Genomic DNA, 288,358 nt, shown 5'->3' with positions numbered 1-288,358 from the left:
TCATTCATGATTGGTCAGTTTCGGTGTTGATCCTGTTTGGCAAGCAAATATTGGCCCAGCATTTTTATAATGATGTAGGTATAACACAGAAACATCAGATCATGCTTTATAAATGGTTTGTCCAATACTTTTACTGAACCTCTTGAACAAAAGCTGAAAGTCTGCACTCCAATCACATATTGATTAGATGATTTTAAAATCCAATATGGTGGTGTACAGAGGCAAAATTACGTGAAGTGTCATTGTTGAAATACTTATTGACCTAACTGTACATAAAAGCTTAACTGTGTTCAAAGATGGATATAAACAACAGACAAGTATACTGTTGATCTGTTACAATAAGACTCTGTTTTTGACCATTAGTGAACCTCGTGAGGAGCAACCCGGTTTGACCGCAGGTGTCAAAACAGAATTTCATAACAGTCACAACTGAACTGTAGTCTAAGAAGCAACAGTGTTTGTAGACATCACACGAGGCCTTTAAGTCTGTGGCATAATGGATTAAAAAAAGACTACTGTAATGTTATGTAATCTCGATCACCTTCTTCAAAGAAGGCATATACAGTAGTTTAGTTTAAAAAACAGACACCCCTTAGTCAGTGAGATCATTAGAAAATTAAGTGACCTGCGTTCACTTCTTGTGTTCAGGCCTCGCTTTGTCTTTTTCAGCTGAATGCTACACATTGTCAAACCCTAAAAACTGATTAATGCTCAAAAGCTAAACATCCATCTAAGTATCACATGAACACAAAAGTGTTGTTTCATGTGTCGTATCTGTGCTTCATGAACTAACGTAAATTATATTGATGTATGTGGAAGGTTTGCCTGGCTATAATGCAGCAAGTGTTACACAATCAAAGTTGCAATGAGAAGTGTCTTTCAGAAACACGCGAAGGCCATAGCACTGTCCTTAGGCTGCGGACACACCAAAAGCCCATTTACATTACCTTGGCATTAAAAATCAGTCATAAAAATAAAGAAAAAACATTAAAACAGAGACCAGAAAAAATTCTGGTCTGGAAATAGCAGTGCAATCAAATTATTTGACATAAGGCCTGGCAGAGCATTTTTTGGTGAGTGAAGGGAAACACTAAAAGAAAGATTCATGTATGTTCTCATTCATATAGGGATTTCTATCAGTGTGTGGGACTGTAGCCTAAGTTCACAATGGAAGCAACTTGCAACAAAGTGGCAACCAGAGACCACAGAAAGTCAGAAACACAGGCAAAATCAACACGAGGTAGCAGTTTACCGAGATCAACTTTTCTCAACCTTGCGGTGAGAAAATGAAGTGACTATCAGCCACTGATAGTCACTTGACTATCAGTGGCATAGGATTCCACTGATAGACATATGACCTGCAAGTAAATACACCATTACCAAGACAACTGAAGCATGAAATCTATGCAAGCCAGTAATCAGCTTCAAAGCAGTGCATCATGTGTGAATCACTTCCACTGTGCAGCTTAAGGGCAGATAGAATGGGCAGTGATAATTCTACCACAGTTTACTTGAACTCATGTCATGGAGCAATGCAAAAGTAATGTGATGAGTAGTACAATGCATTACTTTCTCTGGAAAGCAAATTATTAAAAGTAATAAGTAATACAAGACATTACTTTTGTTTAAGTAACAAAACCCAACATCGTCACATCCAAAGATGTTCACGTTTGGCTCTAATAACCAACATATCAGGAACTTTAAAGTGATTTTACTGTGGATATCTTTATTTACAGTCTATAATCCTTATCACATACAAAACCAAACGAAGGAAAGAAAGAAAATGTACTAATAGCATTGATTATCTTTATTTCAGAGTAAACTCTGGAATGCCCTGAAATTGCAAGCAGCTGCCAGGAAGAACTCATACTACGTCTTAAAGTTGTTGCTTTTGACCTGTTTCCCTGATATCTGTGTAATCTCTGTAGCAAAGATGATCCTCCATTCTCCTCACGTGACTGTGTTTTACAGCAAGCAGGTGTTTTCACTGAATGTCAGAATGTTTTCGTTATTTTTTAACAAGACCTAAGTACACTCAACTCTTCCAGTTCATCCCTTCATTTATGATAGCTAGGAGCAGATGCAGTTCTGGATGAAGATCCGTCATAGCAGATACCAAACAGGCCTCCGGTCCAAACACCAAAAGTCATTTAACATGATTTTTTGTCTGATGTCATTTACTGGGGGTTGTCTATGTAATCCTTTGTGGTGACAATGACATAAAAGCTCGAATAATCTGGGAAATATGCTTTATGTTTCAAAAAAATGTCTAATCTAAGGAGATCTTGCCATCTGTCATTACCTGTCAAATCTTTTGCCCACAAGGCTTTCATTGTATTATCTTTGCCGGCATCTGACAAGCATAAAATTAAAATTTCATGGACTGTCTCACCACCAGAGGAAAACAAATCCAGTGCCAGTGATAGCAACTTTAGTACAAAACAGAGCTAAGATTATGAAGTAATGATGGGTTTTTTTCTTTCATTGTAAGAATCGTGATTTTTAAACTGAAAGAAATGTCTTAACATTTTGGGAGGAAGAGAAACAGAGACTGCAAGGGAGACACTGTCCCATAATGGCTCTCATCATCCCACTCTTAACATGCATGACGTATATGCATGACGTATATGCATGACGTATATGCATGACGCTTACAGACTAATCCACCAGAGACTGTTGCTCTAACAACATGCACAGATTATACACACAGATGCAGACAGACACACATGTGCTCACTTCACAAACACACACGCACACGCTATCAGTCAAAGGTTTGGACACACCTTCTAATTTAATGGGGGTTTTTTTTATTTCTTTGCAGCTTTTTACATTGTAAATTCTCACTGAAGGCATCAAAACTATGAATGAACACATAGAATTATGTAGTAAACAGAAAAGTGTGAAATAACTCAAAACATGTTTTATATTTTAGAGTCTTCAAAATAGCCCTTTGATTACTGCTTTGCACACTCTTGGCATTCTCTCGATGACCTCGATGATCATGAGGTCATCACCTGAAATGGTTTTGCAACACTCTTGAAAGAGTTCCCAGAGTTGCTGAGCACTTGTTGGCACTTTGGCCTTCACTCTGTGGTCCATCTCATCCCAAACCACCTCGACTGGGTTGAGGTCAGGTGACTGTGGAGGCCAGGCCATCTGGTACAGAACTCCATCACTCTCCTTCTTGGTCAAATAACCCTTATACAGCCTGGAGGTGTGTTTTGGGGTCATTGTCCTGTTGGAAAATAAATGATGGTCCAACTAAACCCAAGCCGGATGAGATGGCACATCGCTGCAGGATCCTGTGGAAGCCATGCTTGTTCAGTGTGCCTTCAATTTTGAATAAATCCCCAGCAGTGTCACCAGCAAACCATCCCCACACTCCATGCTTCACAGTGGGAACCATGCATGTAGAGATCATCCGTTCACCACACAAAGACAATGGCAGGTGGAACCAAAGATCTCAAATTTGAACTCATCAGACCAAAGAAACAATTTCCACCAGTCTAAACAAATCTCTTCTGCTTGTTGCTTTTCCTTAGTTGTGGTTTCTTAGCAGCTATTTGACCATAAAGGCATGATTTGTGCTGTCTCCTCTGAACAGTTGATGTAGAGATGTGTCTGCTACTGGAACCCTTATTTCTGAGGCGGAGTCATCAGCTGTGTACCAACCTGACTTCTGCGCAACACAGCCCCATTAAAAAGACAAGAAATTCTCCAAATGAACCCTGTCAACAAAGCAAAGGGTTGCTACTTAGAGGAATCTAAAATATCAGACATATTTTTGAGTTTTTTAACATTTTTCCTTTGCTACATAATTCCCATAATTCCATATATCTTTCTTTATATATTTGATGTCTTCAATATGTATCTACAATGTAGAAAGTGGCAAAAATAAAGAAAAACATTAAATGAGAGTGTGGGTTCAAACTTTTGACTGGTAAAGGAACTGTTCTCACAGCTAGAGATTGACAAGATACAACACAAATGCTACAGCAAAGGGGAACCAGAACGACAGGTCGGGGGGGGGAGATATCATCATCACTTCATCCAAGATTGTCCTTTAGTACCCAATGGCCTGAGGATAGAGGCTCCTATTCAGCCTCTCTGTTTTTGCCCGGATGGTGTGGACCTTCTGCCTGATTGCAGAAGTTGGAACAGTTTATTGCTGGGGTGGGACGGGTCCTTCAGTATCTGAGCTGCTCTGGACCAAAATTTCCTGGTGTAGATGTCCTGTAGGGAGGGAAGGTTTGTGGTCAGATCCATAAATGCAGTTGCCTTGTTGCTGTGGCTGCAAAACAAGCCCAAATTGTCACCCCTGCACCACCATACTTGACAGTTAGAATGAGTTGTGCTGCGATGCACTATGGCCAGACATCTCTACACTGGTCTTGTCTGTCCATAGGACGTGGTTTTAGAAGTCGAGTGGTTCATTCAGACCCAACTTTGCGAAATTTGTTCTGCTGCCATGACTTTCTCTTAGCAACTCTTAAAAACAAGCTTACTTGTTCAGTCTTTTCCTACATATGCGCTCATGAATTTCAGCTTTTAATATAGTTACAGAGGGCTTTAGAGTCTGAGATGCAGCTCCTGGGGTTTTTTGCAATTTTTTGGAGCATTGCCTGACGTTGAGGTGATTGTGCTGTTCAGGCAAGAAGATTGGGAACTGTCTTCCACCTGTGACTAATCTTTCTCACTGTACAATGATGGACTTCAAACTATTTGTCAATGGCCATATAATCCTTCCTTTGATGGGCAGAGACAAATACTTCTCTTAGACAACTGCTGAATTCTTTCCTCCTTGGCATTGTGTTAACCTGATTGGTTTAGACCACAAACTGACACGAGTCCTTTTTCATGTTTATAAGGCCAGTCATGTCTCAATTTCACAAGAGCCTTGTGAAACATGCATAATTTCTTAGTATTATGATTTGCATGTTCTGCCAGTGTTACATGCAAATGCAACACAATTTAAATGCTGACTTGGAAATTCTGAATATCCCAAACAAGATATGTATAAATAAAACTTTCTCTTAACTGACATAGATGACAGTCATACATTACAGTCTAGTTTTCATTCAACTGTGTCACATGGGGTTCAAGTGAAATCTGTTTTTTCTCCTCTCTGGGTAAATAGAGACATAATCCAAAGGTTATAATCTAGCAGAGAGGTGGCACAGCAGGCCAGTAATCCTCCTATAGCATCATCAGGGAAGCCCCAGCCATCAGCGTCAACACACAGCCCCCTCTTATCCCTAATTGGAGTAACAGGGGCTCTCACTACTCTGAAGTAAAATTTAAAAAACTGGGAAGGGGAAAACTATTACAAGACAAAACAGAGGAGGTTAAGTGGGTGTGGGTGGGTTTCACATCAGATCTCTTTGAAAATTGACATGCAGATTATGAGGCCTTTTCATCCACTGAACAACGGACGTCCATTCATAAAGTGGTCTGCACGTCACAGCAATATCCTCTAGCATTTGTCTTAGTGGAAGCCTCCCGAGGATGACGTCAAAGCGTCTGGACCATAAGGACTGTTGTTCCCTATGATTAAAATAATGATAGATGGTGATACAAAAGGAGTTTGTAGTATTAAATATGAACTATAAAGAAATTAGAATGCACAAAAGTCTCACCAACAATATATGAAACAGCAAAAGTAGTTCCTGAAGTTTTTAAGTCACCAGTCTTTATAATTAACCATAACCCATTTTGGGCAATTATTTTACATTTTGCCTGAAAAGGGGTACATTCTCAATGCTTCTCCTTTTCACAAGGTCTATTAGCGGAGAAAAGTCCACCAAATTCCGCTTGATAAACTCCCCATCAGAGAGTTTACTGGGTTTTTTAAATGTAAATGTGACAAATCATAAAGCTGCTCTTGATCGCTCCATGGATGGATGTGTAACCCTAAATAAAAAGCCTGCGCTGCTTTTTGCAGCTTTGCTAGCAAAGGTTGAGTTCTTGTATTTCTCTACATGTTCAGTCTTACAATGGCAATTTGAATTGTAATACTTAAACACAGTAATCTGCTCCCTAGCACATGGCTTAACCTCTGATTCCAGTAAAAAAGAAGCTTAGACATCCACTTCTTGCTATTTTCATTGGCATTCAGTGTGTGCTGAAAATTTGGGGCTAGCAAATTCACATCTCATGAACATCATTGAAAGTGAAGCTGCATTCTAAAATAAAATTTAAAAAAATACTAAAAAAAAATAGCTTATAGTTAATTACAATCAGTAAGCTTAACCCCACTACCATAGTCCTTGTAACCCTACGCCTAAACACTATCACATTCTAACCCCCAACCCTTACCCTGACACTAACTCCCCCTTTCTTAATTTATTTCCTGCAGGACATCAACATGTTTTTTATTTTTTGTATGTTTTTTATTGTTGTTTTGGTGTGTTTTGGTTTGTTTGGGGGGGTTTTCATGTTGCAAAATTATGACATCATAAAAATGTGATTGGTCCCTTGCAGTGTTAAACCTGGACCGACATTAGTTGATCCAGGACAATCATCCAGATCTGGCATAACCTTACCATGTAGCAAAAAGGAGTGGTTGAAGTAAAATCCATTTTCACAATATCCTTCTGATCATTTTGTACAGTACTACAACAACAATAAGATCTATGTCCCATGCTTTCCTGGATTTGAAACCTGATTTAACATGGAATTTACCGCTACGGTTGTTTATTAGAAATCAAGAAAAAGTTCATTCACTTTTCATACCAGTAGATAAATGCTGGTATTGTGTGAAATTTATAATCTGTTGTACTTGTTTCAGTTTTGGCAACCCAGTTGTAGATCAACAATAGTCATTCACAGATTTTGTTTGATCAATGGGCACACACCTGATACCTTGTGCAAAGAGTAAGCAAGGTAAGATAGCATAAATTACTGCTGTTCTGTTATGTTCTATATATACTTTGTACAACACAATGTGGAAAGGAGTCCAGATAAAATGAAATCATAGTTAAAAAAATGTCCTGCCAAAAGTAGCCTCTTCTGGCGTTATTTGGAGGAAAGCAACTGATTAAGTCAGACACTTTTGATTCACAGGCCATGTGACAGGCTAATTAGATGTTTTTGGATACAAGACATTTCACTGTGAACCTGGGCAGCAGCATTAACATCTACAACTGAAGAACTGGCACTATAGACTAGAGATGGCACGATACCACTTTTTTATGTCCAATACCGATACCATAAATTTGGATATCTGCCGATACCGATATGAATCCGATATAGTGTGTTTTTTAAATCAACAAAACATTTTTTAATATCTTGCTGCATTTTGTATAAGTTTATACTCAAGTTTAAATAAATAACAACACTAAAGCTATTCTGTTATACCTGTATGTAAAAAATACACTGCACCCAAAATATTTCATAGTTCAGCAACACTGATCAATCTAATAAACTTAAACCTACTCCATCCTCCCTATTCTGGTATTTTTTTTTGCTGGGAGTTTGCAACCCTATTAGTTACTTAGCAGAAATATAAAGCAACCTAACTAATAGGGTTGCAAACTCCCAGCAAAAAAAAATAGGGAGCCACCCTCCACCTCATGATGCTTAATCGATGTAATCAAATTTAATTTGATGCAGGGGGGAAATGCACAGAAATAAATTATTTTTCAAGAATAATTAAATAGATTCAACATCTTTCTTTAACAGAATTGCAGAATTCACAGATGGTACTTTCCCAAAGGAAAAAGTACTATAGCTTACTAGGGTATATTAGACTTAACAGTTACTATATACAGTAATGGACTTCTATACATTTTACATCAGATTAAAACTTTGGGTGTAAGAGTCAGATAATTAATTATTAAAAGCTCGACATTTTAAATGAGAATAAGAAAGAAAAGTATGTCTTTGTGCCCCCTTTTCCCTGTTCATGCCCTATCGGCCCCCCTGGCTAAACTTTGCTAGATCCGCCCCTGCACAGTTACCAGCCGTCAGCTACATAGAAAAAGATCCTGGAGTAGAAAGTAATATTAAATAAATTCTAACAACAGCTTATCAAGCTTAAACGTGCTGCTGTTGTTCAGCCGCTGGTTTCCTCTTTCTGGAGCGAAGTGGGCCAAAAACAAAGAAGAGAGATGGACTCACGACAGAAAAGCCGATCAGCTGATCATTAAGCAGTTTCACGATTGAAGTAGCAGCAGGAGAGGGAGAGAGAGAGGCAGTCGCTCCATATATCTGTTGTTAAGCTTAACGTGGGAACGGTTTACAAACATTCAGAGATGAACTTACACACTTGCTTTACTTCTGTCTGGGATAACTTCCTCGGAGATAAAATCCTGGTGAGGCTACAAATACACACAGCCGCTCTATCACGTGATGCATACTGCTGCAAAGTGCTACGGTTATGAGTCGAGTTACGCCGTGTAGCAAGTTTTGTGAGGGGCTTTTTTGATATTTAATGGATCGGATTACATTTTTTATTTCTCGCCGATATCCGATCCAGTATCTCTACTATAGACAGCATAGAAGATTGGTCTGAAAAGTCAACCTGACACAAAAACTGTGAACACTTTCGTACTGACTTTTTAGGGTCAATCTCCCATATCAGGTCATACTCAATAGACAATATAGCCAACTGGTCATACTATGTTTCAAAAAGGAGTTCAGGGTTTGCTCACTGAGCATGGCCTTTTACAGTTCACACCTGGTGCTCTCTTGGCACATTGTGTTTCACCAAGATAGTGAACAGTGACGCAGGAACCAGTGGGTGGCATTGTAGCATGTCACTACATCCATCTTTTGACTGCCAAACAGCTTACTCACTATTAAAAAAGAAAAAAATGGACTAATTACTATGACAAATGGTAAATGGTAAATGGCCTGTATTTGTATAGCGCTTTACTAGTCCCTAAGGACCCCAAAGCACTTTACACAACCAGTCATCCACCCATTCACACACACATTCACACACTGTTAATTAATTACTATGACAAGTCACATTATTATTTTCTTTGATGTTTTATAGATATACCTTGACTTTATCAGTGTAACTTAACTGTGGTAACTCTGGAAATAAAGATGATTCCTAGGTATGCAACGCTTCCACATAAATATTAATACATGTTGGTACAGCCATAAATACAGAACCGATTCTGTTATGTAACTCATCTGTTCTGGACTGCCCCTGCTTCGGGATATGATGCCTGAATTAGTGTGAAAATGATGACAGCTAAAACTGGTCCAGACTAGATGTTTTGCTTGACGTCCAGGCAGGCGCCGTGGTTATATGCAGAGGTTTGTACAAAACTAAATTTGTTACATAACAAAGGTTGTCTTTCTCTTTCTTTTTCCAAAGCTTCTTTGTAATTCAGATTGAAACTCGGTGGTTATATCGGCTGATCAACAAGTCTCCTTTATTTATGGCAGGACTCTCCAAACTGCTGTTAGGTATAGTGAATATTACAACGATACCCTTTGGGAAATGGGGACAAGTTAAAGATGGCAAAAGAAGGCTCCCTTTGTTTGAGGAGATTTCCAAGTTACTGTAATCCTTTCATTGATAAGCTAACATAAGTAAAATATGAGTAAACTTCAGTTATATAGAACTTTATGCATATAAAACTTTATATCCTTATTAAAAGGGCATTTCAAATCTTAAATGTGAACTATATGTCATGAGGTTGCGACACCCTGTGCAAAGGCATCCCCAGGTTAAATGATTGAATCTCTGGCCGCACCAGCAAACTACCAGGTCTTTGACAATCCTGTCTCCTTTCGCTGTTGTTCATTCTTCTGTTCTCCTAGATCACTTTAAGTTGCAATATTATGCACTGGAAATACCTGTGGCACCTGGTTCTCGCTGCAGGAGGCAGTCCTATTAAAAATTAAAGGATCACTGGGAAAATTCCACAACCAGCAAATAATTTCATTCAAATGGAAGGAAACTGTGACAGCAGTCTGAATTGCTTTTTGAGAGATGTCAGTGAGCATGTTAGTAGCGCTCCTGTTGTTTCACTTTTGCACTTTCATCATTTTAGTGACGCAACTTTTTTTTCATTTTTAGGATACATGGACATTGCAACAACACATGTCCCTGTGACAGTGCTCATGTTGGTCACTTTATTTAACTCAAGGTCACTTTAAATCACTCATGCTGTAAACTGTAAAGCTGCTATGGCCATTTTAAACCACTTCAAGGTCACTTTATATCTCAATTGTAAATTGTACATGTTAGACTGTTATTAACCCTTTTCTGCCTCAAAGTGTATATTTACTCCCCTTACCTTAGTCTCAAATTGTGTCACGGGTTGCCGGGGCAAACCGTGTGAATTTAACAAAGGACCCAAGATGCGGATATGCAGTGAAGTGAGAGGGCTTTATTGACACAAAACTCGAGTGATAAAAAACAAAAGGAGAGTGTGGCAAGAAACCGAACTTAGACATAAACTACGCTGGGAAAACTAAAACCTAAACACCAAACCTGAACACGAGAGAAAGCAACTTGCAGGGAGAATTCACAGAATGACGGCAGGAGATTCACAGACACGAAAACACCAAATAACACAGACGAACCAGCAACAAGGACGAGGTAACACACACTATAAATACACACGCCAGGAATCAGGGGATGGGAAACAGGAGGGGAACACACCTGGAAGACATAACAGCTGACGAGGCAGGGGAAACGTAAACAGAACACACTGACATAAGACAGAGACCTTCACAATAAAACAGGAACTTACAAATGCAAGGACACGGACTAAGAAACGCAGACTTAACACAGGAATACATGGGCAGAACCGAATAAACACTAAACAACCAAAATCACAATAACAGAAAACACAAAACGCTGGCTCAAAAGGACCCAGGATCATGACAAATTGTGTATTTATTCTTACTCTTCCTGTATTTATTGTTGTTCTTTTGCACTGAATGGAACTGAAACCTCATCGTCTCGTCTCTCTATATACTGTACTGTATATAGCAGAGATGACAATAAAGTTTACTTTGACTTTGACAGTGCTATCCAACAATCAAGCCAGTGGATTATCTACTATAGAAGCACCCTAACTGGCTAGCTAGCCTAGAAATTAAGTACAGACATGAGAGCTCCACGGCATCAAAAAAATCCTAGATGTCAATTTACAACAACAGTGTTACATGATTGCAGGATGCTTTCAGTGGTCATTGAGACAAACCTCTATAACATCCAGCAAACTGAAGAACATCCCCCAGCTTAATTTCTATGCATATGTTTTTATGTTTTAGAAGCTGTTTGGATGTAAAATTTTGCTCACAGCCATGAAAAACACTTCACTAGAATCCAGATCTAAATCATTCTCAACATAGTAACAGAAATACACATTCATTTGAAAAATACAGTACTTTTTTCATAAACCTATTTTAATTTAATTACTTTGCATTTGAAATGTGAGTATATTTCAGCTAATATTATGTTGATTGATTGATTGATTGATTGATTGATTGATTGATTGATTGATTATACTTTATTCATCCCAAGAGAAATTGGGTTAAGGCTTCCAGCCGTGCCAGCGCCATCTTACCCTTCCGACCATACATACATTACACAAAACATCACATGGGGAAGACAGGTCAGAGAGGTATAACAATGGAAAATGCACCACATGAGGAAAGATAAGGAGAAAAAAAAATAACTCCCCCCAGACTGAGCTCCAACAGGGAGATCAGTTTGAGAACAGAAAAAAAAACACCTCTGCCCATAGCACATGAAAAAACTCTTAATACACCAAAGAAACACATGACAAGCAACAGGGGTGGGTAAAGGGTGAGAGACAGCCGAATTAGACAGTACATCCGGGCCTGCGTGCGCTGGTCTCCTTGATCCACTGTCAGCATCGGAAGGGAATAAGCATCGAAGCCGGTTGGAAAGGGAGGGGGGATGAGTGTGTGCATATCAGTGTATATGTATGTGTGCGCGTGTCCAGAGTTCAGCTGAGACAGTGTCCTTCGCCCTGCTAGGCTAAGTAAACAGTCTTCCAGCCAACCCAGGTGGCCTTGCACGGAATGGGAAGGAACAGACTAAACACAGTCGTTATCAGGGTGTTGTTGTTCAGCTCCAGCCTTGAGACCGCAGCTGGCGCCAAAGGGGGTATCCGCATGAAGTGATGGTGCTTTTTACTTTAGTGCGAACAGCTCATATGAATTTCAAAGCAGTTCTACAGTCCAACACTGGTCTCTCAATCTCCCGTTGGAGAGCCGCGAGCTTCGCCATACTTGCGTTCTGTGATGTTGTCATTTCTTGTGCTCAAGGAGCCGATTTCTGAGAACTCACGACAGTGTGCCTCCCCGAGATGTCATCCAATTTGCGCCCAGAGATGTTATTCCGAGCTAGCCCTTCCGAGATGTATCCAGTCTGCAGTCAGAGATCTTATTCTGAGTATTCACAGCAGCCGTAGCCTCTCCAAGATCTTATCCGTGCTGCACTCAATGAGCCCATTTTGAGAAACTCACGCCTCTCCCATCGTTCCTATCCCAGCGGGCAGCCTTGTGGGGGTTTGAACAGCCGGTTCCACTTTCTTAATTCTTCGATAAGTCAGGGCCAAGCCAGCTCCGATCAGCCAGAACCCTGTTACCATGGTTCCGAATAGGTAGATATCTTCAGCACTCAGACTCACCCAAGCCCAAACTTCTCGTTGAGAAAGGGGTGTCAATTGCATTTAGGGACCAGTTGATCCAATCCATAATTCCTCTTTTAGGTTTTAGAGAACAGACTGTGAGAGAGTGTTCCAGGGAAAAGTAATACAAAAAACAAAAGACTAGACAAGGACATAAGAGGCTAAGCAGGGAAGCTAAGGGAGAGGAGGAGAGGAGAAAAGTGCGACCGCCTTCGTCAAGATCAAGAGCAGAATGTTCTGGTCAAGCTCTTGAATTAAGGCTAAAGTCTACACTTGGGTGGTTTTATTTTCAAATCTATGCTGGTGGCATACGTATTAAAAAAGTGAAAGTGAAATTTGGGTATTGAAATTGTAATTGTTGCTGGAGAAAACCCAAGATTTACATCTTAAAATCTACAGGGCTCAGTTAACATGTTACAAATCAAAGTTTGCAAGAGCATATTTAGGAAAATATTCAATAAGTATGACTTGTTTGGAAGGGAACTTAGAAACCTGCACCTGAGCAAAATGCAAGACTTCTAGAATAATGTTCTTTGGGCATACAAGACCAATGGAGATATTTGCCACAATGCACGGCACAACATTTGCCGAAACATGGTGCACACCATATCAGCACAAACACCCCATGACAAATTGTCAAGCATGCAGTCACTGAGTCGTCCATGAACTCATCTGTATAGCAAAGTGATCTACAGTCAAATACAAAACCATCTGTTCAATAGCTTAAGTTTAGCCCAAATTAAGTCATGCAACAGGAAAATGATTCCAAGCACAACTGCAAATGTACAAGAGAATGGTTGAAAAGAGTCAAGACATTGCAGTGGCCCAGTTCAGACTTCAACTGGCTTAAAATGAATTGATTGAAATGCTATGGTAGGTCCTTAAGAGTACTGTTCATATACAAAAGATTATAGCTTCAAGTTATTGCTGCTAAAGGTGGTTTTACAAGCTAATCATAGCTAAAGAAGAAAGGAATCAAGATATTTTAATGTTCCAGCCAAACTCCGTACCTCAACCTCAGTCCCATCACAGGACCTTAAGAGAGCTTTACATACAACCTTGGCTACAAACCTCAATGAACTGAAGCAACTTTGTAAGTGTAATTGTTTGTTACAATAATTACACTTAACTTTTGCAACAGCAGTGTTTGTATTAAGCATTTGATACAGAATTTCATCCCGAAACACATTAATTAATCCCTAAAATGCAACGGAAAGATTTCTAGTACTGATAATGACATTTATTTTGACATATTAAAGGATAGAGCCATGTGGCAAGGCCAGTATGCTTTCTGTTGCCTGTAGTGCACAATGCCAGTGTCTTTTTTCCCATAAGAATCATCTGATGTGGACCCACTGAAGCTGAAGCTTCGTGATCTAAACAGTAATTTGTCCCAGTTTGTATATCATGTGAACACAACAGCCTTCGACCTCTCTGATGCAAGTCACATAAACTAACCAGAAAGGTGGCGACCTTCTTTGACCCTTTGTCCATTTATGGAGTTATTTCTTTATTTAAATTCTGCCATGTTCATATTTCACAATGTTGATATTTCTGACAAGCTTTATTTAGTGCTGCACAAAACATGCACAAGGCCTATGTTTTTAATGGAAAATCTCTTTTTTTCTTGGTTCAGTTGTACACACATAAAAGAAATTCAAAGGATATAGATACATTTTCCCCAATTTTTTGTTTTACTCCCTGTCCTTGAAACTGATGTAAATAGAAGGGTTTGGAGCTACTCCTCCAGCTATTTCTGCTGGAAGTTGTTCAACTATTTCTGAGTGATTACTACCAAACGGCAACATAGTAGGAAGCTGCAGGCTCGGAGCCAAAGGCAATACATCTGTCATAAGCTCATTCTACCACTTTTTCCTTATGTACAGCAGTACATGAGGAAAAGTACTCTCCCAGGTCATGCTGCATTTTACTTTAGTAGGCCTCACACCAACTTGGAGTTTTCCCTTCTAGTATTTGGGAGAAGGGAAAGGAAATTACAAAGTCATCATCATTAGAATATTTTCAAATCCCTCTGGGTCAAACCAAGTTTATTTTGGGTTGTTAAATACTGTGACACATTGCAAGATTAAACTGTGCCTAGAAAAGTCATGTTGAGGAAAAAACATGCAAGTAATACTATTTTACTGTCATGTGGTGTTTTAATCAACCACAGCACCAAAACTGGTGACATTATAAAACATACTTTTAAAGTCATGTAGCAAAGAAAATGTTTCGTAAAGAAAATGTATTTTGTCTATCTCTTTTCAGGCTAAACTTATTTTGAGTCAGATAAACGAAAAGGTTACACAATGCAGGCTCAGAATATAATGTTCCATAAATCAGAATATTACAAAGACAACATATCAAATGTTTCTGATGCTTGTCTTTTACTTTTCATTCTTTCACTTCAATTCAGTTTTATTTATACAGCACAAAATCACAAAAACAGTCACCTCAAGGCACTTTCTTTTGTAAGGTAGACCCTACAATCATACATACAGAGAAAAAAAAACAACAATCATATGACTCCTGTGAGAAAGCATTTTGGCTACAGTGGGAAGGAAAAACTCCCTTTTAACAAGAAGAACCCTTTGGCAGAACCAGGCTCAGGGAGGCGCGGCCATCTGCCGCGACCGGTTGTGTTGAGAGAAGGAAGACAGCCCTGTAAAGCATTTCAGAAGTAGAGGAGACAACTTCATATAACTTTGTAAACTATATCTTTTTCGTTTCCTGTTTATGGATTTCACTTGTTCATTAACAATATAAATGTTTTCAGTGGATGGCACATCTGAAATTCTGTAGGCTAGATTAGCACCAAGGGAGTCTTCCTCTTGCAAATAAGCAAGTTGTTTCCAGAGTCTTGGGTGGGGATGGTGGAGATGAGTGTTGGGGTGGTTTAAGGGGGAGGTTTACACAATGTAGTGACACCGTTATGATGTATGGTTTGGAGAAGGTGCCGCCTACAAAAAAACAGAAATGGAAAATGGCAGCGCTGAAGATAAAGAAAAAGTTTTGGTTGGGAGTGACCAGGAGGGAGAGGACTGTCTCCACACCAGCTCAACCTGAGCCCTCTCTTTGATATACTTATCTTTTTAATAAAGTGGCAAGCATGAGATTGTTTGGACCTGTACAAAAGAGGGATAATGCATATAGTGGGCAAAGGATGTTAAAGATGGAGCTGCCAGGCTTGAGGAAAAGAAGACCTTGGAGGATGCTCATGGATGTAGAGATGAAGGACATTCAGTGGGTTGGTGTGACAGAGGAGGATGTAGGCAGATGATCCATTGTGGAAACCCCTAAAGGCAGCAGACAGAATATAAATGGGACCTTCGTGGCAAGTTACTCATGCCACATAACTTAAGATACCCCAATACCATCACAGTGAAATGGGGTACCATTTTAAGATTCTATATTATTGATGATAATGGCTAGGGCTTTTATTTGAGATTGGGTCTTCCACTTCCAAAGTTGGCAGACGTTTTGTGTGGGTTCACAAAAAGAAATGTCTTTTTTGAGAATAGGATGTAGAGCAAGGAAATTATCAAATGGCAAGGAAATCCATTTGATAATAATCAAAGAAATTACAGAAACTTTGTTGAAGGTATTACCACTGATGGACTTCTGTGGTCGGAAGGACAGAAAAACCTCAGAGGAAAGAATTTCTCTACAATTTACACAAGCTAAAGGAATGAGTACACAAATAAGCTGGTGATGAAAAGCATCAGTCATACAACCTTCACAGGCAAACACCAGATATCCGTTCTTTATACTGAAGAACGGATATCTGGTGTTTGGTTAGCATGCTTCGGCTTGCCAGGCTCTCTCAGAAAATCCACAAACAAAATCCACCTCTCAGCACCTCGAAAGCTCACGGATTAAAATGTCACATGCAATTTCTGAAATCAACTAAAAACCTTATTGTGAAAATGACAATTCATGGTATCACAAAACTGTAACTGGGACTATTTCTTGGCAAGGTGCAGCATCTTTCCAGGATCTGCTGCCTTTGGAAAGAATCGTGCAGAGCCAGTATATATACTAAGCTAAGCAGAGCAATCTCTAGCTGTAATTTAAATTATTAATAGTGTTGTGGTTTGCACATTTGTCTAACAAGGAAAAGCTTCCCAGTCCAGTCCTGGTAGGAAACACAAATCTCTTGAGGGTTTGCATCAAGAAAGGCATCGACCATAAAAATCTTCCAAATCCAGCATGCAGAGCTGTAGAGAAGCCTTGTGAATAAGGGAGCAGTTAGACGTAGCTTTTAATAATAATTAAAAAACTGAAATAAAATAAAAACACAAGACATTTCTGTGTGCAGTGATAGATTGATGGCCATCCATAAAGCAGCGGTAGAAACCTCAATGGATCCAGACATGAAAGTCCACCATAACAGTAACATTTGCAATCAGATTTTACTGATGCGTTTGGTATAGTATATGAGCATGAACTCTGTTAAAAGGCCATCCACTATGCCAAGTAGAAGTCAGAAATCTAGAAAGAAGAAGGATGTATTAGGTTCATTTGGGGAAGGACGTGGCTCCTTAAAAACTTAAAAATAGTTTAATCACTAAAGCACTGATGTCACTGCTGGAAGAGGAAGCCAGCCCTTTTACAAGGCGTGTCAGTTAAGTAAGCTGTTTGTAGAGTGCACCGTATGGTGTAATTTAAGCACTCCTAATAATATTCCAAGTAAGCTTGTGACAGAGGTCAGTCCAACTTGAGTCTAACTTTATTATATGAATTGCACAAGCACACAGATATGGTACATATAACTACTTCAGAGCATATTTTAATTTAAGGTGCAATCAAAGATCACTTTGTCTTCAGCTGGATTCATATTAAGAAATTCTAACTTTAAAAAAAAAAAAAGCAGTGTGATCAAAACGTTGCGTTCTGACTCAGTGAAGTTCCTTCTTGAACCATATTTGGGAATGAAAAGTGAAATTCCATGTTTCTAAAGCAAGATTTATCGGACCGCCAGGATCTCAATCTCTGACCACTGCCTGATTCACAAAGCAGAGAACTTATCTATCCCCTCCTGTGAACGGTGGGGGCACACGAGAGGGTGTTGGCTTTCCTTTCAAAGCAAAATATATTTGCACACATCTCCTTTTACTAATGATCTTTGGTGTTTTAACCTGTTTACTGTTGCTTGCTGATAGTATTTATTTCAACACACTGTAAACAACAAACTTATTGCTCTGGCATTAGCAGACTTACAGTTTGTGGAGTTTAAATAGCCACAACATAACTAAGTTTACAACAGTATTTTACAGTTTTGAGTTTTTGAACTTGATTGTAGCATTGTCAGCTGCAGTCTTAGGATTGCTTAATGAATCACCGTTATATTCAAATGTATTTTTTATAATTTTTATATGTTATATATTACCATACCATGACATTTTGCAAACCAGGCTGAGAGACACTTCTGTGTATGGACTGCAATTGCTGCCTAGCATAAAAACGAATGTAACTAGATGTTTTTCAGCTGTCTATTTGTTGTATTACTCAAACATGCATTTTCAAATGTATAAACATCTGTACCTCTTATATTTTCAACATTAAGTTAGTAACATTTCTGAATTACTAAACAAATTCAGTTGTTTGCCTTACATTTTTGTGTTTTTCTGCAGCATATTTTTCCTTACTTAAATCTATTTTACATATATTATACACACTGAGTTGCTCACATGGTAGCAACTCCGTGCATTAAGGCACACAGACGCAGTCAAGATGACCTGCTAAACTTTAAAGTGAGCAAATAAAATAGTAAATAGTAAAAATACTCGTTGACGCCCAATGGGCTGGTCCGAGTATTTCAGAGACTGCTGATCTATTGGGATTTTCCAACTCAGCCATCTCTAAGGTTTATAGAGAATAGTCTAAAAAGGAACACATCCAGTAAGTAGCAGTTCTCTGGGTGAAAGGCAAAAGTCAAATAACCAAAGAATTTGGCATAAACAAGATGGAAGCATGGATTCATCCTCCTTTATATATAATAAAACACCTAAATAAAAATAACATTTTTATTTACATCTTTTTCCATTTAATTTCCAAACTTAGTCCAAACTACAGCTGCTGAAATGGTGCAAAGCCAAATTATACATATATGGCTGGATATTTTCATAACATTTTTGGTATGCTATGGCAGGCTACATAAATGTTTAGGGTAAACCATACATGAGATCTCATTGCTTACCCTTGGCTGAAATGCTAAAAAGTGAGGTTAGTGGTATTACTTGCTTACCTTCTGCTCATCCAGCAGGTGGCATGCTTGCAGAGTTAGCTAAGTTCAGTTCACATGAAACCTAAGGACATTCATAGTGTATTTGACTTATTTGAATGCAGTTTCCATGAAAGTGTTATGTATACACACACACACACACACACACACACACACACACATACACACACAGACCTACACACACACACACACACACGTGTGTAGGTGTGTGTGTGTGTTTAATAATTAATAATTAGTCATTAGTAGGTCAGAACTGTAGTAGTTCAGGCTTTGTGTAATTTGCATGTTCTCCTTCTACATGGGTTTCTTCTTTGTACTCTGGCCTCCTCCAACAGTACAAAGACATGCATGCTAGGTCAGCTGGGGATTCAAAACTGCCTGTAGGTGGAAATGGAAGTGTGTGAATATCACTTCATTATATTCTGGAACGTGCATGCACCTATATAAATCACAGTCACTGTGGAGGTAATTCTAGCTGCTTTCTCTTAGTTTACATGTAGCTTTACCTAATTTGTCCAGCAGGAGGCAGAGCTGTGACCAACTTAATTATGTATGTATAGTGTAGTTTTTCTCCAGTAATATTAAGAATATTCGCTTTAACAACCGCGGGCAATGTCTTTATGGAAGAATAATGTGATTTTTTTTTGGGGGGGGGGGGATTATTTTATGTATTTATTTTTTGCATTAGCTTATAAACAGTCGGGATCACAGTAATTTTTTCTCTTTTTGAATTTTCTATTTACAGGTAATATTGACTGAACTTGTGTTTAAATGAATCATTATAATCACTTCCATGTAGATGACACAGAAATAACTGTAGTTTAAAAAAAATAGCTAAAATGCTAAAAAAAAAAAAAAATAATAATAATAATAATAATAATAATAATAATAATAAAAATTTTAAAAAGCATCTGTCTAAACATACAGATAAGGTGTGACGCAGTGAGGGGCGGTGAGGGAAACATCAGACTTCACTCTATCTTAATTAAAGTAATTGTTTTATTATCTCTTGCCAACATCATGCACATGCAGACAGCAACTTCTCAAAATGGCCCCCAATCCATTTCCTGCTCCCTTCAAATACTCTAAAGACACACCTTCTTAATACAGACTGCAATTGAGGCAGGCTTCCTCTTTACTGGGAAAACAAGATGGCCACCACAAAGGTAACCTGCAACACTTAAATGCTTCCCAACATTACTCACTACCCCCCCCCTCTTCTGGTCGACACATCTCCGGCAAACGGGAAAGATAGTCAGCAATAAGATTGTTCTTACCCGGACAATGCTGGACGGTGAACTGGTATGGCTGGAGGGCTAGGCACCAGCGCAGTATCCTCGCATTCTGATGTTGCTTGGAGTGCATCCACACCAGGGATCGGTGATCCGTAGTGATGGGCAGATGAAGCCCCATGAAGCACTGAAGCTTTTCATCCAATTGGTTCACCCCAACGCGAAGCTTCATGAAGCTTCATTTGCTCTAGCAGGACACCTACTGGACGTAAAAATAATAGCTGGCATGAATTTGAAGAGTGTGGCATTTTGCACACAGCCTGTAAATGTCAACAACAAAAGGAGTGTGTAAAACATGCATATTGTAGTGATGGCAGTATACTGTGTATATTTATAGTGGCAGTATGGGAAATGATTATTTGGAAATGCTTGAAATGGAAATGATCATTTACTGTGAGGTGAGGTGTGGTTGGGGTGTGGACAGTAGTTGTGCTTTTGTAACGTTGAGGTATGGACAGCTACACACTGAGGCTTTGAGCCTCAGTCCTGCCTGTTCACATTTTATTCTGTAAAAACTAAATTTTCACTGCTTTTATGACCTTTTTAGTGGGGAGAACATAGCTAGGATTTAATGATTTAACAAATCTTTTGAATCCTTTGTCCTCCACAATGCTAAATGGCTGGGAGTCCTCAATCACCATGCTGACCAGGTCTTCATCTATTTGAGATTGTTCTCCTGAGGAAAGACAATAAAGATAAAGCACAAATATAAATATCACACACGTAACTTATTACAGTTGTATAATATTGTTATATCATTTAGTAACATTACTGCATCCTATATTATCATTGCATTTGATGGCTCACCTGGTCTTGCTCCACAATCGGTGTCCCCCTTATTCTCATGCAAAGCTCTGTAGTGCCTAAGCATGGATGAGGTGTTGTTGTTGTTATATCCCAGCTCCCTGGCACATAGCAAACACTTCACCTTGTACAAAAGTCAAGACAGCTCAACATAAATTGTATTGCACCATCAGTATCATGAAAATACATCTTCTGTAGAAATTTACATACCTTGTTGGGAGGAATAAGATCAAAATGTTCCCACACAGGGGAGGACATCCTCCTCTTCTTAGCTGGCTCCATTCTCTCCTGACTTTCCTCACTCTCATAAACCTCCAAACGGTCTCCAAACTCTCACTAACCGCAACTCTCCATCAAACACCCACATTTTGATTGAAGTCTGAGGGGTTTATATCGCTGTCATATCTCGCGGCAAAGTTCGAACCACTTCATGAACCAGTCACGTGGTACAGCCGGGCAGCGAGGCTTCGGACGTCATCATTTTCAGCTCCTCCCATAAATGTAGCAAGCCTCGATACGCGCTTCGCGGAAACGCCCCCTCCATTACTCGACACACGCTCCGAAGCCTCGATACAGAACGTCCCATCACTAGTGATCCGTCTGAAGAATAAATTCTCTTCCAAGGAGATAATATTTCAACGAATCAATTGCCCACTTAATTGTCAGTCCTTCTTTCTCTACTGTAGAATAGTTTTTTTCCCTGTCAAACAGCTTCTTACTTAAGAAAAGCACAGGTTTTTCTTCACCAGCTTCTCCTTGAGCCAGCACTGCTCCAAGTCCAACATTAGAGGCATCTACCTGTACAACAAATGGTTTGGAAAAATCCGGGCTTTGCAAAACAGGGGCTTCAGAAATCTGTCTCTTTAAACATTGGAAGGCATGTTCACAGTCGTCATTCCACATCACTTTAGAAGCGTGTTTTCTCGTGAGATCTGTAAGAGGGGCTGCCAAGGTTGAGAAATGGGGAATAAACCTCCGATACCAGCCAACCAAGCCCAGAAACGACCTCACTTGCTTTTTGGTTTTAGGTCTGGGAATTGTTTGTATAGCCTTTACCTTTTCAACTTGTGGCTTTATTTGTCCATGGCCAACAATGTATCCTAGATACTTCACCTCTTCTTGTGCCCAGGCACACTTGCTCACATTCAGAGTCAAACCAGCCTCCTGGATCTTTGCCAACACAACCTTTAGATGCTGCAGGTGTTCCTCCCAAGACTCACTGTAAATCACCACATCATCCAGGTAGGCAGCTGCAAACTTTGAACAACCATTAAGGATAATGTCCATCAACCTTTGAAAAGTTGCAGGTGCCCCATGAAGACCAAAGGGCAACACGGTGTACTGAAATAAGCCCATTCCTGGAATTTGGAAGGCTGTGTATTCTTTACAAGGTGGCTCTAAGGGCACTTGCCAGTAACCCTTACACAAATCTAAGGTTGTAATGTATCTGGCCTTTCCTAGTCTTTCCAGTAGCTCATCAATCCGTGGCATTGGATAAGAATCAAAACAGGAAATACTATTTAGCTTTCTCATGTCTGAACAAAATCGTAGTTGAGGGGAGTCTTTCTTTGGAACAAGTACAATGGGGTTTGACCACTCACTCCTTGAGGGCTCAATCACTCCCAGTTCCAGCATCATCTGAACCTCCTTCCTCAACGGTTCCACCATCCGTTCTGGTATCCTGTAAGGCTTAAGACGAAGAGGTTTTGTGTCTTTCAAGATGATGTTATGTGTTATGACATTTGTTCACCCCGGTGTGTCTAAGAACAAAGATGGAAAGGATTGCCTCACCTCATTCAACTGTTGCCACTGATCTTCAGTCAGATGTTCAGGAGGGTCTTCAGATTTGGGCATGCCTCTGAATGGGCTCATCTCAGCTTCTCCAACCTCCAGAATGCCACTGTCTTCAGGCCGAACATCTTGTACCATCAGGATTTGCTTCACACCTGCTTCTGGGGCATTTCTTTCATGATACTCTTTTAACAAGTTTACATGTAGCAGTTGCTTTGATTTGTGTTTCTCTGGACAAATGACCTCATATGTCACTGGGCCGGTTTTTCTGGCCACAGTATAAGGTCCTTGCCACTTAGCCAGCAACTTACTTGGTCCAGTAGGCAAAAGTACCAAAACTTTTTGACCAGTCTTTAGTTCTCTCTCACAGGCATACCATACCTTTTGCCGCGCCTTCTGCATATGGTCTCTAACCTGTTCTCTGTACGTTTCCAGTTTGTCTCTCATCTGCAATATGTAGGAAATGATGTTCATCGTCGAAGCCACTTCAGTAGACCCCGGTGCCACTCCAGCCACCCAGTTCTCTTTCAGCATATCCAGGGGGCCTCTAACCTGCCTTCCATAAAGCAGCTCAAAAGGGGAGAAACCAGTTGAAGCCTGTGGTACTTCTCTATATGCAAACAACAGAAAAGGCAACCATTTATCCCAACCTTTGCCTGTATCATCAATAAACTTTCTCAACATTTGCTTTAATGTACCATTAAATCGTTCCACCAGACCGTCCGTTTCTGGATGGTAGGGAGTAGTTCGAATGCCTTTTACACCAAGTTGGTCATAAAGAGACTTTATCAAATGTGACATAAAACTGGTACCCTGATCTGTCAGGATCTCCTTTGGAACGCCAACTCTGGAAAAAAGGTCTACTAAGCATCGAACAATGTGTTTGACCTGCAGAGAACGCAGTGGATAAACATCCGGATATCTTGTGGCATAATCACAAATGACTAACGCATATTTATGACCAGTACTGCTCTTAGGTAAAGGACCTATGATATCCATAGCTATTCTCTCATAAGGTACATCCATTATTGGTAATGTTTGCAACGGGGCTCGGTCTGAAATTTTGGTAGGAGCCACTTTCTGACATTCATGACATGTTTTGCAGTAGTCAACCACATCTTTGTACAATCCTGGCCAGTAAAAACATTGAGCAACACGATTGTAAGTCTTTGCCTGTCCTAAATGTCCTGACCATGGTACAGTGTGGCCCAGATGCAGGGTTACTGATCGGTACTCTTTTGGTACAACAAGTCTGGGTTTCTCCATGTCCGCTAGATACAGAAGTTTATCCTTTATTATGAAAGGTTCTCCAGTTACACCTTTAAGCCCTACATCATTTTCTTTTCCATCATCCACGTTGCATGCTTTCTTAAAGAGAGGTTTTAAAGATGAATCATTTTCCTGTCTTTCTCTAAAATTATTGGGAAACTCCCACTGAAGATCAATAGGTGGAGACTGGTAAGGTTGGTTCTGGAAATTTTGCCCTACCACTGTTTTTATTTTTCTCCTGCCTACGTTGTCGTTTTGTTTTCCTGAGTTTACTCCCTCCTTCAAATAAGTCTTCATCTACATCAGGCAGTGGTTCTAAACCCCTTTTCATTGAACGAGTGACAACAGCACAGGAATAGGCTTCAGAGTTATTAAGAACCAAACTGTCTAAAATTGGTAAGTCTTCTCCCAGAATGACATCATATGCTAAATGATCCAACACTCCTACAGTTAACATAAATGCTTGTCCCTCAAGTTCAATAGTGACATCTGCTGTTGGATAATCTTTTTGACACCCATGAACACAAGTAATATTTACAGGTTTGTTAAAGTCAGGTAATACATTGCTCAACATAGAAGATTTAACCAAGGTTTGTGAGCTACCAGTGTCAGCAAGAGCCTTTACTGTTCGGCCATTTATTGAAACATCTACCACATGTTTATGTGGCACTAAACCATCACCAGTAAGTTCCCCCTCAAGACCTGTGGAGGGAACTACACACAACTCTACTGACTTTGGTTTTCTTAGGGGACATAAAGAAGCTTTATGACCAGGCTGCTGACAGTAATAGCAAATGAGGTTGTACCTTTGACTGCAATGTATAGGCTTCTTACCACCCCTAGTGTCCAAGCTTTCAACACTAGTCACCCCTGGAGGTTTTACCTCCCCAAACTTTGGTCTCCCCACAGTCATCTTTGACTTAGAAGGTTCACGATGAGCAGCTAGGTAACGTTCAGCCAGATCTGCAGCTTCCTCTCCTGTCTTTGGGTTGTTCTCTTTCACCCATGTGCAGACGTCTGACTGCAGCACGCGAAGAAACTGTTCCAAAATAATGGTTTCGCCGATCTCTTCTTTGCTCCGACTGTCAGGACGCATCCATCGCTTATAGAGTCCCTTTATCCGATTGTAGGTTTCACGCACACTCTCTCCCACGGGTACACTGGTGCTCCGGAACCGGTATCTGTAGGTCTCCTCTGTTACATTAAACTTGGATAACACAGCAGCTTTAATGGCCTCATAAGAGTCAGACTGTTCTTCATCCATGCCAGCATAAGCTTCAAGGGCTTTTCCAGTCAATAAGGTGACCACTCTAGCTGCCCATTCAACTTGCGGCCATCCCCACGTTTTACTTATGCGTTCAAATCGTACAAAAAAACTTTCAGGATCCTCACCTTCCCTGAAGTCAGGTATTCTTGGCTCACCCCCACGGTGTGTTTCTGCTCTCTGCACTGGAGCAGGTTGAACGACGTGCATTTGAGACTGTACAAGCAGTGGATGAGATGGAGGAGGCAGCTCAGCTTGGTGTTCAGTGGCTCCGTGAGGTGGCTGTACAGCTGATAATGGAGGCAGCTGCCCAGCCTCTTGCTTTGGACAAACAGCTGCTGTGGAAATGTCACTCTGGACAGAAGGCTGAAGTTCAGAATGTACAACATGTTGCAGCCTTGGTATATTGTCACGCAGTTGTTTTATCTGTTCAAACAGTATTGCTTCTGTTCTTTTAGAATGCCGCATAAATTCTCTAATTTCATCAAAAATATCCGGTTCAGAAAGTTCTTTACTCACGACACCAACTGCAGTCTGCTTAGGTCGTACTACTGGTTCAAAATCATCCTCATCAGCCATTGCTCCTTCAGGTGGTGGACCTGGCTCAATTGTTCGTCCACCTTCTCTTTCTTCCATGTCAGCAAGGGGGTTTTTCCTTGTCCAACAGTTTCTTCCACGTCCTACACCCCTCATTCAGCGTGTTCTGTCCCTCATTCACAGGAGTAACTGAATCCCACTTCTGACGCCAACTGTGACGCAGTGAGGGGCGGTGAGGGAAACATCAGACTTCACTCTATCTTAATTAGTGTGAATGCTTGAAAAGCATTCACAGTATTGTTGTTGTAATCTTTATTGTGTGGATGCTTTAAGCATCCACACTATTGAGTTCCTGTTTCTCTTTATTCTTTATTATTATTATTATTCTAGTTGCTTCCGTACACTTTTCGCCGTTAAACTACTTCCACAATTTTCAGCCGATTTTCACCGTTCAAATTTTAAACTATTCAGCTATTTTTGCTAATTCCTGCTACGATTTTTGCTATTTTTAACTATTATACTTTTTAAAATATTAAGCTTTTTTCCTTTAATTTGTCCCATTGAAATGAATGGGAAACTTCAGCAATTCTGCTAAAATTTGCTTGTTTTTGAAACTTAACTACTTCCTCATATTTTCACCTAGAACAACCATTCAAACTTTAAAATGTTCACAAATTATTGGGCTATTCAGGTATGATTCAGCTTTTTCAAATCTTTTACTGTTTTACTTTTATGCCTCTTAAAGTTTTGAGTTGCAAAATTGTGATTTTTCACAAAATACATGTGTTGTTATGGTTGCTATGCTCTTGGCTTCCAGTGTGCCACTGAAGGTTTTGCAATTTTCACTTCATGTCCGAACAACTTCCTGCTACTTGCTCAATTTTCACTCAACTTCCACAAATTATACATCAAAACGTAGGTATTTTTGCTGGCTTTCAGAAAATGTCACCATCATTGTTGTGGGATTTATAGAATTTTTGCAAATCTCCTCAGACTAACACAAGGTCAGAAAACTCTCCATATAAAGTGAATGGAGAGCTTGTTCAAAATCACCGCTGGATTTCTGTAATGAGAGGCATATTCGAATCGTCATATCTCCTTAACGAAGCAAAGTTAAGACATGAGGCTTGTCCCCGAATATCTTCAGACACCCCTGACGCTCACAATTCAAGAAATTCTTTCTCACCTATTACCGTTCTGAAATGAGTTGGACTTGTTTGAGGGTAGGAAATTCGTCCTTCGCTCAGATTTCTTCAGATTTCAAACTGTGGAAATGAACCACTTTTTTCTCTCGTCATAACTTTTTGTTGGATTTCCACAGAGACCTGAAAATTTCCATGATTGTTCACCAAAGCCTGCTGTCTCTTACGGTGAAAGAATGATATCGATACTCCAAATAGATTTCGAGTTAGAAAGCGTTGTTTGAGGGCAAGTCAAGGCAGTTTTTGCTTCGCTCTACTCAGTTATGGTGCATTACAAGTCAAATATCTTTAATAATTCATATTTTAATGATAAATTGTAAACACTGGAAGATTCCCCCATCTCTTCTGAACAAAACGGTGTAAGAATGACCGCTCTAGCCCCTACGGTTTGGAAATTATGGTCATTTGTTTGAGGGGAGTCCTCACTATGAGAAATAGGCTACAATAATCCTGTGCCTCTCTCTGCTGCGTGTGTAAAAAGATGCACCTGTTTTGGCGGGAAAAAGTACACAGGCTCTCTGATTGGTGGATTCAAATTCAGCAGCTCCCAGGCTGACCTAGAAACTTACTTCTCTCTCCCTGTGCATTTTTTTGCTGATTTTTTCATTTAACAAGTATATTTGAGGGACCCTCAGCATGTTCAGCATTTTTTCAGCTGTCCATTTTGCTTTTCCAATTTTTCTGTTTAACTTATTACTATTGTGCTAAATAATACTATTTCTGCTATTTTATAAGATTTGTGCCTAATATAGTATTTCTGCTAAATTACAATATTTCTGCTTTTTATACTATTTGTGCTAAAACATAGTATTTCTACTAAATGTAGTATTTATGCTTAATCATACTATTTCTGCTTTTTATGGGATTTGTGCCTAATATAGTATTTCTGCTTTTTATAGGATTTTTGCTCAAACATAGTATTTCTACTAAATGTAGTGTTTATGCTTAATCATCCTATTTCTGCTTTTTATAGGATTTGTGCTTAATATAGTATTTCTGCTAAATTATAGTATTTCTGCTTTTTATAGTATTTGTGCTAAAACATAGTATTTCTACTAAATGTAGTATTTATGCTTAATCATAGTATTTCTATATATTTCTGCCAGGTCCCCAGGCAGCCAATCCTCTGTGAGGACTGAGAAATTCAAATTTTCAAATCAGGGCCTGCACGGCTTCCCAGCCAATCATATATGTGTCCTGAGGCATTCAAATTTGCATATTGGGGCCTTCATGGCTTCTAAGCCAGCCAATCATATCTGAGGGCTGAGGAATTCAAATCCACAAATCAGGGCCTGCACGGCTTCCCAGCCAGCCAATCATATATGTGGTCTCAGGCATTCATATTTGCATATTGGGGAATTCGTGGCTTCTAAGTCAACAAGTCATCCATGTCATATATCTCTAAAAATTCACATTTTAATGATAAATTGTTAACACTGGAAGATTCCCCCATCTCTTCTGAACAAAACAGTGTAAGAATGACCGCTCTAGCCCCTACGGTTAGGAAATTATGGTCATTTGTTTGAGGGGAGTCCTCACTATGAGAAATAGGCTGCAATAATCCTGTGCCTCTCTGTGCTGCTGCGTGTGTAAAAAGATGCACCTGTTTTGGCGGGAAAATGTAAACAGCCTCTCTGATTGGTGGATTCAAATTCAGCAGCTCCCAGGCTGACCTAGAAACTTAGTCCTCTCTCCCTGTGTGTGTGTGTGTGTGTGTGTGTGTGTGTGTGTGTGTGTGTGTGTGTGTGTGTGTGTGTGTGTGTGTGTGTGTGTGTGTGTTTAGTGGGAGAGAGAGGACCCTGCCCTTATTTGGCAGCATGTCATTGTAGGATTTAAATTGAATATAGTTAGACTGGTTGACTGGATTAGAGCCTGTGTTTGTGTGTCCCTCTGTGCATTTCTGTTTCAATATGCCTCCATATTTGTAATTTTGTAAGTTATTACTATTCTGCTAAATCATAGTATTTCTGGTACCTTTCGGTACTTGTGCTAAATACAGTATTTCTGCTAAATTATAGTATTTCTGCTTTATTATACTATTTGTGCTAAAACATAGTATTTCTACTAAATGTAGTATTTCTGCTTTTTATACTATTTGTGCTAAATTATAATATTTCTGCTTTTTATACTATTTGTGCTAAATTATAATATTTCTGCTTTTTATACTATTTGTGCTAAAACATAGTATTTCTACTAAATGTAGTATTTATGCTTAATCATACTATTTCTGCTTTTTATAGGATTTGTGCCTAATATAGTATTTCTGCTTTTTATAGGATTTGTGCTTAATATAGTATTTCTGCTAAATTATAGTATTTCTGCTTTTTATAGTATTTGTGCTAAAACATAGTATTTCTACTAAATGTAGTATTTATGCTTAATCATAGTATTTCTATATATTTCTGCCAGGTCCCCAGGCAGCCAATCCTCTGTGAGGACTTAGACATTCAAATTTTCAAATCAGGGCCTGCACGGTTTCCCAGCCAATCATATATGTGTCCTGAGGCATTCAAATTTGCATATTGGGGCCTTCATGGCTTCTAAGCCAGCCAATCATATCTGAGGGCTGAGGAATTCAAATCCACAAATCAGGGCCTGCACGGCTTCCCAGGCAGCCAATCATATATGTGGCCTCAGGCATTCAAATTTGCATATTGGGGGAATTCGTGGCTTCTAAGTCAACAAGTCATCCATGTCGTATATCTCTAAAAATTCACATTTTAATGATAAATTGTTAACACTGGAAGATTCCCCCATCTCTTCTGAACAAAACGGTGTAAGAATGACCGCTCTAGCCCCTACGGTTTGGAAATTATGGTCATTTGTTTGAGGGGAGTCCTCACTATGAGAAATAGGCTACAATAATCCTGTGCCTCTCTCTGCTGCGTGTGTAAAAAGATGCACCTGTTTTGGCGGGAAAAAGTACACAGGCTCTCTGATTGGTGGATTCAAATTCAGCAGCTCCCAGGCTGACCTAGAAACTTACTTCTCTCTCCCTGTGCATTTTTTTGCTGATTTTTTCATTTAACAAGTATATTTGAGGGACCCTCAGCATGTTCAGCATTTTTTCAGCTGTCCATTTTGCTTTTCCAATTTTTCTGTTTAACTTATTACTATTGTGCTAAATCATACTGTTTCTGCTATTTCATAAGATTTGTGCTTAATATAGTATTTCTGCTTTTAATAGGATTTGTGCTTAATATAGTATTTCTGCTTTTTATAGAATTTGTGCTTAATATAGTATTTCTGCTTTTTATATGATTTGTGCTTAATATGGTATTTCTGCTAAATTATAGTATTTCTGCTTTTTATAGTATTTGTGCTAAAACATAGTATTTCTACTAAATGTAGTATTTATGCTTAATCATACTATTTCTATATATTTCTGGCAGGTCCCCAGGCAGCCAATCCTCTGTGAGGACTGAGACATTCAAATTTTCAAATCAGGGCCTGCACGGTTTCCCAGCCAATCATATAAGTGTCCTGAGGCATTCAAATTTGCATATTGGGGCCTTCATGGCTTCTAAGCCAGCCAATCATATCTGAGGGCTGAGGAATTCAAATCCACAAATCAGGGCCTGCACAGCTTCCCAGCCAGCCAATCATATATGTGGTCTCAGACATTCAAATTTGCATATTGGGGAATTCGTGGCTTCTAAGTCAACAAGTCATCCATGTCATATATCTCTAAAAATTCATATTTTAATGATAAATTGTCAACTCTTGAAGATTCCCCCATCTCTTCTGAACAAAACGGTGTAAGAATGACCGTTCTAGCCCCTACGGTTAGGAAATTATGGTCATTTGTTTGAGGGGAGTCGTCACTATGAGAAATAGACTGCAATAATCCAGTGTCTCTCTCTGTGCTGCGTGTGTAAACAGAAGCACCCGTTTTGGTGGGGAAAAGTGCACAGCCTCTCTGATTGGTGGATTCAAATTCAGCAGCTCCCAGGCTGACCTAGAAACTTACTTCTCTCTCCCTGTGTGTGTGTGTGTGTGTGTGTGTCTGTGTGTGACAGGGAGAGAGAGAGAGAGAGAGAGAGAGAGAGAAAGCCTTTTAATGGGATGATCTCATTGTAAGATTCAAATTCAATATATTTAGACTGGGTGACTGAATTTGATCTTGTGTGTGTGTCTCTCTGTTCATGTGTGTTTCCTTATGTGTAGATATTTGTGATTGTGTGGCTGTTATAGATTTTTTTGCTGATTTTTTTCATTTAACAAGTATAGTTGAGAGACCTTCAGCACGTTCAGCATTTTTTCAGCTGTCCATTTTGCTTTTCCAATTTTTCTGTTTAAGTTATTACTATTGTGCTAAATCAGACTATTTCTGCTATTTTATAAGATTTGTGCTTAATATAGTATTTCTGCTTTTTATAGGATTTGTGCTTAATATACTATTTCTGCTTTTTATAGGATTTGTGCTTAATATAGTATTTCTGCTAAATGTAGTATTTATGCTTAATCATACTATTTCTATATATTTCTGCCAGGTCCCCAGGTAGCCAATCCTCTGTGAGGACTCAGACATTCAAATATACAGATCACGGCCTGCACGGCCTCCCAGCCAGCCAATCATATCTGAGGTCTTCCGTTTCCTCTCTCGTCATATCTCAGTGACGGATGTACATAGAGCAATGTAAATAGCAGTCAAAGTACACCAAAGTCCGCTGATTCACCCAGTGCAATAATTATGCTTCTAGTCCACCTATTTTTTGAGTTACACAACGTTTTGTAACTCCAAAAAACGGCGTATTTCGTCTCTCACCGCGATCTAATTCTGACTCCTTATGAGCCTGTTTTTCAAAGTGGCTCCTCTCTTTCCCAGTGGCGCAGTTGGTAATGACACGGGTCTGCAAACCAAAGATCGTGGGTTCGATTCCACCTTGGTCAACATGTTTTTTTCACTACAAATTAATACACTGTCACAGACCAGTAATTCATATTCATCATTTATTACAATTCTGCAAACTTTTATGATTTTACCAGCTTTTCTAATATGGACCTCACATTCTTGTTAACACTCCATGACACAAATACTCTTCCCTTTAGGCTCTGTGTATGTATGTGTGTGTGTATCAATATTTCTCCCATTTTAAAGTATTACTCCTCCATAATTGTATTTCTGTTAAATCAAAGTACTTTTACTACATCTTAGTACTTCTGCTCAATCATAGTATTTGTTCTAAATCATTTTTATTATGCCATATTGTAGTATTTCTGCTAAATCATACTATTTCTACTATATTATATTTTTCTTTCTAAATATAGCATTTCTGCTATAGAATTGTATTTCTGCTATGTTATAATATTTGTGCAAAACCAGAGTATTTGTGCTAAAACATAGTATTTCTTCTAAATATAGTATTTCTGGGTAATCATAGTATTTCTATATATTTGTGGCAGGTCCCCAGGGAGTCAATCCTCTGTGAGAACTGTAATATTCAAATTTACATATCAGAGACATACAAATTGCATATTGAGGCCTCCATGGCTTCCCAGCCAGCTGAGGACAAGTCAAAGCAGTTTTTGCTTCACCTCTATTCAGTTATGGTCTATTACAAGTCAAATATCTTCAATAATTCCTATTTTAATGATAAATTGTCAACACTTGAAGATTCCCCCATCTTTTCTGAACAAAACGGTGTAAGAATGAACGCTCTAGCCCCTACGGTTAGGAAACTATGGTCATTTGTTTGAGGGGAGTCCTCACTATGAGAAATAGACTGCAAAAATCCTGTGTCTCTCTCTGTGCTGCGTGCACCTGTTTTGCTGGGAAAAAGTACACATGCTCTCTGATTGGTGGATTCAAATTCAGCAGCTCACAGGCTGCTTGACTGAAAACTTGCTTCTCTCTCCCTGTGTGTGTGTGTGTGTGTGTGTGTGTGTGTGTGTGTGTGTGTGTGTGTGTGTGTGTGTGTGCGTGTGTGTGTGTGTGTGACAGAGAGAGAGAGAGAGAGAGAGAGAGAGAGAGAGAGAAAGAAAGCTTCTTTAATGGGATGATCTCATTCTAAGATTCAAATTCAATATATTTAGACTGGCCGACTGAATTGGATCTTGTGTGTGTGTCTCTCTGTGCATGTGTGTTTCCTTATGTGTACATATTTGTGATTGTGTGGCTATTATATTTTTTTTTGCTGATTATTTTCATTTAACAAGTATATTTGACGGACCCTCAGCATGTTCAGCATTTTTTCAGCTGTCCATTTTGCTTTTCCATTTTGTCTGTTTAAGTTATTACTATTGTGCTAAATCATACTATTTCTGCTATTTCATAAGATTTGTGCTTAATTTACTATTTCTGCTTTTTATAGGATTTCTGCTTAATATAGTATTTCTGCTAAATGTAGTATTTATGCTTAATCATACTATTTCTATACATTTCTTCTCTTCTGAACAAAACGGTGTAAGAATTAAGAATGACCGTTCAAGCCCTTACGGTTAGGAAATTATGGTCATTTGTTTGAGGGGAATCCTTACTGGATAAGGTTTATATATATATATATATATATATATATATATATATATATATATATATATATATATATATATATATATATATATATATATATATATATATATTGTCTTTAAAACATCTTTGCAGACTGTCCTGGACTGGTTGTCTTTTTTGTTTGTTTTTTTTAGGTCTGGTGAACTCTATCACCAGCTATTTGGTGTGGGTGTTCAGGAGAAGAGCCTTCTAATAATAACTATATAGAATTAAAGTTCTGCTAGTTTTTAGCAAATAGATATTGTATAAAATATTTAAAAATCACCTACATTTTTTATGTTTACAATGCCCATTGTGTGTAATACTGGAATTTCCTATGACCCGTGAACGCCTCATCTTTTACCTGACTGCCGGACATCTGCCTTTCTGCACACTTCGTTGAGTCCGCTCTGGGTGAGTGCTGCTCCTCTGCTTGTCCTCTCCTCTTCTAAATGTCTATACTCTGTTTGCGCGATGTAACAAGTTCTTGTTAGTGATTTATAAAGCCAGCCGAGGTATAACTCATGTTAAAGTAACACAATGGTTGCTTTTTAGTGAAAAGTTGTCATTTTTGTATGTAAAAGCAGTGTTTGATGAGCTAAAGCTAACAACCCAATGCTAACGACTAGCGTTCTTATGAGCCCAGTGTGAAATGAAGATTTGACGGTAAACCACGGTTATTGTGTTGTTTTATTAATTACATTTGGTGTGTTCGTGTTTGTCAGTCTGTTACATAAGGTGCAGTTAGTTCTCTTCACAAATCAGTTGGTTAAAACAGCCTCATTCTTTATGCTGTAAAGTTTTTAACGAACCGCCATCTTAGATTCAGTGTCAGCTGTCGGCAAGATCAAAGGAGCCATTTTACCGCCTCTGACCGAACACGGGAGAAAAAGAGTCGCGTGTGTGCAGGTCTTGTGGATTAATTAAGAGAAAGGAGGGGGGGAGAAACTGAGGATTAAACATAGGCTATGTCCCCACATACACGGGTATTTTTGAAAACTGAGACTTTACGTTTTCATTTTAAAAAACAATCCCGTCCACACATGAATGCAGAAATGAAGGAAAACTCTGCTAGGAACATACCAAAGCAGCAGGTGGCGATATATTCCTAACCGTGTAGAAATGTTGGCCAATCAGAAGTCTAGAAGCCTCGGTGGGAAATGGCAAACAAAGATGGGGCATAAAAGCAGAACAGGGTCATATGTGTGGGGGGACAGTAACTGTGTGTGTATATGTAAGCATTTAAACACTGCAGAGAGAACAATTAACAGTAACCGTATTGTAGAAATGCATTTCACTGAAACAATAACGTGGCGCACAGTGTGACGGCAAAAAAGGCGCTGCGTTTTCTCCGTGTCCCTGTCCACACATAAATGCAAAAACGGAGTTTTCAAAAATATCCTGGCAAGCGTTTTTAGTTTTTCAGTGACCGAAAACGCCGTTTAAGTGTGGACGAAAGGTGCAAACGGATAGAAAAATGTCCATTTTCAAAAGTACCTGTGTACATGTGGACATAGCCCAAGAATAATAAGAACTCCTAATTTGTAGACTTTAATTTTTAAGAACTGTTTAACAAGGCTTGTTTGTGCCAACCTAAATCTGCAGCACAGTTTAAATTCTCACTTTGTGGAAAATTAATGAAATAAACAACAGCCCACCTTCACATTAATAAAATATGTCAGTATATTATTATTATTAATATGGTATATAGATATTTATTTTAAAATAACAGCATATTTAATGATACTATGTGCAGTTGGTAATATTTTAGGAAGTAGAATTTGAATGCAGACCACCTCAAATATTAAAGCCTTAAAAATATACACCGTGCAGTTTTTCATGTATGAGTGTTATTGCAATCTTAAATGAGAGGTAGACCAAAGAAAACAGAGGAGAGTTGTTGTTTGTATTCCAGCTGTAGTAAACAAAGAAGTTTAGTGAATCTTTTTGACAACAGAGAGTGATGCAGTATTGATGCTGATTTGAGTTTTCTGATCCTGTATTTTTGCTCTTTGTCTTTTGTTACACAGAGTGAACTAGAAGCTTGGTTTTGCCTTCGCTGGTAAGTAAACAGTGATTGTAACTGAAGCAATATGAAATTGGGATTGTGTAACATGTTTAGCAATTTATATACGATAGTTTGGCTTTCTGTGATATCTTGCCATTTGCTCATGGGCAAAAACACATTTAGGATTTATAAGAAGTAAAGCCCCCCCCCCCCCCCACTAGATCTCTGAGTGTCCCTAAAAATGTCCCTGAAGTTTAATAGGCCATTTATGTCTAATTTTAATTTTAAAGGCTTATCAAAGCATTTCTGTAGTAATTATTGTTTTTATTACACATGTTAAGGCCATTTGAGACTCTGCAATTAAATGTTGCCCTCTTTAGACTAAAGTGAGTTCATTTTGTCTGAGGTACAGTGCTGGGAAAAGTCTTTCTTCCTTGCAGATTTATTTTGTTCATGCTTTTTTGTCACATGTTTCAAATCATCTAACAGGGATGATATGAATAAATACAAAAAAGCATTTTAAAGTGATGATTTCACGTATGAAGCAGAGAAAACCAAACCAGAGCTATCTGTTCTAATGTGAGAACATGCTGGTCTCTAATACCCAGTTGTGGAAGCCCTGATACGAAGAACTACCATCAAGCATTTATAGTATCAAGTATTATTTGTGATTGTTGCATGCTTTGAAACTGTGATGTTATCATTTGATCAAGTGTGCAGTGCGAGCAAATCCTTGCTTGTGGTATCTGATGTGTTATGTAATAGCACCAAAGTATTAGAGCTTTACGTTAATGAGGAATTTCTGTGGCTTATTACAGATCGATAAAACGACACATCACCTTAATAAAGACAGAAATCTTTAATAAGGTGCAGAAAGAGAAGATGGGGTGTTTATAGTAAAGCTGTTGTAAACAAAGAATTTAACAGATTTTTTTTTTCACTACAGATTGTGATGCAGTATTGACTCTGATGCTGATTTTAGTTGTCTGATTCTGTATTTTTGTTCTTTTGTTACAGAGTGAAACAGAACTTTGGTTTTGCGTTTGCTGGTAAGTAAGCAGCAATTGTAACTGCAGTAATATGACATTGTCACTGTGTAACATGTTTAGCAACTTACCTAACGTAGTTTGGTTTTTGTGACATTACCATTTATTTATGGGCAAAATCAAATGGTCAGAATTTATACCTTGTAGCAGCAAAGGCCCCACACATGACCCCTGACTGTCCCTGAAGTTTAACAGGCCATTTGTGTCTGATTTTTATGTTTGAACACAAACAACTGTTTTTATACAGTTGTTTGTGTTCTCCGTTTGTTTGTGGATTTACGTAGCAGAGCACCACAGTTGTTGATTTATATCTTCACTCATATTCTGCTTATGTATTACATTAAAGTCAGACCACTATAGAAGTATTTTTGCCTGAGTGAACAGAAGTGGTAGGTTAAACATTTAAGCAATAATAAAAAACTCAGAGGACCAGAGTTGTGAGTAGGCAATGTTGTGTATGTTAAAGCCTGTGTGTAATTTATATACAATAAGTTTAAATCAGTTTCTTAATAATTTGCTTGATACAATGTGTTTAAAATTTTATATAAAAGGGAAATATTGAAAAATACAAAAAGATTCCTGCCAACAGGTACAATGGAAGGACTCTTTATTATAATTTTTGTAATTGCAAAAATGGTGTGCCACTGTTGTTACTATAACATGTCAGAATTTACATGTATTTTAGGATTTACATATTCAGATCAGAACTAAAACCTAATGAGGTTTTCCGTTGATTCTAACAGTTGTGGTTTTTTCACACTTTATTAAGCACTGTCTTGTGATAGAAAATGGAGCTAAAAAGCCATAATCTGTACCAACAAATATTGGTGCCTCTTTTTTGCACTTCTGTAGTATGCATGCCTTTATTACACATGTTATCACCATGTGAGACTCTGTAACTGAAGTTTGTCCTCTTTAGACTACAGTGAGTTCATAAAGGCTTGAAGAAATTGAGGATTTTACTAGTTATTTCATGTCACAGTAAATTGGATTGTGTGTGTGAAGAGGTTCAACAGTGTAAGTCATTAAACAGTGATCTGATGTGTTGTTTCCTTTCTCTAGGATACTGATCTGATCGTCGCAAGTCTGGTAAGTAAAGGTTTTGTCTGCGGTACAGTGCTGAGAAAGGTCTTTCTTCCTTGCAGATTTATTTTGTTTATGCTTTTTTCACATGTTTCAAATCATCTAACAAGGATGACCTGGATAAATACAAAAAGCAGTTTTAAAGTGATGATTTCATTTTTGAACCAGAACAACCTGGTCTAATGTAAAAACATGTTGGTCTCTAATACCCAGCTGTGGATGCCCTGATAGCAACAATTACCATCAAGCATTTACAGTAACTGGTAATGACTGGTTTACATCACTGGTTGATTTTGGTCCACTATAATTTCAGAATTGTCATAATTAGATCCAAACAGGACAGGCAAAAAAAGAAAAGAAAAAAGTCTTAATTAAGGCCCAATATAGGGTTTTCAAGTCATGCCAAGAATCTTAATTTCATTAAAGTCCAGACTGATTAGTTTACACCATGTGTTTTGTTTCATTCATTCAATTGGACTTGCTTGTGTGCTTCAGATCCTAAGTGTGATTAAACTTAAGCCCAGGACCTGATGAGTTGATGTAGGTCCTGAAGTAGTAAAGGAACTCTGGGACATCACAGTAACAGCACCATGTTTGACTTTAATGCTGGTGTTTTTCTCTCACTATAGATGATTCAGTTTAGTGCAGTTAGTCAGCACAGCTCTTGGTTATCATCGAGATATTATTAGGCAACTTGTTTTTGCATGTTCAGCTACAACATCTGGGAGGGTTTCTGTTTTCTGAGGTCTCCAGATCCTTAGTAGTCTCTTTGTAAACCTTTACAGAACTATATGTGTTTGTTTCACATTAGAGCAGCTCACGACTAGCAGTTTAGGGACAATTAAATATTCACATAGGACAGGGGTCTCAAACTCCACTCTTCAAGTGCCGGTGTCCTGAAGCTTTTCCACGTGTCCCTGTTACAAAACACCTGAATAACATTTGTAGGTCATTAGTGAGAGTATAGAATTTGACTGTGTGCTGAAGTGGCATCCCCTAAGACTACTCAAATGTAAGTAATTTAAGTGTTTGGAAAAATGTACTTCTAAAAGTACTTTCATTGCATCATGTTCATTCACTCATGAGCTGCTATAACATGAATCAAATTCCTGAATTACCACCTCAGCATGCAGTCAGGTTCTGTAGAGTTTTGCTAATGACCTACTAATGTTATTCAGGTGTGTTGCAACAGGGACACATAGAAAAGTTTCTGGACACCAGGCCTTAAGGACCAGAGTTTGAGACCACTGGTGGTAGGGCATTGTGGATTTCAAAAGCTTCTTCCCTTAAATCACTGCCTAAAAACTGCTTTTTGTAATTTGTCATAATGACTTGCAAAGTATAGGTGGGATGAAAACATAAACATAAGACATTTTATAGTGGCCTGATATTTTTATCAAGGCTGTTTTTTGAAAATAATCCTGGCCTAATTTACAAAAGATGAACTGTCTGAAAGTCATGTTTGTTTGTTTGTTTAAGAAATGTGGGAATGTCCAGCAAAGATCTTACATGCAACAGCTCAGATACAGCACTCACTTCTGTTCTTTTTATCATGAAATGATCTACAAAGAAATGATCATCATACTAAATTTTGCTAATTAGGCCTTTATATCAGCTATGATAAGTTTATTATAGATTTAGTGTAGTGCTTATTGCTGTGCATCAAACATGCCCCAAATGTGACTGAAATATGTAGAAACTAGCTGTCTCCAAATTTCTCATTTTGCCAAAATTCATACAGAGTGACCTGAAACTGTGCTGTAACCTCAGTGTGTTGGTTTTGTTGGACCATTTAATATTTACAGTAAGTTACTGTAGCAGCACGTCTTAGTTTGAGTTTATAGACTTAGTTTATTGTTTTAATAGAATGTAAAAATGTCCTTATAACAGTTCCACCATCATTTGTTAAACATTGTCATTCTGTTCACTCCAATAATTTACTGTAGAAGTCTTTAGTATTTAAAGCCCTACATGTATTGTATTTTTGAGATTATAAGGCATAATGTCAATAAACAAGCCTGTTTTTAAGGCAGATTAAGCCAAACAAACAGTCAGATAAGTCAAACTTTATTCAAGTCATTCACAAACAACTCTCAACACTGTTCAGTTGTAACACATAAAATACAGAACAATACACTCACTTTTTCAGTTCATTCCTCATCCACAAATCCATCAAACTCTTCATGGGTTGATCAGTTTGAAATCTGCTTCTTAAGCATGTCTCTTAGCACGTGCCAGGTCCTTGTACACACACCATAATGTTATGTTGAAGCACCGTACGAATTACTCTGCGAGGGTCCTGACTATGGTAGCCATAATGCTCTGACAATACATCAAGCAGCGCAGCTTTGTAGCTTACGAAGTCTTACTAAAATATTTGACAGAATTTTGAGCGCTGTGTACCACAGAAATCCCGTTTGAGGTCAGTAAGCATAACCAGAATCGATACGCTAGGCACATTGTATGTTTTTGAGATAATGACAGGATTTTAGGTGTGCCATATAGTCTGAAGAATATGGTAAATCCAAGCATGTTGGAAATATGACTAATTCCATGCCTTTTGTGTCTTACAGGTGACCTGCTGCAGAAGATCCTCTCTCTCTCTCTATCATTATAAGCAATTCTGTCTATCCTATCACTCTCCCAACTCTATCTAATTTGAAAGCCATTCTATCTTGTATCCCTCTATCCCTACTGCTCTATCTAATTTGAAAGCCATTCTATCTTGTATCCCTCTATCCCTACTGCTCTATCTAATTTGAAAGCCATTCTATCTTGTATCCCTCTATCCCTACTGCTCTATCTAATTTGAAAGCCATTCTATCTTGTATCCCTCTATCCCTACTGCTCTATCTAATTTGAAAGCCATTCTATCTTGTATCCCTCTATCCCTACCGCTCTATCTAATTTGAAAGCCATTCCATCTTGTATCCCTCTATCTCTACTGCTCTATCTAATTTGAGAATCCAAGTTTTGAGAATCCTTTCAGAATCCAATTTTCAGAAATCCAAGTTACCAGAACTTGATCTATCTGTTACAGAATTCTGAGAGATCTCTGCTCTCACTGCTCTTTCTTTCCTGTCATTAAGCTCTCTCACATTCAGTCATTTTGCTTTAAATTACAAGTTGAATATACAGTAGTAGAATTACAGTACAGTAGAACTTATAGTAGAAACTACTTACACAGCCCTACATTTGTCATTTTAATTTTGCATTAGACTTTAGTTTGGACTGCTAGTTTGGCTTACTTTGATCAATTGTATAAAATATCACCTTTTTATAAGTTTATTTGTAATAAGATAATCTGGTTATTTTGTAATACATACATTCAGATAAATAATAAATCAGATCCAGTCTGTTGGCTATAACATTTGACTGCAAGTTTATAGTATTATTATTTAAGGACTAACCCATTTTGTCACTCAGTGTAAGTATTCAGTCAGTATTGTCATCGAGAAGTGCCTGAGGACCCAGACTTCCTGTTTCCTGACTGCTGCAGAACATCCAGCTGAAGAAACCCCGTTTCTAAAAGAGGTACAATAAAACGCACCAAATTGTTTCCAGAGAACTTTGAATTTCCTTTATTTTTTGAGTTTGGAGTACAAATCAGCTTTTTAACATCTATTCATATATTCATAAAAACATTTTATAGTATAATAGTACATTTCTCAGATTTAACAGTAACTTAAGGAGTTATAAGTTTTTCTGTGTTTCAAGGTTCAGTTTTGTTTATATTTGTGTATAACCACATATAAGCTCCAGATTGTACTTCAGCAAAATGCCAAGAAAAAGTCAAAGGTCACAGTCCTTGAAGCTTAGATGGCAAAAGCAGAAAGAACAGGTGAATGTTTCTCAGAGCAGTGAGCAGGTAAAGGTTTGTGTTTCAGCTTTTCCCAGCACAGAAGTGCAGAGCAGTGTTCAGACAGCCACAGTGTCTTATGCAGATGTGGTAAAAAGAAGTGTTCCCTCAGTGTCTGTCCCAGAGCCTGAAGTTATGCAGGTAATCCAGACTAAACCCCAGCTAACTGTACAAACACAGCATGATGGACAAGCTCCAGGACAGTCTCATGTACAGGTTACAAACAGTGAAAGTCCACGAGTGAGTAGCGTCTGTGCTTCCCGAAGCCAGGCCGCTCCTAGGTATGGAAAGTACCGGAATCAGCAATGCATGGCTAACAGTTTGGTTTTCCTGTCATTCTTACACGAGGATGAATTTATTACCAGAGCAGATCTAAACCGTGTGTTGGACAAAGGCCATGCAGTCTATTCAGATGCCAGACTGAGGTTTGTGAACAGTGTGTTTCTAGCCTGCGATGAACTTCCTTCAGTTGTTACCAGCCGCAGACACGAGTATCAAGTCGACATGTCTCAGTTTGCTCATTACGGCACATTTGATGGTACAGATCACTTTCCGAGCCTTGAACAGGGATTACAGTGTTTGGCTTCAGACGTTCGCTACGCTTTGCTAGTCATGGGAGGAACAGTCATCGCTGTTAGCAGGCTGACTTCAGGTGAATATGCATATTTTGACCCTCACCCACGTAAGTCTACTGGTATGCCATTGTCGCTAAGTGCAAGTGGTGGAACTGCAGTTATGTTGAAGTTCACACGTCTTAATGACATGATTGACAGGATCAAACGTTTGTACAGAATGTTCAGCATCGCACCAAGCTGCACTTATGAGCTACAGCCCATCGAGTTTCACAGTGAAAACGCTGCTGACCAAAGAGATGCTGATGAAAACAGACAAACAGCTACAACTGTTCCAGCACCAGCTTTAAATGAACCTGAATTTGAAACTCCAAAGTCCACTGAGCAGACACAGAACACTGTGGCCGACACTTTAGCTACTGAAGTGATGTCATCCAGAGTGGATTATTCAAATGAGCCAGCTGCTGAGCTGAACAATCGTCCTTCTGATTATTTAGAAATAGAAACCTCTGCATCTTCTGTAAGAGACACTCAGGTAACATCAGATTCTGTTCCTCAGAATGATTCAAACAGTGCCTCCAGTTCAACTAAGATAACAGAGGAACTCTCAGATAAACTGCTGAAATATAGTAAACATGAAAGGCAAAAAATGAGGAGAAGATTATTGACCCAACAAAAGCTACCACAGAGAAAGGAAAATCAGAAGACGAAAGAAAGGCAGATGTACAGGTTTGATGAAAGCTTCAAGACAAAGAAAAAAAACTCAACTAAGAAGTGTAATGATCCTGATCACAGACAGAAAAAGAGCATGTACAAAAATGAATTGTATAAATTAAATGCTACCTATAAGGAGAAACAGAGAGAACATTTTAGAAAGATGTATAGGGAAAGTGCTAAAATTAGAGAGAGAAAAAGAGAATGTGTCATAAGGACATATAAAGACAATCCCCTATTCAGAGAAAAGCAGAAGGAACGTGTAACAAGAACATATAGAGAGTCTCCCATATTCAGAGAAAAGCAGAAGGAACGTGTAACAAGAACATATAGAGAGTCTCCCATATTCAGAGAAAAGCAGAAGGAACGTGTAACAAGAACATATAGAGAGTCTCCCATATTCAGAGAAAAGCAGAAAGAGCGTATAAGAAGAATATACAGAACTTGTGCTGGATTCAGAGAGAAACATAAAGCTTACATGAGGTCATATGTATATAACCTATATAAAAAAAGCGAAGATTTTAAACAGAAAAAACGATCTTATATGACAAAGCGGTATGGAGAAGAAAAACAATTTCAGCAACAACACAAGGACAATATGAGAGAACGAATGAGAGTAAAATATTGGAACGGTTTTTCTTTCAGACAGATGCATAATATCAGATGTGCAATGAATATAAAACGGAAATATCGCCAGATGCATCGACCAGCTGAGAGTTTACAGTGTCATCCAGAGAACACTTTAATGAATGAGGCCATATCTCGTTTCAGATCAAACATTAAGTCAGCACCATCTTATGTTTGTACTGTTTGTCTAAAAGCTTCTTTTCCTAATCAGGTGAAAATCTGCAAAAGAGAAAATTACTCAAAACACCAGACTGTAGCTCATCAGTGCCTAACTGGTAAATTTGTTCATGTGTGTGATGAAGCATGTAATGATCACTGCAGCTTTCCTGTTGAGAGAAAAAAAGAGTATATCTGTCACACATGTCACAGTTCCCTCAAAAGTGGATGCATGCCCAGGCTTGCTGCTGTTAATGGTTTAGAACTGCAGGATATTCCAGCTGAACTTTGTGATCTCAACATTCTGGAGAGACATCTGATTGCCAAATGCATACCATTTGCTAAGATTATTCCTCTTCCAAAGGGGAGACAGAGACTCATACGTGGTAATGTGGTGTGTGTACCATCTGAGGTCCAACAAACAGTTGACAGTTTACCGAGGATCAGAAGCCAATCACAGATCATGAGGGTGAAATTGAAAAGACGACTGTGCTACAAAGGCCATCAGCTGTTCCAGACTGTCACCTGGTCTAAACTCATTCAAGCTCTGCGTAAACTGAAACAAATTCATCCACAGTACACAGATATTGTTATCAGAGATGATGCATTGCTTTGTGATCCAACGTTACCTGATGATGACAGCAGTGATGAAGCCAGCATGGCAAGTGATGATTATAATGAAGCAGATTTAATGGAAATTGACAACTATGAAAAAGATGCCCTTTTGTGCGAAAGTGAGTCTCAAAGTGACCAAGATATTAATATGCAATCCTGTGATGAACAACCAGAGGAACAAAATCCAGATGAACCAGAAAGTGATTTGAACAATGGAGGTTTTGCTCTAGAAAGTTGTCTGCAGCCTGTAGACATTTCAGAAGAGATTCTCTGTTTCACTGATAACACATATTGTGTGGCTCCTGCAGAAAGAAACAATCCTGTTAGCTTCTTCAGAACTCCTCATTTGGAAGCCATGGCATTTCCTGTGCAGTTTCCTACTGGTCAGAATACACTGGATGAAAAGAGACGTCTCAAGCTCACACCAAGTGCTTACTTCAAGTCAAGGCTTTTCAACATTGATGCAAGATTTGCTAAAGACACAAATTACCTGTTTTTCTCACAGTTTGTCACTGAAATACATTTGGCTAATTCCAGCATGACAATACAGCTAAGGAAAGGTAAAACTATGACCAAAGATGGACGCAAAATCACATCAGGAATGTTACAAAGTAAGACAGAAGTAGAGAAGCTGGTAAGAAATAAAGATGCAATCAGATTTATGCAGCCACTCAGAGGAACTCCAGCTTACTGGCAGAAAACTACCAGAGATCTATTCAGCATGGTTCGCCAAATAGGAACACCTCAGTTCTTTGTCACTTTCTCTGCTGCTGAGATGAGATGGCCTGAAGTGATTCAAGCAATAAAGAGACAGCAAGGTGAAGAGGTTGATTTTGAAGCCCTGGACTGGTCAGAAAAGTGTGAAATTCTAAGATCAAATCCAGTAACCACCATGCGAATGTTTGATAAACGTGTTGAGGCTTTGTTCAGAGATTTGCTTTTTTCTCCTGCACAGCCCCTTGGTGAGATCATTGATTACTTTTACAGAGTTGAGTTCCAGCACAGAGGTAGTCCACATATACACATGTTGCTGTGGATTCGAGAAAAGGTAGAAGCAGATGTGGATGATGACCAAACTGTCTGTGACTTTGTGGACAGATACATCTCAGCTCAACTCCCTGATCCAGAAAAACAACCTGAACTGCACAAAAAAGTCACTGAGCTACAAAAGCACAGCAAAAACCACACAAAGACATGCTTTAAGAGTGTGAACTCTGGTTGTAGATTTGGGTTTCCCAAACCACCAGCCACAAGAACAATGATTGTGAGACAGGATGAGGATTCAGACACTGAAGCTGCAAAAGCCAAACTCAGACCTTTGTTGAACCTGCTGAAGGAACCTGAAGCTGCTTCCCTCACCATAGAGCAGATTCTGTCACGATGCAACTTGACAATGAATGAGTATGAACAATGCCTCCAAGACATAAACAAGAAAACAGCTCTGATTCTGAAACGTGACCCAAATGAGTGTTGGATCAACAATTACAACCCAGACCTGCTTGAAGCCTGGAACTCTAATTTAGATGTCTCATTCATTTTGAATGCCTATTCATGTATAGAATACCTCTGTAAATATATAACAAAGAAAGAATCTGGCCTCTCTGAATACCTGAAGACAGTTATTGACAACTCTGATAAGAACACCGTCAATGAATGTGATGAAATGAGAGCTGTGATGCAAGCTTACTCAAAAAAGAGAGAAATCAGCGCACAGGAGTGTGTGACTCGAGTCTGTGGCCTAAAAATGAAAAAATGTTCCCGCAGTGTTGTATTTGTACCAACAGATGATAACCCAGTAAAAATGAGTCGGCCCATGAGCTTCCTGGAAAGCACAACACACGACAGTTGTAATATTTGGATGACAAGTTTGAGTGATAAATACAAATGCAGACCTGAGACCCCAGAATATGAGGAAATGTCACTGGCTGATTTTGCTGCCTTGTGCAGGTTGGTGAGTGGTCCAAATGAAGGAAAAGATGTGCTTCCTCTTCTAAACCAGCTTGGATTTGTACAAAGGCGAAAGAATGATAAACCAGCTATAATCAGATATTACCACTGTTCACAGGAAAAAGATCCTGAGCAATATTATGGTCGACTGTTGAGACTTTACCTTCCACACAGATCAGAGCAGGAACTGAAACCACAAGGGTTCCAAACCTATCAGTCCTTCTACAACTCAGGTTTTGTACGACTTCCATGTTCAGACCACAGTGAGTCTGTGAAAAGGGTTGTGAAAAGAAATAAAGACAAGTATGAGAAGAACTCTGAGGATATTGAGAGTGCACTGGAAGAGTTTGAACAAAATAGGGATGTTGTGATTGATGAATGGTGTAATCTTGCTCCTGAATCTGAAGTTGTGAGGCTGCAATGCGATGAGAATCTTCCTGAGAGACATTCTGATGATGAGAACGAACAGGAGAATGTTCCCGACTACAGTCGTCAGTCTGATGCTGTAACAAAGATCAGAGCCGTCAGAGAACAACCTGCAGTAGATCCAGCCGTGGTACGTGTAATGTATCAGAATCTGAACCAGAAGCAGGCCTGCGTGTTCTATGCCATAAGAGACTGGTGTATTCAGCGAGTTTGTGGTTTGAACCCAGATCCATTTTTCTTCTATATCAATGGTGGTGCAGGAACTGGAAAGTCACATCTGATTAAGTGTATTCATTCTGAAGCATCAAAGATCCTGAGCAGACTGCCTGCTAATGCAGAAGAAGCTGACATATCAAATCCAACTGTTTTACTGACTTCATTTACCGGTACAGCAGCTTTTTCTATCAGTGGCTCTACGTTACATTCTCTACTGAAACTACCCAGGAGTCTGAAACCACCCATTCAAGGACTTGGTAACCAACTGGATGAAGTCAGATCTGAGCTGATGAATGCTGAAATTATTGTTATTGATGAGATTTCAATGGTTTCAAAACCCCTTTTTGCTTATGTGGATGCAAGACTGAAACAAATCAAAGGCACTCAGAGACCTTTTGGTGGAATGTCAGTTTTAGCTGTTGGAGATTTTTACCAGCTGCCACCAGTGCGACAGTCTAAACCTCTCTGTGTTTACGATCCAGAACAGATTGACCTATGGCAGGAGCATTTTCAGATGATCACTCTAACCGAGATCATGCGTCAGAAAGATGATGTGGCCTTTGCAGAGATGCTGAACAGGATTAGAGTCAAAGAAAAGACAGATGAGCTTTCTCAGTGCGACAGAGATTTGTTGTCACAGGCTGTGACTGCACCAGAAGAATGTCCAACTGAGGTCTTACACATTTATGCCACCAACAAGAATGTGGAATCCCACAACACAGATACCCTGAAGAAGCTTCATTCAAACATCATAATCATCAATGCAGACGATTTCCAGAAGGATAAATGTACAGGCAGAATGGAACGAAGAGACAAACCATTTACAGGTGGGAGAAATGATTTACCTGACACTCTGAATGTTGCTGAAGGAGCTCGAGTCATGCTGACCAGAAACTTGGACACACTAAACGGTTTAGTCAACGGTGCTTTTGGTATACTGGTAAAGGTGGTGAGATCTGAAAATGATGGACACATAATTAAACTGGGGCTCAGGATGGACAACCGGCAGCCTATGAGACACAACCGCAGTGCTAATGCAGCATCTGATGATCTTGTTTACATTGAGAGAGCAGAGGAGAGTCTGAAGTTTAAAGGAGCGGTACGCAGACAGTTTCCTGTAAAGCTAGCATTCGCTTGCACAATTCACAAAACTCAGGGTCTTACAACACAGACAGCTGTAGTTTCAATGAAGAACATTTTTGAACCAGGTATGGCTTACGTTGCTCTCAGCAGGGTGACGTCTCTCAGTGGACTCTATTTGCAGGACTTGGATGAGAAAAAGATTTACGCCAATCCCGAGGTAACTGCAGCGCTCCAAACCATGAGACAAGCCAGTGTTGAGGAAATGATGCCTCTTCTTCAGGTCAGAGAAACAGCCAGCAGACTTGACACTCTTACACTGATCCATCACAATACGGAGGGTTTGCCATCTCACATCAGTGACATCAAGAGTCATCATGAAATGTGTTTAGCAGATGTTTTGTGTCTCACTGAGTCTCACCTTCAAGGCTCCTTTGTTGCAGACAGTCTTCATTTGGACGGCTACACCATGTTCAAACGCAACAGACATGTGTCCTACACAAACTTTCCTCACATGGCCAGCAGAAGTGGTGGGGGAGTTGTTGTGTATTTGAGGAATCATTTTCAGGTTCAGGTAAAACAGTATCTGCATAATGTCACTGATCTTGAGTTTTTAGTGTTGAAGGTTCAGGCTCCATTCCCTGCGCTCATTGCTGTTGTGTACAGACCCCCTGACTACAGTTTGACACCATTCATGCAAAACCTGGTAAGTCTTTTAGATTCACTTGAAATAATGGACTGTCACCCAATAATTGTGTGTGGAGATTTTAATGAGAACCAGTTGCAGAGTGGAAGAAAACAGATTCTGGAGCAGTTTCAGTCGAGAGGGTATTCACAGCTGATCACTTCTGCCACTACAGACAAGAACACCCTGCTTGACCTCATTTTTATTTCTCAGCCACAGAAATGTCTGTATTCAGGTGTTCTGAGATCATATTACAGTTACCACAACCCTGTCTTTTGTGTCCTGTCCTCGAGCCAATCATGAAGTCGTCTGGTGAGTTTTGAAACAATTACAGATCATGTTTGTTACAGAGTTTACTGATTGTAGAGCATGAAAAAGATTTTTCATTGAAAAAAGGGTCTTCCCTACTCTGTCTGTCAGAAGACCCTTTCTTATTGCAATGTTATTAATCATTTCACCAAATCATTGCTGAACTTCATGCAGAGCAGAGAACATCTGCTATCATGCACCTCTGATCTGAAATGTGCTGCAACATTTATTAAACCAACATCATTTCTTTTATTCTCATGTTTTAAATGACTAAATCTTTTTACTGTGACGTATGTAGCTCAACAAACGAGATCTTCCCCTCCAAGGGCTTGAAAATATGAAATAGTAAATAAATAAATCCCACATAAATGCAGGTATTTATATGGCTCACATGAATAAATACAGACAATTATATTTTCTTGATTATAGTAGCTTTTGTAGAATCAAAAGTTTTTGTGATGAATGAGGTTTTGCTTATCATGTTTTACAGGTAAAAAATGTCAAAAGTTATAAACTATCTTTAGGCTACCAGAGATGTCTATAATGATACATTATGTAGACAAAAACATTAGTACAGCTTACAGAATATGTATAAAAACTGATTTAGAAGTAAATGGATAGTTTTCTGAAAGTTCCCGACTACAGTTTAACACCACCCACCCAGATCAGCCCCCAAGTGTCTATGTAATGCTGGTATGGTGTGTGAGTTTGACTTGGCCTTTATCCGGGTGGGTTTGGGTGGATAAAGGCCAAGTCAGAATTCTCTGAGCAGCTGGAAAAAGCTGCTAATAAACAAAGACATCAAAAAGTGTGGGCTTTAGGTGTAGCCCCCGCTTTCTGATGCACTAATTAGACTTAGTAACCGACACCCCATACCAGCATTACATAGACACTTGGGGGCTGAGCTGGGTGGGTGGTGTTATAAGCACGTGTTTTGTTAGATATATTTTTTCAGACACCATCTTCATGAACTGCTGAGCCAAACCTGATCCATCAGTGCTGGACTGCACAGATAACTACATGCCAGAAGGAGACTGCTGTGTTATGAATTGCCATACCAGTGTGTCTTCAATGGAGAAGATGACACACCCATCACCTGACCTCCTGCCTGATCTGGAAACCATCATCATGCTACCACACTACACACCTCTGAGACCATCAATGATGACTCATACTGAGGAAACTGTATTTCCTGTCAGAGATGCTCAGTGATCCTCAGAGCAGAGAGAGGTATCATTCTTTATCTTTGATAAAAAAAAATGTCAGTGTTTTTAATTCAATTAATTAATTAAAATCCTGTTTATTGCATAAATAATTCCACACTCAAATGATTATACTTGTTGACACTTTTTGAGTTTTAATTCACATTATGGATTACAAATCTATGCTTTTTCTACTCTGTCTCTCTGTGCAGGTATTGCTGTCTTCTGAGTTCTTCCGTGTCCCAACTGAGGCCTTCAAACCTCATTGCAGAGCTCATGTCTTTCCTCACCATCATGTGAGTGTGAGATTGCTCTGGATTCTGGTTATGTGGCCTGCAGCACCTATAAGGTATTTCAACATTGTTCATTGTATAACTTATTTGTAGTTTTTAGGGTTTCTACAGACAAAAAAAATGTTCCTTTTTCTGTATTTTTTAGAATAAGCTCGTCCAGTGTGCCTGCATTCCAGCTTCACAGAAAAGAACATCAGACACCAGCGAGGGAGGATAAGAAAGACAGACACAACAACATTGTCATCCCCTATGTAGCCGGTGTATCAGAAAAACTCAGGAGAGTTTTCTCCAAATACCACATCCCAGTGTACTTCAGACCCAGTAACACACTCAGACAGAAACTGGTTCACCCGAAAGACAAAACTCCTAAACACAAACTTAACAATGTGGTGTACGCTGTACAGTGCAGCGAGGAATGCCCAGACTTCTACATCGGAGAGACCAAACAGCCACTTCACAAGCACATGACACAACATAGAAGAGCCACCTCCACGGGACAAGACTCAGCAGTTCATCTGCATCTAAAGGACAAAGGTCAGTCTTTGAGGATGCCAATGTTCACATTTTGGACAGATGGAGGAGTGAAAGAAGCCATTTACGTCCACTGTGAGCGACCATCTTTAAACAGAGGCGGTGGTTTACGACACCAACTGTCTGCCATCTATAATCCAGTTTTGAGTTCCCTCCCCAGACACCGTAACGTCCACTCACATCCTGGGAGTGGGCGTGGGTGATTTCCTGACCTCGGGAAATCACATGATAGGGTGGGGCCAGGTTTCACAATGAGCTCACCCGAAACCCTGGCTGATTGGGACCCACACCCACTTTCACACCTTGGCTCATGTGATTAGGTAGAGGATCATCAGGGGGTTCTTTGTCCCTCTTTGGGGGGAAACTCCCACTGGGTTTAAATCTGGGACTCTCCACCATTGACCCTTAGAACTGAAGAAGCTTCTCGGATGAGAGGTGAAACGTCTTCAAGGAACTCAAAGAAGTCCAGACGCTTTTCTTTCCAAGCTCCTTAGACTTCACTTGTGTTAATTACATTTTATTTGTTGTTGTTTTCTTTTAGATTTATATGCAGTGATTGGATGTGGTGGAGCTTTGTTAACCGTGTGGAAAACATCTGTTTGTGATGATATTTACAATGAGGCTTTAAGGTGACAGTTTCCATGTAATTTCAATCCTCTTACTAAGCAAAAACATGTTTGCAATTAACATATTTTTTCAGTTTTGTCTTTTGGATTTATGGTTAACATTCCTCTGTGACAGCAAATACTAAACTGGTCCAAGTAACCAGCATATCATTGGTCAAAGGCAAAAAGGACCACATGTCACACTAGCAATGAATTTTTGACTGTGTTTGTGTTAGTATAGAGTAGGTCTAACAGTGGTTTTCCACATCTGCTCTAATATATATAGATAATGGGTCAGACATATAAAGTCATTTTGAAAAGTTCATAAAGGTCATTTATATGTGTTCCTCTTTATCATTTTATATCAGGTCACACAGCTGACTTGAGTTTTGATCAGAGTAGAACCATAACATTCATGCTAATGGTTCTACTGTTTACAGTTACTTTATGATGGATTTCACCCTGGTCACAGCACTATGTGAAAAGCTGTTAGAGGTAAAGTTAAGCCAATTAATACATCATCATAAGTCACTCTCTAACGCAGGGAAGTGATTATTATTCACTGTAATTTATTCCACAACAATGTTCTTTATTTGATTCTTTAAATATGCACATCGATTGTTTAGCTCTGTGACTCTCCACACCTGAAATATATCACAATGTGGACTTCATTTCGACAGTATTTTGTAGATTGGTACCATATTTATCATCGAATCATCTTGTGCACTTATTAACTAAATGTTGTTTGTTTGTTTTTTTTGTTTGTTTGTTTGGGGGTTTTTTGTTGCCATTTTTACCTTTCACCAACTGTGTAAATTCTGCAATTTTACCTTGGTTTTGTTTCACATCAGTTTATCTGCTGGCTGGTATTCCTGTCTTCCTTCTCTCACCCCAACCGGTCGCAGCAGATGGCCGCCCCTCCCTGAGCCTGGTTCTGCTGGAGGTTTCTTCCTGTTAAAAGGGAGTTTTTCCTTCCCACTGTCGCCAAAGTGCTTGCTCATAGGGGGTCATATGTCATATGATTGTTGGGTTTTTCTCTGTATCTATGAAGCGCCTTAAGGCGACTTTTGTTGTGATTTGTTGCTATATAAATTGAATTGAATTGGTTTTCTTTCTTTTCTAATGTTTCTGGTCATTTTTCACAGTTAAACAAGTAACTTTGAGGTTACGTCATCGTTTTCAGCTGTTATCTGTATACATTTTTTTCCTAATAATTACATTTCTGCAAAATTATAGCAGTTCTGGTAAGTTGTAATATTTCTGCCAAGTTATTAATTTTTTAATAAATTATTACGTTTCTGCTAAGTTGTAGCTTCTGGTAAACTACAACATTTCTGCTGAATTGTTATGTTTCTTCTAAGTTATTGCATTTCTGCTAAGTTATTACATTTTTGCTAACTTGATGTTCTTCTGCAAAGTTATTAAAATTTCAACAACTTTTTAAACACTGACTTTGATTTCTTCAGCTTCTTCAGCTATTTTCAACTATTTTCAGCAGACAGCTTCAGCTTTACAGTTTCCTCTAAGTGATTGCAGTTCTGCTAAGTTATTCCATTTTAGCAAAGTTCCTTTGCTTCTGCAAAGTTTTTACAATTTCTGCAACTTTTCAGCTTTTTCAGCTACTTTTTGCATACAGCTTCAGCTTTAAGCATCCACACTGCATTTTCGCAGGAAATGCAAATTTTTCTAGTTATTATTATTATTATTATTATATTTTATTCTGTATTCCGTACGTTTTTTGTAATCCTACTCCTTCAAAACCGTTCAACTTAGAAAAACCATTCCAACACCGTTAGATTCCTATTCTTTTGGACAACACTGCTTCCATTTTTCATATTTTTAACATTTATATTTTTAATTTTATTCAACTTTATTCAACAAAAATTTATAATGTATTTCAATGGGGAGACCCTTCAAATCCTCATTCAACTTACTCATTTTTAAACTCTTACTACTTCCACATACATTGACATAGAGCCACCATTCAAACTTTAAAACGAAGACAAGACATTCAACTATTCAACTTGCATTTATCTTTTCAATATCTATTATACTTTTTCTTCAGTTCCAGTTTAAGTTTCATGATGTTTTTTCACCCGTTTCAGAGTTTATAATGGGTGTGTATGGGACGGAATGTTGGGGCTAGAGTGAGACAGCTCAACTGCTAGAGTGAGAGGAGCAAAAAAATTAATCTTAAAATCTTTTTTAAAACTGCTGCTGTGTCCACAGCGTTTGCTCTACAGGTATGATTTTACCCTCAAAACGTAGCCATGGCGGTCCTCTTTCATCCAATGTGTTTACTATTGTACTAGGTGTTATGGTTCTTTCATAAATGTCACCAATGCACAGCCTCCTCCCTCCAACTCTTCCATAGACTCTAATGTTAAAATGGCTCAGAAGGTTGGTTTGAAAATCAGAAGAGCATGGTGTCTTTCCACTGTCACCACGTCCATATAATAAACTCCACAGGCATGAAAACTGAGAATTCGGTAGACTAGAAGCTGCTGTCGCTCACGGTGAAAGAATTTTGTCAATACGACTTGTACTTTTAATTTGGGAACGATTTGTTTCGGCCTGACTTTTCTGTTCATTTTAAGCAGCAAAAGTGAGGTGCATGTCTGTGTACGTGTGTATGGAGCCATTGGGTGCAGTCACTATAGCAACCAGGCTCACACCTGCCTGCTTAACGAGCTCTGCCTGCCACTGTGCCAAGATTCATATTAAACACTTCTCTTTCAACTGCTGCTGTGTCCACAGTGTCACAGCCATCATTTTACCCTCAAAACGTCGCCATCGTTGTTCTTTTTCCAACATCTTGTCTTTCAAAGCTCAGAGATGTAAACTTTTTAAACTGTGTGGATCAAAGTGGAGGGATCACATTTTAGTCATTCAGTGATTCAAAGAATATGACCTTTTAATATTCTTTCAGATGTTTTCTGATTCTAAATGTTCTTTTCTCATTTCTTAGGTTTTTCTAATTTACAATTAAAACATTTTCAGTTTTTTTCCAACTCCTTCTTCTGTGTAACCTTCAGCTTTTAGCAGTTCAGCACCTTTGTTTTCAGGTTAAATTCGTTTTTTTTTTTGTTTTTTTTTAATCTCATTCAATATTTTTAACTCAAAATTCAGCAATTAATTCATTTCAGTGCATACATTCAGATTCAAGCATTCACACTGCAGTTTCTTCAGAAAATGCACTTTCTAGTTAAAGTAATTGTTTTATTATCTCTTGCCAACATCATGCACATGCAGACAGCAACTTCTCAAAATGGCCCCCAATCCATTTCCTGCTCCCTTTAAATACTCTAAAGACACACCTTCTTAATACAGACTGGCCTATAAAAGAGCTCCAATTGAGGCAGGCTTCCTCTATACTGGGAAAACAAGATGGCCACCACAAAGGTAACCTGCAACACTTTGTTACTTAAATGCTTCCCAACATAAGGAAATCACTGTTTAGTAGTGATATTACGTTCTGTATCGAGGCTTCGGAGCGTGTGTCGAGTAATGGAGGGGGCGTTTCCGCGAAGCGCGTATCGAGGCTTGCTTCATTTATGGGAGGAGCTGAAAATGATGACGTCCGAAGCCTCACTGCCCGGCTGTACCACGTGACTGGTTCATGAAGTGGTTCGAACTTTGCCGCGAGATATGACAGCGATATAAACCCCTCAGACTTCAATCAAAATGTGGGTGTTTGATGGAGAGTTGCGGTTAGTGAGAGTTTGGAGACCGTTTGGAGGTTTATGAGAGTGAGGAAAGTCAGGAGAGAATGGAGCCAGCTAAGAAGAGGAGGATGTCCTCCCCTGTGTGGGAACATTTTGATCTTATTCCTCCCAGCAAGGTATGTAAATTTCTACAGAAGATGTATTTTCATGATACTGATGGTGCAATACAATTTATGTTGAGCTGTCTTGACTTTTGTACAAGGTGAAGTGTTTGCTATGTGCCAGGGAGCTGGGATATAACAACAACACCTCATCCATGCTTAGGCACTACAGAGCTTTGCATGAGAATAAGGGGGACACCGATTGTGGAGCAAGACCAGGTGAGCCATCAAATGCAATGATAATATAGGATGCAGTAATGTTACTAAATGATATAACAATATTATACAACTGTAATAAGTTACGTGTGTGATATTTATATTTGTGCTTTATCTTTATTGTCTTTCCTCAGGAGAACAATCTCAAATAGATGAAGACCTGGTCAGCATGGTGATTGAGGACTCCCAGCCATTTAGCATTGTGGAGGACAAAGGATTCAAAAGATTTGTTAAATCATTAAATCCTAGCTATGTTCTCCCCACTAAAAAGGTCATAAAAGCAGTGAAAATTTAGTTTTTACAGAATAAAATGTGAACAGGCAGTGTGTAGCTGTCCATACCTCAACGTTACAAAAGCACAACTACTGTCCACACCCCAACCACACCTCACCTCACAGTAAATGATCATTTCCATTTCAAGCATTTCCAAATAATCATTTCCCATACTGCCAGTATAAATATACACAGTATACTGCCATCACTACAATATACATGTTTTACACACTCCTTTTGTTGTTGACATTTACAGGCTGTGTGCAAAATGCCACACTCTTCAAATTCATGCCAGCTATTATTTTTACGTCCAGTAGGTGTCCTGCTAGAGCAAATGAAGCTTCATGAAGCTTCGCGTTGGGGTGAACCAATTGGATGAAAAGCTTCAGTGCTTCATGGGGCTTCATCTGCCCATCACTACTGTTTAGGGGAATTAAAGCATTAAAACCTAGCCTTTTATTTCAGATTACCCGTAAATAATTTTACTTATTACTTTTGACTTTTTGAACAATCTAATTCTATCAAAAACATCTGCACAATGGTGCCATAGAAGCTAATCAGTTTAGTTATTGTGGTTTTTTATTTCCTTTGACTCACGACTTGAGTCAAAGCTTCCTTGCAACAGGTCCCTGGTGTCATGTGATCAGAACCTGTTCAGCATACAAGGCTGGAAACTAAAGGAGACATCTGTGGATGTGTTATTACTTGAAATAGTGTTATCTTGTAATAGTCGAGTAGGAGATAAAAGTGATCTTGTTGTCACTCTTTATGGACAGCACCCAGGGGATATTTGATCCCCTGGGTGCACAGTTCAACAGCAAAAACTGTAGATGACACAGAAATGACTGTAGTTTAAAAAAAAATAGCTAAAATACTAAAAAATAATAATAATAATAAAAATGTAAAAAAGCATCTGTCTTTACATACAATATATTATGCTTTGACTAAAAAAAATGTCCCAAACAAGGAAACGATTTACCTACAGTCCTCAAACCTAAAGTGAAAGCCAGGGTTCCTGTTTCACTGTAATTAATTAACCACTCACAATCACATTGCACAGCTTAATGCAGTCCTCTAATGCAGCGAACCCATAATCCTATTAGTCAGCACATTTCCTGTCCGACTTTTTATAATTCTGTCTGCTGCCAGTCACCTTGTTGCCGAGCTCTTGTGCAGCCACAGCAAATGCAGCATTGCCAGGATGTTTCCTCATTTCCAGATGAGGCCACAGTCATAAAACCTGTCTCCTTACACAAACATAATTCTAAGACTCTTTCACTTTTCATATTTGATGCAGATTACTACAAGTTCTGAATCTAATTCTCATTTTCAGCTGTTAATTTAGATATTAATTTTAAAAATAATGGGCTCCAGTGAACTTTCTCAGCTTGTAACGTCCAATGTAATAGCAGAGAAAAACAGAACCAGAAAAACTGCGCTTGGAAACCAGTTTGTTTGATTTGCTAAAATCAAAAACTCAGAACAAAATGTAAGTAGCATCGTGCTCTGATTGTACTTAATCTACTTAGAATCAGTACAATCGTAAAAGATTTAAGTATCAGAAGGGCTATAATACATTATTTGCAGTAAAGCTTTCGGGAGCGGCCTCCATTGGCTCATTTTACAGTGATTCTGCAGTTTTTCCTCTAGAGGGTGCGCTTTCCCTTCATATGAATAGTATTTTACTGGGAAATTCAAGAGAAACACTTGATTTCCCTTCCTGTCACAAGACTGCCTATCTCACTCATTTGTGTGGTCAGTGAAAGTGAGTCATGATGGGAATCATTCCAAAACGTGTGTGTGTGTGTGTGTGTGTGTGTTATTTGATTTTAATCCACCACCAGCATGAGTTCAAAGCGATTGTGAGTTCAGATTAGATGGCATTATGAATTTAAGAGGACACACTGATCTCGACACAGACTACGAGACAGTCAGACATACAGATTAACCGTGACCGCACACATAAATGACTGGGGACACAGATAGTATGTGCTACTTAAATTACCATGTAGTTTAATCTACTCATACAGTGTAGTGTTTTTTGTTTGATGCCTATCCTATATTTCAGTCCATCTTCATTTCAATATACTTTAATAAGGATTTCTATATTTATCGAGAAGCATAGATTTATATTTAACAATATCATCTAGCCCAGGTTATACCTACAAAATATAGACCTGCAAGAAGTTAAAGGAAGAACCTAGACCTCTGACCAGATCAGGTAGATGGTTGAGATCTGTAATGAGGGGCATTTTGCTGCCATGTTTTGGATCCAGATGTCTCCTTATAAAAATAGTCATTTGTTAATCTTTATCTTATTAGCAAATATTTGTATTATGATGGAAACGATATCTTCCAAGGTGCCACGGACTGCCCTAAGGGCAGGCAGAGAAGGGATTAGCTACTGAATGGTTTGGATATGATACAATGTTAAATGCTATGGTGTGCACAGTCGTCAGACTTTTACCCAGAAATGACAGTGATGGGAGATTATGGCCAACATGTTAGACAGCCCTCTCCACGTGCTTAGTCAAACCACTAAATCAGGGGATGGAAAAATCAACCATTCCAGAAACATGAAGCTGTTTGGGCTGCACGTGCTTGCCCAACACATTATTAGTAACCTGTAATTTGTTTTGTTTTTTAACTGTGTAAACTCTTTATACTGCAGCATAACACTTTTTGTTAACAGTTAAGATTTAAGACATTTTCACTCTCTTGCCAAAAGTTAGAAGAAACTCATACAATAATAATAATAATAATAATAATAATAATAATAATAATAATAATAATAATACAATAATGTTTATACCTTTAAGTGTGCAGCTAGAGCTAGCATCCAATTGCAAAGCATTTCAAATGTCATTTATGGAGTTTGTCATAAAGGTCAAGTCTATTTTATTTACATTATGCACGTCATAAGTATATCATGCAACACCTGAACTTTGTTTAGGGGTTAAAAACTGTTAAAGCTACTTTAAAAACTATAAAACAGACCAGGAGCCAGTTAGCCAGGTTAGCTATCTCTCGTGTAAGCATTAGTCATAAGCTAAGAGGAGCCACTGGCTGTAACTAAATATTTAGGCTACTATGTTCATATATATGTAATAAGCAATTTACTTTTTCAAAGAATTACTCCTGTTTCAGCTCAAATCCTCACTGTATAACCAACAGGTCTCAATTAGCATGTCTAGCTTAGCTAACAAAATATAGTTAGGAAAGCATCTACATTGTGGTAGGAACTGCATCGTATTCAACATTTTGAATTTGTGGTGTGAAAAGACAAGAACAACATGTCAGAGAAACAGAAGTGTGCCCAGGTGATATGTGTCAGTCAGCAACCATGATGACACATAAAACACGATGACAGCAGTGTTACAGGTGCATCACAGCAAGGCTAGCATTTAGGTCAGCTGCTCTGAGGGAAATTCACAAGCCTTTTGCTCGTCATGTGGTTATGATTCTATCACTATGCAACTGGAAAATATCAATACATTCAGATACAGAGGCAACAAATATATACACTTGCACTTGCTGCTAATTTTTTATAGGTAAAAGTACTCCAATAATTTACCTTGATTTACCAAACTGAAATAGAAATGATTGCTGGTTATATTCACATTAGACATAAACACTGGTCAGCAAGCATGTGTATGAACCCGTTTGCTGGTCATTCAACACACCAGCTATGCAATCACTTCATATTTCACACTGACTATAATGGACCAAATTATAAAGAGAAATAGCACAGGTTTAGAGTAAATGACAGCTTCCAAGAATTGTTTTATCTTCATAATTCATACTTGTGTAATTCTGAAAACAGCAAAACAAAAAGTGAAGTAAAACCATTGCGGTGCATTATCCAGTCAACCATGTGACACCAAGCAAAGCAGATGATACACTGAAATTACCAAATTGACCATCATTATTATCATTATTATTATTTAGAATTATGTGTACATTTCCATTAGCCTTAGATTGCACTCTCCTTGGTGATGTTTTGGTTTGTCAAGAGCATTTCATGCATCTGTTGTCTGCAATTTGAGGCTTTTTCATCTTATGTAACACAACATCGAAGTCGACTTTGTGTTCATTTGAGACACTGTAGTACAGCCTGCTAATACCTGACCTTCAGCAGCTCTGATATTAAGAATTGCATCAGTTTTACATTTTATCACAATTGACTATTGTTACTATTTCTAACTACTGGATTGAAGTCTCGGGACAGAAACTGTCTTTCTGGCAAAACTTCAAATAATGCTGTGTCGTTGACCGCACCTCAGCCAGTTATGTAGGAAGTCAAGGTGTTGCCTTTGACAGGTGACATTCAGAAACCTTGCACATGTCATCATGTTTATCCCAGGTATGTACCTGTGGGCAGAGAAGAAACTGGATCCTTGAGATGCAGTATCACCATCGATATTCTCAGACTGCACAAAGAACAATTGAGTTCAAGAGCAGATCATATATGTTAATGCCTCTTAGAATTTTGCAATGCTTGCAACAAAAAAACTTACTTTTTTAGTTTTAAGTCAGTGTACTAATTTTTAACTTTGTTAAGTATATCAAGACTTGAAACCAAATGTTTAGTTTACATGTTGGTCTGTGCTATGTTTGATGTACTTAATTCCCCATATAGGGATCGAGGTTATCTTAGTGGGCCATGTAACCTGACTGTTAAGAGGATATACAGCAGCTAAGAGCGTATGCTGTCATGATATGTTCCTTAATAGAGATGCTCTTGTTTCTCCAAGAATTATACACGTCTTGTCAATTAAAGGATGAAAAAACACTTGAAACATGAGACACAACGAAAAAGTTTGCTTTCCTCTAAAATATCAGGTCAGGGTTACCAGCCATGATGACTTTGAGCTCACAGGGTTAACTGAATAGAGGATAAATCGGAAGATAGATTTGTAAAGAAATGGATGTGTTTGCATCATTAAAGACAATTAGAACTGTCCTCCAGGTGAGGACAGAGGATCAGGGAGTTTTAGTTTCCTGGACTTAATCCACCTGCTGTGACGGAGTCGGGCATCTACCCACAGCTTAACAAATGTTGCAGCTCCTGTTAGCATTAGGTCATTTGGTTGTTGGCCAGTCTTTTGAATTGATTTTAACAATTTAATTTGTTTTTTACTTTTATCTATAGACCCATTGTAGGTAACTGAAGAAGGTGACAGTGGACCTTTGACCACCCTGAGGTTATATTGCTACTACTACTAAAATCAACATCATTGGTGATGACCCCTAACCAGACCCTAACAATAATACTGGGCAATCACAATATGTAACTTCTGTTTTTAATAAAAACTGGTTTCCATAATCTTGGAAATGACAGAAGAATGACTAAAAGTATTAAGGTCAGGTGTAAGGTTAGGGTGACCAGCGATGATTGCTTGGCCTTCGGAGGGTTAAAACATGCGTACAAAGGATGTGAGCGTTATACATTAGCATGTGCTTATAGGATATGTTTTTAGAGTTTTGACATTATCAAAAGCACTTGAACACATAGATAGGCTGGACAATGGGAAAAATTTTTACCTTTCATACATGATTGCAAAATCAATTGAACTCAACTTGAAACCACTCATATCTGACACCTCATATTTCCTCAACAAGAAAAGCGATAACTGGCTGTACACACTACGAGGTTACTGAGGGTGAGCCGAAATTTCTAAAGCCTTTACGTTTGTGGAAGGGAATTGTTCAACACTGGAAACAATGAAACTAAAAATATCCAAACCGGTTGCAAAACGTACTGCACAGTGACAATCATCACTTATTTCAGCATCATCAAAGGAACCTGATTCCTCAATACAGCACAGCATTCCTGTGAATGCTTCCTCAAATATAACAATATATCGTTCCCAAGCACAATGCAATTTTGCAATGAATCTGACTAATTTGAAGATTTTTAGCACTCTGACGCAAAGAGCCTAGCAAACTGGAGGTCAGGTTAGGTATCACGTATTGTGGTGTCAAGTATGAGCAATGAAACTGAACAAATCATGGAGTGTTTGAGACACACAGTTCTCACAGTAATGCCTTCCTGACCTTGATGCTCAGACTCAGACGTTTCCCATTACCAGACTTTATTCTAAATGCTTTCTAAATATCATGCGCACACACACACACACACCAGTGGATGCATCAGGGACTATTTGGGGTTTCCTATTTTACCCAAGGACACTTCAAACAAGTGACCTTCCATCTGCTACACAGTCTCCTACGTTCTGAGCCACAGCCAGCCTAGATGCAAACATTTAGAATACAGTTCTTGTAAATTTAGGGAGTAATCTAATTTCTTTTCAAAATAACCTATGTTTGTTTCTACTTCCTTTAAAACTGCCATCCATTACTTCCTTTTTCTATTGTATCCTATTATGTACCATTAAGAGCTGGTATATATTTTTAGATACTAAAACTGACTCCCTAAGTTTAGGCGAATTAGATGGTAAATGTAGGGAAACTGCATAAGTCACAGGCTGAATTATGAAGTGCTACTGTGTTTCGAAACCGTTGAAACTCTGGCAAACGCTTAAGAATCACCTTATCTCATATTAGCTTTTTACACTAGTTCTCCTCAGTGATTAGTCAATGTGTGTAAAAAGGACATGAAAGGTAACCGAAAAAGTCTGTGTTTTTTTGCTTTTACTTTCTATATTGTTGTAAACTATTTATGCAATCTCAGTTCTATGAATTACAGAAGACAAGTTTCTGGCATGCAAGGATGCGTAACTTGTATTTTCTTTATAAGAAAAGGAGACTTTCAAGTTGGTTCCATTTTTAGTAGGTGTAAATTGTGAAAGTGGCACATTTCTAATTTTGAAATATTTCCTTTGACCTGTTCTTAACCAGGAAATAGCTGAAGAAATGGCTGTAAAATCTTTGCACAAGAACTTGACCTGTATGAAGGCTATTCTTCTTTTCTAAAAAAACAAAAAAAACAAAAAACAAAGCTATCTAGTTTTTTAAAAAGTACTGTAAGTGCTTGGAAACTTTATTTATTTATTCGGTATCAAACCTGTAGCAGTTTTGGGCTCTAAAAATTTTTATTTTAATTATTCAGGTTTATTTATTTGTTTGTCATTCTGGAGTAGGAGTACCTCTGATGCCCTTGTCACTCAATAAGCCTGAAGAAATGGTATTTCAACAACTTTCCAAAAAAATATACATGTATTACACTCAAGACCATAAGAGTTAAAGGTACCTTTTGTTATTACCTGGTATAAATCTTAATAAACCTTCACCATTAGAGGGCAGTGTTTTAACAGAAAATTTTAATGAATTTGTAAGAACATCCCAGGTCCGCATCTCCTTGTCACCTGGGACAGTTTTGTGTGGATACTGCGTGTCCTCCCACAGTCAATGCTCTGAGACCCCCTCGGTTTAGCTCTATCATGGTAATCACATGCTGTGTTTATATTTTTTCTGAAACACATCCCAACAAAATGTTGACTCAGTATTTTAACTGTCAGATATTTAAGACTTTTGATTCAAGGCTAACACTGCAGCTTACTTAACAATTAATTTTACGAGTCTACAAAAAGCATTGTAAATCCAGCTTTATGCTTATCGTCCACTCCCCACAAGCCACCTCAAGTTATGAAAACCTACTCTGATGTTCACTCTTGGTTTGTTCCTGTTTTTATCTGCTCCTGTTTTACTTTCCTTTGGGTTTTTTTGTAACTGTGTATCTACAGATGCTACTCCCGTTGTTACCTGTCCTATTTATTACTGACTCACCCTACCAAGATAATGTCAGTGTTTCTTCTTATTCACTATCGTTCTTATTTTTCACTCAAACTGGCAGACTATTGGTGTGTTTCACATTAAGTCAGAAGATGGAATTTCCCAGTTGGAATTTTGATCCATTTTCACTGTTAAGTAGGATTTCCTACTCAGAAAGTTGGAGCAGCTCCACCAGCCCCAGGTTAGCAATCCAAGATGGCAGCAATGAATGTGATAAAACTGTAAAACGTTTAATCTGTCCTGCTACTGTTGAATATTTGTGACTCTCCAAAGAAGCCATACGCAGAGCATTTACATGCAAGAAAGTGTAAAAAGAATTGCACTGGGAATGGCTCGGGCTTCCCTGTCCCATACTTATGTGTCGCAGCAGTGTTAGTGAAGTAACCCCTCAACTTAAGATACTCTCAGCATAAACATCCTCCGCACTTACATAAGGTCATTAACTAAAATCCTGAAGTGTAAACAGCGTGTTGCTGTTGGTACACAAAACAAGCAGGTGGCACAATTGGCTCCCTGACCATGGGTTCTTGGGACTTGTGACATAAGGCATCTCACTGCTCTCATTGTGTTCACTTTCCTCTGTTATTTGTTTGTATATGTAATGCAGTTACATTTGTTGTTGAACCCATTATGCTTTGAAAATGTGACCTAAACACAGTTCATAATCATAACAGTTGTTCTCACTTCCACTGTAATTTTCCTACACTATCTGGTTCGTCATGTAATTCGTGGACTTGGCCTGACTCTGTGCTTTGTTACAAGTTTGTCCACATATACACAGACCCAAACATGAACACAATAGCTGTGGGCCGAGCAGAATGAATGAGCTCTTAGTGTACTGAGGATACGTCACCTTGTCCGGCTGGGTCATAGAGGCAAATCCAATTCATTCCAGTACTTTTCCTCTCACTGTCTAAACATAAGCTGCTGCCCAATTTATTCTACATACTCAAGCTGGACAATCTGAGGGTCCTTATTGATGAAATGGTACTTTTCTGTGTTTCTTGAAATAATTACATCACCACCATTTGTGACCAATGTCAACTGCAATATCTTTGTTTTGCCCTAAGAGATAGTATCATTGCACACACACATTCACTGTTTGTGCGGACATATTTTATAATGATAATAAAGTAAAATAAAGATTGTGAAAAGGTTATCAAAGGTCATATTTTTTTTTTTTTTTTTTTTAAAAACCTTGTTTAAATATTCACTGGCACACACTGGAATGTTTGCCATTGTGATATCAACTGTACTTTTAGCTATGCAAACATTTTCTAGACACCAAAATAATCTCACACCTCACTGAATGCTTTGACCAAACTATGCCCAAGCAGCTGTGGATTTCTCGCTGAACTACTTGATTCTGGTCCAATATTAGTTTAAAAACAGCTGACTTGGCTTACAGGAGCCAAGTGTCCATGCCATATGTCTATATATCCAAACAGATTAAATTAAAAATATATATATATATATTTTTTGAAATACGTTGTCATACGTTGTCGCAGAGGTTTCCATAAAAAGAGGAAGGATATGTCATCCTTTTTTACCAGAATCTGAACTGTCACTTTTCTGCATTAAAATTTAAAAAAGAAAATGGAAATCATTTTTTTAATCATTTTAGTCACTTGGAACTGGTGACATATCTCCTTTATACAGCATTTAAACTATGTGTATGACTATTGGACAGTCAGATAGAGCAGCGGTTCCCAACCCCGGGGTCACAGTTCGTGAGTCGTTTGGTACCGGGCCGCGAGAGCCTCGGGTGTGAAATTTATGGTTTTCATTGTTTTTATCATTAGCTCAGTTTCCCTGGGGTTTTCCCATGTTGTGGTTGTGTGTCTTATTTTGAAAGAAATATTTACCATAGTGACCAGAGAGCATTAAGGGGCAGAGAGGAGGATGTTACTCTCAATGCTGTTTCAGGAGGATTCTGCTAATAAAGTTACACAATTACACAGTGAATTCGCGTTTATTTGCATTTATTATTATATTTACAAAATACCACAGTTTTTGTCTGGGTCGTATCATTTTATTTTGTATTTTCAGACCGGTCCGTGATAATATTGTCTGACATTAAACCAGTCAGTGAAAAAAAAAGGTTGCGATACAGAACAGAAGGAAGACCTGAATGAGCGCTTAGCGTTAGAGATACAACGTAACAAAGTTGTTGTTAAGCACTTTGTGATCTTTATCTAGAAAGGTGCTATATTAAAAAAAAAAGATTTACTTTTAGATTAATACAGAGATTGAAGGAATTCTGAAGAAATTAGCAGTGCTATAAAATAGCGATGAATGTGCTTAGTCAGTGCTTCTTTACATTACTGCCAAACCACAAAACATGTTCACACACGCCTCTTTGTATTGAGCTGGTCTCAGCAGTCTAATTAAAATGATTTTTGTTCATGCAGCTTCGCAAATTATATTAGTAGTCTTGTTATTCACAGCTGAGTTTTGCAACCGGAGTGTTTGCAAAGCTTTTGCAAGCACTTGAACTGAGAAGCAAGTAGCAGGTTCCCAACCTAAAGTCCAGCGTTTTATTAACCAGTCCATTCACCCCAACCTCCTTCCTATGCTCTGTGAATAAATGCCTCCATTGCTCCCAACTTTTTACAAATTTGTGTTGTAATGATAAAACAATCATTATATTTCTAATGGGTTTGTTTTGTTTTAATGTTGAGTTTACAGCTAGTTCCTCTGTTATCAGTACTGCTTTAAACAGATTTACTGTATAATATCTATCGGATTCCACAACAGTCAGAATCTTGATCAATTGTAAATAAAAACAGAATGCAATGAATGCATCAACAAGAGGCTGAACATGAAGACCAACACAGAAGCTGTATACAGTAAGTGGATGAGCAAACTCTGTTACTTAAGGATGTAGAGATTCTTCAATATTTATTATTATTAGTAGTAGTAGTAGTAGGAGTAGCATGGGATAGATTAATCAGTGCATAAATAAAGTATTTCTCATTGGTAGTTTACACATTTGTCTAACAAGTGAAAGCTCCCCTATTTGATCTCAGGAGGAGATATTAATGCATTTAGGTCATGAAGGGCATGCAGCATAAAAGTCTGCTAGCTCAAACATGCGGAGCTACTCACAGCGGTGAGACTTCAGAACCATCAGGCTTAACTTTTATTACATTTTTGAAGCTGTTGTTTTTTGGTTTTTTGCTATTTTCATTGCCTTTGGCATTGTAAACCTAATAAACATAATCCTCTGTGTTTACGTGTGATTTCTTTACAATTTTCACACTTAGAATTACTGCCAACAAAAACGTTTCTGAATGACCTCACAATACTTTGCCTAGAAACAATACTTTGCTAGGAAATGGACAGTATTGTTTCTAGGCATCGGGCTGTTCTCACTGTGTCACTGTTTGACTGGAGCTCCAGCATTAGTTTGTAATTTGAAAACTTAGGGTGAAGGCACAGTAATGCATACATAGCCAGACAAAGTGTCTACAGTGATCAGTCGGACTAATGAACTCAAGATGTCTCAACCTCAGAATCTTGGCAATGTTACATCAGCAGCTCCACCCTGTGAGATTAAAATAAGACAGTTAGTTTATTTCTGCTGCTAAACTATGAGAATGTGCATGTTGGCGCTTTCTTTTCTTCCTCTCCTTGACCAAATAAGTGGTTTGGTCAACCTGTTGGTGTCGAACTATGTAATGCTCAAGTGCTGCTTTGACTTCCCATAAGTGACATTACCCCGCCTTGCTTTTCTCTCTCTCTTTCCTGAGACTACGTGAGCCTCAGCACATCACTCTCTAGCATCCAATATTAATGTAGAGTGGAAAGGAGAAAGAGGTGGGGGAGGATGCGGAGATAAACTCAGATGAATGTGACCTCACTTACCTCACCAAGTACTCATCCTTAAAACTTTTTCCCTGATTGCTTTTTTCCTTCACACCTTGCCCCTCCTCCTTTTCACACCATCTCTTCTCTCCTCTGTTTTCCCCTTTGTTTGCTTTTTCTCTCCATTTCAGGCTTCACCATCTGGCTTCTCCTAACTCTTTCCCTCTGCTTTTTCTGATAGTTTTCTTTATCACTCATCCCACTTTCTACTGTCTATCCTAATGCTGTCATGTCTGCACACCTGGATGATCCTTTTACTCATCAAATTGCGAGCCATTAACTTAGATGACATTTACATAGATCCGGTACACTGATATGAGGAAGTAATGTTCTGTTGTCTAATAATGTCAGAAGAACTCTTGGGTGATAAAGCCTGTTCAGTATCACTTCCTTATTCCGGCTTTCTTTTTCATTAAAGCAACTCAAGTGTTTGCATTCAGAGTGTACTGTAAATACTTTTTGATCAGGTTTAGTTCAATTTAGTTTTATTTATATAGCATCAAATCCCAACAGCAGTCGCCTCAAGGTGCTTGAAGTTAAATACTCCAAAAATAATACAGAGAATATCCAAACAATCAGATAACTTCCCATGAGCAGTCATTTGTTGGCAGTGGGAAGTAGAAACTCCCTTTTAACAGGAAGAAACCTCCAGCAGAACAAAGCTCACAAATCAGTAATCATTAACTATCTAAAGATGAAATTGGAACTCAGTTGTGTGCTTTTTGGTTTCATATGTAGCTATTTTTGACTTAGTTTGTTTAAAAAATGTACATTTTCATTTTCTGTTATAGTCAGTCAGACGTTAACTTCTCTATATTTAAATCCCTGTTTGCACAATTATGCTCTTCATTCTGTGAAAACAACATCCTGATTTCATTTCCAGTCAGGTATGCTTGCTGCATCCCACCACTCTCACTGTACTTCCTGTTGTTGATGTACACTAGTTAATATAGGCATTATGACAGAAACAAAAACAACTTCCTAATGTGTATTTCTGACTAGTGTATCCTTCTGCAGAACCTTCACTATATTGTTACATTACAAGTCATCAATTCAAAGAAACCTCAAAAAACACAAGTCAAGCCAAGTCAATTTATTTAAAAAAAAAAAACAGCAGGTGATGGCCAAAGTCCTGCATAATTAAAAGAAGAAATCAGCAATTAAAAAATAAAAACATCAATGTGTTTAAATGTCAAGGAATAAAACAGAGTTTTCAAACAGGTCTTGAAGATGTTTAGTGTTAGTGAGGTCCTAACTGTCCGGAGCAAGCTGTTCCAAAGTTTAGGGGCAACTAAACTAAAGGCCTCTGTGACCTCCTTAATGGAATAATCTGCTCAATTCTCAGTTCAGTTCATTTTAATTCAATTGTTTTTATTTGGTTCCAAAAAGACCAAAAATACAGTCGTAGAAATGTTTGTATTTAAACCTACCTAATAAATATTACCCTCTCATTTTTTACCTTTTTTTTCTAAAAGTAGAGATCAACTTACAGTGGTGTACCGGTCATGACCACCATCAACATACTGATTTTCTATTACTGTTTGCCTTACTGGGAGCTCCCACTAAACAATGTCTCATCAGGGCCTGCTTTTCTTTACATTCATTGACATAATTCCATCTTTACCCAATTTAATCATCCCAGCTCAGGGTCTAACTTAAACCATATCTCTGACCTTATGGTTATGGTTTTCTAATCAAAGCGTGGTCATTGAGGTATATAATAGAATAAAAGATACATGAAATTTTTGAAAACCAAAATAATAATCCTGAGACCCTTAGTAGTCTGGAGATCAAATTCACCTTCTTGTTCAGAAAGAAACACAAATAATGAAATAATGCAACATAGAGAATAGAGTGTCATCCACATTTACTGGAAACAAAAGTAAATTGAGGATGTGCAGTGTAGGGTAAGTCTTACATTAAAGATTGTCTTACACTGTGTGACAAGAGTGTGACAAAACAACTTTTTTTAAAAACTGGTGACTTAAAACAAAACCAAAATTCATTTTTGCCATGTTTTATGTTACTGGAAATGAAAAGAGAACATTTATTGAGTAATAGAAGTTAGCGTAAGTATTCTAAAAGCATTGAATATGGTTGGGGGGGAAAGGTGCTGCTTTTGTGTCACATTGTATCTACCAGTGCCGTGTGACACAGACGAAACATTAGGATGACTCACTACAGTAAAAAAAATATTTTGTGAGGCCGATGCAACTTTGCAGAGCAGCACGTAAAAGGACTATTATTCCACCATCAGTGTAATCAGGGATAACACATGCTCTATTTAATCTACTCAGCTCCATTCAAGGCCTGCTGAAAGACTTATCCTCTCCATTCAGTGCAAAATCTCCCTGTCAATGGCTTCTCCACAAAGAGAGAGGGATGAGTTTTCACTCCCCTGCACAAATAATGCAGGTAATGCATTCTTTACTGGACAGAAACAGAAAACACAAATTCAACTTTAGCCTGAGGGTGGGTGTGTATGATAAAATACTGGCTAATTCTTACCATTAAACAGATATCTGTGTTAATACACATCAAACTATCAACTAATAAAACGTGATTTAGACCTCTGTGGGAAATCTTACGTCGTAAGTGGAAACTGAACCCTACACCACAAGCCATTCAAGCCATTGTGGGCTGCATTGACCTGACATATAGTTACATTTCTCAGGAGGTGCACATCAGGTTACATAGAAGGTTACAGCGTAGGGTTAAAAGAGTTTCCATTTACGAGATAAGTTAAGCTGAAGCATAATTCACGCTTAAGCATCCCTGTACCTTTCTGCAAGGACTTTTATATAATAATGGATTGCATTTATCCATTCATCCAACCCCCTGAACCACGGTCGACCAACGTCTTCTGTTCTTCATAAAAAGTGGTGTGTTTATTTGTTTGTTGAAGCCTGAGTATTCTAAAAACTTAGTTTGGCCCATTTAGAGGTAAAGAGTGGCAGGGTCTGTGGAGCACAGGGCCAGAGTTTGTTGTAAGATGCATTTTGCTGGTAGAGCCGGTAAACTTCCACTCTCAAGCCCAACCAAATCCCAAACGCTGATGTACACCCCCCCCCCCCCCCCCCCCCCCCCCAAGAATTTGATTGCTGATGACGAGCAGTCATAAAAGCATAAAAGTGTATTTTCTGACAGTGTTGCAATGCACGCACAAAGGTATGTGTCTGCGCTGTCAAACGACAGAAGAAATTTTCCCACCTCTTAAACATCAGTGCTGTAATCTTATTTTAAAAAGGTTCTGGTTCGATCTCAAATATGTTTATGAGAGGAGCAGCAAGAGGAGATAGGGCTAAGGTCGAATAGTCAAGTAGTCAGTCTATGTAGTAGTCCAGTAATAATATGCAGTACTATGAGAAAGATTTGCTTTTTTGCCTCCAAGAGGCAAAGAGACTTTGTTGTGTCTGTTAAACTGAAGGACTTCCAGAAACTCTTGAGAACTATTCCAGAAGGCTACTTGCAAAAATGGCTTGTCCTAGAGACAACAGACTGTGTTTAAGAATCAAGGTGGCCATAACACAGACTGACATTTAAGCTGATTAGAGCTTAAACTGTTTTGTCTTATATACTTTTTTTCCATGTATGTTTAACATGTTGCATTTACATTTATATTCTTTGCAAAATATAAAGAAACAAAGGATGATTTTTCACTGTATTGAATATAACAGTACATTAAACCAGGAAATATTGAACATATGAGAATACAAAAAGGTTATGCATGTCTCCCTTTTTTTAATTAGTTGGTTTTAATTGGTTGTGCAATAGTTGCAAACAGACAGCCATGCAATATTTAGTGTTTACACCATTTATGTAAATCTACATGGAAATTTTATTCCTGTGGTATCATTTGCTTCATCAAGAGCTTATTTGCCTCTGGACGTCACAGTGCATAATCGTCCCTCTGTCTTTCCAGTGTAAGGCAAGGCAAGGCAAGTTTATTTGTATAGCACAATTCAACAACAAGGTGATTCAAAGTGCTTTACAGAGACATTAGAAACAAGAACAAATAAAAAGCATGATTTAAAATTGATTAAAACAAGCAAATAAACTAACTAACTAATTAACAAACAAACAAACAAACAAACAAACAAAACAGTATATAAAATCAAAACAGATAAAATCAGAACAGTAGATAAAATCAGTAGTTAAATGTAAGTTTTGAAATTTAAGCTTAAGTGTAAAGAGTGAAGTCCATTACTTCAGAAGTATGAGCTTAGTTTTTAGAAAATCTGCAGGGTGTGAGTATGATCCCAGATTAATACAGTGGGGCAAAAAAGTATTTAGTCAGCCACCGATTGTGCAAGTTCCCCCACCTAAAATGATGACAGAGGTCAGTAATTTGCACCAGAGGTACACTTCAACTGTGAGAGACAGAATGTGAAAAAAAAAAATCCATGAATCCACATGGTAGGATTTGTAAAGAATTTATTCGTAAATCAGGGTGGAAAATAAGTATTTGGTCAATAACAAAAATACAACTCAATACTTTGTAACATAACCTTTGTTGGCAATAACAGAGGTCAAACGTTTACTATAGGTCTTTACCAGGTTTGCACACACAGTAGCTGGTATTTTGGCCCATTCCTCCATGCAGATCTTCTCGAGAGCAGTGATGTTTTGGGGCTGTCGCCGAGCAACACGGACTTTCAACTCCCGCCACAGATTTTCTATGGGGTTGAGGTCTGGAGACTGGCTAGGCCACTCCAGGACTTTCAAATGCTTCTTACGGAGCCACTCCTTTGTTGCCCGGGTGGTGTGTTTTGGATCATTGTCATGTTGGAAGACCCAGCCTCGTTTCATCTTCAAAGTTCTCACTGATGGAAGGAGGTTTTGGCTCAGAATCTCACGATACATGGCCCCATTCATTCTGTCCTTAACACGGATCAGTCGTCCTGTCCCCTTGGCAGAAAAACAGCCCCATAGCATGATGTTTCCACCCCCATGCTTCACAGTAGGTATGGTGTTCTTGGGATGCAACTCAGTATTCTTCTTCCTCCAAACACGACGAGTTGAGTTTATACCAAAAAGTTCTACTTTGGTTTCATCTGACCACATGACATTCTCCCAATCCTCTGCTGTATCATCCATGTGCTCTCTGGCAAACTTCAGACGGGCCTGGACATGCACTGGCTTCAGCAGCGGAACACGTCTGGCACTGCGGGATTTGATTCCCTGCCGATGTAGTGTGTTACTGATGGTGACCTTTGTTACTGTGGTCCCAGCTCTCTGCAGGTCATTCACCAGGTCCCCCCGTGTGGTTCTGGGATCTTTGCTCACCGTTCTCATGATCATTTTGACCCCACGGGATGAGATCTTGCATGGAGCCCTAGATCGAGGGAGATTATCAGTGGTCTTGTATGTCTTCCATTTTCTGATGATTGCTCCCACAGTTGATTTTTTCACACCAAGCTGCTTGCCTATTGTAGATTCACTCTTCCCTGTCTGGTGCAGGTCTACAATACTTTTCCTGGTGTCCTTCGAAAGCTCTTTGGTCTTGGCCATGGCGGAGTTTGGAGTCTGACTGTTTGAGGCTGTGGACAGGTGTCTTTTATACAGATGATGAGTTCAAACAGGTGCCATTCATACAGGTAACAAGTGGGGGACAGAAAAGCTTCTTACAGAAGACGTTACAGGTCTGTGAGAGCCAGAGATTTTCCTTGTTTGAGGTGACCAAATACTTATTTTCCACCCTGATTTACGAATAAATTCTTTACAAATCCTACCATGTGAATTCATGGATTTTTTTTTCACATTCTGTCTCTCACAGTTGACGTGTACCTCTGGTGCAAATTACTGACCTCTGTCATCATTTTAAGTGGGGGAACTTGCACAATCGGTGGCTGACTAAATACTTTTTTGCCCCACTGTAAGTGTAAAATAGCAAACAAAAACCTCCAGCGGGTAATAAAAAACAACATTGAAGGGACGTCTTGAAGAGATGTTTGCAGAGAATCACCTATCATGTCTTAAATGTCTTAATTTAATTAAGAGAGTTTTGTTTCCCCATAAATAATAATGAAGTGTGTTTGCACTGTTTCTGCCATTAAACATTTTAGGAAAGCTTGCTTGCACTCGGGGCATGTTCAACAATTTTAAACACTTTCAGATTACTTTTAGTGACCTAGCTTAGACTTTTGAATCACAGTCATTACTTCACACCATTAAAAACCTTTTTTTTCCCCATAACTTTCAGCTATTCACTAGTCAACTACACAAAATCTTTCCATATACTTGGCTGCAGAAGCAGGAGCAACCCCTGGCTGTAAATCACTGCACTTTTGAGTCTACCTGGGTCATCGAGTTCATACAATGTGTGTGTCTCTGTGATTCTGCATGCACACTCTGTATGAAACAAGATTACTTTGGGCTCAAGTGGGACAGGGACACATGAGTAAGAACTAAGCAGGACAAGCTGCTGAGTCATGGGTAAGACAGAGTGAGACATGATGCCCGGTCACCTGATGATGATGAATCAGTCTGTGAAAGAGAGTGTTAAAAATGTCACCCGTCCTCTTTTTTATGCTAATCTCAACTGTCCACATTCAAGTAAGATAATGAGTTTTGAGTAGATTGCTCAGCCTTGATCAACTAGGCCAGTCGGTATTACTGCCTTTGTAACCTGGCTGATTGGGATCACACACAATCCTTCGTCAGCGCAGCATTAGACGGCTATTTGTGGAGCTGCTAGCTTAGTTCAGACTGTTAATAACAAGTCCACATACCATTCAGATGCCTGACACAGCAACTCCTCTCTCCCACAGAGATTACAGACAACACACATGTAAACACACACACCGGGCTAACCATGACTACCAGTGGCAAGCCACATGCAAGTTTGCTTCAGTCTGTGCTTGCCAAACGCAACACATAGTTAGACTCCGGAGCCTTGTCATTAAATTCACATCTCAGTCAAGCACGAGGCAATAACATGGGGAGGGGGGGGTCAATTAATATAATAAAATGTGAGCAAACGGGATGCAAAATGCTGATTATTACTAAGGAGAAAACTTGAATAGGTAAAGTGTACCAATGTGAGCGACAACAACATGCAAAGATACAATGCAAAGTAGGTTTTAGAGTTTCACTGCCTGTGAGTGCTGAGGAAGCCGGTCAGTGTGTGTGTGTTTGAGAGGGAGGCGGAGCACCAAGTGGTGTACCTGACAGCAGTCACATAGCCACTCTGCCCACAGGATGACCAAACAGAGCCAAAACACTCGGTCTGCCCATGATTCAGACATGGGGAAATACCACATCCAGCTGGCAAATATAGTGTGTGCGACACAGTGGCAGGAGAGAGGCAAATATAGGAAGGGAGAAGCATCTAGTATGACAAATGTTTAGCTCATATTAAAGTGAATTTTAGTAACTTATCAAGCGCATCAAGGCTAAAACAATAATCCAAACTACTGACATGTGTTTCTGATTTTAAGCTGTTGGTAACTCATCAAGTCTCATGAGCTCATAAGTGGTAAACAGAAAATGTGGAAATTTGCAATACACTGTGGTGATTTTTGCACATTTTGCACACATTTTGAATGAAGTCCTTTTTCAACTGTATGCCTTTGCTTAGCAGCAGCTAAGCCAGAATTTTCCATCCGCCAGGAGCACATTTAGATATCAGGAGGCAATAAAACTCTCGAGTCATTTACTTATGGAAACTAGTTGGAAAAGACGGACCTCAAACCAACTCCTACTTTGCATATCTCAATGGAGATATTGTGTCATCTGCACAAATAAATATTTTTGTACATAAACCCAACTTATTAACTGAATAATAAGGATCTATGGTGATGATGCAAAGGTAGTGATCGAAGAATAATTTCCAGAAAACATCCGTGCAGTTCTAATATCCCTGCGGCCATAAAAAATAAAATCATTTTAAACAATGCTTCACAATAGTGATGGCTAAGAAATGCTCTGAAGGACTCTGGTAACAGCCTAATTAAGCTTTTTGACGACTGGCCCTTAAACTGAGGTGAATCATTAGCATACAGGCTGAGATCAAAGGTCACAGATCCATTCATGTGCTGAACAAGTAGCACTTCTAGCGAAGGGTGTCTACTGCAGATGGTTATTTACCATTCTAACCAGAAGTCTGACGACTGTCTTGTCATAGAAAATAAAATGAACAATTTGTACTTCACTTTATAAAAAATGCTCTAATGTATGAGGTCTCATTTATACCAAAAAAAATACTTCTATTCTATTGTCTACTGTCTACTTCGCTTGGGACAAAACTATGTCAACAACCAATGTTTTGTCAGTTGTCCTGACAAAACATTGGTTTTGTTTCCTGTCGTCGGCCTGAGCCTTTCTGTGTCCTCATGTGTCGTTTTTCTGTATTGTTATGAATGCTGTCCTCAGGGGCCCTTTGTGCTCTTCTTTAGGGCGTTCTGATGAGTCGTTTAAATGTGTTGCTGTCTTCTTCCTTTGGTTTGGCTGGCGTTGTTAAGCAAGTAGTTGGATTTGAATTTTGCTTGACTGTTTCCTTACAGAATAAGTCTTCAAGGAACCCAGAATAGCTGCATAAAGATCAAGTGAAATCAGCCAATAGTTTCAGCATGCATTGAACAACAATGTAATTTATATTAAATAAATTATATTTATTTCTAATCAACTTAGTTATATCCTGTTTTAAAATGTATTGTATGACTGTGTGTATAATCAGTTATAACTAATGCCCAATTGTCCAAATGTAAATTACTATACAAAAAATTAAACTTGTTTATGGTTAAAGCAACACAGAATGCAAAAAGGTGGTACAAATAGAGCTCAAAGTTGAATGAATAAAAGCATGTTTAGCTAAAAGTTTCAATAACAGAAACAACATGCACAACATGAGTGCACATAATTTTGGTACATGTGAACCTCCATATATCAACATGTTGATGTTTAGCAGTGTAATATGATGACTACTGTGAAGCTTTGGTGTTGTCCATTATGGATAATCCTGACCACCCTCTGCACCATTTACTCCACAGGCAGTGGAGAACCTTCTCTAACAGACCGATCCAGCTCTGCTGACACAAGGACAGTTACTCTGTACAAATGCAACATTTACCGTGATAACAGTTCATCACAACACTTTACACACAGCAAGGAAGTTCTGTTGTGCTGCATTGACCACCTAATGTCAGTGAATACTTATTCTGATCTTCACTCAAGTCATCTTAATTCCTGTTTTTGCCTTGCCTATATTGATACATTACTTTGTATGTGTATTTAATTTTCAGATTTACTTTGTTGCTTTTGTTTAATCCAGATATTTTTCTCGTATTGTGCTATATGGCACTCTAGTTATGTCAAGTATACATTTACCTCATCTGTGCTATAGTGTAACTTTCAGCATGCTAACTCTTGCTGCAAAGCCATTATGCTGGCAGAAATAACTCACGTCATGCTAGCACTGCACTCTGCTTTTGTACCATGCCTTCTGTAATTTGTGGCTATAATGTAGCTTGCCATCACCAGTGTATGAGTGTGTGGATGGGTGGATGACAGGTTGTGCAAAGCACTTTGGGGTCCTTAGGGACTAGAAAAGCGCTATACAAATACAGGCCATTTACCATGCAACAAAATTTGCACTATTAACTCAACCTTCTTTTAGAAAAACAAAAAAGAGAAAAAGTGTCAGGCTTATCAGTGCTAGTCATTACTTCCTGAGTCCATTTTAGGCTGATAAGCAGCTTGTAACTCTGTGCAACTCCGTGACTCATGTGAATAGGTGAGACAGCCAGAACATGCAATGTCATGCACACATTAGCTCCATAAAAGGAACCAGAGTAGCCGGAGCATTATTGGATATGGGCCAATGAAAACAAACAGGGTTTTTCCCCCTTGAAGTGAATTTAATGGTTCAACAAAAGGGAGGAGAAAAAAAAAAAAAAAAAAAAAATTGCACAAAATATAATAATGTACAGTTCTATCAAAACAGTGTCTTTCCCTCTGAATACTTATTCACAACTACTTAAAAATAAATAAGGAATATAACAAAACACTTTTACAAAAAGAAAACATTTCAAGTATCTCAAGCAAGCCTGATACAGCAGTTTTCTGCACAGGCGTCACACTTTCCATTCAGTCACAACACAGTATTACAAAGAGTTACACACATTTTCATCAAGTCTCCCCACAAGGGTTCCAAGTCATCTCCCATACAATGTCACTTACACCATATGTACACTAAGATTTACAGAGCTATTATTAACAGCACGCATTTTAACAAAAATATAGGTGCTTAACTTTGTGCGTAGCAGACAATGAGAGCAAAAAGAAAATAAACTTGAAGTAACGTTTCCCATCAGAGACATCTCTAATGATCAGCGTGCACTGTGGCACTGAAACTAAATGGAGAAATTAAATATTGAGATGACATGTAGAGTTCATGGGTGAAATGTGGCGCCTCTCAAGTAACGAGTCTGGAGAAAAATGGCGAGAAGCAGCATTAGGCTTGCAAAACAAGCACTACAGGCACTCTACGGCAAAGATCACCTCCATCATTACTGTGCAGTAACATGAAAAACAAACTGACGAACAGAAGCAAAATGTTTCGCCACTGTGCAAAACATTGCTCATTGTGTAGTGTCAACATACAAACCAATCAATTACATAACTTTCAAAAGAAAAACATGAGTACGTGAAAATACAGTGTACAACTACTACAAAGTTGACAATGTAAACTAAAGACAAAAAAAAAAAAAAAAAAAGAAGAAGTTCTCTGCGAAACAGTCTTTGGTCTCTCCAAAGCAATAAACCACAATAAATTGGTTTCCATCAGAGATGCAAAAGTTCTATAAAATATTTTTCAAAAACAGATTCAATCACAGAAAAAAGGAAAAAAATTGAGACATCAATTAAATACAATAACTGTGTTTTGAACAGTAAGACGTGCAGCAACTTGTGTCCTGGGCTTTAAGGAGGAGAGAAGAAGTCGATTTTGGAGAACAACAATTTTACTTTGATGATGTTGCACCGACTCTTCAATGATCCACATGTCGGTAATGTTTCACTGGCAGGGCTGCAGGATGTCATGGCAACCAGGTGAGCTCATCAGGTTCTGCAAACAAAACAGAAGTTTAGATTCACTTTGTACTGCGGCAGCTGTGCACTACATAGCTACTATACAGATCCATAACACAAAAGGCAGCAGTCTTACGCAAAGAGTGGCCTAAGATAGTGTAATGTCTTAACCACACGTTACGTCATGCAGGTTTTCTCAGCCCTAATCTGCTCTTTGATATTTTTAGGTGCTGTGAAAACTTGCGTCGAGTTTGCCACTGTGCAAATAGGTGGCTGCATCGCTTTAATCCTTGGGTGATTATGACAACATGCACACAAATGCACACACCCTGCACCGTCATTCATGCTTTTCCACTGCACCAGCAAATCCTATCCTCATGCCACCAGTGAAGTGTACTGCTGTTGCATATTCAATTATACAATTAAGTTTGTTTACAGATGATTTCGAACATGGCTCCGCTCAGCAAATAAAAACACAGAACAGTTTAAGCCAACTCATCCTACTTTGCTGTGGTTGGCAGATTTAAGTAATGCACTGATGTGGCTGCTAGAAGAACTGAAGAAACTGCATAACCTTTAAAGTGTGTTTACCTTTGAAAGACTAAGAGCGAAACCACCTTTAGATAGTGGAGGATGGTGCACCTTTAAGCAGCACAAGACAGGCCGAGAATAGACCAAAACACACAAAGACAAGAACAGGACAGTCAGCATGAGGATCAGGAGTGTAGTAGTGATGAAAACAGGTTGGAATGACAGGAATGCTAAACAAAAACGTGGGAGTTCCCCATGAACTAAGAACTTCCCTTTTCCCGTTGCTTCCACAGGCAGGATTTTGTAACAAATCATCATTTCCCATTACTCAAGTTTAGATTAGAGTTATTATTAATACATTGTTTTTCCTGTAAAACAGTCGAGTACTGTGGAAGTCCGGAAAAAGAAATGTCATTGAATACGACACAGCACACAGTAGAAGAGGCTGACAGAATATCCTGAATACTTACAGGCAAACTTTGCCCAGCCAGTGCTAAGAGGTGTGGAAAAGGAGGAGAGGGCAGAGGGGAAAAAAAGAAAAAAAGGACGAGAAGTAGTGTGAGTGAACGCATGCAGAAAGCTGTCAGGAAGGAAACGCATCTGTGACTCGTCACTTCCTGAATACTGTTCAGCTGGATATCCAGTATAATTTTAAAGGTTTTGATAATCCCACCTGTCCAGGGAGAGTGAGGGGTATGTGTGATGGGCTGCAGAGGGCCAGCGCAGAAACAGAGGGGGGCAACTCCTGGATTGGGGCCTCGTCCAGGTCGTCGATGCGAGGTTTCTTAATGTTGGACTCTGGGCTGGTAAGGGGAGTCACGCTGTTCCTCCTGATCAAGGTGCCAGGACCTCTCTTAACGTCCTGCAGGGAACCAAAACAAACAGACTTGATGGTCAAACACATGCATGGAGTTTCATGAATAAGGACAATGAACAGCAGCTGCTCAGACACAGGAAGTGACAATGACTCCAGCTCTCAGAAATGAGCTCCCATTACCTCTGGTCGCTCCCTGTGGGTGTTTACTGCCTCCACATTCAGGGAGATTGACTCCACTTTGCATCCATAAGCAACTGGGGTGAGTTTGAGCACCGTGTGGAGGGGACACTTCAGGTAGGGCATTTCATCTGGAATAACAAATGGCAAGGAAAATATAAATAAAGATTAAAAACGCATGCGAGGACACATTTGGATTTGACCTTGAACCCAGGCGGGTTTGTGGGATTTGGAGTACCCACCTGCACTCTTATCCAAGAAGTAGGCCAGCAAGCAGCGCATGACGGCCTGGTGGCAAATAACCAACACGTTCTCTTGCCTCTCCAGCGCCATGATGACTGGCTCGACCCGCTGCACAAGGTCCTGGTAGGACTGCAGAGGTAGAAGGGGAAGGGGGGGGGGGGGGGGGGGGGTTTAAAAAACTATTTGCTTTATATTTTATGAGGTAAAGTGTCAATGCACCAAACGGCTGCTTGTGTACCTCTCCAGCAGGGTAGCGGTAATAATATTTATCTTCATCTCTCAGTGCAAACTCCTCAGGGAATTTCTCCTTCACTTCATCGTACGTCATCTCCTCACAGACTCCCTAAAAGAACACACCGCGCACGTAGTCAGCTTAGACATGATGTGCAATTAGCAATGTGTAATACAACCTAAAAATACATCTTTGAGTGACACTCACTGCATCAATCTCATTAAGAGCCTTCCACTGCTCGTACGGGACTCCGAGGTGCTCGGCAGTCTGGATGCTGCGACACAGCTGGCTCGTCCAGACCTTCAGGTCCTTCAGCTGCTGCTCCTCCACAAATCGAGCCAGGGCGGATGAAAACTACAGCAGGCAAAGCAGTAGTCATATTATCACCTGGTGTTCATTATGAAAGGTTTAAAAAGTATCAGCTGAGCAACTGGAAGCTCTTATGCTCTCTTTTGTACCTGTTTGCCATGAGGAGAGAGGCCAGCGTCACCCCCCACCCTTCCCTTCAGATTGTCCGTGCTCTCCCCATGCCGACACAAGTAGATGGTTCGGGGCTGGACGTGGATGTTCATCAAGTAGTAAACGATCTTGCTCTGAATGTGATCCTGGATGCGGTTGACGAGAAAACGGCGACCCACATCGATTACCTTGATGAAGGAAAGATCCCTGGGAGAAGACAGGATGCAAATGATTCATCTGAAGGTTTGCAATGAGGCGACATAACCAGCAAGAAAAATCTAAGCCACAAATTAAATTTTAATTTTATTTTTTTTTACCTGTCGTATTGATCTGGGTCCAGAGGCTGGTAGCTCTTTTTGTAGCATTCAATTCTTTTCTGGAAATCCAGCATGGCTTCAGTCTTGTTACAGTCCCGGTAGTCCGGGCAGGACACCTTCACTTCCTGCGTAGGAAGGAAAACTGTCAGACGGCGAACAACATGCCTGATGCCAGAGATTTGTGAGCATTGTGTAAAAACAGCACAGTAATGTCTGAGGTTATATTTGTGACTCACCATGATGTTCGACGCAATGACGCTGGGATCATCGCACACAGACTCGATGAAGAAGATCTAAACAGAAAAGTGAGACTTTGTTTAGAAAGGTGCTCCACATCACTGATTCAGTACTTTGGTACTCCGATAACGTTAGCAGCATGTACCTTAAAATCATTCTCTTCCCCGAACTTGAGGATCATGTCTCGCCTTTCTCTTGTTGTGTTGGTAGCGTCAAAGACCTACAAAAAAAGAGAAAGGTTTAAGAAAAGCTTCACCACAGGATAAGGTTGTTACAGAAACAAGTTATTTGAGAAAATGGGAAAACTCACCGCTACTTGGCCACCTTCGTCCTTCAAATAGGACCTGACATCTCTCAAGGCTGCTAAGGCACACTGCCTGAAAAGCAATGATAAGAAAGGTTTGTTTTCTTCTTCTTTTAAATAAACAAAATATGTTTTTATTTGGGGTGTTTGTGTAACATGAGGGGAGACTTACTGCCTGATTTTCACAGCACACTCATTGTCAGGCTTGAAGAAATCATAAGAGCTGTAGTTCTTGACTGCTTCTCTGCGGTACTCTCCTACATTGAAGACTGCAACACACACGAGGAAGACAAACAAGTGTGAACACAATCTCCTGGAATTGGAAACATGAGCTGATGCCATTTACTTCCAGGACCACAGTGTTACTGTGAAACTGACAAGCTACTGAACAAATAGGAACAGTGTACAAATGTGTGTTGCCGTCTGTAAGCATACCTTTGGTGGGCATGCCGATCCAGTTGAGGTAGCGGGTGAGTTTCCTGGACATGTACGTCTTGCCCCTAGCCGGCAGACCCACCATGACAATGACGGTGGGTGGGTTGGCGAAGTGGGGAGCACCACCTGCTGTAGAGACATTGTGAGATATCACAATTGCGCTTGTTTGCAAAACGTAAAACATGTTTTGTGTGTTTAACTTCAATTATTCTAGGGGTCTTTTTGGTCCCCTGGGTCCCATCTCTTTAAGCCAACAATACGCTGATCGGCTGCTCATCGTAAACAACATTTGATGAGCAAGTGGCTGGGGCTTCTGTGGTCACAGATGACCATAACAGACATATACCCTTATGTAACTTATGTGAAGTCAGTTTTTTGCTCCAGTGATTAGCTGAACATATACCAATCTCATTATTTGAAACTTCGACAGTATGCAATGCTTTTAATTACAGGTCCATTATTTTGACTAGCATCAATGAAACACTGACTTTAAGTAATTGACTGCTGTGCAAACTAAGGTTTGTATCCAGTTGCATAAATATCGGGTTTTGAATTATTCTTTCAAGTCACCAACCTATAATCTCCATTTCCCACTGGCGGGCTCACGTTCAGCTTCAACCTCACTGCACATCTGACCCACTTCTGTTAGCCTTCACGAGCCAGGACAATTTGTGTTCACATGACCAAATATACAGTAAGCCCCCCACCCCCAGAGGCTCATGGGAGATTTTACAGGGCTTGCTTCGTGTCACGCCTGCTGCCTCTCCGTCCGCCTGCTGCCTCTCCGTCCGTGCAGCATCAGCCATTCATCTTCAAATAGGCCCACGCATCCCCACAGCACTGCTAATCTTGTTTCCACAACACAAGTGCTTAAACGGAAAGACGGATCAAATTTTAAGGAGATGCTCAGACATCAGAGTCAGCCTTCTCTGTGTTGAACCTCCATCGTTCACAACTGATCACCAATAGTTTTAGGTCTTATGACAAAAAGGTTCAGTTGGATAAATTTGCAGGTTTATCTCTGGATCAGACCTAAAACAAAGCTTAAGCCAAACTCCCAGCACTGACAGACGATTGGTGAACCATGTGCAAAATCCTATCAATAATCAGTCAGAAGCAGAATGAAGTAGCCAGTGCATTCATGTGTATTGGAAGTGGGGTAAAAATACTGTTATGTTGATTTTTTTTCTAAACTTACTAATAAGAAATGTGCAAATGATTGTAACAGCACACAAAATATCAAAGACCAAAAAGGGAGAAAAAAAAAAACCACACACCCACACACACACGAAATTCGCTTTACTTCTATCAAATAGGTCATTTCCTTTAGCATTTAATTCAGTTTTAAATGATCCAGAAGCAAGAAAGCAACGGCTTCGAGTCACCGCCCCATTCACGGGCATTTGCCGATTGACCAACTAGAAAACGGAACCAGCATCGTTCGCAGGTTGCGCGGGGGAGGGGAACGCACAAACCATGGCAACAGGAGCTTTGTCAGGCCGGAGAGAGGTCGTGACGTGTTGCACGTGCTGCGCGAGACCACCAATCAATGAATGAATGATGCCGGTTTTTCGACTTGGCGATTTAGAAGACCGGCGTACGCGGCAGGTGCAAAGACTCAAAAATATTGGACCAAAACTGCAATTCAGTCACAAAAGTAACACTACGGGGTTGTTTTACAGCAATGCAGCGACCTGGTGACGTGATAAGCATTCATACGGCAATACCCACCCAGCACCACACTCACATGTCGTCAGAAAAAAAAACAGAAAGAACTAGCTTGATTAGCGTACGTTAATACGCGAAAATACATTGAAAATACCAGTTATCGTTACATTTAAGAAACTACTGAGGTACCCACGAGCAAATAATAATATAATATATGCAGTGTTTTACCTCTCCGCCTGTCATCCTTTGTGGGAACCCAGATCTTTTGGATCCTGTTCTGGGTGAGCTCTCTGGGCATTCCTTTGGGCCTTATGAACTGCACAGCACACAGGAGAACTAAGACGCTTAAATCCCGTCGATAAAAAGACTTCGAAGAGCCGGAGGCGATGTAAAACTAGAGCGTAGTTCTTCCGTTCAGTGTGTTCAGCGTACTGACCGGTGCAGAGCCGGGTTTAATCTACCGGCCTGTGCCACACATCCGCTATTTAACTCCGCCCGCGCGGCCGGCAGACAACGTGACTTGGGACGCGCGCGCGCAAGCACATACGTTCACACATATTACACGCGCACACAAGCTGCGCCACAGCGCCACTCTGTGGCAATCCTTAGAACAGCACTTAATACGTAACCCCTTTTTCATTATCGACATTGTGTGCAATAGTTCTTAAACCGACTGCAATCCACGGTATATTACTCATTTCATTCTATTTTTAGCAGCGGCGCCAGCGGCGGGTATAACTGATATCTGATATTTATTAATTAAAGCTCCATGTGGTTCTCTAAGACTGATTTTCAAATATTCCTGAAGCTTTCTGCTGTAGGTTTATTTTTAAAATATTTTTTACCATTTCAAAATGCAGCATTGCCATTAATTTCCATTTTGTCTCGGTCTAACGTGTAGTGTGAATTAACAATTTTTCTGTGTATTTTTGTGTATTCATAATATTTTCGAATATTATTGTTTTTATATTTTTTAGGATAATTCTGATAAAGTTTTTATAAAAGGGGGCTATTTATGCGTTTTATTTTATTTATTTATTTGTATTTTATCAAAGAACGATTCGAAATTGATACGATTTCATGTATGAAACCTCCACGTCCGCGGTCTTTGTGGTCAAGATGATTTGCCCCCCCCCCCCCCCCCCCCCCCCCCCCCACGTTCTCCACGTCCACTCGCAACCCCCAACAAAATCTAAGCTACTTTGTTCAGTCTAAAGATGTGTGAAACCAACCCCAGAAGAGACGTGCAGGGCCTCACATCACCTCTCTCTCCTTCCTCATTCTGGGCCGTCCCACTGAGTCACAATGGGTATCATTAGACATACACTGGTGTGGATTTAACTTTTTCAAAAATGCCCGCATTAGCCAAGCACGCTTTCATCTTATAGCGCAATGAGGACATTCGAAGGGAAATGACGTGGAAAGGCAGAAATGACAGACAAATGATACTGAAAGAAGCTCAGGTTTGGTTAACAGCTGAAGAACCTGGAGAGGTTTAATGACATATATATACAATGACATATAGACTATATGTCATATGACATATAGACTATATGTCATTGTATATATATATATATATATATATATATATATATATATATATATATATACATATACGATGAATCATATATATATATATATATATATATATATATATATATATATATATGACATATATATGACATATATATGACATATATATGTGTGTGTATTATTTGAAAGGTTTTAAACACTTGCTCTAAAAATGTCACTTTGTTAATTTTAAACGTTTAAACATTTAAACGTGTTTTTTTTACATTCAGTTATCCTTTCCCAACAGACTGAGCAAATACAACTGACTTTGCTTTGCAGTTGGCTTTGTAACTTAAGCCTGAGTACTATAACAACAGTCTGCAAAGGGAGAGCTCAGAAAAGCTGAGCAGACAGACAAACTGATACATTACTCTCCAACTATAAAATATCAACAGGCATTCTATGATCCCATTACTGACTTTATAATGGCTTTTTAAAAATGTATTGACGTGTGTGAGATCTTTCTAAAAAAAAAAAAAAAGTGCCACATAGTAACATCAAAAAAATATGGGACAATCTGAAACTTCTTCATTGCCTAAGTTGGGACTCCTTCTGACCTCCTTTCAACCTTTTCCCCAAACCAACCATGATTCTCTACATCGTGTCCTGTTTACAGAATGAATCAGAGTGACAAACTCTTTCCTCTTGGACAAACAGTGGGCACAATAGTTGTGGAATTTACATCCATTGTAAATATTCATACCACGCACACTTCCCCCCCTCCAACCCCCAAGCTGATTAAGAGTTAAACAAGGTCAGGTTGTGAACTTTACCTGGAGGGTTGAGATATGTTCGGAGTCTGAAGTGAAAGGGTTCAGCTGGAATGACTGTGAAAAAAAAAACATATTTTCCCCAGAAAAAGAAAGCAGGACACATATAAATGTTTGTAGAAGCACTGACACAGTTCTGGAATTTTAGATAATAATATTATCACACTCCTTCCACCAACTGTAACACTGGAGGGTTTTTGTTTTCTTTTTCTTTTTTTTGGTCACAGCCACATTAGTCCTAATTAAAGGGGCTGACAGTGCTTTTTCTTATTTTATGTCTTATTAAATATGTATACTGTTCTAACTATGGTCTGATTAGTGCTGATCTCATTTCTAAATAATAAGTAATTAAGTAAGGGATTACTTAAGTAGTTAAGTAATCCCTGTGATCTAAACAATATAAATGCTCCATATCTACAACCCATATTCTGAAAACATAGGGATGATGTAAAATGTGAATAAAAATGGAATACAATGATTTGCAAATCCCATAAACCTTCAAATTTTATTCACAACAGAACATAAATAAAGTTATTCGATTAAACTGTAGAGGTCCACAATTTTAAGAAAAATATTGTTGCACTTTGAACTGGTTTATATTTTCAATTTCATGATGCACCAAATAGTTTCAATAGGTGGAAGGTGTGGACTTCAGACGGGCCAGTTCAACACCCAGTCTTCTACTACCAAGTCATGCTGTTGTAACAGCCGTAGGGTGCAGTTTAGCATTGTGTGCAAATATGCAAAGCCTTTTCTGAAAAATATGCCATCTGTATGGGAGCATATGTTGCTCTAAAACCTGCATATACCTTTCAGCATTGATGGTTCCTTTCCAGTTGCGCAAGCTGCCAGTTGGTCAGGCAATGATGCATTGCCATACCTTCAAGAGAAGCAGGTTTTTGTACTGAGCACCAATAACAAGCCATTGTTATTGGTGTACTGAGCACCAATGACAATGCCTCCTCTCTGGCATCCATGTTTTCCAAATGTAAATTAAACCAGAGAAGAGTTTTACACTTTCCTCAGTCTATTTTAAATTAGCTTCATCCAAGAGAATATGCTGGCATCTGGATCGTATTTACATATGGGTTCTTCTTTGCATGATAGAGCATTAACCTGAATTCATGGATGGAACAGAAAACTATGTTCACAGACACTGATTTCTGTAAGTGAGGGCCCAAAGTTCACAAACATCCTCTATTAATTTATTCCTTCATTCGTCCCTTGTGCACAGATTTCTCCAGATTCTCAAAATCTTTTTATATTATATACTGTAGGTACTGAGATAATCAGTCTTCACATTTTTACATTGAGAATTATTACTCTGATTATTGTTTCACAATTTCCTTTTCTCTAAGGTGTTACAATAAAGTTTAACTTCCAAGGATTTCTGAATAAAGCATTTATAAAGTTTAGCAGTTAGATGTTAGCAGGAAATTAGCAAGTTAGTTCCCACCTAAAGATGACACACTATGTTCCGATTGAAGAATTTCTAAAAATTGTAAAATGCACAGCTCTGCTATAACTTTCTATCATATCATCATAAAGCAGAACTAAACTTCAGCCAGGAAAGCATCTGACATAATCCATCCACATCACAAGGTTAGTCGTTATATGTTGCCGCATGATTTTGATTACTTGATATGAAAAAGTCCTGATCCTAAGTAAGATCCTGAAATCTTCTGAAGTGCCCATGGGCTGCAGTGTACACCATGAGATTTTAAAGATTTCCTAATTTGCTGGTGTGCAAATAAAACGCTGAAGAGACCAAGAATGAGGCTGGTTGCTATCCAATTAAACAAGACACAAACATCCTAAAAAGATGACAACCTCAATTATTGCAATAGAAGCTTGGACCTGGAAACTGGGCTGATATGTCATCACCTAACAAGTGGATAAGCATAGAAGCCCCACCCACCTGCTGTTTATTAAATGTTTTGTTTGCATGAGCTAGCCAATCGGACGAAAGCTAGCTTAAAACATGAATTAAGGGGCGAATTAGCAGGGGAATAGCATATGGTAAAAATGGTCAGCAATAAAGAGTTGGAAATGAGCAAAAAAGTGTTGAGATAAGAAAACTGCTGATGACTGAGCAAAACCATAAATATATATATTTAAGACTGCTGTTGCTTCATATAATATGCAGGAACAGTGACAGTGATGCAGACTGTATTTTGTCTCAGGAGAGTAAACTGCTTGTCTGTCTTGGAATGAGCTCCCATAAAAATAGCTGTTAATCCAAATGGGGCTAAGGCTGTATAGGCATCTGGTAATTAAAGCATTATTTTGAAGGGAAACTCTTGATTAAGTCTTTTATTTGACTGACATCTTTCTACACACAAAGGGATTTCTGCTTTGTTATCAAGTTTTACACGGAGGACTAATCTCATCTTGAACTGATGAACAGAAGGACAAAGTGATTACAGTTAAACGTTTAAGAAAATAATCACAGTCTCGAAAGTAAACATGTAGTGTTGAGCTTTTTGAGGAGTCATACTGATAAAATTTACAGACATGTATTTAAAAGTAATGACTGGATCATTTGCAGTACTTCGCTTTGTGCATTCAATTTGCCCCTAAGTAAGCACTCAGTTGGGAGGAAAAAACTCCCTCTTTAATGTGAAGAACACACAGACAGAAAGGTGAGAGAGGACCAGGGAGACAAAGGAAATGAGCAACAATATAACAATAAACACTTAGCTTGTTGGTGTGTGTGTGTGTGTGTGTGTGTGTGTGTGGGAATGCATGGAATGAAGGGGAGGAGAGGTGATCAGTCCATCATTTGAGGTCACGGGAGCCTAACTAAGGGACATGTCTGTGAAGGTTCTCAGTCATCCAGGTCATCATAGTCAAAGCAGCTTGCAAAGAAAAGCGTCTGGACTTCTTGAAGTTGCTTGAAGACGTTTCACCTCTCATCCGAGAAGCTTCTTCAGTTCTAAGGTCAAATGGTGGGGAGTCCCAGATTTAAACCCAGTGGGAGTATCACTGTCACCCACAGAGGGACAAAAGGACCCCCTGATGATCCTCTAATCGCCTGAGCCAAGGTGTGAAAATGGGTGCGGGTCCCAATCAGCCAGGGTTTCGGGTGAGCTCATTGTGAAACCTGGCCCCACCTTATGAATTCACATGATAAGGTGGGGCCAGGTTTCACAATTGTGAACTGCGATTGTACTCTTTTTTTTTTGTATGTACAGTTTCGCATTTTCCTTGCAACATATAAAGAAACGAGGGTTGGCTCAGTATCTTTGGACAGTACTAACCTTTCTTTAATATTCCGAAATACAACTTGTGTGGAAAAAATGTAACAGCCACCTCACTAGGACATCATCACTACATCACTACAGGCTAAATGTATTACATTTCTGGATTATGCCATCAAACTGTGCCCCCTAACACACGGTGTAAGGTCAGGATTGTAATGACCTCTCTGCGGGCTATTCTGTAAAGCTATGGAAGTCACCTGGAACCAGTCTTCAATGAACAAACAATTTATTATGACATGATTTAGTTTAGTTTAAAAACTATTCAGAAACCTTGCTTAACTGTCTCTAATGTGAAAGACACATACCGGATTTTAACCTCCAAAGTCAAAGTAGATGTTCCCAGTATCTTTGAAGGCATGTCGTTAACAAGGGAATTAGTTGTAGTTCTGTGCTCACAGGCAGAGCTCAACATCTATGGCCAGGTCATAGATGTTGAGCTCTGCCTGTGAGCACAGAAGTCCCACTCAAGTGCTCTTGTGTTTGCAAGGGGCAGCCAATCAGACGAAAGCTGGCTTAAAGGGAGAAGAGTTCAAACTGTTTGATTCCTACAGTGGATGAACTGAGGGCTTCCATCAAGGCCCAATAGAAGATAAACAAGGAGAGTAGAGATCAAGAGAAAGATGACCCTTTGAAGTAAGAGCAGAGCAGTGGTCTTCAATTAGCATGCATTTGATATGCAAGTGGCTGTGGAAAATTCATTTTTGTCACCTTGTTGATTTAAAGATCAGAATCTGGAGTAATATCTTGGACACAAGTTGTCATCAGGATAACTACGAAAGCATAAACAGTTCTTTCGAATTATGCCACCAGCAGCCAACATGTAAATAGTAATGTACTTGGGGTAACTTCCTGACAAGTGCTGCACAACACTGTTGAAGATCAGCCTGAGAATGCTGCAGGAGGCGACCCGATAGTTGTTGGGGAGCATACCACACGTGGGATATGATTCACATGCAAGGCGCTTTACGTCATTTACACTGGAGTGGCTGACAGGAAAGAGACAACTTACAGCAAGTGGCCTATGGTGGAATCAAACTGAGGCCAGTGCAATAAATATTCAAGCTCAGTACATGGTGTGCGAGTGTGCGCTCCACTACGGGAACTACTGTGAGCAAACATCGTGGCCACCCCCCCTCAAGTTGCACTGTTGACACATTCGTTAGTTTCATAGACCAAACAGCACTCTGCTGTGCATGCTCAGGACACGCGCTCAACATCAAGCCCTGCTCCTGGCTTGCACTCTGACACAAACACACTGCACACGCTCAGTAAAACACTGAATAATCAACTTACAACATTTTGTTGTTTAATTTAATGCTCTCTTAGCTGGGCTTATTTCATAATCAAAATGATCAACAAGAGCAGTCGATCAAACATTTGATTTTATTCCTCAGCTTTTACCCATTAACTCCCATCACTTCAACCTTTGACCACTGCAACCCTAAATGAATGGAATGATTAAATCTTTTAAATGGGTCTCGCTTCTTGTTTCTGTTTCTCTGTCCAACCCGTTTCCCTGATCTGATTTAAACCTTCTCCAGTGGGATCCTTCCTGACGTTTTTCACGGGAACCTCCAGGGCCCTTCTGGCGCACTTACATAAGTTCTGAATGAGGCTGGGGTTGCGTTCACTGTCCCAGTCCCCTTCCTATAATCTGGCAAGGCTAAATCAAGACAGTATCTGCCTGGGGATGTGTTAACACTAGCGAGGAACCTGCGTTATGTCAGACAAACTTCAGACAAGGAAAGTAGGCTTCCTGGAGATACAACATATGATTGGAGTGGGTTTCTAGAGTTTAACCTCTCGTTATATTAGTGTTCATATTTTGACACTTAAGAACACAACGACAGTCAACATGAAGAATGAGCTTTGTTGTCTTAACTAATGAAGATCTAAAACCAGAAACAGAAAATTTTCTATGTAAAAATGACAAAACCATCAACTCAATGTTGTTTATATCCTTTATTCTTTTTACATAAAAGGTTTTTTGTTTTTTTAAACACAGGACAAACAAGCCAATATACTACAGACATGTATCACTACACAGACTGCTGTTCAGGAAATATAAAAAAGGTTTATGTACATGTGGGGAGATGATGTGAGCTCCTTGTGTGGTGGTTCTTGTAGTTTCCCAGGGTGAATTCAAACCTGCTCGCCGAGGTCCAAAACCCGAAACTTGTCTAGATTGTAGAAGCAGGCCTTGACAACTCGCCCACCGAAATATCGTCCGTTCAGATCCACAACAGCTGCAAAAGAGAGGAACAATTAATGTCAGAACCTGGGAAAACAAAGTAGAGTCATATGCAAAAAGAACAAAATCCACCACATTTTGGGACATTATGTTTCAGTCCACCTGACACTGGCAGGTTGCACCTTGCATCATCCAGGAACTCATTGATGCTTCCGAGCTAGGAGGAAATCCCCCAAGGACACCCATGATCTCATTAGGAGCATGTTGTGATATCAGTAATGCATACATGCATGCATGTGGGGCTTACCGAGTACCATTTTGAGTTGCTGCAATGAAATTTCAGCCCAATGGACCAACCTCCTTCATTTTCACATACAAATGTTGATCTTTTTCCATCTCCATGAAACAAACGTGGCATCTTTTCACTCCTAACATTTTACCCAGTCCACATCAGTATAGATACCCAACAACTCAGCTGCATGCTGTTTTGTTTTTTTAACAATATGGCTGTTAAAAAGTTGTACAGTTGAGGCTGCACCCTATTCTGATATTTACTGGGTAAGCATGTGGCCTTCAATTAAAAACACTGATCAAAACAGGCCCATCAAAGACATCAGAACACCGATGCTGTGGAGCATCTGGCACAAATCTGGAAACCTTGTGTTTCTTTGAAGCAGATCCCTACTAACATGAGAATGTTGTATCACTTACGCACAGGAAGAACAAAACACAACAAACTAAAACAAAGTCACTATTGTCTCAATATGTTTTATGGTAGATTTATTCTCTGTGACCTCCAAAGATCAGTTCATCTCTCCTTTGTAAAAAATAAATTATTACACTGTTTATGAAAAACAGCCGGCTCATGCTGGTAGTTCCCAGCAAACAACACTCAAGAAGAGAAAAAAAAGAAAACTTTTTGGCTCTCGTAGGTCTGCATTCTAGGAAAATAGGAAATTTTATGTCAGGGTCATTTCCCAGGACTGTCTCCTAAAGATGAACCACTGAGGTAATGATCCTTTAAAAAGGACGCGTCTTATCCGACTGTGTGAGAGAGGACAGGATTCAGCATTAGTCACTGAGGCATGTGTGTCCCAAGCATGATAATGGATCTTGAAGGACGCCGGAGATCACTTCAGTTGGTAGACAGCCATAAAGCGTGTGCATATGCACAAAACAACGTGTGTTATGACTACAGCAGCTAAGGGGAACATCTTGATTTGTATGGAAACAGATGGTTAGTGTACAATTGTGCATCTTTTCAAAGATGAATTCAGACCATTTTTTAAACGTGCTTTCTTCACAAGGGTTAGAGAGCAATTATTTTATGTTATGGGTGCAGATGATTTACAAAAGTTGTGCTGTTTTCTAAACGCAGGCGCACTCTGTTCATTTCAATGTGACTCGCACAATCTGCCAAGAGCTGTGGGTAATTTACTAACAGGACAAGCATATCAATATAAATCAGTTGTACATGTGTACGTTCAGTGTAGGCCTACAGTGGCAGTCATGAGCTCGTTAGAATGGAAACAGGCTTTAGTAATTGCTTCGATGTTGACAGTACCACCATAACGGTTCTACGCTGAGAAAGAGACAGAAAAACACCTATTGCCAAAGTGCATGCAGCTGAATTTGTGTAACCCATGACAAAAAAAAAAAAAAAAAAAAAAAAAAAAAAAAACAGTCATGTGTTAGAGGATCACGAGATCATGGTGAAAACCATGTGCACCTTTTATGACCCTGAAATCAAAATGCTTTAATTTCAGTGTAATAAAACTTTAAAAAAAAACTTAAGAGACATTTTTTCCTTAATAAAGATTTATTAACATAAATGCATCAGACCAACATCCATATCCAAGGCCTGAATATACTAAGGACAGGGTCCAAATTCAACATAGTCATCCTCCCTGTTCTTGCCATTCGTCAGCTGTTTCGCTTTGACCCTCCGTGCAGACTGTGAAATAGCCACAGAAGCCGCAGTTTACAGGAACCAGAAACCGAGAATTGAAGAATTGCAATAAGTTTTGCTGCCGCTGGCACTGCGTGACTCTTTTAGTTTCCAGGTCATTTCGGAGTTCACTAAACAAATTTAGAATTAGGTGGCTTTGTAATCCATCCATTTTTAACCACATCCTCATCTGAAATTAATAAGCGCACCCTTAACTTACTGCGATGTCTCCTCTACAAAGCAATAACCAATGTGAAAAAAAACTGTTATTAGATATACATCTTATGCATAGCAAAACTTAAATATTCCCCTCACTAAATTTTGTGCCCTGAGAAAGGAACTCCGAGTAACGCCTATGCAACAGGGCCAATTGCAAAAATCTGAGTTTCCACCTCTCATGTGCAATACTGTCACTGTGCTGTTTCGGTAAATGCCAAGCAGAAAGTGCTAAATGTCCAACAACAGATCTAAATTCATCATTATAAATCTTTACAACTTCTCAGAAAAATGACAAACTGTTCCTTTAACTATTGTCATTTACTATCTGTAATCTAATGAAGGTAATGAACAACTTTCTGTTTGAGGACAATGTGCAATCGCCAAACTCTGTAACCTTTCCATCACCTCATACTCACGTCAGCAGTGAAGAGAACCGACAGGATTATTTAGCTGGTTTCTATGTAGCCATTAAACCTTTCAAAGAATAGCCGGGAAAATTTAACTTCAAACTTATCTTCTTGGGTAGTATTGCATTCCTTCAAGCGTGAACACTACTGTGATGTACTGTTGTGTTGCCACTGCTTAAAAAACAAAACACAAAAAAAACCTAACAGCAACAACTCTGCATGTCTGATTAGTAGTGTTCTAGCAGAATACAGTATGTTTCAGTATTTGAGAGGCTTTAGCCGACCGTCTGACCTGGGAATCCTGTCACCCAAAACTGCTTCTTACTACTTTTGAGTCACTGTCACGCTCACCCTGTCTCAACACTGAAGACAGCATCAATCGCTTTAACGGGGAAGTTGGCGTTTGCTTTTTGTGCACATTCAAGATGAGCGATAAAAATCAGAGAGAGCGGTCAAGATCAGAACAGGGCTTAAAGGGAGCCATCAAAGGGTGTTTCACAACCGCGCTGTTTGGTCTGTTTAAATCAAATGTAGACAGATTGCAGTCAGATTGGCAACACGCTTGATGTCTCAATTGGTGGATTCAAGTCTTAGTTGCACATGATGACCAGAGGTGCACAAAGATGCAACCTTGGAGGGGAGATAAAAATCAGAAGAAAATCAGGTTTAACTGGGTTCCAGCATATTATTTACAGCTACCGTGACGGACACTAAATACAACAATCACCTCCGGCCTGTGAGTGCGAGAACATGCCCTCAGACTTCACTTTCCGGATGCTTCGTCATCACCTGCAGAAACGGATCACTTAGTGTGAGACTTTTAATTTGATTCTTTATGGCAGGTTTTAGTGTCGTTCTTTGAGAACCTGCCCTGCTTTCTGAGAGCTGTGATATAAGCGCGGTTCTGCCGGTGCCACAGGGAGACGCCTGGGTTGCTGGGTCACAAATGATGTAACACCGCAGGGAATGGGAGTCTCACCTTGTTTCCGATCTGGGCCAACTCATTTAGAATGGGACACATTTTCACCCACATTATTAGAGCAGTTATGCAATGATTCCTCCCCCCCAAAAAAAAGAGAAAGAAAAAGGAAAAGTGCGATGCTGTTACATGAAGTAATTTAGGAAACAGTCGCCTACATATGCAGACTGAAAACCATTGTTTAAATGAGAATGGAAATGTCTGAGGCAACCACTTTCATTATGAACAAGTGCACAGCGAGGAAGTTCCTCAAACTCCTGTGACGCTTGAAGGCAACATGGTCTGATGCCCGATATCTCATGAGTTGAGGCCTATTCCAGGGATGGCGCTTAAAAGAAGTGAATACTGACCTTTGATGGCCGACTCCACCCTCTCAAACTCCAGAAATATTCTGACGGCTTCATCATCTGGCACCTCTGCAATCTGACAGCGGAAAGAATCTTCACGCTTCTGTTTTGATGACTTTACGTAAATCGAGTTTTATAAATCACTTCATCTCACCTCAAAAATGACACATTTAACTACTTTGCCGTATTTCTCGCATTCCTCTTTCGTCTCTCCCTCCAAGTCCTCGTCCACCTCTCCTCGCCCCACCATGTTCTACGAAGGGAAACGACACATGTAACCAAGCTGCACGGGACATCAGACTAGTCATAATCTCATATTAAAACTGCAGTCTTTCCATCACCCCAGTGTTCTGTGTTGAAATAATAACATGTGCCACTTATAACCCACTGATCATTTTTCTAATGCTATAGTAGCCAAACCTAGAAAGGGGGAATTTAACAGCACACAGGGATACACGTACCCTCAGCAGGACCACCTTGGTCGGGTTTTTCAGGATCTCAGTGAGCGGGTTCGCGTCAGACTTCTTGGAGGAGTCAGCTGATTGGAAGAAAACAGAGGTGATCGTAATTTTTTCCTTATCATCAGAATATTTACAGGCAGCAGGTATGCTGGATGGAGCAACAGAAGGTGTCGGACGATAAGTGGATTTGTGCGGGACTGTTCAAAACTTGGGAGCTTGATTCAACACAGATGATAAATGAAACAATTCAGCAGTTTGTTTTGCGTCAGCTGGTCTGATATCTGCTTCGTCTGACATCCAGTTGGCTTTTACTGTGCTGCTGAGAAGCCACTCTGGGTCGTTCTGGGTCATTCAAGTAATAAAACTGTTACGATTTCTGGAAAGTGGCCAAGTTGCCAGTCTCACTCAAATACTGAAATGTATAAAACAAAACAGAGCTGAAGTTTTCCTGCTCATCTTTATATTTTTCCGTTTAGATATTAAGTTAAACAACTAAGAAAACAAACAAACAAACAAACAAAAAAGAAAAAAAATGCAATTTCCACACTATTTTTCCACATTTCGGAAATCTAAATGACGATCTGACAAAAGTATTGATATTACTAATTAATAATAATAAGGGGTAAAGGGTGTGCTTAAGCTGCTAGCACATTTGAGAATATGAGAGACTATCAGAGTAGCTATGTTCTTATTTGACAGTCATTTAACTGGACAATAAACAACGCTGATAACAGAGCTCAAGTTATTCAACAGCCATACAGATAAGGTAAACATGGATGGAGCGATATCCAATTGTGCCCTCTAGTGGTTAAACAGAAACACTGACATGTTTAATGCCAGGGAGGAGTCTACGGAAGCGTAGAGCTGCCACCCAGGCAAAAGAAAAATACAAGTGTATCACGTTATAACGTGAAAGGTTTATTGTTCTAACAAGATACTTTTCCTGTTTGTACAATATACTTTTCACGTTTGAACAACATAATATCACGTTCGTACAATATCAATATTATATTGTACGAACGTGATAATTATGTATATTGTAATAACGTGATATTATGTTGTTCAAACGTGAAAAGTATATTGTTAGAACAATAAACCTTTCACGTTATAACGTGACACACTTGTATTTTTCTTTTGCTCTACGCTTCCGTAGGAGTAGGCCTCTTATTACAAATCGGCTATTTCATTTTTAATCTATGCTTGCTCATATATATATATATATATATATATATATAAATAAAAGCAATAAATTGCAAAAAAAACAACAACAAAACAAACAAACAAAAAAAACCCTCATGTATACGAATTGATGTTAATTGGGGGTTTTTTTGTTAATTTGTCAGAATTTTCCATAAATGCTCCAATTTTTAAAAAAAGAAAAAAAGGCGGGAATTTTAAGGCAATTATGTGAATGCGCAGGCTTTACTGGGTTAAGTCATAATGGAATACATTGCAGATTTGACTTGTCATAAATGATTGTCCAGGGGTTAGGAGAACAGGTCAAAGAGCGAAAACTGCACAGAAGCCAAACATTTGATGAAAAGCTGTTGAGAGGGGAAAATAAGGGAGACTTGAAGCTTGTTCGCATTGGCAGCAAAGAGCATGCTGTACAGGCAAAACTCTGCACCCTGCTATAAGAAGCACAGACCAAATTCAAAGCAGGAAAGACTTGACCTCCTAAGACTTGAACCCTTCCACGGCATGCATTTTAATTTCTCTTTGATATTTGGGCATATTGGGGCCCAATGAACGTAAAAACAAAGAATTACCAGATCTTTTTTTACCAGATTTTTGTCTTTAAGAAAAATAAGAGCCACATATGAGGATATTCGTTTAAAATTTTGATAGAACAGTAGCAGTATAATGTCCTTGTAAGTGGATATCAGGCCCTTGTAGAGCAAAATTGAGTATTTTGGTCTAAATAACCCAAAAAGTGATGTCCACATATGTGGACGCCAGGTCCTAGGAGGTTAAAATTAATTTTCATATTGAGGCCGGGTTGCAGCTTCAGCCTGGGCGGCATCACAGCATTGTAGCACAGCAGAGCATTTGTGTTGCAGATTGCAGTACATACCAAGACTACAGTATTGTTTGATCGAATCGCATTTACAAAAGTTACAAAAAGGTGATCGAGGCCAAATTGATAAATAGAAGATAATTAGGGGACTCATAGTACGTTTATAAACAGCATGATGTATTGCCATGCATATATGATTTTTAAGTCAACCAGCTGTGGAATCTACTACAACACTTAGTATCCAGACAGTGTCTACCGCAGATTACGTGAATAATGAAAAACTGGTATGGAAGACGATATAGTAAAAGAGGATTTTATAACTTAATTTTTTATGACATTGGCTTATTTACATTAGCCTTATGGTTTACCTACAGTAGCACCTGGCAAAAATAACAAGCTGGAAAGAAAGTGCTTTAGTAGGCTGGAGGAATTCACATGGCTTGAAAGCCCTTAGCATAAAAGTACAATTATACAGTTATTTATCCAACATTAAAGTTTTGATATAGACCCTAAATACAGTAAACAAATGCAGGCCATTTAAACTTGACTTCAGATGTACATGGAAATATGAATATTCAAGATATGATAAATTAGATACTAATGTCATTAAATTAAAATAATAAGATCCTTCTGAAGGTGTTACAGGTGCACAAACTCAATCACTTTTTGCCCACTGGTAGGTGTCTGCCAGGCAACATAATAATATTCCCATTATCTGATACAGACAAGAAGCTTCAGGGGACTAAGATATGAGCCAAGTTTGGGTTACTCAACTCCTGATTATCAGATCGAGTTTGTAAGCAAACAAACAGACAGAGATTTGGTGTTATATACTGTTGATGCTGTATCGAGGTTGTCATATTATAGTGCACTGCATAATGACGCCACCAGAGGGCAGTCTCTACATGTGAAACACTGAGTGGAGCTAAGTAAGCTGTGAACAGGGTCATAGACAGAGTGCAAACAAAACTCCTGCTGATAAAAGTGAGCCAGACAAAATGGATACAGCTGTGTGCAGTAGGGCTGCACGATTTTGCATATAATGAGAATCACGATTTTTTTTGCTTAGAATTGAGATCACGATTCTCTCATGATTTTCTTTTCCAATATAAATATTTATTGCATTTATTAAGTGCACATCAACTTCGTAACAGTTGAGACTGAACATAAAAACCATAAATGTCTCACATTTTGTCTTTGCCGCAAAATGTTGTACTGCTTGTAATTCCGTCTCCACCGTTGCTCGACACTGTGTGTATACAGCAGGTAGTGCAACATTTGAAAAATAGTTGCGGGACGGCACAGTGTAGCGTTTGTCTAGGGTTTGTCTAAATCCCTTGTTTTGCTCAGTGTTGATGGGAACCATATATTTAGCCAGGTGATAAGTGATAGCCTCCGTAATTTCTTTGTGCCTGCGGGAATTCGACGGGTATGGGGAAGCGTATAAGGTTCCCGTTATTGATGTTTGGGTGGTTGACCGGGACGGATTTTCTCCTGTCACTTTCTTGGCCTTTACAGCTTCATCATCTCTCACGTTCTCTCCGTTGTTTTTTTCCCTGCCTGCTGGCTTCTGTATCACGTGGTATAAGGCTCCGCCCTTGTCATTTGTTTTCATGCAGATTATGTCCCGGATCAAAATGCGGTCATCTTTTTTTTTTTCTTTTTTTAATCGTTGTCATTTGGAAATGAGATCGCACATATGTATGAAATGAGATCGCGATTTTCTAACAATTAATTGTGCAGCCCTAGTGTGCAGTATTACCCTTGAGAACAGATACACACTTTATCTCCATTTAGCACACTTTTAGCTACTGCCTGGTGTCAAATGTGGCAACAAACTCACATCAATAAGCTATGGAAGAATGTAGGTGTCCCAAAGTGCAAATTTCCTAATTAAACAGAAATTTAACCATTAAACTAATCATCTACTCTTGAAGTAAGAGAACACCAACTTAATATGATCAATGTTAGCAGTGGAAGCACTAGCAGCCTTCTTTCTTTGTAGGTCAAAGTCCACACGTCTATATTAAATGTGGTTATGCAAGGTTCCAATAAAGTAAGTTAGCTTTGAAATAATCCTCATCTACTTTACAAGCTTATAATACCCCCAGTTACCATATGTGATAAGTCAGGAAGGTACGAAGGTATCAATAACTGGATGTGTCCAAGCTGACAGCTGTTTTAACACAAATATGCTGCGTAGAGAACATGGATGCAGAGATTCATGCTAATACAATGAATCTGTGACACGTGCATAGAGTAACTGTGTGACAGTATGCATGTATATAAAAGTCATGCAAACACAAACTTTAAAGATGATCCGTGTGGCACATTCTGCAATATGAAAGGGAGAAAATGGGAGTGGAGGCCAACCTGCAGAGCCTGAAGTCTCAGTGGCACCTGATTGGCTGGAGCCTGCTGCTCTCACACACACACACACACACACACACACACACACACACACACACACACACACACACACACACACACACACACACACACACACACACACACACACACACACACACACACACACACAAAAAATGAAAAGACATGCATGTAAAGGTCACTGTAAAACATCTAACTGATATTGAAATGGAATCTTGCTGTGGTCACACCCAAAACAAAAGTATGTGAAAACAGTGGACGGCTAAATAATCCACATGCTCACACAGACCAGGACAGGCTTGAGACAATAAAAGCAGCTTTTGATGCAGCTGACAGATACAGAAAATCACGTTAAAGCAGACAGGGTGAAAAGGAACACAGAAAGGCGGGGTGGGGCATAAACATCAGAACACGAGCGGTAGGGCTGGGCGATGTGGATCTTGAGGGGTAGGCTGAGAGTAACGTGCTACTGGAGCACAATGTGAAGAAATAAAAAAATAAAACAAAATTTAAAATCCAGTTGAGCTAACCTAGTTTAAAGGGGTCATAAAAGAGTATTTTATAAACAGAAGCCAATAAACCAAAACTGTAAAATTGATGGAGACCTATATATTTATTTATTTATTTTAAATTATATGGCGCCAAATCACATCAACAGTCACTTCAAGCAGCTTGATATTGTAAGGCAGTGATACTCAAGGTTTGGCTGGGGACCCCGAGTGGGCTATGAAGGTACTGCAGGTGGCCCACAGCAATCACAGAAATTCAGTTTGACGTTATAAACATTTACAGTTACATATTTATATAAAATGATTCATTTCTATAAAAAGGGAATTAAAACTGGTAATAGGAAGTGATTAGTTTGTGATATTACTCACTACTCTGACTATTTAGGGCAGAGTAGTGAGTAATGTTGCTCTTGCACTGGAACTTGGGGCCCAGTGGTAGGTGGGTCACACAGTGGCTCAGCACTTAGCATATGACTACAATACGTTTTAGCCATTTAGAGCAAAAAAGCCTGTGTTGCTTATGGTTTTGTTTGGTTTTTTTAAACCGAATTTTTAGGAAATGAATTGCTTTCTCTTGTAACTTGACTTTTCTTTTAAGATTTGGCCCATGGCATTTTCTGGTATTTAAGTGGGCCGCAACCCTCTTGAATTAAATGACTTTTGTAAGGAAAAGACCCGACAATAACACAGAGAAAACCCAAAAATCAGATGACCCCCTATTAGTAAGCACTTGGTGACAATGGGAAGGAAAAATTCCCCTTTTAACAGGAAGAAACCTCTGGCATAACCAGGCTCAGGGTGGGGCAGCCATCTGCCGTGACCCCACAGCCACACCAGGCACACATGTGCCTGTCGTAAATGCTGTTAGGAGTCTTACAAGCGCCTAACTGGCACGGTTGGATGGCACAAAGCTACAAGCACGAAGCCAAAGCTTTGGGTCCGACCTCTGGCTTTTCACTCCTGCATGTTTAGGGTTGAGACCCACACGCTGCATGCTTCAGGTAACACTGTCATTATAATATACAGAGGTACAGTGAACTTAACATTGAGTAATGGAGGGAGAAGAATCCTTACTAGACACGTAAGGATGATTATTACAAGCAGCAGAAATCATTTTACAGTGAGCTGATGGGTTTGCAGTATTTCAGGGTTTTAGTTCTGTTTTTACTCAGAGATTGGTCCATCATGGGAACATTAACACACACACACACACAAAACCCAACTAAACTGTAATGTGCCTATTTACACAAGTGGCACAGAAACTTTATTAACACAGATACAGTCATGACCTGACTGCAAATGATGATTTGTGTTTTCCTACAAGGTCTTTTTGTACGTGACAATTTTACCCACGCTTAGTGAGTTCAAGTGTAAACTGACTCACTAAGTCAACTCTTGAAGCATCATGAAAGAAAACATTAGCTTATTGCTTTGCTTTCTAACCAGCTTCATTTCTTAACGAGGCTTTTAGAGTGAAACATTTGCAGGAATTTGTATAAAAACCTAAACTGACAGTCTGACACATGATTACAAATTAATATACATTTCTTAATTTGTATATTTAATTAAGACGTAATGCCGTTTTTAACAAATGGCAGTCTTATGTTTAAAATAATGACAGTAGTTCAGCTAAGTGCAGTTTAGTTTTGGTTTTCACTGTGAGAGTGAGCATAGAATTCAAAGTAATGAGAGAGTGGGGGCAGGGGAGAGAGCCGTAAACATCTATATGACTGCACAAACATTTATGTGACACAATGATCAAATTATAACTCGATCAACCAACTTCTCTGATCTAACCTGCTAATGTACCGTTTAAAAACAAATACAAAGGCATCGCCCAGCCCTAAGCTAAAGATGGAAAGGACAAAAAAAAAAAAAGCACAAAGGTCGCTCTTACGTTTTTCTGCTGCGTCACCTATGATGATCTTTCCACCTCTCTTGCTGGTCTTTTCCACGGACAGTGCCGTGCTGAGGCCTTGCTCGTGCTTCCCGAGGCCCTGGCCTTCTTTGAAGCCATATTTCTGCATAATCTTATGGGCCACTGTGCCTCTGCAGGAGAAGGAGAATTAATGAAACATTCAGCTATACAGTACATATAAACATGATATACAACTGATTAACTGTAGTACTTAACTTGAAGTACTTTTTATTCAAGCAGAAATAAATGAACTATATAAATCTACTTGTTGTGTAATATAAGCACCCACCCCATGTTAGCAAGGAAGGAGCTGGTCGGTCCGGGTGGTGAGCGGGGCCGGTCTGAGTCTTCATACATAGGTGGAGGGATGGCCGCCTTTGAGCCTCTGGCAGGACGGCCCTCATCTTCATAGGAAAATGAAGAGCCTGAGATCACACACACAAACAGAAAATGGCTGATGATTTATAATGCAGTAACAAAGGGCTCAACTGCAATGTCAACATGCATTCAAAGTAAACTTTAGGCATATAAAGGTGACCTATTATGGTCATTTGAAGCGCCACATCTTTATTTGGAGCTGCATGATTCACAGTTAGATGGGGGTTGGTAAATACAGCTATATTCATCCTGTCTGAAACCATGTTTTAGTTCCTCTTCCTTTAACTTTAACACCACCATCATTCCATTTCCTCGACAGGCCGCCCTGTAGTAACCTGAGACAAACATACACGATATTGCCAAAGGCATTCACTTAACAACCGCTGACCCCGCTCTCTGATTTTACATGACCTGCTGCTTCACGTCTGAGTTGTTGTCATTTTCAATCGTTTCTACTTGGTTATAATACTACTAACAGATGACTATGGAAGATTTAGCAGTGAAGAAATTTCATGACTAGACTTGTTGCTATCCTATCACAGTACCACACTGGAATTCACTAAGCTCCTGAGAGCAATCCATTCACCCACAAACATTTGTAGAAGCAGTCTGAATGCCTGCATGCTTGATTTTATCCACTTTGGCCGTGAGTGAGTGGGTGAGGAAGCACTTTTGGAATTACAGTATATGATATCCACTCTTACTGCCATTATATGGTTCTAGGAGCAGAAAGAAATGAGCATTCAGAAGTCTGAAAGCTAAATTTTTGTACTGTGTTAAAGTTAAAACAACTTAAAATGCAGTGTGGCAGTACACACTGGCTGCCTTGTGTCCCGTTCTCTGTCGAGATGATCCCACACTGCTTCAATAAGGTTGAGGTTTAGGCTTTGAGGAGGCCAATTCATGAGTGATAGTGTTCCAGCATATCCAGGTGTGCCTTTATCTATCCAGTAAAAACATACCTTTATCTACCAATGCGTGTAAACACACTATTAATGTGTGCTATCATGCTGAAAAACAAAGCCACTCCCAATCAGATACTTCTCAGATGGTATTGCACGGTGGAGCAAAGCTCAAACCTGACAATCCTGACTTTACCAGCCCATCGGTTTTCACAAGATCCCAAAATCTGTGTGTCACGTTCTGTGTCCATGACACAGAAAGAAAATTCAGATATATTTTAAATGAAATTCTACTAAAAATATTCAAGCTCATAAGCCCCATTTTTCCTAAAAATCCTAACCCTGCAGGAGAAAAAAACCCTACAGTTTCTCTTCATTATTCTGCAGTGAGCCAGTTGTATGCTGCTACTAAGATAAATATCCCCTCAGACTTATCAGACTTACCATCTCTGTCCACAAGGGAAGATGGAGGGGCAATGGCTGCTCCACCCATGCCTGAAACAGAGACAAAAACAGATCAAACAATCAGGCAAGTGGGTTTTACTTTTTGTTTTACTTTCAAAATAACTTCAGTGATCAATTTATGATAAGAAAACAAAGACAAGTAATCTCTGGGAGGGGCACAAACCATCTAGGGTGTCAACTGATTTGAAATCACGAGACGCTAAATGTCTAAACAATGTGGATAAGGATCAGATCACAGATTATTTTACTTGCAAATCAGAGTCAAAACATCATTCAGTGTTTCAAGAACTCACTTCTTTTCCTCCTCTCCTTTTCGTACTCCTCCTCCTCATCCGAGTCTTCCTCTGCTGCCGGGAAACGAGAGAAACCACTGGGAGCTCCACTTTCGTGTCTGTCTTTCCTTTTCCTGCAGACACAACGCCCACATTCAGGATTTAGTTGTCTGCTTCATTCAGTTCATTTCTAAATCAAAGTAAAGATCCTCCAAATTCCTGAAAACTAATAAATAAAAATCTATTTTAATCATTTTAAATGTGGAAGAATAGAAAGCTTCAAGTATTTTATTTCATCTAGTTTGTCAATCTTTAGCTTGTATAATACATCGCCTACTGAGGAGAATTTAAAACAAAAGAAAAGAAAACAGCCATACTTTTCCCTCTCTTCAATTTCCTTCTGCCGCTCCTGCTCCCTCTGTCGCTGCCGTTCTTCTCTGTGACGCTTCACCACCTTCTCGTAGTCATTGGGGAACATGGGGTCATACTCGTCTGCTAAGGGGATCAGCACATCACTAGCAGAGAAGGCACTGGGGACTGCATCCTAAAGCAAGAACCAGCAACATATGAGTGAGATAAATGAGTTCCTTTACAATTTTTACACTGGACACTGTTATATTCTCCCTCTGCATCTTTGGCAAAGATCCAACTGAATTAAATTTAAAAAAAAAAAAATTAAAAACAGCAAAATACAGACAACATGAAAGAACTGGTTGACAACATTACGCTATAGAATACTATATGTAATACTAAAGATAAAGCTGGATTTATGGCACACGAGGGGTGGATGAACGCAGGGGAAATGTGGTTTTTATACATGTTTACGCATATTAGACTGGTGATGTGATTCTTCAATTATCTTTATACCTGCAAAGCAAAGAGCAGTTGTTTTTAACTAAAGAAATAAAACTTATTTCATTCCACCTTGCTCATCTCTACTGCAGCGCTGCCTCACTGTCACCCAGAAAGGAGCGACTGCAGCTCCACATACACTCATCACTGAACCATGACAACAGCCGTGTAAATCTGTTTCTTCCTGTCTCATGTAGAAACTGAGAATAAGCTTGAATTTAGTATCTGACCAGTGTCCAATAAAGAAGCAGTGGCTGCTGCTTATCAAACAAATCAGCAGATTTATTTTAAAAACAGCATTCAGTCTCGACTTGATTTGGAAACAGTTTTATTTGTAGTTCAGCAAATCTCATCATATCCGAGGAAGCATTGACTAAAAGAATCCTTGTAAAGCTTTCCAAAGGTTGCTGGTGTTACTCTACAAATATGCAACCTGTCTCAAAGTGAGCCTTTGCTTTTAACATTCAGCCTGCAAGCCACGATCAGAGAGAATGTGAACACACAGCAACGTCAGACACGATCACCACCAGCTTTGTCGTTATAAAAGACCGGGTCTAACAGATATTTAAGACTCAAGTAATGCTGCACAAACAGCATAATTTGTCCAGGTGTTTTTCAATATTTCCATACTGACCAACCCAGTAACAGTTTAACACTGGTCTTGAGTACCCATCCATAACAAACACTGTGAGCCGTACCTTGAGGCCAGCCGCAACATGTGGAGGAGCGTCTGTGATCTGTCGCTCATCACTGGAACTTCCTCTCTTAAGATCAATGACAGGCGCCAAGACGGTGGTCTGCTTCATCCGCTGGGTCTACAGAAAAGAAAAAAAACAACAACAAAAAAAAAAAAAACAGCATAAACAAAACAACCAATTAACCTTGTTCTTCTTCTGATCAGTGACTGTAGAAATACATCAAACAGAAAACCATTTGCTCCACACTGGCATGACAGACAGTTGCTGCGGATATGTTGGCTGCACATCCCAAACATGCTCTACTGAATTGTAATCTGGTGACTGCAGAGACCATTCGAGCACAGGGATCTCATTATCACATTCAAGACACCAGTCTGGGATTATCTGAGCTTTGTGACATGGGATGCTATCTGCAGGAAGCAGCCATCAGAACATGGGCACACAGTGGTCATGATTGGATGGACATGGTCAGCAACAATACTCAGAAAGGAAGTAGCATTAAAAAGAAAAAAACCTCAGGCTGTATAAACAAGCCCAAATTATGGCAAGAAAACTGCTGTATATAGACAAGTTCATTCAGAGATGCTTTTCGGCATACTCATTTGTGGTTTACTCATAGGGGTTATTTTGTAACTCAAATAACCACTATGTCGCCCAGGGCTGCAATGATTCATCAAGTAAATCAAATATTTCAATTTAAAAAAAAGTTTTTAAACACAAATCTTTTGCTTTGATGCTTCGTTTAACATACGACTCTGTAGCGTGCCATTATCACCATGGAAATGCAAGCATTTCACCCACATTTACATGTAAAAACAAACCTACAATAGAAACTTATTTAGGAGCAGCATGTAAATAATAGGTTTGACCAAATTAAGTCCACACAGCCGCCAGTTTTCAACAAAAGCACTGATAACACAACGGCAAGAGTGATGATGACGCTGGTTTAAGATGGAGCCATATTCTTTTTACACATACACAGATTGCAAAGAGCAAAAAGGAAGAGCCGTTACCGAGACGGTAAGCTCAGGCTGAGTGAAAGAAAACTTGTTTCAGGTGTCCAAAACATCAGCGTGCTTCCTGTGATCAACATTAAAACCTTTACTGGGAAAAAGTGAGTGGGAGTCCTTCATCAAAGCACCTGATCAACAAACTCCAAAGTGATGAAAAGTGAGCTTCGTAGCTGCTCCATCCACGGCCATTTGTTTATTTTTTTTTTTAAAAAGTCCTGTAAAGCTGCAGAAGTTTTATTAAAATCTGCAGAACTATTAACTTAGTCTGATACTGTGTTTAAATCATACAGCTTAATGAAGGCTGACGGCAACCGCTCAGTTTTACATAGAAGGGAAGAATGAGGCAAGACTGGGATGTACTAGACCAGATTTAATTCAAAACATTCATAACATTTTTCAGACCAAATGTAAAATAATATAAAATATTTTGTTAATTAAATTACATTAATATTTAACAATATAAAAAAAGAGCTTTTTTCACAAGCTAATAAAAATGTACACATGTACACACATAAGCACTAGTATCATCATTTCTGACCATCTTATAAACAAAAGTGTACGTTAAGCTTGATTGAATGACAGCCCACTATAATACATGTGTAGTACTGCACGCACCTTGGCCTGTGTCAGAGCCGCCTTCTTCACCTTCAGCTGGGACTGTAGCAGCTTGAAGTTCTTGGACCAGCCTTCGGTCTTAGTGTCACTGGCACCCACACCGAGGTCATCATAGAGCGACATTGCTGTCCGTCAGTGCTCCTGTTGCCTTCGGACACACAAACACGTTTCACTTCTCAATATTTATCGAGCCTACGGTATCATCATTCAGCCCTTCACTGCTTGGAAAAGCAAAAAATTAAAAAAAAAAATTAAATCGGTTATAACGTGCAACAGCTAAATCACAAATCTCCGCTATAACCTTTTGTGATTCCGTCGTTTGATACTGAAGCAAATTTCCCAGGAGAAACTGGGAAACGTTAGCTAGCTAACGAAAGCTAAGGCTAGTGTTGCTAATGTCTGCTCCTTATGAAATGTGTCAAGAAAAGACCCAACATTCGTTCCACTGTCTCTATACCTACCACTATTAAATAGAATTTAAAATTAATTACAAGTCAGTTCATATTAATCTACTTTTTTTCTTTAAAAAGGCTAACCAGCACATTTGATATACCTCCTCACTGCTCGTAACGGAAGCCGGAGCGCAAAAACAAAAACCAAGAGCCAACATTTGCCGGGATTTTACGGTCTTGCGCCATCTGGCGCCCGGATGACTCATTTGAAACCAGAAATTTCTGCAGAAATATGCCCTGTTGTTAAAATGGGCGGATCACACACAGCGCAAGGGGAGTGTCATGATATAAAGCGAAAGTGTGAACGAAAAGAAATACCGCGGCGATAGCGACGATGATCTTTACCGGCCTGGTTTTATTTAGTGAACATGTTTTAAGTCACTACCGAGGTGTCCGATGGCTCTGGTTTCACTGGCTTTCCCCGTCTGCGTTATGATAGTATGTTGGTCTCAATTATCCAGCAGCGGTAAGTGCAAACAAATTTCAACTCGACCGAGTACGCTCCAGAAAGTGCTTTAAACTGCGCATGCCGCAATTTGTTTTGTTTATAGTTTATCGCTTATTTAATCAGTGATTAAATTTGATCACCTTCAAAGACAAGTCGTTCAAATAGAAGGCATAAACTCGCACACGTCAGCGTTTTACGGTGAGATATGTCGGAGGGGGATAATTGCTTATTGAAGACATACCTGCGGCTTGATTTGTGTTTTGTTTATTTTTGGTAAATCATTGTTTCTCGCCGTCTCCGTATCGTAAATCTTCATAGTGAAACCTAAATGCTGAAAGTCGCAAGTGTGTATCGTTATGAATCCTGCTAAATTTTTGACTTAGAAGCGGGGTTGACCTGATGTGTATGTGATGGTGTAAAAGTTTTTATTGACGACATCAGGTTACCATTAGTACATTGCTAGAAGTTAGAATTATGGAACTTACGTACACCATTCGCCAAAAAAATACTGGTTATTTATTTTTAATCGTATGGTTTTATTTAAAAAAAATTATCTTTATTATTTTTACAGATAACAGCTGTCCATGTCCAGAAATTCCAAAGTTGAATTTAACAAACCTCCCACAACAAGGCTGCTTCAAAATAGATGACCGTTTTCGCTACAAATGTATGGATGGTTACCTGAGAAAAGCGGGAACCTCAGCTTTAATCAAATGCGAAAATCCTGGAGCACAGTGGAGCAAACCATCGCTGGTGTGTATACGTAAGTATTATTTGCTGGTACATTTCTTAACACCAAAGATGAAAACATCTCTCTATCCACACACATGTAAACCGGTACATTGTTACGAGGTCCCAAACACAGCTGAATGGTTCAAAGAGGCTTCTCTTCTCTTGAAGTTCCAAGCTGAGGTCATTTGGGAACAGCGGTACTGCGGCTTGTTGCTTTTCTTTTTCCCTTTTAGTTTAAAAAGTTCCACTTGGTTAACTTTCAAGTATTCACATTAGATTTGGCCTTGGGGGGGAGGATTACAAATCCAGTATCCATGAACCCATATTTGTTATAACTCTAGATTCTTGGATTACAGCTAATGGTTGCTAATAGTGCTGACAGTCTGAATTTTGAGTGCTCAGAAGTAGTAGTACTGGTATTATCATAACATGAATCCATTACCATTATCACTTTGAAAAATGGGAGCTGTTATGTTCAGTCATTACCCCAGGGGATGACTGAATTGCTAGGTAACCCTGAAAGTCTGCTCTTGGATGAATGGGTGGAGAGGGTTTATAGAAGGCCAGCCCCTACATGCGTTCCCTGGAGGAACTTAAAATATTAATACAGAGCATAGGCTGGTGCCTGGTATCTGTGGCACAACCGAAGGATGTCTGATTATCGGTGGATTATTTAGTCTTTGTCTGTCTCTGGCTGAATAAAAGTCACACTAGCCTCTGTTTACTGATAAAACCTCAACAGTACTGACAGCCCCGTGTGTCAAGATGGTTCGGTTCAAACCAGCCGACTAAACCATCCCACGCTCTGTAGTACACTGGCACGCCCTCCCTTCCGATTTATCAAATGTAGAGTCATACTAGAACTGTTGACGTCAGGTGTCTGGCTGGAAGTCTGAAATTTACAAGAGATAAGAGAATGCAATGGTTCCTTTTCGGGTGCAGTGGAAAGCCACCCACATGTGGTTTGTTTTTGTGTTGTCACAGCTGATAACTGTGAGCAGTTTCCTTTTTAGACTCTAGCTTGGCGCAAAGGTGACATTATCTACTGTAAAAGGAAATGAGTGAATATTTCGCATGCACCTGTTTCTACACACCACAAACATTTATTCACCTGCTAGGAAACAGATTTGATGAAAGATTGTCTATAGACTCAAAACATTGGATGGAAGGAGCACTTTTAAGGTTCCATGAAAGAAGGACATGAGAAAGGGAGAGCAGGGGAAGGACATTTAGTAATTTAGGGGATCCAGAGGATTAGTAAGGAGGAAGTGAGTGCAGTGGACTTTTTGAGACACTGTGTAACACAATTAGACAATGCTTAAGGAATGAAGAAGTGCACTGGTGCTGATATCTATTTTTACAAGAATGGCAGTGATGTGCAGTTATAGTGGGGATAAAATGTCACTTGCCCTGGGTCTTGTACCCAGACTTATGTTTTATGGGTTTGATTTTTTTTTTTTTTTTTTTTAAATTCTGTTTATCATGCATGTGGAGATGAGTATCTGATGCTTTTCAGTCTCTATTTTTGCCTTTGGTTCTTTATTCTGTTTCTCCAGTTTTGTCTCATGGTCATCCTTCTGCAAGTATGCATGGCTGAGTCTTTGTCATTTCCAGTTTTTACTCTGTCTCTTGTGCTTTGTATTTGTTTTGACTTTCCTAGTTGCCTTCTTGCTGATTATACTCACAATGTGTACCACTCTTAGCCTCATTAGCTGTCCACGTTTCCTGCTGTCGTCCCACAAGGCTTTGTAGAAAGAGCACTATAGATACACTGTTTTCTTGGAGAGTGCTGATGGAGAAGTATATAAAAAGTCAAAAGAAGTTGTACTGTCTCTAATCTAGTGAAAGCATAAGGTTGGTGCTTCATGAGGAAGTCAGAAGTAGCAGAGGAAAAATCTGAGGGTGATGCAGCAACAAATGAGGTCATTGTCGAGATGGGGTTACATCAGGGACCAGCTCTTGGGTGCTTCTTGTTTGCTATGATAATGACGAGTGAGGTCAGACATGAGTCTGTGTGGACTAGAATGTTCACATCGCGATCTTTAGTGGGAGCAGGAAGCAGGTTTAAGAGAGCCTGGAGAAGTAAAGGAAGGAAAGTCAATAGAACCAAGACACGGTACATGTATGTAAATGAGAGGGAGATTGTTGGAAAGCTGAGTATGCAAAGAGGGAATGTAGATGCCTTTTTAAATGTCTATTGTCAACCATCCAAAACAACGAACATTGCGCAAGAGAGGAGAAGAAAATGCAGGCAAAGTGGAACAGATGGAGACCAGTATCGGGTTGATTTGTGACAGACAGATGTGCAGAGCAGTGCATCATGGGAATGCAGTGAAGTGAAGAACTTTAATGCAAAGTAAAAGGGATTTGACTGTCTACCTGTAGAACACCCTGGACATGGGGAATAGTTGGATCTTAGTCAAGTCTATAATACTTTCAGCCAGAATGCGGTGATAATAGATTTATAATCTATAATAGATCTCTGATCCATACAGTACTTTCTTTCTTTCTTTTTTTTCCTTTTAAGCTTTCCCACTTTAATTTTATTTTATTTATTTTTTTTAAATGCATCTCTTGTATTTCTTTGTCATGTTTCAGCTGACCCAAGGATAACCACAACACAACCACCAAAAGCAACAAGTACAACAACAACAGGTAAGCGTCTAAGGAAAATGGTGTTTGCCATACTTTGCTGACATGTGTGCTTAATGATGGTTTGGTTTTGCAGAGAGTCACACTGATATTTCCTCTTACTCCGTCAGTACTTCCGCTATCAGTAAGTTCTCTATTTGCATGATTGTGACGATCAAAAACCGTGACCTATAACCACTACTAATAAACTAAAAGGAAACTAAATGTCTCAACGGTGTGACAGTAATACTAATATTAGAGCCATGTATAGTGTCTGTGTATATATTACTCATTTTACTTTTATCACCCATTTTTTTACACCACCTTATGGAACAAAAACAAACCCCAGTACCTGCAGCCATCAGGCTTCTTAATTCTCATACAAATGGCAGATGAACTAAGACACATGAATTTCCTTTTAGTTTAACCCTCTCGAGGCAGGCATTGCCGATTTGCAACAGTTAAAAACTAACAACCTGATTACCCCACATACATATTTTCTGAGGTTTTTTTTTTTTTTTGTTTGTTTTTTTTGTTGTTTTTTTTTTAATATAACTCAGAAGTACCACTGCAGGACTTGGTTGTGCATTAGCAACAAAAAGTTAAATTTGAGCCTGAGAGGGTTAAGTTATTATTCTTATTGATATATTGCAGTGTTACAGGTTGGAATGTTCAAACTAGTAGATGTAACATGGGCTATTTAAGTGTACAGTGAGCAAATGGTCCTAAAAGACGACATTTGAACTGGGTAATTTGGGTGAAATGACTCTCAAAGTAATCCAGGAGGTGTTGCAGTGCAGCTACTATTAAAGGAAATGGTTTACTGTAGTGAAACCTCAAGTCCTACAGCAACACAAAAAGATTTGATCTGTAGCAAATCTGCTTTGAATGACATCAAGAAATTTAGTTTTATTTCTTTATTTATGATTTTTAGCATCATGGAAATGAAGCGCATCTGTTCTTGTCAAATCAAAATGTATCCAGTAACAGAAACTTCTGGTAGTGTTCCCATGGTTAGTTCCTTTAATCATTATAGTTCAACACAGCTCAGCTAAGCAACCAGACAATCTTGATATCATAATCACCGCTTCAAGAACTAACTTTTGCAAATTATGGGACTTGGTTTGGGCCCTTACTAACAGTAAAGTAAAAATGCCCCAGCTCCTATGAGTCATTCATTTCACAGCAGTTGTCATGCTCAGATTAACTGTAAATGATCAGTGGGGCAGTTTACATTTCTGCTGTGTACATCTGTGGCTGTGAACCCCCACCCCTCCCCTTATTTGTTATTTGCATATTTGTCATGCTTGCATGTTTCAGATCATCACACAAATCTAAGTGTTAGACAAACTTAAGCCTGGAAAGCCAGTTTTGTTTTTTGGTTGTTGTTGTTGTTGGGGTTTTTTTGTTTGTTTTTTTTTTGTTTTTTTTTCTTAATGATTTCTTAAATCATTGTCAGAGTGCACTTGAGCTTCATGGCATGAATTTCCTGGACATTCTCCTACAGGAGTTTCTGACTGAGAGAATAATTGTTTCAGTCAATTATGGCAAGTTGTTCAAATTCTGAAGAAGCAAAGTAGACAGGGATCATTGCACTACCATATGACTGTTGGTATGATGTTCTTTTCATGAAGTGCTTTGTTAGCTGTATTCCAGATGTAATGAAATCCAAACCTCAACCCTTTGTCTCATCAGTCCATTGACTATTTACTCAAACAAAAAAAACTTAAAGTTTTTTTTATTTTGTTTTTTTTTGTTTTTTACTTGTTGGTACTGAATCATGAACACTGACATTAACTGAGGCAAGTGTGGCCTGCATTTTCTTATTCTTTTGTAAATGTTGGGGCTTTTTGTAGTTTTGTCTCCTGGATGAGCAGCCAGTCTGCTCTTGGGGGTAATTTTGGTAGGCTCACCACTCCATGATGGTTTCTTTAGGGTTGGCATGATGTGTTGCTTTTTGACATCTACTTCACTTTGTCAGACAGGATCTGCTTGAGTGATTTCTTTAACAGATATGACCGTAATCATGCCCAGGTGTGTTTAGTGAAATTTAACTCAAGCTTTCCAAAAAATGTGGTTAGTCATAGGTAACTTGTTTAGTCATTCATGACTAAGTGATAGTCATGAATGAGTGAGGAAAATTCATCTGGGAGCAACAAATACAACTCCAGCTCCTCTTAACATTTTGTTTAACAAAATGTTAATTTACATTACTAGGGGCGATTGTGGCTCAAGAGTTGGGAGTTCGCCTTGTAATTGGAAGGTTGCCGGTTCGAGCCCCAGCTTGGACAGTCTCGGTCGTTGTCCTTGGGCAAGACACTTCACCCGTTGCCTACTGGTGGTGGTCAGAGGGCCCGGTGGCGCCAGTGTCCGGCAGCCTCGCCTCTGTCAGTGCGCCCCAGGGTGGCTGTGGCTACAATGTAGCTGCCATCACCAGTGTGTGAATGTGTGTGTGACTGGGTGGATGACTGATTGTGTAAAGCGCTTTGGGGTCCTTAGGGACTAGTAAAAGCGCTATATAAATACAGGCCATTTACTAATATTAAATGGTGGCTGGGGAGAGGGAGGTCTGGGCTTCTTTGCGTGGGCTGCTGCCCCTGCAACCTGCAGGGGCAGTGGAAGAAAATGGACTGATAGATAACATTAAATCCTGCATGTATTTTTCAGCTATTGTAATATACGTGGCATGTTGAAGCTAACTAATGTAAAATCAAACGCAGTATAACACTCCATGCATGCTTGAAGATAGTTATGGGGTTTTAGTTTGGGATAATGGAACAAACGCATGTTTCATAACAGAGGGATAATTCGTGCTACAACTAATCTTAGCAGTGAGAGATGTGGTCAGGGTTTTTATAGTATTAATAGAGGTGGGTTTTTTCTTCTCAGCAACAGCTTCTACTGCCCAGATGATGCAGAATTCAAGCACAGTGCTTGAACAAGGAACCAGTACACAGACAACCACCCACGGTAAAGAACTTAAATTCATACGTACTTTCTCAGTTAGCTTCTGCTGAGCTGTTGCTTTCAAGTGTGCCAGGTGAAATGTTGCTACTGACGCCCAAAGTCATGATTAACCTCATCCACCAGACTGCTTATAGGGACTCTTGTGTTCAGTGGCTCTGTCTCATACTTGCTGTCAAACATGGTGGTGCAGAGAGGTGATGATTTGGGCTTGTTTCCTAGTGATTTAGTTGACCATGAGCCCCACTATATACTAAAGTATTCTACAGTCAAATATGAGGCCATTTGTCTCACAGCTCTGTTCACATGGAGTCAGGGCAGTGATCCCAGGCATAGCTGCTGAGGTCTGCAATGACCCAGACCTCAGCCTGACTGAAAGGCTGTGGCACAACTTGAGAATACTATGAATAAACAAATGGTTGCAAACCCGAATGAAATAAAGCAACATTGTAAAGAAGAGTGGGGCAAACTTCCTCCTCAAGGATGCGAGTCTGATTGTTTCAAGTTATTGCTGCTAAAGATGGTTCTACAAGCTACTAAATTATGGGGTTTATTTGGTCTTTCCCCACTGTACTCTCCTTCAAGCCTTTTGACACCTTTATCACTAAAATGGGCACCCTCTACAATATAAATATATTTTTGTCATTTAATCAGCTCTGCTTGAGACCAAGAGGGACATGAGAAGGGACCGTTCAGATATGAGATGCTTTTCTAGCACCTAATGGCTCACCAGACGTTGAATGTAAAACAAACTGCTTCTGAGCCAGAAGTAGCCCTTCAGAATCTAATCTGCTTTGTTTTATCTGTGACCACATGATGTCAAAGTAAGATGGTTACGCCAAGGAACTGTACTGGTTCTTGAAGTGTGTGTGTGTGTGTGTGTGTGTGTGTGTGTGTGTGTGTGTGTGTGTGTGTGTGTGTGTGTGTGTGTGTGTGTGTGTGTGTGTGTGTGTGTGTGTGTGTGTGTGTGTGTGTGTGTGTGTGTGTGTGTGTGTGTGTGTGTGTGTGTGTGTGGTCATTCTAAATTGCCCATATATGTGAATCTGTGTGCGAATGGTTGTTTGCCTCTGTGCCTAAGTGGAAGAGAATGGATAGGCTTCAAATTACACTTACTTACTGCACAATTATTCTAACCTGTCAGTGCCTGCAGTGCTTAATTAGAAGACTTCTGAGGGCATGTGCTTTTCTTTAACTGCTTCAGTGGTTTTTTTTTTTTTTGGTTTTTTTTTTTATAAGACTGAAGGAAATTCAAAAAGATTAATTTGTAATCCAACCTTAGAGATTTCCCTCAGCGGTGGAACGTTGTGTTGAATGAATAATTCTGTGGAGTGTGCACCACACATCATATTACAAGACCACCAGTGTCCATGGAAGGTCTGGCACGAGGAATTTCATTCCAAGTTGTCATAACAATGGTGTGTGTGTGTGAGAGAGAGTCAAACTGTGCACACTTATAGGACCGTCATCATATATAAACATCCTGTAGTCTTCACTGCCTAAACCCTCAATTTGTAAGTATGAATAATACAGGCCAGTAATCAAACACAAACGTTGTGTGATCTTGAAGATACAAACTGGACGCTTTAGTAATCCATGCAGTGTGGACATGTTTCGTTAGAACTACTGAAAGCTAACGAAATCTGTCTGACTCAAAGTGTCAATGTGGTTAAAAAAATGTGGTAAAATCTGGCGTCTTCAATGCTACGCTTGCCACATTGATGCTAAAATTTCAATAGAAACTGTTGACAAATTTCTTTGAAACCACTTTTAGTAATTCGGTCACCTATAGAAAGAAATCAGCTGTTCAATTCAATTTTATTTATATAGCGCCAAATCACAACATAAGTCGCCTCAAGGTGCTTCATAGATGCAGAGAAAAACCCAACAATCATATGACCCCCTATGAGCAGCACTTTGGTAACAGTGGGAAGGAAGGTTCCAAGCCACCAAGTCCAGATTATGTAAATGGACTGGTTCTTATATAGCGCTTTTCTACTCATCTGAGCACTCAATGCGCTTTACACAACTTGTGCGTTCACACAAGCACATTTTTTTCTAAGTGCTTTATAGCTAACACACACACACACACACACTCTCATACGCCGATGGATGCATCGGAGAGCAATTTGGGGTTAGTATCTTGCCCAAGGATAGGTGAAAGCAGATGGGTTTAGGCACTCGCAGCTATGCAAGGAATTGGTTAAAATCTCAAATTTAAAAAAAAATTGTCTTGTAGCAGAAACTACTTTCTACATTAGTGACATAAAGGACGTCTAGGGATGGGCACTTAATGGACTGTACTGTAAATATGATGTGAAAAGGGAACTGAAGTAGTTTTTGAGGTTTTACATCAATATCTTTAAGAGAATCTACAATGTTGTGATACACAATCATTAGCATCAACAGCACACGTTTGTTTTTATGGTTGGGTGTTGAATAGCACAGTGCTGTTCAAAAGGTTGTTAGCCTTTAGAACTCTGGGTCTTCCTTCCCTGTCATGCTAAAGCCAGGACACGGCACACAAAGTCTGAAACCCAGATCTGTTTCATAACAAACAGCAGCTATATACAGGTCAAACCTCAAAAGCAGTTCCAGTTGAACCTTAACCACAAATGGTGACAGGTGAAAGAGAGCTGTACACTGGAAAGAGTAACTGGTTAAATGGGTGCAGGCCGTGTAACTAAACTCTAAGCAAACAGCAGGTCGGGGGAGAAAAAGATTGGAAGGACAGCAACTAGAGATGCACAAAGGAAAGGTTTTATGAAAATAATTTAGGAGGAACTGAAACCGAAACTGGTTAATTATCATATTAAACACAGTAATTTCTGAGAGCTAATAGTTCGATTGCTGTTCAAGTACTAAGACTCTTTGCAAAAAGCCAAACAAAAAGGACAACAAAAATCATTTGACTTTGAAATGGTGACACAGCTATTTACATGTAACCATTTACTCTGTTAAAAATGTATGAAGAAATACTAGTGTTAAGTGAGGCTTTCTAAAGGAAAAACACTGTTGCATTGGGAGCTCCCCCTGCTGGGCAGATGCAGTAACTGTCCACGCCTGAATCTGCAGATTACCAAAAGAATGAAACTCAGGAGAATCAATTGTGATGAACCAAGGATCGTTTGTTTGAGAAATGTCAGCAGACTTTCAAAGAGTTATCAAAGTCAAGACATATATTGAACTGGTTAGCTGTTACAGAAGGATGTGTATGTTTGGATTTCAGCTGATAAGCCTGTGAAATAAAGCATAGGTTATATAAGCCATAAATGCAATGGGGTTTGTTTGTGTTTGTTTTGTGTTTTTATTAAAACACAAGCACTGCCACCCAACCTTACCCCACCTTGTGGTAATTTACTAAGTGGTACATAAAGCATAACCTTTTGATATCTGCTTTTCCCCCAGCATTTCACAAAGCCGCATGTACATGCATAAGAAACTTTTCAGGCATGACACTGATTACGTCTTTTTACCTTTACAATTGCACTAATTTGTATAAATTTTATTTTGTACTGGAAAAGCAGAACCTGTGATGGAGACAACAGGACAGACTGACACAATAAAGAACGCCACTCATTCTGCGCTTGAAATTGGTAAGCTTCAACGGCATTATTATTTCTTATCTGAGATCTCATTTAATACACTGATCAGCCATAACATATTTTAGAACCACTAGCAGGTGGTGTGAATAACACTGATTATCTCTTCATCATTGCACTTGTTATGTGGCATATATTAGTGAGCAAGTAGGAACATCAAGCATCTGTGGGATGTGTGGATCAAACTTTAATCCACGCAGGCCCCACTGTGATACATCCAAAGGAAGTCTAGTAAAGTAAGGACTGCTTTGGTAGCAAAAGGAAGCAGGTGGTCATAATGGTCTGCGAGTGTCTGTGTATTATTTGTAAGTCAGTGATGCAACTTCTCGATGGACAAGCAGGGAGTCCCTTGAGGCTAAACGCTGTTTGTGAAGCAAGACGTTTTAGAAATGCTGAAGGCCACAGAGCAGACTCGCAGTGTGGATTCCCTCATTGATGTTTAGGACGGTACATTCTCTGAGATTGTTTGAAAACACTTAACTCACAAAGCAGACTTGGAATTGTTGTATCTAATGAGATGCAGTCATGTTATACCTCTTTTCAGTGAAGAAACTGAATCAGAGCACATTAAGGATTTTCTCTCCCATTTGCAGACGCTGCAACAACCACAGCGGCAACAGTCATCACTGTTTTACTGGTGACTCTTTGTACTGCAGGGATAGTCTTACTGTATCAAAGGTAAAAACAAAATGACTTTTTTGGATTGTCTTTCTATATACTCATTGTTTTGCAGTTGGCTGGTTTTAATCCATTTCAATCCTGATTGTCCTTTTTGTCTCAGGAGGCGAAGAGAGCACACCCCAGTGAACCAAGACCCAGAGGAGCTGTGCACACTGAATGCATGAGTCCTCGCCCACCTGCAGTGGACCAGTAAAAGACACCGACTTTGTTGCGGTTGCAGAGAGCTGCAGCAGTGTTTTACCAAAAGCAACATCCCACTACAGTGAAGAATAGACTCTTACCTCCACGTAGGACTGGTTGTCATCAGTGCCTGATAACCCATTTGAACTTCTGTGGACGTCATCCCAAAGAATCACAGCCATGTTAATATGGCAGTGCAAGAGGCTCAATCTGTAACTTTCATCTTAACAGCTTTCTAGCTTCACATTACCAAAAAACAACTCTATAGGAACTTTATCGTTCACATCCCTCTGGGTCAACCATTGCTCTGGTGCTATGGTGGGAAATGTTTGATTTCTATTTCTTTTATTTATTATTCAGATCTCATGAAAATACTAAAACTGATAATGAGTTACTCAGACTAAATGTTGTCTCTAGCCAGGCATTGATGCAATGTATTGCTTTGTCACAGAGATTAACTGTGTTAATACTTTCCTATCTTCAGTATCAATCAGGCTAGATGGACACAAGCAGACCAAATTATTTGTTCAATTTTCTGCAGAGTATTATTTTGGCCAGTAACAACATGTCTTTTGGAGCTGCTACGCTTTCTGCTCAAACATTCAGTAATTTGTGTGGGTCCTTATTTATACCTGGCTTTTAGCCCCTTAGAGAAACGATCACTGGCCACTTTGTTAGCTATGCCTGTTTGTTAAGTCAGGCAAGTCTGATTTGTCTGACCGAAGTACATCAAGTTTTACTTGGGTATGGAGATTGATCTTAAAGGAGAAGCTAAATTATTTATTACATGTTACTGTGAATGGAAAAAGGAAATGCAGTAAGATATGAACTACAGTAGGGAGATCACATTTTGCCTTTTTTTTTTAAAATATATATATATATCGCAGTCTTCTCTCTCTCTCTCTCTATATATATATATATATATATATATATATATATATATATATATATATATATATATATATATATATATATATATATATATATATATATATATATATATATATGAATGAGAGATATACACACTCACTCTGTTTTTAAATTCTGCATTGATGAATCATGTAATCAAGGCTTTTAATTGTTTAATAAAGTATTTATTGATGGATTAGTAGTGGTATTCTCTGGTAACATATCAAATATTTTATCAACATAGAAGTAATTATAAAGTCATTAGAAAGTGATTTACAGCTTTATTTCATGGACTGACTTTCCTGGTCTTCCATATACTGTGCTTACCCTCCTTGTGAAGGGTGTTCATGAGCATCATGTGGTAGTCAATGCAGTCTTCCCTTGTGTAGCTTATCTACACAAGGGAAGACTGCAGTGCCCACTGGACCTTGTTGAGCAGTGGTTGCTTGTACTTGAAGTATAATCCTCGGACTAGTTAGTGTTGAAAAGTAATTTACATACTGCAATATTCTAATATTTCAAGTATTTTATTTTCTGGGCTGTTTTTGGTTTGGTTTTGGGGTTTTGTTTTTTGTTTTTTTTTGTGTGCACATACGCCACTGTGCACACACTGCTGCAGTTAGCATATTATCATATCATGCATAAAAAGCGCAAGGTCACAAATGTAAGACTTTGCATCAGCATTAAAACAAACTGTGTGAACTGACACAATCCTCTCAAGTTTTGATCAAATGTATGCATTCTAGAACTAAATATATGACCAAAGTGCATGAGATATTCTTCTGTGCCAGACAATCACTGATGAAGGCAACAAGCTGAAACGCGTTAGTCAATTATTAAAGTTGTTCATCTTCCCTTAAGTATTGCTGGAGTTCCTGCATTGTGAATTCTTTCATCCTCTCCATGCACCTTGGAAGTAGGTGAAGTTGTGCCAGAAATTTTTGCAATCATTGTCTATTTCCCAGAATGCTCCAAATTGCAATACCGCATTCTTTCAAGAGCAGTAATTTTCTGCTTCGCTGTTGCTGACAGCTTATTTTTACCTGCTCAGTTGGCGTTACAGCCAAAATAATGACTAACCGCATCCTTTCCAACGTGCTTATGAACTCACCTCTTCGTCCTCTTCAAGACCAAGAGAAGATAACTGGAACATTCATCATCAGATGACCTTTCAGAGCTTAACCACCATATCGAGGACAGATAAACATGGGTAGTTAAGGAAGTCATCAAAGCAGTTTAACAAAACACTGACAATTAACAGTTAGTAGCATCCAGAAATAATTCATCTTTCTGCCTTAAAAGCACCACAGATGAAACACAAACACCTATAAAAGGAATTTCAAGGGCATCCCATAGGCCAAATATGCCCTGCTAATGAGTCTAAGCTATGAATGGTGTGTATTCTTTAGAAAAGCAGTGTGAAGTCAAAGTGAAGCCTCACCTTGAGCTAGCTAGCTGAGCTATATCTTGTTTTTAGATTTTAGCTCTTAAGTCTCTAAAGAAAGGCATGTATCTGAGGTTTCACATGCTTATCTAACACACTGCTCTAATAACAGAGTTAACACTGCCACAGAGCCTTGCTGCTAATTTGTGGTCATTTACTGACACCATAGACTGTGGGGGATTTTCCGGCAGAAAACGAGATAGTGAGAAGAACATCTGTGCACTCCAGTGTGATCTAAATGGTCAAAGTCTTTCTTGTAACTCAGTCTTGGCCGCAGTGCTTTACCAAAGGTAAAGACGAACTTATTTTCACTTTGATCTTAATCTCTTCATCATTATTGTTTATTCTTGTTTGCCACATTTCTAAGTATCGTGAGTTTTAGTTCCTCGTTTATCAGTTTACGGTTATTTTCATGAATATTCTGCGTTAAGCTTATTTTGTACAGTCTGTTGTTGTTGTTTTCTTATTCTTTCCATTAGTTTTCTCTGACAGGTTTGCATGTTTCAGTCTGTCATCCCTGATTTGTTCACATTGTGTTCCCCAGCCTCATCACATTTTGTATTTATTTTCTCTCTCTCTCCCTTGTCCTTTGTTGAGTTGCCCAACATACTTGTGTGCCTTCATAGTGTTTCCGCTCCTTGAGTTAGCTGTATATGTATTACTTGTGGCTTCTGGTTATTTGTTTCCCCTAGCGTTCCTTCCTGCTTTCGGACCATGTAAGCCTTTGCACTATTTAGCATTAAATACCCCCCCTCCCTGATTTTTTTTAGACTAGGACACGCTGCAGGCACAGCTCAGAATCCCACTGAGTTTCATTATAGTCTTTGATGTTTACGCTGAAGCACTTGAAAGATTCACAAAGCCATCATGTCTGATAAAATGCCATATTATATGTGTTATTTTCTGTGGAGAAAATGAGAATGAGAGGAGTACGTGGGTAGAAATTGATGTTCAGTATTTTCTCTTATTAGCAGGACCTTCTAAAGCAGCAACGCTGGCATCCATCTCTGTCATTGTTTTACTGGTGATTCTCTGCTCTTTGGGCATCATCGCCTTAATGTATCAAAGGTATAAGAAAATGTTTGGATAACAGCGAGCTTGCATGAATTTTGTCATGCACCCATCACGTTACAGTTAATTGTTTTTTAATCAATCTCATTGCCATTTCTCCCTTTTGTAACTCAGGAAGTCAAAAAAGCACATCCCAGTGCAGACGCCAGATGAAGTAAAACCCATGAATCCTGGCCCATCTGAAGTGGACTCGTAGATACTGTAGTACCCTGTGGCTTTCCCACTGACTCTTACCCTCACATAGAACTGGACTCTGGTCAGATGGTGTTTGTCACAGCCTAATAACTTCCAACAACACCATTCCCAAATCATCAGGGCTATCTTGCTATTATTTTAGTTGTTTATATAGCCTAAGAAGCTTAATAAAAAATAAATAAATAAAAAAAGACTACTCAGTTGTTTCTGTCCTAGCAGCAGTTTGCTTCTTTTATGTAATAAAAATAAACATAATTAACTCTGTTAAGGCATAATTTTTCTTTTTTTCTTCTTCTTCTGTTTCAACTTATAGTGAAGTTGTTTTACTTAATTCAGCCGCTAAATTGGAGCATTCTTACTTGAGAATGATTAAGTGGTGTTTTAGTGTTTTATCTTCACTACCACCTTGTTAAAGGTAATTCATAAAATTGTTTTTACAAACTAAACTTTCCAGTATCAGATTAAAATCCCAGAGTTTTAGTAAACAGCATCACTTCAGTTGTTATTGTAGTGTGTATTGTGATACATGGAATTAGTAAAGGAGAGAAAGAGTATGAAGATCTTCATCCTGGCAGAGATGAAGACAATCAGATATTCAAGAAAAGGAGATCTGCTAGAAGGACAGCTGTATGGGTATACAGAGGTGTTAAACCACCAAGAGAGAACTGAAAAAGGATTTTTGAAATCAGTGACATTTTGACAGTAATGAATTCAAAAGCATGGGCCTTCTTCACAGTGTGTATGCACAAAACTATGCAAGAAGGAAATTGTCAGTATTTAATTACCTGGGTTTGTTTATGCTCTGCAAACAGACTTGGAATGGGGCCAGAATCCTCTCACTCATGATGAAATAAAGTAAAAACTGTTTTGTTTTCGAAAACCATTGTTGTCGTGCCTTATGCACAGAAATTCTCCCTTTTTGTTTGTTTGTTTTAGCCGTTAATGCTGCTGTCTTAAAACATTGTTCTCCACAATACACCTCGAGCTAAATATATTTCTGTTTCCACCCATTTAACTGGCACGCCCAATGCTTTAGAGCATAGGTGGGGAAACTCCAGGCCTCAAGGGCTGGTATCCTGTAGGTTTTAGATGTGTCCTTGATCCAGCACAGCTGATTTAAATGGCTAAATGACCTCCTCAACATGTCTTGAAGTTCTCCAGAGGCCTGGTAATCAACTAATCATGTGATTGAGGTGTGTTGACCCAGGGTGATATCTAAGACCTGCAGGACACCGGCCCTCAAAGCCTGGAGTTGCCCAGCCCTGCTTAAGAATAATTCTGAATGAACAATGAACCGTGGTAAGAAATTGTTCGATGCGCACGTTGCAATGCGTAATTCTGCCTGTGAACCCAGCTGATACCTTAGTTCAATCCAGCTTACGTTTTATGTCAACCTTTCACTTTACATGAATAGGCTACAAGCCCCTTTATCTTTACATCTTTATCTTTACAAGCCCCTTTATATTTATCTTCTGTCCCGTGTAGAGGACACTAGGTCTTCCTTGATAACAGAATGATGTGATATGATTATGCTGTTTTGATTTTTGTGTGGATTTCTTTTTAAATGTATTTTCATTTCATGAGCACTACAACAGTTAGATGAACACATCTGAATGCTGAAACGTTTTTTAAGCAAATAACTTCCCATAGTGAAGCCTTTTGATTCAAAAAAGAAGTTGAGAGCTCAGAGGGAGACATCCTAGCGTCAGAGTAGCCTGGGGGGAAGTGGCTGAAGTGTATTATGGATAGTAAGAATTATTTAAGCTGGAATTTGAAGTTGTGGGAACAAAAACATCAGGTCAGACTTCTCCAAAGGCAGCTGTCCATCCCCTGAATTTCCTCAAAGCAGTTTAAATGGGGATCCAAAAGACGCTTGCTTCCAAACTGGGAGCGCTTTTAGCCTCACGTGTATAGAAGATAATGCGAGGAGAGCAGGGATCTCAAGTCTCAGATGCAAGGAAAGTAAAGGCGGTCCAAAATGGACCAAGTACCTGCTCCAGTGTATACATAAGCCTTATTTATTTATAGTCACAAGATCAAAAATATCCAGATTCTGGTTAGCAAGAAAAACGACCTTAATGACTATGAACGAACATATTTCCACACTATTTATTCTCAAGCTAGTTAAACACTAGATGGGCCTTGGATTTATAACCCTTGATTTATAAGTAGCCCAGGAGAGGTGCTATGGCATCTATTAGAGAAAATATTTTTGTCCCCTCCAAATAATTAATATGTATCAACATTACCAAAACTAAAACTTAAATGAAAATGTATCTAACCACAGTCTGTGGTTAGATACAAAAAAGTTTGTTTAAAGAGACCACAGAAGATGGTAGATGCACATTTATTAAACAGTAGCTATATCACAGTTCACACGTCTTTGTCTATGGGAATAACTAATAGCCTTGAATAGAATAGGTAATAGTCATATTGGGGGACCCTCTATCTTAAGCTTTAATTGTTACAGATTTGGCAGCAGTATTTGTACATGTAGAAGTGCTGGTAGTAGAAACACTACATTTATTAAAGAAAGAGTTCATAGCAGTTGTATTAAACAGTGTAAAATAATGCAAAATATCTCGTGTACTTTCAGCTTTTATCACATTAATTCTAAATGTGCAGTAAAGTGCATGAAAGTCTTTTATACCCCACCACCGCTGTCCATGTAAGAGTGCAGAATCAATATCCCAGTATGCTCCAAACCACAGAGACAACCAGGCTTGGAGCGATATTAACACACTTCCATCTGTTATGTGATGCAGAGCAGAAGCATTTTACCATCACAGAGTCAACAACGCCTGGTAAAGCGTTGAGGTAGTAAACATTCATAATGACTGAAGTTTTCAGAGTAAAAAAAGCACACCTGGGCTGAGACATTAGTTTAACCAAACTTGAGGTTTAATCTGAAGTTCTGTTAAGTTTCAATACCAAAATAAGCTAAATTTGTCCCCCTGCTAAGTAAAACTGAGATTAGTCATTTTTTAAGTTTGTTCTTTCATATTTCCTTTGCCTGTCTGTGTGTGGAGCGCTCCTTCTATTTTGTGATTTGTTTATATCTTGATGCTTCTTACAGATAGAAACGCTCCATGTCCAGAAATTCCTCAAAGGAATTTCATTAAAGCACAAATAGATTAATTCAAAATCGCTAGCAATTACAAGGGATTCCACAAGAAAGTGTGGGAGTTCAAAGTTCAGTAAATGCATGCAAATTGAAGGTGTTCAGCTGTGTAACAGGTATAGGTTCGAGTGTAGGCCTATACGTAATCCTTGGGACGAGATCGAAGTGATCAGAATCAGAATCAGAATCAGAATACTTTATTGATCCCTGGGGGAAATTATTTTTTGTTACAGTGCTCCATTTTAAACCAACATTAAGACAAGACAGACAATACGCTAACTAAGAATAGTACAATATATACATATATATACATACATACATACATAAGTCACTTATAAATAAATATTTGGAAAAGAAACATGTGTAGTTGTAGCAGCAAACAGTGTGTTAAGTGGATGCGTTGTACAGGGAGATGGCCACAGGCAGGAATGATTTCCTGTGTCGTTCAGTGGTGCTTTTCGGTAATCTCAGTCTCTCACTGAACGAGCTCCTGTGACTGACCAACATGTCATGGAGTGGGTGGGAGGTGTTATCCAACATTGTCTTTATCTTGGACAGCATCCGCCTCTCCGACACCACCTTGAGGGAGTCCAGCTCCATCCCCACAACATTGCTGGCCTTACGGATCAGTTTATTAAGTCTGTTGGCATCTGCGACCCTCAGCCTGCTCCCCCAGCATGCAACAGCATAGAGGATCGCACTGGCCACCACAGACTCATAGAAAATCCTCAGCATTTTCTGGCAGATGTTGAAGGACCTCAGTCGCCTCAAAAAATAGAGACGACTCTGGCCCTTCCTGTAAAGTGCTGTGGTGTTTTTAGCCCAGTCCAGTTTATTGTCAATGTGTACTCCAAGGTATTTATAGTCCTCCACAATGTCAACACTGACCCCCTGGATTGAAACAGGGGTCAAGTGTTTCCTGGTCTTCCTGAAGTCCACGATCAGTTCCTTGGTCTTTGCCACGTTGAGCTGCAGATGATTCTGCTCACACCACGTGACAAAGGAGTCGACCACAGCCCGGTACTCTGTCTCATCATCCCTGCTGATGCATCCAACCACCGCAGAGTCATCAGAAAACTTCTGAAGATGGCAGGTCTCTGTGCAGTGGCTGAAGTCTGTGGTGTAGAGGGTGAAGAGGAAGGGGGAGAGGACAGTCCCCTGTGGTGCCCCTGTGTTGCTAATCACCTTGTCAGACACACACTGTGGGAGACGTACATATTGTGGTCTTCCTGTCAGGTAATCAACAATCCAGGACACCAGAGAAGCATCCACCTGCATCGCTGCTAACTTATCACCCAGGAGGGTCGGCCTGATGGTGTTGAAAGCACTGGAAAAGTCAAAAAACATGACCCTCACAGTGCTCGCCGGCTGGTCCAGATGGGTGTAGACACGATTGAGCAGGTAGATGATGGCGTCCTCTGTTCCGAGACGAGGCTGATAAGCGAACTGAAGGGGATCCAGATGTGGTCTTACTATGGGTCGCAGCTGGTCCAGGATGAGCCTTTCCAGGGTCTTCATGATGTGGGAGGTCAGTGCCACGGGCCTGTAATCCTGGGGGCCACTGGGACGAGGCGTCTTTGGTACAGGGACGAGGCATGATGTCTTCCACATCACCGGGACCCTCTGCAGACTCAGACTCAGCATAAACAGTTTATGAAAGACTCCACACAGCTGGGGGGCACAGGCCTTGAGGACAAGGGGACTCACTCCGTCTGGTCCAGCAGACTTGCCTGAGTGAAGTCTCCTCATTTGCATCTCAACCTGGTATTGAGTGAAGGTGATGGGTGGGGGAGGGGTGTCAGGAATCTCACAGGAGGCAACATGTGAAGAGAGAGGCTGGCACAGTGGTGTGGCTCTGGATTCCAGGCTGACTGCAGGTGAGGTTGTGGGGGTGGGAGCAGACACTGTGGTGTCGAATCTATTGAAAAACAGATTCAACTCGTCGGCTCTATTCTCACCTCCCTCAGCTCCCCTGCTGTTGGTTGGCCTGAATCCAGTGATGGTCTTCATGCCCCTCCACACCTCTCTCATGCTGTTCTGCTGGAGTTTCCACTCCAGCTTCCTCCTGTAATTGTCCTTAGCCTCTCTGATCTTGTCCTTTAGTAACACCTGGACCTTCCTCACCTCCTCTTTGTTGCCCCCTCTGAAAGCCCTCTTCTTGTTGTTGAGGAGGGCTTTGATGTCCTTAGTCACCCACGGCTTGTTATTTGGGTAACAATGAACAGTCTGAGCTGGAACAATGGAGTCGGTGCAGAAAGTTATGTAGTCTGTGATACACTCAGTAAGCCCATTGATGTCCTCGGCGTGAGGCTCACAGAGTGTTTCCCAGTCGGTCACCTCGAAACAGCCCTGTAGTTCCGCTATTGCCTCCTCTGACCACCTCTCTTCAGCTAGCACAATGCAACATGAGCATGACATCCAAATACCTACTAATGAGGTGATGAGATAAGAACAGCTTGTACATCATGTAGTCAAGCTTTTATCATTGGCAGCCTCTGTGAAAGCAATGGTCTCCAGATCCAAATCAGATTGGCTGGATATTAATCTTAGTACCATTGATGTTAAGTTAGACTCTTTTTCTCCAATTGATCTTTCTGAGTTAACTTCAATAATTACTTCCTCCAAACCATCAAAGTGTCTTTTAGACCCCATTCCTACAAAACTGCTCAAAGAAGTCCTGCCATTAATTAATTCTTCGATCTTAAATATGATCAACCTATCTCTAATAATCGGCTATGTACCACAGGCCTTCAAGCTGGCTGTAGTTAAACCTTTACTCAAAAAGCATCTCTAGACCCAGCAGTCTTAGCTAATTATAGGCCAATCTCCAACCTTCCTTTCATATCAAAAATTCTTGAAAGAGTAGTTGTCAAACAGCTAACAGATCATCTGCAGAGGAATGGTTTATTTGAAGAGTTTCAGTCAGGTTTCAGAGCTCAGCACAGCACAGAAACAGCTTTAGTGAAGGTTACAAATGATCTCCTTATGGCCTCTGACAGTGGACTCATCTCTGTGCTTGTCCTGCTAGACCTTAGTGCAGCGTTCTATACTGTTGACCATAATATCCTATTAGAGCGATTAGAACATGCTGTAGGTATTACAGGTACTGTGCTGCAGTGGTTTGTATCATATCTATCTAATAGACTCCAATTTGTGCATGTAAATGGAGAGTCCTCTTCACACACTGAGGTTAATTATGGAGTTCCACAGGGTTCAGTGCTAGAACCAATTCTGTTTACATTATACATGCTTCCCTTAGGCAGCATCATTAGAAGACATAGCATACATTTTCACTGCTATTCAGATGACACCCAGCTCTATCTGTCAATGATTTCTAGGCGCAGCCAAGTGGCGGAGGGCTTTCGCTTTGGTGGCCTCAGAATCTCATCTCTGATTTTTGCGGATGATGTGGTTCTGTTGGCTTCATCGGGTGAGGGCCTCCAGCTCGCACTGGAACGGTTCGCAGCCGAGTGTGAAGCAGCGGGAATGAGGATCAGCACCTCCAAATCTGAGGCCTGAGAAAAGGGTGGAGTGCCCACTCCGGGTCGGGGATGAGTTCCTGCCCCAAGTGGAGGAGTTCAAGTATCTCGGGGTCTTGTTCGCGAGTGATGGGAGAAGGGAGCCGGAGATCGACAGACGGATTGGGGCTGCAGCTGCAGTAATGCGGACGCTACACTGGTCCGTCGTGGTGAAGAGGGAGCTGAGTGTAAAAGCGAAGCTCTCAATTTACTGGTCGATCTACGTCCCTACCCTCACCTATGGCCACGAGCTGTGGGTCGTGACCGAAAGAACGAGATCGCGGATACAAGCGGCAGAAATGAGCTTCCTCCGAAGGGTGGCTGGCCTCTCCCTTAGAGATAGGGTGAGAAGTTCGGCCATCTGGGAGGGGCTCAGAGTAGAGCCGCTGCTGCTCCACATCGAAAGGAGCCAGCTGAGGTGGTTCGGGCATCTGACAAGGATGCCCCCTGGGCGCCTCCTGGGTGAGGTGTTCCAGGCATGTCCCACCGGGAGGAGGCCCCGGGGCAGACCCAGGACACGCTGGAGAGATTATATCTCTCGGCTGGCCTGGGAACGCCTTGGTGTTCCCCCGGATAAGCTGGAGGAGGTGGCTGGGGAGAGGGAGGTCTGGGCCTCTTTGCTTATGTTGCTGCCCCCGCGACCTGGCCCCGGATAAAGCGGATGAGGATGGATGGATGGATGGATGGATGGATAGACGTAGGCTGCCGGGGGATTCCCATGATGCATTGAGTTTTTCCTTTCCAGTCACCTTTCTCACTCACTATGTGTTAACAGACCTCTCTGCATTGAATCATATCTGTTATTAACCTCTGTCTCTCTTCCACAGCATGTCTTTTATCCTGTCTTCCTTCTCTCACCCCAACCGGTCGCAGCAGATGGCCCCGCCCCTCCCTGAGCCTGGTTCTGCTGGAGGTTTCTTCCTGTTAAAAGGGAGTTTTTCCTTCCCACTGTCGCCAAAGTGCTTGCTCATAGGGGGTCATATGATTGTTGGGTTTTTCTCTGTATCTATGAAGCGTCTTGAGGCGACTTTTGTTGTGATTTGGCGCTATATAAATAAAATTGAATTGAAAAATTGAATTGAATCAATTGCACATCTGAAGACACTGAAAATGGAAGTTTTGTCTTGACAGATCTCAAGAATTGCGCAAAGGAAGTTTAACGATGACATTCCTTTGGGTCAAGCATGCCTCTGGTGCTATAGCATCTGCCCTTTTACAAACTGGAATTAACTTGGTTACACTTTTTTTTTCACATATACGAGGAGCAATGCTGTTGCTTCCGCTATTAGCAGACACGGGGCTGTTACCGTGACGGTACCAAAACCAGATCAAACTGGTATGTTGCCTCTAGGCAAACTCTGGCTTGTGCATAAACATATCTGTGAGTTACACTGATGAAATCATCAAGCGATGGAATTTCTTCCTGCTGAGCTGCATATCTTTAAGAAACATTTGTTCAAACAGCCAGCAGTTGGTTTCTTTATTGAACCAGCCAAATATGTTTATCCCCACTGATACCCAGTCAAGAAACAGAACGGCATCCTTTGATTTATTTAGCACTTAATTAATCTGAAATGTACCAGACTTTTACATCTAGTAAGTGTCTGGGCTTCTCAAGGTTTTCTTGTCTTTTGTTCTTGCCTTCTCTCACTTCTCTTTTTCCCTTGCTCTAAGGTGGAGGTGATCAGCCTACACTCCTGTTCCTCATCATGTCATGACCTAAAAGCATTTAGGGACAGCTTGTTTAAATTAAGGCTCTCTGATGATAGCTGAAATCTGTGGTGTGTTAAAGTCCTTCTCCTTAGAAAATTCTTCTCGTCAGCTGAAGAGCTCTCTCCTTGTGGATATTATAGGTCATCAGCTAATCAGTAGGTTGGTGGTTTGATCCCTGTGGTCCAGTCTGCATGCCAATCCGTGATTCTGCATAATGAGGCCCTATAAGTGCATTTGAAGCAAAACTTTTTGTAGCCTTGGGATGTTAATTATATTTTTTTAACGTACCTTTGCTTCTTATATCTGCTATATTTTTTTCAGCCAACTATAGGTGTGTTTCTTTGCACGCAATATGTCTGCAAGGGTACTGATTTCCTGTGTTAAAACCACCAAGAGAGATTATAGATTATAGAGATAATTTCAGTTTGCTCAGCGGCACGCCAAAGTTTTCTGTATAAAGTTTAAAAAAAACAAAAACAAGGCAAAACATGTTTGTGGCACCACCTGCTCTTCTTCCTGAGAAAATCTAAAGATCGAAATTGAAAGTCTCCTCTTTGTATATATATATATATCTTTAGTATCACGGAAAATGTTAATATTACAGCAGGTGTTTCCATTTGTAACTGTGACCTTCATATGATGGCAACTAAAAAAAGTTGTTTGTGCGGTGCTTCAGGTTGATATCCACATCATGACTAAATACGTACCATTACTTTGGGCGTAAGTGCTAGATGTTTAAATAAGGGCTGTCCGACTAAACCAGGGTCATGTAAGTGTCATGTTTTGTCATTTAAATGTTTATGTATGACTTATTTTGGTGCAATATGAATGGATCCTGAGGTCTTTGTCAGTACGTAAAAGCTGTGCAAGTCCAAAATCGATGCCTTCCTTCCTTCACCTTTTCCAAAGCTTTCCAGTGGGCCATGTTGGGAGTCTTTGGCAGGCTGGATCTGGCCCCCAAGCCTCATGTTTGACAAGTTGTGTTAAATGTATTGAGTGTGAGCTTACAGCTTTCTTTTTCTGCAAATAAGATCACTGCAGTCTCGTATCTCACAACAAACTTCAGACTGTGGCAGCAGGAAGTGGACACTGATAACACCACTTCCACAGTAACCTCACTTGAAATATGTCAACATTTTGCCGTCATTAAGTAACATTTGCTCTTCCTGTCTTTCTTGTTGTTTTCCATAACTCAAGGAACTTGTACAGCTTTTCAGTTAAGACTAGTGCATGCAAACACATTTGTTCTGTCACCCCACCAGCCATCTGGAAGTTGTTTAACTTCTAAGTTTAAAAACTAAACTTGATGAAACAATACAGAAACTGAAGTTTCCTGTTATAATTATCGGTCATTGCTTTTGAACACAAACCAGATGGGCTTGTAAAGCAAAACAAAATGAGATTACAAACAAGGACCATTCTTAAAAACTGCAAAAAGTTACAAATTATTCTGTAGTATAACTTTTTTAATAGTCACACAGGCTGGAGGCTCTACTCTCCAATTCAAAAATCACAAAAATTATACAAAAAGTATAAAAATAATCACAACAGACAAAATACTTTTTCAGTAGTCGGTCTGTTTAACTAAACATTAACCCCAGTTGTCTGTGTCCTGCTTTGAGCATTTCGATCTATTTTCCCGACCGGACCGTATCACTGTAGCTCCTTAAAGACGAGCAGTTAGAAAAAAAGCTCCAGGAAAAATGCATGATGGACCGGCAGGTCGAGTCTTTGTGGGATTTCGGCCATTGAGAGCACGTCTTCGGTCATGAGGAAGGCGATGGGCCCGACGCGGGTCCACACACACTTCTCACACAGCGGCCCGCCTTGAGACAACCCATCGGTCTGCAGGAGGGCAAAAGTAGAAACAAGAATTAAATAATATTCTTATATTATAATATTATCCTTTACATCAAAGAAGGGTCTTACACATCGCATCTGCTGTCGGCACATGATGAAGGCTGAGCCTGGGGTGATGCAGTTGGGACAGTTTGCGATGGAGCATGGGAGAGGCTGGTCGCTCTTCAGTAGGGAACTGGGCATCTCTGACCTAAAAAAGTACTCCTAGAGATAACAGTGAGAAATGGCAGACAGTTTCATTTATATGGATAAAACCGCCTGGAATACAAGGAGCAGGACATTTGATAGACAGTCTGGGAGCGCGCACGCTAAAAACCAAACCTATGAGCCAGATCCAGCCCACCCGTGTCACCCAGCTGTTGCTGTGATGTGCACTGATACTCGTAAAGCATAAACCATGTCAAACTACATGTGGCACAACTTTTAGCTTTTGAGTTTCACAAGGCTGAACATGAAAAGAATCGTCTATGTACAAGAACAAAACGAATAGATGCCCATAGTAACAGTAGCTGGTCTTAGTGACTCAGCTATAAGGTGGCCGTTCTGACAATAGTTTTACATTTGGCTGGAGTCAGCGTCACTGCTGGCAGCATGATATGATACCTAGAACCTACAGAGGTTGCACAGGTAGTCTCACATCATTATCTTTCATTGCCAAAAGGTTTGCAGTGTCTCCCAGCACAGTCTAAGAGAATGGAGAAGATTCCAGCAGACAGGCAGTTACTTCAGTCTCAGACCAATCTAAAACAGACTTTGTGAGGGTGGCCTAAGGACCCAACATCCTCTACTGGGCCCTGTGTTCACTGCCTGGCATTGGTATTTGTCATATGATATCAGAATTGGCAGTTCTACCACTGATGCCCTGTGAGATAACAACAGGTTCACCCTGAGCACATGTAACAGACGTGAAAGGGTCTGGAGAAGCCATGGAGAGCATTATGCTGCCTGTAACATTGTTCAGTATGACCAGTTTGGTAGTGGATCAGTGATGGTCTGGGAAGCATATCCATCGAGGGACACACAGACCTCTACAGGTTAGGCAAAAGCACCCTGACTCCCATTAGGTATCGAGATGAAGTTCTTGGTGAGACCCTACGGTGGTGCAGTGGGTGCAGTTCGTCCTCCAGATGAACACTGAAATTACCGTGGTAACAACACTCCATGAAAAAGAAACAATACAGGGCCCATAAGTTTTGGTAGTAATTTATAGACAGAGAAGTGAAAGCCACTTGAGAAAACACAGGAAGTATAAAAGCAGAGCAAACATGATCAGCTATTTCTGTTTCTTCTTGCTTCAGGGAGATTCCTTCACTGTTTAAAGCTGCTATCGTATTGGAATCTGTTTCCTTAACCATCACACGTATATATAAAATCCTTAAACCATCTAGGAGGAGACAGAGGGTAAACTGTAAACGTAAACTGCACTTGCGATGGCAGCATTAACTTCATTGCTGTTGTGTTACCAAAGTTTCAAACTCTGTGTGCACTTTTTTTTTTCCAAAAAAAAAAAAAAAAACTGAGGTGAAGGTGTCATTACCACATACCCCTCCCCAAACAGAATCCAACAACCACCCAAGAAGCAAAAAGAAAAGACAACAACAGCAGACTATTATGGCCATGGAATTTCCCCACCACTCCTTTTAGAGTGTGCGTTTTAAACTGTGTTTGGCTTTCTGCAAAAACTGATCTCACTGACTCGGCTCCCAACATCTGTACACCGACTGGGCTGCATTTACAATGGGAAAACTTTATCGTGGAGTTCAGGCAACAGTCTATGTTTACAAAAGATAATCAAAGCTTGATAAAACCTCCCTAAACAGAAAACGTTTTAGTTTAGCTGTACTGGAAATATAAGGGGCTGAAAATCAAAGTCCTTTGAGTCACTGGAAATGCTAATTAACAAATACAGTGCTTTCAAAATACATCAGATCAATGAGAAAAAAAAAATCATACTGGATATCTATACTGATATGGGAACAAAATATAATAATCGTTCCACAGACGATGCCATATCTCACCTGCTCCACACATCCCTGAGTCACCTGGACACTGGCAGAGGGAATTATGTTAGGATGCTGTTCGTGGACTACAGTTCAGCATTCAACACAATAATTCCCTCTAAGCTTTTCACCAAGTTGACGGATCTAGGACTCAGCTCATCACTGTGTCAGTGGATCCTCAACTTCCTCACAGACAGACCCCAATCAGTGAGGGTAGGAAAACAAGTCTCCCCCTCCATCTCACTCAGCACTGGAGTGCCTCAGGGCTGTGTTTTAAGCCCCCTGCTGTACTCACTGTACACTTATGACTGTGTAGCCACATCCGACACCACCTCCATTGTCAAGTTTGCTGACGACACTGCTGTTGTGGGCCTGATCTCCGATAACATCGAGACGGCCTACCTGGAGGAGATTAGGAACCTGGAGACCTGGTGCCAGGAGAATAACCTCCTCCTAAACATCAGCAAGACTAAGGAGCTGATCGTGGACTTCACTACAAAGCAGGCGAGGAATTACAAACCCCTCATCATCAGTGGCACGCCAGTGGAGAGAGTGGACAATTTCCGATACCTGGGTGTCCACATCACTCAGGACCTGTCATGGTCCTGCCACATCAACACCCTGGTTAAGAAAGCCCGTCAGCGTCTCTTCTTCCTCAGAAGACTTAGAGACTTCCATCTGCCACTGAAGGTGCTCAAGAACTTCTACTCCTGCACCATCGAGAGCGTCCTGACGTCAAACATCTGCACCTGGTTTGGGAACAGCACCAAGCAGGACAGACGAGATCTGCAAAGGGTGGTGCGCTCGGCAGAACGCATCATTTAATCAGAGCTCCCTGACCTGCTGTCCATCTACACCAAGCGGTGCAAGTCCAAAGCTAGGAAGATTATGATGGACCTCTCCCATCCCAACAATGGACTCTTCTCACTGTTGAGGTCTGGGAAGCGCTTCCGCTCCCTTAAGGCCAAAACAGAGAGAATGAAGAGGAGCTTCTTCCCCCAGGCTATTCGGGGCCTGAACCAGGTGTAGGACTGGACTCTCCCAACACGTCACTATAAGACTGGACTCTCACACACGTCACCACACGCACCACCACCATGGTATTAAAAAAAGATTTTTTTTTAAATTGTTGGCACAGCTGCCTGTTATAGCAGTCGCTGTTCTACTTCACTGCTTTTTTATTTATTTTTTTTATTTTCACACTGAAAGATCTGCTGCCTGGAATAAATCCTGTAATCAGCTTGGGTCGTCTTCCAGATCCTGAAAGGAGTGACCCATCTGAATATCTTGTACTTACGTACAGATTTTAAGAAATCGCTCAGAAAGACATGACCAAATTTTGTAAATCTACAATTCTCCATTTAATTTTCCCAATTCTTGTTTTTGGAAGTCATTAAAAATATCTGCTGTGTAATCATTCCACCTTGGAAAAAGAATAGTTCAAAGAAATCCCCCCAAAAAGACCCACATAATTATGACAGTCATGCCCATGATGAGTGTATGGAAACTTCCAGCACAACTGTGTTTGTTTCATGGAGCTGGAGCTGCATTTAAACTTCCCCGGCCACATTCTGTACCTGGCTTTGGGGTTTTTCAGTCCGGAAGGCAGCAGAGGGATTGATGCATTTTTGGACTGAAAGTCATGCGAACCTGGTCATGTTACTGCAAAGAAATACTTCTTTGTCCTGAATACTGTACTGCCACGTGTAAAATGTGCTGAAAAGTAATTTTTGGAGGAAATTCTGTCTTTGAATCATAATGGAAAACACATGGATCCAAACCACCCTCAGTGCCACTTACTGGAAATTACGGGACACACAGTAAGGGAGAAGCAGCATTGCAGTAATCTGAAACTAGGAAGTCAACGACACTGTGTGGCTTCAAGCGTCAATAGGCGAAAGGGTTGACAACGTGAAGCTGGGCGGGTCCCGAGTTGAGAGCAAGGGGCAGCTTTTTTTCATTCTTTAAATTTTCTCATTTCTTCATTCTTTTAAATGTGCTCCAGGTTGTGTTTAATGCTGTAACTGCTGTCACAGTCATTTCTCAAGGTTTGGTTTAAATGAAGTGCATCTATTCTCATGACCGTGTTGTTTCGATGCCATTATGAGGTTTACATGTGAAGGCGTTACTGAAACTGCACAGCAATAGGATAAGAAGTGAGATGCACAGTGAGAGTTTCGTACCCCAGCCATTGTGATGATGCGGCGGATGTTTTTTGTGATGATGAGAGTCGTTTTGGCACGAGTGACAGCCACGTACAGCAGGTTCCACTCATCGTCAGGAATTTTAGCTGTGTGTCGGGGGGAGAAACAACAACAGTTAAACAACATTCCCGCTTTCAGGTAGAAATCATCCTCCTTACTAGACGTGCTTCATGCCACTCGTGATAAAAAGGTCCAAGAAAAAAACAACAACAACCCAAAAAACATAACATACCAAATGAGAATTCAGGACTGTGGCGCAGGTTGTGCTTAGAACAGGGAACCTTGACAAAGTCATCAGTGACCATCACGGTGTCAAACTCCAGACCTTTAGACTTATGGACAGTTCCAACTATGAAGTCTGGAAGGAGAGCCAGAACACAGAGCGGAAAAACAACACTCATTAAAAGAAAGACTCCATCCTCCAGACAATTAAAGACATCTAATCCTGAAAGAAAAAAAGAGAGACAAAAGAAAAGATGTTCCAGCTCATGTGAACATCTCCATAACAATAAAATAAATAGTCTATAGTTGCTGATGGTGAGGTTTGAGAGACAAAGACTGTCACTGAGTAAGAAGACGACGAGTCCCCTGCTTTTTTTCTCTTGCTTCACTTCCTGGTGCTTGTTCCAATTTCAACAAATCAGCATCAAATTAAATAAAAAATTATTAAACACATAGAAAATTATTGAGTGTCGGCAGTGGTTATAGTGATGGCTGTCATCCATGTCATTTAAGCCCCTGGCATGACGCATGAAGTCATCACGAGAAGATTTATAGACATCACTATAAGGTTAATGTGAATGAGTCAGCAAAGGGATTTGGAATCATCTTCAAATTATTTAGAACAAATCCACTGTATTTTACTGTGATGGAGTCTGTACTGACCACCCCAACACAACAAACCAGGGTAGAAGTTTTTATTGGATGCAGATTCATATTTCAGGAGCTTTCACATGTACATGCAGTTAAAGAAAGGAACTGTGCAGAACTGACTGAAATCAAAGGTGCAGCAGGACAAAATAAGAGCTGGGAGTCAGTTTGCCAGTTTAAAAAAAAAAAAAGAAAAACATGAAAGGATCCATCCTGCCTTCTGTCAACCATTCAGGCTGTGTCTTGATTCATGCTCAGTCATCCAGATAAGTAAATCCCAAAGAAGATTCTGTTCTTCTGGACGTAGCGTTTTCAGTGCGAGAAACGTTTCTTCACTCATCCAAGTGACTGCAACTGTACTTTTTATAAGATTGGGGAAACCCGCAGTGAGCTGAGACTGAAGAAGTCACTTGGATGAGTGACAAAACGTTTCTCGCACTGAAAACGCTACATCCAGATGAATAGAATAAACTTTTGTGCATTGAGGCTGTGGGTACTGGTAGTGTAGTGATATAGGGAGGATTTTCTTGACACACCTTTGGGTCCATTATCAACAACTGAGCATTGTTTAAACATGACAACCACATGAAAGAAGTCCCAATGTACCCATCAGAAAACGGGTACATTGTGTCCTCCAAATCTGAGGTCATAGTCCTCAGCCGGAAAAGGGTGCAGCGCCCACTCCAGGTTAGGGACGAGTTTCTGCCCCAAGTGGAGGAGTTTAAATATCTCAGGGTCTTGTTCACGAATGATGAAGAAGAGAGCGGGAGTTCGACAGACGGATTGGTGCTGCAGCTGCAGTGATGCTGATGCTGTACCGGTCCATCATGGTGAAGAAAGAGCTGAGTGTAAAAGCGAAGCTCTCAATTTACTGGTCGATCTACGTCACTAACAGGAGATTCACATCATGTATGTGCAGCTGACAAATCTGAAGCAAGTCTGTGATTATGTTATGTCATCATGAAACAAAAACTGAAGTGGAACTGGAAGCAGAGCTTTCAAATGGACAGCAAACACAAGCAAATTCAAGAATAGCTAAAAATGAAGTAATGGATGTTTATGCTCCACCAAAGTTAAAAAAAAAAAAAAAAAAGTCTGAATTCCCCAGAAATGCTGTACAAACATTTGAATCTGGCTGCATGCAAAAATCTGAAGGGGATTTTTTATGAGTGTGGTTAAAATAGCACCATGTAGAAAGCAGAAGTTGTCTTTTTTCCTCCCACGACACGATATTCCTCACTATTGTAGTTACATCGTATCCTACTACGTTCTAAACGGAAATACAAAATCCAGTTTTTCAGTGAATGTAAAACCTAAAGAAACAAGCAAGAATCAGGAAAAAAACTGAGCTGCCGTTTCTTCATTTTTCAGCAAACACAAAATTATTTTAACTTCTAAAATCAATCCCGCTTTTGATACCCAAAAAGACATTTGCCATCCTTATTTGAGGAAAGGAATAAGTGTTTCTATCTTGGCCAGGTCTCCCTTGAAAAAGAGGTTTTTAATCTCAATGAGATCTTCCTGGTTAAATAAAGGTTAGAAAAAATAAATTAAATTCTTTTTAGTAACTGAAGTCACTTTATTAAGTTATTGTTTTTCCAGGCTTCTTTGTGGATAATGCAGTGTGTGTGTGTGTGTGTGTGTGTGTGTGTGTGTGTGTGTGTGTGTGTGTGTGTGTGTGTGTGTGTGTGTGTGTGTGTGTGTGTGTGTGTGTGTACCTGCATTGCATAAGTCGTTTTCAGAACAGGCCTTCAGTCTTGACACCAGCTCGGGGATTCGTTTCCGATACTTTTCCACGATGGTCACCTTTGCTTGGAGTTCATTATCTTCTGTTTGTTCAACATATTTTTTGAAAGCAAAGAAGGGATTCTCACTTCGACGAGAGGCGAACGAGCGGATCAGGGGGTCCCTGATGTCTGAAAGCAGAGAAAGTTCAACATTAGTGTCCGAAGTTTGAGTTCTTTGAAACGCTGTTTTTCCTTTTTTTACTTCATTTGTAAAACTAGAGCAATAACACAGCACAGAACAACGGAAATAAAGAGATTATTAAATATGTCCTGATCGTGGTTAAAAGGAGGAGTATGAATAAGGTTGATTATCACTGCAGGGTTATGGACTTCGTGGACATCTTTAATATTTGGATCATAATCAGAGGAAAGATGTTACCTCATGGATCTTTGAATACCTGAACTTCCAAAACACATTTGGGAACTTTTCATGAGTTTTTTAAACAAACAGTAAATGAAAGTGCTTGAGAACCGGACTCCCCACCAAATCTTTTGAACTGAACAAAACTTTTCAGATGAGAAGTGAAACGTCTTTGGAAACCTAAAAAATGAATCCCATTACCTTCAAGTTAAGCGCCTGACCTGGATGACTGAACCTACACAAATAAAGCTGTTGAAAGCACTAAAAGCCTTTTACCTAAAGGAAATAAATTATAATTACAGAATAAAAACTTTCTTTTCATGGGCCAGAGATACACTTTGTTATTTACTTTTTTTTTCTTCCCCTAAACAAAGCAACAATATGATTATTAGGATTTTGAAAGTTGCTGCTAAACAGCCACCTTCAGTCCCCACAATCTAACAGTGGCTGGTAAGATATGTTCGGCTCTGGTATCAATGGCAAGCTATAGAGCCACTCCAATCAGAAGATGGAGCAGATGGTCTAAAAAGTGGTCAATGCAGTTTGAAAGAGAGCAGATGGATTAAAACATGCATACAATTTATTTATTTGGCAAAGCAAATATACCACAAATATACTCCTGTCACAATAGTCTCATGCTATGAGAAATGCTATATTCCATTGCTGTGTATCATTTTATTCTTACAGTGAGGTCTTCGTTCTCCTTCTTGGAGCTGCTGCCCTGTTTGCTGCAGCAGGTGCCATACATCCATGATACGGTCCAGCCCGATGTTCTTTATATCCTGAGGGAAAATATCAATATCAGGTACTGATTTCTAAACGTTACATACATTGATAACAAACAATAAAGTCTTCATTTTTGATCAAATTTAACCCGCAACGTAACGCATCCCTTCGTATAATTATATGTGGATACACACTCACGCCAATGAAGTGGAGCCTGCAGCTGGGATTTGCATCTGTAAGTCGAACGGCTTCACTAAACACGCCGAAATTGCACCTAGATAAGATGGCTGTCTTCCCTCGGCTTTGGCATGCACCTGCCCCCACAGCCTCAACGACTCTGTCTGCAGCATTGTCACACACCCCGCCTACAGAATAAATAAAACAGTCAAAATCAATTATGCTCAAGTCTTTAAAAAACTGAAACTGGTTCTGAAAAACCACATTTTTTCATTTTTAGGAAGAGTTTACCCTTCTGGTTTCCTCCGACAAGAATTTTCTGAACTCCCTTGCAAACTTTGAGGATGGTGGCACCCACATAGGCGATCTCAGCACCAAATCGAAAGCTCTGGACAACATAAATGGCATGAAGGTTTAATAATAGGAGCAAAAAGATTATACATGCTTGATCCTTTTTTTTAATAAAGACATTTAGAATTTACAGTTGAATAGCAGGGGAAAGTATAACTGCAAACTTTATAACATGCTTCAATACAATTTTATTTATACAGCACCAAATCACAACAACAGTCACCATTTGAAGGTAAAGACCCTACAATAACACAGAGAAAGCCCCAATAATCATACGACATGAGCAAGTACTTGGTGACAGTGGGAAGGAAAAACTCCCTTTTAACAAGAAGAAACCTCTGGCAGAACCAGGCTCGGGGAGGGGCGGCCATCTGCTGTGACCGATTTATTTAGGGTGAGAGGAGGAAAAGATGCACACGAGGCAGTTGTCTTCCTGCTTGCAGGTGTCAGTCAGCTACTTGACACACGCCAACATAAGCAGGTTAAGTGAAGATAACATGCTACTTGAAACTGATAGCAGTTTTTCCTAGTGACATCATAATTCCTGCTGGAATATTTGGAAGAATCAGCCCAAGTGAAGCTGCAATCTCCCACGTTTAAGCTGAATGAGTGAGATGGTCACATGTCCTTTAATCTTCTTCAACTGCAACCTGATGTGCATTGTAACTGCTGATGTGCATGACTATGAGCTACTAGCTAATATTAGCTACTACTAGATTTAAGGTTTTAACTTTTCCTTGGAACTCCAAACTGACTGACAACATGCCGAAGGAAACTGCCGGTGTGGTCGCACTGTGCTAAAATGGAAAACGGATGGCCAAAAAGCTGAGTTTAAGCTTTGTTTACATGTCACCAGACTGTATCTGATGCCTCCTCTTTCATATAAACAGATCCCAAATTCAACAGTTCAACTCTTCTGGGACAGCTTTCTACAAGATGTAGGAATGTGTTTATGGGAACAAAAACATTCTTTTTGATGATTATTCCAAAAGCACATTTGAGGTCCAGACTGTTCCTGCAAAGTTTGGAGCATGAAGTTGTGCAACATGTTTTGGTATGCTGAAGCGTTAAGGGTACCTTTCAGTGGAACTAAGGGGCTAATCCAACGCTTTGCATTCCGCTTGATGATGCAAGGCTTGAATGCAGCTGCTCAGGCATGAAGCTCTATACCCACCGCTCTTGAGCTAATCGGAAGCTTACATGAACTTTGGAGGTCTGCGGTGATTGATTTTTCAGAAAGCCTCTGCACACTATGGGCCTCGGCACCTGCTGACCTCGTTCTGTGATTTTATGCGGCCTACCATCTCATGGCTGTGTCGCTGTCATTCTCAATCGTTTCCCCTTTGTTATAATATCACTAACATCTGACTGTGGAATATTTAGTAGCGAGGAGCATGTGGCATCTATCACGGTACCACACTGGAATTCACTGAGCTCTTGAGAGCGATTCTATCACAAATGTTTATAGAAGCAGTCTGCATGCCTGGGTGATTTTATCCACCTGTGGTCATGGAAGTGACTGGAACACCTGAATTCAATGATGTAGATGGGTGAGTGAATACTTTTGGCAGTATAGTGCATCTTTCTTCTTTTGCTGTATTTGTCAACTTTGACACATCTGATGCATTTTCTGTCCACGTTTACCACGGTGTGTTTGGGTAGTTGTGTGTACCTGGGTGAGGTAATAGATGTGGGTGTGTTCAACAACATTCAAGGCATTAACAGCTCCTCTGAAGGTGTAGATCTGCTGATGAGGATCGCCAACCAGGATTTTCCCACAGCTCTGAGACAGCAGCACATCCATGATGGCTGAAACAAAACAAACAACAGTCAGTGGACAACATGAAAGCATAAAAGCTGAGCTAAATCATCAAGGATTTGCTTTTCTGCAAACATGTGAGCCTGTGGGAGTATTTCAGTACCGGGAGTGCAGTCCTGGGCTTCATCAATGAAAAGAGCATTGTATGCACCCGACAAGCAAGGCTTTGGGTCTTGGAGCTGCCATAACTTTAGGTAACCTGGGAATGAAATGTTCCAGGGATCCTCCATCATTTCTTTACACAACGTAGTAAACATAATTATATTTCTTCATTTCACAGTTGGCGTACCATCGTGGGTCATGTAATAGGCATCTTTTGACTTCTCATTCAGATCCTTCATTTTTTTCCAGATTCTCTGTGCATCACGGACGACCAACTGAAACAAGGATTTCATGATAACACAAAACACACTTTAGATGTAGCTTCATAATAATTTACTTCATAGGTACAGCGCCGATCTTTTATATACTTTAAAACGTTTATACCAGTTTTTCATCATGATCTATATCCTTGCGGAAGTTGTTTTTAGTCACACGAGAGTTGGGAACATGTCTTATAGTGATGGTTTCATCTGTAGAAGCCATAAAGGCATTGAGGGTTGTCATAACCACTTTGGCCTTGGTGAAGCCACCGCGGCCTTTGGGCAGAACAGAACTGATGGCGAAAGCCTTCATGTTAAAGGTCAGCTTGTCACGGAATTTGTATCTGAAAGGGAGAGAAGAGAGCACGATAGTATTAAAACGAAGGCCTGCCATCACGAGCATCTGAGAACTCTGATTCTCACCTCTTCCCTACGTCATTATAGGCCAACGAGTGGACGGTCTTGCAGTCCACGTTCCTGGGGAAGCGGCGGCGTGCCTCCGAAGCCACAGAATTGTTGAAGGCCACATAAAGGAAGCGAAGGTCCGGCCGCTGCTCAGCGTACTTCACTAGTGTGGTAGTCTTCCCAGTACCTGTGTCACACAGCACTGACCTTTAATGAAGCTACGACACAAAGACCCGTCATCTGCAAATGTAGCCTACATCACACAAGCTGCACTGATGACAAAAGATTCATATTTTACATCTATGTTCCCTACGGGCTGACGGCATCTTTATACCACTGTCTGCTGCAGAACCTTAAAGAGACCGGAGGTAAAAGGGCTCATTTCAGGCTAAAAGGCTTCATGTAATCATGTAATGCTCCTCCAGGGCAATCCCACAGCTATAACATAAAGAAATGAGCGTATAAAAATGAGCATATTAGACCCATTTTACCAAGGTGTTATAAAGGAGAAAGAGCGCCCCCTGGTGATGTCTCAAATCCTATAGCATTAAACGTATTTAGTGCAGACAGTACACGCAATGGGAACGAATGGGAAAAGTTAATAAAAATGTATATTGCAGTGTTGTTCTTCTATAAACATTCAATCCACTGGCCAGTGACACATACTCTGGCTGGCCTAAAAGATTCATGTAAGGGCACTGTCTCCAATTCCACTTCCTTACTGTACCTGCAAATGCTATTATCTTAACCACGTGGTCATCCTGGATATTGTGGCTGAGGATCTGCTGCTGTTCTTGCGTGAGGTGGATCTGGGGCCGCCTAGCAGAGACACCAGAAACAAACAAAAAAAGTGCTAAAACTCCTCAAGCATCAGTCCAGCTCTAATTATTTAAATGTCTGCTGAATATTACATATACAAGTTCAGAAAAAAGAAAATCACACTGGCTGTTAGTTTATTATGTGAATAAGCAAAAATCAATCAGAAAAAAATGGTCTCCAGTGAATTAGTTTGGCCTGCAGTTTGAATCCCTCTTAAGACCGTTAAACAAACATCATGAGCTGAAACATGATTAGATCCAGAAAAAAAAAAGAAAAGGACTGAACCTCCATCAAGGAAGGTTTAAGCAACTTGCAAGTAATTATGACGGTATAAGGGGAGGAGGACTCGCTCTTTATGTAAACAACCGCTGGTGTTCCTCTAGTCACGTTAAGGTGAGGACGGCTGTGCGTAATAAACATACTGAACTGTTAGCAATTGGTCTTCGACCATATTATCTACCGTGAGAGTTTTCCCTCGTCATAATCATCATTGTTTACTCCCCTGGGCAGGGCTGATCACAACCTTGTCCACCTCCAGCCCTTTTACAAACCTATCATCCCGAGGCAACCTGCAGTCACAAAAATTGTTATAAGATGGACAAGGAAGACAGAAGAGACTCTGCAGGGCTGCTTTGAGGCAACGGACTGGGATGTTCTCTGTAATGCTCATGGGGACAATTTTGACAATCTGACTGGCTGTGTTACAGACTATAGCAACTTCTGTGCGGAAAATGTGGTTCCCAAAAAAAAAAAAACATTCATTGCTTCCCCAACAATAAACCTTGTTACCCAAGGTAACATCAAAGCTACGCTAAACAAGAAAAAGAGATTTTTCAGAAACTGTGACAAAGAACAGTTGAAATGTGTGCAGAAGGAGCTTAAAGCCAAGACTGCTGAGGGAAACAAGTCCCTCAGAAGAAAGCTGGAAAGCAAACTCCAAGAAAACAATACCAGGGAGGTGTGGAAGGGAATGTGGGCCATTACTGGCCTGAGACAAAAGAGGTGTGTGGATGGATGGGGATGTTGAATGCGCAATCAACCTAAATCTGCACTTCAATAGGTTTGACTGCCCTGCATCTCCTGTCCCCACACCCAGCTCTTCCCATCTTCTCCATCCCTCCCCCCCCCCCAGCTCTTCCCATCTTCTCCATCCCCCCCCCCCCCCCCCCCCTCCCCTCCTGCTCCCTCAGCCTGTCTCTCTTTGTCCCTCTCAGCAGATGACATCAAAGGGGAACTGTGCATACTCCACTTCAGCAAAGCTGCTGGCCTTGATAGTGTCTGTTCCAGGGCCCTCAGGTGCTGTGCTGCCCAGCTGTCTAGAGCTCTATATCAGATCTTTAACATGAGTCTGAAACTGCAGAGGGTCCCATCACTCTGGAAGACATCCTGCCTGGTTCCTGTCCCCAAAAAGATCAACCCGTCGATCCCCAGTGACTACAAGCCAGTGGCTCTGACCTCACACGTCATGAAGACGCTGGAGAGACTCACCTGCATCTGCTGGTGGAGCCTTGGCTGAACTCCTTAAAGTTTGCTTATCAACCCCATATCGCCGTGGAGGACGCCATCACCTACCTGCTGGACCAGGCTTATTCTCATCTGGACATTGTTGAGAGCATTGTGAGGGTCATGTTCTTCGAATGCTTTTAACACGATCAGTCCATCACTGCTGGGCAATAAGCTCAAGAAAATGCAGGTGGATGCATCAACGGTAGCTTGGATTACGGACTATTTAACAAATTGACCACAGCATGTCTGGCTGAAGAGCTGCCACTCGGATAACATCCTAAGCAGCACGGCAGTGCCACAGGGACTGTCCTATCACCATTCCTCTTTACCCTCTACATGTCTGACTTCAGGTACAAGTCTCAGTCATGTCATGTGCAGAAAGGAGGAGGAATACAACAGTGTGGTGGACAGCTTTGTTGTGTGGTGTGAGCTAAATCATTTCCAACTTAACATCGCAAAGACAAAGGAACTGATTGTCGACTTTAGGAAGCATGCTCCTCCTCCTACCCCTGTAACCATCAGAGGGGCTGTTGTGGAGGTAGTTGAGGACTACCGGTACCTGGGGGTACACACTGACTGTAAACTGGACGGTCCAAGAACACAGAAGCTGTCTTCAAGAAAGGCCAGAGCTGGCTTTTCCTACTGATGCAGCTTAGGTCCTTTAATGTTTGTAGGAAAATATTTACCAAGTTCTATCACTCTGTGGTAGAGAATGTTGTGTTCTTTGCAGCTTTGTGCTGCGGCAGTGGGGTGAAGACAGCTGATAGCAACAGGCTGAACAAGGCTGGTTCTGTCCTGGGTGTCAGACTGAGAACCCGATGGAGGTGTCTGAGAGGAGAATGCTAGAAAAGTGTCTCAGTATCATGGACAACCCTTCTACGCCTCCATGATGGGCCATCGGAGCACACGTAGGAAAAAAAAAAAAAAAAATACCTCATCGCCTCTGAATGCAGAACTGACCACCACAGGAAATCCTTCCTGCCGGTGGCAATAAGACTGTACAACTCTTCTTTCATCGGTAGATGATTTTCTAGGATTAATATGATTGTATTTTGTTCTCACTCAGATTGTGCAATATTATTCACCTGTATGTTACTGAATGTTTGTTTCATCCCCCCATCATATGCTGCTACTCTCTTTATTCATTGCACTAACATTATGTCACTTGTCATAATTACTTGTAGTAATAGTTATGTTATTTTATCTGCGCTCATTTTTTCTCTTGTTGCATTGAGCATGTTTGCGACAAAAGAATTTCCCTCGGGATAAACAAAGTTCTTCTTATCTTAATCGGTTAATGGGCTTCACCTAATGAGAGTTTACCAGAGCTGACTGAAACTGCTGAGAATTATAGGATCAGTTGGAATAAATTCTTGCAACAACAAGAGAAACGCTTCAAATCACATACAGAAAGAAAGCTTGCTGAGCCGCTCTTATTCAGTCTTCTCAAAGTATTGAATAAAATATCGATATTTAGCGTCCCTGTATCGGTATTACAGAGCTAACATATTTTGACCTCACCTGCTCTGTGGAGAGCTGACAGGGAACGGGCCATTCTCCATCAGGTGGAGGACATAGTAAATGTTGTAATGCAACCTGAGCAGGCAGAAAAAAGAAAAACAAACAGTGTGCCGAATGATGAGAACAGAAATCCGGATTGCTACTCGTTATTCATCTTACCTGTTACTGACAGTGACTTTGTTCCTTTCTAAAGCGAGCAGCATCATGGCCATGTGGCAGAGGTACTCTGTGATGGCCGAGTGTGACATGCAGCCCGTGAGCAGAGACACTAAGGCCTGCACATCACCAACACCCTCACTCAGGATCAGTATGACAGCCATGGCTGCATACGGGTTAGGACCCTGGAAATCAGATCCATTGTGGACACACTTTAAAACTCAGATTGTCTCTATATGATCACATGGCATTTTTTATGTATTAATGAGTGAGTCATACAGTAATTCCAAGGTTAAAGTGCTTCTGAACATCAGAAATACGCAGTCTGATGGAGGCCTCAGCTTGAGGGAAAAGGCGATGTTTCTTTACACGCTCCAGAACGTCATCTGGCCTCAAGCGCTCTCCAACCTTATGCTGAGCCATTAAACTGATAATAAAGACAACACACACAAACACACAGAGTGACCTTTTAAAAATGAGAAATTGATATCAAATTCCAGTCACACACACACACACAATGTGAGATCAGCTTATTTACACTTTTTTTTTTTTTTTACAGCGAGGGTGGCCACAGCAACTCGTATACAGGAGAGACTTGCATCACTTCCCAAACCAACCTTCCCAGTCAGATCAAAAACAGTCATATTGGAATCATATTAACCAGAAATACATGAATAATTTTCTGCAGTTCTAGGCGAGACTTCATGTGGTGGACATTTTACAAGAACTTCAACTGTTTTGTAATTTTTCTTATTAAAGAAAGAGTAACTTACACAACTAGCTTTCGTATGCTGTGCTCTGAAGGTGCTGGCCCTGTTATACTGCTGTTCCTCAGGATGGAGCAGATCTCCATCTCTGTATGCCTCTCTCTCATCATGTAGCGATAGTATTGTTTCTTGAAAGGCACAAACTGTGAAGAGAAGCACATCCAACATGACTTTGACATTTCGCTCCACGTGCTCATTTTGCGATTGTTGTTTGGTGTCATCTTACCGTGCTGTCCTGGACGATGTTCCTCCAGCGATGGCAAACGAGCCTGACATTGAGGTACAGGTCCTGGGCAGGTAGGAGGCACAGCACCTCTCTCAGCACCTCCTCTGGAAGGTCGTCCATGCAGCCCTGGGGTTTCAGCAAGCCGCTTCTGCTGCCCAGGAGCCCAAAGTGGGCATCGGGAAGGGCCTCCACCTCCTCTTCTTCATTATCAATGTCACACTGGTCAAATTCATCATCATTCCCAAACATCTCAGCCGTCATTCCCTCCAGATAATCCACTTGCTGCTCTTCCTTCACCTTAGACTGCGGCATCATCTCAACAGCCAACAGGCTGGCATCGTCAATCTCCTCCTCCTCGCCTGCCTCAGGCTCTGGCATCATCACAGCAGCTAAAAGACTGTCATCGATCTCCTCCTCCTCTGTTACCCTGAGCTGTGGTGCCAAAGGTACAGCCAACAGGCTGATATCGTCATCCTCATCCTCCTCTTCTTCTGCAGCTCTTGGCTCTTCCTTGGAGGTGGAAGGCAGGGAGGATTTGTGCGGACTGGAGCTGAGGACTCTCGCCACAGAAAAAAATTCATTGATACCCTTCTGTCTCCCAGAAGGACTTCCTGTGGCAGGTGCTAAGAGAAAAAGGACAAAGATTTATAATCTGATTCTTTAGACTTTTTGTCAAAAGGCAAAAAATACATCCATAAATCATTGGTTTAGTTTAGTAAGGTTGTCTGTTGTGTTCTTTCATTTCTTTTGGTGTCACTGAGCTGCTAAGTGTTGATTTATCAAATTCTAAGGTCTTTGCCGATCTCTGATAGTTTTATTGGTGGTTTTCAGCCTTATTTGCTCCAACATATCTTTGGGTCTCATATTTAAAATTGCATTAAATTTACAGTTAAATGCAGTGCACTTCAATCAGAGCTTGACTGCTGGGTTTACAGTCCACTACAAAAACTGTGTCTTCCTCCTAAAGACATGACACAAAGAAGCTGGGGTGGCTGTAGCTCACGTGGTAGAGCAGGTCATCTGTTAAGCAGTCAGCACTTAACAGTTATTGATTGGGTGAATTAATTAGTTGTATAAAGCACTTTGAGTGCTCATATAGAGTTGTAAAGTGCTATATAAGAACCAGTCCATTTAACATTTACCAAGTCACATGCTCAGTGTTCCACACTGTAATAAAAGCTTTACACCACATTACCAAACTTTGGCCGCTTAGTGGGTGTCCTGGGGTAAAGCCCCCGGTTCGGATCACGGTTGCCCATCCTCTGGTTAAAGGTGTGAGGCCGGGTGAGGACTGCTCTTTGTCCCAGTCCATCACAGTCTTCTGCATTCAGGTGCCTCCTCTTGGCCTTTCCTAGGAAACCACACAACATCCAGCCGTGGCAGAACAATTCAAATCACAGTACTGGGATTATCCTGCATGCAGGGTAAGCCTTTCCTTAGATTTCAGCCTACAATTGTTTGCTAACTAGTTTACCATTAAAGATTATATTCAGTTTTGTGGGATAAAACAAGGCAACAAGTCTAAAAAATCTCGTTAAAACTTTATTTTTCGTATACGTGCATTTCAAAAGTAGTACATGAGTACATACAGTGTACTTAGCTTTAAATCCTGAACTTACCTTTAACAGACACCTCCATTTTCTGCTGCTACACCTACAATCTTTCAGTAACAAAGCCCCATAATTTCACGTAAAGAAGTCTTTACACACGAACAGCCTCAGAAAATACACCCAAGCTAACGTCCACAAACGATCACTGCTAGCCCGTGTGTGCCTGCTAACATTAGCGGTACTTCTCCCAGAAGTACTGCTAATGCAAAAACTACTTTAAAAACGCGACTGCTCCTAAATGTAAGCGGACTAATTTAACGTTAACAGGGATTCATTGGAGAAAACGTTCATGTATGTTTTTGTTTTCGAGGAAAGCTTCTGAAGTTGCAGGTCTGGTGTAATTGGTCGGTTTGTTCTTCTTTGAATCTCAAACCAACTTGAAAGGCGCATCATCGCCACCTACTGGAAAGCTGAAATTCGCATTTTGCGACATCGAGCTAAGTTCCAGTTTTTCAATGGCTTGATCCAGATGCTACAAAGTTTTTGCAAAAGTGAGCAAGAACGATTAATGTAATCAATTTAAAAAACGATTAAATAAAATATAAAAGATTATCCTCTTATTTAAATGACAAACTGATTTGATTAGTAGACCCTTAATATAACAGATAGAACTCTGTTTGGCTTACAGGGCTCATTTACACATTCCCTGATCTTATTTGAAATGGCAGCCACGTTTCTTATGAGCATTTACAACTGTAACAGCAAAAGAATAAAAAAATAATAATTTTAAAAAAAAATGCATCATAATAGTTCGATGTTGATTAAAGTGAGCACTCTAAGCATTTGCCTTCAAATCATTTGTTCCACAAATTTCTTCACCAAAGCAGTAAAAAGTAAATTTTAAAAAACCAAACAAACAACCGTGTAGTTTCCATATCTTTGTTTGTTAAAGTGTAAATTTTAAAACAGAAGCACATATTCCAGAACAAGTAGGGGGAATATGTTTATTCATGGGTCAGTAATTTCTAAGTGCTAGGGTAAATACAGTACCAATCTCCAGGTAATTGCACCGCATCAATGTTTGAGGCACAGCAGTCACTGAAATCAATAGAGTTCATTTGCTGTACATTACAGAGAAGTTACGCTCTTAAAATGTTAATATATCTGCCAATTATGTTACCGTTATCACTTTGTGACAGTTTTTGTGACCATTGGCTCCTTTCCATTCTGAAATGACCAAAGGAGACATGAGCTGGAATTATTCAACTTAGTGAAGTCTGTTTTTTCCCCACAAAGCCAGCTTTTAAACGGGTAATTAGTTTGAGGTGGATTTTTCTCTCATTAAGTCAAACAGTATGTAAGCACATGTAAAGGAATGTTTTCAAATCAGTAAATACAACCTACAAGAACCTGTGTTAAGTCAAGCTATCTTATAAAAACTTGGAAACTACTATTTGTCAGGCTTAAAGCCCAACCATGAGTTATGGTGGAATCTTCACACCAAGAGCAAAAACTGGTCCAGCACATGTAGTGTAAACAGGGCTTCTTCATAGGTTTGCTTTCCTTTGAATTCCTCCTCTGACTTCAAGTTTTCAGTTTTGAGTATGATTTTAAACACATAGCTCTATTAGTCTCAAAAGCACAAATATTTTGATTTCACAATTTGAAATAAAAAAAAAAAAAAATCCTCATTTTTAAAAACACACGTCCAAATTTTGTGCTCCTATGCAGAAGCCCCGTGTAACAAAAATGAGACTATTTCTTCCTGTCAATCCTCATCTTCAGCAGGTTGCCTTCACTGCTTCAGCACAGGCAGCTCTCTTGGCTTAAAGAAGGCCTGAGCCATCCCCATGGCGAAGATGTACACCCTAGCATCCACCATTATTTTTTCCTTCTGCAACAAATCTGTGGGATAAAATGAGGGAAGCTCATGTTAGGCTTTAATTCTTACAGTCTGAATGCTTGCACAAACTTTAGTGTGTGAAAAGTCGCACCGTCTATTTTGGTCTGGAACTCGTCAAGCGGTAAAAGAATAACTTCGACAAATTCTGGAAGGAGAAGATCAATGAAATGGTCACATGGGCCTTTATGTCTGAGGGCTACTTAAAAAGGGAACTGAAACATGACTCACCTCCATCATCTGTGGGGGGGAAAAAAACAACACAAGAGAACAAGTTTAACATAATGATATTGGTTTTTTAAGAAGCATAAAAAGGGAAGACTGAGTTTCTCTTCATGTTTTAGGAGGTTTAACACGTGAACGCTGCATAACAGTGGGACAATCTGATACGGACAGTTCATGTTTGAGTACAGATGCTTATGACAAAGGTAAAACTCACAGGAGACAGCAGATGCAATTAGTCTTGGTATTGTATCGGATCAATAGCACGACAGGATTGATACTTTGTTTCTAAATTGCCAATTGAACTGCAGAGGCTGGAAGGTTTGAATGTCAAAACCAACTGAGACTTTCGAGCCATTACACTAACCCAGACTGCTGCAGTAGGCTTCAGCATTAGATCAGCTGCTCAAGCAGGTGAGCTACAGTGACATGAAGTCACGAAGGTATTGTTAATTTTTAACAGAAAGATCACAAAATCTTCAATTTACAGATTGGAAAAATGATGAACCAACTACTCATTTTGGCCTAACTTTAATTAACACAACCAAAACCTCTAAATGACCATTTCATCCATTTGTGAATGAATTGTTAAGAAAAAAGGGGCACAGGCTTGTTAAGGCAGATACTTTGTGTGTGCTTCAATAAACTACACTACCATAACCTCTTGTTACTCCCAGCAATGTAAAAGCCTGCATGAGAAAAGTGAAGATCCAACTACCAAATGAATTCTAGAAGCTGTCCAAGGAGCTCATTACAGTAATGCATTTAAGCACCAAAACTAATTAAGAGTAAGCTAATATTCTCCTACTCTGACAGAAATCATGTTACAGGAGCAATAGTACAAATAAAAACTCCTTTGTCCCACACACCGTCAAACTGGTTAACTCCTCTCTGGAGGGGAGGGGAAAGGGAAGGACAAAGGAGGGTGGGGAAAACCAAACTAGTGTTTGCAAACAATCACTGAAGAAGAACTAATCACTGTGCAATAGACTGACAATAGTTGAAATGTGCAATAGACATCTGGCTGCTACATCTCATAAATGAGTATATTTCATTGCCTATTTATATATTTTGTATTTATATTTGTATATATGCTAATAGTATATTCTCTCATTCACCTTTACTTTATATTACATTCTATTTCTTTACTATGCAAATTTCTGTTGGCGTTCTGCTACTGGAAACTGAATTTCCTGGAGGAACCTACCCAAGGGATTAATAAAGTTCTATCCAGGTAAATCATAACATTTTGGTACAGATTAGAAGGCCCATTTCTTTTTTTGTTAACAGCACTACACAGTACTGTGTAGTTTCATCTACAACAACTTGAAGTCTCATGACATCTATGTTTTATCATCTGAGGAAAGAAACAATGTGACTAACACAAGAAAAACGAGCAAACATACTTATTAATTCCTGACAGTCTTGTAGTTCGGAGTTCAGCAACGTTACATCCTCTTCAAGACAGTTTCAGAAACGCTGGCTAACAGCTTCAAAAACAGCAGCGCTTACTGACAGAAAACTTCAACATATCCTCAAATTTTCACCTCACTACAGCTGCCTGACAGAAGTGAGCTTCACCGACTCATGACCTGTGTCAGACTCCTTTCAAAGTTTTACATCCTCCTCCAGAGTAAATAGATGTGGAAACTCTTCACACAGCATATAAACAGCTAAGGTGAACAGTGGACTGCTGGCCTATACAGACAGCAATAGACACCGGGGTCGATCCAGTCAGGGGTCACTTTGCTATCTGTGGGGAGTCATTTCTGTCCGTGATCATGTCAGATGAAACAGTGACCCATCAAGCATAGCTCAGGGTAAAAAATATATATTTGAAAGTCATCAAGTTTTCCCTCTAGAATAGAGTTTAATTATTTTAGCACCGGCTTCAGATTACTGCACAGGAATTCTGCTTGTAAGTGAATCTAAGAAAAGTGATGAAGGCAACATGGCCAACTGAATTATGTCCTAAACAAGTTAGAGTAAAAATGAATGATGATGGTGAAAAAACTGAGTTGTGAAAAGTTTTCTCACCCAGCTTCTGTGTTGGGTTGATATTCTCCACATCGTCACCATTGATGTTGACCAGGATAGTCTGAATGGTGCAGTTAGACAGACCAGGGTCCAGACAGGTTGCTGCAAGCACAGCAATAATGTTAGCCAAAACAAACTTATCAGTCTACTTAACCTTATCGCTCTTATTGGAATTTTCAAAGATAAAATGTGTATGGACACTTCATCCTGCCGATCCCTGAATTTCTGCAGTATGGTGTGTAATAGTACCTGGAGTGACTCCTACTACTTCTCCTGTGTAACCAGTTTCCTCCTTCAGTTCCCTCAGTGCAGCCGCCTCGGCAGTTTCCCCCTCATCGATCAATCCTAAACAACAGAAAAATAACAAAGTGCCAACTTGGAGATGATTAAGCACTTTTCATTACCCTGGAACATACTCCATCATCGAGCACATCATGAGTGAAAAAACTGACCTGCAGGAAACTCCAGAGTGCAGCATCCCAGAGGAGGGCGGAACTGCTTCACCATCACTACGCAGTCCTTATGCAGCGTCCGTTTCAGCAGAGCGATTATTCCCACACCTGGAGGAAATATGTGTTAGCCTTCAATAACTCTGGCAAAAGCTGAACAACCAGAAAATGAAAGAAGATACGCTCACCATCTGCTTCAGTGTTGGCCCGCCTCGTTGTCCGTTTCACAGTCTCCCAGGTTCTGGAGGTTTAAAACAGGTAATCAAAGTAGTTTAAGGGTGGACCTGTTGTGCTGTTCTACCATCCTTCCTTCCTCTTCCAGTTAAGCTAACTTTCTTCTGCCCATCAAAATCAACATTTTTGAACAGTTGGTGGGTGGGGCTCCTGAGAGGAAACATCCACATAACCATCTACTGACATCGTATAGAGACAAGAGCAGAAAAAACCTGTCTGAAACACTCAGTTTCAGACAGGTTTGTACTTCACTAAGAGTAAAAATGAATGATGATGGTGAAAAAAACTGAATTATGTGTCTACGTCGCTGGGTAGCAGTCTAAGCAGAGATGCTCAGACTTCCTTCTTCCTAGCCACCTCTTCCAAGTCTTCCATTGGAAAGAGTTTTTCCCCAATCCATCTGAGAGACATAACCTCCGCAGCAAATCCTAGGTCTACCCTGGGGTCTCCTCCAAGTAAGACATACCTTGCCTAGAAGGGACCCAGGCACTATCTTAGATGCTCAAACCACTTCAGACGACTCCTTTGTGGAGAGGCAGCGGTTCTACCCCGAGCCCCTTCTCGCCCTCAGCTCAGCCACCACTCGGAGGATGCTTATTTCCAGAGTGTGGATTCGCGATCTCATTCTTTCCATTGCTACCCATAGATCATGACCATTGGTGGGGGTAGGGATGTAGCACTAACAGTAAAACAGTACCGTTGCTTTCACATTTGGCTCTCTCTTCACCTCAACAGACCAGCAATGTGTTCTGTGTTATTCTTTCAAGCTACTCCATTTCAGTTAAGCTATTATATTACACATTAAATCTATTGTTTTGTCTGGATAAACACCAAAATTTCCCAAATTTCTAAATTAAATAAAGATCTTTTTGTCACTGCACATACACTCATTATTTTAAACTCAGGCTATGTTTTATATTACTATCCACTATTTATCAGTGTTAATTAATCTCACTGAGAATATGGAAACCCACAGACAGAACAATACCTGGTGTTTCCAGCGGGGTCCACATATGTAGTCTTTTCCAGCTTCACCCATTTCCCTGCCGCAATAAGCTAGAAAACAAACACATACACACAGCTCATCACATGCCTACTGTTCAGTAAACTAACATGGAAGCTCCACATTGAAACTTTATTACTTTAAACTGTATAACACAATTTTTATATTACACAAGTGAAGCCAATTTATAGCCAATGCACTATTATAGCAATTTTATACTGCTAGCGTCGACATTTTTTTTCTGAACGCCCTCATTCACAAACATTTAAACACACACACACCTCTTCTTTCACAATGTGAGGAGCTGCAGTGTCTTTGGGTTCTTCGTGGTTGCTCATTGTTACTGTCCGACTGAAAATGAAAGAAAGACGAGTCAGAAAGCCTGACCTGGGCAGGAAAATACAGCAGTTGTATCGACCCGTGCTTAAACGCTGAAGAGACGTTTCAGATCATGAGCTACTCAATTAGCTGCCAGAGCCAGGCAACTGCAAGACCGTTCAATTTCCCCCTACCTTTCCAAATTTAGCTTTCCTTCCCTGTGTGTCTTTGTTTATTTAACGGCGGGTATCTGCTTTACCCTTCACAGTGCTACAAACTGCCAGAGCTCGAGTATTTCAAACTTTTAACAATCCGGTAAATTTGTAAAAAACACTCAAATTAACTCACGTGAACTCCCTTTCGTGTGTGACTAGTTGTAGAGAGTAGAGAAACGATGATGAGTCACTCTGCTGCCACTTCCTGATACAACAAACGTCACAATAATGGGAAGAACCGAGAAACTTAAATCTATTTCAATAAACAGTTTCAATGTTAACATTTTTAATGAAATATTTACAATACAAATCCAGCAATTACTTCATTCTAGTTTTAATTATCGGCTTTGTTTGCAGTAAAAAAAAAAAAAGACATTTCACGGAAAATACACCTGTATATGAATCCAGGCTGTACCTGCTGCGGAGACTCAGGTCGTTTGGAGTGGAGGGCCCACTCCTGAAGAAATTCTATGACTCTGTTGTGGCTTCTGCTATCTTTTATGGCGTGGTCTGCTGGGGCGGCAGCATCTCTGCTGGGGACAGGAAGAGACTGAACAGGGTGATCCGAAGGGCCAGCTCTGTTCTAGGATGCCCTCTGGACCCAGTGGAGGTGGTGAGTGACAGGAGAACGGCGGCTAAGCTGTCATCCCTGATGGACAACATCTCCCACCCCATGCAGCAGACTGTGACAGCACTGAGCAGCTCCTTCAGTGGGAGACTGCGGCACCCACGGTGTGGGACGGAGAGATTTCGCAGGTCTTTCCTCCCCACTGCTGTCAGACTCCATAATAAAGACTTTAACTGATCAAGCACACACAACCATACATATGCAATAATACTAAGTGCAATAATCCTTTCTGTCATCGTTGTATTTTTACTCAGTTGTATATATTTATTTTATTTTATTCTACTGTATATAGTATTTTATTTTATTCTATTCTGTACAGTTGTGTACTGTATTTATTCTTATTGTATTCTAATTTTTGCCTCATAACTTTTGCACTGTCCACTTCCTGCTGTGACAAAACAAATTTCCCAAGTGTGGGACTAATAAAGGTTATCTTATCTTATCTTATCTTATCTTATCTTATCCGGTTAATTCTTTAAAATAAATAACATTTTTTATTTTTTTACGTTTACAATTGTAGTTTAAGGCATCCACAGTGAGGTCTTCTTTTTAATAAACGATCTCCGTCAGCTCACTGCACGCCTACATGTGCACCATGAAAATGATTCCCTGAGCGAAAACTTATGGCACGGTTTTTAATTGTACCAACAGCTAACTAATGTATTTATTTTCACCGTTTTCTGAGTAAAATTAAAATCATTAAAATCGATTCATAACTGTGAAGATTTTGTGTAATTTCAAGCCAGAATTTTAATGTGTTTCTAAAAGAGATTCGGAAGTTATTTACTGATGGACTCGTTTCCTTTACAGGATATTGCAGCATGAAGAAGGAGCAAGTTGTCAACTGTCAGTTTTCGGTTTGGTATCCGATATTTAAGAAACATACGATTAAAAGGTAAACTGCTAACGTTTGTAGAGCAAGTCCACTGAACGTTTTTATAATTGTTGCTGTAAAATAAAGGGCAGCTAGCCGGCTGCTAACGTTAGCCGACAGACAAAAAGCAGACAGCTGCCCTTTCTGTCTTTGTGAGTGTAAATAGTAAACAGTGCACCCTTCTTCTACTTCTGTGCTTTTATTTCATATATTTTGTTGGTTTCTGTGTATTATACACGTGATGTGGTTCGTCTTGTTTTCCAGTCTGATTCTTCCACTGCCTCAGAATGTAATAGACTATTTACTGGACGATGGGACACTGGTAGTCTCTGGAAGGTATCAGACTACACACACACACACACACACACACACACACACGGTTATGTTTCCTATGTGAAATTTCACAAACGTGTTCTGTCGTGGAAATCATGATTTAAACGTAATTGGGCGTTCTGACAGTTGCTCACAGATTACATGCTGTCTCTTCTGATTTTACACTTTTCCTCATTCTCTCTTCCCTCAAGTGACCACAACACACAGCAGACACAAACTAACAACAGCGACTCAGATGCAGAGGAAGACATTCAGGTAAGCTGGAGCCTTTTTTTCAAGATTGGAAGAACGTCACAGAGATCATAAATGGATCGCACGGTCACTATCGCACTGAATATGACCTAAATAAGTGTGAAACAAATTTAAAACCTTAAATGGGACATATTAAGCTTTTACGTCTTTGGTGTCACATATGTGCTGTTACAGTGGTGGATGCTCTTGTGAAGCATGGCCGATCATGTTTCTAACTCTCTCCTCCCTTCTAGTGGTCAGACGATGAAACAACTACAACAGTCACTGTAAGTGTCCTTAATGGGTCCAAGTGCGCCTCATTTATTTGTTATTATATATTTACAGTTAAACCAAAGACAGTCAATTCGGATGATTACGTAAAACCATTTTGCTAAAAAATAGCCGAGTATCAGTTTGTAGTTTACATTACTTCCATGTATATGTTTCTTCATATGTGTGCTGTTATATTAATGTAGATATAAGCATTTAAGCTAAAGAGGTGAACTCATTCTTCTTTAAATCAGGTTGCATCTATGTAATAAATGTGCATGATCTCACCTTTAAGCTTGTACTATCATTTTGCTTGGTGGGAATAACAGCCTGAAATGTCATGTTTCTGCCAGGCTCCTGAGTTTCCAGAGTTCACCTCTAAAGTGCTGGAGGCCATAAACAGCCTGGGTGGGCGTGTATTCCCTAAACTCAATTGGAGCGCACCACGGGTAAAAACACTGCTTTCCTCTGCTTCAGATTGAAGAGTGTTAGCATGACCAACATCTGTTTGTCACTAAATGCCTCATGAATTATTCATTAAGGATGAGGGCATATAGTTCTGCCAGGTTTTTCTGATGTTAGTGTGACGAAACCATAATAAGTCATGTTTCCCACCTTTGATGTGACCTATAACCTTTACAGTTCAAGTGCAAACCAAATAAATCCAAGTGCAACAAGCTAGTTGCATAAGTGGGCACACCCTTAAGCTAATACTAGTGAAGCACTTTTTGATATAATCAAAACATTCAGTCTATCAGCATGGCAAAACTTGACTTTGCAACATTTTTCCACCATTCCTTGCAAAACCTCTCCAGATCTGTCAGATTGTAAGGCCGTCTCCTTTGCACAATCCTCTTAACTTCTCCCCTCAGATTTTCTGTTTTGATTTGATTTTTCTGTTTGATCTGAAATCCAGCTTTGCCATTCGAATTTACATTTTATTTGAATTTACGTTTAGGCTCTCTGTCATGTCATACTGAAGGTTTTAGGCTAAAAGTGACTGGTATTTGGGAGTGTTCACAATTCCCTTCACCTTGACTAATGCAAAGCAACCTCAAATCATGATTATGCCACCACCATGCTTTACCTTGGATTTTGCACCAAACATGCCTTTGGAATTGTGTGTGTAGTCTTATCATACTGTAACACATTTTTCCCGCATGCTTTTGGGAGACATGATGTATTTTTTGCAAACTGTAACCTGGCTTGGATGTTTTTCTTTCTAAGAAAAGGCTTTTTTATTGCCATCCTACCTCATAGTCGAGACACATGGAGAATCTGGGAGATTGTAACATGTAGGACTCTTGGCAGCCTCATTTTCAAATGATTTATTGTGGTCTCATTTTTTAACAGCACAGCATGTTGTCATTTTAACAGCTGAATGCACACGTTTTATATCCAGTGTAACTTAACGTGTGTGTTTGTTTCCCCTCCCTACAGGATGCGAACTGGATTGCTCTGAACAGCTCCCTGCAGTGTCGCAGCCTCAGTGATATATTTCTGCTCTTCAAAAGTTCCGACTTCATCACGCATGACCTCACGCAGCCGTAAGTCCCGTTGCCTAACAACAACATCACAATCGTAAACAACTGGGCTCGTTTAAAGAAAGAAAAAAGGAAAAACACCTGGTGTGGTGTGCGCAGGCCCATTTGAACTGGCAGTGTTTGCTGGGCTGTAGATTTACCTCTCGCTGCTTCACACTCCATGACAAACATTTAGTGTGGGGAAAGTGAAAAGTAAATTTTTAAGGTTTTTATTATTACTTTTTTGTCATTTCCATGTTCAGATTCCTTCAATGCAGCGACCAGGACTCCCCAGACCCAGTCATCAACTATGAGGTATATACTTTCTTTTTCCCACCATAAAGAAGAATAGTCTCCAAATATGTTTTTGTGTCATTACCCTGAGGCTTAATTTACTCTTGCTTTACACATGTTCACAAAATATAATACAACATAAATCTGGAACAACAAAAAAGTAGATCAGATTAGACTCTCTGGCAGCAACAACCATTCAAAGTCTTTTTAATCACCTTACTTAGTTTGAATATCAACAGGCCACCTTGTCTATGTCTACATGCCTAAATGTATTTCTGTCATGTGATTGGCTGATTAGATCATTCTTTTAATGAGCAGCTGAACAGATGCAAATATTGAAGGTGCTGTTGAGTGTTTAGCTTCTTGTTTAAAAGGACTGATAGAACAAAAAACCCCTCTGGCTTCTGCTGGTTGCCAACCCCGCGTCGTTATGGAAATAACTGAAATTACTCGAGCACTTAAATCAGCTCACAGTGTCTCTCATCGCTGTTAAAAGATTGCCAAAGTATGGCCCGAGGGCCAGTGGCAGCTGTTAGTAGCATATGGTGAGGATGATGGGTGAAACAGTGTAATACTGCTGTCCCACTGTAATACAGAGCTCAGAGCAAGACCAAGAGAGCGTTTCTGTTCAGCTGTAGCTCTTCTATTTGAGCCGTCACAGCAGAGTAAATCCCTCTGACAATAACAAATATAGCTGGAGTCAAGAAATGCCACCTCTCTTTATGATTAAGAAGAATAAAACCTAGAAACAACTAAAAGTAAAACCCTTTTCTGAGCTGTCACTTTATGAACACAAACTACAAATGTGTCTTTTTAGTCACTCGCTGGCTCCCAAAGTTGGCATTTTCAGAACCCAACAGAAAAATGCAAAGATTAAAATTTAAGACTTATTCAAAAAACTGGAGACAAACGGTTTCACAAAAAACTTCACCATTTACACTCCTCAACATTTTCAGAAAAAGAAATCATGTTTGATTAGTCTCTTTGCATTGTGACAGCACCTGTTATTATAACCCCGAGCTTATTTTGGTTTTGCAGATTATGAGGGAGCGCTGGCTCTGACTAAAAAGCCTGAGGACTTTCCAGACTCATACAGCAGCCACTTCTAAAACATACCCTGATCTCTATGATCTGTTTGACTCCAAATACAACAGTAATTTCTTAAAAACAAACATTGTATTCAGTAACTAGCTGAGACTGAAAACTCACCAGAAAAGCGATGACTGGGTCATAAGTCAAGAGAGGTCATTTTCTTACAGGCTTGTTTTTCGTGACCTGGTGAGTCATCCTGTGTTGGCCATTAGGCTGTTTGCATATGAAATAAGATTAGTTAATAATTGTCAGCCAACCGCTACATCAAAAAACACACACCCACAAACATGAGAGCAACAAGTGGCGACCTTTTCTGACTTCCCCTAATAAGTTTTGACACCTCAGTTTATATCAATAAAGATGGAGTTTGTCAACTATTAGATTGGGTATTAGGTTTTTCCCGAGGGTAGTCCAGATAAGCTATACAGGCAAAGATCACCAGTCACATCCAGTCATTTAGTTCTGGAAGGAGACCTGAAATACAACAGAAACATGTCAGTTCAAAAGAGAGAAACAAGGTTTATCCTTAATACGTGACTAAGGAGGGAAAGAGTTGAAGTAAACAACAGATAAAGAGTCAATTTAAGAAAAAAAAGAAAAAACAATTGCCTTAAATCCTTTCTGTTCTGCATGAGCTGTTTTATTTATCAGTTTAACTGACAGAGGAGAAAAATGAGTGTTTATAGCTGGTGTGCTTACACAAAGGGAGCCTGTACTTCCTACCAGCATTTATTAGCACAAACTTGGAGTTCAGTCATGTGAAGGATTGGTTAAAATCCTGCCAGCCAGCGAAAATACAAAAATGTCGGGGAAGTCGATCCCATGATTTTTCCTGCCATTCAACTAAAACTTAAAAACTTGACTACTACAGGTGTTAGAGGTGGACTGAAGCACGCTGGGGAAAAAGAAAAAAAAAGACATTGCAGCAGAACCGAAATCCTGGAGTCTCCAAGGAAACGGAGATGCTGATTGATTGCTTTACAATCACGGCCACATTTATGAGCCAAGTAAACGCACTTTCAGTGTGTTTGTACAAAGTAACCTGTGTAATGTCATTGCTGTGTACAGTAATATTCACATCCCTTTGTTGTTTATATGCATTGCTCAGTGGAATTGCATGAACATAACAGGACTGGGTAAAAAATACTGTAGTGCAACTAAATAAGATCAAATAAAACAGTTAGAGAGGTTTGATCTGCAAAGGATCCTGCACCTACCATCGTTTCTTCAGTTTTTTCACAAGCCTGTCCAGTCCTGGTTTAAAATGTCAGACTTGCATGTGAGTAAGCTAAGAATAATGGTGTCATCTGAAAACTTCATTACATATTGATTCAGTTGGGAGTAATTTGCATGCAGAGCACTAACACATTCTTTGGCTTTCCTTGTACTATCAACAAATCTGCTGCCGTATTTAAGTATTTCTATTGGCTTACTAGCGCCAGTGTCTCCTCTTTAATGGTTGTCTCACACTCTAACACTTGTCTTCTTTCTTCAGCTGGTACTGAGGAAGTGGAGTGAGCTGATTCCTGGCGGAGAGTTTCGCTGCTTTGTCAAAGAAAACAAACTGATCGGTAAAAACTGTCCCTCCTCTTCTTTTACACGAGTGTTGTCCATAAATATCTGCACTGCGTTTGATCACGTTAGCCACCGAGTGGCTACAAATGGACATAAAGAGAGTACGCTTCATGCATGAGACGGGAATTATTTTTTAAAATTCTCTGTACAGTTATTCAGGAGGCTAATTTAGAACCAATTATAAAATGTAATCTAAAGTGTGCTGACGATGTGTCTGTGCGATCTCCCAGCTATCTCCCCAAGAGACTACACGCAGTATTACCAGCACATCCTGAAGCAGGAGGAGCAGATAAGCCAGGCCATTCAGGACTTCTTCAGCCAGCACATCCAGTACAACTTCCTGGATGAAGACTGTGAGCATCAGCCTGCTTTTATTTTTCCCTGTACATGTAAATTTTAATGCAATATTTTCAGTTTCGTAAGTTCTCCTCAGACAGAAACAGACTTTTTGTGGAGTAATGAAAGTCATTAAATATGTACTGTTAAAAATGGGGTCATTTAGGCAGGACGGAAATGAAAGCGAAGACTGATGACATTTCACTTAATTGTGATTTTAATGTTTAATGTGAGGTGGTAATAAAAGTTTGCTTTTTGAAGTTGTGCGAGACAGTAGTGTGAATGTTAAATGATTACTCATTCAGATGTTTTTTTCTGCTTTACAGTTGTGTTTGATGTTTACAGAGACAGCCAGGTAACTCGATACTGAATGTTTTTCTTGATAAATCAAAAAAAACCCAACACACACTTTGTGAGCTGCATTTACTGTATGTGTCTTCGTGTGTGTCGCAGGGGAGGGTGTGGCTCATCGACCTGAACCCATTCGGAGAGGTGACTGACTCGCTGCTGTTCACCTGGGGCGAGCTGACGTCTGGAGAGGTTGCAGAGCAGCAGGTCAGTCATTGTATACTGTATGTCCCGTATTGCAACACACTCTGGAGTCTTAATGAATGCTCAGTGTGTCTGTGGACCTGTGCAGGAAGGCCCGGCGTTCCGCTACACCACCAGCGAGGTGACGGTGCAACCCAGCCCCTGTCTGAGCTACAGAATTCCACGGGACTTTGTCGACCTCTCCACAGGAGAGGATGCATACAAACTTATCGACTTCCTCAAGCTGGTAGGTCCTGGAAAGTTGCGTTCATGCATGACGACCTGTTTGTCATGCATGAACACAAACGTTGTTTGCCATTCAGGCGTTGAAACAAAAGACATAGTGAGTGCATTTTCAGCTGCGGCTGCAGCAGAAAAGACTCAACTTCTTGCACCAGCATGTAGCCCAGGTTCTCTAAAGTTTGACCACTGACTGACCACCATTGTACTAGCAGCTGGGACCTTTAGAGAGCATCCCATCAGTAACCACTGGACATGCTGAGCTCATCTGGTGCTGACTCCGTTACTGCGATCTTAATCATATGATGTGGAGAGTTTTTGATTAGCATTACCATAAAAAACGTACAAGAAAAGTACTAATTAGTGTGAATGCTTGAAAAGCATTCACAGTATTGTTATTCGAATCTTTATTAGTGTGAATGCTTGAAAAGCATTCACAGTATTGTTCTTCTAATCTTTATTATTATTATATTTTATTATTTTTCCGTACGTTTTTTGAAAGCCTACTCCTTCAAAACCGTTCAACTTAGAAAAACCATTCAAACATCGTTAGATTCCTATTCTTTTGGACAACATTGCTTCTATTTTTCTCATTTTTAACATTTATATTTTTAATTTTATTCAACTTTATTCAACAAAAATTTATAATGTATTTCAATGGGGAGACCCTTCAAATTCTCATTCAACTTACTCATTTTTAAACTCTTACTACTTCCACATACATTGACATAGAGCCACCATTCAAACTTTAAAACGAAGACAAGACATTCAACTATTCAACTTGTATTTATCTTTTCAATATCTATTATACTTTTTCTTCAGTTCCAGTTTAAGTTTCATGATGTTTTTTCAGCCGTTTCAGAGTTTATAATGGGTGTGTATGGGACGGAATGTTGGGGCTAGAGTGAGACAGCTCAACTGCTAGAGTGAGAGGAGCAAAAAAATTAATCTTAAAATCTTTTTTAAAACTGCTGCTGTGTCCACAGCGTTTGCTCTACAGCCATCATTTTACCCTCAAAACGTAGCCATGGCTGTCCTCTTTCATCCAATGTGTTTACTATTGTCCTAGGTGTTACGGTTCTTTCATAAATGTCACCAATGCACAGCCTCCTCCTTCCAACTCTTCCATAGACTCTAATGTTAAAATGGCTCAGAAGGTTCGTTTGAAAATCAGAAGAGCATGGTGTCTTTCCACTGTCACCACGTCCATATAATAAGCTCCACAGGCATGAAAACTGAGAATTAGGTAGACTAGACATGGCTGTCGCTCACGGTGAAAGAATTTTGTCAATACGACATGTACTTTTCATTTGGGAAGAATTTGTTTGGGCCTGACTTTTCTGTTCATTTTAAGCAGCAAAAGTGAGGTGCATGTCTGTGTGCGTGTGTATGGAGCCATTGGGTGCGGTCACTATAGCAACCAGGCTCACACCTGCCTGCTTAACGAGCTCTGCCTGCCACTCTGCCAAGATTCATCTTAAACACTTCTCTTTCAACTGCTGCTGTGTCCACAGTGTTAAAGCCATCATTTTACCCTCAAAACGTCGCCATCGTTGTTCTTTTTCCAACATCTTGTCTTTCAAAGCTCAGAGATGTAAACTTTTTAAACTGTGTGGGTCCAAGTGGAGGGATCACATTTTAGTCATTCAGTGATTCAAAGAATATGACCTTTTAATATTCTTTCAGATGTTTTCTGACTCTAAATGTTCTTTTCTCATTTCTTAGGTTTTTCTAATTTACAATTAAAACATTTTCAGCTTTTTTCCAACTTCTTCTTCTGTGTAACCTTCAGCTTTTAGCAGTTCAGCACCTTTGTTTTCAGGTTAAATTCGTTTTTTTTTTTTTGGTTTTTTTTAATCTCATTCAATATTTTTAACTCAAAATTCAGCAATTAATTCATTTCAGTGCATACATTCAGATTCAAGCATTCACACTGCAGTTTCTTCAGAAAATGCACTTTCTAGTTATTATTAGTGTGAATGCTTGAAAAGCATTCACAGTATTGTTATTCGAATCTTTATTAGTGTGAATGCTTGAAAAGCATTCACAGTATTGTTCTTCTAATCTTTATTATTATATTTTCTTTTTCCGTACGTTTTTTGAAAGCCTACTCCTTCAAAACCGTTCAACTTAGAAAAACCATTCAAACATCGTTAGATTCCTATTATTTTGGACATGACTGCTTCTATTTTTCTCATTTTTAACATTTATATTTTTAATTTTATTCAACTTTATTCAACAAAAATTTCCCATGTATTTCAATGGGGAGACCCTTCAAATTCTCATTCAACTTACTCATTTTTAAACTCTTACTACTTCCACATACATTGACATAGAGCCACCATTCAAACTTTAAAACGAAGACAAGACATTCAACTATTCAACTTGTATTTATCTTTTCAATATCTATTATACTTTTTCTTCAGTTCCAGTTTAAGTTTCATGATGTTTTTTCACCCGTTTCAGAGTTTATAATGGGTGTGTATGGGACGGAATGTTGGGGCTAGAGTGAGGCAGCTCAACTGCTAGAGTGAGAGGAGCAAAAAAATTAATCTTAAAATCTTTTTTAAAACTGCTGCTGTGTCCACAGCGTTTGCTCTACAGGTATGATTTTACCCTCAAAACGTAGCCATGGCTGTCCTCTTTCATCCAATGTGTTTACTATTGTCCTAGGTGTTACGGTTCTTTCATAAATGTCACCAATGCACAGCCTCCTCCCTCCAACTCTTCCATAGACTCTAATGTTAAAACGGCTCAGAAGGTTGGTTTGAAAATCAGAAGAGCATGGTGTTTTTACACTGTCACCACGTCCATATAATAAACTCCACAGGCATGAAAACTGAGAATTAGGTAGACTAGACATTGCTGCCACTCACGGTGAAAGAATTTCGTCAATACGACCTATACTTTTCATTTGGGAGCGATTTGTTTCGGCCTGACTTTTCTGTTCATTTTAAGCAGCAAAAGTGAGGCGCATGTCTGTGTACGTGTGTATGGAGCCATTGGGTGCAGTCACTATAGCAACCAGGCTCACACCTGCCTGCTTAACGAGCTCTGCCTGCCACTGTGCCAAGATTCATCTTAAACACTTCTCTTTCAACTGCTGCTGTGTCCACAGTGTTACAGCCATCATTTTACCCTCAAATTGTCGCCATTATTGTTCTCTTTCCAACATCTTGTCTTTCAAAGCTCAGGCATTTAAACTTTTTAAACTGTGTGGATCAAAGTGGAGGGATCACATTTGAGTCATTCAGTGATTCAAAGAATATGACCTTTTAATATTCTTTCAGATGTTTTCTGACTCTAAATGTTCTTTTCTCATTTCTTAGGTTTTTCTAATTTACAATTAAAACATTTTCAGCTTTTTTCCAACTTCTTCTTCTGTGTAACCTTCAGCTTTTAGCAGTTCAGCACTTTTGTTTTCAGGTTAAATTCGGGTTTTTTTTTTTATCTCATTCAAAATTTTTAACTTAAATTCAGTAATTATTTCATTTCAATGCATACATTCAGATTCAAGCATTCACACTGCAGTTTCTTCAGAAAATGCACTTTCTAGTTATTAGTGTGAATGCTTGAAAAGCATTCACAGTATTGTTATTCGAATCTTTATTATTATTATTATTATATTTTATTTTTCCGTACGTTTTTTCAAAGCCTACTCCTTCAAAACCGTTCAACTTAGAAAAACCATTCAAACACCGTTAGATTCCTATTCTTTTGGACAACACTGCTTCTATTTTTCATATTTTTAACATTTATATTTTTAATTTTATTCAACTTTATTCAACAAAAATTTATAATGTATTTCAATGGGGAGACCCTTCAAATCCTCATTCAACTTACTCATTTTTAAACTCTTACTACTTCCACATACATTGACATAGAGCCACCATTCAAACTTTAAAACGAAGACAAGACATTCAACTATTGAACTTGTATTTATCTTTTCAATATCTATTATACTTTTTCTTCAGTTCCAGTTTAACTTTCATGATGTTTTTTCACCCGTTTCAGAGTTTATAATGGGTGTGTATGGGACGGAATGTTGGGGCTAGAGTGAGACAGCTCAACTGCTAGAGTGAGAGGAGCAAAAAAATTAATCTTAAAATCTTTTTTAAAACTGCTGCTGTGTCCACAGCGTTTGCTCTACAGGTATGATTTTACCCTCAAAACGTAGCCATGGCTGTCCTCTTTCATCCAATGTGTTTACTATTGTACTAGGTGTTATGGTTCTTTCATAAATGTCACCAATGCACAGCCTCCTCCCTCCAACTCTTCCATAGACTCTAATGTTAAAATGGCTCAGAAGGTTCGTTTGAAAATTAGAAGAGCATGGTGTCTTTACACTGTCACCACGTCCATATAATAAACTCCACAGGCATGAAAACTGAGAATTAGGTAGACTAGACATGGCTGTCGCTCACGGTGAAAGAATTTTGTCAATACGACATGTACTTTTCATTTGGGAAGAATTTGTTTGGGCCTGACTTTTCTGTTCATTTTAAGCAGCAAAAGTGAGGTGCATGTCTGTGTACGTGTGTATGGAGCCATTGGGTGCAGTCACTATAGCAACCAGGCTCACACCTGCCTGCTTAACGAGCTCTGCCTGCCACTGTGCCAAGATTCATCTTAAACACTTCTCTTTCAACTGCTGCTGTGTCCACAGTGTTACAGCCATCATTTTACCCTCAAATTGTCGCCATTATTGTTCTCTTTCCAACACCGTGTCTTTCAAAGCTCAGGCATTTAAACTTTTTAAACTGTGTGGATCAAAGTGGAGGGATCACATTTGAGTCATTCAGTGATTCAAAGAATATGACCTTTTGATATTCATTCAGATGTTTTCTGACTCTAAATGTTCTTTTCTCATTTCTTAGGGTTTTCTAATTGACATTTAAAACATTTTCAGTTTTTTTTCCAACTCCTTCTTCTGTGTAACCTTCAGCTTTTAGCAGTTCAGCACCTTTGTTTTCAGGTTAAATTCGGGGTTTTTTTGTTTTTTTTTAATCTCATTCAATATTTTTAACTCAAAATTCAGCAATTAATTCATTTCAGTGCATACATTCAGATTCAAGCATTCACACTGCAGTTTCTTCAGAAAATGCACTTTCTAGTTATATTTTCTTTTTCCGTACGTTTTTTGAAAGCCTACTCCTTCAAAACCGTTCAACTTAGAAAAACCATTCAAACATCGTTAGATTCCTATTATTTTGGACATGACTGCTTCTATTTTTCTCATTTTTAACATTTATATTTTTAATTTTATTCAACTTTATTCAACAAAAATTTCCCATGTATTTCAATGGGGAGACCCTTCAAATTCTCATTCAACTTACTCATTTTTAAACTCTTACTACTTCAACATACGTTCACATAGAGCCACCATTCAAACTTTAAAACGAAGACAAGACATTCAACTATTCAACTTGTATTTATCTTTTCAATATCTATTATACTTTTTCTTCAGTTCCAGTTTAAGTTTCATGATGTTTTTTCACCCGTTTCAGAGTTTATAATGGGTGTGTATGGGACGGAATGTTGGGGCTAGAGTGAGGCAGCTCAACTGCTAGAGTGAGAGGAGCAAAAAAATTAATCTTAAAATCTTTTTTAAAACTGCTGCTGTGTCCGCAGCGTTTGCTCTACAGGTATGATTTTACCCTCAAAACGTAGCCATCGCTGTCCTCTTTCATCCAATGTGTTTACTATTGTCCTAGGTGTTATGGTTCTTTCGTAAATGTCACCAATGCACAGCCTCCTCCCTCCAACTCTTCCATAGACTCTAATGTTAAAATGGCTCAGAAGGTTCGTTTGAAAATCAGAAGAGCATGGTGTCTTTCCACTGTCACCACGTCCATATAATAAACTCCACAGGCATGAAAACTGAGAATTCAGTAGACTAGACATTGCTGTCACTCACGGTGAAAGAATTTTGTCAATATGACTTTTACTTTTCATTTGGGAACGATTTGTTTCGGCCTGACTTTTCTGTTCATTTTAAGCAGCAAAAGTGAGGCGCATGTCTGTGTACGTGTGTATGGAGCCATTGGGTGCGGTCACTATAACAACCAGGCTCACACCTGCCTGCTTAACGAGCTCTGCCTGCCACTGTACCAAGATTCATCTTAAGCACTTCTCTTTCAACTGCTGCTGTGTCCACAGTGTTACAGCCATCATTTTACCCTCAAATTGTCGCCATTATTGTTCTCTTTCCAACACCGTATCTTTCAAAGCTCAGGCATTTAAACTTTTTAAACTGTGTGGATCAAAGTGGAGGGATCACATTTGAGTCATTCAGTGATTCAAAGAATATGACCTTTTAATATTCATTCAGATGTTTTCTGACTCTAAATGTTCTTTTCTCATTTCTTAGGGTTTTCTAATTTACATTTAAAACATTTTCAGTTTTTTTCCAACTCCTTCTTCTGTGTAACCTTCAGCTTTTAGCAGTTCAGCACCTTTGTTTTCAGGTTAAATTCATTTTTTTTTTGTTTTGTTTTTAATCTCATTCAATATTTTTAACTCAAAATTCAGCAATTAATTCATTTCAGTGCATACATTCAGATTCAAGCATTCACACTGCAGTTTCTTCAGAAAATGCACTTTCTAGTTATTATTCTATTTTATTAGTGTGAATGCTTGAAAAGCATTCACAGTATTGTTCTTCTAATCTTTATTATTATTATTCTATTTTATTATTATCTATTCCGTACGTTTTTTGAAAGCCTACTCCTTCAAAACCGTTCAACTTAGAAAAACCATTCAAACATCGTTAGATTCCTATTATTTTGGACATGATTGCTTCTATTTTTCTCATTTTTAACATTTATATTTTTAATTTTATTCAACTTTATTCAACAAAAATTTCCCATGTATTTCAATGGGGAGACCCTTCAAATTCTCATTCAACTTACTCATTTTTAAACTCTTACTACTTCCACATACATTGACATAGAGCCACCATTCAAACTTTAAAACGAAGACAAGACATTCAACTATTCAACTTGTATTTATCTTTTCAATATCTATTATACTTTTTCTTCAGTTCCAGTTTAAGTTTCATGATGTTTTTTCACCCGTTTCAAAATTTATAATGGGTGTGTATGGGACGGAATGTTGGGGCTAGAGTGAGACAGCTCAACTGCTAGAGTGAGAGGAGCAAAAAAATTAATCTTAAAATCTTTTTTAAAACTGCTGCTGTGTCCGCAGCGTTTGCTCTACAGGTATGATTTTACCCTCAAAACGTAGCCATCGCTGTCCTCTTTCATCCAATGTGTTTACTATTGTCCTAGGTGTTACGGTTCTTTCATAAATGTCACCAATGCACAGCCTCCTCCCTCCAACTCTTCCATAGACTCTAATGTTAAAATGGCTCAGAAGGTTCGTTTGAAAATCAGAAGAGCATGGTGTCTTTCCACTGTCACCACGTCCATATAATAAACTCCACAGGCATGAAAACTGAGAATTTGGTAGACTAGACATGGCTGTCGCTCACGGTGAAAGAATTTTGTCAGTACGACTTTTACTTTTCATTTGGGAACGATTTGTTTCGGCCTGACTTTTCTGTTCATTTTAAGCAGCAAAAGTGAGGCGCATGTCTGTGTACGTGTGTATGGAGCCATTGGGTGCGGTCACTATAGCAACCAGGCTCACACCTGCCTGCTTAACGAGCTCTGCCTGCCACTGTACCAAGATTCATCTTAAGCACTTCTCTTTCAACTGCTGCTGTGTCCACAGTGTTAAAGCCATCATTTTACCCTCAAAACGTCGCCATCGTTGTTCTCTTTCCAACATCTTGTCTTTCAAAGCTCAGACATTTAAACTTTTTAAACTGTGTGGATCCAAGTGGAGGGATCACATTTTAGTCATTCAGTGATTCAAAGAATATGACCTTTTAATATTCTTTCAGATGTTTTCTGACTCTAAATGTTCTTTTCTCATTTCTTAGGTTTTTCTAATTTACAATTAAAACATTTTCAGCTTTTTTCCAACTTCTTCTTCTGTGTAACCTTCAGCTTTTAGCAGTTCAGCACTTTTGTTTTCAGGTTAAATTCGGGGTTTTTTTTTAATCTCATTCAAAATTTTTAACTTAAATTCAGTAATTATTTCATTTCAATGCATACATTCAGATTCAAGCATTCACACTGCAGTTTCTTCAGAAAATGCACTTTCTAGTTATTATTATCTATTCCGTACGTTTTTTGAAAGCCTACTCCTTCAAAACCGTTCAACTTAGAAAAACCATTCAAACACCGTTAGATTCCTATTCTTTTGGACAACACTGCTTCTATTTTTCATATTTTTAACATTTATATTTTTAATTTTATTCAACTTTATTCAACAAAAATTTATAATGTATTTCAATGGGGAGACCCTTCAAATCCTCATTCAACTTACTCATTTTTAAACTCTTACTACTTCCACATACATTGACATAGAGCCACCATTCAAACTTTAAAACGAAGACAAGACATTCAACTATTCAACTTGTATTTATCTTTTCAATATCTATTATACTTTTTCTTCAGTTCCAGTTTAAGTTTCATGATGTTTTTTCACCCGTTTCAGAGTTTATAATGGGTGTGTATGGGACGGAATGTTGGGGCTAGAGTGAGGCAGCTCAACTGCTAGAGTGAGAGGAGCAAAAAAATTAATCTTAAAATCTTTTTTAAAACTGCTGCTGTGTCCACAGCGTTTGCTCTACAGGTATGATTTTACCCTCAAAACGTAGCCATGGCTGTCCTCTTTCATCCAATGTGTTTACTATTGTCCTAGGTGTTATGGTTCTTTCATAAATGTCACCAATGCACAGCCTCCTCCCTCCAACTCTTCCATAGACTCTAATGTTAAAACGGCTCAGAAGGTTGGTTTGAAAATCAGAAGAGCATGGTGTTTTTACACTGTCACCACGTCCATATAATAAACTCCACAGGCATGAAAACTGAGAATTCAGTAGACTAGAAGCTGCTGTCGCTCACGGTGAAAGAATTTCGTCAATACGACTTGTACTTTTCATATGGGAACGATTTGTTTCGGCCTGACTTTTCTGTTCATTTTAAGCAGCAAAAGTGAGGTGCATGTCTGTGTCGTGTGTATGGAGCCATTGGGTGCGGTCACTATAGCAACCAGGCTCACACCTGCCTGCTTAACGAGCTCTGCCTGCCACTCTGCCAAGATTCATCTTAAGCACTTCTCTTTCAACTGCTGCTGTGTCCACAGTGTTAAAGCCATCATTTTACCCTCAAAACGTCGCCATCGTTGTTCTTTTTCCAACATCTTGTCTTTCAAAGCTCAGAGATGTAAACTTTTTAAACTGTGTGGGTCCAAGTGGAGGGATCACATTTTAGTCATTCAGTGATTCAAAGAATATAACCTTTTAATATTCTTTCAGATGTTTTCTGACTCTAAATGTTCTTTTCTCATTTCTTAGGTTTTTCTAATTTACAATTAAAACATTTTCAGCTTTTTTCCAACTTCTTCTTCTGTGTAACCTTCAGCTTTTAGCAGTTCAGCACTTTTGTTTTCAGGTTAAATTCGTTTTTTTTGTTTGTTTTTTTAAAATCTCATTCAATATTTTTAACTCAAAATTCAGCAATTAATTCATTTCAGTGCATACATTCAGATTCAAGCATTCACACTGCAGTTTCTTCAGAAAATGCACTTTCTAGTTCTATTTTATTATTATCTATTCCGTACGTTTTTTGAAAGCCTACTCCTTCAAAACCATTCAACTTAGAAAAACCATTCAAACACCATTAGATTCCTATTCTTTTGGACATGATTGCTTGTATTTTTCTCATTTTTAACATTTATATTTTTAATTTTATTCAACTTTATTCAACAAAAATTTCCCATGTATTTCAATGGGGAGACCCTTCAAATTCTCATTCAACTTACTCATTTTTAAACTCTTACTACTTCAACATACGTTCACATAGAGCCACCATTCAAACTTTAAAACGAAGACAAGACATTCAACTATTCAACTTGTATTTATCTTTTCAATATCTATTATACTTTTTCTTCAGTTCCAGTTTAAGTTTCATGATGTTTTTTCACCCGTTTCAGAGTTTATAATGGGTGTGTATGGGACGGAATGTTGGGGCTAGAGTGAGGCAGCTCAACTGCTAGAGTGAGAGGAGCAAAAAAAATAATCTTAAAATCTTTTTTAAAACTGCTGCTGTGTCCGCAGCGTTTGCTCTACAGGTATGATTTTACCCTCAAAACGTAGCCATGGCTGTCCTCTTTCATCCAATGTGTTTACTATTGTACTAGGTGTTATGGTTCTTTCATAAATGTCACCAATGCACAGCCTCCTCCCTCCAACTCTTCCATAGACTCTAATGTTAAAATGGCTCAGAAGGTTCGTTTGAAAATCAGAAGAGCATGGTGTCTTTCCACTGTCACCACGTCCATATAATAAACTCCACAGACATGAAAACTGAGAATTTGGTAGACTAGACATTGCTGTCGCTCACAGTGAAAGAATTTTGTCAATACGACTTTTACTTTTCATTTGGGAACGATTTGTTTCGGCCTGACTTTTCTGTTCATTTTAAGCAGCAAAAGTGAGGTGCATGTCTGTGTCCGTGTGTATGGAGCCATTGGGTGCGGTCACTATAGCAACCAGGCTCACACCTGCCTGCTTAACGAGCTCTCTCTCTCACTCTGCCAAGATTCATCTTAAACACTTCTCTTTCAACTGCTGCTGTGTCCACAGTGTTAAAGCCATCATTTTACCCTCAAAACGTCGCCATCGTTGTTCTTTTTCCAACATCTTGTCTTTCAAAGCTCAGAGATGTAAACTTTTTAAACTGTGTGGGTCCAAGTGGAGGGATCACATTTTAGTCATTCAGTGATTCAAAGAATATGACCTTTTAATATTCTTTCAGATGTTTTCTGACTCTAAATGTTCTTTTCTCATTTCTTAGGTTTTTCTAATTTACAATTAAAACATTTTCAGCTTTTTTCCAACTTCTTCTTCTGTGTAACCTTCAGCTTTTAGCAGTTCAGCACTTTTGTTTTCAGGTTAAATTCGGTTTTTTTTTTTTATCTCATTCAAAATTTTTAACTTAAATTCAGTAATTATTTCATTTCAATGCATACATTCAGATTCAAGCATTCACACTGCAGTTTCTTCAGAAAATGCACTTTCTAGTTTCTAATGTTATACTACACTAGTGTAAAATGACAGGTGACTGCAGTGAAGGGTTAAACTCTCCTCTCCTTCTTCTCCTGTTCGCAGAAGAAAAGCCAACAGGAAGAGTCTGAGGAGGAGGAAGAGCAGGAGAACGCGCCACAGTGACATCAGCGTCATCGGCTCTCCATATAAAATCTGCATGAAGTGACTCTTCACCCTCTCTTCTGTTTCAGCACCAGTTCCTTCTACTTTTTTTTTTTTTTTAAATCTCAGAATGGTACGCGGTGTACCCGGGATTTCCTAAATAGCTCCTTCACATTACTCGAATGGAGCATGTTAAATTAGCAGATCGTGTTACCCGTTCCTTAGGGACTCATTTCCTTCGACACTGCCTAGCGCCTTATTGCCGATCTTAATAGAGGCCTCTGCCGTGTCCAGGGGTTGGTTATTTCACTTTTTGTGGGGGCGGGGACTGTGTTACTGTAAAATGATGTATTCATTAACAATGTAAAGAATGTTTGCTTTTATACTTTGAGCCTGTGGAGTAGTCTGTGTATCTGTATCACATCTCAAAACAGTCTCTCTTGGTTTGAAATCAATTTGATACACACACACACAGTGTCAGTTTGTTTCTTTACCTATGGGGCTGACAGACTTCTCTATTTAACACTAAAGCCCTTCATCACTGAGTCACCTTTAATTTTCTTGCCAGAAATCCCAGCTCCTCCATCTTTCCCTGCCAATTTCCTCTGAGCAGTTTTGACACAGTCATTGCTCCCTGCGCTCATTTGGAGTCCTGTTATTTCTTTTTTCTCTCTCCCCTCATCACGCATCAGTGTAGACTGTTGCTCCAAAGAACACCATTAAACTTCTTTGTCGTGTATTGACTCGGCTGTCAGTCTGGTGGGTGCTGTAAACCAGCACATTAGAAATTGATTGCACTGTTACGCAACAGCTCTCATTACCCCGAGAGCTAAATGAGCTGCGCACGCACGACACAGGGCAGTACTTTTGTTTCTTTTCCTTTTTTCCCCCTTTTCCTCTTCACTGGATTGATGGAGCAATTATGGGGAGATGAAAGAGTGGGTGTCAGAGGTACAGCTCGCCAGGTAAACCGCTGTGGACGAGCAGCAACAGTGTGCATGACACAAATATTGTGAATACGCCTCACCACTTGTCATCATTATGAAACTGAAACGTGTATGTAAACATCCAGTTTGACCTGCAAATAAGGACGAGCTTGTCTGCTGAAATGTGACAAAGGGTATTTGCTGCTGGGGGGAGGGGGCAAATCACAAAATCTGATCGTGATCATAAAGACTAAAGGGTAAATACAAAGCTTAGCTAATGATGAACTCCAGTCTGTGATTAAAAATATAGATGTACACACACACACACAATCGCACTGAGTCCAGTTCATTAAGTGCATCAAGCTAAAAAAAAATACAGATACGATAGGCCTGCAGTTACACTCTCTGCTCACATTATTAGGTACACTTGTTCAACTGTTTAAAGTATATGTCTATGAGCCAATCATATGGCAGTAATAAGGGCTGATAAGAAGGCAACAATAGCTCAATTAACCACTTGTATGCAAGGTATGCAGAAGAGTGTCTCTGAGTATCCAACACACTGAACCTTGAAGCAGCAGAAGACCACACCAGGTGTCACTCTTGTCAGCTAAGAACAGGAAGCCGAGGCTACAGTTCATACAGGCTAAGTAATACTCGTCAGCAGAAGATTGGAAAATGTTGCCTGGTCTGATGAATCTCTATTTCTGCTGGGTGTGATCGCCTCGGTTGCTACCTTTATTCTGCCGTCAATTTTGATCCTCAGCATCTCTCCTTTCAAGTGGTTGGGCATCATGTGCTTCAGTTAGACTGATGTCCTTTACCAGGGCTGCCTCATCATATCCATGCTGCTCATGCTAAATGCTGTGCAGTAACCTCTGGAGCTCCAGCTTCAGTCATATCTGTGTTCTATTTGTGTTATAGCACTGAGCTGCCACGTGCTTCTCAGTCATTGTGGATGTTTGTTTTCTGCTATTCTATAGTTCCCATGTGTTGCATATATATCCGCTGTCATTGAGTCAGCTGCCAGTTCATTGAGTCCATGTATGCCTTGTTTCAGACATCTTTTCAGTTTGTCGTTGTTCCTCAACAGCTGACTTCCAGGCTAGTATAGTGTTTTGTGGATACTCTTATGGAATGCATTCCCTGACCAGGATTGAAACCCTGACCTATTGTTCCAAAGACAGTAATGTTTAGTACCGCAAAATCCAGCTTCTTTGGTTGGCACCTAAGCAAATGTGTCAACCCCAGCTCCTTAATATGGTAGATCGTGACTGCATTTCAGTATAACATCAGCTGCTAAAGAAATCCTTTCATCCATCCACACATTACATCAAGTCAGATGTCAGGTAGGATGGAAGCTGTACTGAGGGTGGGGGCTGGGAGTGGATCGTTTAATACAAGCCATTTCAGAGTGTGAAATCGTTGGAGGGTTTGACATTAGAGGAAATATGTATATCAGCATCTCAGCCAGGCAAATGATTTCTGTACGTGCGCACATGTCTGCATTTAAAATGTCAGTGTTCAAGCTGCAGGCAGTAAGTGGGCCCCATTCGTCTTCCTTGACCTTCATCTTCTTTTTTAACCATGGCTCTAACACCCACCTCGGATCCTCCCTCCCTTTGCAGCCGGGTAATCATCTTTCACCGGGGGAGGTCAGATTTGCTGACTCAGAGAAAAAGACTAGGATGAGGGGGGAGAAGCGTGGGGGAGAGGAGTTTTCCTCGGATGCTGCTGAGGAAGAGCTGCAGTAGTTTGCAGCCGGAATACTCATGAGCAGCTGAAGCTGCAACACATTGTCCTCCACCCCCCTCTCTCTCTATCTCTCTCTGTCTCCTTATAGTGCAAACATAACCTAGTGTGTGTGCGCGCGTGTATGTGCGCGTGTGTTGTGGGCAGTAACGCGGCCTGAGCTGACCTCAGCCCCTGCAGCTGTCAGAGCCCGGGGATCACCGCTCTTTCCGTCTGCAATCCAGGTGTTATGAGGACCACTGTAACTTAGGTGAGCACGCTGCTGCAGCTGGGCTCCCCGCTGATCCCTGGGCGCCCCGCTGAGCCACATGGACGCCTTTAGGGATCCCACATGGTGATGAATACGTGATAGCTGTTGTCATAATGCTGGCGCATTGCGAATTTGCTGCTCAAAAGAAGTAGCAGGATGCAAGGAACAGCATTCCACCGGCTCCCTTTAATGTCATAACACTCACTGCCAGAGTATGACTTGGACGCAGTTGTTAAATAAACAATCACAATCATAGAAGCAAAGAGGTGGATTTGAACACACTAGATATTTTGTGCACCAGTGGGAACCCCCCTCCTGGTCCCCCGACATGTTGATGGGGGGGGGGGGGGGGTTCACCAATTAAAGGCGTTTATTAAAGACGTTTATCGAATTGCAGGTGGAGGCAGATTAGCCGCCAAGTTAGAGATGCTTGACAAACGCGATGCCGGAAGTTGTGAGGTTCTGTCTTCAATATAAAACAAATTTTTTGGGGAAAAAAATTGAGTGGCGTGAAATAAATCACTCCAGATAGCGTATATGTGAAACTGTTTGATAAAACATCTATCAAGAGTGAGACGTGATTAACCAGTTTGGTGAAAGTGAAGTATGAGTTTCCATTTTATTTGACTGTAAACCCAGAAAATAGGTTATTTCAATTATTGGTTAATTTCTTATCCAGTGAATGGAAAAAACAAAAACAAAACGTCATTGGATAAGAAAATAAAAAATCTGGAAGAGTGTTTTTTTTAGACTAATTAATTTATTTACTACTTCCCGCCCCCATTGGTGAAAGTCCAAAAAATTAGTCTACTCGATTTATTTTATTGTGTTTTACAGGGTTTTTTTTTCACCTTTTTTTTCCTTGTTCATACCATAAGCTAATGAAGTCTGATAGCGTCAGCAAATGATTTCCCCCGTTCTTAGATCCTATGCTTTGAGTTTACTGTTAGCCTAGGGATTCTGGGGCTGATTGAAGACTGTATAATAGCTGTGGCGGTTGCAAGAAAAAATATTATTAATAATATTATTCCAGCTAAATTTTGGCTCGTCAAGTAACATGCTCTTATTTTGAAAGACCGTGGCGGAGGCTCTTTTGTCTTTCGTCCACGTTTACTCAGCCACTATCCAGATGGGAGGAGGAGGCAGGAGGGGAGCGGGTAAAGGGAGAGAGAGTGAGAGAGAGAAAGAGGAGGAGGAAGCGGGGACACGGTAACCTGCAGGAGGACTCACATGGTCCTGCAGCAGCGGATCCCAGACCATCAGGACTCTCAAACCCCTAACACTCTAGCCCACGTCTTCTTCCCCAACACCACCCCTCCTCCTGTAGTCTTATTTTATTTTCGCATCCTTGCTCCCGCAGCCCAGTGTTGGGGTCGGACTTGGGCCGGCAAAGCAGCGCCATGGCTCGGGAGAACGGAGACACCACCGGCAGAGGGGAAACGTGGAAAAAACAAGTCGACGACATTAAGAAGATTTTTGATTTTAAAGAAGTCCTCGGCACGTGAGTACACACGGTTTTTGTCTGAGTTCACCTCGTTGGTCTGAGTGATAGTCCAGTAATATCCATCCGGGCTTGTGTCTGTCTACAAACGGGGCTGCTGGGAGAGTTTACGGTGACCTTACTGCGCTCGGGGGCAGCGTTCAAATGGACTTGAAATGTGCATGAGTGCTGACTCTTGGACCGCTTTCTACATTCTTCTTCTGTGTTGCTATTACTGTAGTCTTCTTGCGGATGCTTGTCGGAGCTCTGTGGTTGCTCAGCGGGGGGCTTTAATCACGTCAGTGGATTTCGTGCTGTGGCATCGCTGTGTAATAAAGCACCGAGTACTATTAATAATGACTTTATAGCAGCTGAATATTCCGCTTACACAAGATGTTCAGCTGTTTCAGTTTGTTAGGGATTACTTTTAGCTAGCGTGATAACTGTTTACACCAAATATTGAGAACTTTTAGCTAGCTTCACAATTCACAAATGTTATCTTTTCAGTCGTTTATATACCCACTTCGGCCTCTCGTCGTTAGTTCTGCCTGTCGACATATATTTTTAATCAGTGACATTACACACATAAATGATTGTAGTGGTTTTAAATCAGGGCTTTGTGGTATCAGCACATCAAGTGTAGTATTTTCGTAATGTTTTGAAAGAGGCTTGCAGGGCTTTTGAGAGCTTTTTGAGTAGCTGTAATCAATGTTGTTGCGCTCATCTTTGGCATCACATTGTCAGATTCCCATGGAAATGACTGTACACGTATTTCATTTATTCCATAACAAAACATGCAGAGACTTGAGGATTGTGTTAGAGCTGACAAAATCATTTGTAAAAAGGGTGTTTTTTATGCTATGGGTGGCTTTTTACTGGTATGGCATGGGTGCACTTGTCATTTTAGAGGTAACGATGCATTTAAATATTATTAATATTGGCTGATGTTGGCCCTGTCTGTTGATTTATCTGCTAAATACCTATACAGTCATCAGCCACTTTCTTAAGTACACATCTCTAATAATGAACGGGTAGAACCCCCTGCTTCGCCTTCAGAACTACCTTAATTCTTAGTGGCAGAGATTCAACAAGGTGTTGGAAACATTCCTTACAGAATTTTGTCCATATTGACTTGACAGCATCAGACAGTAGTTCCAGTTTTGTTGACTTGCGCATTCATGATGTGAATTTCCTTGTTCAACCACATCCCAGTGGTGCTCTGTTGGGTTGAGGTCTGGTAACTGTTCTGATATCTGATATACCTGTATTAGTACTGTTCCTGCTGTTCATCATAATTAGCGTTGGTCCAGGTTCAACACTGCGGTCATGTTTTTTTCCTGCGTAGACATCAGTAGACAACCTTTAGCAACATCCAGGAACAGGATCCAGGAACAACACCAATATGGGGATGTCAGATACACCTGATGAGTCATGTTCAAGAAACCAGTTTGAGAGGATTTGTGCTTTATGACATGGCACATTACCCACTAGTAGATTGGTTCAATGTGATCATAAAGGGGTGGACATGGTCAACGGCAATAAACAATGCTCACTTCCTACTGAGGTTCCCAAGAAAATATCCCCTACACCATTACACCACCGCCAGCAGGCTGAACTGTTGATAGACTCATCAGAGCAGGCCATGTTTTCCATACTCGTGTCAACCAGTCTTGGTGAGCCTGTGTGAACTGTAGCCTGACTTTCCCGTTCCTAGTTGTCAGGACAGGTACTTGGCAGGGTCTTTGTGTTGTGCATTGAGAGATGCTTATTTGAGTTACCGTTGTCTTCCTATCAGCTCAAAGCAGCCTGGACATTGTCCTCTAACCTCAGGCATCAACCAGGGATTTCCATCCTGAGAACGCCCGCTCACCACATCTTTTTTCTCTTTTTCAGTCCATTCTCTGTAAACCTTAGAGTGCATTGTGTGGGAAAATCCCAGAAAATCAGCAGTTTCTGGAATACTCAAGACTAGCCCGTCTGGTTTGGCAGTAAGTGGTGGCTACTCGCCTTACTAAGGCACTTTATGTTGGTTTTTCCTTAAATTTTGTGCATACAGATGTCTCTGATTTCCCTGCAAAGTAAGTACAGTAGTTATTGCTGTTGAATGGATTTACATTCGTTTAGTGACTCCTTCTGTATTCTTGTTTGTTTTCCTGGTGGCTTTTCTGTTGTATGGGATGTTTACATAGGGGCTTCTACAGTGACTTAGGATTGCTGCGTTGTTAAAGGTGACCTTAAGCTGTAGCCGTGAAGGGGATTTTCTTGTGGATGACAGCGAGGCTTTAACAGACTGCAGGAATTTCATTCCCCTGGCAGCTGCAGCAACAGCAGTATCACCAATGCACTCGCAAGCTTTTTTCTACTTCAAATTAGACTCCTTCACACTTCCTCTCCTTGCTCCCTCTCCTCCTCATTTAAACAGCAACAGAAACACAGGTCCACGCCTCCCAAATCTCTTGACAGCCAGTCCCTGCGAGCATCTGTCTGCCCTCTCTGGTTTCCTGCTGCGAGCAGTGAGCTGCGCCTGTTTGGACGGCAGCCTGGAGGGAGACAAACAGGGCGGACACAGATTGGGATTAACAGCAGACAGATTAGAAGAACTTCCCCTGAATAGGAAGGAAGTTCCGTCACATTGTGTAATGATGCTAGACCGCTAGCTTGTCTGGTCTGCTTCTGCGCCACAACAGCCACAAATTTTGGACCCGACATTAAACACAGAGACAGGCACACACAGAAACGCACAAGCTCAGGATGCAGGCTGGTACAGGATTCAGTGATCCGAGTCGGCCATGTTGCAGCCACACATTAACCAGGGCTGCTGCTGACGGATCTTTGAACCTGATGCATCAGCAGAAAGGGGATACAAATGTGTCTGTGTGTGTGGGATGAGGGAGTAATTTGTTAGGAGAGAAGGAAGAAGAAGAGGAAGATGAGAGGTGACTGGATGTGAAACAGATCCGTTTTGAGTGATGAAGCTGGAAGATCAGGGAAGAAAGCAGCAGACTGGAACAGCTCACAAAAAAATTCCTGTATTCCTGAGTGTGTTTGCTTATTGAGTTTCCAGGGTAACTTTTTTCTTCGGTACCAGCACTGTGTTCGGGTGTAGCAGCACGTTTATTTATTTAGTTATTTTTTGAGGAGGGCAGTTGAAAAAGGACTAGTCAGACTGTTGCTGCAGTGTTGAATGTGCTCTGCGTCAGCGTTTTGGAGCTGCATCTGCACCGACAGGATTTGATGTCACAGACCTGACACCGTCTCCTCATGCTGGATCATCCTTGATTCTTTTTGGGATAGTGTGTTTGTGTGCACTTAAACACCTCTTCTGTTCTGGGCCTTAATACCAATGTGTGACATATATTTGTGTCCCCTAACACTGGATAAACCTCAGAAGGATTAGCTTATGCTGGCAGCTGTGTGTGCGTTCGTGTTTATGTGTGTGTTTGGAGTCATGTACATAAAGCTCTCCTTGGTGTCTTATTACCCTCTCCTGGTGTGCATGCTCTGTGCATCCCTGTCGCTCTCTGCTCAATAATTCAGCACTAACAGCAGTGTGTTCTTTGTGTGTACACGTGTGTGAGAGCCTCAGGTAGGCTGCAGCTCTCAGCAGGAGGGATGATGATGAAGACGAACGGGACAACTTTAAGCATCCGGGGTCTGTGGTCATATCCAGAGTTCCAAATATAATCTTCCCCACCCTGCGCCCTGAACCGTTTTTCCATTTCATAAATAAATGCGATAATGACACAATTGAGAGCGACAAATGCGAACTGAGGAGGAAACGCTAAGGCTTGCAAACCAACAAACAGGAAAACTAGCTGTGATTTTATTGCTATATCGATTTAGTGCTTTGATATCATTAATATAAATGTTAGTGTAGGGATGGCTTGTGAGCCAGAAGTACCTGAGGTTGGTGATATGCATAAACTGTAGGTTCCAGATCTGAAAAGTAAGGCTACATGCAGGTTAAAGTGCCTTAAACCGGTCTTCTTTTTTATGGTTTGCAGGGTACTACTCCAATGGTTTCAAAAGTACCTCTAGTTCTATATAAGTCTATGGGAAGACATCATTAGGCCCCCATTCTTCTTCTTTTGCTCCCTTTAGGGGTCACTGGGACTCACCTTATCTCTTACCTCAGAAGAGACTCACCATGCAATTCCGGATCTCTCCAGCACCTCAACTGGCTCCCTCCTCCCTTGGAGGAGGAGTCTGTCCTAGTCCTCCTTCTGTCCTCCCAGAAGGAGGACTAGGACAGACCCAGGATATGTTTAGAGATTCCACCTCTCATCTGGCTTGGAAGCACCTAGGTGTCCTGCTGCCAGAGGCAAAGGAGATGGCTGGGAAGAGAGAGGTCTTCTTTGATTAGACATCTATCCACACAACCCAGACGTACATGAATAAATGGAGGAGATTAGAAGTGAATGATTTACTAAGTTGAGTTTTCAGTGATGCATCTGGACAGATCGATGCAGAGAGCCAGACAACCATTCACGCTCACATTCACACCTAAGGTCAATTTAGAATCCCTGTTTAACCCAACTCCACTAACTGCATGTCTTTGGACTGTGGGAGGAAGCTGGAGTACCTGAAGAGAACAGGACGTGTTTGCGTGCAAACTTGCTGTGAGTCAACAGCGCTTACCACCACATCACTGTGCCTTAGGCATACTCACAAACCAAAACAATAAAACAACCAGTGATTAACTTGGCCAAAAAGCCAATATATTCATCCAATCCTCCAGCATTTGTAAGGCAGTCAAATCTGAATACTGCTGCCCTCAACAACAGCATGTGCTTACCTGTGATGCTACTCTGCTACATGTGCTGCAGAGTGCAATCTACAAACACTGAAGCTGCTCTGACTTAGAGACTGTGACAGCATCATCCGTGAGCATTTTTCAGTAATGTGTTCAGTTAAAAAAGAAAAGTTCATATCTGCACATGTTGAACAACAAATACATGAAGATAGTCTAACAATACATTTTGTTGAGGTCTGCAAAAGTGTCACTGAGTACAGTGTATGCCAAACCTTTCATTAGCGCTGTGCTTTGTGTGTGTGTAAAACAGAGACTGAAAGTAAAGTGGTGGCCGTGATGGTGATGCATTGTGGGAACTTGACTGTCCCATCTAGGGCACGCTGCCCTTAATTGATGCTCTACTTCCCTGCGGTTGGCACCGTTCTCTACACTGTTTCTGGGACTTCACAGTCCACCCTCCCTTCATCTCTCCAACCTTTGAGATCTCTCTATAGCTCCTCTTTATGTCTGCAGCTCTACTTTGCTTATCTCGATTGTGTAGCTTTGCTGTGCCAACATACACGATGTCGATTTGAAAGTTTCTTTTCTTCTTGTTATAAATAGCAGCTTAAAAATAGAACAAAAGATGATTGTTTGCTATGTGACAACTTCATTAGTGGACTGCAAGCCCACGCTTTTAAAAGTGCGTGTATGCAAACATGCTTTTGTGTGTGTTTGTGTGTATGTGTGTGGGGGGTGTAGGTAGGTAACTTTGTACATATGTACGTGCACGTTGATTTTTTTTTTTTCACAATCAGTTTGAGGCTTGAAAACTCACAGTGTGTCACCAGGCTTATCTGTGCATCTGTTCCATTTTCTTTATTTCTGCCGTTGAGTCATTTTCTCAGGCTGGTAAACTGTGATTGGTTGTTAGTTGTTTATAATCCTGTAGTGTTTTGTTTAGAGTTTTGTTTAGTTTTTTGTTATATGGGATCCATGTGTTTTGCAGACCAGACCCAGCTGTGCGTCTGTTAGGGTTGCAGAGATGCTCAGACCTCCTTCTCCCTGGACACGATTTGTCCAGGTGTACCGGAGGGACATCAATATAGATAGTAGAGCAGGGCGATATGACCAAAAGTATTTATCAAGATATACATTTGAATATTTGCGATAACGATATAACTGACGATATAATTGACACTAGACAAAATACTTTACTACTCCACAACTTTATTAGTGCAAAAAACCCCATCAATGTATTTTCATTTAAACAAGCAGCTGTTTTTTATGGGCATTAAAGTTATATAAATATTTAACAGTGCAAATGCAAATTCCTCGCTGACAGTTTAACCAAAAGGCATTTCCAGTGGAAACTGGCCGACATATCCTCAGCATAACCATGTATAATCTCCACAAAACTTAAAAAGAGGTTATACACACACAATACGGTAATGTTATGTTGAAGCACAGTACATATCACTCCGCGAAGCTCCTGCCTATGATAGCCGTAATGCTCCAACAATCCATCAAGCGGTGCGGCTTCGTAGCTTAGCAAAGTCGTACTAAAACATCTGACAGATTTTCGAGTGCCGTGCACATAAAATTGTTTCGAGGTCAGTAAACACAACCAGAATTCACACGGGTTTATAAGGGGCGCTGTCGATTTTCAGAAAAATCAAAGGATTGATTTTAAGTGTGCTGTATTTTCCAAAAAACACGGTAATAACGACGGCCCGCTAGCATGCTCTACCAAAAATAGTGCTTTGTTGTGTATCTGACGGACGAAAGCCAAACCAGTTCCACACCACTAAAGTTGCAGCATTTTTACAAACCAATTCTGGTTCATCCGTTTCATTTAACGATCCACTTTCGCTCTTCTCTTCGTTTTACCCATATTCTATCGCGATTTCATTTTCCTATCGTTGCCCAAAATTACACCGGTATTACCGTGAACGGTATGATATAGCCCAGCCCTAGTTGGGGGGGTGATAAATACATTTTACAGGGTTTATTTATCGGATAAAATACGTTAAATGTCACTGTTATTATTGGCCGGCCCGGAAACAGCGGGGGTGTCCAAATTCAGAGGCTGCTTCCACCTGAGGACCCAGCCTTCGTCGTCTAAAGAAAGACAGGTAGTACGTCGCAGGCTCCGTCAGTGGAGTGAAACTCTGCCGTCTGCTCCTTGCTATCTAAAATATAACCGGGCACTGATGTAAACTCTCTTTTTGTTTGACGTTTATTCAGCTGTGATAAAACCCCAGAGGAACCCTCCAGAGGGATTAATAAAGTTTAATTTAATCTAATCTAATAACTTTAATCTCAGCCAAACTGATTTAGTCACAAACAAATAAAACACTGAAAAAGCCAAACAATAACATTTTTAAGTTATCAAAGTGACTTATATATCACGTTTAACCCGAGTAGTGAAAGACCGCGGGGGTTTGAAGACGATGTGTTGTTCGGCTCAGATATTTGAAGTTTACACAGCTACATTCTCACCTGAAAATATGTTAAAAGTTTTTTTGCGACCCAGAAAGAGAAATAAGAGTAATATTAAAACTAAGCAGCTGCCGTCATTGTTGGAGACTGGAATTGGCTGGGCCGCGCTATGAATTCTGTGATATGGTTTTTCAATTTTGTTGTCCGGGTGGAAAATCTGGAAAAATTCGGGAGAATTGTGGCTCCGGGAGATTTTCGGGAGGAGCACTGAAATTCTATATTGTCCCGGAAAAATCGGGAGGGTTGGCATGTATGGTTGTGGCAACATCACTAACCTTGTCAAACACCTCAGAGTAAATCATATCACAGAATATGACGAGCGTATGTTGAGGTGAACTGAAGAGGAGGAGAGGGACAGGTGCTGCTAGGGCGAGACAGACGTCTCTCACAGAGTCCTTTAGTCCTGCAGGCAGGCAAGGTGTTCAAATAGCGCACAACTTCAGTTTTTTTATTTCTATATGATGAACCCTGCATTATTAAGTTGAAAATGTCTGATAAACAGTTTATTTTGAAAAGTCTCAACAGGATCTTGAGCTTTATTGTGAAAGGTTTATGTGGAACATAAACAAGCGGACATGCGATGGTGTTACCATCGTTGTTGCTAACCATAACGCATAAAAACAGGCGCTTGTCCGTCCGTAGTGTGGTTATATTAAATATAAGAGAAAGAGGGAACTTTAAGAAATTAATATAACCACTACAGTGACATCAAAACGATGAAAAAATATTGCTGTAAACAGTTTATTTTGCAACACCACGAAACAAACGATAGCGTAAAATGAAACGATAGACGTTTTTATATCGTCATCCGATATATATCGTTATATCGAACAGCCCTAACCCTGAATATTACTTGGTATCAGATCGGAAAGGAAATCAGTGCACATCACTAGCACTCATGCGATTGTTTGGCCCCCTTGGCCCCAGGTGTTGTGCTAGACAGTGATCGTGATTACCGTCCGCGGGAGCACGCGTAGCTGCTTAAAGCTGTAGCGTCCAGATTATTTACGTAGTCAGCTACTTCCGTGCAACTGATATAAGATGCGGTAAGCTGAACACAGCTTCAACCATCTGTTTGTTGAAAAATAGTAACGGACCGCATTTTCTTGTTAGTAACTGTAACTGTACTAACTTGTAACGCCGTTATTCTCATCACTGTTTAGCACCCCCATTATTTTAGCCCAAATGCAACTTTTTATTCATTTACTTATTTGAAATGGTTGTTGCTCAGATGGGAACACTTCGGAAAGCTGCCACTTCTCTGGCTTCCTCCTCAGGTCTCAGACACAATTATTTAAGTTTCTCTAGTCGCACTTTCTCCGCCTTAGCAATGCAAGCTTTGCTCTCTGCTTCACGTCCAGGTAAGTGTGTTTCCTTATACAGATAAAAGTCTGATTCACTAAAATATCAGTCAATCAATTTATTTATAAGCACATTTAAAAACAACACAGGTTGACCAAAGTGCTGTATATAGTAAAAAGGTAAAAAGTAGAGCAAACGCACACAAAGAACAAAACAAAAACGGAGTCACAATTAAAAGCTAGTTAGTAAAGATGTGTTTTCAGACGGGTTTTAAAGATGTCGAGTGTTGGAGAGATCCTAATTTGAAGAGGTTCCAAAGTTTGGGCACAGCAATCGCAAAGGCTCGGTCTCCTCTGTGTTTCAGTCTGCTTCTAGGAACAATTAGAAGCAACTCATCAGCTGACCTGGGAGTTCTAATTGGAGTATTTTTATTGAAATTTCAGAGTGGTCTGACAGAGCTAATCCGTTTAGAGACTTAAAAACAAGCGATAAAATCTTAAAATCAATTCTATAACATACTGGAAGCCAGTGTAAACAAGCCCAGACTGGGGAAATATGGTCGTGTTTACGAGTGCCTGTCAAGAGTCAGGCTGCAGCATTCTGAACTAGCTGAAGACGAGAGAGCAGAGCCTGGTCTAAAGACTATTACAGTAGTCAAGCCTGGATGAAATGAATGCATGAATCACTTTGTTGAAGTCAGCAGATGACAAAATGTTTTTAATTCTTGCAAAGGCCCTGAGCTGGAAGAAGCTGGCTTTTATAATTGAATTTATTTGTTTCTCAAATGAAAAACTGCAATTTTCCAGAAGGCCAAGTCACCCCTAAAAGAAAAACGAGGGTCAGAAGGTCCAAACAGTACAATCTCAGTTTTTTGAACATTGAAAAAATGTAATGCAAACCATGATTTAATGTCATCGAGGCAGTCAAGCAAAATTTTTAGGGAATCCATAGAATTCTTTTTAAGTGTAAAAGTAGATTTGAGAATTATTGGCATAACAGTGACATGAGATTCCATATTTTCTGAAAATATATCCTAATAGGAGCATGTAAAGGGAAAGAAGTAGTGAACCAAGGATAGATCCTTGAGGGACCCCACATGTAAGGGGGGGTGGATGCGGGTGAAGATAAACTTCTGTCAGTGCAGTTCCTTCATAGCCACACAGCTCTCCAGTCCTGACAAGATAATCCCATGATCCACTCAGATCTAAAAGCACTAAAGTGGCAGAGTCAGCAATTAATAAAAGATCATTAAAAACCTTTAAGAGCAGGTTAAGAACCTTTCCACGCACATATTTGTAAACGTGGCCGAACATACTCGAGTGATGTTTAATGATGTTCCGAGAGGCCAACGGAAAACAGTAACACTGCTCATGCTGCTGCAAGTCTACCGACCCCCAGCACTCCTTGTCCTCTTTGATCACGACAACAAGGGTGCTGGGGGTCATCCCCAACTGCTAATCTCATCACAACAAGCATTTGTGCCCCAGCAGGCTGTATCCCTGATTTCCCTCTCGAACAGCAGATGTTGTTGTCAGAACTCTTTAGGATTGCGCAACAGGTCTGAAACCAAATCCCCCAGTCAGGAAAAACAAAGCGAAAGATTACCGTCCAGTTCTCGACGCCACCTGCGTTAATTTTGTCCGACTGTCATCTCCGTACATCTCATGTTGGATATCATGCAGAGGGAAGGGTTTTGTTTTTTTCTTGTTGAAGAAAGTGTATTCAGTGCAGCATATTTGAGGGCTGCCATTTAATTAATATAATATTAATTAACATTTAATTAATTAATTAATTAATAAGTAATGGGGAAACATGATTTTGTTTTCCATAAGTGGGAAAAATGGAGTCACAGTAAAATATAAAAAAAAGTTTCTGCTGCGTAACGCCAAGCCTCAAATTTATCTGACATTTTATTTTTTAATGTACGACAAATGGTAGTGCGTGCCGTAAATGAGAGAGTAATAGAGTGAAGAAATGAAAGGTTACAATAAAGAATGGTTTTTAATGTCAAAGCAAAGCAAAAACATGTATTACAGCACAGAAATTGGCTGTTCCTACAAATCCTCTGATGTTCCTACATGAACTTCCCCGCACTGTTCATCTATTTGAATAGGTGGCTGTATTTAGACATGAGCAGCAAGACACCAGTGTGCACACAGCTGTTCACCAGAGCAGTGTCACAACAGCACAGGGACAACAGGCTTTCAAGCTCAGGGCCATTATAAGCTGGATGCGGTTGCTGGGAGGCTTGAAATAGAGCGCTGATCCGATAATGGACTAAAGTTTATGATCATTAATACTCAGAGGTCTGAAACACGTGTCAATCTGTGCAGACAGATAGGTGTCCCCCCTCAACACCCATGCAAACGTGCATACACACACATGGACACACCAGCAGTTTTGCCTCAAATGCATTTAGTGATGAGGAGTCTCGACAGCTGGCGAGCGGAAAAGCTACAAGGCTGTAGCTCAAATTTAGCAGCGCCGAGATGTCAAACTGATTTCAGCTATTCAGTGCTAATTCCTGTGGAAATGCTCAACTCATTCATAACAAACCAGAACAAACACCGGCAACATTTAGGTCAGTAATGACAGGATTCTCAAGTGCTGTGTACAAATCAACAACAAAACTGTTAACGGGACTTTAAATCCAGCGTTTTAGGCTGGGAACCCTCACAGTGACACCACCATGTTAACGCCAGGTTAATTGCTGGGATCCGGCAGAACTATTTAAAAATATATATATTAAAAATAAATAAATTGTAAAAATGAATCTTTCTTTCAACCCAGATTTCCTTTTGTTCTCCAGTGAGCTCCTTTGGAAGCTTTTTAAACTCAAATCTGATTTATTCATGGGGGTGGCTCAGCAGTGCAGTGTTAGCACTGTCGCCTCACAGCAAGAAGGTGGGCCAGATGGGACTTTTCTGTTTGGAGTTTACAGGTCTCCCCGAGCCTTTGTTGGCTCTCTTCAAATAATCTGCCTTTCTCCCACAAGGCAACTTCTACCTGTGATAGTTAGGATGGGAACTCGTTTTACAATTTATAGATATAAATTAGTTAGAGTTAGTTATATTCCATTTATAATAAAATAGTCTATAATCATAGCATCTTCAATGAGCCTCTTATATAATGGAGACGAAGACAAAGGGAGTTCTCAAACATTTTATTTAATAATGGAAAAGGGCAAGTCTTTTCTTGATTGTAAAGACCAAGGAAAGGGTGGTTGGTTTTAAGAGGAAACCATCATCCCAGCCCACCATGACATCATGACTATGAAAGGCGGAAGAGGAAGTAGTTCCTTTGAATGTAGACAATCCGAATGTTATAGTTCCTTTCCACTGTATTCCTGTTAATGATAAACCACAAATTTACTCTAAATTACTAAAATATCGATATTTTAATGTGAGAATCGATTCTAGAACATAAATGATTGGTATCGGAGGAATTGATATTTCAGAATCGATCCGCACATCACAAGATGAGTGCTGCTGTTTGACTGAGGAAGAATAAAGTAGTCGTGGTAAGCCAATCACATGACCACTTAAAGAGAAAGCAACAAGGTGACATATACCAGTTTATAAATTGTGTTGATAGGCCACGTAAAACCATGATAAACAATATATACGCGGCGTTTTTTCCTCAACAGTTTCGTCACGTTTACTATCTAAGGACAGCGCAGCGACCCCCCCCCCCACACACACACAAAAAAGGGGGGGGGGGGGGGGGGGGGTTGACGGATTAGGAGTGACGGCAAGAGAGAGAGAGAGAGAGAGTTTTGAGATGTGAGAGATTTAGCGTGTTTGGAGTGTGTAGTTAGTGTGTAGTGTTGTGGATGATTTTGTGTTGTGTGTCAGAACAATGAGGCGACTGCTGTCTCCAGGTAGAAACAGGAGTGATACACCTGCTGCTGTCAGACCTGCAGGTATCAGGCTGTGATGTTCTCCTTTATAGTGGACAGAAATTATTTTTTTTGGAGTGGCACAAATAATTTGTGTGGCATCTTATCTTATCTTATCAACTACAATAAAAATCAAACCTAAAATTTTGAAGAAAAAAAAACAAAACTAAATGAAATGATTTTGTAAACTTGGAAAACTAACTAAAATAAAGGAAAAAATACATAAGAGATATCCGTAGTTATAGTTTATGTTAGTTTGGTAAGTTCTTGTTACAGCTTGCTTGATGAGGCATTGATGGACGTGTTTATTATGACTCGGGATGTCTGCAAGACTGTGAGTCACTGCTTTCAACAAGTTCTGTGTTTTTATTGTAACACCTGTACTAATTTCTTAAATCTTGCCTCTGACACATTTGACACAATTTTAAGTCCAGACTCCAGATTGTCCAGCCCAGTTGGGATAATGCCACAAAAGACAAAATAATGTAAGGAATACAGGAATATGTTTAAATTAAATGGCCAACAACTTTACACTGGATGGATAGTCATTAATTTATTTCATATAAATATTTGTATTCATTCAGAACCTCAAGATTAAGCAGTAACACCTTAATATCAAAGAGGAAAAATACGCAAATATCTAATATTATATGTGTAAGACATGCTGTATATGTAACATTTAGGTACATGTTAGACTGAGGTGCAGTAATTAGTCCTCTTGGGTACATTCATGTTTGTACCTGTAGGGGCCGCTGTTTCTGAGAATGTTGCTCTGGTGGTCAAATGAGAAAGATGTGTTGAATCTTAGCAGTGGCAACGAGGCTTTTAGCAAAATAATGGACTAAACATGTAATGAACAAGAATATTTTCAGCAGCTAGTTAAATAAAAACAATGTCCTTGCAGAATTGTTTCATGCTGGAGGAAATTAGACCTTCTGACCTCAGCATGTCTTTAAAACCCTTGCAGCCTGCTAGCTAAGAAGCCTACACCATGTATGAGTCAGACTGAACTAGTCTCAAAGACCTGACAGTGAAACGAAATGCCATCATTCTGATTTGAAATGCTTCTGTGATTCACTCTGTCACTGAAACACAGCAGATGCAGTTTCCTGGATAAGTCAAAATGAAGTGCCTGTCAGTAAATGTCATGCTTTGTGCTGTTTTCTCTGTTGTAGTTTCACTTCAGGCTTCCATACCTGGCCTGTGTTTCCTGTTAGTGCCACTCAGAGGTAGCTGCCGCTTCTATAGAGCTGCCAAGCGGTCCCAGTTGGCAAACCATACTATTAATTAGCTTAAGACTCACACTGTTCCGTAGTACACGCCTGGGCTTCAGTTCAATGCTTAATTCATTTTCATCTTCTCCCATAATTCCTTGCATTGCCACAGAAGCACGTGATGGCCGAATGCAGTGAACGCCGTAGCTTTCTGTCCAGTTCCCATCACACAAAGCTGCGTGGTGCTTTTTTGAGTTGGATATCCACTAAGTAGATCACAGAGGGCCACTGAAGACTTTTATTCTTATGAAAGTGTTCCAAGCCATCCATTTTCTTAACCCCTTTTCCAGGTTAGGATTGAACCTATCCCAGATGACACTTCAGTAGTAGACGCTGATGTCTGTTATACCCACTGCTCTGACCAGGGTGGCAGCCTCTACCTGAACAGAAATCAAGTCAGAAAGCAACTTAGCATATTTCCCCTGAAGGCTTTATTGCTTCCATTAGAGCCAGGAAAAAAAAAAATGAAATGCTAGAGCGGAGGAGGAGGAGGGGAAGGAAGAAGAGATAAGAAATGAGGAATTGTAATGAAAAGCAATGAGGGAGGGGAATTGAAGCAAGTAGAAGCCTAAGGGGGTGGCCTCAGGGGCTCTGAGCGTTGTCCTCTTTCATTGCCAAAGAATAAGTAAGCTGGAGGTGATTTTTTTTCCCTGTCACCCTTTCACTCCTTCCACCATCTGCCAGTACTAGGAACAGAGCTTTTGGTTTGAAAGTACAGCACTTGTCTTCCTGTTTTATTTTGTACAGCGATTCAGATCGGCCTTCCAGTCCAGCTCAGTGGCTCATTATGCAGAACACAGAGTAGAAGCTAATGGAATCTTCACATTCACGATTGCCATCACAGTCTTAATTAATTAATGGTAAACTGCAGCGGCGTTAAAGGTTTGTCCCAGAAGCACCTGACAGGATGCAGTGCTTCGAATGCATAATAAAATGATCAATCAGGCTGTGTGCGCCAGTGCCTTTGTCCTCTACACAAACATAAAGATCTGTGCTTTCCCTTATCTCTGGTCTGCTGCTGTGGTAGCACTGAGCAGGAGAATAGATTGCCCTGCTAGGATTGATTTTTTTAGGGCAGGAGGAGGGAAACTCCAAAAGAGGTCTGTTCCATTCAGTTCAGTGATGCACTCATGCGTAGTAATGTGTTGGGTTTTTTTCCGACCCTGGAAATCACCAGAGGATACCTTTGAATCATATTAGCAGACGGCTATTGAAATCTTGTCTCTGGAATCAAGATTGAGCTTAATGGCAGCCATCAGTCCAATCCTAAGGAGTAGATGAAAGTACTCATCAGCTCCACATGTCATCACAGGAGTGTAATACAAGCTTAACAGGGAAGTTGTGCACAATATACTACTGCTTTTGCTGCTTGTTGCTTCTGTAAGGACATACACACACATCCAGGCCAACAAAAGATTAGTTGTTGTGCTGAAACAAGCCAACAATAAAAGAAGAGAACCAACAGGTCCAACAGGCAAGGCTTCAGGTTTGGTATTGTTCCACTGTAATTGTGCATAATATACCGGGATATTTATATCTTAGAGCAATTTTTATTATAATTTGTAATATAAGGTGTAATTTAATTAGTTACTGTTCTTACTATCTTCAAACAACTTCAGAATTTTGATTTTGATGATTCTGATTTACTATTTGTTGCACCCTTGCACAACCTTTTCTTGCACTGAGATTTTGGCAATTTAAATTCTGACCAAGAAGCACAGTAGCACGCACAGCATTTTGTTTTGAAAGCATATTTCCACAAATGCAGGTGATACCATTAAGCTTTTTCACCAGCTGAAGCATTGCCAGTGCCTTGTAGCACTCACGAGTCCCAGACACTTTCACCCCTATCGTGCACTACTACAGAAATTGAAACGACACAGTGATATCACGAATGCAACACCCTACTGTGTTGTAAAAGGCACAATGCCAGTAAGCACAGTTGAATATGTCTGATTTAAGCGGCTGATTAAAGTAATTGACCCTCGTTACCGACTCCCTAGACATAAACATTTCCCTCAGTTACCCCCAGCTACCCAAAAGCTGTGGCTTACTTCACTATCACGTCGCATTTGAGGTCAATTTGCACATATGATCCATATAGAAAAGTCGACCCATATCCATATTTTGTATACATTTGACGGTTTCTCTAATTTTTCTTTTTTTTTTAGATTAGATAAAATAAAACTTTATTAATCCCCCTGGTGGGTTCCTCCTTGGTTTTTACACAGCTGAATAAACATCAAACAGAAAACTGATTAAACAGAAGTGTGAGATGGTCGAGAATTTACGCCAGTGTCTTGTTATATTTTAGAAAGCAAGGAGCAGACGGCCGAGTTTATTAAACTCCACCGAGATAGCAGTGACGCTAATCAGAAGGCTAGACCGTCCAATTTCCCCAGCCGTTTACTTCCGGCCTACCCGACCTTCTGAGGACCCGGCCCACGTAGACCGCGAAGGCTGGGTCCTCAGGAGGATGCAGCCCATGAATTTGGACACGACCATGGATTCACTTAACTGGACCTCTTAACTTTGTTTATGGTGTTTGAGTATTTTAATGCTGTTAGCTGACAAACAGCATAGCTTGTTGTGTAGTTAATTGCAGTAGCAGTCTGTGTGTTTTTGTGAGTGAAACCCTAGTGCTAGCTAGCACTAATTAGCTTGTGTTTGTGTTTCTGCTGATGGAGCTCGCTAGTGGTACTGAAAACTTTCCACCCTTTTTTTTGTTTTTTTGTTTTAATACAGTCATTAAATATTAAAAAACCACAATATCTTAATTTTTGCAGTTCTAAAATTAGGGCTTCAGTCCAAATCCACAAACTGTCCATCTTTCATATACAGTTAAGCGCTTTTTATTGCTTATTTCTTCCGCAGCTTTCTTTGGTTTACATGTTTAACTTATATAAAAGTAATCTCTACCTGTGAACATAATACACTTGAAACTGTGCAGTTTATCCTGGAATGCTCATATTAGCTACTCGAAAGCATTTCATAGCAGTTAAAATACATTTATATGGGATTAATTGTAATCAATGGACGGGCCATTCTGAATTTTGTAGATAGTTTGTTTTTTCTTAACAACTTACTTGCTTCTCAACTCTTATTTCACCATAATAACCTTTCAGAACTTTATATATAGCAATTAGATGGCTCAGATTCGTTATAACATAACAAGATGTACCCAAATAATATTTGGCAGCCATGCAGTAGTGTTGCTGTGGTAACACTTAGCCGTTGCCCATCAGATTGTAAAAGATCGCTGCCATTAATGGAAGCAGCACCGCAGGAGCTTTGCTGCTGGCCAGAACACACTCTATCTTCTGGACAGGTAATTTAGGGCAGACCATAGGTGCACACACACACACACACACAACACAAGAAAATAACACACAAAAGCACAAACACAAAAGGGGCAGACTCACTCTGATATACATGACTCAGGTCTTGAAAACACACCGTGCCAACAAAATGTCAGCATATCACACACACCAAATTTTAATCCTGTGGAATTTCTGTGGAAAACATAAAACATACCAAAACTAATACGCATACCCACACACACACACACACACATATTTAAATATTATTAAATGACTCACATACACATTGTGTTTTGGTAAGCGTTACACTTTACAGTGACACACACATACAGTACACACACACAGTCATCTTCACCTTGGAGGCTTTTTCTGTATTATAGCAGACCTATTTTCAGTCCCACTACTGTACGCAGATAAATGTGTGTGTGTGCATATGTGTGTGTATCTTGGTCGACTTGGGCCAGTTGCATTCATGTCGTCCTTGAGCAGAACACAATGTTGAATCTTGAAGTGTTAAAATGTCTCAAACTTCGAGAGACAGAGACAGAGAGATAATAATAATAATAATAATAATGGATACTTTATTGATCCCCATGGGGAAATTACTTGTTTTTCTCTGCATTTGACCCATTCACTCAGTGAAGCAGTGGGCAGCCCACTAAGCAGGCGCCCGGGGAGCAGTGTGTAGGGACGGTACCTTGCTCAGGGGTACCTCAGGGTAGCCGTTAAGTGGATTCGAACCGCCGACCTTCCGATCATGGGGTGACCACTTTACCTACTGAGCTATCCCTGTCACGGTCTGGAGGGCAGACCGTGGGGGATGTAGGAGAAAGGACCCAAAACGCAGACTTAATGGAATGAACAGTGGGTTTATTTACAGTGAGGTAATTGTACACCACACATTAAATCTCCAAAAGTGCTCCCTCGACTCCCGTGACGTGTCTTCTCCCAAGTGCTGGTATCCCGTGCTCTCTGCCCCTGTGCCTTCACACACCCCGTGTGTCTTGCAGTCCTGTGTTCCGCTGTCCTCATGGAGTCTAACTCAACGATCCTGCGCCGGAGGAAGCTCCATCGCTCTGTTAAGTAGCTCCCCCGACGATCCTGATCAGAAGCAGGTGTGTGGTAAGCTAGGTGTGACCAGCAGCTGGCAGGGCCACACCCATCAGGCCTGCAGGTGGCTGTCCTTCATCCTCCAGCCTCACACACACACACACACCAGCATGGAACACAAGAGCACAGTGCAGCAAACACACATCCAATACACTAATAACAATAAAGGTCCACACTGTTCACGAACCCCGAGTCCCCGGCACCGGGTCCGTGACAGTACCCCCCCTCAAAGGGTCGACTCCCGACGACCCAAAACAAAACCACAGAACAACCAACCCAGGGCGGGTGGCGGGGGGTCCAGGACGCAGGGCCCCAAAACCACACCGCTAAACAGCCACCACAAAGCAACAAAAGAAAAACACAGTTCAACAGTTCAATCCCCCGGTCCAGTGGCAGCAAACACAGTTCTGGCGGCCGACCTGTAGGACGGCAAAACAAGCGGGACCCGCTGCGGGTTAGGCAGTGGCGGCAAAAAAGTTCAGGTGGCCTACCTCTAACCCCTTGATGGAAACGCAGGAGCTCCGGCGGGCGGCCATGGGTCCGGCAGCCGCGGTGGAACGGTTCTGGTGGCCTGCCACGGGTCCGGTGGCGGCGGCGTTGCTCCTCCGGCGGCCTGCCACGGGTCCGGTGGCGGCGGCATTGTAGCTCCCGCCTCAGCACAACCCATGATTCTCGATGTGGCGGCCGGGCTGCAGGACGTGGCGGCCGGGCTGCTGGACGTGGCGGCCGGGCTGCTGGACGTGGCGGCCCCTCCGGCACGCCGACCTCCAGCTCTGGCTCAGCGGATACCTCCGGACCTCCGAGCTCCTCCGGTGGCAGCGCGGGCTCACCAGGCTCGCTGAGCTCCTCTGCTGGCAACGCCGGTCCCTCCGGCTCGTTGAGGTCCGCCAGCAGCGGTGCGGGCTTCTCAGTGGGTGGCTCGCTGAGCCGCTCCAGCTCACAGTGCTCCTCCGGCATTAGCTCGCTGGGCTCCCCCGGCTCACAGTGCTCCTCCGGCATTAGCTCGCTGGGCTCCCCCGGCTCACTGTGCTCCTCCGGCTCGCCGAGCTCCTCCGGCTCGCTGAGCTCTACAGCTGGCGACGCGGGCTCCCCTCGCTCGCTGAGCTCCTCCGGCTCGCTGAGCTCCTCCGGCTCGCTGAGCTCCACAGCTGGCGACGCGGGCTCCCCTCGCTCGCTGAGCTCCTTCGGCATGCTGAGCTCCTCCGGCTCACAGTGCTCCTCCGGCATTAGCTCGCTGAGCTCCTCCGACACGCTGAGCTCCTCCGGCTCGCTGTGCTCCTCCTGCTCGAGCATGCTGAGCTCCTGCTCGAGCATGCTGAGCTCCGGCTCGCCGAGCTCCTGCTCGAGCATGCTGAGCTCCTCCGGCTCGCTGAGCTCCTGCTCGAGCATGTTGAGCTCCTCCGGCTCGCTGAGCCCCTGCTCGGGCATGCTGAGCTCCTCCCGCTCGCCGAGCCGCTGCTCCCGCTCTCCAGGCTCCGGCTCGCAGGGCTGCACGGCTGGCCGTGCGGGCACCTCCCGCTCCCTGAGCTCCTGCTCCGCTTCGCTGAGCAGCTCCTCCCGCTCTCCGGGCTCCTGCTCCGGCTCGCAGGGCTCAACAGCTGGCCGTGCGGGCACCTCTGGCTGCGCTTCAGCCACAGATGGATGATCCGGAGGCGAAGATGGTGATGCGGTGTCCGCAGGTGGGGAAGGTGAAGGTAGAGCCGGTGAAGAAGATGGCCGAGGGGTGACTGCATGCGGATGGGATGATGACGGCGCTACAACCGCAGATGGTGAAGCCGCCAGTGGCGTGGAGACTGCTGAATGAGGCCACGCTAGTTGTACTGTTGGCCGGCTTGCAGCAGCGTCAGCGGTGTCACCATCCACTGAAAACAAAAAAGCAGATGGGGTGAGAAATGAAAAAGTGTCCTTATTACTCACCACAGCCGGTTCTTGAGATGTCCGGGAGGGCGGCTGCGGTGAGGAACGCCGGCGGCGCGAACGCCGTTTCCGGGTAGACGTCGGGGCCGGCGTATCAGGCTGAAGAACCTCAGGCTGGCCGAGTGGGGGGGGCAGCCTGGATCGGAGAGTGGAGGTGAAGCGTGTTGAGCAGGAAATCCGCCACAATCGGAAAAAGATTGTCCAACACCCAGGGAAAACAAGTCAGTGTTTCCTGCAACCGCTTCTCCACAGCACAACGTAAACCCTCCGCGTGCGCTTCCAGCCACAGTTCACATAGACGATTTACTTTGTCTGTCACCTCCCTCCTGAACCTCTCCGAAAAGTCCGCTGGGTCCATCTGGCAGGATCGTTCTGTCACGGTCTGGAGGGCAGACCGTGGGGGATGTAGGAGAAAGGACCCAAAACGCAGACTTAATGGAATGAACAGTGGGTTTATTTACAGTGAGGTAATTGTACACCACACATTAAATCTCCAAAAGTGCTCCCTCGACTCCCGTGACGTGTCTTCTCCCAAGTGCTGGTATCCCGTGCTCTCTGCCCCTGTGCCTTCACACACCCCGTGTGTCTTGCAGTCCTGTGTTCCGCTGTCCTCATGGAGTCTAACTCAACGATCCTGCGCTGGAGGAAGCTCCATCGCTCTGTTAAGTAGCTCCCCCGACGATCCTGATCAGAAGCAGGTGTGTGGTAAGCTAGGTGTGACCAGCAGCTGGCAGGGCCACACCCATCAGGCCTGCAGGTGGCTGTCCTTCATCCTCCAGCCTCACACACACACACACCAGCATGGAACACAAGAGCACAGTGCAGCAAACATACATCCAATACACTAATAACAATAAAGGTCCACACTGTTCACGAACCCCGAGTCCCCGGCACCGGGTCCGTGACAATCCCTGCCCCCAAAGAGATGTTGTGCAACAGCTGAGGCAAGCACAAGCCTTTATAGGTTTGAGTCCTTTATCTGAAAGCCACTTTGGGCCTGGGCTTACATGTACATTAAATGCAGTCAGCCCTCTTAAACCGATGCGTGCTTTAAAAACCCACTGGGATGCAAACAGTATCGCAAGTGATGCCCACAGCAGTTCAAACTAATCAAAGAAAATGTTTGGATATTACCCCAATCAGTCTGGGAAAATGCTGTTTGTCTCTCACATTAGAGTGCTGTGAATGCAGATCTGTATTCTCAGCATCTCGATGTAAACTAGACCAAAGGGGAGTGTTCAGATGCTTAAATATGTATGAATGAATCAGTGTGTTAACATGCAGTTGAAGCTTCAGTAAGTCAGAATTTGAAAAGAGATCGCCCTTCTCCCACAACTCTTCCCTGACTCTTCCCACCGGACGAACAACCAATGCAGAAATGTCAAAAGCTTCTCAAAGTGGCTACTTGACTTCCAGTTAAAATCCCTAACTTGGATTAAGAAGAATGTTCACAGTTATGGAACTCATCCGCTGGGATACTGGGCTGTAGGATGTGGCCACTTTAATTGACAGGTGCGCCAAAACAGGAAGCAAGGATTGTAAAAAAATGTTGTTATATTTAAAAAAAACACCCACACAACTTAACTTACTCCAGTTCTTTATACCATCAACCATCTTTCTGTAACTCCTACTGTTAATGAATAAAAATTCTCAGTGTAAAGCTGAAGATATAAAAAGAGATGGTGCTAAAAATATTTGACATACATTTTAATTTATTAAAACAGCATCATTTGTGTTCAGCTGATAATATTATGGTTTGTTATATTTTTAAGTCACTGTATTGCCTGCTAGCTAGTAATCTGATTTACTGATTAGCTTACAAAACACGCATTTAACTTACTGGGAAAATTGTAATACACCTCTGCTGGTTGTGGAACTGGGCCTACAAATTGAGAATATAGGGTATATATACACACAAATATACATACATACATTATGATCATTATAATTGAAGAACTCAGGATCGTGCTCAGCAAACCTGCTGTCCTATAAAAACAAATGTTTTCTTTCTTCTATGCACAGTCTAGCTTGCATATGCATTAAAAAAGATTCTTTATTCAGCATTTGAATTTGGAGTAAAGCAACTACCACATCTTCTTAAGTAGATTTGCACTTTATACTACTTAACACAGCACCACTTAGTCTCGTTGGCTCAGTGTATCATAATCCTGGGGCAGGAATTGTACATGAAAATTCACTTAAAGGTGCCCATTTTTGTTAACAAATAGGTTAAAGCACTAGGTTAAAATCTGGTTTCTGCACTGACCTTTTTTAATCATTATGGAAACTTTTTTTTCCATTGTGAATTGGCAATGGAAGTAACGCAAGCTACGTCCCTGCTGTAAAACATCCATTTCTCGGTCATGTCCTCTACACTAAGCATGCTTCTAATCGGCTTTCACATAGACATAATGCCATTCCCCTCTTCCCCCCATGTTTCCTGTCTGTTTGTCAGCGACATCCTCCAATTAAGGCTAAATGAGAGGATTAATACCACTCAGCCTGCCGTTGTTAGCTTCATTTATTACAGAGACTGGAAAGGTACCAAAGGTAACCGATTCAACCTGGCAGCACCTTAAAACCAAACAGATGTCTCCTGCTTCACTCATCGACCCTGCATCATTCTGGGCTGACATCATTTTTAGGTTGCATCATCCGGGAAGACTTCAGGCCTAATAAAGGGCCGGCATTTCATGCATTTCACTGATGTGACAGTTCATTCCACTGACTGCAACCCGGAGGCCACCCTAAGCAACCCTCTGCTACCGATTACACTCTTCTTGTTGTGCTCGTGTGTGTGTGGGTAACTTGGGCGTTTGTGAAGTTAGCAGTGATTTACAATCTGTCGAACAGAGCCAGAATAAAGTTCACACAGTAACTATTATGCTGGAGCGCAATCATGTTGACACCTGTTCTGCAGCGTGTGACTGTGTCTGGGTGTGACGGCAGTATAGTTTGTGTGCTTGTAAAATAATACGGCAGAGCTGCTCAAGAATTTACATAGTTTATTCAGATTGATAAAAACAAGTATGAGCATGTGCGTGTTAGTAATGGCAACTGTGCTGCCTATTATTGCTGACATAAAAGGAGCACCTTTAAATATTTACGGTAGGCTTGTTGATAGTGATGTCATCATTAAATATCACACAAACGTAGGTAACCATTGGTGACAAAGACTGACTTGTTAATGACTGTGTTACATGTCTATAAAACTAGACAGCCACTGAGAAGGCATTGTTTCCTTTTTGTAATAACATTTTCATTCATAGTCTCCTTTACTATAAATGCACTTTTTAAGCTTTTTATTCAGGTAAAGCTCACTTTTACACTTCCAAATGCCACAATGTTGTCTGCAGAGGTTCCATTGTTTCATGATACAATGTACAATATGTGCACATATTAGAGACCTGTCCATTTGTTTAGAACTGTTGCGTTAATTAAGAAATCGTTTAGAGCGTAGTTAGATTAGATAACATAAGTCTAGGCGGTGACAGAGAGACTCCTGGAAGAACTAATCCTCCTCTATTAAACTCAAACAAGGTACATTCAGTGAATTGTCAGGCCGTGATGTACACCTGTCTGAACATGGTTGGATATCACTAGCCACCCACACACTTGGTAAATCATGTAATCATAATGAACTGTGACTGGAAGAGTGACTTCAGCTTAGGATAAATGAGATATAATAATAGGGTAGCACCTATACAGTGACGTTTCCTCACAGTGTGTAATAGATCAACTCTAACCTTAAGCATAGTCTGTATAGAAAAGATTTAACCATGTTGATGCCACTCAGTGGTTTGCCCATTCTTGGTGTTTTGCTGGAGCCAGAAGTGAACGTGTTTTTTTAGGGTGGAGTTATCAGCTAGCACTTGGTTAGCAAGTAGCGTATACGTAGGGCTAAGGGAGCAATTTGAGAAGATTTAGTGTTGTATTCACTGATTGTGGTGCTATCCTCCCACTATTACGAAGAAGCACACACAAAACAGCAGATCTGAGAAAGGGAGGCGGTACAGAGGAGAGAAAGACAGAGACTCTGGGGAATACATTTTCATTTCCAACATGAAGACATAGTACATGTACTGAATATATACCAGCTGGAGCGCTCCTCATCATGACCTCATTTACCCTGCTTTAATTAGTGGACATAAGCAGACATCGGCTGCACAGTTAAAATGGTTTTATATCATATTTTAATATGTTCTTGTTGTTGGTGCTTGGTTCATTTTTAATTGCTGCAAGGAAAACTGCTTTTATATGGTTAAAAGTGGATAATGAAACTGGTAGGCTAGATACATTACCAAGCTTATGGTTGTGTGATAAAACAATAAAATACATATCTGGACCAGGGAGTCCATAAATAGCTTCTCAGTCTTATTATTCATCATATACCTCGGTGAGGTAATGCCTGGCAGCTACAGCCCCTGTTTTCTGTAGCCACCTGTCACTCAAATCAGCCGCACCCTTAATCTCACATAACTTAACATAACAAGTCCTTAATACAGTTAAATCAGTGATGAGTCATATTGAAATTTTTGGGATTGTCACGAAAGGGACAACTGAAAATGTCCTTTTCTCTGATGCAGTGAGCATCAAAACTGTTTATTCTACCAGGTTTTAAACATGATGTTCTAAAGCTGGACACCTATACAGCAATATAAAATCAATTGTCTTTTGCTGATAAAAAAAACAAAACATTAAAATGTAGGTCTTGTCTTTGTACTCATATCCCAGTCTATGGACTGGGTTAAAGTTGGGACATTTTTATAAAATGTAAGGTTGTATTAGTATGCACTCAGATACAAATGTTGGTGTGAATTACTTATGCTCCAATATGACCATTAAGGTGTGATTATATATATGTGAACACAGTATCCTTTGTAGTTTTGTATTTATAGTGTGCTGTGCTTTATGTAATTAAATGTTGTCAGTCTTGTTTGTGCATTGTGGACAATAATACAACACGCTGTATTGTACTGGATTGATGTCAAACTGTCCCTTTTACATAAATCAATAAATAAAAAAATGCCCATTTTTTATCTTTAGCCCTTTCTGGCATTGCAATTTTTTCAATGTCCTCTCTCTCTGTCTCTCGCTCTCTCTGTCCCTCCATATGTCTCGCGCTCAGCATGCACTGACTGCGAGGCTCTGCTGTTCTGCTAGCAGTGTTTGTGTTGCCGTCACTGCAGTCAGCCTTGTACCTTTTTTATTTGCCACATGGACGCTTTTGTGGGCATTTTATTTTTGATTTGCATGTTTTTATCAAAGACTATCAAGTAATTCTGAAATGTTATCTTTAGGAATGATCACATTATAGGCAACAATAAAAACCAAAGCCATGGTCTTACATGTTTACAATATACTGGTAATTGCCGATAGTCCTTGGATCCAACCGTTAACACCACGACACACCCGACACACAACTACGCCCAGCATTATAAAGTTGATATGAAAACATAACAGAAGCTGAACGGAGGACTGTCCCTCTCACCTACTTGTAAACTTGTTCCTTGTAGCGAACATAAACAGGGTATTCCACTTCCACATGTCTTATTGGATTATCTAAAGTCCGCACACTTCCTCGCGCACGAGTCTCAAAGCTGTTTCCATGGTGATTAATGTAAACATAATGGGAGTGTCCTGACATCCCAGTAGTGGTCCAGGCTGTTTCCATGGTAAATCCATGCCTCAGTAGCTGAGTTAGAGAGCGCTTGTTCATTACTGTTTGTCTGTGTCTCTTTCCTGTGCAGTCCTTCCACATTTCCACTGAATTACACACATACACATCTTATACTACTGTGTTGGTCTCTTCAATAAATTCATTTAATTAAGTTTTGTATCATGGATGTCATAATCAAACACTAACAGAATCAGCTTGTTAATAATATTCATGGATGTTATTCTGTTCATATTGGGGGGGTGGGGGTTACTATAAAGTACATGTAGAATAGATTAACCGATGAACCGCTGTGAGCACTGACAGCATGTTGCATGGTGATGACTGTGATACTCATCTTCTTTGATCACTGTGCAGGCTTGTAAAGTCTTGCATGTCAGAAGGGGTGACATGGATCTGATTAAAATCTTGGCCCCGTACTGTGTCAGATTATACTCTTTCACATTTTAGATCCGTTTTGTTCAAAGTGTAAATGAAAAGAAAGAAACATGAAAGCAGAGACATATCAGCAGCTCATCTGGTTCTAAGCAGAAACCAGGGGTAAAAAAGCAGTTTCATGTACATGTTTCTGAATGCAATGAGGGAAAGTGATATTGTTTTTGCTGTAGTTTGGTGGAAATCTTCATTGTTTTGCAGCAGATAGTTTCATTTCACATCACGTATTCCTTTGTCCAAATCAGCAAACATCAATTTAATTTGTTGGCTGAGCGCTTGTGTTTGTGCCATGCTAGCAGTTTGATACAACTGTATAGACAAAGAGCATCCCAGGGACATATATTTAAACTAAATACAGTTGCCAAGTTGGCCAACACTCAAGTCTTCAGCTTCATCTGAAGCAAGCGTCGATCTCAGCAGCGTGCACATTTCCTGAGGGCAAGATGATTCAGATAAGTGCTTTTTATGCCTGGTAACCTTACCAGCTGCACATTTTGTAGTTAAAGTACCGCTAGCTTTCGAAACTAAAATGTACCACACCAAGTAGACCTCTTCCAAATGGAGAGTTTTGTTGTGTTATGCTAAATATTATTGAATTCAGGTGAGTAACGCTGGACTGGGTAGACTGATTCATTTGGTATTAAATGCTAACAGCAGTTTCTCAGTTAAACTCCCAGCAGTCCAATGAGAGCCACAGGCGGACCGACAATTAGCCAATTAGAAAATGTGTGGATCTACTAATGTTGTGAGTTAGTGTTGAGCATTGTTACACTGCGCTCTGAAACAGGGTAGTTTAAACGACTTGTTTGTTTGTTTTTGGCATACTCATGACATGGCTACTACACAGCAAATGGAGAAACACAATGAATATTTTGTATTTCACTTTGCTCCATTCTTAAGACCCAGAGATTCATACAAATAACATAGGAGAGCCGAATTACCACTCAGCAGGAGCAGAAATCTCCATTTTGGCTTCCAGTTAATCCTGCTCTGGAGATATCAATGATGTCATAAACCGGCTGAACCAGTGAGAAAAACGGGCTAGAGCAAAACTGGCCGGAGAGTGGCAAGACTCCAGACTCCACCCCACACGGTTAGAGAAGATCTGCTCAACCCATCCTGGCTCAGAGGCTCAGAAAAACACAAAGCAGTGGTGTGCTATGACAACTGATCTGTTTTCATTAGCTGCTTGCTATAGATGCAGAGCTGAAGTAACCTCACAGGGTTCATGTGTTCCTGTGAATGTTGTCCTAATGTTTGTCCTACAGAGTGTTGGATGCATGATCCATCTGTTGGTGGTGGAGTAGAGTGAATTATTCACACCCAAATTGACAGTGGGTTGGATTTACCCTGTCGGGGCAACTTCTTGTATCTAAGGATGGATTTTGGTCTTAATTGCGCAGAAGACTGTACAGGCATTTTCTTTCAGTGCGCTCTCTGTCTCTTGTCTTCATCTTCTTCTGTCAGAGCCACAGTGAGAATACAGACTATAATTGGCACTTAATTGCTGCCGTGGCAACAGTGCTATTTAAGCCTACGTGCTCTGCAACAAAGCCATATAGCGCGCACACACAAAACACAGGGAGGAAGACACATGGAAGGAGGTTCCTCAGCTCTCTTTCACTCCGAGTGTTTATGTCTTTAACATATGGTGACAAGCTAGGCTAGAGAAGTTTTGCTGAAAAAGCAAAAACAGGGGGTCTGTTGTATTCACCTGACTTGTTTTTCTGCTCCATTTCATTTAGACAACAGTCATAATAAAATCCTCATCTATCATGCACTACCTCCCGTTCCCATAGTGACTCAGATCAGCAGCCTTCTGCCTGTGGGTCAGAACCCCACACAAGGTCTTCTGATAAATTTGGTGGGATATTGCATGATGAAATGTTTGCACACTGTAATGCTGAAGTTACAGTTCTTTGTCTCGTTTGAATTTAAAACATAAAATAACTGATCAGCTAAGTTATATTGTGTAGCTGTTAATGTCCAGTTTTTTTCCCTTTTGTATCAAAAATTAAAATATTGCTTCTGTTAGGCCAGAGGAGCAAAGCAGAAAAAATGTGTCCACGTCTTTTGGGAAATTTCTGGTTGAAACTGCTTCAGGCTTCGTGAGGTCTTTTTATTCCATTATTCATGCTGAGACCTGATAGTCTGAGACAGAAGGTACACCATCACCAGTAAATGACAAATTGAACAGAGGACAACAGCAATATTAAAAAACTAAATAAATGAATAATCATCTGTGATGTAATTCCTTTGTCAATATTGTTGTAAAAAGAGTAATTTTAAATGTTCACATAAACTATTAATAGAAAAAAGTTAAATGTTGAATTAATTTCTGTTAAATTTCAAAACATATTGGGACATAGATGGTAAATGTACTGATTATTATATAGCACGTTTCTACTCTCCTAGAGTACTCAAAGCGCTGTATACAACATGCCACATTCACACCCATTCTCACAAGCACTGACTCTAAACTGAGTGCTTTTCTAACTACATTCAAAGACATTCACTGATGCATCTGATGGATGCATCGGAGAGCAACTTGGGGTTAGATTCTTGCCCAAGGATACTTGGCATGCAGACTGGAGGAGCCAGGGATCGAACCACCAACCTTCCGATCAGTAGGTGACCTGCTCTACCTCCTGAGCTACAACATATACGTATACAACATAAAAACAGTTCAATCTGTTCTTAAAGCTATGGATAATATTCTAATGACAGTTTCCACCTAAGATGCTTCCAATTAATTAAATAGACAGTTACATTAGTTTAACATGACAAACCCTTGATCAGAAGGAGACATAACTTACTGGAGGGTTATGTCTGGAAAGGCATCTGTTGTTGAGAACCCTGTGAAGAAGAAAAGAAAGATAAAAGCAGCTGAAAGATGTTCTGAAATTGTCAAGTAAAGAACTACATTCCACAGTTTAATTCAGTTCTGTTTGATTTTCATAGCACCAAATCACAACAATAGTCAACTCGAGGTGTAAAGTGTAAGTTAAAGACTGTACAATAATACAGAGAAAAGCCCAGCAATCAGGTGGTCCCCTATGAGCAAGCACTTGGCGACAGTGGGAAGGAAAAACTCCCTTTTAAGAGGAAGAAACCTCTGGCATAACCAAACTCAGGTTGGGACATCCATCTGGCACCAGCAGTCGAGGATGAGGCCGATACAAAGGAAGTGTCTCACTTTACGCTGACAGACACTTTACTTTTAAACTTTTCAAGCTACTGTAGCAGATATAGCAGCTGTTTAAAAAGCAAGTAGTTGGGGCCTTTGTTGTTACATGTTGTTAGGGTGTTGTTAGGCACATCATCGAATTCATCTCTGAGGTGATTTCTCCAGATTCTGGATAAAGACTTTGCCCCGGCTGCATTCACAGCCAGCATGTTTTTGTCTGAGCTCTGCAGATGCTATCTGAACTAGCTGTGAATGCAACTAAAAGCAACGCCAAGATTCTAAGAAGCAACAGAAAATAACAGAACGAGATTATTTTTGATGCTACAACCATTGCCAAAATGAACATCCGCCAAATATCTGCTAACCCCGCTGAACGTCTCTACTACCTTCCGGAATAGTTTGACTGTGTCAGAGTTTCACACATAACAAAACCTTTCACAGCAGACATATTTGCTGTTAAATAAATTTTATGCTGAAGACTTGCATTTGCATTAAGGCTTGCATGGTTGTTTGCTCCTAGGGCTGAAGGGCCAATAAGTTTAGTCTATGGTGAGTCATTACACTACTCCACCTAGAATATTAGTCAGAATTTACTACACAAAATGAACACGTAATGGGTCTTCACTCAAGTTGTGCTCAAGCTCAAAGACAAGTAATACCTTATTGCTAATCAATGCAGTTCTGAAACAAAAGACATTATAGTCATTTGGATAGGCAAAGTATCCAGCTAGGCCTGCTAGATTTATTGACCTGCCAGTCCCTTTGAGTGGTGAGCCAAAATACAGTGATATACAAACTTTCCCTTCCTTTGGATTGAAGTACTTCTGCCTAAATTAATGAAATACGACAAAACAAAGCCAACTGTCACTGTGTCAAACCCAAAGTGAGATCACATCCTGTTGTTGCCCCTTCCCCATCCTCTTTCTCCTGGTTCATTGAACCTGCATAAACAGTGACAAAATCATGAGGTGGAATCCCAGTGAGCCAAAGCGACTTTGCCGGCTGGCCAGCAGTGAATTTTACTTCAGGTGAAATATTTGCCCTGAACAGTCAAATGGCTTCTTTCCCAAACTCCACCAGTCCAGACGTCCTATGTGCCAACCACATTTTATCGACCAGTTTCTCCTATTGTCTAATCTTTTTTATCCACTCTGGGTTTCCTTCTTTTTCTCATTTGCATGTCATGAGCTTCCTCTATGTGGTAATCTTTTTTTTTCTTTTTTTTCTTTTTTGAATGGCCACCAAGACAGTGAGACATAATTCAAGCAGATTACTTTGTATTCAAACCACATGCAAATAATGGTGCATGCGTTTGTGCTCTGCCGGTGATGACGTTAGTTTCGTGCCGTATAATTGTCCTTGTCCATGCTCTGTCATTATCAGGCCTTCTGTTATGTGTGTGTGTATTAGTCAATTCAGAGGCAACCACTTCTGCTTTGATTAAACTGCTAATTATTGATCGGGCAAGCACCGACCTCCATAGCTGACATTATCCTGCTCTCTGTGTGTGTGTGTGTGTGTGTGTGTGTGTGTGTGTGTGTGTGTGTGTGTGTGTGTGTGTGTGTGCGAGAGAGAGAGACACACACACAGACAGAGTAAGAGAGTATGAATGAGAGCTTACAGCTTCTTTCCCAGCTGCTTTTTGTTGTAACACTTCCTCTCATTCAACTGCACTTGTAATTTCTTGGATAAATGTTTATTGAGCCTGTAGTTTTCATTTTGACAAACAGGACTGCTCACATTCAGGAGCATTTCGACTTCAGATAGAAGAAGAATAAAATCTGTAAAACTGAGATTGTATTCCAGAGATACAGCATTGGTATAATAATATAATGAGGAAAGAGAAGCTTTGGAGCGATGAGGACTTGAGATGAGTGCAGGCAGTGGAGATATTGTCATGAGAAGAAGTTTGTGTTTTCCCCTAATCTCCGAGGGATGTGTTGACAGTTTTCACAAATGAATTCATTGTCATTAATTATCATTAGTGACATTTTAGATTGTCAGAGTTGTTGCAAGTCTGCTGTACCTTACCTTGTTGAGAATCATGCCAAATAAACCACAAAAAAAGCTGAGCTGTGTTTATTTTATCAAATGCGGAGTTTATAACCACAATTCCAAGAAGTTAAAATGGTTTGTGAAATGTAAATAAAAAAGCATCCCAACTTTTTTGGATTTGGTGTTGTCGTTTTTTTTGGCTGGGGGGACAAAAACCCATTGGGTTGCAAAGTCCGGTTTTTGGAGCTTTGACTTTTTGATACTTGACCAGACTAGTAAGGATGAGATCCGACTTAAAGCCCACAAACACTGACTAATATTTGCACACCCGACTTTAACCAATTTACAAAAGGGACACCATGTTGTATTCAGTAAGTCTTGAAACTTGAGACCATAAACTCATCAGTGTGGGGCAGCTGGGGGCCATTTTATGTCTTTTTGGAGCCACAAAAGTCACCCCCTACTGGTGATTAGAAAGAATGCAGGTCCAAGGAATTTGCACATTGGATTTGCTTTTCAAACTCGGTAGCTACACCCATTTTTATACCTTCTGAGTAAAGAGCAGACAGTTAGTTAGAACATGGGAAATGTTAAATGACTGAAGTTAGCAAAAACAACCTCCAGTCCCTCTGTGACCTGTAGTGACTCTACAGGGTAACTGAAAAGAATTTGGTTAACTTAGAATTTGGGAGTTCGCCTTGTAATCGGAAGGTTGCCGGTTCGATCCCCGGCTCGGACAGTCTCGGTCGTTGTGTCTTTGGGCAAGACACTTCACCCGTTGCCTACTGGTGGTGGTCAGAGGGCCCGGTGGTGCCAGTGTCCGGCAGCCTCGCCTCTGTCAGTGCGCCCCAGGGTGGCTGTGGCTACAATGTAGCTTACCATCATGTGTGTGTGAATGGGTGGATGACTGGATATGTAAAGCGCTTTGGGGTCCTTAGGGACTAGTAAGGCGCTATATAAATACAGGCCATTTACCATTTAGCCTTTTGCTTTGATCATGTCATCCATTTGTTTCACTGTCCCCTCCCTATCTGTGTAAATGTCATACGTTTTCAGTGGAGCTGGGTCAGCTCACCTTCCCAGACTGACTTTCTGTGTCTATAAGTGACCAATATGGCATTACACCCATAAACACACCAGTACAGCAAACTTTTGCAGTGGACGTGGAAGGATTTCCTCAACAAAACATTGGAAACACAATCTAGGACATCCAATTGGTTCACAAGCTATAATGAGCCAACCATTCTTCTGAACATGCTGAACATTATACCTGCAAAGCAGCTACAATGATGAGCATCACCATTGTCAGCACATTCTCTGTTTCACTCAAACCCCAACCTGGTGTTGCTGGGTCATTGGAATCTGATCAGGTTTCTCTTGTAATAATAGTTTTCTTTCTCTGTGCATTATTGTTTTCATAATAGCTGAGAGAACAGCCTTAAAGAGACTGAAACCCACACCTAATGTTTGCCAGTGCCGTTTCAGACATTTGAAACCATCGAAATTTTCCAACCCCGCTGCGGGACCTGGAAATAGTGTCCCCAACACCAAAAAGAAAGACACCAGTGGAAATCTGAGATCTGTTTATAGCAGTTTTACTAGGTGCTTTTAGCAAAACATGGATGAATGTGATGACTGAACAACTTTAGATCAGTGTATTTTCAGCCTGACATTGACAAACACTGATGGCTCCTGTCAGTTTAAATGAGACACTCTTTCACCTTGTCAGCTTGTCCTAGCAGCCCCCCCCCCCCACACACACACACACACGCACACATCTATCATACACTCTGTGTGTGTGGGTTGAGGTGCACATGTGTGCACGTGAGACAGACTGTTTCCCTGTTGGATATGTGATCTAGTGGAGAAACATACCCATGCACACACCATTGCTGCCAATACATTTCCCGCTCAGTGCACTGAAGGAAGCAGGGGAGCTCGACTGACACAATTACACAAGTTCCTGCAGGAGGAAATGCAATTATTGTTGCCGCAGGTAACAGCAAACTGGGGACTACCTGCTAGTCAAGCCCTGGGATAAACAGATGTACAAACACAGCCCATCGTGTGAGCTCAGCTGCCAGATGTTAGACAGGTTCCCCTTCCTCCAGTCAATGAACCCCACATATCCCTTAGTGTGTGAATGAATTTAGAGTTGACGAAATGTGAAGTGGACCATGCTGATTTCCTGCTGTTGTTGGTAGTGGTGTGTGTGGAACTGCATGGAACTACAGTGATGAGGTCCATTCTGCCTCCAGTCACATTTTCAGCTCTCTCTTCTGACCTTTCTCCTGCAGTTCAGCTTAATTTTGATTTTGCAAAATAATCATCAAGAACAAATACAGCATGCACATGTGTTTCTGCCTGTAAAAACAAAATGTGATCATTCAACTGTTCACGTTAGTGTAGTAGGTTATCGGTTGCCATGAAAGCATTGATGGCTTATCAGTTTGGTTGATCTAGAAAGTGAGAGGCATAGTAGGAATAAAGATTCGGCTTTTCTGGCTTAGCTAGAAAAGTTTGATTTAGAGAACAAATTTGCCATGGAGTGATAATAAAATGACATAGTCTGTATATGAAAGAAGGCCACAGTGTTACCCATTGTTCATGAACTACCATTTTAAAACCTTAAATTTAGGAGTCTTGTTTCTTCAACCAAGACATGACCAGATTTGGATCACAGAGTAGGAGTTGTTAGCTAGCTAAACAACCATGCTGGATGATTTACTACTATATAAAACGGGATCCTTACTCAAATGTATCAAATGGTTTGCATTCTCAAGAAATATGGCCGGGTTGTGATAAGGTTTATTTTTAATTTTAATAATTTTATTTCATGATCATTTCAGTGTTTAATGTAATAAATACATAAATAAAGTTATAGAACTGTAGACTACAAAACTAAAACAATGAGAAAAGAGCAGTTTTGGGTGGTAGATCTCTGTTTCCATGACATATAAGTGGCCCCTTAATGACACAATCCTCTGATTCATTGTTACTATAAAAATGTTGAATACACAAGCTTTAATGGTTGGCAGCATTAGAAAGATTATCAGTGTGAGAGAAAATTAAAGCCAACAATTATCATAGAATGGGAGCACCTGGCTTGTTTAGCTGAAAGTCCCGTATCATTTTACAACCTATAGTTTTGATGCGGCTAATGCGCTCTTGTTTATTTGTGATTTTGATATTAGCCATTATTATGGGATTATAACAAAGGAATGTTAAGTGCAGGTTAATGCTCTTACTCAAACAAGCCTGGCAGTGCGTGAGAGTGGCCTTAACAGTGTATATATACGTGTCTCTTTGTGGTTTTATGCTGCACTGGATGTTCATTCATGTATAGCTCTCTTTGAGGGTTGTGGATGAAAGGCTCTAAGCACTTCTGACTGAATGAAGCAACAATACAAACATCACGGCCTGCTTGTTTTTGTCTGGCTTTGACGTCACCGAAACCCACAATCGCCATTATCAGTGCAAGCAGGTCTCTCTTTTGTTCACATAGTCAACTGAGAATCGGTAGTCAGACAGATAATCATTTTTTATCACTTTGATCAGTTGTTGCAGTAAAATATGTTCGAAGCATGAGATGACAGACAGAAAGGATGAGATAAGGGAGAGAGAGGAGGAGGAAGTACAAGTGAGAAGAAACATGATTCCCACTGAGAGGCATGAGAAAAAACACCAAGCCCCAGCGACTGCAGGAAAGATGGTGACAAACCGTTTTTCTCTGCACTCAAGTTTGTGGCTGATGGACAGCTTGTTGAATGCGCTTCGGGGAGCCCAAGGGATTTCTGTATGTTGCCACAAACATATTGATGCAGAAGGAAGCCCGTTCACAACATCCTCTTGCACTCTCAGTGATGCTTAAAACCCAGAAATACTCAGCAAAATACATATGGATTAAAAAACGGGGATGCTGTAATAACGGTTTAATGTGGTGTTTGACGGTATGAAAACAAACCCAAGGTGGAAGTAATTTTTTAGCCATTGTAAAGATGAAGAAAAAATGCTTTTATTGTGAAAAGCCTCTTGAAAGCGCTGAGTTTTGATCCATGTAAACTTAAAAGCCCTTTAACATCAGCAAATTTGTGTAAATATTTTGTTCATTAATTCAGCCGTTTACATATTTAGTTTAGAATGGATCCTTTATTGAATTCCACACGTCGTGACACTTGCTCAGATTTGGAGTTTAATTTTTCGCTGTAGAAAGAAGTTTCAGTGTACAGTGGACGCTAATGTTTTTGTCACTTTTTAAGGAATCAAACTCAAAGTAATGTCAGTACTTCCCAGCTTTTATCGCTGCATGGCCATACTCTGTCCCGCACTCCATATTAGCCATTGTTGATCAACACACCTTTGTTGCTGCCACGGACGTCGCACACTCGTACGTCAGTGTCATGAGACACTCTCACAAACAAAATCACGGTTTAGTAGCGCAGCATGCTTACGGGAAAGTAACAGTAATCTAATTACTTGTTTTGCAGTAGTAATCTCTTACTTTACTCATTACTTGAAAAAGTAATCAGATTACAGTAAAGCATTACTTGTAACGCATTACTGCCCATCTCTGATCATATTTACAAACAGAACGAGATCAGTCAGATTGCAACTCCCTGGGTAGGGCAAATGATATATGATATATTACTCGATAGGGTTTCTTGAAGGTAAACTGTAAAACTGTGATTGCTCACCTGTCCAAGTTTGAGAAAAATACACATTGCAATCTACTCTTTCATTACTTTGTCATGAGTGCTCCTTCCTCAGTGTCAGGGCTAATTAGTAGTTAGGAATAAGTAATGAAGTCATGTTGTAAACTGCAGCAAAATAGCTCAATAACAGCTTCTTTTGATACTTTGTCAAGGGCGCGAAAGGCTACACAGGGTCCTTTTTTTCATCAAGGAGGGGCTTTGAGGGGCCTTGCAGGGTTTCCGAGGCTTCATCTTACTTGGCACACGATTTGTTTGGGCAGCATGAAAGCATTAGATGGAACGTCGCCAACAAGCCAATGTTATATAAATTTAGGGCCTTGGATGCAAAGTTTTGCTAAGGATTCGATTTCGGAAGGGTAAAAGAAGTTGTGACTAGGGATCTTGCACATGAGGATGTGGAATTAAAAGTTCAGATAAATAGCACGGATCATAAAGTGCCTTAAGAGAGCTTATCCTCCTAAATTCAATACAGCTGCGCTTTTAGAAGACTTCATAAAGTTCGGATTTGTGTCAGCTGCAGGTAGTCAGAATGTTGGACAGTAAGAGGAGGAGGTTAGAGATGAGATAAAGACATGCATTCTTATCTCTTCTCCCCTTGTTTACTCTAATGCGCCGGTGAAGCTGAGGGCAGATCGACTCAGGAGTCAACACCCGGTTCAGGCAGATTAACTCGCAATAAGCTCATCTTCATTCATCACGCTGCTCGTCTTCGTGACGCACGCACACATGCACAAATGCCCACTTACACACACACACACACACACACACACGCTCGTTCAAGGACTGGAAGATGGATCTGGATTGAATCCTCCAATTGGCTAATTCCAGTTTCATGACTATTACTGAGGATCGTCTGTGTGTATAAAATGAGACACAAAACTTTTAAATTATTTTTCGTTCGCTCTGAGCTAATAAAAAAAATAAAATGCCAGTGCTCTCACGTTACACTTGGCAGATCCAATCTCATTGTAATTTTCCGCCTGTTAATATCAGACTTTACCTGCTGCACATGGAATCTTAAAGGAAAACTAGCTGAATTCACTTATTTTTAAATCTTTTTGCTTTTTTGTAAAGTACTGTTTTTATTGGATGGACACACAGTTTGCTCATTATTATATAAAATAAAGCAGACAGAAGATTCCAAAATTGATTTCAAGCGGAAGTGCTAACTGGAGTATATTTTTGATAAACATTAAAACTTTGTACTCAAATACGTAATCTATGTTTTTTCATGCTTGTCTTTGTAAGAGATACATAAGAAATATTCAGATACATTTTGTCTGACACTGAAATTATTGACCTTTTTTTCAGTCTTTTATATATATTTAAATGTACAAGTCTGCTCGTGACTCACATGAGTTTGCATGTGTTCACAGAGGGGCGTTTTCAGAGGTGGTCTTGGCCCAGGAGAAGCTGACCAGCCGTATGTTTGCAGTGAAATGCATCCCTAAGAAGGCTCTGAAGGGGAAGGAGAGCAGCATCGAGAATGAGATTGCCGTGCTGAGGAAGTGAGTGCTGTGACACGAGAACACAAACATAAGTCTACTAATTCCTGGTTACCGGGGCAACTGTGCATCTCTGATGCATCATACCCCACCAAGCCCCCCCCCCAGGTCACGATCCACAGCCTGCCTACCCTAATACAAACAATATTCAGGACTGAAAATTCTGTCAGTGTAGCAGCTGCAAAACATTAACGTCAAGAGTTAGGCTAAGAACACTGTTTGTTATACGGCGTTTCTTGTTGGTGTTTAAAGTACATGTTAGATTCAACTTTACAATGTCACACAAGAGCCGAACAAACACTTCTGTGCTTAAGTAACAGAATTTAGAATTTTGCTTAAAGGTCTGAATGGACAGCAAAGTCATTTAAGTAGCAAGTCTCTGCAATCAGCAGGAACATTGTCTCTGCCCAGATACTTGAGCAGTTATTTTGAAGTCATCAAATCGGTTTAAAATCACTTCAAATCTTTGTTGACTTTGCCCCAAAATAAGGTTTCAGTATTTTTATATTTTTTCCCCATGCCAGTTATACAAATACACACAAAATGACGTGATAATGACGTTTTCAATCACTGATACAATATTATCACAATACTTCACTCACAAAGTGATATTATTGTGAATTTTGCATTATACTTAGTATTGCGGTAGTAAGTTATTTCTACCAACCCGTCACTAAAAGACGCCATAAATGTTGACATAAGGCAAAGTCGGTCTGCAATTGAGTGGGGTCAAGTTGCCAATTGCATCCAGTCTGTTTCTGGTATGACAGCAATTAATTAAAATAAATTGTTGAAAAACATATGTGTATGTGTCTGCATGGACAGAAATTTTCATTTTACTATTACCTTTCGCTCAGCAGCCTTCCTGTTCTGTCATCATCATCATCATTTATTTATATAGCACTTTAAAAACACACCTGGTAGACCAAAGTGCTGTACAATACAAATATAAATATAATAATAGATAGCAGAAACCAGACATAGCAATAAAATTTAAGAAAGGGAAGTTACCCACAGAGTTAAAAGCCAGGGAATAAAAATAGGTTTTTAATAAGGACTTAAAAACTGGCACTGATGAAGCCTGTCTAATATGGAGAGGAAGGTTATTCCAAAGCATCTGCGCTGCAACAGAGAACGCTCGGTCTCCTCTAAGTTTCAGTCGTGACTTTGGGACTGAAAGCAACAAATGCTCAGCTGACTGAAGGGAATGAATGGGGACATGGGGCTTCAACAAGTCAGACAAATAAACAGGTGCCAGACCATTTAGAGATTTAAAAACCAATAAAAGGACTTTAAAACGGATCCTAAATTCAATTGGAAGCCAGTGTAGAGAGGCCAAAATCGGAGTGATGTGGTCAAATTTCCTTCTGCCAGTTAAAAATCATGCCGCAGTTAAAAATCGTGCCGCAGCAACCCTATTAAAAGAGAATTGCAATAATCTAAACGTGAAGTAATAAAGGCACGAATAACACTTTCCAAGTCACTCTTGAAAAGAAAGGGCTTAACCTTCGTTAAACGTCTGAGGTGATAGAATGCTGATTTTACCCCCCCGTTTATGTGGTCATCAAAGGTAGGTGAAGATGACCAGCTGTATGTTTGCGATCGAACTCTTTAGTTGGGAAGTCAAAGCTGCAAGATCAACATCTGGAGCATGAGAAAAACGATTTGGGCCAAATAAGATCACTTCTGTCTTCCGATCATTAAAATTTAAAAAGTTTTTTGCCATCCATGCTTTAACATCACTAAGGCAGTCAAGCAGAGGTTGACTTGGGAGACTATCAGAATGACTAAAAGGTAAATAAAGCTGGCAGTCATCTGCATATAGGTGGAATGACACTTTATGTTTTCGGAAAATCGCGCCAAGAGGCAAAAGGTACAGTGAAAACAATAATGGCCCAAGATGTCTGTGAAGGTTCTCAGTCATCCCCTATGTAGCCGGTGTATCAGAGAAACTCAGGAGATTTTAAAGGATAAAGGTCACTCTTTCGAGGATGCCAACGTTCACATTTTGGACAGAGAGGACAGATGGTTTGAAAGAGGAGTGAAAGAAGCCATTTACGTCCACTGTGAGTGACCATCTTTGAACAGAGGTGGTGGTTTACGACACCAACTGTCTGCCATCTATAATCCAGTTTTGAGATCCCTTCCCAGACGCCTTAACGCCCACACACGTCCTGGGCCATCTGACCTCAGGAAATCACATGATAGGGTAGGGCCAGGTTTCACAAGGAGCTCACCCGAAACCCTGGCTGATTGTGACCCACACCCGCTTTCACACCTTGGCTCATGTGATTAGGTAGAGGATCATCAGGGGGTCCTTTGTCCCTCTTTGGGGGGAAACTCCCACTGGGTTTAAATCTGGGGTCTCTCAGTGACTCTCCACCATTTGACCCTTAGAACTGAAGAAGCTTCTCGGATGAGAGGTGAAACGTCTTCAAGCAACTCAAAGAAATCCAGATGCTTTTCTTTCCAAGCTCCTTAGACCAATAATGGCCCAAGAATAGGTCCCTGTGGCACACCCCAAAGCAGAGGGGCCACAGAGGATGAAGCCCACCCCAACTTAACACAAAAGGTCCTATTTGAAAGATAGGACTTTAACCACAAAAGTGCCGAACCAGAAATTCCCACACAGTGCTGTAAGCGGGAGATCAGCAAATCGTGATCCACTGTTTCGAATGCAGCGGTCATGTCCAACAGGACCAGCACTGCATATTTACCACAGTCTGTCGCTATCAGAATGTCATTCATAACTTTTACGAGGGCTGTCTCCGTACCGTGAAATGGCTTATAGCCGGACTGAAAGATTTCTGACAATTGAGAGTCATTCAAATAGTCCATCAACTGAGTATAAACATTCCTTTCCAGAATCTTACTAAGAAAGGGAAGCTTAGAGATGGGTCTAAAATTTGATATGACTGAACTGTCTAAGCCTGGTTTCTTAAGTAAATGTATGACTGCATGCTTAAACTCCTTAGGTACTTGACCAGACAAAAGACTAGTATTAATAATAGATCTATAGGAATATACCCAGAATACAACCAGTTGGCAGCCGTGGCCCTTCGAGCTCTGTTCATTGAAGACTTATTCAGACTCATTGCAGCTTGTTAGAGTATAGAAGTGCTTTATAAGAACCAGTCCATTTATTATTAGAGTAAAAAGCACTATATAAAAACCAATCCATTTACCATTTATGGGAATTAGTTATACATGCACTGACCTCAGTGTTTAAAACTTACTGAGCATTCACTACAACAGTATATGTCAGAAAATGAGGAAAAGCTCAAAAAGAAATGTGTGCTTCCCATTGCAAACTGTTAAAATAATCATTTCAAATGACATGGTTCTTTCAGCTGCTCACTTATTTCCCTAAGGGGTTGCTACAGAAGATGGATCCACATGTTGATTTAATACAGATTTTATAACGGATCCCCTTCCTAAAGCAACCCTCCTCGTCTAGGCTTGACACCAACACTAAGAGCATGCTGGTTTGTGACCGCCTTCGGCTGGCTTTGTTTCACCGCCTGGTCTCAAATCACAGATCTTACACATTAAAGGTGAATGTTTTTAAGCACTACATCACAGAGACACCAAAGTTATCATTTCAAATGATCAAGAAAGAGAAGTCTTCGTCTGTTTCACCCTACAGACAAACAGTTACACAGAAAAATCAAAGTGCTGCAGCAATTATTATGCCATTAAATGCAATAACTTTGGTAATTTGGTTTCACTGTTAACATTAGAGAAAATGCAAATTGGATCCACGAGGGAGAGAGCAGACATCCATTTAGACAAATGAGCGTAATTTCAGTGCATGTTAGAGAGCATCAGTGAGCAGATTCTGTCTCAAGCAGTCTTGTGCAGGGCAGAGACACCAATTTAGCTTTGGAGGGAAATCTGCTGGATCAGGTTATGGCAAGTTTCAGAGATTTTGGTGGCAGCAGACGGTGGAAAGAACTGTAAATCTGACCCCAAGCGCTAACAAAAGCATCATCTTGTTTCGTCAAATACTTATCTTCAGTAGCACAACTTTTCTTGCAAGCACCTCAACGCATGCTGAAACACTTCTGTGTTCTGGGTGAGCTTAGGCAAAATATGTCATTCACAGCAGCTTCTTTGAGTCCCAGCTCTGATTTTTTCCAGAGAAAACCACATGCACCATTTTACCTGCCATCAGACAGCTCTTGTCAACAAGAAGTGAAGTCGTCACGTTCCACCAGACTTCTTAGTGTAGATCAACCGGTAAATGAACAGCTTTGCATATGCATCACAGACGACACACCAATCCATCTGTCATATTCGTGTCTCACATTTCAGTCTCCCCTAATTCATGAAAAAGACACTGAGCTACCTAAAGTCTTCCACTTGTGACAGCAGCTTATTGCTGCCATAGAGTTGGCACGCCACCCTTTTCCAGCTGAGAACTATGGTCTCGGACTTTAAGGTGCCAATTCTCATTCTCTCTGCTTCACACACTTTGGCGAGCAGCCACAGTACGAGCTGTATGTCTGATGAAGCGAACAGAATCACATCATCTACAAACAGCAAAGATGAGATCCTGAGACCACACTTGGCTATATCTAGAAATTCTGCCCATTGAAAGTTGTGAACATGAACAGAATCAATAACAAGCACCAGTAGAGTCCACCACCCACAGGGGAGGGGATCCATCAATATGAACCAAGCTCTCACTGGACCACATAGCCCATAGCAATGAGCCACGTACCCCATACTCCTGCTGAACAAGATCCTGCGAGGGATGTAGTCAAATGCCTTCTCCAAGCCCGTGCTGATCTGGACAAAAAGCACAGATGCAATTATCTACTTAATTTTGTTTTAATCTTGTTTTTAAAAATATATTGATATATTTTAAAATATGTACAGATCTCACATCTGAAGGTGTCTTTTAACATCTGAATGAGCAATCTGGTCACCTGTCTCACTATCTTACTAACTCTGTTTTATAATCTGCTGTAAGATTCCTATATTTGCCTCTGATGCGCGCCGTGCTTTTTGCAGAAGAGAGATCAATTTCTTAGTGTCTATGTGCTAGGGGTAGGGCACAATGCTTTGAAACTCACACTGCAGCAAACACAAAGACACAAGCACGCAAACCTTGCTGTTTGTGACATTGCCAGAGAAAAATTAATTAATTAACGATCAAATGTTGAGTCTTTTGCACGTGTGGCAAACGTGGCTCTCACATCACCGTTGCGGGGATGTCGGCATGAAGGCGTGAGGAAGCGTTAATGTCGAAGAGGCCTGTGTCTGAATGACACAATCCCGTTATTTACCCAGTCTATGTGCAGCAGTAACAGGAGATACATGCAGGAGAAATCCATGAATGAGAACAACTAACTGCCACACCAGGCATTTAATGCAAAAAGAGGGTTTTTCTGAATGCGCTCCGGATCTGCTCTGCCATTACACTCAGGCTTTTCCTGTCAGCCGTTCATTATCCTTGACAGGGCACACACACACACACGCTCACACACACATTACCCCTTTTCAACCAGTACTTGTATGAGCATGAGTATGAGTCACGTCTCAGCTCTGTGATTCATACCTGCTGCCGCTGCGATCATACGCTCTTTAATAGGTGTTAGATGTTTACCTGCACACCTGCTGTGTGCGCCTCTGTGTGTATATGCCTGAGTTAGGCCAGGGGGGATTACCTCTGTTTACTGTGCAAAAGATGATTAACCTGCAACCACGCACACAAAATTAGTCGTGTTTCCACTAGGCACGGCATATTAGGATAACAAACAGACAGCTACACACTGACAAACACACACAAACACGCACACACACACACGGAAGAAGGGAAACACCCCATCATGCTGCTGTAACCATGGAGAAATCAGCAGAGAAGCAAAAAAAATGAGCAGAAATTGTGATGGGAAAGTGTGAAGAGGTTTTGGTTGAAATAGATTGTTGGTTCGATTTCTGTGAAAAGTTTGTGCTGGCATCAGAGTAAAATAACTTTTTCTTGATTTTTGCAATTACAAAAGGATCTAAATTCAATGTACAATTGCTATTTATTTTTCTGGAGTTGTGTACACCACAGTCTTCACTGGTTGCTGCGAGTATGGATGAGGCAGAGAAAACATGGTAGCTGCCTTGGATTAGTTAGGATTGTGATAAACATGCACACTGTATAAAGTTAAATATAAATTGTTTAATGCCCTATAATTCAGTGTGATTCTTATTGGTTTAATACCTTTTCAGTAAATCTCTTCAGTAAGGTCCAACCAAACCCCCTTTGCCTTCAGCTGTATTTTTTTCTGTACCTTAGTTAGTTAGTTAGTGGCAAATCGCTACTCAAGGCACCTCAAGGCACTTTATTTTGTAAGGTAAAGACCTTAAAGTAATGCAAACAAAACCCCAACAATTTGACAACCTCCTGTGAGAAGGCACTTGGCAACAGTGGGAAGGAAAAACTTCCTTTTAACAGGAAAAAGCAGCCATCTGCTGTAGCCGGTTGTGGATGAGGGGAGGGAGACAGGGCAAGCAAAGAAATAAAGTAATTCCAGTTTTTAATACTTACAGCCAACTACATTTCAGAAGAAGACAAGAAAACACTTCGTGTTGAATGACTACAGGCCTTTGTTGGGATTGTAATATATAGAATTATGGCAGTACAAAAGGTAAAAGTGGGTCTAACCCTGTACTAGTAAGATGTAACTAATGGTTACCAGCATGTGTATGTTCATATTCTTTACAAAATACACAACATATATACACAATATATATTATTTATTATAGTATTTTGCAAGGATGTCCAAAATCATCTTAATATATGAAAAATAAGTTTCAACAAGTGTTTAACATGACTAAAAACTGAAATTTCTATAATCAGTACTGAGAAATCAGGAACTTTACTGTCATTTAACTTCCTGTCTATGACTTTATTACTTTGCGATAGTATAGATGGGCATGTGGGAGGCTCATTAAAACTCATTGTTTAATTCAATCAGTAGCTTCAGAGCAGCTAAGAAATGGATCGTGAGGTGACACTTTTTTGTTGGTTGAGACATAAAGTGTTAACAATGTACAACTCAGAATATTAAGGTGTACAAAAGACAGTTGGAGCATTAGTCTGGACTGTGGCTGTGGCAGAAACTTTAAAAAAACAGATTCAAAAAAACAAATCTTTACTGATTGCTTTGTCTTTGTTTTGCAGGATCAAGCATGAGAACATTGTGGCACTGGAAGACATCTACGAGAGCCCCGACCACCTCTACTTGATTATGCAGCTGTGAGTCAATGTTCTTTTTCTTCTTCTGTTGTCGTCATTGTGTTTAGGACATTGTGTTCGACAATGTGACTGATGGGAACAGAGACCCCCAAATCACCCACATCTCCCTGGAAGACCATTTCATTTAGTGACTGCAAGCTCTGCTCTGTCACATAATGGGACTCGTCAGCCTGTAAAAGCTGTTGTGTAATATGTGGGTGTGTTTGCGGGGGCGGGGTTGGGGTTTGTTATTTAATATTGTATTAGTAGGGTAGAAATTAAAAAAAGAAGACATATTATTTCTTTAAGACAAAGCTGGTGCTACAAAAGTAATATCATATTTTAGAGGGCATAAGCTGTCCTATTGTGAAATTTTAGCCTACAAATGAGTACATTTTAAATATTAGTTATAGTTTATATGTTAAATCTTTCTCGAGTGGGTCAGATTTTATTCTGGCAGACATTTTGGTTTTCTTATAGCGAGGGACAAGAATACAAATTCTTTGTTGTTCTGTTTTTGATTTTTATTAATAATAATTTAATGTTTCAGATGTCGGAGTGCGTATTTCTTATTTGCTTCTGACTTAAATTGTTGCTAATTTACAGAGTGTTTTCAAATTCTCACACTTTACCTCTCGTTCTTCTGTCCACCCACCCATCACATAGACACACAAAAAACACACAAAGCCCACCAGTCCTCCCACATGCACGCACACACAGACACACGTACTCAAAGCCCACCACACCGCTACGAGGCTTCTATTACATCATCTGATGTACATCTCTGCTTTGATGGTCAGCACTAGAGGAAAGGGTTCACCCACAGGTGTCCCACTAACCTCCTCTTCAAGGTTAGAGCTGCTTACATAAGGAGTTGGTCTGGAAGTTTGGCATTCGAGCTGGAAACAAATCAGTCAAGTTCAGGTGGAAGTCAGAGCCGTGGTTTACACAACAGTGGCGTGTTTATTGCCGATGCCAGTGGATTATCTGCTCCCCTACCGCATGTGTTTGGGTGGTTGTGTTTCTGTGCCAACTCGCGGCAATACAGGAAACGATTTTGAGGTCTTTAACTTATGAATAAGCTCATAAGTTAAAGCTAATATTTAACCTACCTATGACAGCTGGCAGATAATCCACTCACTTATTTGGTGGTAAGCCATTGTGTTTATGACATTTTGCACCCTGTTGGAATTCTTGGATAAAAAAGGCTCTCAAGGTGTTGATCCAGCCCGTTCTCACTCCCGAGGCGTAATATACTGACGATTTCTCAAGTCCCGAGGCGTTTCTAAGGAACGCAAAAGGTGACCTTCCACGCTCTTATGCTACGCGCTGGGTGATGGATGACATCCAGTAGAATGACGCTCCCACGGTAATACACGTTCCAGCCATGTATTCCAGCCCTAACCATAACCTTATCCCTAACCCTAACCTTATCCCCAGCCTTAACCAGCACTTTAATGACGTTAGATAGTGTTTTTCAAAGCGATTTAAGTAAAACGAACTTACATGTGTAGATTCATTCCAAATGGTTCTCATGTTTCCTCATTTTTCTGATCTTGTAATATAGGGACGTGTTGGGAACCCGGAAGCGCAATATACCGACAATTTGTCACCTAGTGTAAAATGTTATGCTTTGGGAGTGAGACCATGTTGGTTGATCACAGTTGTTAGAAGATGCAAATGTACCTCTATCAGCTTTCTCATAGTCAAAAAAGTATTTTTTTCAATTAAACTTTAAAGATTTGAGCATGAATGAGGTTATTTTGCCTGGACGATAAGCCTGGTTTTAAAAGAAAGAAACGTTAATATGTAGATTAAAGAAGAATTTGCATTCAATTCTGTCAAAGCCTCGTAGTATACTATAGATCCTATTACTGTGGACGACTGATAAATTGTCAGCAGTTTCACCAACTCTTTAATATGGGGCTAGGTGAACTTGGTGAGGTTACTGTGACATAGTTAAGTCAGACCTGATCTAGTAATGGAAGTTTGAACTGACATCAACGATATTTAATGGTATTTATGTTCAGCAGCAGGCAGAGTTGTACATACAACCTTGGCATTTTCCATCCAGGTCAAAAGCATTTGTATGAGAATAATCCTGCACAGCAGCTATAGACGCTCATTATTAGCCATCACATCCACATACTTTACTGCATATAACTCACTGTGTCATAGCAACTTGGGATGCAATTATTAATGCTAAGGGAGTAGTATGATATTTATTTATTACCCTGTACTGCTCTTGTTACCCTTAAACAGACTAATTTTAATACAGGTTCATTTTAAGAGTTGTCCCTTTTTAAAATAGCCTCGACTTACTAAACTGCTTACAAGTGGAATAAGCTCCAAAAAGTATGAAACTACCAGCCCTTTTTAAAGTAAAACAGTTTTAGGTTTGCAGATCCTTCAGTCATTTATCTGTCAAGTTTGTCCCAAACCTTTTCTCCTTGAAAAAAGATCTCAATCTTAATGGCTTTTTGCAATCTTATTTAAAAAAAAATGTTTTAAGAAATGCAATATTACATGTCTAAAAACAGATGTTAGAGACGTTGAAATGCAATATTGATATTATCATTACTAGCAAAACGCTGCCCTGGGGAACAAAATTCCTTTGTGGATACAAATTTTGGTGACTGCTACACACACACACACACACACACACACACACACACACACACACACAAACATATAGATTGTTAAATAGTTCCATGCAATCATTATAGTTAGATTAATATTACCAGTAGTAGTAATAATAATTGTGCCAGCTAAAGCATTAAATCGCCATAAAGTCAGCACTCACTTAGTAATATTAGATTATGAAGTGTTTCAAATTAGCTAGATTAAGCTAGTCTACGAGCTAAAAATGTAGAAGCAGAAACTTTACTTGTAGTGTACTAAGCAAAGATTCCTATCAACATTGCTGTAAAATTTGTAAATTTGTTATCTACATTTGCTTAGTTACTTTTCCAAGGTTGTACCTAATCTCTAGGTCCTAGCTAGCTAAGATGCCAATGTGTTGATGGCAAGATAAATGGATGACTTTCCAGACATAACAAACACAGATTAACTACGTCTGGGCAGCGCTTGACAAATTAAGAAACAGTTTCCTTAAGCTTTTACGTCACTTAAAATCCTTCTGTTGGCCAGACTCCAGTCAAAGGTCTTAACTGTGGTTAAGCTGTTAACCTACAATCTTAACATTTTGATTAAATCTCCTGTTGTCATGGATAAACCAGTTAACAGAGCTGACTGCTGTTTGGTAAAGAAGCAAGTTATTATCGCTGAGTGCTCTCACTTGATCTAGCAGTGACTGTGGTTAAAGTTAAGGTTAAGAATAAAAGGCAAGATTTTTTTTCTACTTTGACTAACATAGGTTTCAAAATTCAGTAGTTCATTACAGTTTTTACAGACGCTAGGACACATTTCTCAATACTTAGGTCACGTTTGCAAAACTCCTCACACAGTGAGCACAACAGAAGTCTATGTGGGCTAAACTGAGGACCAGTTATCATTGTTTTGGCACAAAATGCATTCAATGACTACATCTCTCAAATTTCATGAATTATCTTCTCACTCAGACACAACAACTGCCAAAAATCTTTGTACGGACAGGACATTTTGCATGTGCTTACATACTGTTTTCAAAACTGTTAAACTTATGGCCAAAACAATAACACAATGCAAAACTTGAAAAGACAGCAAAATTCAACAGCAATATTTTATTGAAACATATTTTAAATCTAAAAATGCAGTTTAACCAGCCACAGCTGATTCTCATTGTAGATGAACATCTACACAGGTGTTACTCCTTCAATTTTTCAACTCCTTCAATTCTGCCATGCCAGAAGATTCTTTCCTAGGTGTGTTGCCCTAGATGACATAAGATGTGATGTGGATGAGAACCTGTGGCCAAATGGAGGAGACCGAGTAGATTAGCATTACTATTGTATGTGTATCAGTGGATGGTGTGTATACAAATTCTTGTATTTTGGGATTACTTAGTGCAAAAAAATAAAAATACATAAACAAATATTAACGAATTCTGCATGATGTCTGATTCATTCCAGTAACATATATTGAAATTATAAACAGAGATGTGTCCTTGTTTTACACAAGAAAACACTGTAATGCTACATGTTGTTAGTGTTTTTTAGGTCATTGTTTTGTGGGTGACAAAGTGTGTTTGTCGGCTGTCAACCTTTGCTAGTGTTCTGGAAGAATGAGTTTATTTGAGACCTGAATAAAGTGTTTTGATAGTTGTAGTGCATTTTGAATGTGAAATGAACTGCTTTGCCAAGCTTAAGGTCAGTTAGGAGGATTGTGTGAAGTGTTTTGCAAAAGTGACCTAAGTATTGAGAAATGTGTCCTAGCGTCTGTAAAAAACTGTAACCAAAAGACGTTGGCTGTACCTGCTGTTTTATTTCTTTGAGAAAAAGAACAGTAACAAGAAAGACCGGTCTCTGATATCTCCCTCTAACCCTCCATCCCCTTTTCCTCTCCTCTTTCACACCATCTGCCCTCTGCTTTTTTTTTTATTTCATTGCTTTCCTTCTCTTTATATCTTCCTCCTGCTAACTATTTTTCCAGGTACAATCTGCTTGAACACAGGTCAGCTTCAAACATGGTTAAATGCTTAACCCACTTTGAATATATAACAAATTGGGCATGTGGGTAACTTACATATTAATTTGCAAACAATATGCACATGTTTTATACTATTGCAAGGGGTAGCACAGTGGCATGGTGGTTCTCAGAGCTAAAATTGCCTGAGATAACCATAGTTTGGATAGAAACAAAATGTGCCCAAAGTGATTATTTGCACATGTGCTGAACTAATTATTTCAGTGTGTCAGTTGTAGTTATGATGCCCACATGTATTATGAATTTGTCATAATATAAAAGGCAATGTGAAAGGATCAAAAGCTAGAGTAGCTCAGAATCCTTTTTGATCTAGCATCAGCATTGCATGCTGTCCTTCTCCAAGCAAAACACAGAACTGCAGCTTCATCTCTGCATCTATTTTAACCCTGTGCAGCTGTGTCCAACTGTTCTTGTAAATGGTGACTGAAAAGCTGCGTTTTCCCAGAGCACCAACTCAACAGTGCTTCTGCAAAGTGAAGCTTGGCAATAGCTGCATTTCTACTGATCATTACAGTACTAATTAACCTCATTTGTATTCAGTGGTGTGCTGGTTTTCTTATTCAGTAATCAGAAACCACATTTAAAAACAAGGATTTTTGCAGATTTCTCATGTAATTGCAGTATGGCAGATCAATGCAGTCTGACAGAATTTCCTTCATTCCTGTTCATCATAGCTTGTCTTACGTAACCTTGACCGCAGGGAGGCAATCAGACCATGCTGCTATGAAAATCGATGCAACTGAGTGCAATGTGGGCTTTATATTGATGCTGTTTGTGCTGTGAATTGCATATCAGTAAAAAATAAATAAATAAAAGAACTGGCTTTCAATGAATCCAAACAAAGTAGCACCTGGGATTCTTAACACAGTTTTCTATATTCCTTTGGAATAGTATCATCTTTTTCAGTTTCTTCTATTGAGCTTGTGGGAAGCTTGTGATCAGCTGGACTCAACAGAAGCAGACAACTTTTTTTGTCAGTATTCAAAATTTTAAGCCTTTGTTTGTTGTGGCTTGTCCACTGACAGTTGGGTTGTTGGCTGTATTTCACTTCTTCAGTTCATTTGTACAGTTTGGATGTGTTCAGATGAGACTGAAGCAACATTAGAACATGGCTCTTGGTCTTGTTACAAGATAATACACTGAGGACTGATTGGGGGGTGACAAACAGGAGAAATGAGGTAAAGACGAACGTAATTAACAGAAACCGAGAGCAATTAGGGAATCTGGAGTACTGAGAGGAAGCAAAACTAACACAGCAAACAACAGAAAACTAACCTCTAATGTAAAACAGAAACAGTAACCAAAAGTAACACTGACCTGAGTTTTTAAAAAACCTAACAAGAAGTCAGGGAACAATGAGGGAGCAATATTTATCACTAGAATAAAGAAAATGCAGGGACCTTAGAAACCTTGCAAAGGGACTTAAAATATGTGTCTAAGCCTCAAACTACCCAAAACTAAAAAGCAAAACTCCACAAACCTGAAAAACAGAAAAGCCTCAAATAGAGGACTATTTAAAAAACCCCAAAATAGTACAAAGGCTGTGATACCTGTGAGTCAAAAGCTAAGGCTTCAGACAACACTAAATCCTCAGGCTTCTAAGTAAGATGTCACTGACAGAGGATATCTTTAATATAGTCATCTCAGGTTCACAGCGACTGAGGGGCAGCTACTGAGAAGAAAGTTGGATTAAAGGGAGGGGAAAGGGAACTAAAATAACTTGTTTCAGACAGAGGATTAACTCAGGGGCTGCACCAAGTCCCGGTGTGAGATAAGTAAGGATTAGTTGACCTGTGAGTCATGCAAAGCTGCTCGATTAAAGAATAAAAATCTGGAGTTGGAAAAGAGCAGGATAGCTTTCCGTTCAGTCGGGGCTCTTCCAAAAGTCTTGAAACATTGCAATTAGTCCTGAGTTGACCACCATATTGATTTTTTTGTGGTCTTTTCTTCGGTTGTATTGTTGCGCAGAAAATGTGTTTCCAAAGTTAAATTACAAGTCAGCTATAATTAGCAATTTAAAAAGTTGATGTTAAAGACCCAACTTGATCCATTTATAGAAGCATTTGCCTGATTAGAGCTCTTCTATGTTCTACAGTATGACCCTTTAAAAGAGTGCCCTACATGATACTCTTCTCTCTCTACTTACACTTCTTATACGCTAGCTTCACCTAAAGACCTAATCAGATTAGTTATTTGGGTCTTTAAAACTGAATTAAATCCTTTAAAGACTTAAAGGATTTAATTCAGTTTTATTTACACAGCACCAAATCACAACAGTCACTTAAAGGTTCTTTACATTGTAAGGTAAAGATCCTACAATAATGCAGAAAAAAAACATATACCATTTATAACACCCAGCACGCCCCTGCGGGCGGTTTATCCTTCAAGCTCGGGTCCTCTACCAGAGGCCTGGGAGCTTGAGGGTCCTGCGCAGTATCTTAGCTGTTCCCAGGACTGCGCTCTTCTGGACAGAGATCTCCGATGTTGTTCCCGGGATCTGCTGGAGCCACTCGCCTAGCTTGGGAGTCACCGCACCTAGTGCTCCGATTACCACGGGGACCACCGTTACCTTCACCCTCCACATCCTCTCGAGCTCTTCTCTGAGCCCTTGGTATTTCTCCAGCTTCTCGTGTTCCTTCTTCCTGATATTGCTGTCATTCGGAACCGCTACATCGATCACTACAGCCGCCTTCTTCTGTTTGTCTACCACCACTATGTCCGGTCGGTTAGCCACCACCATTTTGTCCGTCTGTATCTGGAAGTCCCACAGGATCTTAGCTCGGTCATTCTCCACCACCCTTGGGGGCATCTCCCATTTTGACCTTGGGACTTCCAGGTTATACTCAGCACAGATGTTCCTGTACACTATGCCGGCCACTTGGTTATGGCGTTCCATGTATGCCTTGCCTGCTAGCATCTTGCACCCTGCTGTTATGTGTTGGATTGTCTCTGGGGCATCTTTACACAGCCTGCACCTGGGGTCTTGCCTGGTGTGATAGACCCCAGCCTCTATGGATCTTGTGCTCAGAGCTTGTTCTTGTGCTGCCATGATTAGTGCCTCTGTGCTGTCTTTCAGTCCAGCTTTGTCCAGCCACTGGTAGGATTTCTGGATATCAGCCACCTCCTCTATCTGCCGGTGGTACATACCGTGCAGGGGCCTGTCCTTCCATGATGGTTCCTCATCTCCCTCCTCTTTCTTGGGTTTCTGCTGCCTGAGGTATTCACTGAGCACTCGGTCAGTTGGGGCCATCTTCCCAATGTATTCTTGGATGTTCATTGTCTCATCCTGGAATGTGGTGCTGACACTCACCAGTCCCCGGCCCCCTTCCTTCCGCTTAGCGTACAGCCTCAGGGTGCTGGACTTGGGGTGAAACCCTCCATGCATGGTAAGGAGCTTTCTTGTCTTTATGTCAGTGGCTTCTATCTCCTCCTTTGGCCAGCCTATTACCCCAGCAGGGTACCTGATCACGGGCAGGGCGTACGTGTTGATGGCCCGGATCTTGTTCTTACTATTCAGCTGACTCCTCAGGACTTGCCTGACCCTCTGCAGGTACTTGGTGGTTGCAGCTTATATATATATATATATATATATATATATATATATATATATATATATATATATATATATATATATATATATATATATATATATATATATTCACGTGTGCATGTGCGTTCTCTGAACAAGAAACAGAAACATTTTCTCCTAAAGCCTGAATAAATGCCACAATAAGATCTTATTTTTGTGCTGTTGCTTAATAGCTGTCTCGCTGTGTTAATCAGGTTGTGTTTGCACAGATATGGAGTTTAATCTAATTAGGGTAATTGTTGTGTTTGCATGATATTTTAGACAATTAATCTCAGTTAAGTGTTCACGTGAAAAAACAAGCTTGAGATCAAAAAAAGCAGAGTGGAGGTGTAAATGCAGGAGTGGGGTTTTCCTCCCTACATTTCAGCTAATGAGGCAGCGGTCAGATCTCTGTCTCTCTGCTGTGACGAGCAGAAAACGAGGCTTGCCGTCGTCAGCGATGCACAGCCATCGTCCGGTGAGAGTAATAGCACTGCCTGCTTGTAAACACATCAGCTGACAGAGGAGAGATGAATGAGGCACAGTGACATGACAAGCGGGCTGACTGTTGCAACATTTACTTTTCAAAAATGTTCTTGCATCGTAAGCAAGGATGTCATGATTCCACCCTACAGCCCTGCACTACATTGCAGTGCGCCAGCCCAGTGTGGCAGAGGTGTGGCTAATGCACACCAATATGAGGCTGGGTTAAAAAAAATACATTATAGGTGACCTTGTTAAAGGTGGCTATAGTCATAGCCAGTCGTAGTCACTCCTTTTAAACACAGGGATCTCTCCATCATTACACCATAACAGCTTAGGTATCCTGTGGAGTTTTCCTCAGAAGAAACCTAATATCACCGAACAGGACGTGGCAGGCTGCCAAGAGAAGGCAATGAAGCTTCTTCCATGGAATTCAATTTTCTGCACATACTAAGGATCGTACAGTGTGTTAAATGAATTTATTTATCAAGACAGTCTTATATATTGACAGTCTTAATTTGCCCTAAAACCAGCTTTTCAGATGAAACTCACTGCTTGTTTTTTTAAAATAAAGGAATTCTATAATTTATTGTCCAGGCTATGCAAGTACATGTTAACAAAGTTAGAGCACAACTGTGACACATTGCAGACAAGGTGAGGTGAAAGCTATTTAACCTGTGTGATGCACTTGTCTGGCAAACCAGGCAGGCAAAGATAACAGTGGGGTTACATATCATTACTTGGAACTCTGAGCATCAGTCAGAACTTTAAGAATAAAATGAGAGCGAAAAACAGGATGCATTGATTTGCAGATGGGCCCGTGCATCAGCGTCCAGCATGCCTGCTCAATAATTCATTGAAACAAAACGAAGTGTGGGTTCTTTTGTTCTTTTTGTAGTCACAGCAGTGTTGCTGTGTGTAATTGTGGCTTGACATCATCAAACATCACACAGATGGATGCAGATAAATTAGATGGATGCCGTCTCTAGATGGATGTGAAGACACAAAATTAAGATAGAAAGTATGTCATTTTAGATTATTTGCTGTTAAGGATTACAGAGCTCCTAGGAACCACTCGTTCAATCTTGTTATGTCTCATAATATTTTGTTTGTAATAACAGGGAAATTTGATTAGAGGGGGTTGTATAATATCAAGTAGCTATATAATTGTGTGTCTTCCCCAAATAAAGGTAAAGTACTTTCAGCTGCTCCCTTATTTCCCAAGGGGTCATCACAGCAGATGGATCTGCATAATTTACCATAATTTACTCCAGATGCCCTTCCTGATACAATCTTCCCATTCGTCCAGGCTTGGGACTGGCACTAGGAGTACACCAGCTTGTAGACCCCTCATGCTGGGTGTTTTGTCTCATCCCGGTCTTTACTAGCTAATAAAATGGCCAGAATATCATCATTAGATATAAACCAGACTTAGTGAGCAGACTTAGGTAACTGTGTGCACGTTTAAAAGGTGTTTTGGGTTGAATAAGATATGACACATACTGTAGGTCTATTAGAGATGAGAGAGAATGCTAATACTCATATATGGGTGGTGAGTACATAGCATAAGGTCATCTAAATTTTTTAAGATTGTCTTACCTTCTACAGAGATAAATAGGAGCTCAGCTGGGTTACCAAGGTGGGGCGGTACAGGTGAAGAGCGGGCAGGCAGGTTTTGAGCCGGTGAGTTCCTTCCTTTACAAGATTCACCGGCTCAATGCAATGGAGCGATGCTCGTGTCATCCACAGGCAAGAGTGACTTGAGCAGACAGATTTTCAAGGCAGATTCCAGGCACGAATAACTTTGAGACAAGGAATTAACCGTGGGAGTTTGTCACCGTAGCAGCGATGACTTTCTGGCGAAGAACGGTGCACTTTTTTGCCCACATACAGTGGGGCAAAAAAGTATTTAGTCAGCCACCGATTGTGAAAGTTCCCCCACTTAAAATGATGACAGAGGTCAGTAATTTGCACCAGAGGTACACTTCAACTGTGAGAGACAGAATGTGAAAAAAAAATCCATGAATCCACATGGTAGGATTTGTAAAGAAATTATTCGTAAATCAGGGTGGAAAATAAGTATTTGGTCACCTCAAACAAGGAAAATCTCTGGCTCTCACAGACCTGTAACGTCTTCTGTAAGAAGCTTTTCTGTCCCCCACTCGTTACCTGTATGAATGGCACCTGTTTGAACTCATCATCTGTATAAAAGACACCTGTCCACAGCCTCAAACAGTCAGACTCCAAACTCCGCCATGGCCAAGACCAAAGAGCTTTCGAAGGACACCAGGAAAAGTATTGTAGACCTGCACCAGACTGGGAAGAGTGAATCTACAATAGGCAAGCAGCTTGGTGTGAAAAAATCAACTGTGGGAGCAATCATCAGAAAATGGAAGACATACAAGACCACTGATAATCTCCCTCGATCTGGGGCTCCACGCAAGATCTCATCCCGTGGGGTCAAAATGATCATGAGAACGGTGAGCAAAGATCCCAGAACCACACGGGGGGACCTGGTGAATGACCTGCAGAGAGCTGGGACCAAAGTAACAAAGGTCACCATCAGTAACACACTACAACGGCAGGGAATCAAATCCCGCAGTGCCAGACGTGTTCCGCTGCTGAAGCCAGTGCATGTCCAGGCCCGTCTGAAGTTTGCCAGAGAGCACATGGATGATACAGCAGAGGATTGGGAGAATGTCATGTGGTCAGATGAAACCAAAGTAGAACTTTTTGGTATAAACTCAACTCGTCGTGTTTGGAGGAAGAAGAATACTGAGTTGCATCCCAAGAACACCATACCTACTGTGAAGCATGGGGGTGGAAACATCATGCTATGGGGCTGTTTTTCTGCCAAGGGGACAGGACGACTGATCCGTGTTAAGGACAGAATGAATGGGGCCATGTATCGTGAGATTTTGAGCCAAAACCTCCTTCCATCAGTGAGAACTTTGAAGATGAAACGAGGCTGGGTCTTCCAACATGACAATGATCCAAAACACACCGCCCGGGCAACAAAGGAGTGGCTCCGTAAGAAGCATTTGAAAGTCCTGGAGTGGCCTAGCCAGTCTCCAGACCTCAACCCCATAGAAAATCTGTGGCGGGAGTTGAAAGTCCGTGTTGCTCGGCGACAGCCCCAAAACATCACTGCTCTCGAGAAGATCTGCATGGAGGAATGGGCCAAAATACCAGCTACTGTGTGTGCAAACCTGGTAAAGACCTATAGTAAACGTTTGACCTCTGTTATTGCCAACAAAGGTTATGTTACAAAGTATTGAGTTGTATTTTTGTTATTGACCAAATACTTATTTTCCACCCTGATTTATGAATAAATTCTTTACAAATCCTACCATGTGGATTCATGGATTTTTTTTTTCACATTCTGTCTCTCACAGTTGAAGTGTACCTCTGGTGCAAATTACTGACCTCTGTCATCATTTTAGGTGGGGGAACTTGCACAATCGGTGGCTGACTAAATACTTTTTTGCTCCACTGTATATTGTTCGTTTGGGATGTAGTTTGGGAGGTAGAGCAGGTGATCTACTAATCAGAAGGTTGGTGGTTTGGAGGTTTCCCTGGCTGCTCCAGTCTATATTGAAAGCGCCTTGGGCAAGATACTGAATGTGAATGTAAATGTCAGATAGAAAGCTCTTAGGCATAGACAAATATAACGTAAGAACCAGTCTATTTACCATTGCTTCATACCTGAAACTGACCAGTTTGGTCAGAACTCCTGCACGCTGGGCTGATGTGGTCAGCCAAGTCCAACCAGCAACTTCACCTGAGAGTGAAGAGTTAACCACCTGAGAGAAAGTGAACCAAACCCAGCCCAACCTACCAAATTATGACAATTCCACATACATGCTTTGTACTCTTGATTAGAGAAGGCTGTCACCATACCATTGGCACCAGGATCATAGTGGACCACTGGAATGGCATCATCACATCCTCTGCTGCCCTTCTCCTCTTACTAGAGTTCTTATAAAGGCTCCAGCCAGAGATATCAGGTGCTGTCATGGTACAATTAATTTCTTTGGTCACAATGACACAAAAACCTTGTACCAAAACACTGTTCAAGAAAATTTCCAAGCTGGTTAGGCCCCTGCAGTTTCTTTCAGTTTCACAACACTGTGGCTTCCATATGGAGGAATCCAGACTGCTGACAGGATTAACATCTTGTCATATGTAGGTGAATGAGGACCCAAATGCATACTCACAGGCAGTCAGGATTAACATTAAGCTCATCTCTAATTTTTTAAAGCTCAAATAAAACAGGAAGTTAAAAACGCAAGCCAACAGCTAACAGAGACAGAGACTGAGGCACGAAACATGGGGAACATATTTCTCTCCTGTCCTGGGAGAGTACTCAGCAAATGCCATGCTGATTCACATTATGGAGTAGTACTCTATGATTCTGCTTTTAGCTGCTGATCACATTTCTTTACTGTGGAATTAAAGTCATTTAAAATCATTTGTAGCTATCATCAAAGACATAAATTCTTGCCTGAAATGAAAAAACAGGGTGATACTTTGAGCGTTTTTAGACTTGGCCATTATGTGTGTGTTTAACAAGTCTTCCCCTGCTGACAGTGACGGATGTCAGGGGCTGTGCCCTGGGTGGGGACACCTGCTTTAGTGGAGCCATGGTCACATGAGGCTGGGAGTATGATGCTTAAAGCTCATAATCAAACAGATTGTCTCTTTTTGTTGTTGTTGATTTTTTAGGTGAAATAGTGTAGGCTAAACCCATATCCAGCACAGCGTGGAGCATTGTTGACATCGGGATCTTTGATCTCCCGCATTTTGCAATGATATATCAATTGAGAAATGATGAATGCGGGTAATTTGGCAGACATTATTCTGGTGTTTGTGTGTCTTAGGATCTGTGTTGTGTCTACGATGTTGCACGTGTTTGTGTTTTGATTTTGGTCTGTTTGTGCTCGCCTTTCGCTGCATTTCTGCATTTCCTTTTCACTGTGTGTGCTTATATGCATGTGTGCGCATGTGTGTATTGTGTATGTGTGTATATGGTCCTGCCCTTGTATCTGTACGTGTGTGACTGTGCACTTGTGTTGTGTTCTTGTGTGGGAGCTCCTGTCTGATTGCCATGGTCTTCTTACGCAAACACTTATGCAACAATGCAGCCTGGTGGCTGATCTCCGTTGTATCGTGTGTGTGTCTGTGTGTGTGTGTGTGTGTGTGTGTGTGTGTGTGTGTGTGTGTGTGTGTATTCAGCCCTTTTTTGTCATGCCCAGGCATTGCGCTCTCTAAAACCGAACAAGTCGCTGTCCTCTTTGAGGAGAGAAAAATTGGTTTAATGGTTCTTTTAGATTTTTTTTTTATGTCGTCAGTGTGAACTGTATGCTCGAATCTGATCTGTGTGTGTGGACATGTTTGCCCTTGTGAATCCACATGTGTCCTTTCTGTCATATGTACACATTCCTGGCCATGGGTGTTTCTATATATGAAGAGTATATTTATGTTTGTCATTTTTATTCGTGTGTAAATCAAAGCATACTGTATAAGGTGTTCTACTTCTATCATGTTTTTGTGCTCATTCTTTATATTAATACTATTAATGTATTCTATTACTGCTAATGTTGCTGGGGCAATTAAGATGGTCCTCTCCAGCAGGGGGAGCTATGTGTCTGTTAACTAAGTGGAGGGCTGTTCTCACCTGCATAAACAGCATGTTGTATATACCTGGACAAGTTGCTTCATGTGCTCTCGAGTCATAAAAGTTAACACTAACTGTTGAAAGAATTTGCCCGGGGTGGAGAAATTTGCCTTTTACTTCCTAAATGTTTTTCTTGGGTCACAAATGAGTTTTTTTCTCCGACTGCTGACAGTGTGAGCTGCATTGCAAATATTTCAGAACCTTTTGATCACTTTGATGGGAGACAGGGTTTTTTCCTCACTGAATACTTACACGCTGTCTTCTGTCCTTCTCTTATAATCTTTTCTCAAAATTGAGCTGCCCTGTATTCATGGAATCTGATGTGCCGCTCACATTTTGGGACAAGAAAAACAAATGAAGTGGAATTATCCTTTCTGTAAGATTGAGGCTCATCTTTAATCATCTACTACTGCAGTAATATCGCACGTCACAAACGCGCAAATTCACACACATCGGTCCTTTTTGTCTCCTCTTGCTCTTACGTCTTTCCCCCCACTGCTCCACTGTGACATTTTAACTTAAGCTTTTTCTTTGGCTTCTGCTGCAGTGAAAGGAAAAGAAAGTAGGATAAAGATTAAAGAATATTCTTGAAATATTATAAAACTCTGAGAGCTGCAGTGCAATCGTGGAGAAGTTAGAAAATATTTAAGTCAGTGGTGAATGTGTATGAAGGAAGAAATGAAAGGATTCACTGTATTTAAAGGATGCTTTGCCAACTTTTAGCACATCTTCAAAAGAAATGTGTATATATTACAATTATGAAGCTGCAGGGAATATCAGTGTGTGTGTGTGTGTGTGTGTGTGTGTGTGTGTGTGTGTGTGTGTGTGTGTGTGTGTGTGTGTGTTTGGTTGTCCGTGTGTGAGCTGGCACATGGCTCACCATTTCCACAAACTCTTGGCTGGGAAGCTGTACTGCTCATAAATTACCAAAAATATCAACCCAGCAAATCCCCCCAGCCTGCTACCAGATACTGCTGTGTGTGTGTTTGTGTGTGTAAGGTCTTCTTCTTCCCACATGCACCCTTTGTCCCGTCCTGCAGGGTGTCTGGCGGCGAGCTGTTCGACCGAATCGTGGAAAAAGGATTCTACACGGAGAAAGACGCAAGCACGCTGATCCGGCAAGTCCTGGACGCCGTTAACTACCTGCACAGGATGGGAATCGTGCACCGAGACCTGAAGGTAAAACACTCAAACACACACACACATTCCCTGCTTCTTCACTGAAGTCTTACCCCACATACACACAAACACTCACTCTCCCATTCCACACTTTAAATCCACACAAGTGCTTCATTCTCACTTGACAGCCCTTGATTTACTGCTGCAATAAGGGCAGCAGCTCGACACATGCAGTGCATTGTGGGTGAGTGTAGTGTGTGTCAGCTGTTTGAAGGAATGGATTGGTCAGAGTGACCTCCATTAACCAAGACTGTGTAAAATGAGCAATAAGGTTGTCTGTCTATTAACTGCCTGAGACATTAAACAAAGTGACAGTGTTTGTAATCCAAAATTCATTCTTTCTTTCTTTCTTTCTTTCTTTCTTTCTTCAGCCAGAGAACCTGTTGTATTTTAATCCTCAAGACGAGTCCAAGATTATGATCAGTGACTTTGGTCTTTCAAAGATGGAGGGCAGCGGTGACGTCATGTCAACTGCCTGTGGCACGCCAGGATATGTGGGTAAGCCGGTCGCACCGTCACCGCCTGTCCTCAACGTTCTTATTTCTTTCCTCTTAAAATCACAGTTTATCCCCTCTGATAAGATGGCGCCGGTGAGGGCGGCTGCCGTCACAACTGCTCCGACCACTTTTTCTTTGTCTTTGTTTTTTAAGTTAGTTTTCAGCGTTTCTAAATCGGCAAAATCATCACCATTGGGTACATTAGGTATGACAGTGACACTCTTGTTTCTATTGGTATACAATGTACTCACAATTCGAAGTTTTTAACTCCGGATCCGAGCTGGCCGAGTGAGATCTCGAGGGAGAACAAAGGGAAGCGGCGGCGGCCTAGAGGGAAGCGAGCCGGCGTCAGGAACAGGCTGAGAGCTCGTGCACACCGCACACCTCTGCCTAGCATCCTGCTCGCCAACGTCCAGTCACTGGAGAACAAGCTTGACGACCTCAGGGCCAGAATAAAGTTCCAGAGAGACATTCGGGACTGCAATCTCCTCTGCTTCACCGAGACATGGCTGAACCCAGCGGTGCCGGACCACGCCATCCAGCCGGCCGAGTTCTTCTCGGTTCACCGCATGGACAGGACACGGGACTCGGGGAAGTCAAGGGGAGGCGGCGTGTGTTTAATGGTGAACAACAACTGGTGCAACAGTGCGAACGTTGTTCCTCTCACACGCTCCTGCACACCAAATCTGGAACTACTGTCCATCATGTGTCGTCCTTTTTATCTACCTCGGGAATTTACATCGGTCATTGTAAGTGCCGTTTATATTCCACCACAAGCGGACACGGTCACCGCCTTATGCGAGCTGCATGAGGCACTCACACAGCACCAGACACAACACCGGGACGCTGCGCTTATTGTGACGGGGGACTTTAATAGCGCCAACCTCAAACGCGCAGCGCCGAACTTTTATCAACACATCACCTGCCCCACCAGGGGTGAAAGGACACTGGACCACTGCTACACTACGGTCAAGGACGGCTACAAGGCACAATCCCGCCCCCCGTTTGGCAAATCTGATCACGCCGCCATCTTCCTCATGCCAAAATACAAACAAAGGCTGAAACAGGAAGTTCCGGTTCAGAGGAAGGTCGCGCGCTGGACGGATCAATCGGTGGCCGCGTTACAGGACGCACTCGATGACGCAGACTGGGGCATGTTCAGAAACAGCTCCGACGATGACGTCAACGTGTTTACGGAAGCGGTTGTGGGATTCATCGGGAAACTAGCGGATGATACCGTGGAGACAAAGACTATCACAACGTTTCCCAACCAGAAGCCGTGGGTGGATAAAACCATCCGCAACGCTCTGAGATCCCGCACCGCTGCCTACAACACGGGACTCACAACGGGGGACATGGACCCGTACAAAGCCGCGTCATATAACGTGCGGAGGGCGGTGAAAGAGGCGAAGCAGCGCTACGGGAGGAAACTAGAGTCACAACTCCAACAGAGTGACTCTAGGAGCCTGTGGCGGGGACTAAGGACAATAACGGACTATAAAGCACCAACAACCGGTATGACGAACGCGGCCGTGACTCTGGCAGACGAGCTGAACACTTTCTATGCTCGCTTCGAGGCTGCAGCTAAGGTCTCCAACAATGCTAGTGTTAGCGGCGCTAACGGCTGCAGACAGGAAGATACTGCCAGCACCGGAAACGTGCTCGTCATCTCCGAGCATGAAGTAAGGAGAGCCTTCAAGAGAGTGAACACCAGGAAAACAGCAGGACCAGACGGCATCCCAGGTCGTATCCTAAGAGACTGCGCATACCAGCTAGCTCCTGTGTTCACTGAGATATTCAACATCTCTTTATCTCAGTCGGTGATCCCCACATGCTTCAAAGAGTCCATCATTGTTCCTGTCCCGAAGAAACCCCACCCTGCTTCTCTCAATGACTATCGCCCTGTAGCCCTCACCTCAGTAGTGATGAAGTGCTTTGAACGCCTGGTCAGAGACTTCATCATTTCTTCACTACCAGACACACTGGACCCACTACAGTTCGCTTACCGTCCAAATCGTTCCACAGACGATGCCATCTCTCATCTCCTCCACACATCACTCACTCACTTGGACACTAGAAGGGGGAATTATGTTAAAATGCTCTTCATAGACTACAGCTCTGCATTTAACACCATAATTCCCTCCACACTCACCACCAAGCTGGAGCATCTGGGACTCAGCTCATCTATGTGTCAGTGGATCTCCAACTTCCTAACTGGCAGACCACAGGCAGTAAGGATGGGCGGACATGTCTCAGCCTCCACCACTCTCAGCACTGGAGCCCCCCAGGGGTGTGTTCTGAGCCCCCTGCTGTACTCTTTGTACACATATGACTGTGTGGCCACTACCAGCTCCACCACCATCATCAAGTTTGCTGACGACACCGTCGTGGTGGGCCTGATCTCTGATAACAACGAGACGGCATACCTGAAGGAGATTAGGAATCTGGAGAACTGGTGCCAGAGGAACAACCTCCTTCTAAACGTCAGTAAGACAAAGGAGCTGATAGTGGACTTCAGCACTAAGCAGGAGAGGAACTACCAGACCCCCGTCATCAACGAGTGCCCAGTGGAGAGAGTGGACAGCTTCAAATACCTCGGAGTTCACATCACGCAGGACCTGTCATGGTCCTGTCACATCAACACCGTGGTGAAAAAGGCCCGACAGCGTCTCTACCACCTCAGACGCTTGAGAGACTTCCAACTGCCCTCCAAGGTGCTCAGGAACTTCTACTCGTGCACCATAGAGAGCATCCTGGCGGGAAACATCTTAACCTGGTTCGGGAACAGCACCATGCAGGACAGACGAGCTCTACAGAGGGTTGTGCGGTCAGCTGAGCGCACCATCCGCTCCGAGCTCCCTGACCTGCACTCAATCTACAGCAGGCGGTGCCGGACCAAGGCCAGGAAGATCGTGAAGGACCTCAGCCATCCCAACAACAGACTGTTCTCTCTGTTGAAGTCAGGAAAGCGATTCCGCTCCCTGAAGACCAACACAGAGAGACTGAGGAGGAGCTTCTTCCCGCAGGCGATACGGTCTCTCAATCACACCACCACACAGTACTGACCCACACATATGGTTCTTACACACACACTGGACTTTCTGGACTTTGTTTTTGCACAACACTGGTCACTATATTCTTCATTTCCGGTTAATACTTGTACAGCTGCTGTTATTGTGTATATATTTATTTAGATTTAGATTTCTTCATACATTCTTATATAGTTCTATATTGTGTATTGTGTATTTTGTTGTACAGTTATTTTATTTTCAACTTTAATTTATATATTTTATCTTATTCTTTCCCAGTTAAATTTACCCTTCATTCTAATTTGTGTTGTACAGTTATTTCATTTTTAACCTTAATTTATATTTTATTCCTTCCTAGTTAAATTTACCCTTTTTAATTTTTCATATTTATTTCCTATCTTATTCATAGCCTTTTCCTTTTTTGTTTTCTTTAGGTCACGAGCAGTTGTCCAAGCATTTCACTACATATCGTACTGTGTATGACTGTGTACATGACAAATAAAATTTGAATTTGAATTTTGTTAGTGCTGTTACTGTTTTTGGTCGTTAAAAGACATACAAGAAAATAACCAGTGTTAGCTAACAGTAGCCAGAACCAAACAAAGAGATCTTTATTTGTTTTTGGAGATAAAAAAATCTATTGTGGTTTCGTCTGACAACTGTGAGCTAACACTAGCTTACCTGTTTACACAGATAAATTGCAACTTGTCCAAAGTCGCAAAATGCTGTAACGAGAGATGAAGGTCCAGTTCATCCAGACCTTCAAATCACTTCTGGCATTACACACTAATGACTGCACACAAAAAAGGAGAAAAACACAGTTTTTCAAGAACCCCCCCCAAAACTATCCGTACCCCATGATTCAGTGGCTTGTGGAAGCATCTTTAGCAGCAATAACTTGAAGTAATTGTCTTTTGTGTGACTTTTATCTGTCTCTCACATAATTGTGGAGGAATTTATGTCCCATTTTCTTTATAAAGTTGCGTCATTTCAGTGAAGTTTATAGGCATTCATTTATGCGTGGCTCTATTAAGGTCCCATCACAGCATTTCAATCAGGTTGAGGTCTGGACTTTGAGCCACTGCTACACCTTGATTCTGTCCTTTTTCAGCCATTCTGTTGCAGATTTGCTGCTGTGCTTGGGATCATCGTCCTGTTTCATGACTTAATTTTTCTTGGACAGATGGCCTCACATTTGACTCATGAATCCTTTGATAAACAGAGTAGTTTATGGTCGACACAATAGCTGTCAAGGTCCTGTGGCTGCCAAACAAGCCCAAATCATTACTCATCCACCACCCTGCTTGAGAGTTGATATGACGCGTTCGTGCCATATTTGGTTTTCTCTCAACCTGGCATGTTCAAAGATCCTCACTTTGGTGTGGACATTGTTCCACAGTCTGGTTTGTTCAAATGGAACCTTACGTACCGAACATGTGCTGCCATTTTTCGAGAGAAGAGGCTGTTTGCTGACAAGTCATTCTTGTTCATTCGTTTTCTAAATGCCCTGTTAGGCCTGTAGAGTCTAAGATGTAGCTCTTTGGGTTCGTTCGACCCTCTCCGAGCATTACAAAGTTTGACCTAGTTCGACTAGTTGGACTTAGCTGTTTCTGTAATGATTCCTGTGAGCCAACAAACACGTGATGAATTAAATGAGCACATGTTGTTCCCATCTGACGCCGTTTACACTTCCTGCATCATCTCTTTTCTTCCCATGTCATCTGGAGCGATGCGTGTTTGTGCTCTTCACACACCCCAGTCATGCTTATCACTCTGAGACAGACAGTCATGCTCTGTATCATATTATATCTCATTTTTGTGTGAATCTCTGTGTGCAGTGTGCTTAATCTGCTTGTGTGTGAGCATTTCTTTGATTGCATTCTACAGGAGACAGAGGTTCGGTGACACACATTTGCATGTTGCAAAAGTCGTATAAGTCGCACAAACAGATCATTTCCCACTATTCACACAGAAAGGTACATAAATGTTGAATCGTTTTTGTTGCAGGGCAGCTTTACTAAATCCAGCTGTGTGTCTGTTTAGGTTCTCAATCGTCCGTGTCATGGTGGACTAAAGTGCTTGAGTCGAAGCCACTCGCAGAACTGGAGTGGCCTTTTAGATGAGTTGGGAAATATCTTCAAGAACCTGAAAGAACTCCAGCTGTCTTTGGCTCAAGCGCTTCAAAGCACCCAGCTGTTCTTCAGGGTTTTTTTTGGTGTACTATCTTTAAAGAGTCAGTTCACATTCTCACCCAGTCAGCAAAAAATTTGCATCGTTTTACTTTGAAAGGTCAGAACTTTGCATCAATTCCTCTCATCCGTGAGAGGAACTCCTGCAGTTTTTCCACTCAAGGTGCTTTGTGTGAAAATACAATCAAAGAAGGTGACAATTTACAACTGCGTTTGAATGAAAGACTCAGTTTTCATTGTTATTTTTTCATTTTCTCATTATGATAACTTTCAACTGTTAAATTTGCTTCTTCCAGCAAAAAGAAAAGTCACGCTTGGAAATAGGACATAGCCAAAGACCCACTACGGGGTTAGTTCAGTGATTGACTATTAAGAAATTACACATTATGATTGTACCCTGATACCGACTCTGGACTTAGTGAGCTGCAGACACGGTGATCTCAGTGGGTAAAAATGCTCGAGTTCTGCATCCAGAAAACCCAGAACAGACACACACACAATGAGTCAGATTAGACTAATAAGCAAATGTAAGCACTCAGATTCAGCACAAGTGTGCAAAGTTTATATTTTGACTCAGATATGACTGGTGTTCCTTCTGTGTGTATGTGTGTGAGCATGCCAAATCTATTTCGAGAGCCTTGTGTGTGTATATGTGAGGTGATATTACGGCGACCTCGCTGTCATCAGTAATTTGCTCTGTCCAGGGCCTTCGGTAATGAGCTGCAGAGAAAGGTCGGGCCTGGAAAGCCTCCCTTACCGACACCAGCAGCAGAGAAAATGGGTCTGAAGCTAACTAGAAGAGCTAGTTGGAGCTAGTTGTACCATGTATTTCTGCACCTATGAGAATCTGTACCTCCTGCAGAATATTTCCCACCGTGCACCGAACTGGCATGTGATTTTAATTTCAACAGACATGAGGTGTCTGCATATTTTCTCTGTACTCAGTCTCATTAAACAGCCCCTTTTTCATATAAAAATCACACCGCAGTTGTTACTGGACTTCAAGCTGAAAAAGTAAAAACGCACTGTAGTTAGGTTTACCACCAAACTGAGGTCGTTCCAAAGCCGTTTTTTTCTCTAACCCCGCTGTGTCTGCTTGTTTCTCCCTCTCTCTATCAGCTCCAGAGGTTCTCGCCCAGAAGCCGTATAGTAAAGCGGTCGACTGCTGGTCCATTGGAGTGATCGCCTACATCTTGTAAGTACCAATTAAACTTCTTTATATTCCACTGTACAGGAAGCAGTTTCCATCAATCACCATGACTGACATCACCAGAAAGCACCAAAGCTCCATTAGCACCGGGTCATGGTCACGGTGGGAAATCTGAATTCTTGATGCCTTATTCATCATTAAGGTTGTGATAATCGTGTTCATTGCCAGAAATGCGGCCAAGTCAATCAGCTAAATACATTCACAGGTTTGCCTTGCATTGAGTCACATGACTGCTAACCATTAGCTTGTCCATCCGTTGTATACACGTAATGCTGTAGGGTGAATTAATTTTTTTTTTGAAAAAACCAATTAGGAAAATTGTTAACTAAAGTCATAAAACCAGTAAGAAGTAGGGTCGTTTTCTCATAGATTTCAATTCAATGAGACCAGAGAAGTTGTCGCCCCTAGAGGCCATGCAGGCTTTGAAATAACTGAAATAACCCGTGTCTAGACACAGGTATGAAGCAGTTTTAGGTTATTGTAATCGTGTTTAATTAGTGTGTTATTTACACCTTTGGTTTTCCTCCTGTGACATATTTTTACCAAATCTTCCATCTAACATTATATCAAATCTCTGAGTAGCTATTAAAGTCGTTTTACAAGTTCCCTTGGATGTAATCTTTGTAATTAAATAGAATGAAGGTCTTTATAACAGCACAACAAAACAGCCATTTTCATACTAGTAGTTTTCTAATCATCAGCTGGGCTATGGAGACCTGGCTCAGCCATGTATGAATCACAAAATTGAAAACACCTTAACTGGAAAATCTGTTTGTAAACATGCATTCCATTCACATCACATTTACGCTCATTAAGCGGATCTCCATCTAGCCTTTGTCACCCTTCTCACCCTCGTCTGTGACGAGATTTCATTTTCATTTTCTTGTTTTTCACCAGTGTTGGTGAACAATGGAAACCATGTTTGTGTGCTCAGACTGCAATCTTGTTGTTGAGAACGCCACTGTTGGAGTTATTTTAAGGTGTATGTTGCCTCTGCATCTTCATTTATGTTTAACACCTGAGGAGCAATCAGAGAGCTCACAGTGGTTGAGAGGAAAGCAGGCGCAAACAAACTCACGTGACTCTCTCGCGCTGACTTTTTCTCTGTCTTTCTCCCGTTTTACGCTGTACTTTGTGGTGAGTAGTGCAGTAAAAGCTTTTGCTAGTAAAAAGCATTTGGTGGATTTGACAGCACAGTAGAAATGGCTGTGCGTGTGTATGTCCGTGTGTTGCTGTGTGCGTGCAGGGTAAAAGAAAGAGCAACTCCCTGCTGGCAATTAGCACAATTAGCGTTGGGATTCAGACCTTGTTAGGTTTTGACTGCTGCTCAGGTGGAAAGATCACATCAGGTAATCAACCATGATAATCAGCCAGGATCCCGAGTGCAAGTGTATTTGTGTGTGTGTGTGTTCGATGGAGTGGAGGGTCAGCCGAGTAACATGACAAAGTGAGTCTTTAAGCAAATGAGAAAGCAAAAAAAACAAATCAGAAAGCCCTTTTCCCCTCACGGCAGGCAGAGTCCTCCTTCCTCTCTGCCCGGTGCGTTTCCCTTTTATTCTTTCTTTCCGGTGTGTATTGATGGAGAACGGCATTTTAATGAGTTTTTATGAAAATCTCCTGGTGCATCCAGAACCTCGGTAATGAGGTGTTTTGGGCTGAGCGGCAGCTCTGCTGTTGCTCTGCTTTGTGTCGTTATGGAAAATCAAACTTGGACTTAAGTTCATTTGTGCTCATCAGCACCAAGAACCAGTAATCTCATGTTAATGCGATTAAGGCGATACAGCCAACTACCACTGCTACTACGCAGTCACAGTAATACACTGCTCTGAGCTCAAGTCCAGATGTGACAACAATACTGCGACACCACCTACTATTAATTCAAGTTTGCAAGTTTAGCAGGGGTACTGGAGGGTAGCAGAGTAACTGGAGTACTTAAATCTTGACTGCAAATTGTTCTTTGTTACCAGTGTTAAAGCGACCACTGCAAGCCACAACCTGCCTTCACAGATGCATTCTGAAGTGCGGACATTCCTCCTTTTAGATAGTACCTCGGATTTCCTACAGCCAGACTCAGTCAGCAATAATCTTTTACTAAGTTTTATAGGATGTATATTTTCTATCTTCACCACATATTTGATCTTTTTCTAAACCTAACCCAGTACTTCACAAAGTTGTTTTTAGCACCAAAGCCTAAACAGGAATTTTGTTTTGATCTGATAATGTATTTCAAAAAGTGGTACACAACTGAGGCAAGCTATCTTGTCATTTCTTTAAGCAGCCTTCGGGAATAGTTCTCCAGGCTTCCTGAAGGACATCCAAAGCTCTTCTTTGGATGTTTTCTGCCTTTTGTTCTGTTCTCTGTCGAGACGATCCCTCACTGCTTCAGTAATGTTGAGATCTGGGCTCTGGTAGGCCACTGTGTGTTTTTCTCTCCAGGTCTGCATTGGCAGTGGGTTTGGGATCATTGTCATACTAAACAATGAAGCCACTGCCAATCAGACTCTGACTTTTCTATGTTCATAATTTCATCAGTTGTCACAACAACACTGGCTGAAATTCTGCCCGGAACCACGACAGAACCGTGTTTTGCAGATGTCAGTAGACACTCACTCTTGTACATATTGATGGTGATTTAAACTTAAAATTTCAAATTCCTATTCATCAGTCCATAAGATCTGTTACCACAGATTTTTAGTCTAGTCTTGTGTAATTTGGTATACCAAAGCCTGGCTGTCAAAGGCTTTTTTATAGCACCCTTCCACTGAGATTATTTCTGAAGAATCTTCAGTGAACAGCAGATGATCACCTGCTGTGGCTAGTTTTTTTAAGCCTGCCACATCTTCTATTGTCCCCCACTTTTTCAGTTCCCTTGGATTTTCTTTTAAAGAACACACTGAACATCATGCTGCGATATACCAGGTTTTCAGCTAAATAGCTGTTTGAGAATCACCTTGTTAGTGCAACAATACAGGTTTATACCTGCCATTGTCTTTGGTATTCTTCATAGATTCATCTGGGAACAAGTGATGTGTTTGTGCAGCAGGCTGCTAGTAACAAAGTGCATTAAGATACAATTTAAAATGGGCTCTTTGCCAGTTTGTTGTCTGTGTAGAAACAACACTGGTTCGTCCCTTGGGTTATGTGCTTTATTATGCTTCAGTGATTCAGAGGTCAGCATTAAGTGACTTAACAAAAAAAAAGAATCCTCTGAAGATCATTGGATACAACAACTGAACTGAAAATGGGTGAAAAAACAGCCAGTGTAGAAAGGAAAATTTAGATTTTTTTAAATTACAAGAAAGTCTGGTTTCTTGGAAGCAAAATACAGAAAAATGAAGGGTGGGTGGATTTTTAAGTCAAATTGTGGTCTCTGCCATGAGTAGCAAAATCCTTACAGGCTATAAATCTCTAAATAAGGAGTTTTTTACCTTTTAAAAATTAAATATATTCATTTCATATTCAGGGATCCTGAAAAGAGAAAAAGAAAACCTGTCAAATTCATGTCTAGAAACACAAATCTGCCTGTACCACTACTTGTTGCCTACATGTGAGGCATTTAGGGGACATATGTAAATTGTAGCTACAAAGATTAATCTGGGTTACAGTATTCCCTTACAGACACAGATCTAGTCTGTCTCTTACATACACATGTGTTTGCATTTAACACTATGTGTCCTAAGCAAGGCAGTCATTTCAAAAGGGTGACAATGAGTAAAGGGACTCTGTAGTAATCAGTGAAATCATTTATTAATGAAAATAAGTGACTGTTAAAGATTCGACCAAAAGAATAAATATCTCGTCTGCAGGTTGTGTGGTTATCCTCCATTCTACGACGAAAACGACTCCAAGCTGTTCGAGCAGATCCTGAAAGCTGACTATGAGTTTGATGCACCGTACTGGGATGACATATCAGACTCAGGTGAGGCCTCCTCTTCCTCCTCCTTCCTCCACCATCTGTCCTTCCGCCTCCTCGGTCCATCATGTGGCACATATGGCCCACACACCACCTTTCCATCATAGTCGCTGATTTAATCTGCATGGAATGAAAATATGTGAGAGTAAGTGTGCGATGTGTGGTTTCATCCATTACCAGCACAGTTACGGGCATAGACTGGAAGTAAAACCAGCGTTCTATTGGCTGGAAGTCTATTTCAGTCACCAGTCTATTGTGTTAGTGAGGATAAAATCGCATTTATGGACTGTCAAGAAAAGCTTTGTGTTTTCAGAAGTGTCAAGTTTCCTCAGAGCAAATAGAAATCACTCCTGCACATTGCTAGTAATGTAGAATTAACAGAGGTCAACTTGGCTGATACAGTGAAAACCAGATGGTACACACAGCCCACATTCTCAGTAGAAACCAAACAGTGCAACATCTGACATCTGAAAACATCTTTCCCTGATCGAAATGTCAAAGATTTTCAGTGTCGCAAAATGTTTTGTGAGTGGGTTTTAACGTGGTAAAAAACAATGTGGTGTTTATATGTTTGGTTTGTTTTTCTCCCAGCCAAGGATTTCATCAGCAGACTGATGGAAAAAGACCCAGCCAAGCGTTTCACTTGTGAACAGGCGCTCAGACACCCCTGGTGAGAAACACACATGCACACACAAACACACACACACAACAGCATCACAAAAATCCATCAAATCAATATTGATATCGATGTTGATGTACATTCAGAAGTATTGACTAAGAAATTGTGTTTTTGTGTCGTTATATATATATCTCAGGATCGCTGGGGATACGGCTCTCTGCAAGAACATCCATGAGTCAGTCAGCCGGCAGATCAGAAAGAACTTTGCCAAGAGCAAATGGAGGGTAAATTTTGTTTACTGCAGTTTATTCTCTGTGGTTTTGGCTCTACTGCAATAGACTACATTACCCTATTACAGCTCCTCAGCCAACTGTTTTTAGAAGGTGAATCACTCAGCAATAAAAACCTGGCTTGTCTCGTGGGTAAGATCTACCTCTCAACAGCTATTTACCCCTAAAGAAGTCAGAAGAAATAAGAACAAACTTCAGATTTCAAACAATTCCCATGTTCCACAAATGAAAATGATTTACTAGGTCATTTTAACACAATATATTTTACCATAACGTTACCAGGTTATTGAACTCTGTCGTCATAATAAGGTATGGCTCAAGAGTTTATGGTCTCAGTCATTAGTTTGAACTCTGTTTAAATACGGCTAGATGTTAATTTTTTAAACAATAGTTCCCATTAGTGAACAGAAGGATGATAAAGCAGGGTATACTTTAGTGCAGACCTAAGTTGTGATGGCTCAGCGTGCATTGTCCCAAGGTTTCGTGATCAGATTTTCCTTTTGTTTCTATGCTCTTCACAGCAAGCGTTCAATGCCACTGCCGTGGTTCGGCACATGAGGCGGCTGCAGCTTGGCAGCAGCATGGGGAGCAGCATTGATGCGTCCAACGCACCGACTAGGCCGAGTCAGACGCAGAAGTCAGCCCAAAGCCAGAGCCAGGCGGGCCAGAACCAGCCGGCTCAAAGCCAAAATACCGGCCAGACGGCGCAGAGCCAGAGCACCAGCGCTGTCGCCAGCAAGCTCTCTTCCATCGATAACAACATAGCAGCTCCCCACAAGGATTGTGAGTATGATTCAGTGGTGTCAGTGGCATCAGAAAGTTAAGAGAACATATGTGAGCTGTTCATAGGAGTATGTAACAGTGAATGAGCAAAATTTAGGGCACAGTGTGGGAGCGCAGTGCCTTGCAGTGTCTTCAGGATTTGGGACGTTATGAATTCCAGAAAAAGTGCATTTACCTGATCATACTGAATAGGTGTTCCACTTCTTTGGTTTAACAAACTCCTGGGTTGCTTTGGCTGTGTGTTTGGGGTCACTGACCTTCTGTATTATGAAACACTGCCCAATCAATTTGAGCATGAGTATGTCACTGAACACCTCAGAATTCATTCGTCTACTTCTGTCCTGTGTCACATCATCAATAACCACTATTGTCTCAGTGTCACTGGCAGCCATGCACGCCCAAACCATCACAATGGTTCTGCTTTATAGATGATGTGGCATGCTTTGGATCATGAGCTGTTCCACGCCTTGTTCATACTTTTTTCTTGTCCAAATATATATGGACCTAACTGTATTTCTATAAAATACTGCTTTTCATTATAAAAGTCAAATGTGCTGTTTGAAAATATAAACAGCAAGATTTCTGGTTTTTTAGAGGGGTAGCCCTGACAATGGAGAGGAAATGTTAATGTAAGTACGGTACAGATTTACACTTAATACCTCATCTCAAAGATGGAGCAGTGCGGTTTATTGGTGTAGCTCTAGTTACATCTTTGAGATAGACACACCTCATAAATGGATTGGATTTTAGTGCAAGAGAAATGAACAGTGGTAAACCTTGTTCAGCGAAGATTGAGTTAGTAGACGGCAGGGCTTGTAATACAATTCTGAACAATAAAATTTACACTAAATTACATGAGCTAAGGGCCAGAACAGCGTTACATTTATTACCTACGTTATTTTGTATTTTTCCTCAACATATTTAGCGGTACAGTGCAAAAGCTGTTTCATGTCTTCACTTCTTTATCAAAGTGAAACTAATTTTATCTTAGTGATCCAGTCACTAGTGAGAAATGCAAGCCTGTGGTCTTCTACTTCTTTTGGAAATCAAGGAGGGATTTCAGTATTACAAGCAGCTGATGCAGCTTCTCATTCCCTTCTGTCAGGTGTCACTGCACCAGTCACACCCTGCAGCCTGGCATCTGCAGCTTCTTCTCCTGCCACGGGGACGGAGCTGAACCGGCCACACCCATCTGCGGTCCCCGCCCCGGTTCTCACGGAAACCAAGTGACGCCAGGTCCCGCGGGGAACCAGCTGGGAGGCCACGGCGCTGTGAAGCAGGGAGAGCGGGAAAGAAAGAGAGATCGAGGACGACCAGTGAGGAAGACGATCGCCCTCTTCTTTGTCCCTCCCTCTCTTCACTTTACTGCCTCTCGGATAGGCCCCCCAGCCAGTACCCCGCCCTGCTCGTGGGAGAGCAGAGGACTTTACCGCCACCCCACCGATTCAAGCCACCATTGTCATACTGCACACCCACCAGGATGTCAGCGTAAAACTCGTCCTGCCACAGCCACAGCACACCCACGGTCTCACACTGGGGATGTTCACACAGTTGGCTTTGATTATTACCTGATAAAAGGTTGTCCACTGCTCCACCTGTGAGCTGCAGTTGGTGGTTCACGGTGGAGCTGCTGGTGTCATACAAGTTCAACCTTCCCATTCAATCTGATCTTTCCCGCATCAATTTATTTAGTTTTTTTTTCCGACTTAGGTTTGACTGTTGGCAAACGGATTGTTTTACTTTTATTAACTGCTGTTAAATTTAAAGACGCTATGTGTAACAAACATATCATTGTCAAATTGATATTGCTACCTTGGCATAATTAGTGTAACCAAATGAGACAATACCCAAGATGAACCACATGTAGTTCCTCTTTATTAATAGCTGTTGTTGTGTTAGGATCTAAATTAGAACCCAATTCCCATCATCGCCAGATGCTTGGTCTAAAAACAGCAAATCTCACTTCCTGTTAATCAAACACATCTCCCTGCCAATCTGACCTGGTAATTGTGGAACACAGAAAACAGGCGGTCGTTGTTTTTTTTAAACACAAATGATGCAGATGTAGCAAATTCATGTTGACAGTGGTTTATCCGTGTAAAAATGCCACACATAGCACCTTTAAGACATTTGTGTGTCCTTATGGGCTTGGTTCTCTGTTTGTTTGTTCGTGCTTTAAGAAGTGCTTTAAAAGTACCATATGACTGTTGAGATGTGGAAACATGAGTAAGCGCTTTATCTATTTTGCACAGAAAGGATCAGACATAGATTAGCTGCCATTCACATGTGTTTATCAGATTGAGTAGAGATTGTAAACCTTTATTGATTGGATGTCAGAGCATTATACAACTTGTTTATTGTCTGAAAGATTCTGATTTGTTTATTATTTTCTTACTTTATTAAAACTTTTATAATAATTGCCCTTTAAGGGACACACATAATGGTTATTATGAAACATGGAATAAGTTTAGGATAGAATTAGAACACATAGAGATAAGTATTTACTGGAAAACACGTCCAGGTAAAAAAGTCAGAAACTAAAGATGGATTGTCATTAGACTTCCCAAGGAGCTACAGGCAGCGCAGCATAGTTACTAAAAGAAAGGCCTGGTGGGTCCTCAGAGACACAATCCAGAATGGAGAAGCTGTAGCCTGCCGTCGTTCTTTATGTCTCTACCGAAGCCATGATCTCACCTTCTTTATTTGTCAAGCTGCACCCAGTCCAGAAGTGCTCAGGGAAAACTGCAGCTGCACTGTGCGCTGGTGAACACCAGTTTCCTGATTTAGTCTTTTTATTTTTGGGGTTTGTCACAGTCCGGCCGTTCCAGCCAGCATTGCAGTTAATGATCCAGGCTTCAGGACGTTAGCTGTGTCCTTACTGTAGTGTTGTGTTGGTGCGCGACTTCAGCATTGATAATTTAGACCTGGACTTCTATTGACCATATACATACGTGGGCTCACTGCAGGCAACAGCAGGGCATCGATGCTTACTTTTGAAGCTTTTTTTGAAGCATTTTCAAGAAACGTCACGAAATGTAATTAAAGACTGAAAGCAGCGATTCACCAACCACGCTGGCTGATACCTGCAGCACTTTTCAAAGAAGTTGGGACAGGGGCATATTTCCTAATCACCACTTATTTCAATTGTTTTGAAAAACCTGGAGGCCGATTGCTGTAGTTTTAAAAGAAAAAATGTTTATCCCACTATTCTTTGATATTGGATTTCAGCTGCTCCGCAATGTTTCTGATAGCTTTCAGAAGCATTTCTGAACACATGCATGCAGTGATTTCCATTAAAGAAAAGCAGCAGCAGTAATTTGCAACTAACCTGTCCTATGGTGGCAGTTGATGATCTCTATGGACTCTATGCTTGTCAGTGTAGCCCTAAAACATGTGCAAGTGTCCCCAGGTTAGGCTTTACCACCTTTTAAGAGATTACAGGGCTGTACTGATGTCACTGGTGATGCGTGCAACACCCAAGTCCAGGTTTTTTAGGCATTAATCTACTTTTCCAGTCGTTATTTCTGCCCCAACTCTTTCAAACTTTTTGCTGTTTTCAAATATATAATGATATATAATATTACTTCATGTTTTCTTTATGCTATTTTCAATTCAGTGCGGAGGTTAGGACATGGTAAATCAATGCATTCTCTTCGTTATTTACATTCTACATGTTGTCCCAACTTTTTTGGAAACAGGGCTCTAAATAAATGCACAGATCCACGACTCAGTCAGTATTTTTGACTACTAACCCGACTTTTGTTTTCTTCACCTAATGGAACTCTTGAACATGGCTAATGGCCTTTCCTGTCCCAGAACGCAGAGCTGTACAATGTAGGGTGCTCACTCACACATATCAGATTGTCATGTCTTTATTCGATGCAATTGTACCGATCCCTTTATTGAATTGTAGCCAAAGACTATTGCTTGGTAATGAAGACAATTTGGTTCATTCTGCAGTGCTTGACAAATTAGAACAAAACTAGCCAGATTTGAAGTTGTTCAAGATGGAAACTAAGGGCTTAATTATAGCTGCAAAATAACCTAAAGAGAACGTTTTGTGACCTTTTATCTTTTCAAAATCTGTTGCCATTTACATTATTTTTATTGCCTGAATTGTCTTGCTAAAAAACTGTGTTCATAGTGCTTGTCTCGATATGTGGCAGTATGAGGTGGGTGTGAGGCCACATTTGGATAAAATTTGGGTTAAGGTGAAAATGACAGTAAATCTACACTCACCGAAGTTTTCTCGAATTCATTTTTGGTTCACTGCACAGTTCTGTGTGTTAGACTCCATCTACCATCTAGTTTATCATCTCTTTTGCCCTCACTGGAAAGGATAAGGAGTAATGTTTCTAAAGTATTTCTGCATTTTTCCTATCGTCAGCTAATGACAAAGTCACACTAGGGTAAAAGTGGCTGAAGATTGCAACATGTCCAAAATTACTGTGGCGATGTAGAACGATATTATGATCTTGCTTCCTTTGAAATGGTTGCTTCGAACACTGGGACCAGTCTGCAACCACTCGCAGTCAGCTGCCCCCTTCAAAGCAACTTTGGTGTGTCAGGAAGGCAATAAAATGGCAATAAGACCAAGTCAGTCTGCTATCAGTTTGTGATGGAATGGAAACAAGTTGGTAATTACATGCTGTCTGTTTGTGATAACACTCATTAACTTTGATAAATTGGTTAAAATTGCTAATTTGTTGCCATCTTCATACACAGAAATTCATCAGAACCTCATAGATTTGAAACAGACTCAGAAATGGCTCTATAAGTAATGACTTAGTTGCTGCATGATGGCAATTTATTCCAAAAATGGCATAGGTGCTTGGCAACCTTGCATTTATATTGGAATATAACCAGACTACAACCAGTTGAGACGAATCCTCTTGCAGATGAGTTGCACTCACTAGCACACTGACTGAGATTGATTGCAGTGTGTTGGCAATTTGTCTGTTTTTAAAGTGTGTTAATTTACACACCAATTATTTCTAAATTCTGCCATTCAGAGTCTGTGTTTGGAGACTGGTTGCTTTCGTCAGTAAAAGCAGAAAACTTGAAAATGCAAGTTCCAGGTCATCATCCTATTTTTCTCTAGCATAGACTAAGCCATAATCCCACAAAAAGTCCAAAACCAGCATTGTGTTTAATGTATCTTACCTAGTTTGCAAAGTTCTTGCCCCATCTGAAGCTCTGACCCCAGAGTCCTTCCTTCTGTTGGTTTTTCAAAAATAAGATGTGGGTCCAAGTATGTGAGTGTGATGAAGCAAAATTTCCAGCCTAATCCAGCAGTGTGTCTAAGGTGATGTGTTTCTAATAGGTTTCGGCCAAAACATTATGCGCAAAAAAACGCCTGTTTTTGTAGGTGCGCTCGTTATTGGCTTTGCTTGAAGGTTGTTCAGGGGAAGAAAAATGTCATTTATAATCTTTTGAAGGATGACAACATAGAAATCCATCAGCTATAATACACAATGTAAAGTCGCAGAAAGACCATAAACTACTGATTATGTATTTTAAGTTCAGTTAGTCACATTATGGGATGTGGGCCCACCCCATATTGGAGAAATAAAAAGTCAGTATATCTTTAGCTTTTCATTCTGTCTGTGGCAGTGGGATATTTGACATTTTAAATACCCTTTTAATGGATAGAAGACTGCGAAAACCACTAATCATGCTGCAGTTCTTGTTTATAAAACTACAGTCTCCGCAGAATGTACTGTTTTTCAAGCACTATAGGATAAATTGTAAAACTTGCATAATATATGGTGACACTACTGATGCATGCACTTCTCGGTGTCATGAAGACTATTCATTGGCTGAAAACACTTCTGTTACTTTATGCACAATGCTGTAGCAACCAAGCAAGTCTGAAGTTCGATGAGTATGAATATTTAAGGCAGCGTGGGTCAGGGCAGTCAAAAAAGAAGCAAACTTCTAATGTTTGAACTGCTGCACACATGCCTGCGCACAGATAGTTGAGATTTCTGAAGGTTTGCATTTATTCCAACACATTTTTCTGAGAGGAAACTAATCCGACTGTGACGTCAATGTATACCGAAGGGAACTTTCTACCGTGTAAGGGCTTTATTCCAATGACCACCTTAATCTTATTCTTCACTGTTATCGCGTCGATTTACCCATTGATTGCTATGCATTTTTTAAAAACATTTGAAGTGTGTTGTCAATGTTTTTTATTTCTGGAAAGCATGATCAGGAAACAAAAGAAAACATCAGCAGCTCTATTTAAATCTATTCAAGACCATTTCACTCATTTACCTATTATTATTAAATTTGAATGAGCTACATTAGGGATTTAAGAGGTTGTTCAAAAAGGTTAATGAATTAGGAATACCGTTCATTAAATGTGAAGTCGTACACTTTAGCTTGGACGTGTGGGCTTCTGAATGTGCTGTGAGGCAGGCAGAGGGTTCAGGTTCATGCTCCTCTGTGGTTTTATGTCTGCTGTTTTTGTTTGCTACAGAGAGAGAGAACATAAATGTAATCCAAATGAGTCTTTCCATGCTACTGTAAATAGATTGTGAATACTGATGATCATTTTCAAGGTAATATTTACGAATGCTTTGCTGTACAGGCATGTCTGAGTGAGTGAATGAACGAGTGAGTTTGCAAGGGAAGTTGATTGTATCCTCTATGGAATGTTTTAATGTAAAAAAAAATGTAACAAAAAAAAAGCAGCTTCAAGTCTCCTTTACTTCCCGACTTTGCGGTTAGCTTTCAGAAACTGTCTGGCAGCACGCGACTGCTATCAGCAGAGCTGCACAGCGCAGTTTAATGCCATCAGTGTTCCACCATCACTTCAGTGTCAGTCCAACTAAAAAGGTGAAATCATCGTTTACTGAACTCAGGCTTACGTTTTTGTTTTTTTGCCATTCTAACGGGAGAAATCCAAAGCTGTGAAACACACTGTTACGGACGTTCGCTCTCTCCACTTTAAACTCACCATCCTTTGACTTTTCTTTCTTTCTTTTTTTTTTATGAAGAAAAAAAACTGCACCTTCATGAAAAAACACAAGCATGTTGAAAAAAAGTGCTTCAAGATTTCAACTTTACCATGAGTGTTTGCATAATCTTATATGCCCTTGTATGATGTTCGTATCTCTGTATTATGTGAAGACGTACACAGGTTGAGATGACCGGGTCCACAAGAGCCAAGCAGAGTATTTGTTCTAACTGGCAAAATTTACCCCTGGAATTACTTACTATTATTATCACTATTATTATTTGCTGGATTAACTATGTTTATTACTATGAAAGTTGCTTTAATTCTGCTCATTAGAATGACTGTGTTGTCATGTGACTGGAAGAAAATGCATTTATATTGCCCTTTTTTCAGGTTTTTATTATGCAAATTGAAAATACACTAAATAGTGGTTGTGTCACTGAATTTATACTTAAAGCTGGTTTTAGTTGTATGGAAGTGAAATGTATTCAGAAGATGAGCAAGATGACTTAAAATCTCAAAAAGAGCCTTTCATTGCTTGAAAACTAGATTTTATGGAAGCAGTAGTTGGTCATAAGCTGAGTTTCATCTAGGTTTTTTGTTTAGGTTAAAAATTTGCAGTGCATTGTGGGGCAAGTAGTTTCTAATGGATGTTGTCAAAAGCATGCTAGCTGACCTTTTTTTAACACGCGGAAGTGTTTGGTGTGTAAGGAGTTTCTGAAAAATCAATGAAGAAAATTAATAGTAAATTTAGGAATTAGGGATTACTATTAAGCTCCGTTCAAGAAAAGTGCAAGTGAATGCATTTGCACTTATGTGCAATTGTGTTTGAGCATAGAGTTCTCATCTAAGGCATCTAAAAACTGAATCAAAAGTGCAAATATAAAGAACTTTTAGTTTTATGATTTTAAAATGTACTATGTTACCTTACCATATGTGCGTTAGCTTTTTATTTAGTTTGGCTAAGTTGATAACGTATATTGTGTAGCTAAATTCTCTGATACTTTCCTTACTTATTTGTATGTCATAAATGCAAAGGCTAGAGAGTTTAAAATATATATATAGCTACTGACTGTGTGTTGTATGTAGACTAATTAGCGGGGGTGGTTTTACCTAGCTAAAGTCTATACAATTGTTCAGTAGCATTATGTTGAAACTTACAAGGAACTACAAGCATGTATTTGAATTGTTACCAACTATTTCAGTGTCCTCTTAGACTGAAAAAGTTGTTAGACTTTGTTAGCATTAGTAAATGCATTAGCTAGCTTTGGTTTAGCTGATGCTAAAAACACTCCACCACCTCTAACCTGAACAGCTAACTGACCAGTTGAGAGAATCTCTCTCGCTAAGATTTCTTTGTAGGACTAAAACTCTACACATGCTGCTCTTTGGCCCCTGGTGTCTCCCTGTAGGTGTCCTTGTCCAGAGCCTGCTAATTTAGCTGGCTGTATTTACTCTCTGCATGTGACCACAACAAACTCTCATCCTGTGCACTGTCGTTACGTCGACGATGCTCTCACCTATCGGAGCGGCCACTGCCTGCCGCACTTAAATGTGGTGTGATAATGATGATTTCGATGATGATGATTTTCTGTTGATGGGGCTTGTATATCAGATGCCTTTGACAATCATGTGCACATATCAGAGTTACCATAACAACACAGGCCAGAGCGACTGATTGTGTTTTGTTTGTCTTTTCTCCTGGAATAAATCCTGAATGATCGTAAAATGACTCTCTACTCTCATTTACTCTTTTTCTCTGTCTGTTTGTGTGCATACTCGACAAAATGAGACTGACTTATTAGCACTACACAGTGTCAGAATGACAACTACATTCCTGCAAATGTAAACACTTTCGACTGTGTGTTATCTCTCCATATTTAAACACTCACATACTCATGAATCTGGAACTAGAGCAAACACTCTTTACTACAGTCTGACTGCATGTAATGTATATGCTGTACAGCAGATGGCTTACACACAGAGGACAGATCTTGCAAACACTAAAGGCACGCCTTGCCTTTCAACAGATGTAACTGTCCAGCATAAAAGTGAACACTCTACTTGAACACGTTCTCCTTTGGTTTACACTCCAGTTATCACTACTTATTGGATGTCCTCATGTGTCATTGCAACTAAGGGTTCAATAAAAGTGCAGAAAAAACTTTGGAAATACAACATATCACTCTGTATTTTTGTAGTAGTGATAGCTTTCACTACTACGGGCAGCACGGTGGCATGGTGATTAGCACTGTTGCTGCACAGCAAGACGGTCCTGAGTTCAATTCCACCATCAGGCCGGGGTTTTTCTGTGTGGAGTTTGCATGTTCTCCCTGTGTTTGCGTGGGTTCCTTCAGGTACTCCGGCTTCCTCCCACCGTCCAAAGACATGCAGTTTGTGGGGGTAGGTTAATTGATTAATCCAAATTGCCCACAGGTGTGAGTGTGAGCGCAAATGGTTGTCTGTCTCTGTGTGTTAGCCCTGTGACAGACTGGCGATCTGTCCAGGGCGTACCCCGCCTCTCGCCCTATGACAGCTGGGATAGGCTCCAGCGCGACCCTGAAAAGGATAAGCGGAAGTTTTCAGTGACAGAAGTTTATAAACCTTTCAGCAGCCCAGCGTCACAACAAATTCATTGTTAAATTGCGCTGATCAGGTTTTGGTTAAAATAAGAATTTTGTCTGAGTTAACAGCTATGGGATTGATTGTTATGAACTGCTGTACAGATGTGTATCATCACCAGTCAATGAATCCTGCTCATTTGTGGGAGCCTCTGACTTTTCATTTAGTCCAGTCATGTCATTTGATATGCTGTGTGTCAACTACGTGACTCTGGTGTTCAGGTGTAATTTCACTTTTTGTATTATTTAGCTGCTAAGTCTTGGTGAAGTTAACGTCATGCTTACAATGCATATCTTTTGCCTCTAGTATCATATTAAACGAACATTTTAAACATATAACATTAGTGGCAATTCTAATGCTGTTATTGTAAGCTGGAGAGCATCTACGTCCCCATTGTCCTTTATCCCTCATTAACCATCAGAGAGCAACTTGGGGTTAGTGTTTTGCCCAAGGATATTTGGGAGCGGCCAGGGATTGAAGACCAATCTGCCAATTAGTAGATGACCTGCTCCACATCCTGAGTACAGCCACCCCATCCACCCAATAACCCTACAATAATATAGGGAAAGCACCAAGAATCAGATGACACCCCCCTGCAATTGAGCAACTTTTGCAACAGTGAGAAGGAAAAAGTCAATTTTAACAGGAAGAAAATGCCAACACAACCAGGCTCAGGGAGGAGCGGCCGTCTGCTGTGACCTGTTGAGGGTGAGGGAGAGGAAATGCTGAGTGGTGTATAAACACATAGTGAGTGAAAATAAGTAAGAAGAGAGGCAGAGAGTTCCACAGAAGAGAGCCTCCAGTTCTACTTTTAAATACCGGTTGGGGAGAGAGAAGGAAGACTGGATGAAAGACATGCTGTGGAAGAGAGCCAGAGATAATAATAACAATAATAATAATAATAATAATAACAAGTATGATTCAATGCAGAGAGGTCTATTAACAGCATGCTGTAATCTCTAATAAAATATTATGGTTAACAGTATCAACTGCTACATTGAGGAGAAGCAGGACAAGCACATAGATGAGCCCACTGTCAGAGTCCGTCTGCTGAAATGAACTCAGAAGGATCAATAGAAAAAAAGGAGTCTAAAAAAAAAGAATAGTACTAAAGGTAGCTGTAGAAAATGTTACATCTGTGAGGGTATTATTAATAATTATTTGCCTAATGGTAAAAAAATTTTTATTTGTAAATAAATTCATGAAGTCATTACTAGTAGTTGTTTCTATCTAATGGGACAATGATCCCATTGCGGTTCATTGCAAAGTATCCATTGTTTTCAAGGTCCTATATTCCTAAGGTTCTGCCCCAATGTCCTATGTGCCCATTGTCCTGTGTTTCCAGGTTCCCATCCCTATTGTTTCTCTGTTTTTGAGGTTCTATGTACCCAATGTCCTATTCCAAAAATGTATGTTCCCAGGATCACATCACAAGGTCCCATGGTTCTGTGTTTATAAGTTTCTATCTTCCCATTATCCGTTGTTTTAAAAGAACTTTCTCAGTGTCCCTGCTATCCTATATTACCAGGATTCTATCCCAATGTTTTATGTTTTGAGAGCCATGTCCCATGGTCTCTTGGTCCTATGTTTCCAATTCCAACGCAATGTTGCAAAGGTCCCATGATATTCCCATCACCCTAACCCCACAACCACGAACCCTGGAAACACAGATTAAGCTACCGTTGACTTTCTTCCATGTTTAAATTTTACTCCACACTGGTTCCAAAAACAGCTTAAAAGAGATCACCAATGAAAGCTGCAGGATACTCTCAGCCTTTGTACCATTCAGGATTACAGTTAATCAGCTAACATGAAAAAAGAAATCTCTCTTTGAAAGTTTACTTTTTCTTTTTTTTCTTATCAACTGAAGTAAGTGGTTAAGACGACGTTGACTTTACCGCACTGAGCGGCATCAGCCTGAAGGTCTATATGTGCTCATCAAAGATAAGCTGTATTAATATTAGTTCTTTATTAGCAGAGTTTGGCCTGTTGGAGCTTCCTGTGGTTCAGGTCGTCACACTTCCTTTACTTTCCCCTCCATCTCAGTTGGAGACATTCCTCCCAACTGTCTTTTTATCATGGCTGAATACAGAGGAACGAATGTGCTAACTTATTCAAAATCAGTTTTCCGTCTGACACACAGTCCAAAGCACTGAGACGAAAATTGTGAAAATCAAAGTATTTTACATCACTTTGCAGCACTTTACAACAACATATGCACATATTCATACATGGAGACATACAAATGGGAAAGCTGCCAACTGGATTTGTGCTTAATCAAAACTGCTCTTCATTTTTACACTCGCACGCTGAAGACATTTCTCGCTGAAATTGGCTGCCAAGCTAACTTGAAAAACACTTAGGGCTCTGTAAGTGTGTTTGTGCTCTGAGTCACTGATCTCTGTGCTTCTTAAACTGATTTCTCCTCATCTATAATTCAGCACTTCTCTCCCCCCTCCTCGCCACTTCTCTGTAAGGCATCCTCTTCTTCATCACATTTCTCACTGCAGGGTTTTCTCCTCTCCTCTTGGCTCGCTGCTTGTTTTGTTCTTTGCTGAGCGGCAAATCGTGCGTATTCTATAAAGCTAATGACAGGCAGATCGTCTGAAACGAAGAGATAGCACTGTCGCAGGAAATGGAGGCGGGATTGTGGCGTGTTGTGTGCAAAGATCATCTGTGTCATTTGGGTTGACAGCTCTGGATGCAAACAGCAGGGGGGGAAGTCATATATTTTCCTTTTACTGCCCCTAACAACCAAACAAAGTTGAAAATCATATTGCACCACCATAGTTACACCAGAGATGATTCTAAAAGGTCTTTTACGATAATAGAAAAAGATTTTGGGTTTCAGTAAAGATATTTTCTAGCATTCTCTCCACATTTTTATATTGAGGAACATTATTCTCAAATTGTTCCACAAATTGTAGTTGCAAGTTTTTGCAGATTGGTGAATCTCAGCCCATCTTCATTTCTCAGAAACTCTGCCTCCCTAAGATGTTCTTTTATATCCAATCATGTTACTGACCTGTTGCCGTTTAACCTAAATTCTGTTCCTTCAGCTTTTCTTTGTAGCGTCACTCATTTTCCCAGCCTTTTGTTGGCCCGTCCCAATTTTTTGAGACATGTTGCTGCCATCAAATTCAAAATGACCTCATTTTTAAAAATCTTTGTCAGTTTAAACCAGTCAGTTTTCTAGGTTCTATCATTAATGAAATGTGTGTTATTAGATTTGATAAAGATTGCACCCTGTTTTTTATCTACATTTTACACAGCAATCCAACTTTTGTGGAATTGTGATTGTACACGGAGAGGGGCATTTTAATTTCTTGCATGATGAGGTAGATGTCCCTAACTCCCACCTCAACAGCCTACTCATGATTTGACATATTGCAAAAGAAACATTGATTCCTTCTTTGAAAAAGACTGCAGATGAAAAAAGAAATGCCATTAAAAGAAGCCTTCAAAAAATTGTTTTCCCCTTCAATTCAATTCAATTCAATTCAATTCAATTCGATTCAACTCAATTCAATTCAATTCAATTTTATTTATGTAGCACCAAATCACAACAACAGTCGCCTCAAAGCGCTTTATATTGTAAGGTAGACCCTACATTAATACATACAGAGAAAAACCCAACAATCAAATGACCACCTATGAGCAAGCACTTTGGCGACAGTGACAAGGAAAAACTCCCTTTTAACAGGAAGAAACCTCCGGCAGAACCAGGCTCAGGGAGGAGCGGCCGTCTGCTGCGATCGGTTGGGGAGAGAGAAGGAAGACAGGATGAAAGACATGCTGTGGGAGAGAGCCAGAGATAATAATAACAATAATAATAATAATGACAAGTATGATTCAATGCAGAGAGGTCTATTAACATATAGTGAGTGAGAAAGGTGACTGAAGTAGAAAAACTCAATGCATCATGGGAATCCCCCAGCAGCCTACTGTTAGGGTGCCTGGGTCGTTGACCCAGAGTTTAGAGTTTTCATTATTATTGTACTTTGGTTTTTGCCTTTATTTATCATTTCTAGTCTTTTGGTTTCTTTGTCAGAGTTGTGCCTTCTGATTTCTCTTCTGTTCCATAGTTGCTGAATCCCTGTGACAAGTCTGCGTCTCTGTGTTATGTTTCCTATTTTACTTTGAAAGTTAATGTTAATGTGTCTCGTTTTGCTTCGTTTGTCTCGTCAGCCCTGATTTGTCCCAGCTGTGTTTCCCTCCTGTCTCTCATTCCCTGATTGCTCCCTCTGTATTTTTTAAGCCCCGTGTTTCTTTGTGTCTATGTTGTGATCTCCCTTATCCACCATCATATATGCTGTGTGTTCTGGCTGCATGTGTAAGTTATTTGGATGCTTAGTTTTCTTCTGTTTAAGATCAGCATTTGAGTTTATGTTTGTCTCCGGATTCTGCACTTTGGGTCCTTTTCCTGCCTGCACGCAGCCATTTCATAACACCTACGCCTATTGCAGCATAACTAAGGGAGGATTCACCTACAAACCAGCAAATGTTTTGCTTTTTTTTTTTTTTTTTTTTTTTTTTAACATATCAGAGAAAGCACAGGTCACGTATGTCGACTGTGAAATTTAAAGGGAACAACGGCGCTTTAATTCCACTCATCACAAGCCAAAATATGTGCTGTAAAACAATTTAAACATTTTTTTTTTTTAAAAATTTCTTCTTTTTTTTTTTTTTTTTTTTTAAAATCCTGTAAAATGATTAATTGTATGTGAGTTTTGGTAGCTAAAACCTGACCACTCAGTTGCAAGATGTTTAAGAATAAGCAAACACCACTGTCACAATATTTCAAAGAGATTTGGATCTGGCCTTTAACCTCATTATTCTTCCTTTTGAGCCATTTCTTCTTCGTTGTGCTTGTTCAAAAGTCCAGTCAGATGGACTTTCTCATCATTTTCGAGCACAATTTGATAAAATGTAGAATTCCTAGTTGCACTTTTGACTGCTAGAACATTTCTACCACCATTCCTTTGAGTTGGCACGAGGTTTTAATAAAATGCTCTGCTGCAAGCACATCAAGTGCCATTCTGTCAATAGAGTTGTTACCATTTACTTGTGTTTACAAGTCTTGGCTATCTTATCTTTTCTGGATGCTTTAGGGTTGATGTAATGGTCTTGTTACTTGAGTCTCCTGTGAAGTTACTGGTGACTTCAGGTTTATAATTAGGTGTGTGTGTGTGTGTGTGTGTGTGTGTGTGTGTGTGTGTGTGTGTCCATTTCATCAGTCTCATTTCTGTTGTATTTTGTGTTTCAAAGTTAGTCTTATGGTCCTGTGTAGTTGTATCTCACTTCCATTACTGCTGCTCATCCCAAACAGCTGATGGCCTCTCTTTCTAGAGCCTGGTTCTACTTGGTTCTATTTGTCCTGTTAAAAGGGAGTTTTTTCCTTCCCACTATCGCCGAGTGCTTGCACATTGTTTTTCATCTGATTTGGGGGTCTTCTCTCACTTATTGTCGGGTCTTTACCTCACAATATACCGTTGTGATTTGGTGCTATATGATTTGAACTGAAACAATACACACAGCAGACTATGACATAGGGTTAAGGTTGACTGCATTTTGTTTACTTGTGTTGTCTTTGGCTAATATTTAAATGTGTTTGATATAAAACATTTAAGTGTGACAAACATACAAAATAATCGGAAATGATGAAGGGGTCAACACTTTCACACACCACTGTATGTATTTGGATACAGCATTTCCTCTTGACACATTCCTGGAGGGATACAATATTCCAGCAAAATGTTCAAATATCTTAACATTTTTCACAAACAACAGCTTTCCCATGAAATCAAACCACGGTCACTTTAAATGGCTACTTCATCTACCTAAGAGTCTCTCGGCAGGATGTACAAAAAAGGAGCGTTTTCCTTTTCTAAGCTTGTTTCCCCCCCCAGGATCTCATCAATCGTTACACTGCAGGTGATAAACTCCTGCCTTATTCTTCACCTCATCATCACGAAGCTTTTCATCAAGACAGACACAGTGAATCAGTTTTTTGGTGAAAAAGATCTCTCCTGCGTCTACATCCCATTCTGGCTTGCCCCTCAATATGTCCTGCTTTAGTGATTTGTTTTCCTTCCACTCGGTGAGGTCTCGTGATGCGATGGCCTCCCTCCAGAGGAATATTTCAGCAAGATCCTGCTGCTCAGAACACTGCTGCCCACACAAACACATTCCAGTCACTTGATGGACCAGACACACATACAGTGTCTCCTCTACCCTTAACCTCTCTTTACACTCTGTGTGTCACTGCAGAGCTTAACTAGCACACCGTTTGTGTGTGCTTGCTCATGCTGGGATTTGTTGTTTGTACTCTAGTGACCTAGATTTTTTTTTTTTTTTCTTTCTCTCCTTCAAACTTCCACTCTGAAGTTCAACAAACTAAAATTTTATATACAGAAAAATCATTCATACAAAAAATATTCACAAGCTAGCTGTGTATACAGACTTTAACTTGCATTAAAAATAAATGAGCCTTCTCTCAGAAATCCAAGAATTTTCATCATCGCATTACTGATATTGGACGAGCTGTACCTTATTGTGTCACTCAGCTGTGATCATATATTTTTGATCTTTGGCGTGTCGGTTAGTTCATTTTTCCGGGCGTCAACTCTAATTTTTCATTTCAGTCTAATTGTTCTCATCAGCATCACTGGCAGCTGCGTGTAGAAGCAACAAGGAGCTGTTTTCAAGCAGCAGCTTTGAAAATGTGCTGTATGCATACCTATGCAGGTGAAAACAGCACGCACACAAAGTTTTGGGACTGTAAGTTGTTTTTTAATGTCCGCTTTCTCTCTGTAGTCTATTTGTAGTCATTGTAGTATTGATCAATGAACTTTGAGCATGCTTTGAATGCCAAAGTGCTTCTCGAAACCATCAGCTGTCATCTTATGAGGACTGACCTCAAACCCAATTGGTATCCAAATATGTAGTTCTTTACTTTTTGCTTTTGTTTTTAAAATTGCTCTCCCAATTTCAAAAGTTTACCTGACTTCAAAACGATCCTAATGTTTTCATTATGATCAGAAAATATGTAAGTAACTGTTACCACATTTAGAGAATATATTATTGCCCTCCATGAATCAGCTGAAGCCTATCTCAGCTACCATAGCTGAGCCTGGACAGGATGTCAGTGTAATGCAGGGCTTTCATTAATTGATTGGTTGATCAAATGGTAAAGAACTTGTATTTGACTATTAATTTACATGCATCCTTTTATATGTACTATTCAGTATTTGGCATTTGCAAATGCAGATCTTATACCAGAGAAACTGTGAGGCCAAAATCCTTGTTATAGACTTTATTGTAAAGCTGACACCACCTATAGCTTGTGAAACTTTGCCTATCTGGAATTCTGGCATGAAACTTAAAAGCAACTGAACTCTATCCCTAAATAGTTCCCTGGTGCAGGTTTTTTCCACTGAGGTAAAAGTGGTGCCTTGTGAAAATCATAACTGTGTTTTAATTAACAGCTGAAAAGCAAAGAGAACTAATTGTCCTTCACATCTCAATAAGCTCCCACTGTGGCTGTTACTATTGCTCACAGCTGCTCTTAGTGTCAGAGCAGAGCAAGACAACATCTTGAGATGAGCACAGCTCTGCCACTTAATCCACTCATGAAGGCAGCAGAGCTGAACAACCAAAGAAGGAATCAGTGGGAAAAGAGAAATGTTTGATTCTCATTCAGAAAACTGTTTATTTTTATCAGATAAGTGGGAATCACGCTTATCCACAGTTTATTAGAGGAGTTCCAGGTAGAAAGAAAAGGGATAGCAGTTTATTTACAAGACAACTGTGAAGAGTATTGCTTTTAAAGTGTTTTTACTCATAAGTGACACTTCTCCGTCCCTTGCAGAGAGACCGCCCAGCAGTCTCTCCAGATCTACAACCACTCTGCAGTCCAGGTGAGTGGTACTTATACGATTTAAAGTTGCATCCTGTGACGTATCGCTGCACTTGTGTAACCCCCGAGTGGAGGCTCCTTCTGTGTTATAGTGTTGAGGTGATGTCCCGCCATTCTCTCTGAGGCTTTTAGCCTCTGTTGCAGCTCCTGTGCCTGCTGCTCAGCCTTGCGTGCAGCTTTGCGGGCGTTCCTCAAGGAACGCTTCACCTTGCGAACTCGCTCCTTCAGCTGCCGGTTCCTCCTTTCCGCTGCAGCCAACCGCTCCTGCAGCTTCCGGCCTCGTTCCTCCTCCTCAAACAGTGCAGCCTGCACCGAGGAGCACAGCAGCTGGGGGTAAGGAGGAAAGAAAGTGATGTTAGTTAGCATACGTGAAGGCTTGTTGTCTTAAGTGTCTGACAAACTGTTGTAGACTTCCAGCTGCTATCTCGTCAGCTAGATGTGTAGAGTGGGAGCTCTACATGTCGTGTGTGTGTGTGTGTGTGTGTGTGTTTTCTCTCCTGTGCATGTTGTTTATCCTGTAACAAGCCTAACATGCTAAGCAGGAAGTCTTATTTACTTTTCTATAGGCTTCTACTCCCATTTCAAAAACACATGTGTGTTTGGGTACCTGTGTAATATAAATGTACTATTGACCTCTCATCCCTATGCAAGGGTCACATGTTTTGATGTTTCTGGGACCCTAATGTTGCACGTTCTTGATGGAAGAGAGCTGACCTGAACCGACAGGGTTCACAAAGGTGACAGCTGTTGACGTCCCAGTGGGAATGTATCGTTTGGTTTCCTCTGTTTATGGGCGCACTTTATCACAAGTAACATATACAAACTCAAAAATATTGTGAACTAAAAGTATGTACTGTACATTCACTATTTGTCTCACTCTGCATACATACTCAGATGACCACAGTCGAGGTTAAGGCCAAGCCCCTGTTCTTTTAGCTTGCTGTTTTGTACTGTGGTACCAAGGATCGCAAAAATGGACACTCGTATGGTTTTGGCATATAATGCAGTTTGTTTTAGTGCCATTTGTTTTGGAAAACAATTGCTGAAAAATTGTCTTAAACTATGTTAAAGAAATACTGAGAAGACATTACTGTTGTGTCTGTTAGCTAAAACTGGAGGGACTTTAGCTTAGTGCTTAGCTTAGACTAAAGACTACAAACTGAAGAAGCCTCTTAGTGTAAGCCTCCTCAGAAATGGTATTAGTAGGAGGGTGGTCATGTTTACCAAGGTGTGGCATTCCCTCTTCTTTTAACAATGGTCCATAAAAGTCTGGGAACAGAGAAGACCAGTTATTGGACGTTTAGGTCTATTTGTATTTACATTTTATATGGCATACTACCTTTCTTGGAATTAGTTTTGCAATACAATACACCCAAATAAAACAAAAAAAAAAAAACCCCTTTACATTAAACTTCATTTTAAAGTCTAAATAGTTCATACTGAGACTGATGAAGATAATCTCACGAGGACAATGTTACCCGGCCATATGGTGATACTGCACTGTATGCACAGACTACAAGATCATGTTGTTTGTAGTGCAAGCAAGCAATAAAATTCCATTTACCTTTTTATCAGTGTAAAGGTAGAAACCCATGTGAATAAAACCAAATCCCTCTGCATGGATACAATCCACCAGGGAGAGAAAATATTTCATGCATTTGTTCCTATTCAGTAAGACTGAAGTCAAATTCATATTTTTTTTCTTTTTTTTTAAACAGTTTGAAGCCTTGCCTTTTCAGTTCTCTTAGGAAATTTCACAGTGGGATGCATCAAGCACACACGGACACACAAACGCACACCAACTGTCAAAACATCCGGGTCACACCTGCCTGCTGTTTAGCATCATCTGTATAAACAGTATTTAGAGGACATGTGACGACAACTGAATGCACAAAGGTCCACAGTGAAGAAAGACAGAACACAGAAACATTCAAGTTCTTCAGTATCCAAAAGTCAGTAAAGGGAGGCAAGAAACTATGGGGATGTCGTCTTAGTTTGTTCAAAACTCTATTTATTTAACAATTAACATTTACAGCAACTGTGGTCTAAAATGGCTACAATGACTGATCGCCCTATGTTGCAGTTTCCTTCAGGTCGGGTCACATGTGACCCTTCAGGTCCTTGAAACCTTTCAGTCTGTTCTGCTTCAGTCTGACATTTTGGCTCATCAGTGCAGGTACCACATCTTAACAGTGATGTCATAATGAAACATTGCCTGACTGGAAATAACATGAAGTCAGAGATTTCTTAACATGGTGGATATATTTTGGTAGTTCGGTTTATAATTATCTTATGTGCCGTTATTAGAACGCATCCATGCAAGCTTTTGTAAACTTCAATGAACGGATCAGATTTTTAAATCTGTGTGAGAGCTTACTTGACTGAAGGACACACTGGTGTTTGTCATTAGATTCTGATCGATCCCGTCTCGGTGTTAGATCTTTTGTCATGAGTAATTAGTGCTGCCGGGCTGCAAAACACTAATGGACTTACCCTGCTTCTGTCTGATGCTGAAGGTATGCAATAAACTCTGAAGAAAGACTTCTGCAAATAGCTGAAAGCAACAAAGTAGTTCTTACTCTGATCACAGTCATCACTGAAAAGTCTGACCTGTCAGTGACTCTGTCTTCATCGCAATAATGATTTTTTTTTTTTTTTTTTTTTTTGTGAAGTTGCGTTTGCTGAACATTCTGTCTGTAACATATTTGCAACAGTGAAGCAGGTGAAGGTGTTTGGTAACTCTGGATAAACAATTTGAAAAAAATGTGGTGCTCAGACTTTGTCCTGTGTTTAACATGTATGGCTGTAGGTTTTGGGGGTTTATAACTCATAACTGCTGCAAATGTAGGAAGGTCAGAGAAATTAAATCAGCCATGCAAACCTAATGACAGCAAGTTTAATGTCACTGTAATGCTTTGCACTGTGACACCACAGGCCATCCAGTCCAGTTCTAGCAATGCTAAACTTGCTTTTAGAACATTTTGCTCTGGAGCAAACTTGAGGAATTTATGTAAACTTTTTTTTTTTTTTTTTTAACTCATTTGTTTGAGTAAAAGAAAAAGACACAATGTCAAATATGGAAGCAAAAGTGGAAAAGAAAACACAAAAAAACCCAAAGGCTGTAATCATGTTTGAAAGAATTTAGAGGTGTTTTTGTTTGCGCCCAGCTTGACCTGACTCCTCATTCATTTCTGCAGACTTTTTGATTTCTCTCCCTAACTTTATGTAGAATCTCAGCAGGAGTCCACACAATTACACAGACAACACACATGGCCAGACACCTTTACACACAGTTAGTGGCTTTAGAGCTCCACTGCTGGCGTTAAAGAGCCAAGCCAGGGTTTCTCCTCTCCTTGTGCAGATTTTATATTGTCTGTGCGTGCGTGGGAAGGGAAAGCTAGAAAATGGAAAGAAAAAGTGATGAAGAGACAAAAGGAACAAAGAAGAGACGGAGAGCAGAAAAGAAATAAAGGTGGTGAAGAGGTGCTCCATAGGGTGGCATTTCTCCTCGGCTTCTGCACTTTTCTCCTTTATTTCTGTAAAACACAGTCTGATAATGTATTTTTTATGAGCTTTAGTGTCTAACTCTTGAGTGAAACAGGCACTCCCTTTTACCCCTCTGTAAGCACGTACATAAAATGTTAATGAGAGTCAGGAAACTTGTTAAAGGGGTTTGCATGAGGGTTCAAAATTCTGCCTTCCCTTACCGTGGGTACAATCAACCAGTTCTGTATGCATACACAGTAAAAATGTGCTGTATATGGAAGTGATTAGGAAGTGTTCGAGCCATCTGCCTGCCTTCTTGTGACCTATCAAAGAACTCCTATGATATGTATGTATTATATCTGTATTAGACCCACAGGAGTGTCTGACCTGGCTTGTGGTAAAAGCAGCTCTGAGCACTACTGATAAGATGAGCCTTTGAACAAAAGCTAATTGAAGGTTTTGGCAGGAAAAGTGCAGTGAAGGAAGTCTCCTGTCTATCCTTCTGGCGGGGCATCTGGTTCCCACAAAGCTGAAATCAGAAGCAAACCTCCTCCCAGCTCTGATTTTAGGGATTTTTTTTTTTTTTTTTTTTTTTTTTTTTTTTTGTCTTTAAATGCAGCTGAAGGATGAAAGCACAGAGTGATGCAAGAAGGGAAGCTAACTTTAGATAATAAAAGTATTAATAGGCTTGGTTCTTGGCTGTTAGATTAAAGAAGGATAAAAAGAGAAAGAAGAGAGATTTCTTTCCCCATTTTTTTTACGTCTCCATATACATTCCCAAACAAAACACCTGTTTTGTCCTGCCTTGCCTAAAGGTTATTGTAGAGGAGCACGTGAATCCTCCTCTACAATAACAGCACCTTTAACCCCTTTTTGCCTGAACTATGACCCCTTAATTCAGAGGCTAGATCCTGTAGTTTAAACCAGAACAGAAACAGAAAAGAAGGCACTACAACACCACACTTTGCAGCCCTTTAACAGTTAAATTCTTGCTCTTAAATAATGCTGTGGCTAAATTAGCTGTGAGATTATTTAAAGCTGAAGAGGTAAATCAGCTGTGAATGCTGCAGGCAGTAGAGAAAAAGTCAGCCAGGAATGAGGCACAACATCCTTCAGAGTGTTAACATGATGATAACGAGTGCAATAAATGGATACAAGTGTATGAAAAAGATCCACGTAATGCTCCACGGTCCACCGGATGTATTAAATGATTGTAATAGAGACGCTGTCTGTAAATCGCACTGACTTTAAAGGGGATCTATTGTGCTTATTTTCATCTCCATTATTTCCAAATCATGCAAGGAAAACAAAACCCACACCCAAAACACTGAGACAAAAAAAATCAGTTATGATATGAAGGAAGACTTGAAGCGAATGAGCACATCAAGTGCATATCAGTGTCACCTTTGCCAAAGAGTGAAGTGTCACCATAAATTGTGTTTTAATTGATCATCTTTATCCCTTCAAGAAGCATCCTGAAGGATGTTTTTTCTTCCAGGGTGTGATGTTGCCTTCATCCACAGGGCACCAGGTTTGCTGTGCTCTTCATCATCATTAAAACACCAAAGTGAGGGCCTCTTCTTTGGTGTGTCACAAAAACTATTCAGCAACCACTCAGCTGTACCTTTTCAAAATAAACGCAAAGACGTGTCGTAAATTTGTCTCCAGCTGCCGTGTCCTGTCTTGTTTGAGGTGCGAGCTTGAATCAGTCAGAGCAGATGTGATAATGAATGTCTGAATCCCAGCAGCAAAGCTCCCATCACAAGCTTCAGCCTATCTCTGGTCCGAGGTCAGCGTGATATGTTGCTTCATGCTGATACAGATCAAAGCTGCAGACTGACACGCTTTCAAGCTGGTGGTGTCAAAGTCGTCGATCTCTGCTATTTGATCTTTGACCCCAGGGTGCACGGACAGTATCCGATATGCCTGAGGTGCAACCTGGAAGGACCTCGACTCATCAGTTTGCTTTGATCTACAACAGGTTGGGACCTGATTACGTCGGGCCAATCACATATTAAAACTTTATTAACAGTACAATTGATTCTTTTGTTTGTGCATGTGGGCATTTTTGTCATCCTTCTGAGAATCAATCCATTTTGTGTGGGTATTTGTGTGTTCAGCTCTGCGCAGTGCCAGAGGGTAGTTTGACTGATCTTTCTTTCCCACATTCCTGTCAACGGACTCACAACTCAGCTCATTATTAGGTGTCCACACACACAAACCAAGACCTCCCTCTGCTCGTACACATAGTTCAGCTACAGCGGTTGATTCATTGCCAGTTTCTGACTCAAACATTACCGAAACTACAACACCCTAATATTGTTAGTTGCTCCAGTTCCAGTTCCCTGCACACTGCTGTTTGTCTGGACCCTTAATCTGTTATCACCATGGTAACAACATGGTTTTGAGTTTATTTACATTTTCTGCAAACCCCCACAAAAAGTTGGCCTATTTGAAACAGGGGACTGACTAGGCTCATTCTTCTAAGAAGCTCTTTTTTTTTTTTTTTTAATAGCTCCTTTCATTTTAAGGTCAACAGCTCTATAAGCAAACTTGCTTCTGATTGGCTGCCCCTTGTAAATAGAAGAATCGTGTGAGTGGTGCTCCTGTGTTTGCGTCCAATCAAAGTTGACTATATGTACTCTCAATGACATCATGCATAGCCAAGTCTAGAAAAAAACTGTTGGGAATGGAGCCCTTAGAGCCATCTGAGGCCTGTGATTTTGGGAATTAGCTACTATTTATACAGTGACATAATTTTCAAACCTTTAGCTATGTTCAAAACAAGCATTCAAAATATCAAACAAAAACACATGACATAAAAGTTGCAAAATTTGAGTTACATGTCAGTGAGTTAAATAAGTATTTGATCCTTAGCTAACCATGACTTACTACTTGGTGGAGAAGCCCTTGCTGGCAAGCACAGCAGTAAGATGTTTCCTGTAGCTGGTCAGGTCAGGTTTGCACACATCTCAGGAGGAATCTTGGACCACTCCTCTTTACAGAAACTCTCCAACCCTTTAGATTTCTTGGCAGTTGCTTAGTAACTCGAAGCTTCAAGTCCTTCCACAGATTTTTTAGAGGACTGAGGTCTGGAGACTGGCTAGGCTACTTCATGACCTTAGTGTGTGAAGATGCACATTAAGGTCATGAAGTGGCCCAGCCAGTTTAGCCACTCCTTTGTAGCTTTGTCAGTATGTTTCAGGTCATTGTAATGCCTGAAGACCCATCCATGACCCATTTTCAGTGTTCTGTCTGAGCGAAGGAGATTTCTCATCCAAGATTTTGGTACATGGTCCTGTCCATTTTCCCTTAATATATGTTAAGCCATCATGTACCGTTAGCAGAAAAACAGCACCAATGCATGATTTCCGCTTCCATGCATGACTGTGGGGATGGTGTTTTTTGGGTGATAATCAGCATTTTTTCTACAAACATGGCAGGTGAAGCAAGAGAGCTTGAGTTTGGTTTCAATGACATCTTCTCACAGCTCTTTGAGAAGGTATCTCTGTGACAACAAGATAGTTTTGTGTTTGTTTGCAGTGTCAGCAAAACCCCACCAACATTTCTAAGAAGGTAATGAAGCTTTTTATTATAGATTGCAATGGTCAGTTTAATCATAGACATTTGGTTTCTCTTCTTCATGTACAACACTTTAACAGGCTAACTATGACTAAGTGATGCCTTACCCTGCTGTCTTCCTGCATGTCCCACTCGGGGCTGAAAGTCTGAAATGGTTGGCTCCCCTGAGTGCAGTTGGAGAACTGAAACAGACTGGAAAACGTGCGTCTGTTCTCAATCGTGTCAGCAAAGATGGCATCTTGGAAGTTGACCCCATGAGGTCGGATGCTGTAGTTCTCATCCATCCTACAGAGGAGATGAAGGGGACAACTGTAAGCAGCACATTTGAATCTGCATTTAAAAAGAATGCACTCTGCTCCTTTCCAGTATATTTTTGTTCTTGGATTGTACCGGAGAAGCTTTGCATGATTCACAAATTAAAATAATGAGTATTTATGTTAGAAATTTATTAGAAATAGCATTCTGTACCCTGGCTATTTGGTTCTGAGGAATTATTTGCAAATCTACTGATCTTGTTATTTTAAACTTTGGCCATTTTCAATATGAACATCCACCAATGTATTGTATACTATAAGAAAATAACTAGTAGGTCTGCTTTAACAGCCAGAATAGAGAACAGAAATACATCATGATGTCATAATCTGTGTGGCTGATAAACTGATCATTTGCTAATAACTCCAATTTATAGCTGATAGGTGTACAGTAATAAAAAGTCTTGATGAAGGCCAAAGCCAAAAGTGGCAGTCCTGCAAAGTGGTATTTACTCATTTGTTTTACTACTTTGATTATTTACATACAAACAGTGTTAATTTAAAGGTGCTCTTTCATTTATGTGGCAACAATAATAGATTTGACAAATTCAGGTAAAGCTGAAATAGTTTTTAATTATGGGTTATTTTTTGGTTTGGTTTGGTTTCATTTTTTTTGCAAAAAAAAAAAATAGAACCAAAAAAATATATCAAATTAATTTTCTGAAATAAAAAGTGACCGTTTTTTCTACCTCACCTGAGGAAAAAGAAATAGGAGTAGTTCTCCATCACGGTGTGGGACTGACAGGACAGGTAACCAAGCCCGGTCAGGTTGAGCCTGGATCCAGAGGGTACCTCCAGCATGCTGCCCCAGGCTTGGTCACACAGCAGCTCCACCTCTGCAGAGTACAGCAGCCCTTCCTCTGCGCCCTCGTACCCGTATCCGAACCCGAAGGGCAAGGAGTTGTACAGACTGCCCACTCCAACGCCCACCGGCTCCCGGTGGATTGCCAGGACCCGGGCATACAAGATGATCTCCGCAAGTTCCGCCCGGCAGCCCTCGCTCAGCGGCCGCCATTCCGAGGGGAGCTGGCAGCCACGCGTAAAGGTGTCCAGATGCGCAAAAACGCAGAGCGTTGCGAGGAGGATAGTCGTGGGAAACATCCCGAAAAGCGTACAAAATCTTATCTGGCACCTCCTAAAGTCTGCGTTGATGAGTCTTTCCTTTTTCCTAAGTGTTTCCAGGAGACCCAGCCAAGTGGCCGAAAGTAAACAAATCTGGTTGATTTTGCAAAAGTTATGCACATGCGTTTACCTCAACCACTTGATGATGCTAAATCACAATGAAAATAATTTTTCAGACAGAGTTTTTGAGCATTAACACAAACTCAAGCTAACTTCAATCGTCTGAAGACTTTTGGAAAGAATAAAGTCGGATTAATATGAATGTGCAAAGACTAACCGCTCCAACCTGCAGCTCTGTCCGTTCTCCTGCTTGGAGGAGGCGAGGTTTAAACAGAGCGATGGTGATGCCTTCAAGGACTCGTGCGCTGCTTTGATATTTAGAGTTTCAATGAGGGGTGGTCGATGCGTTGAAGTGGTATTTTGCCTGATGAAAAGGTGATGAACCTGAGGTTTTGAACCTGTTGACCTCAGACACAATATTATAACCCACATGATGTATAAAACTCTTTCGATCAAAAAGATTATTAATTCAAATATACTCCAGGTTCTTCACAAAACGCGTCGCTTCATGAAACGAATACTTCCTTGAGGAATCGACTTCTTCTTTTCGGCATGTGAAGGCGTTAAACGTGATTATAAAGGGACAATCGCTGTGGTGGGAGATGGTATCACAGGAGCCAGGTTTTGGCTGGAGGAAGTTCCATGGAAGATAAATCAAAGCATCTGAGAAGAATTTGAATGGGTCCAAAGGGGGGTGCTGCTGAAGTTTCCACTGGGTTCCAGGGTACCTCGAATTTGTTTTACAACACACTGGGGGTACAGTGGGTCTTTTTGGTTATACAAGCGCTATTCTGGGAACTTAGTGTGTCATGTTGTGTGAGTCCCAACATTCTTTCTGATAGACCTTTAATACAAATCTTTGATTTTGGCTACCTATTGTGGGTCAGTGGGGTCCAGTGGCTCCTGGACAAGGATCACTGGGAGTTTTGAAGCATTAAGGGAAATCCCGAGGGAGACAATATTTCTGTGGTGAAAATCCTCCAGGGATTCTCTCTCTTTTTTCTTCTTTTTTTTTTTTTTTTTTTTTTTTTTACCTGAGATAAGGGATGCACCAGGACTCTATAATGTGATTACATTTCACAATACCTAAAATATTTTATTAAGGATAGCCCACATAAGATATCCTTATCTTATGTGGGCATACGGTAATTTTTATGCAAGCCAAAACTGCTGATGATGCAGCCCATCAGCTTTCACTGGCATTACATGATTTACAAAAATGGCTGAATGACTCATGCTTGTGCCTTAATTTTAAAAAGACCGTATCAATGTTTTTTAGTAAGCCTAAAACAACCGTGGCTGCAGTAAAAGTCTGCTTGGGTGCACAAGAATTAATTAATGTTGAGGAATTTAAGTATTTGGGAGTGCTACTAGACTCTAAATTATCCTTTAAAAAACACATTAAAAAAGTAGTGAAAACTGTAAATGTTAATATACAGAACTTTAGACATATCCGCACATCATTAATAGACACAGCAGCGATTACATTCCTGCATTCTATGATACTGGCTCATATTGAATATTGTATTACAAGTTGGTCCTATATGAGCTCTGCTGCTATTGGGCCAATTGAAGTATGCTACAAAAGAGCATTGAAAATATTAGATAAAAAACCTTTTTCATATCACCATTGTCAAATTTTAGAAAAATACAAGTTTTTAAATTTTACTAATTTCAAATTATTTAAATCTGCCTGTCTAATATACAAAGTTATACATGGTCTGGCGCCTCCACCAATGAGTGATTTTATTAAACAAAAGTCTAGCAGTGTTGCTGGGTCTCGACTGACTCGAGCCACTGTTAGAGGTGATTGTGAACTGGCACTCAGGCGGACCACCTTTTCACAGAATGCTCTGTCATATCAGGGAGTGAGCTTCTGGAATAGTCTTCCACTGTCAGTGAGGGAAAGTACAAGTCTACCCATCTTTAAGAGTCACTTAAAAGGGCGGCTGAGGGACACACAAACATGTAATCATGTTTAATAATCATGTTTTATATTGGACGGGAAAAAGAGTTAGTGTATTACAAAAAGGAAAACAACTGTTAGTGCAATGGGTGAACGCAATATCACGATGGTCAGGGCATGTACAATACTGGGGTTTGTGCAATATAATTGATGTGTTTCCGTTATTGTTATCTATACTGTCCTCTGTGTCCACTCTCCTTGTCATTGTTTGTTCTAGTATAATGTGATCACTGTTTTTGTCCTTGTCACATGACCTGTAAATAGTGTCTCTGTATGTTTTTACTAACTTGTGTTTAACACCAACCTGCCAGAGGGTCTGCAGATGGAAATTAGCCCAAGGCTATAATCTGGCATATTTACATTTGTTAAAATGTTCATTAATATCTATTGCCCCTCTTTCTAAAAAAATAAAATAAAATAAATAAATAAGATCATAGTAAAGATTAATAATCACTTTCAGTTCCTCAACTATAACCACTTTAACAGTCTTCCATACAGTTCTAAGCTCAACCTCCAGTAAGTACAGTGACCATCTCTGATTGCTTTAAACCAGGGGTAGGCAACTCCAGGCCTCAAGTGCAGGTTTTAGACATCACCCTGTGTCAACACACCTAAATCAAATCATTAGTTCATTCCCAGGCCTCTGGAGAACTTCAAGACATGTTGAGGAGGTAATTTAGCCATTTGAATCAGCTGTGTTGGATCAAGGACACTCGAAAACCTGCAGGACACAGGCACTCGAGGTCTGGAGTTGCCTACCCCTGCTTTAAACTAACCTGAACATGAACATCAGTAGATTGCTCTTGAATAAGACTGCCATCTAGTGGAAAGTAAGTATAACTGTATATATAAACGTATAGCTGTAGCTGCACAAACAAGAGCAGAAATGGTGTTTCTCGGACATTCCATTGTATTTTACTACAGTAGCCTCTGAGTGTTCTATGCTACAGTATTGACAGATATCCCATCGGAATCAGTTACACTGTCGTCGCCATTTATCATTCAAAGCTGACATCAGAGGGAATCTCCAGTCCTTCCTTTCCTGTTTGCAAGTGTAAGGTGACTCCTGAGGGGGAATTCCCGCTAACAGCTGATGGTCTAGCCCCGCCCCCACACATGTCAGCCTCTTGCCGATGTGTAAAAAATGCGGATGGACCCGTGCCGCGGCGGCGCTGCTTACGCGCAGGCGCTCTTTGTTCTCAGATCAGTCCTCTGCCCCGTGACGTCACTACGAGGAAATGAAAACCGTCCGTAAACTCCGCACAAGTGAACTCGGTGTCGAGTTGTCGAAAATGAGACCGACTTAGATAGGAACTATGGCTTTCAAAATAAAAGCAAAGCGTTCTTGAAGAATGAATTAAGATTGCCCTAAAAACAAATATCAAAAGCTAAGGACTTCAGAAAGAACAAATAATCACTGTAGTCTTTTAATATGATAAATAGAAGTGAAAATAGCTACACACAATACAGTTTAATGAATATAGTAATGAAATTAAATAAGGCTAATGAAATAAGCCTTATTAAATTCCAGCGCAAGATGATGGTTTTCCTCTGATGATGAATTTAATTTTATAAAGACATTATTTATTTTTAGGTGGAGGAATTTCAATTTCAGCAGATGTTGCAGTGCTGGTAGCAATTGCGGATTTGTTTGTTTTGTTTGTTGTTTTGTTTCTTTGATTTTGTCTTGCGGTTTAGCGGATTCATCTACTGCTTATTAAAATAAACTTCAGATGAATTGTTGAATTAAGTCTTTACTGTTTGAAACCCCCATTAGTGGAAAATGTTATTTTTATATTATTTTAAACTGATAACTACACTGTCACTATAATTGCTCTATAGTTGTTATTTGTCACAAATCAAAACAAAGCTCTTGATCAAAAGAGTCACTGATGTGATCTAGGTGCATATGCACACAAAGTAAATTTCCAGTCAAAATCTTGGCCTTTCAATGATTTATTTTTGCAAGAAAGCAAACCAAGAACTAGGCATATATGCATGCTGGTACCAATTTACTGAGATAATCATAGATTCTAAAAAAAAATTTTAATCCATAAAAATAACCAATAAATTAGTTAAAAATACCTAAAAACAAAAGAAAGTAAATAGCAAGCATAATAATTCAACAAAACATAATAATAATAATAATAATAATAATAATAATAATAATAATAATAATAATAATAATAATAATAATAATAATAACAATAATAATAATAATAACAATAATAATAATAATGAGCTCTTACGCGATTATCACTGATAACGCAAAACGCAGAAAGTTTATTTATCGATATAAATCAACAAACACAAAAATGCATTGTTTATCAGTACTGCGCCAGTTAATGAGTTTACTTTGAAAGGAACAACCGGAAGCAAAGATCGTTTTTTCTGTATCGTCGCTCAACGCCCCTGCTAACTAGAACAGCAATATTACTCGACATACACAGCCACCTTTGCGATACTGCCTATGTATTGTCAGCGCGAACAGGCAGGCTGTGTTTAGTTCTCGAGTTGCCAGCAGGTGAGTTAAAACCTTTAAACTCGGTTGACGTTTGGTGTGACGCAGTTTGGTTGAGGTTAAAGCTCGTCCGTGTTCGTTTTAAGTTACTGGTAACTTTTTATTGTTTACCAAAAGTCACACTTAGGATAGGCCTATTCCAAGAAAGTGAAAGTAAAACAATACTGAAAGAAGGCCAAAACAAATATAACTATTTTTGGCCGAACTTAGTGTCCTCCAAGCTAGTATTACACGATTATTTTGAACTAGCATGTGAGATTTCCGACTCGTACTTGTAAATTGGCGATCAACGGTGATATCCGCTGTTAAGAGCTTCTAAATGTGATATTACATCTTATTTAGGCCATTATGTAGTATACCATGGCGTTAGGGCGAAAGGACAACACAGTGTCTCTGTTATTGAAATCAAATTGCCATATCATGTGACTCTTGATGGGATAATTCGCCTCGGCATGCTCCTTCTCGGCTCCCGAAGCACTGAGTCACTGAGTGATGTCAGCAGACATTTTTTTTAAACATGTCTTACTGGCAACAACAAGCCAAATGAGATTAAACACAAACGTATTCGCAGTTAAAAATGCCGCATTTTTTCATTTTTTATTTTTGGTAAACATTAAAATTAGCTGTTAAATTTACAAAAAAAAAAAAAAGATCAACGTTAGTATTTAAGTCAATTTCTTCTTGTGATTGTGATTATTTGAAACCATAAATCCCGAATGTATTAATTATTTTTAAATTAACTTATAGTGCGTAATATATAACATGGGATCATTTTGATTTTATATTATCTGATAAATGTTCCATGTGAGGAATGCAGCATTAAAGCCACTATATGTAGAACTGGAAGTGTGAGCTTCGGTGCCCCCCTAGTGGGAACAGCAAACACCAACACTTACCACTTGCTTCTGTGCTTGGGATCATTGTCCTGTTTCATGACCAGAGTTTTAGCCACGCTTTAGCTGTCAGACAGACGGCCTCACATTTGACTCTACAATATTTTGGCATATAGAGAGAACCCAAATCATCACCCATCCACCACCGTGCTTGATAGTTGCTTTTAGGTGTGTGTGCTGATATGCTGGTGTTTCGGTCACACCAAATTTAGTGTTGTACATTATGGCCAGACATCTTCACTTTGGTCTTGTCTATCCAAAGACAATATACCAGCGAGTAACTGCTGGATAAGGGAAGTAGGTGCGCCCGGAGTAAACCTTTCTCATGTTCCAAGTGAGCAAAGCGACTACCAGTGAGGGTAAAGAATAATATTTATTGACGTATGACCTGGAAGTTTATGCTACTCAGGCAACCAGAGCCAGGAATGTCAGGAAGCAACCACCCTCCAAAGCAATGTGTATAGTGACTGTGCTTTCTTTTTCACATGACTGTAACTGTTTGGGTTTGTTCTCAACCTTCTCTTGATGACTTATTTGTTGCCAGTGTTTCCGATTGTTTAATATACAAATAATATACAAAACATGACAAAACGTCCTTCCTCTCAGCATCATGGCGTCTGGAGGCCCCGTGATGAACGGCGACATCTCTCGCTCTGCCAATCAGCCCGGCACACTGGAGGAAACCCTGCAGCAGATGAACATCCTCATTCAGGAGAACAGAGACCTGAAAGGTGAGAGCAGGGATGACCGAGGATAGAGCAGTTAGGGAGAGGACAAATAGTGAAAAATTGGTGATAGTTGGAATGAGTGAGTTTGTAACACGCGCATTTATTTTAATTCTCTCTCAGAGGCTCTCCGTCAGACCAACCTGACGATGAAAGAGCGCTTTGAAGGTTTGTCTGCGTGGCGGGAAAAACAGAAGGAAGAGCGGGACTTCCTGGAGAGCCGGCTCGAGGAGGCCCGTGGCCGCATGGAAGCACTTACCCTCCAAAACCAGGAGCTGAGCAGGGGGCTGGAGGACACCGGGAAGACCGGAGGAGCTGTGGGAGGAATGCAGGTGAAGCTGATAATATTGCGCATATATTGCACTGCAGATTTATGGACACTTTAGTCATTTCTGCGTTTATGCTATGTAATGTCATCGTCCAATCAGATTGCAGAGCTGGAGGCCCTGCGTGCTCAGGTTGCTCGGCTGCAGGCAGAGAAGAATGACCTGGTGGCCTTGAACTCTGAGCTACAGCTCAAGGCAGAGCACGATTCTCAGGATGATTCGTTTATTGAGATCATCAAAGTGTCGGTGAGGACGGATGAATAGCACAGATCATCATCAAACACTCGTTTTTTTTTTATATTCAGCCTGATTTTGGTGAAATGACAAACAGGAGGAGAAGCTTGGTGTCTTAGTATTGTTTTTCCTCCCAGGATGGAGGTATCGATGGCGTGAACGAGGCATTGGGAGCAGAGCGCAGCAGACGCCAGGATGCGAGCATGACAGCGTCACGCATGGACAATGAGGAGGTGACGGTTAGCCAGCTGCTGCAGTCCCTGAGGAATGAGGCGGAGAAAAGCGAGAGGCTGCAAGGCGAGCTGCAGGCCTGCACGGCCAGGTACGAGACAGCAACAAAAGGAAACGTTTCTCAGCTGTGAAAGTGCTTTAAATGTTTCTATTCTGAAAATGAAGCAACAGATTTGTAGCAGTCTGCTTATGTCTTTGCTCTATTAAAAAAAACCCAGTCACAGTTCTGTTTCCAGAATATGTTATGGATAATCCGTTTATTATTTAGTTTCACCTATTATCCAACAGAATTCGAAAGCTAGAAGAAAAAAAGTCCAGTGTAGAGGAATTCACCCAGACACCTGAGCCAGAGACCAAAGAGGATTCTGCGAAAAAAGATAAGGTTTGTTTCTTTTTTCATTTTTTTATATATCACAGTAGATCTGTCCTGCTGAAAGCTGCATTATTGGGTAAATCCTTTCCCTTCCTGCGTCGAGTTTGTGACTTTTCGTGTGCGACTGTTGCAAATATTTCAGGCGGCCTCTGAGGTGGAGAATCTGAAGGCTCAGATGATGACACTCTACAAAGAGCTGCAGCAGGCTCAGAGCAAACTGGATGAAGCAGAAGGCATGAAGAAGAACCTGCAGGACAGGTTTGGGCCACACAAACACACTTGCAAATGATTATTTTAACCCTGGAGAACCCATGGGGTCAGAGCCGACCCCATTGGTTTTCTAGGGAAACCATGGGGTCAAATTTGACCCCATGGTTTCTCCAGGGTTAAACTTAAAAACAGAAAAGTGCAGAAAGATAACACCACCTAAACTAAATGCTATACCTCGTTTAACTGATGTTCTGTGTTATTTGATATATGTCTTATTTTTTGGGGGGGGGGGTTGAAGATGTCGGGAGGTGGAGCAGGATGTGGCAACCCTGAAGGCCCAATTGGTGGAGAAACAGGCCGTTCAAACGGAGAATGACCGACTGAAGCTCCAGCTGAACAGCATGCAGGCCCAGAGCCTGATGGAGCAGAGGAAGACTGCAGAAGAGAAGTCAGAGAAAACACAAGCATACATACACATTAACTGATTGTGTGAGAGTGCAGAAACGTCATATTGTGACACTGATTTTCATCGGGTTGTGTTACTGTACTTTGACTACACAGAGCTTTGTAAAGCAATCGGGTCACTTCACACAAATCGCTAAACACAATTTACTAAACACAGGAACAACCTGGCGCAGCTGAAGGACGCCTACACCAAACTGTTTGAGGACTACACTGAGCTCAAAGACGAGAAACAGAGAAAAGAGGTAACTTTATGTTGTGTTGTGTGGATCGTACTGATTTTCACA

General features: G+C 40.4%; 10 protein-coding genes and 1 long non-coding RNA gene across 34 annotated transcripts in view; 6 read left to right on the top strand and 5 right to left on the bottom strand.

Moving 5' to 3' along the window:
* The first annotated feature begins 33,761 nt into the window (after positions 1-33,761).
* LOC112432709 (uncharacterized) lies at positions 33,762-52,941 on the top strand. Of its 9 annotated transcripts, XR_013093735.1 has the most exons (9): positions 33,762-33,936; positions 35,553-35,584; positions 36,548-36,579; positions 37,639-37,665; positions 40,233-41,193; positions 48,056-48,154; positions 48,315-50,095; positions 50,280-50,416; positions 50,506-52,941. XR_013093735.1 is itself a non-coding variant. In XM_076875719.1 (5 exons), exons 1-2 carry the CDS (start codon positions 42,215-42,217, stop codon positions 48,423-48,425), a joined length of 6,051 nt encoding a protein of 2,016 aa, XP_076731834.1. In that variant the 5' UTR covers positions 42,184-42,214; the 3' UTR covers positions 48,426-48,445; positions 48,538-50,095; positions 50,280-50,416; positions 50,506-52,941. The 9 variants fall into 9 exon arrangements, 4 of the variants coding, with proteins under 4 accessions (XP_076731834.1, XP_076731833.1, XP_076731832.1 ...); XR_013093734.1 differs by having other exon boundaries at positions 33,766-33,936; positions 48,056-50,095; XR_013093737.1 differs by lacking the exons at positions 33,762-33,936; positions 35,553-35,584; positions 36,548-36,579; positions 37,639-37,665; positions 40,233-41,193 and adding exons at positions 41,200-41,943; positions 42,063-42,170 and having other exon boundaries at positions 48,056-50,095.
* A 24,073-nt stretch (positions 52,942-77,014) lies between these two features.
* pfkfb3 (6-phosphofructo-2-kinase/fructose-2,6-biphosphatase 3) lies at positions 77,015-84,368 on the bottom strand. Of its 3 annotated transcripts, XM_004568851.5 has the most exons (16): positions 84,110-84,368; positions 82,214-82,342; positions 81,951-82,047; positions 81,785-81,851; positions 81,620-81,694; positions 81,474-81,530; positions 81,238-81,362; positions 80,920-81,127; positions 80,669-80,815; positions 80,468-80,572; positions 80,229-80,358; positions 79,990-80,117; positions 79,666-79,854; positions 79,463-79,485; positions 79,053-79,103; positions 77,015-78,498 (listed from the first exon to the last, which is right to left on the bottom strand). In XM_004568851.5, the coding sequence occupies exons 1-16, from the start codon at positions 84,177-84,179 to the stop codon at positions 78,492-78,494; spliced, it is 1,608 nt and encodes a 535-aa protein (XP_004568908.3). In that variant the 5' UTR covers positions 84,180-84,368; the 3' UTR covers positions 77,015-78,491. The 3 variants fall into 3 exon arrangements, with proteins under 3 accessions (XP_004568908.3, XP_004568910.3, XP_004568909.3); XM_004568853.5 differs by lacking the exon at positions 79,053-79,103; XM_004568852.5 differs by lacking the exons at positions 79,053-79,103; positions 79,463-79,485.
* A 7,065-nt stretch (positions 84,369-91,433) lies between these two features.
* rbm17 (RNA binding motif protein 17) lies at positions 91,434-108,726 on the bottom strand. Of its 3 annotated transcripts, none has more exons than XM_024805629.2 (13): positions 108,619-108,726; positions 108,066-108,213; positions 106,438-106,554; positions 105,265-105,431; positions 104,909-105,021; positions 104,595-104,645; positions 103,160-103,295; positions 102,850-103,001; positions 100,429-100,473; positions 96,039-96,115; positions 95,732-95,830; positions 95,581-95,653; positions 91,434-91,732 (listed from the first exon to the last, which is right to left on the bottom strand). In XM_024805629.2, exons 2-13 carry the CDS (start codon positions 108,186-108,188, stop codon positions 91,629-91,631), a joined length of 1,257 nt encoding a protein of 418 aa, XP_024661397.1. In that variant the 5' UTR covers positions 108,189-108,213; positions 108,619-108,726; the 3' UTR covers positions 91,434-91,628. The 3 variants fall into 3 exon arrangements, with proteins under 3 accessions (XP_024661397.1, XP_024661398.1, XP_076732368.1); XM_024805630.2 differs by lacking the exon at positions 108,619-108,726 and adding an exon at positions 108,367-108,505; XM_076876253.1 differs by lacking the exon at positions 108,619-108,726 and having other exon boundaries at positions 108,066-108,235.
* Positions 108,727-108,768: 42 nt separating this feature from the next.
* il15ra (interleukin 15 receptor subunit alpha) lies at positions 108,769-120,667 on the top strand. 9 transcript variants are annotated; one of them, XM_012924016.5, is made up of 8 exons: positions 108,769-108,983; positions 109,537-109,728; positions 112,296-112,352; positions 112,426-112,473; positions 115,218-115,298; positions 118,814-118,885; positions 119,485-119,569; positions 119,673-120,667. In XM_012924016.5, the coding sequence occupies exons 1-8, from the start codon at positions 108,914-108,916 to the stop codon at positions 119,734-119,736; spliced, it is 669 nt and encodes a 222-aa protein (XP_012779470.1). In that variant the 5' UTR covers positions 108,769-108,913; the 3' UTR covers positions 119,737-120,667. The 9 variants fall into 9 exon arrangements, with proteins under 9 accessions (XP_012779470.1, XP_076732370.1, XP_012779471.1 ...); XM_012924017.5 differs by having other exon boundaries at positions 108,770-108,983; positions 118,817-118,885; XM_012924018.4 differs by lacking the exon at positions 112,426-112,473 and having other exon boundaries at positions 108,770-108,983.
* Positions 120,668-133,150: 12,483 nt separating this feature from the next.
* On the bottom strand, positions 133,151-152,057 carry fbxo18 (F-box DNA helicase 1). Its single transcript, XM_004568848.4, has 21 exons — positions 151,260-152,057; positions 150,836-150,991; positions 149,641-150,263; positions 149,421-149,557; positions 148,927-149,074; positions 148,651-148,832; positions 148,492-148,566; positions 145,373-145,464; positions 144,664-144,832; positions 144,365-144,584; positions 144,168-144,255; positions 143,982-144,077; positions 143,732-143,868; positions 142,000-142,096; positions 141,730-141,896; positions 141,491-141,587; positions 140,376-140,573; positions 138,020-138,145; positions 137,767-137,873; positions 133,653-133,787; positions 133,151-133,568 (listed from the first exon to the last, which is right to left on the bottom strand). Exons 1-21 carry the CDS (start codon positions 151,276-151,278, stop codon positions 133,404-133,406), a joined length of 3,234 nt encoding a protein of 1,077 aa, XP_004568905.3. The 5' UTR covers positions 151,279-152,057; the 3' UTR covers positions 133,151-133,403.
* A 123-nt stretch (positions 152,058-152,180) lies between these two features.
* Positions 152,181-158,041, bottom strand: nudt5 (nudix (nucleoside diphosphate linked moiety X)-type motif 5). 3 transcript variants are annotated; one of them, XM_023153941.3, is made up of 10 exons: positions 157,984-158,041; positions 157,702-157,773; positions 157,317-157,386; positions 157,021-157,088; positions 155,987-156,039; positions 155,802-155,909; positions 155,599-155,694; positions 155,350-155,451; positions 153,185-153,238; positions 152,181-153,095 (listed from the first exon to the last, which is right to left on the bottom strand). In XM_023153941.3, exons 3-10 carry the CDS (start codon positions 157,371-157,373, stop codon positions 152,986-152,988), a joined length of 648 nt encoding a protein of 215 aa, XP_023009709.1. In that variant the 5' UTR covers positions 157,374-157,386; positions 157,702-157,773; positions 157,984-158,041; the 3' UTR covers positions 152,181-152,985. The 3 variants fall into 3 exon arrangements, with proteins under 3 accessions (XP_023009709.1, XP_076732363.1, XP_076732364.1); XM_076876248.1 differs by lacking the exon at positions 157,984-158,041 and adding an exon at positions 157,891-157,911; XM_076876249.1 differs by lacking the exons at positions 157,702-157,773; positions 157,984-158,041 and adding an exon at positions 157,548-157,695.
* Positions 158,042-158,750: 709 nt separating this feature from the next.
* cdc123 (cell division cycle 123 homolog (S. cerevisiae)) lies at positions 158,751-177,513 on the top strand. The gene is made up of 14 exons (XM_004568844.5): positions 158,751-158,856; positions 159,007-159,091; positions 159,335-159,406; positions 159,595-159,658; positions 159,889-159,921; positions 160,258-160,353; positions 161,345-161,451; positions 161,691-161,742; positions 164,309-164,384; positions 164,619-164,741; positions 165,051-165,079; positions 165,178-165,279; positions 165,365-165,502; positions 176,738-177,513. The coding sequence occupies exons 2-14, from the start codon at positions 159,018-159,020 to the stop codon at positions 176,795-176,797; spliced, it is 1,026 nt and encodes a 341-aa protein (XP_004568901.1). The 5' UTR covers positions 158,751-158,856; positions 159,007-159,017; the 3' UTR covers positions 176,798-177,513.
* Positions 177,514-180,857: 3,344 nt separating this feature from the next.
* On the top strand, positions 180,858-262,758 carry camk1da (calcium/calmodulin-dependent protein kinase 1Da). Its single transcript, XM_014410804.3, has 11 exons — positions 180,858-181,205; positions 218,622-218,753; positions 225,931-226,005; positions 241,397-241,535; positions 241,907-242,033; positions 248,370-248,445; positions 252,267-252,379; positions 252,965-253,043; positions 253,189-253,276; positions 253,804-254,065; positions 255,171-262,758. Exons 1-11 carry the CDS (start codon positions 181,105-181,107, stop codon positions 255,293-255,295), a joined length of 1,317 nt encoding a protein of 438 aa, XP_014266290.2. The 5' UTR covers positions 180,858-181,104; the 3' UTR covers positions 255,296-262,758.
* A 5,176-nt stretch (positions 262,759-267,934) lies between these two features.
* Positions 267,935-276,731, top strand: LOC105941329 (uncharacterized). Of its 2 annotated transcripts, XR_013093842.1 has the most exons (5): positions 267,942-267,984; positions 270,296-270,431; positions 271,522-271,570; positions 271,694-271,902; positions 276,554-276,731. It is a non-coding gene; the product is annotated as an uncharacterized LOC105941329 (long non-coding RNA). The 2 variants fall into 2 exon arrangements; XR_001167954.2 differs by lacking the exon at positions 270,296-270,431 and having other exon boundaries at positions 267,935-267,984.
* ccdc3a (coiled-coil domain containing 3a) lies at positions 269,503-280,394 on the bottom strand. The gene is made up of 3 exons (XM_004568843.4): positions 279,643-280,394; positions 278,745-278,922; positions 269,503-271,896 (listed from the first exon to the last, which is right to left on the bottom strand). Exons 1-3 carry the CDS (start codon positions 280,047-280,049, stop codon positions 271,591-271,593), a joined length of 891 nt encoding a protein of 296 aa, XP_004568900.1. The 5' UTR covers positions 280,050-280,394; the 3' UTR covers positions 269,503-271,590.
* Positions 280,395-284,467: 4,073 nt separating this feature from the next.
* The window catches only part of optn (optineurin), a 6,607-nt gene continuing 2,716 nt past the window's right edge, over positions 284,468-288,358 (top strand). Inside the window, exons 1-9 of the mRNA XM_012924025.3 lie at positions 284,468-284,620; positions 286,117-286,241; positions 286,359-286,567; positions 286,664-286,807; positions 286,933-287,117; positions 287,315-287,408; positions 287,542-287,657; positions 287,908-288,057; positions 288,232-288,316. Coding sequence (XP_012779479.1) covers positions 286,121-286,241; positions 286,359-286,567; positions 286,664-286,807; positions 286,933-287,117; positions 287,315-287,408; positions 287,542-287,657; positions 287,908-288,057; positions 288,232-288,316 — 1,104 coding nt within the window. The 5' untranslated portion in view covers positions 284,468-284,620; positions 286,117-286,120. The remainder of the gene's footprint in view (positions 284,621-286,116; positions 286,242-286,358; positions 286,568-286,663; positions 286,808-286,932; positions 287,118-287,314; positions 287,409-287,541; positions 287,658-287,907; positions 288,058-288,231; positions 288,317-288,358) is intronic.

This window comes from Maylandia zebra, linkage group LG17 (assembly GCF_041146795.1).
Source record: "Maylandia zebra isolate NMK-2024a linkage group LG17, Mzebra_GT3a, whole genome shotgun sequence".
Taxonomy (NCBI): Eukaryota; Metazoa; Chordata; class Actinopteri; order Cichliformes; family Cichlidae; genus Maylandia; species Maylandia zebra.
The sequence above is the reverse complement of the archived record's forward strand: the minus strand, read 5'-3'. Positions and strand labels throughout refer to the sequence as shown.

Bases quoted from the DNA above. Each gene is read 5' to 3' on its own strand.
- il15ra (XM_012924016.5), top strand. From the start codon at position 108,914: ATGGCTCTGGTTTCACTGGCTTTCCCCGTCTGCGTTATGATAGTATGT. The intron at 108,984-109,536 runs GTAAGTGCAAAC...TTATTTTTACAG, and splicing joins GTCTCAATTATCCAGCAGCG to ATAACAGCTGTCCATGTCCA. The intron at 118,886-119,484 runs GTAAGCTTCAAC...TCCCATTTGCAG, and splicing joins TCATTCTGCGCTTGAAATTG to ACGCTGCAACAACCACAGCG.
- LOC112432709 (XM_076875716.1), top strand. From the start codon at position 42,215: ATGCCATTGTCGCTAAGTGCAAGTGGTGGAACTGCAGTTATGTTGAAG.
- rbm17 (XM_024805629.2), bottom strand. From the start codon at position 108,188: ATGTCGCTCTATGATGACCTCGGTGTGGGTGCCAGTGACACTAAGACC. The intron at 104,646-104,908 runs GTGAGTTCTTGA...TCTCTGTTTCAG, and splicing joins AAAGGAGAGGAGGAAAAGAA to GCATGGGTGGAGCAGCCATT. The intron at 103,002-103,159 runs GTGGGTGCTTAT...CTTCTCCTGCAG, and splicing joins TCCTTCCTTGCTAACATGGG to AGGCACAGTGGCCCATAAGA.
- pfkfb3 (XM_004568851.5), bottom strand. From the start codon at position 84,179: ATGCCCAGAGAGCTCACCCAGAACAGGATCCAAAAGATCTGGGTTCCC. The intron at 81,363-81,473 runs GTGAGTCACAAA...CTTCCTACGCAG, and splicing joins TCATTGCGTCGAACATCATG to GAAGTGAAGGTGTCCTGCCC. The intron at 80,359-80,467 runs GTACACAAGCAG...CTACCTCTGCAG, and splicing joins ACCGCTACCCTGCTGGAGAG to TCCTACCAGGACCTTGTGCA.
- camk1da (XM_014410804.3), top strand. From the start codon at position 181,105: ATGGCTCGGGAGAACGGAGACACCACCGGCAGAGGGGAAACGTGGAAA. The intron at 253,044-253,188 runs GTGAGAAACACA...TATATATCTCAG, and splicing joins CAGGCGCTCAGACACCCCTG to GATCGCTGGGGATACGGCTC. The intron at 253,277-253,803 runs GTAAATTTTGTT...TGCTCTTCACAG, and splicing joins TTGCCAAGAGCAAATGGAGG to CAAGCGTTCAATGCCACTGC.
- cdc123 (XM_004568844.5), top strand. From the start codon at position 159,018: ATGAAGAAGGAGCAAGTTGTCAACTGTCAGTTTTCGGTTTGGTATCCG. The intron at 160,354-161,344 runs GTAAAAACACTG...CCCTCCCTACAG, and splicing joins TCAATTGGAGCGCACCACGG to GATGCGAACTGGATTGCTCT. The intron at 165,080-165,177 runs GTAACTCGATAC...TGTGTGTCGCAG, and splicing joins ATGTTTACAGAGACAGCCAG to GGGAGGGTGTGGCTCATCGA.
- nudt5 (XM_076876248.1), bottom strand. The intron at 156,040-157,020 runs GTATTGTTCTGT...TTAAACCTCCAG, and splicing joins GACCCCGCTGGAAACACCAG to AACCTGGGAGACTGTGAAAC. The intron at 153,239-155,349 runs GTGAGAAAACTT...TTCTCCTTCCAG, and splicing joins CAACCCAACACAGAAGCTGG to AATTTGTCGAAGTTATTCTT.
- fbxo18 (XM_004568848.4), bottom strand. The intron at 144,833-145,372 runs GTACAGTAAGGA...TGTGTGACACAG, and splicing joins TAAGATAATAGCATTTGCAG to GTACTGGGAAGACTACCACA. The intron at 141,897-141,999 runs GTAAACTCTTCC...TTTATTCTGTAG, and splicing joins TGTCGGAGGAAACCAGAAGG to GCGGGGTGTGTGACAATGCT.
- ccdc3a (XM_004568843.4), bottom strand. From the start codon at position 280,049: ATGTTTCCCACGACTATCCTCCTCGCAACGCTCTGCGTTTTTGCGCAT. The intron at 278,923-279,642 runs GTGAGGTAGAAA...TCTCCTCTGTAG, and splicing joins TCCTATTTCTTTTTCCTCAG to GATGGATGAGAACTACAGCA. The intron at 271,897-278,744 runs GTAAGGCATCAC...CCTTACCCCCAG, and splicing joins ACATGCAGGAAGACAGCAGG to CTGCTGTGCTCCTCGGTGCA.